Source organism: Zootoca vivipara, chromosome 7 (genome assembly GCF_965207765.1).
Source record: "Zootoca vivipara chromosome 7, rZooViv2.hap1.1, whole genome shotgun sequence".
Taxonomy (NCBI): Eukaryota; Metazoa; Chordata; class Lepidosauria; order Squamata; family Lacertidae; genus Zootoca; species Zootoca vivipara.
The window spans coordinates 8724735-9013092 of NC_142590.1; the positions used below are offsets into that span (position 1 = coordinate 8724735).

Consider the following 288358-nt stretch of genomic DNA (forward strand, 5'->3'; position numbering starts at 1 on the left):
CATGACCTGGAAACCTATCTGCGGACAAACGCCGGCTCCCTCGGCCTGAAAGCAAGATGAGCGCCGCAACCCCATAGTCGTCTTGACTGTCAGGGGTCCTTTACCTTTTTACCTTTACCTGTACATAATGAAAAAAGCTAAGTAAGAGTACACATGTGGGCCCTCTCAAATTGGGGGTCCTTTACCTTTTTATACCTTACTTCATGTTCATCACAATTTGGTAGAACATGAGCTGCAAAACCAAGCCACTCTCTGGGGGTTTTGTAGTCAGCAAATAAATTTGGAAGCAAGAGGGGTGGGGGGAGGCTCCCTTTTGGCTTTGGCTTGTCCCGTTGCTGCCACTGGGCCTGCACAGCCATTGTGAGGGAAGGGGTGTGTGTGTGTGTGTGTGTGTGTGTGTGTGTGTGTGTGTGGCGGGGAGAGGAGACAAGCAGCTGTCGGGGGGGAGGAGCTGCAAATTCTCCTCCTGCTCGGATAAAAATCTAAGTTCCAAGTGGTATCATGTGTGTTTTCGGCCTTCTCCGAAATCATACAGACAGAAGAGTGTGAAAGGTTCTTGTTTTTGTGTTTTTTTTAAAAAAAATGTTCATGAACTCTGGTGCTACAGTTTTGGGACTTCTCAACAAAAAGCAGATACGTAATACTTTTTGAGTCACAACACGAGCAATTCTACATACTGCCATGCATCACATAGAGGACTGGCCTTATTGTACGACATCTGGTATGCCAAGGTGTCTCTTTTTGTCCCTGAGTTATTTTGAAATGGGATTTTCACTACATGGTGGGAATAGATGGGTATTCACAGGATCCCATACGGGAGGGAAACCCGAATTTTGCAGTGGAGGCCATATTCTGCAATTGCTGGTGCCTGGAGGCCATGATAATTGCCACCGTGCTCAACATATCTGTGTTGAACCTTGAAAATTCCATATACAGTGGTACCTCTACTTACTAATTTAATGCGTTCCGAACGCACATCCGTAAGTTGGAAAAATTTGCAAGTCGAATCCCATTGGAATGCATTGGGAGAAAAAATTCGTAAGTCGAAGCAACCCTATCTAAAAATTCGTAAGTAGAAAAAATCCTATCTAATCAGCATCCAAGATGGCGGATGGAGCTGCGTTCATAAATAGAAACATTCATAAGTAGAGTTATTCGTAAGTAGAGGTACCACTGTAAACAAACAAACAACCTCTTTGCTATGTCTAGTTCCTTGCATTGTGTGTTCTCCCTCTCCCTCTCCCCCTCTCTCTCTCTCTCTCTCACACACACACACACACACGTTCCCCTGGTGTTTCCTGGCAGCAGCTGGTGCCTTTCATTTTATTTCCCCCTTCTGCCTACAGACTAGCTCAAGCCCCACCTGAGACCTAACATTTGTCTGTTTGGAGAATAGATGAGTATTTATTAGAATTAAACAGCTGGGAGCGCAGTGATATTTAGACGAACATTAGAGGGGCTGCAGGAGGAGGAGATAATTCCTGGAGCAGCTTAGAAAAACTGGCTGAGCTCAGTTTCCACCGGGATTTCACAGGTCTCCTGTGTGCGGCTGATACAGTTAATTTTGCGCTGGAGCTGCAGGCTGGGCCACACTGATATTGCCATGTTATTTAGAATCGAAAGGTCAAGCTGGAAATTGAATAATCATTGACAAGGAATCCATCAGGGATGCTAAGAGCGCAGCGAGCAGCAGCTCAGACCGTGTCAAAGGCTGATGGAGGAGCTTGGCTGAAGAATATTGAGGCTCAGGCAGCCATTGGCTCCATTATACCAGTTGGCCAAAGCGTCAAGTTTACACATCACACACACACACACACACACACACACACACACAGCAAGAGCAGGGGGTATTGTACTGGAAGAAGCAAAGATCCCCAGTGTCAAAGCAATGATTCTTCAACATCAACTTCGTTGGACTGGTCATGTTGTGCGGATGCCCGATTATCGTCTTCCAAAGCAACTACTCTATTCCGAACTTAAAAATGGAAAGCATAATGCTGGTGGTCAACAAAAGAGATTTAAAGACTCTCTCAAGGCAAATCTTTAAAAATGTAGCATAAACATCCAACACCTGGGAAGCACTGGCCTGCGAGCGCTCCAATCGGAGAACAGCCTTTACCAAAGGTGTCATGGGCTTTGAAGACACTCGAACTCAGGAGAAAATGGAGAAACATGCTAAGAGGAAGGCACGCTTGGCAAACCCTCACTGTGATCAACTCCCACCCGGAAACCTATGTCCCCACTGTGGAAGGACGTGTGGATCAGGAATTGGCCTCCACAGTCACTGGAAGTCATGGAAGTTCATGGAAGACAATCTTACTCGGCTACGAGTGATCGCCAAAGAAGAAGAAGAATTGTGATTATTCACTTTCTCTTCTCTTCTTTTCTTTCACCTTTATTTTCTTCCTTTTCTTATTCTTTCTTATTCTTGCTTTTTTCTTATCTCTTCTCTAAATTAGTTTGGCTTTTATTGTACTTTATGCAGAAAACTTTTAATAAGAATTGATTTTTTTATAAACCTCTTCCTAGTTTTCTTAGGGAAAAATTATTACGCAGGTGGCATCACACTCTTTGCAAATGTCAAAATGTTTTCTTCTACATCACCTAATTGTTGGAGAGATTGCAATAAACTTGGTACATGTTTTAGTTACAGGTAGGTAGCCGTGTTGGTCTGAGTCGAAGCAAAATAAAAAAATAAAAAATAAAAAAATACTACTGAAGGTGCTACTGAAGGAATTTTTTTATTTTGGTACATGTTATCATTTATGGTGGGATTGTCGGTTGGTGCAAGATTTTTTGAATTTAATTGTTACAGAAATGATAAATATTACTAAATCTATGTTACTGAATATTTTTGATGATACCAATGTAAAAATATTATCAAAAGAACTGGTCTTATATATGATCTTACGGTAGCAGCACAAACAGTACAGTCATACACTGGAAGTCGAACGGAATCCATTCAACTTCCAAAGCGTTCGACTTCCAAAGCATGGTTTCTGATTGGCTGCAGGAGCGTCCTGCAACCAATCGGAAGCCACGGAAGCCGTGCTGGAGGTTCAGCTTCCGAAAATCGTTCGAAAACCAGAGCAATCACTTCTGGGTTTTGATCGTTCAGGAGCTGAAATGTTAGAGTTCAAAGGTGTTCGGCTTCCAAGGTTCCACTGTAATCGCAATGTACCCATTTTGTAAGTTTTGTTTCTCTTGTTTGAATTTTTGCCTATCGTCATTTTTTCCCTCTGTTTTACATACATTATAAAATGAAACAATAATAAACTTTTTCTGACAATTCTCCGTATGAACTTATTATGTGTCTTGCAACACATTCTCTCTCTCAGGTCATTCTTCACATCCTGCAGTTATCTCTGTTTATTGCTTCTTCGTTGTAGAGCACCGAAAAACAACATGGTGACTTCCAGCTGTTATGAACTACAACTCCTATTACGGTAGCCCCAACCAGCATATCCAATAGTCAGGGATGACGGGAGTTGTAATCACAACGTCTGGAAGGCTCTACATTGGCTACCCCTGTTTAGAAGATTGCTTTTAAGCAGGGACAGGGCAGATCTGACCAATGGTTTGTATCTAATAGTGCATCCCATAAGCACAATCACTTCTGATTGTGAAACAGGAGCCCCCCTCCAAATCTGTTCCGCAGAGCTGGAGGAAACCCCAGAACAGATTTAGGGAGTGTGGGTTGAGGAGGAGAAGAGAGAGGATTCAATAACCATCAATTCCATAGTCAGAAAATTCCATCAGTTCTAATAGCAGTAACTATTGCTGGTGATATCAGATTTTCAAATGCCCTAAAATGAATGGATTGTAGCTTTATCTTAAAAAGAAAAGAAAAAGTACCACATTTATTTACTAGTTCTCTGAAAGTGTGGGATTCAGAGTCTTTCTTGCTCATGGGGCCAGGAGATGTTTACCAATCCGGAAGTGATTTGCAAGTGTGTGTGTGTGTGTGTGTGTGTGTGTATGATTAAGTAATATGTAAAGGTAAAGGTATGGGACCCAGGTGGCGCTGTGGTTAAACCACTGAGCCTAGGGCTTGCTGATCAGAAGGTCGGCGGTTCGAATCCCTGTGACGGGGTGAGCTCCCGTTGCTTGGTCCCAGCTCCTGCCAACCTAGCAGTTCGAAAGCACGTCAAAATGCAAGTAGATAAATAGGAACTGCTACAGCGGGAAGGTAAACGGCGTTTCCATGTGCTGCTCTGGTTTGCCAGAAGCGGCTTTGTTATGCTGGCCACATGACCTGGAAGCTATACGCCGGCTCCCTCGGCCAATAATGCGAGATGAGCGTGCAACCCCAGAGTCGGTCATGACTGGACCTAATGGTCAGGGGTCCCTTTACCTTTTTAAAGGTAAAGGTAAAGGGGCCCCTGACCATCAGGTCCAGTCATGTCAGACTCTGGGGTTGCGGCGCTCATCTCGCTCTATAGGCCGAGGGAGCCGGCGTTTGTCCGCAGACAGCTTCCGGGTCATGTGGTCATGTGGCCAGCATGACAAAGCTGCTTCTGGCGAACCAGAGCAGCGCACGGAAACGCCGTTTACCTTCCCGCCGGAGCGGTCCCTATTTATCTACTTGCACTTTTTGTTGTGCTTTCGAACTGCTAGGTGGGCAGGAGCTGGGACCGAGCAACGGGAGCTCACCCCATTGCAGGGATTCGAACCGCCGACCTTCTGACCAGCAAGCCCTAGACTCTGTGGTTTAACCCACAGCGCCACCTGGCCCCAAGTAATATGTAAACATCCATCAATCTCTGTTTTCTATGCATTCCAGAATCCATAGACATAATCTAATACAGAGTTTTGCATTTAAACGGATTTAACTAAGTGAGCCTAAATACGCTTAATCCTGTGTTGGATTGTGTCCAGTATCTAATTTTGAAAATCTACTACATTTCAGATTCCATTTCCATCCCACTAAAAACTACCCAGCCCACCCCTATAAACATGCAAATCTGTGTACAAAAAAACATGAATCTGCAGGAGCTTTTTAGGGCTGAGTTAAAGTGGACCTGCAGAGGAAGAGACCACTTTCTCTGGCGGGCGACCTTTTGGGATTTCTGCAGGGGATGGGGAGAGGCAATCCTGCAAAGGGCTAACAAGGCAAAGAGAATTAAGGGGAGCTTTAATTCCAAATGAGGATCATTTTGACAGAAGTCAAAGTCCCAAAGCCCCTTGCGTTCCCTCGAAAGAGCATTCAGACATCCAAATCGCCTTGCGAAGTAAATTTCATATTAACAAGCAGAGAATCAATTTTAAATAACCATTAAAGTAATACGATTTCAAGCTTTAGGCAGTGGGGTTTGATACACTCTTGGCAGTCAGTCTAGTCCACAAAACTCAGGGGACGCTTAAAACCGCAGCGCTTGAAGAGGAGAACAAATAACTCGCTCCTCCACATGTTTCTCTTGTATTAGGAGGCAACAAGAAACTTGAAACGCAAAACTCCCTTCGCTTGGAAAACACTGCAGGTTTCGGCTGCAGGGATGTGTCCTTGTTTTCTCCTACATTTTCCAGACTTTGAGGCAAGGCTGTACAGATTAAAGCAGGAGGTGGTGGTGGGGGGGGGGGGGCGGGGACAGCTCTCTCCAACCAAAAGCAAAGGACCTGTGGTGGATTTAATAGATCTTCTAGTTACAATATCTCAAAGCCTTATGGAGACTCTTGTCATGTTCTTGCAAGAGAGAAGCAGCAAGAAGCCTGGAGCATAATTCTGCTTCAGAACAAAATAGGTAGTAATTTAATTCTGCCAGCACCAAGAATACTCTTTAGATTGCAGCCTGAGCCTGGAGTTGCTGCTGGTGCCTTTGCAACATGGCGGCGGCGACAGAGACTGCTTGTTGTAGATCAGGCATCCCCAAACTTCGGCCCTCCAGATGTTTTGGACTACAATTCCCATCTTCCCCAGCCACTGGTCCTGTTAGCTAGGAATCATGGGAGTTGTAGGCCAAAACATCTGGAGGGCCACAGTTTGGGGATGCCTGTTGTAGATGCTTTTTCATTTACCCTCTTCCCACGTTCATTGCAGAAATGTTGGTGTGTTGCAAGCTTGGGAGAACATAGGGGTGAACACTATTCTAAGCATCATCTCTGGGTTGCAAGCCAGCATTCCTAACAGTCTTTCTTTCTTTCTTTCTTTCTTTCTTTCTTTCTTTCTTTCTTTCTTTCTTTCTTTCTTTCTTTCTTTCTTTCTTTCTTTCTTTCTTTCTTTGAATTTATATACCACCCTATACCCAGAGGTCTCCGGGCGATTCACAGAAAATATCACAATATATAAAATCAAAATCAGAACAATAACCCAATAACACCCTCCCCCCCCCAAAAACAGCCACATTTTAAAAGGGTACAGTCAAACATCGGTTTACGCCTACCTCGGCGAGCAACTGCCTTGGCGAGCGACCGCCGCGGACCCGGAAGTGTTTACAACTGGGTTCCGTGGTGTCGGATGCACAGACGTGATCTGCGAAGCTTGTGTGTATGCAGAAGCGATCTACGCAGCGCGCATGTGCGCTGAAGTGCTCTATCGGTGCTTCGCGCACGCGCAGAAGCGTACCTTCAGTGAGCGACCTCTTCAGCGAGCGACCGCCTCCGCGGAACAGATTGCGGTCACAAACCGAGGTACCACTGTTTAGGATGTCAATCAGGTTGACCAAAGACCTGGTTAAAAAGGAATGTTTTTGCCTGGTGCCTCAAGGTGTATAATTAAGGTGCCAGGCGAACTTCCCTGGGGAGAGCATTCCACAGATGGGGAGCCACTACAGAGAAGGCCCCGTTCTCATGTTGCCACGCTCCGGACCTCTCAAGGAGGCGCATGAAGGAGGGCCTCAGAAGATGATCTCAGGGTCCGGGTAGGTTCATATGGAAAGAGGCGGTCCTTGAGGTATTGCGGTCCTGAGCCGTTTTTTGTTTTCTTTGTACTCCCTTTGGAAGGTATTCATTGCAGGCCCAGATGATTTTGCATGTGTTTGGACAAGTTGCTTAAAACATGCCAAGCTGAAAAGCTGCTATTCAAGATCCGGTTAAAATGACAACTGCTTGCCTTGTCGCATGGCTTTTGCCATGGCTTTGTTTTTAGTATCGTACCATTTAAACTGGAGCCAACGCTAAGTATTTGTTCTTGCCTACGGCACTGGGCCATTGACCACAGTTTCGCAAAGGCTTCGTTTTCGTGCCAAGATTTCACCACAGTATCTCTGGATTAATGGCTGGCATTCACTCTGTCCTTTTCTGCTGAGGAAAACTAACCAACTTTGAGGGGGCAACAGAGTTATTTCTGTTATGTTTAATAGGGAATGAAATCAAAAAGGAAGATGTAAAAATATTTATGTATGCCACCACTGCGGCCAGGATACTATTAGCACAAAGGTGGAAAACACCAGAAATTCCATCAGTAGAAGAATGGAGAGGTAAATTGATTGAATATATAGAATTGGCCATGTTGACTGGTAGGATAAGGGAACAAAAAGATCAAAAGACTCACAAGGACTGGAGTAATTTTCTGGAATATCTCAAAAGGCATTGTAAAATGGTAAAAGCACTTACAGGATTGATGTAGCATCTACTACTGTAAAAATAATGCATGTATAGAAGAAATGATTGTATATGAAGATATTGTATTGAAGTGAAAAAAGCGCTTTAATTAGATCTTAACAAACAAAACCAAAACGAATGCACAGGGGAAGTCAAGTTCGGCAGAACGGACTTATTGTATTTGTAATTTGGGTATGGTTTATGTTATGTTTGTTTATGTTCAAGTTGATGTAAGAGAAAATAATAAAAATTATTGATTAAAAAAAACTTTGAGGGGGCAACAAGGGATTCTTTGCATGGCTTATGCATGGGTGAAGGATCAGGCCGCTGAAGGCTAAATTTATCTCAGGTTGCAATGAAAAGCAAGAGTTTTGAAACCAACTGGTTCTTAGAAATACCTTAGGGCTTACCTTAGACAAGAGTTCTTATAAGTTTTTGAGATGCCACCTGAAGACTTATGTAGCTAGAGGTTTCCTGACATGAAGTTCTCCAGATAATCCCCTCATTTGCTTCATCTTGACTGGGAAGGAAGCTATGTGAGATGGAAAGATAGGGGAGAATAGGAGCTGAACTTTTAACCTGAAATTGCCCTGGGCAAACGAGATGTGGAAGACTGTTTGCCAAGAAAATGTCAAGAGAACAGGAAGCAAGCAGCATGGCAAGAATAAGACTCATTCTTTGTTCCATCCAGGCGTTAAGGGTAATGATTCGATAATGATTCGATAGGGATAAATGAAAGGTAGATTGAAATTAATCAGTTTCTGATGCTTTTAATTCATTTGTATTTTAGTTGGTGTGAACTTCTTGAATATTCTTGTATTATGCGTGGTCTATAGATAAAGGTTTTTAAGTAAATAAAATTACCGAGATCCTGCCCAAAGAAAGACTTTCTAGTTGAAAAATCTCAATTATTAGCATTTTAATCTAGAGCTCTAGGATAGCAAGCTTCATATCCCTGCTGTATTTTGAAACTGAATCAAGGGATGAGACAGCCAGAGTGTTTTTTCTTCCAGTTTGTCCCTGATCTTTCCATCCAACTGTTGTTTCTCTTCTGCTGAGCGACACAGCTGGTATCCTGCACACTCAAACAGGGGAGGTGGTCAGGGAAAGGACAAAAATAAAAATGGGCAGGGCGAGAGAATGAAGTGGTTTGCAGAGCCAGCCCATGCATGAGGCAAGGAGAGGGGACTGCCTTGAGCAGCGGGATCCACCGGGGGGGGGGGGCAGAAGATCCCGATGTAGATCTTTATTCCCACCCCCTGTTCCTGATGTAGATCTTCTGTCGCCCCTTCTTCCCTGGTGGGGAGGGGGAGCTGCATTTTGTGGTTTGCCTCAGGTGCCAAAATGTCTTGCACCAGCTCCTACGGCTTAGTTAGCATTAATTTGCGAGTTCAATTCAAAGTGTTGGTGTTGACCTTTAAAGCCCTAAACGGCCTTGGTCCAGTATACCTGAAGGAGCATCTCCACCCCCATCGTTCTGCCCGGACACTGAGGTCCAGCGCCGAGGGTCTTCTGGCGGTTCCCTCGCTACGAGAAGCCAAGTTACAGGGAACCAGGCAGAGGGCCTTCTCGGTAGTGGCACCCACCCTGTGGAATGCCCTCCCACCAGAGGTCAAAGATAACAACAATTACCAGACCTTTAGAAGGCATCTCAAGGCAGCCCTGTTTAGGGAAGCTTTTAATGTTTGATTTCTGTATTTTAATGTTTTGTTGGAAGCCGCCCAGAGTGGCTGGGGGAACCCGGCCAGACGGGCGGGGTATAAATAATAAATTATTATTATTATTATTATTATTATTATTATTATTATTATTATTATTATTATTATTTGATGCCAGGAAAGGAGATGGTGGCTGCTTGGCTCCTCCCCCAGTCGCCTTGTTGTAGCTATGCTGTTGCAGAAAGAGGCATAATTTGGTGTGTTGTCCAAGCCCAGGATCATGGTTATAACAGGGGTCAGCACCCTTTTTCAGCTGTGGGCTGGTCCACCATCCCTCAGACCATGTGGTGGGCCGGACTATATTTTGAAAAAAAAAAATACTGAGCAAATTCCTATGCCCCACAAATAACCCAGAGATGTGTTTTAAATAAAAGCACACATTTTACTCATGTGAAAACACCAGGCAGGCCCCACAAATAACCCAGAGATGCATTTTAAATAAAAGTACACATTCTATTAATGTAAAAATATGTTGATTCTTGGATCGTCCACGGGCCGGATTTAGAAGGTGATTGGGTCGCATCCGGCCCCCGGGCCTTAGGTTGCCTACCCTGGTTTATAATAATAATATAATAATAAATTTTAATTTATATCCTGCCCTCCCTGGCCAAACCGGGCTCAGGGCGGCTAACATCAAATTATATAATACATTAAAACATAAAATCCAGCAATCGACTGAAATACAGCTTAAAATCAGAATAAATCAGATGAATTGCAGACAAACCATGAATTGTAACCAAGGTTTGCAGTTTGTGGGACATATGGAGAAGCAGAGGCAGGTTTGGGGGAAGAGCAATCAGTTCGGTCACATGGAGCATGGAGCCTCGGGGTCACTGCAGGGGACATCACAACCATGATGAAGAATGGAAGGCGAGAGGCAGGGGCCACCCCGAAATTTGAGACCCCAAGGTCTGCCACCAGGAGGAGACAAACCAGAAGCAGCAGCAGAAGAGGAGTTTGGATTTGATATCCCGCTTTCTCACTACCCGAAGGAGTCTCAAAGCAGCTAACATTCTCCTTTCCCTTCCTCTCCCACAACAAACACTCTGTGAGGTGAGTGGGGCTGAGAGACTTCAGAGAAGTGTGACTAGCCCAAGGTCACCCAGCAGCTGCATGTGGAGGAGCAGAGACGCGAACCCGGTTCACCAGATTACGAGTCTACCGCTCCTAACCACTACACCACACTGGCTCTCTTGCAGGGGCATTCCTGAATTTTCAGCTGGGGACATGAATGGGCAAACTAAACAAATTAGACAAGTGAGCTGGGTGGGGCATAATGGTTATCAAGTGTTGGAGTAGGATCTGGGAGAGCAGGGTTCGAATGCCATGAAGCTCATGGGACGACCATAGGCCATTCATTGCCTTTTAGCTTAACCTACCTCACATGGCTGTTGCGAGGATAAAATGGGGAGGACAACCATATACAACACATTGAGATCCTTTGAAGTTATAACATGGTGTATATATATATGAAATAAATAAATAAAATAACAAATGTAACAGATTATCAGGAAAATGCATACTACTGCAAAGTGAGAAATTAATGATGTTACCTGTAGGCTTTAATCCTTCTAGCATCTGATGATTGCTTTTTAGAAACCCAAAGTGATCAGAGATTGAGAAGGCCTCTTTTCATTGGGATCCGATCTCCCCTTTTAAGATGCATACATTCTTGCATATTCTGAAAGTATTTGCAGCAGCCCTGACTGATTTCGCTGCCAGCAATAGCATTTTGCTCCTAAGGTCCCATAATCAGGTATTTCAGTCTGACAATGAAAGCGATTTGAGCAAATTATCCCCTAGTTAACCCTGTGTTTGCTGCTTAAAGAAGGGCAGGCTGCTTATCAGGAACAGCTTGTGGAAGGGGTGTCAAGAGACATCGAAGGGGACAGGAATACTGCCTGAATTGCATGTTTATTGTGTGCAGAATGAAACAAGGCATTGCTAAGTGAATGGAAACTGGCCTTGGAAACAGGGAAGAATTGAAGAGGAAATCTGCTGCCGCTTCCCCTCAGGTTCTGTATCCTTAATTGTAGCCTAAAAGACAGCCATTCAACAAGTATTGCTTATTTCGCAACTCCAGATCTGGAGGAACCACACTATTATGATGCGGGTGGTGCTGTGGGTTAAACCACAGAGCCTAGGGCTTGCCGATCAGAAGGTCGGCGGTTCAAATCCCCACGACGGGGTGAGCTCCCGTTGCTCGGTCCCTGCTCCTGCCAACCTAGCAGTTCGAAAGCACATCAAAGTGCAAGTAGATAAATAGGTACCACTCTGGCAGGAAGGTAAACGGCGTCTCCGTGCGCTGCTCTGGTTCGCCAGAAGCGGCTTTGTCATGCTGGTCACATGACCCGGAAGCTGTACGCCAGCTCCCTCGGCCAGTAAAGCGAGATGAGCACCGCAACCCTAGAGTCGTATGCGATTGGACCTAATGGTCAGGAGCCCATTTACCTTTACCTATCATGTAAGTGCTCTAGGCCAGGGGTCAGCAACCTTTTTCAGCCATGGGCCAGTCCACCATCCCTCAGACCATGTGGTGGCTGGACTATATTTTGGGAAAAAATATGAACAAATTCCTATGCCCCACAAATAACCCAGAGGTGCAAAAACACACCGATTCCTGGACTGTCCGCGGGCCGGATTGAGGTGGTCATTGGGCCACATCCGGCCCATGGGCCTTAGGCTCTAGGCACAGAGCCTTTCTTTGACAGAAAAAGAAGTTGGCGTTGAAGCAAGCAGGGGAGAAATACTGGCTTGGGAATCCTAGTTTCAAAACACATATTTCTGGAACCTTTGTGGTTTATTTATTTGCAAAAATGCTCCTTAGGGTAATGTGAGAAACAAGTTGAATTGAAAAACTTTGTGCCTTTGTTGCAATCCATTCTCCAGAGACCTGGACTCCACACTGTCCTCAATTCTGAAGGCTGGGTTTTTTGTTTTTGTTAGTTTGTGAGTCCAGAGGTATGGAACAGTTGTCATGTTGTCATATTTCTTCTTGGGTTCATTCATTTATCCTGGCTATGCAAGTCTCCATAAAACACCTGGGCTTTTGAAGCTGAGGACCCGAAGTTTAGCCACTTACTAATTCTGCGACTGCATTATTTCCTGGGTGTTCTGCGACTTAGTTCTGCAAGGGTGGTGATGTTACAGCATTCTGAAAAAGTCTTAGGACTCTGTGCAATGTCCTTTCATTTCAATGGAAATAGCTCCCGAAAAGGTTCCCAGAAATTAGAATCATCGAATCGTAGAGTTGGAAGAGACCACAAATTGTCACTATTGGAAAAGAAACTGCAACACTGGCTTGCTCGGGTGATGAAATAAATTTTAATTTTTTTAATTTTTAGCTCACCCTTTCCTGTAGAGCATTTCAGAGCATTTCAACAACTGCAATCAAATTTTAAATTGTGCCTGTTTTAATATGGCTTCTGGGTTCTCCTGTAAGAACGAATTGTGGTTTCCTGTAAAATACTACCGTAAATGCCCGTGCTTTGCACGTAGAAGTGGAGTTCTCCAGGTGGTAACTGAAAATTAAACTAGACCCTGTGATAATCATGTGTTTTATAATTAATGTTTGCTTAGATGTTTTCCTTTTCTAATTTAATGCTCATACTAAGCCAACTTCCATATTGCTAGAAACAGCTGCCACCCTCCTGGGGGGCAAGGCTCAAGATGGGCTGCCCCTGATTTGGTTCGGACCTTTATTCTGCAGTGCTGGGTGGAATGGAGAACCACACGGTCCCTGACTAGCCTCCAATTATTAAATTGTGTTAAGAATTTAGGGTGAGAAAAATGATTTGCGTGCAAGAAATACACCACTTTTGCAACAAAAGAAACTATTTATTTGGAATATGCATTACCAGTACAAATCAGGAGACTGTAAAACCTACACCTTGTTAGTATTATTATAGAACAGAAGAGTTTCAGTGGGAATTAAAAAGACAGAGGCCTTTGTTTTTAAAGGAGCAGAAAAGCTTGGTGTAAATCAAAGGAAATGCTTCCTAGGGTTTCTATGGGGAACCTACTGGAAACAAAAGAATGAAGACAAAGCAATTCAGAACAAAGCAGGATGTCTTTACACTCAACAAAAGGGCTCGTGATAAGCAAAAACAATGTATGCTATAATACATTTTTGATAATAGCAAGGGTAATAATATTTTCAAGAAGCTTTAGGTAAAGTTGCATGGGGAAAAATAAGGGACTGATACAAAGTGTGATGTGAAAAGTTCACAATAAATGGCAAATAAGGAGACCAATTTTACAGTGCCAATTTTTGAGGTGCTAAATTGTAGCTCAAACTGCCTTGGCGAAATTAGCTGAGTTCTGCAAATCCTTTAAAACACAGTATCATCAAGGACAAGTCATGGGTTCTTCCTTACCGCGAGAAAAAGTAATGTCTGATCCTGCCTAAAACACATTTGACTCCATAACTCCACGATCCCATCCCAAGGGCAAATGGCAGCTTCGGTGCTAATGTGAGAGAGATACCATATTTGACCAAATAAAGTTTAGCTGGGTTGAGCACCACTCTCTCTGTGCCATGACACAGACTCTTAGCAGATGGAGATTTCATCCTGACAGACTATATACAGAGTCATCCCACATGTAGAGTAACAGTGATTTAGGGTTGCCTTAAATCTGGAAATAAGTGAGGCTTAGGCTACCATACATCCAATGAATTTGCCTTCTAAATGTGGGCCCAGTTCTGCAAATCTGCTGGATCAGCACCGTTAGGGCTAGTTACAAGGGCTGCAGTATTTGCTCACGTAACAGAGTGGGTGCATGCCTAGCTATGCTTGCTTTTAGTTACAAGGTCAAAACCACTTCCAAATACTGTGGAAGTTATATCAAACAAAAAGAAAAAAACTTCAATTTGACCCTTCCTTTGGCCTCCCAAATACCCTCCCCACTCTTAGAAGAATTACCAGCGAGGGCAACAGGAGCTGTGGCAGTCCAAGCGGGAGGGGAGAGTAGGCAAGGAAGTCTGTTTCCTACTCCTCTCCCCTCCCCAATACTTTGGTGTTGTTGCACCAGGATGAACAGCGCAGTGGTCCATGGAAAATGCAATTCTCACAGAGGCTACAGAGGGCCATTGCTTCTGTGACCCACTGAATAGAATCATAGAATCGCAGAGTTGGAAGGGCCCCAAGGGTCATCTAGTCCAACCCCCTTGCAATGCAGGAATCTCAGCTAAAGCATCCATGACAGTTGGCCATGCCATGCTTAAAAACCTCCAAGGAGAGTCCACAACCTCTCGAGGGAGACTGTTCCACTATTGAACAGCTCTTACAGTCAGAAAGTTCTTCCCGATGTTTAGTTGGAATCTCCTTTCTTGTATCTTGAAGCCATCAGTTCGAGTCCTACCCTCCAGAGGAGAAAACAAGTGCGTTCCCTCTTCCATGTGACAGCCCTTAAGATATTTGAAGGTGACTATCAGATCTCCTCTCAGTCTCCTCTTTTTCAGGCTAAACATACCCAGCGCCCCCAAGTGCTCCTCATACAGCTTTGTTTCCAGACACTAGATCATCTTGGTTGCCCTCCTCTGCACAGCAAGCACACCAAAAGTACACCAAGCGACTACAGGGGGAGAGATGCTCTGCTTTCACTCTCCTTGGTGCTGAAGCCACCATCAGTGGCCCAAAAGTCTAAAGGGAAAGTTGAGAGAGGGTGCTATGGGGGTGGGGAAGCCAGAAATGGTATAGATTTTAATCCAGGCATCCCCAACCTTCAGCCCTCCAGATGCTTTGGACTACAATTCCCATCATCCCTGACCACTGGTCCTGTTAGCTAGGGATCATGGAAGCTGTAGGCCAAACCATCTGGAGGGCCAAAAGTTGGGGATGCCTGTTTTAATCTGAGCTGGAGAAAAATGTTGGGATTTGTAAAGTTCACCTCGTTCTTTTCCCCAGAGACAAATTGTCAAGCTAACAGCTGAGTTAAGCAGCTAAGCAAGTTTGGTAGCAGGGCAAGGAGAGTAGGGCAGACTGCCCTTTGATCCAACAAATCTCAAGCTCCCCATTGGTAAACAACATGAACAGGTATGCAGTTAGAAACCCAGAAGCTGTGCTGTGGTTTCCCCGACAGCGGATTGCACTGTCTGTCATATGTACGGGTATCTGCTTGCTGGACAAAGGTTGTGGGTGTTCTTGGTGAAGCAAACCCTGGCCTTCAGGCTTGTTCCCTTGACGCCAAGATGGCTGAGGTGGAGGAGCAGAAAGAGGGGCAGAGCAGGTGGTGGCAAGGCCTTCAGGGACATGATACCTGTGTCGCTCTGCCAGGATGACGGCATCCCTGCTGTCATGAAGAATGAGCATCTCTGGAAAGAAGGCCACCCTTCTGAGGAAGACAGAAACGATCCCTGAGAAGGGACCAATTCCTTGGGAAATGAGCAGTTATCCTCTCATGCTGAGGCTATTCCTCTGGGTGGGGTGAAGGGATCTTGTTAGCGGGCGATTCAACCATTAGGAACATAGATTGATGAATGTCATGATGCATGGTGATGTTAATGACATGGGGAAATGTCATGAGGACCTGGAAGTGAAATTTAGGTTGCGGCAACAATGTTGAAAGCCAGGACTTTCAAGGTAGCTTTCTCTGAAATGCTACTGGTCCTTCATGCAGTGGTGTCACAGGGAATGCTATTAACCCTCCATGCGCCACCCCCACCTAGCGCATGGCAGCTGCCTGTCAGCTGACGGGTGGGAGCAGGGGGACATGGAGGGTGAAGAACACCCTGGATTCAATATATGTGTAAATGTGCGATTGCCAAGAAAATCTAACGCAGTCACATTTGACTTCAACATAGGAAGCTTCCCCCCAAAAAAGATATTGGAAAGTAGGAACTTGACTGTCAAGAGGGTCAAATCACTCCAAAATGCTTGGGAGTTGTTTGAAACCACAGTATTAGAAGCTCAGCTATACTGTATACCACAGATTAAGAAAGGTACCACCAGAGCAAAGATAATGTCAGTGTGGTTAATATACGGTTAGCGGACAGAGTCAAACAAGCTATTAGACTCTAGTAATTAGAGACAAGACAGCTTTCTTTAGAAAACGGAAGTCTTCTCCAAGTGAAGAGAATAAGAAGGAACAAAAACTGTGGCAAAAGAAATGCAAGCAGACAAAAAGGAATGCTAAAAATAACAATCTGAGGAGCACATTGCTAAAACATAAGACCAACAAAAAAAGTAAATACAGTGGTACCTCTACTTACGAATGTTTCTACTTATGAATGGAGCTCCGTCTGCCATCTTGGAAGCGGTTTAGATAGGATTTTTTCTACTCATGAATTTTTAGGTAGGGTTGCTTCGACTTACGAATTTTTTCTCCCAATGCATTCATATGGGATTCGACTCACAATTTTTTTTCTACTTACAAATGTGCGTTCGGAACGCATTAAATTCGTAAGTAGAGGTACCACTGTAATTAGTAGCAAGGGACTGGCTAAGGAGGCTGTTGCACCTTTGAATGACTAGGGCATCAAAGGTGAGCTGGGGGAGGATAAGGAGATGGCAGAGAAGCAGAATGAATTACTTGCATCTACACACAAGCATATATAGGGCAGATACTGTGCCTGAACTGGATTGGTTTTGGATCCATTTAACAATGTGATCCTGTTAAGGCTGAGGGTTTGCTCCAAAAAAAGATTGGGTGATGGGAAAAGTAAGAAGAAAATCCAAACTTTTGAGGGGCAAGGGCTTACAAAGAAAGCAGAAAAAAGTTCTCTCTTAAATATACTTGCTCAGCTCTGCAACTACGGTATTCACCTCCAACAGGGCACCATTTCTCCCCACAATGTCATGATGTAGCATCACTCCAATGAGAGATTGTGAGAGAAAATGGCAGCCCTGACTGCAAATTGTTTCAGATTGCATTTTTAATAGAAAATCCTCCCAACACCTGAAGATCCCTAGATTTTCTCCTGGCCCATGAGAAAATGGCTGAAATCCCCTCTCTCAGTTTTGCATAATGAGAATGGGATCATGAACAATGAATTTCAAGAGGGACAAATGTTAAGATCATACACTTAAGACATGCAAAAAGGAACCAGGGGTCTTAGTAGACCACACACTTCACATGAGTCAACAGTGTGATGCAGCAGCAAAAAAACAAAACAACCCCCCCCCCAAAAAAACCCTAATGCTATTTACATCAACAGAAGAACAGGGACCTGATCATATTATGACTCAATTCTGCCTTGATCAGACCCATCTGGAGTCCTGTGTCCCATTCTGGGCACCACAATTTAAGGAGGATATTGACAAGCTGGAACATGTGCAGAGGAGGGCAACCAAGATGATCAAGGGTTTGGAAACGAAGCCTTTTGAGGAACCGCTGAGGAAGTTGGGTATGTTTAGCCTGGAAAAGAGGAGACTGGGAGGAGATATGCTAGCCTTCTAAAAGTATCTTGAGGGCTGTCACATGGAGGATAAAGCAAGCTTGTTTTCTCCTGCTCTGGAGGGTAGGACCCGAACCAACAGCTTCAAACTGCAAGAAAGGAGATTCCATCTAAACATCAGGAAGAACTTTTTGATGGCAAGAGCTATTTGACAGTGGAACAGACTCCCTCAGAAGGTGGCAGACTCTTGCTTCCTTGTTAGTTTTTAAGGAGAGGGTTGGCATGGATGCTTGAGTTGAGATTCCTGCATTGCAGGGAGTTGGACTAGATGAAACCTGGGCTCCCTTCCAACTCTACAATTCTATGCACAAAGGGAGGTATATCTGCCTTAGATCTCAACCCATCGTGAGAAATAGAGTGTAATCATGTCGTGGCGCTACGTCGACAGAAGAGTTGGCTACATTGCAATGCCAATCAGCACCAATAAAGGCAACTGCTTTGTTTTAATTCTGAATGGTGTTTGTTTGCGTTTGTGTATGCGCTTGTTGCTAAGGCACTTGGGCCAATACTTTCTCTTTCCTGTTTGTGTTTTGTACTGTGGGGATTTAAATGGCATAACAGGGAGCATCAACCTGGTTGTCTTTAGCAATGGGACGTATCTGGTGATACGGTATATTTATGCAAAAGCGCTGTAGGAGGGGCTCTGCTTTTTGAGAGGCGCAAAAGGCCCCCGCCCTTCCCAGCTCAGCTCTACTTAGTTTTAATCAGTGCCTTTCTTCTAGAAAAAATGGTGCTGGTACTAGCATGTCCTTGAGCACCCCCTGAACAAAGCATTGCTTTTAACCTTATCTACTGCATTGTAATTATAATGGTGGCTGTCATGCGTGTTGGGCAAAGTGTTTCTTTCTTCATCTGTGATCCCAAAACTATGTTCCTGGCAATTAAGCTAAGCAAGATAAACTTGCAAGTGTTTTACTGCTGGGTCACACTGAAGAACAACACATTTACTTATTTCTGCTGCTGGGAAAAAACTTGCCTGTGAATTACCGTAAGACTGACTAGGACCTGCAGCCAAGCCATTAAGATCAGTACCCACCAAAAAGGCAGGATGAAACTAAATGTAAAACCTGCTGTTTAAACACTTGAGAAATGTTGAGTCTCGGTGCATCTTAGAACATTTGAAAACTGGATTTCTGCTAGATTGTATTTTAAAATATATTGTCTTGTTTCATGAGCGTTTCAGCCTTGGGTAGTTGGTGTGGCCTGGAATCAGAATTTTGAAGGCTCAGGTGAACCCTAGTAGATCAAAGTGAGGAACTTTGGGTGGCTTATTATTACAGTATTAGTAGTAGTGTTAATGAAATTTCTATACCTGCTTGCCTATCACCCCTGACCCACAAGGAGTTAATATAAGCAATATGGCTAAAGGTAAAGGGACCCCTGACCATTAGGTCCAGTCGTGACCGACTCTGGGGTTGCGCGCTCATCTCGCATTATTGGCTGAGGGAGCCGGCGTATAGCTTCCAGGTCATGTGGCCAGCATGACAAAGCCGCTTCTGGCGAACCAGAGCAGCACATGGAAATGCCGTTTACCTTCCCGCTGTAGCTGTTCCTATTTATCTACTTGCATTTTGACGTGCTTTCGAACTGCTAGGTTGGCAGGAGCTGGGACCAAGCAACGGGAGCTCACCCCGTTACAGGGATTCGAACCGCTGACCTTCTGATCAGCAAGCCCTAGGCTCAGTGGTTTAACCTGCAGCGCCACTGAGTTAATATAAGCAATATGGCTAAGTGATGCCTAAAAGGAGATATTTGGGTTCACATATCTCAGAAACCTCTGACCTTGAAACCCTGTTCAGGTATTCAATTACATGCAATTAATGGCACATGATAGCTCAGTCGGTAGAGCACAGCACACCGGGCTTGGGGGTTTGAGCCCCATGTTGGGACAAAAATATTCAGCATTCCAGGGGGTTGGAAGAGATGAATCTAGTGGTTACTTCCAACTCTGCAATTCTATGACGCAGAATGGGGGCTGCACACAATTGCCATGCCCTCCACGATCAAGTCCTCACCCCAATATTATCTGTAGGTTTGAGAGGATGTCTAGAAAGGGCAGCCTGCCAACATGCACTGGTTAGCCCTATGAGCTGGAACCCTGAGCACCCAGCAACCTGCCCCAATACAGACCTCCTCCCAACTGCATGGATTGCCACAGGGACATGACAGCTCAAGGAGGAGGAGCCTGGGCAGCCCGGTTCTCAATCGAGTGTGCTGCCCACTAATCCCAGATGAGGTTACATAGAGGTGAGGGCAAGGCACATTGTAAATCTGTGTTATTGTTACTTGTTTATTCCAGAACTAAAGTCCCTGGATTAAACAGGTTTCCAAGGGCTCACTTGAGATGACCTAGGCTCACGGTGGCCAAGAAAATGGAACATGGCAATAGAAGGATCTTAAATCCATGGAATGTTCAAAATTGTCAGGTATGGATCTGTGTTAGAAACAGAGATATGAAAGCTAGGAGCTAAATGGCACCTTAACCTTGGTTATGGGCGCAACAACAGAATGTCTAAGAATAGAAAGCTGAAATTGAATGAACTGCGGCTAAATATGATGTTCATTTTTCACATGGTCTAGTCCTTCCCCTGCCCACCCCCCTAATATTCTTGAGAGGGTCTCTTCTCCAGTCTTCAGAGAGTAGCTGGAAGTGGGGAGGCAGAAAAAGGTCCTCCCTTCCTTCCACTTGGCAGTTTCAATCTGAAATCTTAGGCGCAGTACTGCACCCAGAGCTCAGAAACTGCTTGCGCTAATGAAATTCCCTGTCGCAAAATGCGCCTAGAACAATGGGAGTTTCGAACATTGGTAGGGATAGGAAAGGATTTGCATTTTCACCCAACAGGCAGTGGATTGAGACACTGGCCCACCTTTGCTTTTCAAAAAGGCTGTCGAAGAAAGCCAGTTGTTGGGCAGGGGTTTCGATTTCCCAGGACTGCTGAATTTCGTCCTCATTAGGGAGTTCCATGCAGCAGTCCTCAAGAAACTTGCTCCATAATCATATTAAACAAATCATTTCAGCAATCACAGACTGACACTTAAGTGAATTTCAGGGATGTACTCAAATGTTTTGCTAGTGTCCCACATTTCAAATTCCATGCTCATCTTTGTACTTTCACCTTCAGCTTAAGCAACGAACTGATGTATAATAATAATCTTTTTTATTAAATGAACAAATCATGCAAATACAGGGGAAAATAATTAAAATGTTTTTTTTTTTTGCTTTTTGCAAATGAAGCTTTTCACAACACTTTGAATATAGTAAAAAGGTTTAAGGAGTGAGGAAGCAGGGGATTTTTTTTTTTCAAGGCCGTAGTCTGACAAAATAAAAAATTGAACTGAGGGTCATGCCCTGTTGAAATGAACTGGAGCTGAGCAGGAGATTCTCTTGTGCAGCTCCCCTTCATGTCCGTGGGGCTTGCCCTGGAGAACTTCCCAGAGGATTGGGCCCTAAAATTAAAGCTCCTTCAAATAATGTGAAACAGAGAATGAAAAAGAAAAATAACTTCTGGCTTTCAAAGTTAGTAAACATAAAGTATTAGGTGTACCTATTATGCTCACTATTCCAACCATTTTTAAAAGTTTTACAAAATGAATTACTGTCACTTTTTTTTTAAAAAAAACATTGTGTAACAGGAAATGAATGTGCACAACTCTACACTTTTCTAGCATTCTTGAACTAATTCACAAATGCAGAGAAATAATAATAATAATAAAAATGGAAACAAAGGAAGGGTGAATGTAGGTAGTTTGGTGTTAAAAACTATACAGGTATGAAGAGCTTGTTTGCCACAGTAAAGACAGGGTGGGGGGCCCTGTCCTTTGATGCGTGCTATGAGGGTAACTTTTTATTTTATTTTTATTATAAACACTATTAAATTCAGACTGCTTTTTTGGTTTTTTTTCCCTTTATCTGAATATACAAGAACATTCATTATCAAATGTTCATTATCATCAATACTACAAAGAACGAGACACAAATCGCAAGAAACAATGGAAAATGTTAATAAAGCTGAAAGATTTGAATTTTTTAATTTTTTTAAATTTTTTAAGTTTTTTTTTAGTTTCTGCAGTTTTTAATTTTTTTTGTTTTTGGTATCGAAGTCGGGGTTTTCTGGGCAGAAAAGAATGAAGCAAAAAGTATATGAGAAAAAGGCAGCTCACAGGTGATCAAAATAACCAATATTAATAATAATAATCAATATAATAATAATAATAAAAATAGTAAATCTGGATATGCAGAGAACCACTACCAGTGTATGTACCATTAAGGAGTTAGTACCATATACCATGACAGACCAGAAGGAGGAAGATATGTTGTTTACAGGCAGATAAATGCAGATCCATTTATCTCCCCTGTCTCTACTGCCACGCAACTGAAATGATCAAATTCAAATTCTTGTCCAGTACGAGGTTGAAGTGGTGACTGTTACTGCACAAGACTATCCACCTACACATTTAAATGGGGCTTGAATAAGATTTGCTTTCCAGTGAATTATGCCTCTTGTTCACACATTACGGCCGATGATACAATGGTCCACGTGAACATTGCAAAGAGATACTGAGTAAAGAGCATACAGAAAACGCAGTTAATCGAAACTATGCTAATTACACCAGGAAACTGAATACAGGCATTCACACTTCCTAAGAGGTACCAACCACCTTGGGTGAACAAATTGCAGTGCTCATTTGGCTTTAATCTCAGGTGCGTCCAGCAGGTCAGGGAAATAAGGGCTTGATGGAATCATGTCCTGACTTTATATAAGGAAGGTTCATAGAATGTTCACAAGAAAGGGAAGGGTAGGGTCCTAATGCTGCGACAGCCTGCAATCCTATACACACTTACACGGGAGTAAGTCCTATGGAATTCAGTGGGGCTTGCACCTGAGGATGCATGCACAGGATTGCATGGAGAGATGCATCAGCAAAATCAGTTTCGCCCCTCCTTAGCAGCTACAAAGCACTGAGGTGGGTGGACCAGAGCTCTTTGGACCATCTCAGATGTGGCTTTTTCAATCTGCATTTTGATCAATCTTGGCTATTTGCCACCTCAGTCTATGTTGATCACAACACAGACGGAAGCCCCCTAACTTCACACGCAGACATTTATTGAAAGGGTGGGGCAATTACAAGGGGCAGGGAGACTTGGGAGGGCTAAGGACCTTTGATCTTCATGGAGTGATCTTGAATGTGCTGCTCTAGAAAACATCAAAATCACAGCTTCTTGAGAAGAAGTGCCATCATAAGGCAATAGATGTTGGGCTAGATGATGCAATTCTTGAGGCTCTCAGTTGCCTCCTACTTCTTTGACTTGCCACTAGCATGCCATGGCCCGTAGCTGAGCTTGTTTTGTATCTCTCCATCCCTCCAAAGGTGTCAAAGAGCACTTGAGACATATTTTCACAGCCTCCGTACCATTAAAGGTAGGACAGGCCCAAAACACTTGCATACTTCAGGCAGTAGAATCCAATGGTGCCCTCTCTTGCCGACTGGTGCACAATCCACTGGGAAATTCTTGTGAGCAAGCCTCATTGAAATGTCTGTCTGTCTCCCTCTCTGCCATCTGGGCCAACTACCTCTTTTTGCTTTGTGGGGAGGAGGGCTTTGTCTGAGCAAATATCCTTTTCAAAATTTGTTAGTCAAAGAGATATCTGTTTTAACTCTTAAGGGTTTTGTGGGTCCAATATGCAGGCCAAACTATTCTGCCTATTTCCTTATTATTATTTTTCCACTAGGAAAACGGCGAGTCAAACTATAATTCTCTTTTTCAAGATCAAGACAACCGTAACCATTTTAGCAAGGATCCATTCACAAACCTGTAAGGAAGGTGTTAATCTACACAAGCCCAATCCCTGTTTACTACGTGCACCGGTAAAATACAATGTGCACTCTAGGACCTTAACATCAGGAGCTGGGCTCTCACTTTCCTCTCCCTACGAACAGATTTTTAAAAAATATATAATCTGAATACTGCTTATATGCCAAAATGGCCTCTTAGCAGTTAAATGGTAAGATAAGAGTGTATTCAGGGCTGGGGGTATGTTGCGATTTCTGCAGCTTCACTGGGCAAGTCCAGAGTTGGATACCTTGCTTAGAATGTGGCATCTCGAGAAGTTCAGCTTTCATTTTTTAAAAAGCAAGATTCTAAACAGCATGGCAGTGCACAAACACTAGGAAGGATGTAGGCAAAAGCTGGATAAGGCTCAGAAATATGAGGGTAAAATGCTGAATGCCTCAGTGCTGTGCACGGCTCCCATCCCTCTGCCCTTATCCAGTTTCCCCTACTTTCCTCTAAGCTTTCCTACAAAACGCCTAAGCATTTCCCCCCGCAAATCTTTAAAACACAAGTATTGGAACTGGAATAAATTATGCAAATTGACTTCATTTGCATTACTTTACTCCAAGCACCAAACGTGAATTTCCTTGGTGCGAAAGTATGCAGAGCCCTAATTTTACAGTTCTGGGGTGGGGGTGGGGGTGCAGAATGGGAAACAGCGGCAGCGACCAATGGCAGGAGACGTGACTGGGGCTTGATACAAGGCACAACGGGATGGTAATAAGTAGATCTGCCCGCATTCTCCTGGTCATCTTGGTTACATGGTGGCATGTTGTGGACATACCTTTGCAGTACCCGAATTGCATTTATCCAACCTGTAACGGGGAATTATCCTGGAAGGCAATTTCATCAAGGGTTCAGGGTCTTAAGAAGAACAGACAATTGTCCTTACATGGAAGAGGAGGAGGAGGAGGAACGGCGCCCAAAGGCCAGGGGGGAAGGGCTTAGATGGCTCCTGCAAAGAGGTAGTGAGAACATCAGAGAAACAGAAGGAGGCGGGTGCCAGGTAGGCTGGAGGGAGGTAAAGGCTGACTCCTCAAAAGAAAAAAGACAAAAAGAAAATATCATGAAAATGTACAAATACTTCTAGAGGCTGTTTGTTTCCTTCAGACTGAAAAAATATTCTGGTGTGAGAGAATGGGCGATGGTGGTAGTAAAAGGAGAGGTGGCTTCTACCCAGAAAAGAAAGGGAAGAGAGTATAAAGAAGTGTCCCGATTGGCTGAAAAAAAGCGCATCCAAACCAAAGAGAAGAGAAGGAGACTCTTGCTGTGTCTGCCGATCAGCTCTGGATCCAGCCTGATGGCTTCAACATTAGGAGAGAAAACCCCTCCCTTCTCGGCCCCCACTTCTGCCTGGTGCACAGGGTGGGTGGGGGGCAGCCAGGGATGCCGGATTGCTGGGAGATCAGTTGGAGGTATCAGAGTGAACGCTGCCAGGGCCTTCTGTGGGGGAGGTCACTGACGAAGGAGTTGTAGCATCTTGCCAGCCTCCATTAGCCTAGAAGGAACAGAGAGAGAGAGACCCGTCAGTCACTTTCACAACAAGGGGCTCAAATTCCCCCAAAGCTTTCCTAGCAGGAGCTCCCCTCTCACTAAGGGTCCACAATGCCTATGCTGGGATCAGCCGCGTTAGTCATGGGTGACAGTTGCATAAAGGATGACAGTTACTTAAAGGTTGATCCAAGTAAGAATAACTCATTTTAATGGAGCATAAGCTTCCGTTGTTAGTCTACTTTGTCAGATGCTAGAAGCGGAACTGCAAAGCAATATAAGCCCATTAACAAAATGTTGGTTCTCAGTAATGCTCGCTTATTTTTGGAGGGAGTGTAGCACATATTGAAGATACATAACGAGCAGTGCTTTTCCCCAAGAAAAAAATAGGTGCCGAAACGCACCATGAAGTGGTTACAGTGAGTCGCCAGGCGACTCAGGGAAGCCCTGAACACATGCCGGTTTGACAATAGCTGTGCTGGCTGCCCGTGGAGGTGCCAAAATCTACAGCAAGGTGGTTTGGACACCCCCCCCCCAGTTCTGCTGCAGGTCAAATAAATGCGCCCCAACCTCCCTCATTCTCTTAAGTTCAGATGGGTGGCTAGGAGAGCTCAGAAGGGCCCTTGCACAAATGCGTGCAACGATAGAGGCCTGGCTGGAAAGCTTAAAGCCTGCTGCTGCTACATGGGAAATGGATTAAAGAAAAGGAAGTATGTCTTGGCCCTGCCCCATAGCTTGACCAACCATGGCTAGGGAGAGGCTAGGCGCCTGGTGCTCCTCGACTCAGATCTTATATACCGTGTTTCTCCAAAAATAAGACACCGTCTTATATTTATTTTTCCTCAAAAAAACCACACGGTGGCTTATTTTCAGGGGATGTCTTATTTTTTTTATTAAGTATGCCTATCACTATGGCTTATTTTCGGGGTATGGCTTATTTTCGGGGTATGGCTTATTTTCGGAGAAACACGGCACCTGTTCCATGAATGCTAGTTCATAAATTATTGAAATGCAGCTCCCACCCCGGAAATCCAGAGTGAGACCATCCCCAAGAGAAGGCATGGGGATCTCATGCCCAGCATCTCTCTAGCGGCTATGGAAGTCCAACCAAATCTCAGAGGTGTCAAGTATCAGATGATCCTTAAGGTACACCTGGCCCTGGTGGTTTAGGGCTTCGTAAGAATTAGTAATCATGGGGGAGGCGAGAGGTGTTATATGCCATGAGCTGCTAGGCCATAACAAGATGGGAGCAGTAATCTCACTGCTTCTTGTTCAGGGCCATGGTTGAGCTCACTCAAGAGGGCGTACACACACCTTGAGTGCAGGATATGCAAGTTAATTGTTTTGTTGCTGATCCAGGTTGATAAGGAAATAAAGCTCTGGACTTTGCTATCTCAAAATCTGTGCCTCATCTTCATTCCCCATTGCAGTGTACATTATTTCAGTGAGTCAAAAAGTGGTCCAAAGCGTTCTGACAGCCATATCTAACCAAGCACTGTTGGATGCTAAATATGTAACACGAGAATTTTCAAATGGTTAAGCAGCCTGTACTATAAGCTAGGGCGCAAACTCATTTTCCATCTGGAAAAACTCACTAAAATAGTCATTCATTTCTCCCTCCCCCCCCCTCTCTCTCACACACACATTCACAGAGGGACTTTCGTATATTGAAATCTATCCTTTCAATTTTTGTGTTAAAAACATACAATTTTAAGATTTCAAATGCAAGTTGCAAATTCCCAGTATAGCTTCCATTTTGGAGATACAGTACATATAGAGGTGCCAACTTGAATAAAATATGGGGCGGGGCTTGCAGGTAAGCCCCACCCCACATAATTGATCACATGACACTGTCCCCGCACACAATTGGAATGGCAATGCCCATCAACTTTTTGGGGGGCGGCCCCCTCAAATATTTTATTGGGGGGCAGGGGAGACCCTTCGGCCCCTAGGAATTAGCTCCTATGCTGTCATTTGACAATTCAGCCTCTCCTCCCCCAGACATTTTTGGAACTAGAATATCCTGCCTGCCTTTTAATGCCAATTTCCAGGAGGGACATTTATGTGCTTAAAGGTAGGAAGAGATTGGGTATAAATATAGAATAAAATACATTGACCGGAACCCAAGTTCATGTTTAAAATATGAGGAAACCATATTTCCAGAATTTTTGTGCAGTATAATGCATACCATATTAGAAACACAAAAATGTGACCACATGTTCCTAATGAACTGAATTGTCGGGGACTGGTGGCAAAACAAAGGTTGGCATGCAGAGAAGTCACATATAATTTGCTCTTATTCTCAAGTCCTCATTCATCCAAATGTCCAACTACAGACAGAAAAAGTGTTGTGTATGGATCTCGCAGCTTACAAGACTTAGACCTGTTCATACATTAAATGCACAAGATAGAATCATAGAGTTGGAAGAGACCACAAGGGCCATCCAGTCCAACCCCCTGCCAAGCAGGAAACACCATCAAAGCATTCCTGACATATGGCCATCAAGCCTCCGCTTAAAGACCTCCAAAGAAGGAGACTCCACCACACTCCTTGGCAGCAAATTCCACCGCCGAACAGCTCTTACTGTCAGGAAGTTCTTCCTAATGTTGAGGTGGAATCTTCTTTCTTGTAGTTTGACTCCATTGCTCCGTGTCTGCTTCTCTGGAGCAGCAGAAAACAATCTTTCTCCCTCCTCCATATGACACCCTTTCATATATTTGAACATGGCTATCATATCACCCCTTAACCTTCTCTTCTCCAGGCTAAACATACCCAGCTCCCTAAGCCATTCCTCATAAGGCATCGTTTCCAGGCCTTTGACCATTTTGGTTGCCCTCCTCTGGACACGTTCCAGCTTGTCAGTATCCTTCTTGAACTGTGGTACCCAGAACTGGACACAGTACTCCAGGTGAGATAGTTGGAGAAGACGGTGGCTCATGCAAGTGAGAAGCTACCTGTGGTTTTCTGTGAGTTCTTTCCTCTGGTCTAATGCTACTCATGTAAACATGAGTTATGTGAGCAACTGAAGGTGCAAGAGGGCTCACAGTGATAACATAGGTAAAAAGGTAAAGGACCCCTGGATGGTTAAGTCCAGTCAAAGGCGACTATGGGGTTGTGGTGCTCATCTTGCTTTCAGGCTGAGGGAGCCAGCGTTTGTCCACAGGCAGCTTTCTGGGTCATGTGGCCAGCATGACTAAACCGTTTCTGGTACAACGGGACAACTTCCGCTTGCATCCGGGGGCAAAGTTCGCTACCAGGAGCATCTACTTCCGGGTTAGCGGATTTCATTACCTGAAGCATTCGTAAGGAGGATGGTACGTAACCTGAGGTTCCACTGGCAATAAAGGTTTAGGAATCACTTGCTGAAAGGAAGCCCATAGTCATTTGATGCTAAAAAGCCAATTTCAGCTAGCTCTGGATGCAAACTGGAAATAAACGCCAGTTTAAAGTTTCTTTTTAAAAATCACATTAAATCAACTACCGGTAGGTGGCCGGAATGTCTGCAAAAATCCAGAGCCCTAGTTTGCTGTCAACTATATTTAGCACACACTTTAACTTTCAATTTTAGAAATTGTAAATCTCAGTTCATAGTCAACCTATTTGCATGCATGGCTGGGCTTACTTCACCTTTCTAAGTTACACACACACACACACACACACACACACACACACACACACACACCCCTAAGCAAAGATTCCTGGGAGATCCAGTCTTTTCGCATTAGGTTTTAATCTACTCGTACATCCCAAAGAGATTGTATTGCATATCCTCATACTTTGCTACAGACATGTTTATTGTTTACTGCAGAAGATGCAGCCAGCTCATACACTTCCACGTCCTGACCACTGCAAGAGGCAGCAATTACCGCAGATTATCAGCCCGACAGTGACAAGCCGGGTAAAGAGAGACACTGAGCCAACTCTGCCGCCCGGAGACTGGCATATTCAAGTACACTCAGGACATTAATAGCAATTTACGTGCCATCACTGAGGGAAAGCCACAATGGCCCTGTTGGCAGGCTCTTATTTTGAAGCCTGTTATTTGTGGGAGTTACAAGCTATAATCACAACAGAAACTTTCAAAACCCTTATCTTCAGTGACACACCAAATCTATTTCAGAACTGTAATTGCTATGTCACCGGAGAGTTTGCTGCTTAATGCACTCAAATGACATTTAGTGTTTGCTGGGTCATTATAGGGAACAGAAAATGTAAGGGGGGGGGAGTGGGGAGGGCTCCTATTGTGTACTCAACTTATTTTTAGAAGGGGCTTTATTGCAGACACCCAATTAAACGAGATAGAGAAAGAGATAATCTTTATACAACGCAGAGATCCTTATTATTTGAATCTTACTCTCCCATTCTCAGCCCAGAAATACTCTGGAACCCAGTACACACACACACACACACACACACACACACACACACACACACACACACCACTCATACTTGACAATATGATTTATTTCCAAAGCAAGAAAAGAACCCCCAACCTCTCCAAAGTGTATCAGTGTCTCCAAGATTTCACCCCAAAGCTTCCTTCCTAATACAGACTAGTCCTGAAGCCTTAAAAGGAGAGCTAGACTTACACTGAGAGGTTCTAGGATTTCTTATGGCTGCAGCTGTACATCATGAAATATGGATCCCAGAGCTTGAGTCCTCTAAAGGTAAAGGTAAAGGCGCCCCTGACCATCAGGTCCAGTCGTGTCCGACTCTGGGGTTGCGGCGCTCATCTCGCTCCATAGGCCGAGGGAGCCGGCGTTTGTCTGCAGACAGCTTCCAGGTCATGTGGCCAGCATGACAAAGCTGCTTCTGGCGAACCAGAGCAGCGCACGGAAACGCCGTTGACCTTCCCGCCGGAGCGGTCCCTATTTATCTATTTGCACTTTGATGTGCTTTTGAACTGCTAGGTGGGCAGGAGCTGGGACCGAGCAACGGGAGCTCACCCCATTGCAAGGATTCGAACCGCCGACCTTCTGATCAGCACGCCCTAGACTCTGTGGTTTAACCCACAGTGCCACCTGGGTCCCACCTTGAGTCCTCTACTCAAGAGCAATTCCAAAAAATCCAGGGCTTGATTCTTACGTTGCATTGATGGAAAGGCAGGCCCACAAGTGTGGCGACTTTGCAATGTGGGAATGGCTGTGAAATACAACTTGTGTGCGGATGCATATAATGAAAAGCAGGTGGGAGATCTATGATGGGATGAAAAAGCCCAAAGCACACTGCTGTAATGATTTCCCACATTACAGCACAGTACCTGATTTGGAGCGCTTGAAATTAACAAAGAAAGTTATATCCTCAATGGACACAACACTACCAAAGCAGCCCCCAAATTAGAAATGCAAAGGCAGGTTCTTGCTCAACAAAATCTCTTCTGCCCTAGCAGGAGGAGATGTTGTGGGCCGACGAGGCCTTCACGTGTGTGTGGGGGAATGGTTGCCATTCCCCCCCCAGCCCATTGGTCGGCTCCCTGCCGCGGCGCGCCCTTGGCTCATCCAATTAGGAGGTTCCAAGGGGGCGTGGCTCGCTGATTTAAGCGAGCGCGTGGCAGGGAATCGGCCTCGCTTCCCTCATGGTCAATCTTCCGGGGGGCTGAAAGCCAGTGGCAGATGCAGTCAAAACAAAAGGTTGTGTGGCCAAAGAGGGCATATCCAAAGCTGGCAGTGTGTGTGTGTGTGGGGGGGCAAATGCTCTCTCTCTCTCATACATACACATACCTGCACGAAACAGACTGTGTCCACATTGTGCTTGTGCCCACATATGTGTATGATTGCTGTCTCTGTTGCATGTGGCTTCTGCTCAGAGCCACGCTTAACTAGGGCAACTGTCCTGTGATGCTTCAATTGGGAGGGCCCTGTGACTGAACATGGTGCCAAAAGCAGTGGCCACAGGCAGCAACCAACAAGCGGACAATGGCTGGGAGGGAACCATACCTGCCACGTTGCTGTCAGAGAAATAAGGGACCGGGCTGGAAATAGCAGACCGGAAGTAGTGCTGCTGCCATTTTGGAACTGGGCGGAGCATGCTCAGAAGTGACTTTTGATGCTGCTTTGCCCAGTTCCAAAATGGCCGCCACGCCAGAAGTCACACTGCAGCCATGAATAAACCGGGAAAAAAACTAAAAAATCCATTTTTCCAGCTAGGAACAGCTGGGAAAACGGGGATTTCCCGGGGAAAATGGGAGACTTGGCAGCTATGGAGGAAACCACAAGTTCACCCGAAAGACCTGAAAGGAGAAGGGGGCACACCTGCGCTCAAAAGGCAGCAGAGGAGCCTTGTGGAAGTTGCGTCGGAGGCTTTGCAGGGCCTTGGAGGTTGCGTTGAAATCTTTGTGGGTGTCTGGGCACCCAGGACTCTCTACAGTTGGCACCAATGCCCCACAAACCTCTCCTTGCTCTCTGCAACCAAGAGAACAAAGAGGTTCCTGCTGCTTGGCTTCGCAAAGGTAAACAGTACCAACAGAGCTGCCAATTCCTAGAGTGGAAGGGAAGGCTTCCTAGCTCTGCCTCTGTAACTGGAGAAGAGAAATGGAAGTGAAATCAGAAGACAGGGAGTCCAGGTTAAGGAGCACAGAACCACCTGCTCTTTTATGAAACAGCAACAGCTTGAGAAGTGTTGGGGCAACTTCGCACCCACCCTAGTCCTTGGATGGCCAAAAACAGGTCATATAGTTGTAGCTCTACCCACTATGCACCTGCTTCATGATAAAGCCCCCCCAAAGAAACTTGTTTTTCTTTACAATATCACCACAGTAGAGTATAAAGGGAGAAACTGGTGTTCTTCCGTAACTTGTAATAGTTTTTCCCCCATCACACCTATTTTCCTGTTTGTTCTGCATCTTATATCCTCAATACCGGATTCATAGAGTCATAGAATTGTAGAGTTGGAAGGGATCCTGAGGGTCATCTGATCCAACCCCCTTCAATGAAGGAATCTCAAGCATCCCTGACAGATGGCCATCCAACCTCTGCTTAAAAACCTGCAGAGTCCACCACCTTCCGACGGAGTCTGTTCCATTGTCTTCAGAATCTCCTTTATTGTCACTTGAATCCATTGCTTCAGACTCTACTCTCCAGAGCCGTTACCCTAATAATCAGATCAGTGCAAAAAGTGGTCCCTGCGAGTACGTACACTGACCAAATATACCCAAAGGGGTCCTTTTGGCAGGTATACCTTAGTTATTCAGAGATCTTATTTCTCCAGAGTTTATTTATTTAAAGTAGGGGTTAATGTTATGAAGCTGGTAAATTAGCTGCTGCTGCAATTCCCTCAGCTTGATCTGCCTTTAGAATTATTATTATCCCCCCCAAAAAAATAAAAGTGGAAGGAAGGAAGGAAGGAAGGAAGGAAGGCTTATGTAAAAACATAGCACATGGTTTCATTTATTTCACTCATTCCTGCATACTAGTTTCAGGGACATGGTAGAAGCATCCAGTTTGTCTGCGGCCACAGAGAATGAGGGTTAGGATAGGAGGGTGTCACACTGAGGAAGAGGTAAATGATCTCTTGGAAGGGACAGATTCATGGCAAGGAACAATAGTCTTCTTGCATCAATAGAGGTGCATGTTTGAGACTTCCTGGAGGGGGCATGTGACATGATCATCAGAAACACTGAGAGATGGGTTGAGCTGTATAACAACCACCATTTATTTCTCATACCCTGCCCGTCAAGCAGCAGCAATTTATTTCTTACCCCCCCCCCCATCTGACTGGGTTGCCCCAGCAACACACGTGTGACTTGCATGCCTCATGGGAACATGGGGCACATGATGCGTTGCACAGATAGGCTGATAGGCTGCACAGGGGAGAGTTCAGTGACCAGCACACATCAGCACCAATGTTGCAAGCTCCTGGAGGCCAACTTTAGTTTGTTGGGCAGAATATTATGTCCACTACCATTAGGGTAGTCAGAAGTGCTACTTTTTGCATGCACAAGGCCAGCTAACAGGCGGAGCTGAGGGGGCTCAATGAAGGGATGAGGAAGGTGCTGTTGGGAGGAAGGGTTCAGTTTTGGCTAGGCACTGGGGGGCATTTGGGAAAAGCTGCTTCTGTACAAGAGAGGCCGCCGATGCCTCATGGCAGTATTTAAACTGATTTCTGGGGGAAGCCAGTGAGAGCTGGCTCTTATTAAAAATGGCCCATCTTCAAGGGATGGTGGAGGCAATGAAGGGGATCCAGGGATGATGAAGGTAAACATTCCTGTTTATCTTTAAAAAAGGAAAAAAAATCTGGACTTTGCAATCATTCATTCCGAGCACTAACAAAATGCTTAAGGGAAGCAAGCAACGCTTACTGTATCCATGTGGCACCTAGAGCTTGACCCATGTTTCCTCACTAAAGATAGGGATGTAAACAAGCAGTTGAGAGGAGGCTATTTGTGACCAGTTCTGAGGATTGATCTAGACATGGGTTTGGGTTAGCCCATTGAAGGGTGCACACACACACACAGGTTTGCATATCTAACCTCCCTGATTTGAGTATAGTGTAAATTCTAGTGTAAATGTGCTAAGTCATTTAAATACACTGATACCTCGGTTTAAGTACGTCTCGGTTTGAGTATTTTTAGTTTACGTACTCCGCGGACCTGTCTGGAACGGATTAATCCACTTTTCATTACTTTCAATGGGAAAGTTCGCTTTAGGTTAAATACGCTTCAGGTTAAGTACGGACTTCCGGAACCAATTACACTCATACCTCGGGTTAAGTACGCTTCAGGTTGAGTACTCCGCGGACCCGCCTGGAACGGATTAATCCAATTTCCATTGCTTTCAATGGGAAAGTTCGCTTCAGGTTAAGTACGCTTCAGTTTAAGTACTCCATGGACCGTCTGGAATGGATTAATCCACTTTCCATTACTTTCAATGGGAAAGTTCACTTCAGGTTAAGTACGCTTCAGGTTAAGTACAGACTTCCGGAACCAACTGTGTTTGTAAACCGAGGTACCACTGTATGGGATAGGACAGAATGTGACAGCAAGCATATAGAAGAACAGACCGTTATTTCAAGAGAACAAAAATCTGAAGGAGAAAATGCACATGCAAAATGCATTTGAGGGGTGGTGGTGGGATATAATAATGTATTTGCAAGCAAATGCCAGAAGCCTCCAAGTGAAGAATGAAGAACATAGGGATAGTGGGCCTGAAAAAAAAAGCCTGGTGGAATGGAGAAAATCAGTGGGATACACATACAGTATAGTCCTCTACAGAATGGCCACTGAAAGTCATACTGAGGTTGCAATTGGTTTGATTACTCATGAGGGCATGCAGACCAAATAAACTGAAAAATGGGAGGAGCAAACTCCTTCAGGAAACGCATTTAATTTATGACACTTTCAATTTTGCTCAGAAATTGACTGGCAGTTATGGAAGTTGTTTAAGAACTGATGAGATGTATTCTGCTTCTCACAGGACAGTCTCAGTTATGAACCAGAAGCACACAACTGCCACATCAGATATGGTACTGCCCTGACTACCAGTTGTAGGAGACTAGTTTCAGGAGGAAGATGTCGTCATTCCCTTACTGAGAAGTCCCTGATGGCTGGATAATTGGAAGACTAAATGAGATACATGGACCATTTGTTTGATCTAGTAAATTTTATAGAATCATAGACGTCTAGAGTTGGAAAGGACCTTGAGGGTAATCAATGTCCAACCTCCTGCAAAGCATCCATGACAGGTGACCATCCATCCTCTGCTTAAAAACCTCCAAGGAGGGAGGCTCCACCCCCTACCGAGGGAGTCTGCTCCACTGTTGAACAGCTCTTACCATCAGAAAGTTCTTCTTGATATTTAGTCGGAATCTGATTCTTGAAATGTCAAAGCATTGGTTCAGAGCAGGAGAACCACTGGAGCAAGAGGACATAAGCTTTAGCAGGTTCCGTAGCACAACCTCAGTTTCCTATGCACCAATGAAGCTATTATCCCCAGTGCCAAGTGTTGTTGTCTATAATATTGTCTCCCTCCCCGTCAGGACTAAAGTTTAAAGCTCTCCTGATCGGGTTTGTGAGACTCTTGTAAAAAAAAAAAACACATTCTTGCCAACCGCTGTGAGGTGCAACACATCTCTTGACAGATGTCCTTCCTTAAGGAAGCAGAGACCATGGTCCGAGAAGCCAAACCTTTTCTGATGACACCACCTGCACAGCCAGTGTGTTACTTCCACTATTTTCCTCTCTCTTCCTGCGTCACAACGTTCAACGGGAAGGAGTGATGAAAAAAGCACCTATGCCCCAAGGTCCTTCAGCTTCCTGACCAGAGTCTCAAAGCTCCTTGCTATACGTCAAAGGCTGTGTCTGGCAGTATCATTTATACCCATAGGAATCAGAAGGAAGGGTTACAGGTAGGTAGCCGTGTTGGTCTGAGTCGAAGCAAAATAAAAAAATTCCTTCAGTAGCACCTTAAAGACCAACTAAGTTTTTATTTTGGTATGAGCTTTCGTGTGCATGCACACTTCTTCAGATACACTTGAAACAGAAGTATCAGACCCTATATATATACAGAGGGTGGTGGGGGTGGTTAGGAATGGGTGATGGGCTGATGGAGTGGAAAACCTGTAGATGGCCGTTAACGACTGCTGATGACTGCAATTAGTCCTGGGGGAAAAAAGCAAGGGCTGAGGCGCTAAAGAAAGCTTGATCATGCATAATGAGATAAGAATCCGATGTCTTTATTCATCCCAGGTGGCTCCATGGTTTTAAGCTTGGTAATGAGTTCCAATTCAGCAACTTCTCTTTCCAGTCTGTTCCTGAAATTTCTCTGTAATAAAACAGCTGCTTTGAGATCTTGTATAGAATGTCCTGGGAGATTGAAGTGTTCTCCTACTGGTTTCTCTGCCTTTTGGTTCCTGATGTCAGATTTATGTCCATTTATCCTTTGGCGTAGGGTTTGGCCTGTTTGTCCAATATAGAGAGCTGAAGGGCACTGTTGGCATTTGATGCCATACACAATGTTAGAAGATGAGCAATTAAATAGCCCTGAGATGGTATGTTGAAGGAAGGGGTAATGGTCAGCGGGCTTTATAAGACTTCTGTGTCACTTCATGACTCTTTGCACCTGGAAAACAGCACACCTCCTGGGCCATCCTGTTTCCTTCGCATACTGCTGCCTCTGTCCCCTCAACCCACATCTCTCCCTCCTCTGGGAAGTGGCAGGAATCGTTCTGTACATTGCACATTCAACAGCCACCTCAGTGTGATCTGAGTTCTGAAAATGCTGTCCTTGTGCCTCTGGCCCAGAACTGGTCTCCGATGTGAGGGCCTGGAATCAATTTTGCAGCTCCAGTGACACAGCATGGCTCCTGACAGTCTTGCTTCTTTCTGTCTGTCATGTTCCTTCTAGGGGTTAATCTCCTGCGACGGGATCTTCCTCCTCTTTAGGGGCAACCCCACCCGTGTTGCTGTTCCAAGAGAGTCCACTCCTCTCTATTGAGAAAGTCCTCATCTTTCCCGGATAGCTCAAAGTTGGAGAGGTGGGCCCCAGGTTGCTGTACCTTCTGCTCCAGCAAGGCTTGGAACAGCTTGCACCTGCTGCAGGTGTAGTTTTGCACATTCTTAGGCAGAAAGGCAGGCATGGTGTTGCAGGTCACTGCAGCTGCTCCCTCACCATCCATGTCTCTTGGTCCTATGGGCACCAGGAAGTAGCATTCCAGGCCTCGCTTGGCAAACGTCCCTTGTTACAAGTCCTGGTCACAAGCTCCCAGAGGCTGCAAACAGCTTAACAGAACTGTTGTTGTTGTTGTTTAGTCGTGTCCGACTCTTCGTGACCCCATGGACCACAGCACGCCAGGCACTCCTGTCTTGCACTGCCTCCCGCAGTTTGGTCAAACTCATGTTGGTAGCTTCGAGAACACTGTCCAACCATCTCGTCCTCTGTCGTCCCCTTCTCCTAGTGCCCTCAATCTTTCCCAACATCAGGGTCTTTTCCAAGGATTCTTCTCTTCTCATGAGGTGGCCATCTCCTTCATGGATCAATGCCTTGTCGTGGCGAAGGGGCTTGAATAACTCAGAGAAGCTATGAGCTATGCCATGCAGGGCCACCCAAGATGGACAGGTCATAGTGGAGAGTTTTGACTAAATGTGATCCACCTGGAGAAGGAACTGGCAAGCCACTCCAGTATCCCTGCCAAGAAAACTCCATGGACAAAGACAACAGGCATATTAACAGAACTACTGGCTGCTGACTCCTCCCCGAATTCCATTCCATGTCAGCTTCTATTCTTAAATATAGAACAGGGCAGGAAAGGGCCATGTTATTGCAAGGGACCTCTCAGGTTACCAAGGAGAGCATTTACTATGACTGATGCCTTCTCCGTGTCCTCTTGGAAACCTAGAGGCAAGAAGGTACCTTGGCAACTCACCCTCCTGCTGCCCACTGCTCATGTTAGGTTACATTTATTCAATGTAAAAGCATATTCATGTAGTTTAAACTCAGTGCTTCTTATGGTATGATAGTACATTGTTCTCTCTCTCTTCTGCAAGCCATTCCTTTCAAGAGAGGCCTTTCTTCCCTCTTCCAAAATAACTGGTCTTGAAGATAAAGGAAACTGCATCATGTCCCTTCTGGTATTAATGCTGATTCCCATTCTGCAGCTTCCCTTTATTAATGACTACTAAATTAGCTTCGGTTCTGCACCTGAATCCATGTTGGCTTTCATCTCCTCTCGCATGCCCTTTCCCTAGCTCTTTTCTTCAGCAGAGCATCCCCTGGTGATTTGGTTTAGCCTAGAAAACTACTGCGTTCAGATATATATTCAGTTGCAGTAAGCCGGGCTTCTCCTTGGGGGGTGGGGGGCAGGGTTAATTTGTACAGAAGTATCATATCTTATCATGATCAGTCTCCGATTCATTTATTCCTCAGTATTAAAGAGCCAGGATAGAAATGAATTCAGCTAACAGAGATTAATGTGGAACGATAGGCTCTTTCATGTGGCATTTTCAAGCCCGGTTTTTGCAATGGGTTTATATAATCAGACATAATTGTCTGCACATGTTCAGTTGCATTTACTTCAGAATGCTTTACTGTCCTTGGCTGGTGACGTCAGAGCTCGGTGCTAATGTGGGCGCTTGGATGCCTGTGCTAAATCCAGAAGAAGTCAGCTCAGAATTCCCACAACAAAGTCACACGCCATGCTTTATGGCATTTCTGCCCTTCCACTATGCCCACCAATGGCTTCAAGAGAGCTTCCTCCTCATGATGAGAAGCCTGCCAATAACCCAAGCTTCTTCTTTTGGCTTTGGAAAAAGGACACATAAATATTGAGAAGATGTTGAAGTAATATAGTCGTTGGACTATATAGCTCAGAGAGTAGTAAGGATTAAGTCCTTATGTTATATTACCCCCTTGGGTTTCTAACTTAGAGCACATGTATACATTTAGCAGAATGAAGCAACAGAATTATGGATTGTATCACTTTAGAATCCAGGAAAATACATATTTTTGAACGCTTCCATGCCTGTAGCAAACTAACATACTAGGGAAAGTTATTCTCTTATTTACTCCACGAAGGGCTTTGAAAGTATACAGGAGAGCATTAAAAATGGGACCTTTCACGTGTCTGAAGTGATACAGATCAGAATTCTACCACCCTGGGTCAAACTGGAAACGACAGGCGCAGCCATATTTGATGTCCTCGAAAGGGTATTTAATTTTAATGTCAAATAAAAAACAATAAACCCTCATTCTCCTTACAACCTGCCATGTCAGGTGCTTTTCTCCCACCCTGGTTCCCCCTAATACCGTAATTAGGTTGGAAGAAGAACATCTTACAAAAGTGGGAGAGAATACAGTCCCCCTCAACTGTGTGGCTTTATATATTAAATTAGTTCATCCACCTCTCACTTTATATATGAATCAGACAGAAATGTGAACAACACACGTGACTGTTCTCTGCTAACTTGGCTACTGCCCAATCCTGCACAATGTACATTGGCTCGGAGTTGCTCTGTCTGGCACGTGATTCCTTCTAACACACATCCCCAGAGAAAAAACAAAAGTCAGCACTCCCATATGACCCAACCTGCCAACCTGTGAGCTTCGACTTACTTTGGGTATCTAAGCACTTGCCTTTTAACGCCTCAAATTTTGTACTAGAGAGAGATGGTCTTGGCAAGCCGTTTAAAGTCTTTCCCTTCCATCACATCCTATCCTTGGCACTTCCTTTCATTTCAACTTGACATGAGCTCATGGAGAATGCCTAGCAGGTCCAATGGCAGCATGCTGTACGATTCCCCACTGAGAAAAGACTTGCTTTGCCTAGCACTGTTGTGAGCAATGCAGACAGTCGAAATCCTGAAGGTTATCTAAAGAGGGTGGGAGAGAAGCCTCTAAACCTTGTGCTGCCCTTTGCCACCACCCTCAACGGGCGCTCCTCGCGTCTGAGGCACGCATGCAGTGGAAAGTCAAAACATCAGGACCATGCTTCACCCTCCCAGTATTTCCAGGTTAATCCTCGAGCGCAACTCTTCCCCTGACCTCTAAAAGGGGCAAAGAGAAGCCCCCGACACAGTGTACGGCAGCCTCCTTTTCCAGGCTCCCCTCTTCTCCCAGCTTGCTGTCACCGCCACTGAGATGGCGGATGATTGATCTGAGAAATGAAGTTGGATTGCTGTCCCGAATCTACACTCGGTTCTCCTTGTGTCTGTCTGATCGATTTCACTCTGTACGACACAGCTTGTCGCTATGAATTTTCATGCTAGTGAGGAGCCGCCAGCACAACCCAGAACAAGTAGAAGATGTTCCTCTCCTCTCCACCCCCTCTCTCCACCCCTCCCCTCGGTTTTTCTTACTCTAATTTTTGTATTAGTATCGCCATCATCATCGCCGTCATTATCACCAATCTGTTAATAATCCATTTTTGGCCTTTAGAATGGGGAGAGGGTCCACCCACTATGATAGATGGTACATTCAGCTGCAATGGACTCCAGCCCTTGGCCTTCTCGTTGGAGATGTCTGGGTCCCCTCCTGCCACTGCACTCACTAGGTGTCACCTGTTTAGCAGCTCTCTCAGCAGAACGCAAGTGGCCGCAGGTGCCATGTGAATATTGATTGCGTCTGACAGTCCTAGACGCCAGCTGCCTGCACAAGGCCTGCCCCATCGCCACTTTTTTCGCAGAGAGAACTCTGCCGTTGGCATGACCGATACAGAAGCAATAAACTAGGTGACCGTAAAGCTAAGACAAGTCCTACTAAGTGGCATTCTGAGCCCTATGGCTTTGAAATAATTGGGAAAGAGAGAACCAACAAGAAAGGGGGAAAAGAAAAAAAGAAAAAAAGGAAGCCTATTTTTCTTACACTGATGCCCTGCGGACTATACATCTGACTCGCTGCGAGTCCGTCACTGTATCCTCCTGTCTGGCTGATAACATGGCGAAGGGTATCCACCTAAACAGACCAACAACAACAAAGAGAGAATTAGGAACACAGATATTAAAAGGCAAGACTAATTTTGGGGGTGACTAAAATAGGACGATAGGACTATAATCAAGATTCTTCCAGTGTTCACTCCAAGCAGCAATAAGTGAAGAGGCCTCCCTCCCTCCTGCCAACCCACTATAATCCCTGATAGCAACAGTGGCAGCAGCCGCCCATGCTGGAGTCTCAGTAGTGCAGCAAATGGTGGGGAGAGAAATATACAAGGAGGCAAGTTGGTTGGAGGTCCTTGGTTGAGTTAGCAATTCCTATATGGGGGCAAGAAATCTACTCCATCCAAATCTGTCACCCCTGCTATCCACACCAGTTATTCAACCCAAGGTTTCTCAGTGCCACTTGCAACTGAAGAGAGTTGACTTAATACAAATGAGCGTTGCGAAGGTTCACGCCTTGCCTCTCGAGACCATTCATCCTTCTTGACCGCGCGAGGCCGTCTGTCATCTAGCATGCCTTCTTTTCTGCATTCAGGGTAGCAATGCAACCTAGCTTTGCTTTTAATGCACCTTGACATGAGTGATGGAAATGTTTGAATGGTTGGCACCATTATCTAAGGGTAAAGGGAGACTCCCGAAGGGGTAAGCAAAATACCTAAGAAGCTGTTGCAACCATTGCATCAGGAAGAAGTGGCTTACACCCCAGTGATTATTTCCTGCCCTCTTCCCTGTCAAACTGGCTTCTAGGATAGGGTGGCTAAATGTAGTTTGACACGGAAATGGGGGGAAAGGGAAACTTCTGTAGTTCAGCACCACTCTCTTGTCATTAAACCAAGCAGAATATGACAATATGGACACATCTTGAAAAATAAGCCCGAGGTACAAATATCTGGTCATTTCTCCTAGAAAATCCACTAAGCAAGTTGCATCTTGCGTAATACTCTTTCCTTTCAAATATCGATTTCTTCTTACTGTGTAACTAAGAAGCCAGAGCCAAATGCATTCACAAAGCGTGGGCAACATCCCCAAAGACCATTTTTTTGGTAAAAAATAAATAAAATTGTTTGGTTTGGGGTTTTTTGTTTGGACTGGTTTAGGTTGGTTACGGAGTTTCGATTCCTCTCTTGGGACAGGAATGGGGAACGCCAATAAGGATCAAAGGCTTTTCATTCTGATATTGATGCATTCACTGGCAGTACACCCGATGGATCCCTACCTGTGACTGCACGTTGGCTCCAACCTGGGCCCCTTGGTAAGAATCCCCATTGAGTGACTGCACGCTCATGAATAAATCTCCAGAGTTTGACATGTTAAAAGAACTGGAAGAACCTGGAAAGGAAAGAGTGAGGCACCTGAATCATAGAAAGGAAAGAGGATCAACCGCACGCCTGTCAGCCAAGAAGAAGGAAATGACATGCAAAGCAACCCCAAAACAGGAGACAAAACAGGTTAGTAGCACGAAGGACAGAGCAAGCAAAAAATAAAAATATAAAAAAATTAAAAGAGAGAGAGAGAGAGGATGCACTGTAAGAGCTATAAATATCACATCTCAAAAAAGCTTGCCCTCCAACCAACTTCTCAACAGAAATGAGTCCTTCAGAATTCAGTGCTTCCTGATGGGAGGGTGTGGCACATAGCTCCCGTTTTGTGGGTGGGAGGTTGCTTTGTTGCTGTGGACAGCATACTAATGTCTTAGCAAGCTTTAATGTTTTCAGCTGTGGTGCCTGGACAGCAGTCTCATCTTGTTTTTAGAAGATGGCTCCCATAAATATAGATGAATAGAAAATGTTTGTGGAGCATGCCATGCTAAGGCACCGCCAGTTTCGTGAGGGGTTCCAGTCGCGGCCCGCAATGAATCTATCTTGGCCAATTTGGCAGGAGAGCAAAATGTAGAATAGAAACTAAGGCCACAGATTTCCACTAGTCCTTCACACCCCACACATCTAGAGGAGCACATAATGTGCCAAATTTGGGGCAAAGGAAAAATGGGCCACAGGAATGTGGTAAGGCTCTCTTGATCTCCTCCATGTTGTCTTTGTCTCGTGGCAAAATATGGAACTTGCTAGATCACGTTATCTCAATAATCTCAACCACACACAGGGTTGAAAAAATGTAATTCCAGACATAACTCCCTTTCTGTCCCCCCCCCCGTCTCCTGCAAAAAAACAAAAACAAAAAACTTTATGACACAGCAACCTAACTGCATGAGATAGACTGGAAGGAAAGGATTATTTTGAAACTCTCGTGCAATTGATGTTAAGAATGAGAAAGCTGAACGTGCAAGGTTTAGTTTTAAGCATGACATTAGGCTTGAAGGGAGAGACTTCAGGGGCCCAGGTCAATTCCATTGCACTTTTGCAATGCCAAGTAGTTCAATATTTCCAACATGGAAGATATAGAACTACTATGTCTAGGGTTGGTTGGTTTGCTTGGTTTTTTTGCAGCTGCCCAACAGTGAAATACAGATAAAAGCTCTGTGAACCTTTGAATGATACTTTCTCTTTTCGAATCTTTTGGTCAAACCAGGTGTGGAAAACCTTTGGTCCTCCAGATGTTGCTAAAACTCCCATCTGTGCCACCAAGCATGGCCAATGACAAGGGATGATGGGAACTGCAGTTCACCAACATCTGGAGGGCCAGAGGTTTCCAACATCTGTGCGAAACTCTAGACAAATGGGAGGAGGGTGCAGTTATCTGAAGAGTACAAGCATCAGAAGTCAAGAAACAGTCCAACGGTGAGTTCCCCTGCAAACATCTTCCCTGCCCATGAAGTCTTTTTTTTTTGCTCCTATGTAAATGCATCTTGAAGGAGAGATTCTAAAATGTAACAATAATTAGCAAGGGCTAAGAAGTTCTTCAAAGTCTCCTTTAGCGTATGGTGGAAAGATCCCCATTGACTTCATCAGGCTTTGGAAAAACCCCTGCAACTGAAGGATTGCCTCCTTACATACCATCCTGCCTACTCCGTAAGATCAGAAGGACTTTTCTGTGTTCTACTTAGGATGGAGAACTGTTTGATGAGAGCAACAGATAGGGCCTTCTCAGTGACTGCACCAATATCATGAAGCACTTTGTCGTATGAAGCATAGGTGACCCCCTCTCTGGCTGTTTTCCACTGGCTGGGAAAAACATTTTAATTCCATCAGAATGCTTTTACCTGCTAAGTATCTGCTGTAAAGGTCATGTTTTGGCTGTGATCTTTACCTCTGTTGTATTTTAATGAATTCTTAATGCGGCGTTTTTATTGTATTTTATGATATTGTGATTCTAAATTGCTGTAAGCTGCTCTGCATGGCGCAAAGTCACTAAAAGGGCAGGGAATAAATCTATCTATCTATCTATCTAATCACACTTTAACAATAGATAAACTACTGGAAATGGTTCTGATTATTTTTCAAGAACTCCCATTACTCTGCAGCACTAAGAGTACCAACTTTTTGGGAAGCAAAAAATGCCGTGATTATACCAATATTTTCCTTTCTGTGACACCCGCCTTCTGAGCATACAACATGTGCCTACTGTAATTATTTAAGTCTCACAGGAATGCCATGGGATTTGGAGAAAAGTATGGTTTTCTCTCCTTAACAGATGGCCTCAATAAATGATCTGGATTTTCAAGGTCGTGCAGCAAGCCAATGATATCACCATGAAGAGGCCCTAGGAAGCCTGTGTTCATCCCTTTTCTGCAGACAACACAGGTTGCTTTTTAAGTTAGTTTGCTTGAACAGTGTAGGTATTTTACCCCGCACTATCTTTTTAAAATATTCCTCCAAATAAGTAGAAATGGCATTTACTTGACAGGTGTTGAATCGGCAGGGAAGAGTCACAAAATTACATTCAAAGCAACAATGGTATTGATAGATGCCATTTACAGAATATTTGTTGATATTGATGCAGATGGCACGATTCACCAGGTTGGTCTCCAAGGGATAATACAATGGTGTGGGAAAAGGAATGACGTCAAAACAAAGACACACACTGCCCTCAATGAACAGCATCTCCAGAATTTTGGGATGATAGTTTATTCAACTGAGCTTTGAAAGCAGAAATATATTCCTCCCAACAATATTCCATTTCCCCTTCAGCTGAGTTTGACATTATTATTTTTCCATTACTTACATTTTTGAGCAACGTGTAGGAGAAGTGGAATGAAGAAAAAGCATGTTTTGCCATGCTGAAATGGTCAAACACAAGCTAAAGTTTCCTGACTGGCTTGTGAGCTGTTGTCTCTGAACTGTCTCCCTGTTTCCCTCTCTGGAGCCAGAAGCAAGAGTATCTCATTTGCTCCAGAAGTATTCTGTTGGCATAGCCAATGATATCACCATGAAGAGGCCCGTAACGTAAACAATTCCATTCTGACTTTCAGTTGCTTGGCTTGTGAACTTTTCCACAATACCCGCCTGAGTACCAGTGGTTTGTTTGAGGGAGATCTCAATAAAGCATCATTTTGAACTTGTGCAAAGTGATTTTCTCTTATCCAATGAGTCACTAAAGCCCACCCCTGATTTATCTGGGAACAGGGACCAGCATTTACAGGTCAGAGGGCCTGACTTCCATCTTTATTTACAAACGTTCCTTCGCTTCTGATCTTCTGAATCACACCGATCTTTGGATTTTATTGAAAACGAAATTCAATGTTTAATTCTTCTCATGTTTTAGAATGTGGACTTTTATAACAAAGGGATCAAATAGAAAGGAAATGTTCTGATGATTTTTTTTAACCAATATGGAAACATTTATATCCCCATTGCATGTGCGGTGCCCTCTTTTACAATAATTCACATTGGTGGTAACTGTAAGCTCCTTAAAGGAAATGTTGTGGAAGTTAAAAACAACAACCAAAAACTGTTTATAGGAAGAAAAGAGGACCCCCCCCCACCAATTTCATGTGATTAATACAAATCTAGTTAAATTTAGAGCAAGTTGAAGGGAGAGACCTAGTTCTGTCTAGCTAACTCTTGCTTAAATTACTGAGAAATTAACAATTATTTGTTTTCAGGCCTAGACAGAAGATGCTGTCTTAACTGCACCTGCATGAAGAGAAAGCAGCAGTTTGCCAAGAGTGATTGATTTACACCACAGGGGAGAAGGAGAAGATCAGAGGAGATTCACAGCAGCAGGATGAAAGTCTGAGGTGGTGTCAGAGATGGAGAGACAAAGAGGCGTTTTTTTGTGGAAACGAGGAAAGAAGAATCTGCACTGTGCAGAGGGAAAAGAAAATGGTGCATTACAGCAGTTGAAAGGAAGGGACTCTGGCCAGATCAGCAAGGGTTGACTTACATGGACCCAACTGGTAGGAAAGTAGATACAGTGGTACCTCTACTTACGAATTTAAAGGTAAAGGGTAAAGGGACCCCTGACCATTAGGTCCAGTCGTGACCGACTCTGGGGTTGCGCGCTCATCTCGCATTATTGGCCGAGGGAGCCGGCGTATAGCTTCCAGGTCATGTGGCCAGCATGACAAAGCCACTTCTGGTGAACCAGAGCAGCACATGGAAACGCCGTTTACCTTCCCGCTGTAGCGGTTCCTATTTATCTACTTGCATTTTGACGTGCTTTCGAACTGCTAGGTTGGCAGGAACTTACGAATTTAATGCGTTCCAAATGCACATTTGTAAGTCGAAAAAAATTGTAAGTCGAATCCCATAGGAATGCATTGGGAGAAAAAAAAATCGTAAGTAGAAGCAACCCTATCTAAAAATTCGTAAATAGAAAAAATCCTATCTAAACTGCATCCAAGATGGCGGACGGAGCTCCATTCGTAAGTAGAAACATTCGTAAGTAGAGTTATTCGTAAGTAGAGGTACCACTGTATGGGTAAGGGGAGAGAGCAGTCGGCTAAGAGGCTCAGTCCATGTTGTGAAGCAGCATAACTCCCGAGGAAGTAGAGCATGGGTAGGCAAACTAAGGCCCGGGGGCCAGATCCGGCCCAATCGCCTTCTAAATCCGGTCCACGGATGGTTTGGGTAGAATGTGTCCTTTTACTTAAAATGCATCTCTGGGATATTTGTGGGGAATAATTATTTTCCACCTAGTCGTTTTGACACCCTATTTGCAAAATTTAACAATTCCAAAGTACGGACGCACTCTCACTTTCACAAGATTGAACATACTACTGCCTTCAGCTGTACTTGAGGATCAATTTCAAAAGATTGCACTGGAAAAACGGTTCTGTCCCTGTGGAGATGGCATTATTGAGTCAGTGGCTCATGTGCTTCTGGCTTGCAATCTTTATAAAAATTTGAGGAGTGAGGTTATTACCCCTCTGCTATTGTCCATGTCGGGTTGCTCAACCATTGCTACTGTGTCCTTTCTTTTATCAGATCAAGATGATCAGGACCTCAGGGTATATAAATTCAATAATTAATAATAATACTAAGAATTAAGAATACTAAGAATAATACTAAGAATAATAATCAGGTGACAGCAAAAACTGCAAAGTTTTTAGCGGGGGCAATTAGAATAAGATCTATTATTTGATTATAGATGTAAACCTCCAAAATGTATTTTGTATAGTTAAGTTTTTACCCCTGACTTCAGTACATTTTATTTCATTTTATTGCTATGACTAGTGGCTGGTGCAAATAAAGATTCTTCTGATCTGAACCTGTGAGTTGGTGAACACCCATCTGCATAGCCCCAATACAAGCCTCTACTGTTAGGCTCGGCTTCCAAACACAATGTCCATTTCTTATTATCTTTCCTAAAACACTTCTGCACACCCCTTATTGTCCCCTGCCTTCCTTTCACTCCTTGGGGTGTCATTTCACACACAACACAGCGACAACTCCAGCTCTGTTTCCAAATGCACACTTCAAACAAGGGGACAAAGCCATTTTGGGCTCTCTGACAAGAGAACCCCGCAAGATACATATCTCAGCAAACGTGTGTTTCTGCATTCATACTGTACTGTACTTTTGTTTTTCCTCGAACAGTTAAAATGTGTCAGGTATATATTAAAAATGTAACATGTGAAGCAGCCCTAAATGTTTCTGCCATTCTGGGCTATTATGAAATTCGGCCAGGCAAAATTACTTCTCTTATCCAGCAAGCCACTCCTCCTATTACAAGGAGGTCTTGGGGGACCATCCCACTGGGAAACCAACACGAAATGTTGTCTTGTGGAAGTTTACTACAGATTTGGCTCCTTGCCACTGCAAAAGGGCAAGTCTAGAGGGGTTTTTTGGGGGGTTTTTTAATGGCTGTTGTTCACAGGCCAGGGAGCAAAGCTCAGTTCTCTTGTATAACACCTACATTACCAAGCTGCTTCTTGTAAATCACAGGCCTTGAGCAAGACAGTAAATGATAAACCAATAAGGCAAAACACACCATCTCAGTTTTTTCAAAAGTAGTGAGAAACAGATTGTGATTTGTGATGGGTGACCTGCATAGTGTTACTTGTGAGATTTGATTTCTGGTACTCCTCCACTTTGCCTTAATGGGGGCAAGGTCACCACCAGCAATGGCTTCAGCCTGTGGCTGCAGCTGCCAGGACAACCTGCTTCACGCACAAAGTCACGCTGTCCATCGCTCCCTCTTTTGAGTGAGGAGGGCCTACCTGTGGAACAAGGCCTTTGGCCCATGTCAACTGGAGAGCCAGCGCTACTAAACAAGCCTCAAGCAGAGGAGATGGAGGAGAGGAAAGACCCATCTCCAGGCACGATGAATGGTGTTACCAGGGATTTTAGCCTCTTCCCCACTGCACAGAAATGGCACCATGAGCTCTTCAGACAATGGGGTCCATTCTGGTTCATGGTTCTGAAAAGGGCCCTCCCGCCCCCAAAAGAAGACCAAAGCACAATGGCAGCTCTGCCGGTGCTGCTCAGCTATGGATTACTATCTAAGATGCTTCTCCCATTGCCAAAGCAACTTGGGTAGGAGGTTCCAGATCAGAGAGCTCTAATTCCCATTGCTTTAGTAGCCCCTTGGTCACACTGACCTCAACTGTGGACTAGAATAAAGACTGAAGTGATGCAGAACAAAGGCTCACCTTGGGCACATACTCCTCTGGAAGAAAGATACTCTACTTTAATGCTTTATTATTTCAGAGTTTAAAAAATTCAGACCAGGAGACATAGCATGTTTTCCAACAGTATCTAGGCTCTCTTGGAAGACGTCCAAATTACACTGTCTTGGGCACAGCTTGTTGGCAGCTTTACGTAAATGTCTCATATTTATTTGTACCCCATATAATTTCATAACGTAGAAAAAGTGTATCAACCCAATGTATTTGGCATTTCCCTCTTTTAAAACAAAAAGCCATACAGTACACATTTGTTCGCAAACTGGTCCTTAAGCTGACCTTTTCCCAAAAATATTGTCCTGAGTTTTCTAAGGCCCAGGAAATTATAATCCATTTTACAATAAACAATTTGTCATAAACAATTGTCTAACACGACGCAAACATGAAACAGCAAGCCTGATCCAAGTTCTTTACTACTTTCATCTCAAAAAGCAAGATCAAATAAACTATTTATTGGGCTAATTTATTCCCCAAATTTCCACTCTGCCTTTCTCCGCAATAGTACTCAAGGCACCTAAAATGAATTTGTCCCTTGCATAACTAATACACACACACACACACACACACACACACACACACACACACAAAACACAAGATCACATCCTGGAAAGGTGGAGGGACAAGCCATGTTTGAATTTTCATGGAGTAAAAAGCCCTCTAGCCATTCTGATACCAAAGAAAAATGAAATTACACAAAACAGGTGAGCTACAGGTAATGGGAATAAGCAAGCAATAATCCAGAGAGAAACGTTCACACAATACAGACACAAAATAACATGACTGGGTGATGCTCTGAGCAAAGGTCCCATGGAAACATTGTGTGCTAGTGCAGCTCCCATTCATTTCAATTTGGCTTGTACAGGAGAACTTCCTGGTGGATTGTGGCCCCTGAATGTGTTGGGTTATTTATCAGGGTCACCCAGTGATAAACGTCTCTCCCCCCGTTGAAACATACAAATGTGCATGGACGACCTTTCTCCTGAGAGAACCAGCAACTCAGGCAAAACGTTCTCCGTGCAAAAATTCCCCAACACATTACTTTTAATTACACAGCATGACTACATTGTCTTCAGAAACAGAAAAAACAGACAGGAACAAAATATCCTAAATGAATACATTGCCCCAAAAGTGAACGAACCAAAGAGGAAACCAAATTAAAAAGCAAACGAGAAACACACATTGATACTAAAAGGAAATAAAACCCCACGGAAAGAAAAGAACAATAACAACCCAAAAGAAAAAAAAACTAACCAGCTGAATTGGGAGTTGAGGGTGAGTTAGCTTGGCTTCCATGGGCTGACACATTTGTAGCAGTGACAGCCGTTTTGGCAGCATAAATATTGGCTTCCTCTTGAAATTTACCTATGTTCTTCTTGTACCGGATTCGCTTATTTCCAAACCAGTTTGATACCTAGAGCAAGTTTGAAAAAGAGAGAGAGGGAGAGAAAAAAAAAGCCTGTTAATAAGAAGTCAAATATATGACCAGGGTGGGAAGCCAGGGGAAAGGGAGGAAAGAATGGGAATGCTTTCTAAGTATGCTGATTAATAGTTTAGAATAAATCTCTCTCTGAATTTACAAGACAGACCCATAAAACTATATGATTTTGTGATTATATACAGCACACACTGTGGATTTTTGTTTATGTTTTCTGGAGTGAGAGGCTAGGCCTTGGGCCACACGCTAAAACTGTGCTTCCATACATTTCCATTTAAAATTAAAAGCCAGATTTTCCTGATGTGATTTATGGAATCTCTGAATCATAGAAGAGACGAAGAGAGGCATCCGGTGCATCTTCTGTGCCAAGGCATCAGTTCCTCCATAGATCGGCCCCACACCTTAAGAAGTTAACTAATTGTTACTACAAACAGAGGAGAACAAACAAGGTACGCCAACACTCTGAAACTGCTGTAAAACTTTGCGTCCCTATCCATGCACAGGTCCCTTGCAGTTGCTACAATGCATAAACATCCGTAAACGAAACTGTCATATACAGTGCTCTTTTTTTTATTGAAAAGTTTTCAGTTATAAAGAAATAAAGTGATACGAAGTAAAATAGAAGAAAAACAAAAAGGCACAAACATTTGTAGAGATACAACTCCCCCAGTATACGAATACTGTATATTGTCCACAAACAACAATACTCTGGAGATCCCGAGCCATAAGGTGGCTAGATTGGCCTCTACTAGAGCCAGGGCCTTTTCAGTATTGGCCCCAACTTGGTGGAACGCTCTTTCCCAGGAGACCAGGGCCCTGCGGGATTTGTCATCTTTCCGCAGGGCCTGCAAGAGAGAGCTCTTCCGCCTGGTCTTTGGGTTGGACTTAGCCTGGCCCCTGTGTTTTCCTCCCTCATGGCCTGGATTTATAGACTACTTGAAACGAGGCTGCATTTTAAATTTTAATACAGTACTGTATTTTAATCTGTATTTTAATTAATTGTTTTTATGTTTTATTGTGGTTTTGTTGGTGTGAGCCGCCCTGAGCCTGGTTTTTGACTGGGGAGGGCGGGGTATAAATAAAAAAATATTATTATTATTATTATTATTATTATTATTATTATTATTATTATTATATGAAAAATGCCCTAACCCATTCATTCTTTTATAAATTTGACATTATTATCCTGCCATATACAATGCTTAAAATTTGTGTAGATAAAATGTAGCCAAGACGTTGGAATGAAATTACTTCAAACTAATCGCGGAAATGCTAACTTGGACAAATCTTTTAGTATGAAGATCCTCAAAGATTGGAAGATGATCGTTGCCGTTTACTTTCTAAGGAGGCAGGGTAAAATAGATGTATTTCTCACCACTTGACAGAATTCACTGCAACACGTGGCAATGCAAGAAAGCCCTGGGCAGGCTTTTGTTAAACATACAGACGAACATTTTGGGGTGGGATTGCACCTGAGGGCCTTTCCCCAAACCTCCAAGAGCTGGAGATCCTGTCTGCCCACCCTGTGTATCCTGCAACATGCATAGGATCTTATTGCACAATCCATACGCTGCAAATGGATAATCAGAGCCTATTGGTGTTGGTGTGTATGCCTGCAAATGAGACTCTGTATCTGTGGAATCTGGAACAAGGCTAGCAGCTGAAACCCCCTAAGCACAGGGCTTAGATAGCTTTTAAAAGGGAACAGACAAATTCATGGAGAACAGTCTACCTATGAAGGAAACCTCCTTATTCAGAGGTTGTCTGCCTTTGGACACAAGATAATAGGGGCAAAAACCTTCATGCCATGCTTGCGGGCACCCAGAGCCATGTGAACTTGCTGCTGCTGGAAGCAGACGGCGGAACTGAATCCATCTTGGTCTGACCCCTGTATGTCTGCACGGACAGCTTCCCTGAAATGCGAGACATGAATGCATAACGCTCTGGATTTTGAAATATCTGTGCGGATTCCGCATGTAGTCAGATGACAGCCTCATTTATTCTTTCTATAGCTGGCCAGCTTTTGCTTCTCACTCGGAACTGATGGCTTACAGATTAGAACTTCCGTCGCTGTCCATCATAGCAGCTTCTCTTTTTTTTACAGCTTGGCATTGCACAAGCGAGTAAGAGCAAGAGCGGCAGGTTGTCTCCACTTCACTGCACTGCACACAACACCGGGCTCCCCGTGCCCCCCCCCGTAAGTGGCAGGATTGTGTTGTTCTTGGAAGCCGGGAGAGCAGTGGTGCCCCATTGCCCCACCAGTTGCTACTGCTGTGTTTGTTTGTTGGTTGTGTTTGTGTGTGTGTGTGTGTGTGTGTGTGTGTGTGTGTCTGTCTGTCTGTCTGTCTGTCTGTCTGTGTGTTGTGGCCTTCTGGCCAAGATGTTTCACCCACCCCATGCTAGATGGATAAGCTTAACCTGCTCAGTGCAGTTTCTGAAAGACCCTGACATGAACTTATATCTGTAATGCTATGTTTGCTTTCTTAGTTGAGATCCATTCCCTTCTGCCTGAAAGCAAGATACAGAAAAGCTTCCATTCATGAATAAAGTTGGGAATAGCGAAGCTTTTTGGCACATATTTAAGGGCATTGCTAACGCTGGTTCTTTTGAAATGAAGTGGGTGGCAAATCAGTTTAAAGATTTAAATAGAATCAACGCATAAAATGTTTCATTGCATACACTTTATTTGGAGAGTCAAAAATCTGCCTGATAACATCTTTCCTGCTGTGGAAATGAACTTCTATAAAACAGGTGACATTATTGTATCACAGTGGGATGCTTTCCCCGAGATTTAGAAGGAAGATCATAATCTTCCACCAACTTCTGGGACGCTGCAGCATGAGACGCTTGAGGAACATGATTCCCGTGAATTTTGATATGAGTTGACCTGATCCAGACCACCAGGATCAATGTGCAGATGAGGATGTAGCTTTCCTTTAGATTTTGCACGCCTCTAAAATTGTGTGATGCAGTTATTGGCTCAAAACAAGTATCAAAATGATTTCTTTTGGAGACAAAATATGTTTTTGAACAGACAAGTTTGTATTTAAATACAAATTTAAGTGCACGTTTTCATGAGGATTTTTTTTTAAAGTAATTCCCAGCTTAATGTGGAAATGGAACACAGCTGGCTTATAACTAAACACATGCAAAAGTGACACAGACCTGAGAATTGGCTGATCCATCTATCCATCCTTAACTGAAGCCCCATCTCACATGAGCATACTGTTATGGCTTTCAGTTGTGAAAGTTTAGTGAGGCCAGTGACCAGTGCTATTTTTCTAGGAAAAGAGGTGCCGAAACTCACCATGAACACCTCCCTTGTTCTCTCATAACGGCAATGGTGGCCACCTGAGAGGTGCTGGGACTGAGTTCTGGCAAGTTCTGGTTAAAAAAGTATCTTTCACCAGGAATTTACAGTACAGCTGGTGGACTGCTGACTGGTTCCAATGGACGGCATGAATCCCCTGGCTTCAAAGTCTTATTAGAACTGTGAAAGTAAAACTGCAAAACTGGTTGTCCTGTAGATATTAACACAATATCTTTTCCGGAACAAAAGGTGCTATAGAAGTGTTTTATGAGTAAGCAAACAAGACAAATAAAATGGGAAAGCCTATATTTTATGCATCAGTGGAAGTCATATGGGAGGAAGTATTGTATACTTGGACAACAATTCAGGCTTGACCAAAGCATTCTCAATACAGGGAAAGTGAGAAATGAAGTAGACCTGATAAATATAGTAATTGACAACTACTGCCCTTTGACAGGTATGGATGACATTATCAGTACAGTGGTACCTGTACTTACGAATTTAATGCATTCCGAACACACATTTGTAAGTCGAATCCCATAGGAATGCATTGGGAGAAAAAATTCGTAAGTAGAAGCAACCCTATCTACAAATTCGTAAGTAGAAAAAAATCCTATCTAAACCGCATCCAAGATGGCGGACGGAGCTCCATTCGTAAGTAGAAACATTCGTAAGTAGAGTTATTCATAAGTAGAAGTACCACTGTACCTTGGTGCTGAATAGCACTGGAATAGTTTGCATTTGGGAGCTTATCTGCCACTAAACAACGATAGAAAATGTCGGCATGCAGAACCTCTAAACCTCAAACCATATTGGACAGGTGGCAAGGGACAAGCTCACAATGTGATGCAATTTGTCAGCTCAAGAAATTAGCAAAGTCAAGGTTGCCGTAATCTGAGAATACAAATTTAGAGTAACAGGAGATTCAGATTTGAAATATGAAAAGAGAGTTATGAAGATCACTCAGCAGTTCTACTAAAAGTTCAGAGTTGTTTCTGCATGCTGTGGCAGTTTCTACCTTAACATACCAAAAGAAAGCAGTAGCTCTTCTAGTTGTGGAATCTAGCACTAGTATGCATGCAACATCTCAAAACTTGGGGGGGGGGGTGAACAATCCTCACAGAGAAACACAATAGGAGCATGTGTGTTTGTGTGGGTCCAAAATGTCATCAATTAGTTAATAGATAACTTGAAAGAGCAGTGAGGCATAAATGCTAATTAATTCAATTTAGTATCTGGTTAAGTTACTAAAACATAAATGAATCTAAATGTCAGAGACAGAATGCTGTGTAAAAGTCTATATGAATTAATCAAGAACAACTCATACCTAAGTAAAGTTTCGTTACTTAAAAAAATTATTTAGCAGATAAAAAAACATGCAGATGTGCAACCTATCAGGAAGTTCATTTCAAATGGGCTAGTACAAGAGAACCCTGACAACTGGCGTTACTTAAGCATTTGCTAGCCCACATGAGAAAGAAACAAAAGACAGATAGAAAACCTCTATCTGGTGAACGCGTCTGGATGAAAATGCACATTGCAAGATGCAAATGGCAAGAGAAAACAAGAGTAGTTTCTGCTGAGTCTATTGAAACACAATAATCTCTGCTCTGAGTCTACTGAAACACAATAATCTCATCAGTGATTTGGGTGAAGGAAGCGTATACTTTTGAAACTGCAGGTGAAACCAAGAAGGAGGAATTGTTAATACTTTCAATGACAAAAAGTTTGAATCAAAAATATGTGATCTGGAAAAATGGTCAACAAAAAAGTTACATGAAATTCAATAAAGACTGGTATGGCCTGACTTCCCAGTTGGAAGCAATTTGCAGAAGGTTGCTACTATCTCCAACTGCATATACTGGGAAACAGCTCTTAGGCATTGCTACCTTCTTAATTTCAGGTTGCCTCCTGGATCATGGAATGCCCATTGGCTGAATGGCAAAAGCCATAGCATTATAAAAATGTGAGAGGCATTAGCATGCGGGAGCAAAATCATCCATAGAATTACAGAATCAAAGAATCATAGAATGGTAGAGTTGGAGGGGACCCTAAGGGTCATCTGGTCTGCCCCCTGCAATGCAGAAATCTTAACTAAAGCACCCATAACAGATGGCCATCCAAACTCTGCTTAAAAGGACTCTGGTCTGCTGGTTTTGATTTTTCTAATCAGTCAGAGTGGTATTGTTATCAACAGGGTACCTCCAGAAGCTAGGACCTGAACCAATAGCTTCAAGTTACAAGAAAGGAGATTCCGACTAAACATCAGGAAGAACTCTCTGACAGTTAGAGGTGTTTGGCAGTGGAACTGACTCCCATGAGAGGTGGTGGACTCTACTTCCTTGGAGGTTTTTAGACAGAGGTTGGATGGTTATCTGCCATGGATGCTTTAGCTGAGATTCCTGCATTGCAGGGGGTTGGATGAGATGACCCTCAGGGTACATTCCAACTCTACAATTCTATTATTCTATGTTTCAACCTATGTAATAAATTCATGCAGTTCTTGATGACACAAATCTGCTCAGCTTCAATCTGTTTCAGCAACTTCCTTATCAAGAAAGGCTTCATTGAGAGTTTGGGAAGGTTGTGAGGAGCAGTAATTCCATCATTCATAGTCCCATCCTTGAGGGTAGCCAATAACTGGTGGCCAATACCTGAGCTTTCCATTCTAGGAGCACCCAGCTCATTTGTCACCTTAATAAGAAATCTCAAACTATGTGGGAGCAAAGAAAATAGCACAAAGAAGGAGGAGAATTAAGGAGGTGTTATGTTCAGTAGCAAATGGGAGAGTAATTACTATGTACACTGCTTGACAAGATGGAAATTACCCTGGAAATTCCACTCCCCAGTCCATCCGCGGCAATATAGTCTTCACAAAAGTTTCTTAGATGTGGTGGTTTTCAGATGTTCTGCTTTCAGTGAATCCTTTCCACATAACTTTGTCAGCCTTGGAAACCACTGTCAGCACTACAGATGAATCCTGGGCACATTCTAGGATGAGCTCTTAGTTCACATGCAGCTCTGGCCAAGAAGCCTCATTGTTGACCCAAGTGATGAGGGTACTATCTGAGCAGACATCCAACAAGTTGTCTTTCATGATCTTTCCCCGCTGCTACGGATTTTCTCATTGAACAACTCCAGTTAAACGTCGTGAGGTTGCCCAGAATAGTTGCCCATGATTCTAGTGCAAGCAACGCAGGCTGTGCTCTTATTTGGACCAATATAATCAAGGGCCTAAAAATGATCCTGAATGCCCAATTGCCATATACAATCATTGTACACAATTCAGCAGAATCAAAGAACAATCCCCTGCAATGCAGGAACCTTTTGCCTAACATGGGGCTCGAACCCAAGACCCTGAGATTAAGCGTCCCATGCTCTACCCTCTGAGCCATCAGTTTTAAGAGTCGTTTCCCCCCTAAATACAATCCCTTCCCTAGACAACTTCTACATTTCTTGCTTAGCCGATTTCTCCTTTCTTATGTCCTCAGAATTCTGTTGCTCCCCAGTCCCTCATCCCCCTCTTTGCTCATTCTTCATTCCCAATGGTACTCCCTTTCTATGCAGACACTTTTTTTGGTGTGGGCTCTTTCCACCTCTCCCAGATTACATAAATGGATGGATAACAAGACAGACAGACGGATGCTCTCAGCATAGAACAGGCACCTGGGTTTCTTACCTGTGAGACTGTGATGCCACATTTCTTGGCTAGCTCCTCTTTGGCTTCCTCACTGGGGTATGGGTTGCTGAGGTGGGAATAGAAATACTCATTGAGGATTTCTGTAGCCTGCTTGTTGAAATTTCTTCTTTTCCGCCTGGTCAAAAAGAAACGGATGCTCAGTACTCAATGACCTAAAAGCAATGTATTTAAGGAAGTGCCCACAGTCACCAGGAACACATCAGTCCTCACACCCTGTTACGCAGATCTCAAACGGTCAAACTGGATGTTCCATACAGATTCATGTATATCTCTCCCCACCCCCCTTCTTAAAGTAACAGCAGCCTTAGGAGGATGTAAATCTGACTGGCAAAGTAGCAAATCATTTAACCCTTTCCTCATGTGACAATTTTCTGATGAAAATTACCTTCCACTGACTGCTCTTGACAAATGTGGAAGGTGATTTTGACCTACCCAAGAGATGGGCTAAGTGCCATCACCCCAACTGCTGTGCTGTCACTCCCAATGCTCACCTCCAAAGATTCTTTAATAAAAAAATAAAATGTGAGAAACTTCATTTGTGTGTATTGTTTAGCTCTGTGCCAAATTATATATTAGGGAAGATGACTGGATCTTTTGCAGGAGTTCGGAGCACATTGTCGGTTACACTGCAAACATTACTCGCTGCCTTTTAAACAGAGCACCTTCCATCGACCCCCTTTCAAGTGGCCTTTATAATTCCAGTTTATTGGAAAACAGGCAGTGAAGCAATTTGGAAGAATTTCACGTGGCACTGGCCACATACTTGAAAGGTGGTCAAACTATGGGAAACGAGCTTGTGCTCTGCTCTGTAAAGGGGGGGGGGGCAAACAAATCCTGTGAAGTAGAAAAATCAGTATAATAGTGAGAGGCCTGGCCAATAACTCCCCCCCCCCGGTGTGATCATTTTCAACCTGCAGAGAACTTTTGCATGGGAGAGCATTCAAAGAGGGCATCTCCCCCCTGTAGTCTGAACTTGTACAGACCGTGTTATTTTTATTTTGCTTTTCAATTCTAGCTTTGACAACTGAATTTGTTATACATTTAGTCTGATCTCAGTTTGTACAGAACTAACCCTGTAGATCATCTATATTCTTCCGCAGCAAACTTAAGCCACTATTTCCTTTAAATGGTTCAACAGTAGCTTTTGTTCGTTTGTTTGTTTAGGAAAAAACAGGGAGAACAGCCTTGAAAATCTACCTGGAAGGAACAGGTAGAACAGTCTACAAAAGTTACTGGCCCACAAAATGTTTACTAGCTCATGCTCCCACATATGTTAGTCATTTGTGGCCCCAACATACTGGAAGAAGATGAAGAAAGGAGAAGAGAACAGTCTCTCTTCCAGTTTACAAGTCTTCCTTTCTAGGCACACAGAAGTGATTCGGTGAGTGGTTCTTGATATGCCTGGGATAAACTCACCGTGCATCGAGAAATCGGGAGCGCAGGATCATGACAGCTTCGCACGTGCTCTGTTTGAGTTGCATCTGGATGGAACTGAACTTGCGATGGATGATGCTGACCATCCGCTCTATCTCCTTGGGCGAGATGGGCCGGGTCCTGCTCTGTTCTCGCAGCAGATTCATCACGTGAGTGGTGAACTCGTTGCATGCCTGGGACAACAAGAGAAAGAGCGAGAAGATCCCTTAGGACCGGAGAAGTCACTGCATGCTGTGCAGGAGGCTGCCGCAGCAGGGATGTAGGAATCCTGCCCCTTTATTCCTTCGAACGTTGTCTGGGTTTCTGCCCCATGGCCTTGAACATCTGCTGAGCAACTCTACACAATGTCTCATTTAGGGAAACCACCAATGCAAATAAGATGCAGGTAGGAATATGTACCCAAATACACATATTGCTTTTCATAAGATGTGCACTCAGATTCTTATTTAGGCGTGCAGCTAAATTCAACTGTTTCCTACTTCTTTGCTTTCAAGCGGATGCATAGCTGGATGTGCATAAAGATTCTTCAACCTCCAATGAGCTTCTGTAGAAGTTTCTGTTTCCAGCCACCCATTTTTTGCCTTCCACAAGAATTTGTGTGTACTGATAATCTCTCCCTTAGTAGAAAGTAACTGGATACAACCCAGCAGCAGTCTTTGGGCTTTAAAATTTCAATGGCACCCTGTGCAAGGCCAAAATTTGCAACCCCGCCTCTCACCTTCCATTGTTTGTCACTGTTGCGATGCCCCCCGGGGCACTCTCTTGGCTCGGTCACACTCTCCTAAATTCACCTCTTTATAGGCAGGCATATGGTGATTATGGAGCCATTTCACGCAGGTCAAGAAACTGAACCTTTTGGATTACTGTGAAACCTCTATCTTAATACCCTTATGGAAAAAAAGATCCAGCACACATTTATGACAGGGCATGTGCATATGCAAAAGAGCATGAGCATGCACACATGGACAGATAAAGGTGCCAATTTGTGACTAGGGGGAGAAATTCACCTTGGTCCACATTTTATTGTGAACCTACCTAATTTGCACTTACCAATACACAGTTATCCTTCAAAATTTGCACTTCTACCAATTTGGCTGTGCAGTTCTCCAGCCAGACAATGCATACAATATATATATTAAGGGGAAAGTGTGCATAAATGCATGTATTAGTGAAATAACATTAAAATACATTGTATTAGGAAACACCGCTTGCAACGATGCGTATATTAGGTAAAATAAAATATAAAATGTCCATATTAGGAAAAATGCAAACTAAAATGCTGGTGGATTCTCATGCTTTTTTTTTTTAAAAAAACATACATCAAATTTATGCAGGTATTAGGAGAACCGAATTTAAGATTGGACAAAGGAAAAACCCAATTTGACAGGTTCATCTGTGACAGAGCTGAGCCAATCGTCTAATTTATTTTGTTTGCATTTATTTAAAAATGTACACCCCTAGCTTCACTGATTTAAAAAAAAACAAAAAACCTCAGGAAGCTTTTTTCCTGTGCATGAATGATCATTTCCCCAAATGCACAATCAAAATATATGTCCAGAACTCAGTGTAAGTATCAACTACAGAGCCACAGATGTGTGAGAGAGTCTATTTGCAGGCAGGAAAAGAAATTGTCTAGGGAAGGCAAAGTGTTTATGTTACTTAATGAGATGCTCTCAGAGACGAGATGAGCCTTTGCTCTGCTGATATGGCTATAAGAAGTACTGTCCATGTGATTCTGGAACGGACCTGCCATTAGGGGACATAAAATACACTATCTGAACACATGATCAGACATTTTTCTGCTGTCTGTTATACTGCATAAAACCAATCCAGTTCCAAACTAACATTCCACCTCCAGCTCATACGAGTTCAGTTTCAGTCAGGCTAACAAACTCCCTGGCTACCTAATATTCTTCAATAACACAGGGAATCAACATTACAGGGAAAAAACATTCACACATAAGATATCAGAAGCAGAACTATATATGGGACACCGTACATCATGGAAACATTAATAGGCTACACTTGTTTGGCACAGGGTCACATAGTGCTTGAAAGAAACTGGCTTTATTTTGCTGGTGGAGAGTTGGTGCGGGGCCTCCAGAAGAATAATGGTGAATGCTGTGAAGATTACACCCTATGGAAGTGACAATCCTATGTCAAGACTGGGTGGGGGAAGAGGCACACACGGTGGTATTCTCTCCCATGGGACAGCGGAAAAGATTCCTGTGAGCTGAGCATAAGGGAGAACAAGTTATGCTGGTACCCTTCTCCCTACCATGCTAGTTTGAAGGGAATCGTTTTGTACAGAGGAGTGGGATTGCTTTGATGGTGTTTCCTGCTTGGCAGGGGGTTGGACTGGATGGCCCTTGTGGTCTCTTCCAACTCTATGATTCTATGATTCTATGATCCCTGTCTGAAGTCTAAAGCGGTCCAAGCTCAGAAACGGGTTGAAAACCTTAGTGAGAACTAGGCCAAAGACTGAGGGTGTAAACAAAGAACACAAAAGCTACAGATTGGGTGGGTGGGTGTTGAATTGAAAAAAAAAATCAGTTCACATTTAAAGGCAAGCCTATCTAATTTGGGGGTGTGGGTGGTGGAGGGATGCGGGTGGTGCTGTGGGTTAAACCACTGTGCTGCTTGGGCTTGCCGATCGGAAGGTCGGTGGTTCGAGGCCCCGTGAGGGGGTGAGCTCCCATTGCTCGGTCCCAGCTCCTGCCCACCTAGCAGTTAGAAAGCACGTCAAAGTGCAAGTAGATAAACCGTGCGCTGCTCTGGTTCGCCAGAAGCGGCTTAGTCATGCTGGCCACATGACCCGGAAAAATTGTCTGCAGATAAGCGCCAGCTCCCTCGGCCAGTAAAGCGAGATGAGCGCTGCAACCCCAGAGTCGTTTGTGACTGGACTTAACTGTCAGGGGTCTCTTTACCTTTACCTATCTAATTTGTATATTCTGAAACAATATTCAGCCTGAAAAACAGCCAGCCTCCAAACCCGCACTGAATTTTGCAATACAGTTCTCCAGCCAAGTAATAAGCACCAAAGTGTGTGTGCATATACATGTACACACAAACGCAAACAAACAAATTGTACATATAAAACTGGGGCAAGTCAGACAGATGGGCGAGGTACAAATGGTATTAATAATGTTGTTGTTGTGGTGGTGGTGGTGGTTGTTGTTGTTTTTAACATTTGAAAAAATGCAAATACTGAGGTTGTGTCCATATGAAAACCTACACTAAGGATAGCCATCCACCATGGATGCTTTAGTTGATATTCCTACATTGCAGGGGGTTGGACTAGATGACCACTGGGGTCAATTCCAACTCTACGATTCTGCAGTACTATGGATATATTCATCTTGGCTTTGACTCAGCCTGGAAGACCTTCTCGGTGCCATACGGGCCTTTTTTTCCACCTGGACTGGGAGGGCAGGGCCCTGATGGACTCCAGCTACAAAAGCAAGAGGCTGCAGAAGAGGCCAGAGGCCTAGGTCATGAAGCCTCAACTTCCACAGCCACCACCCTTGGAAGGACTGGCAGCAACAGCAGCCATGGTCCATGCCAATGACAATGTTCTTTTATCTTGAGAATTCTGCTTCTTTTGAAATGTTTAAGATAGTATTTTCGTTTCCTGCTCATTATGTTGCTTTGAATGTATACTTTATATATGACTTTCTTCAGTAGTTTTATTCTGGGTGGTTTTATTTGATGTTTTAATGTAGGCTGTAAACCACTTCCAGATTTTTTCCTTAAAAATAGAAAGTGGTATAGAAATGAAATAGTGATGGTGATAACAACAAACAACAACAACAACAACAACAACATATTAATGAAAAACGACATATAAAATGCATTATTTAAGGGAAAATCGATTTGTAAAAATTGCATATTGGGCAAAATTGCATACAGGCAGGTGCATATGAGGAGAAAATCACATTAAAATGCTGATTAATTTTCATTAAGACTTAACAAAAATTAAAACAGGTATGGAGAACTGAACTTCAGATTGAGGAAAAATAAAAACTGTGAGAAACTGAAATTGGCACATTCATCCTTCCCTCTCAATAGTAAGTAAAGAGGTTCTCAGAATGTGCCAGGGTAATAAGAAAACAGCTAATATATAGTCACAGATGGATTAATTATATAATGAAAGGATCTCATGAGTTCACATACAGAGAAAACTTCCTATTGTGTCTCTTCACAGGTCACTGGGCTTGCCTCCTCTCAATCATTGACTCATGCAGAGATGCAACAGGCAATCTTACAGGCGGGAGTCCGGTAACCATGCTGTGCTTCTGGACTGGGTGTGATTTGTATCATTCAGTCACTCCCAGTGCAGAGATACAGTGGGATTACCTGCCTTATGCCTGGAAAAATGCCTGTTGCGTCTCTGCATGAGTCACTTATTTGGGTATTCCTCATTACTGGAACAGGCACTGTCCACTGACTCTCTCTACAAATCCCCTTCAGAGCAGGACATGTTCCCATATCATCAACTCCTGCAGAAACACAGATCAGGGCCCTTCGACGAGTATGCAATTCTTACACAATCAACAAACAAATCTGTAAATTCCTGCGTATCTGTATATTCCTGCGTATCTGTATATTCCTGCGTATAAGACTACTTTTTAACCCAGGAAAATCTTCTCAAAAGTCAGGGATCGTCTTATACACCGGGTCATATTTCTTATACAGCGAGTATGTCCCAAACTCTATATTTTAACTGGAAAAGTTGGGGGTCGTCTTATATGCCCAGTCGTTTTATATGCCGGAATATACGGTACAGTAAAAGTTTTAATACGTCCGTCTTTTAGCAAAAATTGTGATTTGTATCTTTTGGCTACAAAGTAAGCTCAGTGAATGTATTTGTGCCAAAACTGGAAAATAAATAGGCTGGGCCAGTGCATTTATTCGTGATGTCCGTAGGGTACCTACCTACCTACCTACCTACCTACCTATCTACCTCTATCTGCAGGGAACTTTTTACATTATTCGTTATGTGCGTAGGGTATCTCTATCTATCTATCTATCTATCTATCTATCTATCTAATCTATCTATCTATCGTCTATCATCTCTCTATCTGCAGGAAACTTTTTACATGGACCAGAATTCAAAACTGTCACCCACTGTTACCTATGATTCTTATGGCTATATTCTGTTTCATGTGTAGAACTGGTCTAGAACTGAGTCACAGATCAGGGATCCTTGAAGAACCAGGCCAAAGAAAATAACTGTTCTTCCACCCTGGTAGCCATGGGCACTGGGGGTGATGCAGTCCAATAGTCAAAACAAAATAAAAAAAATTCTTCCAGTAGCACCTTAGAGACCAACTAAGTTTGTCATTGGTATGAGCTTTCGTGTGCATGCAAGCTCATACCAATGACAAACTCAGCTGGTCTCTAAGGGGCTACTGGAAGAATTTTTTTTATTTTGTTTTGACTACGTCAGACCAACACGGCTACCTACCTGCAGTCCAATAGGTTAAGGGATGCACCTTCCAGGGCAAGATCTGGAGCTGACAGGTGGCACCAAGCAAACAGTGGTGGCTTATGGGACAGCAAGTGGGAGGAGGAGAGCCCCCAACCCCCATTAGCACCCCAGTTGCCTCCAACAAACATGCACTGATGGGTTTGCTGCTGAGCAGCTTTGCCCATTTATTGCTTGACAATCCCACTGGTCACCTCTGCTAGAAGCGTAATCTCTGACAATTACTAACGTTAGCCCAAACTTTGGCAGCTGGTGAGAAGAGCGGGTGAGTTATCACAGGTTTGGCGATGACACGAATCAAGTCGTTGCAAATACAAAACATGACACTTACTTTCCGCGAGTTTTCCGCCTGTGTGTTAACAAGGATAATAATTAGAGCCAAAGCAGCAGGGTTGTAGAGCACATCAGGATCCCTGACATGAAAGGGCAAACAGGTAATAACTGAAATTAGACGTGCTGAAGGCATCTTGCTGCCAGAAGCTCGTACACCCAGTTTCTGGAGGGCCCTGTTCTTGATGACTGACCACAATGTTAATTTGACAGAGGGTTCTTAATGTCAGTTTCTTCCCCTGCCATATCAAGGAGTCTTCCTCCCCCTCAGCCAGGCGGGGATACGATACGAGGAGGCAGGTGGTGCAAATATATATCACCTTAAGGCAAAAACTAACGAATGGGTCAGTAAAGAGATTCTTATTCCCCAAGTCCTACAAAGGCTCCAGGCAGACTGGCTCCTTGCACAAGTCAACCTATCTGAACTGCTCTCCCCTGCATTTCTGGGGCCATGAGACTGAAGGAGAGAGCTCGCCACACCTGGACGAGCATGGTTTTCCATTCAGTTGCCGGTCAGGCTCCCCCACAGCCAGGCTCACACAATATGAGGGCTCTATGGAGCAGCATAGTAGGGGTAACAAGAACCCCCGGCTGGGTGAGGCTGCCTGTCAGGGTAAGTCCTGTCGAGAGACAAAGGTAAGATTACTGCTGATCTCTTTTATTTGCATTCCTGCCCTTTGTTAGAAAGGAAACTGGGTGCCATCCTGGGTATAGTTGGAATAGGACCGAAGTTTACTCACTGCTCTTTCTTATGAGAAAGAGGCAAACCATGGAGCTGATCTACAGGTAAAGGTAAAGGTACCCCTGACCGCTAGGCCCAGTTGCAGACAACTCTGGGGTTGCGCGCTCATCTCGCTCTATACGCCGAGGGAGCCGCAAACGGTCCGCAGACAGCTTCCGAGCATGTGGCCACATGACTAAGCCGCTTCTGGCGAACCAGAGCAGTGCACGGAAACGCTGTTTACCTTCCTGCCGGAGTGGTACCTATCTATCTACTTGCACTTTGACGTGCTTTTGAACTGCTAGGTGGGTAGGAGCTGGGACCGAACAACGGGAGCTCACCCCGTCACGGGGATTCGAACTGCCAACCTTCCGATCGGCAAGCCCTAGGCTCTGTGGTTTAGGCCACTATTTCTGCCTCACTATTGCTAGGGGAATGACAAGTGTTTCTTCTCCCTATTGCTCCCAAATGAATTTGCCAAGTCCAGAGGCCAAACTTGGAAAGATTTTAAAGCACCTGAAGTGGACCGAAAATGGCACACCCCCTTCCTGCCAGGGGAGAAAGGGTGAGGGAAGATCTCTCTCCACATCAGGAACAAGGGTGGAAGAAATAGGGACATCTGGATCTGATGCCCTGGTGAACGCTGCTGCCTGAGGCAGTCACCTCTCCTTGTATCATGGGTGAGCTGGCTCTGGTGTGTTGGGAGAACCCGCAGAGTGCTAGGGGAAGATCGCTCTAGTGGTGATGGCTCCAGCTGGCAAGATGAAATGCTTGTGCAAATGGACTGTTCATCATAGCACAACACTGAATTCCACCCTTAGAGGGAATTTTTAGTGAATATCCTGTAATTTCCAGAAAAAGGAGGGAAATCTTAAAGAACCCCACTCTCAATATAGGAGGGAGTTTTTTTTCTGTCTAGTCCATTCATTAGCATTTTAAAAAATATAAAAAAATATAAAAAATATAAATTCCTAGAGGTTCATTGTGGAAAAGAATTGTGCATATTACTCCAAAGGCCACGTCTATACCATACATTCAGAACACATTCATAGCATTTTCATGGCTTCCCCCAAAGAATCATGGGAACTGTAGTTTACCACTCACAGAGCTACAATTCCCAGCATGGTTTACAAACAACAGTTCCCAGCATTCTTTGGGGAAAGTCATGTGCTTTAAATGTATTGAGTGGATATGGCCTCTGTCATATGTTAAGTAATTTCTACAAAAGCTCATGTTATTCTAGGCTGCATCAACAAAAGTCTAGTGTCCTGATTAAGGGAAGTCATAGTCCCACTCTGTTCTGCCTTGGTCAGATGACACCTGGAATATTGTGTCCAGTTCTGGGCGCCAAAATTTAAGAAGGATGTTGACAAGCTGGAACGTGTGCAGAGGAGGGCAACTAGGATGATCAAGGGTCTGTAAGCAAAGTCTTATGAAGACCAGTTGAGGGAGTTGGGTATGTTTAGCCTGGGAAGGAGGAGACTGAAAGGAAATCATAGAATCGTAGAGTTGGAAGGGACCTAAGGGTCATCTAGTCCAATTCTCTGCAATGCCGGAATCTCAGATGAAGCATCCTTGGAGGTTTTTAAGCAGAGATTGGACGCCCATCTGTCATGGATGCTTTAGTTGAGATTCCGGCATTGCAGGAACTCAGTAATGTTAATGGGATGTGAACTCTCTAAACATTATTTCCATATACAGCTTGTCTTGAGAACCCTTCACCATCAAATCCAACATCAGAGTAGCCCTGTGAGATGATGTGTTATCATGATTAGCCGCAAAGCTTTTCCTGGGCTGCATCATTTTAGAATCTAGTTGAGGAGGCAGCCTGTAGGAATGCTCTCCACAAACAAATCCCCCTGCATGTTGAAAACTAGCATGTCCGGAAAAAGGATTCAGTGAAGTCCTTGGAGAGGAAGGGAAGGACAGAAATTTGATAAATAAAAAACAAACAAACCAGGCCTCCCCAAAATATTATTTTTATATATTAAGCTTTGTTTACAGAGAGCATTCCCATTTGTATCTATGAAACTCTTCCACCTGCATCATGAAGTGGTACTGTTCTAATAATGGCTTTGCTGCTTTATTCTGCTGAGTGCATAAACTATGAGAACAAGGATAAGGTGGAATTCGAACCCAGATCCAGCACCTTATCCATGAGACCATGCTATGGGTTGTTTTTTGTGTGCATTCCAACATTATATGCTGGCTTCTACTGTGATACAGGAAACTGCCACGCACAAGATTAGTACCTGCTCATATTTCTCCAACTCGGTGTGGTAGATCTGTCGAATTTGAGATAGTTTTGCTCTGTAGTCCGAATGCTCCACAGAATTGTCCGAGCCGGCACCCCCAGATGCTGCGGCTGCGGCAGCCGCAGCGGCTGAACCCCCTCCTTTTTCAGGGCCTGCTACCCCTTCTGCTAAAAGCATGTTGTCCAGTCGCATTAGCTGTGGGTCTGTTGGTTCCTCCTCCTGAGCCCCTCGAATACTCAACACTGTAAGAAGCACAAAAGTGAAATGCATAGATTAAAACACGGAATGAGAGCAACCGCTTCCAAAGTATCTAGGAGTAGGCTCCAATAGTATGTTTTTACAGAAGGAAAGATAAATGGTAGTATTCATTCATACTGCAACTGTCTGTCTTAATCCTGTTGCTGAAACAGGATTCGTCGGTGCCCAATCATCTCATCAGTTTCAGGGAAAAATACCAGATTAGACAAATTCATGGAGGACAGGGCTATGAAAGGCTTCTAGCCACAACGGCTGTGCTCTGCCACCACAGATGGAGGCAGCAATGCTTCTGAATACCAGCTGCTGGAAACCACAGGAGGGCAGAAGGCTCTTGTGGTCAGATTCTGCTTGCTGGTTTCCCACAGGCAACTGTTCTGCCACTGTGATAACAGGATGCTGGACTGGATGGGCCACTGGCTTGATCCAGCAGGCTCTTCTCATGTTCTTAAGATGGGCAAGTGGGTGGGAGGTGGAGAATTCAAGGGGCAGCAGGACAGAAAGGGGTGTGTGGCATGTTCCTACCATTTTATTCTTCTACTGTAGGTCATTAGGGTGTTTTTTTTTGGGGGGGGGAGAAAGACCTTCAACTGCACCCATGGACTCCATCTCTGTGGGCAAAGAGGGAAATCCACCCTGTTCTGTAGCCTGCAACGTCTGCATATGAAGATATAAATCTCTACAGTCCTACAAAGGACTGCCCTTTCCTGTGGGGACCCTTCTGAGTATCGTCATCATCTCTGTGTATCCCCAACTTAGACTGTAAGGTGGCTGACGACCGTTGAAAGGGCTGTTTCAATGGTGGCGCCCCCAGCTTTGGAGTTTTCTCCTCAGCGAGATTCAACTGGCATTGAGCTGATGTCTTTCTTTCCCGATCTCTTTTAGCCTTCGGACACTTGCTGAAGACTTTTTGTTGTTTCCAGTTGTTTTTAGTATTTGATTTAACTCTTCCAGTTTGCTGCCCACTTTTAATTCTGCTGGTTTCTAAGTGTTTCTTCTTATTATTGTTTTTCTCATATATCAAGGTGTTTTTATTTTATTGCACTACATACTTTTTAAAATGATGTAAACTGCTGCTTTGGCTGCCTCAACAATATTTATGTATTTTATTGTTTTCTCCTGTTGTTTCTCATAAATTGTTATAAAAGGTTGAAGATCGGATTACCAAATTTTTTTAATAAAAATATCTTCCTTTATGAATATGGCTTAATATTTAGGCACAAAATGATAAATTATATTATTTCGCAGTTCTCTGATGCAGGGAAACCATCTGAAAGCTGTCAGCAACTGGAAGTCTCTAGGTCAGCAACCTTTTTCAGCCGTGGGCCAGTCCACCATCCCTCAGACCATGTGGTGGGCCAGACTATATATATTTTTTTGGGGGGGGGGAGGGAAATGAAAGAATTCTGATGCCCCACAAATAACCCAGAGATGCATTTTAAATAAAAGCACACATTCTATTCATGTAAAAACACCAGGCAGGCCCCACAAATAACCCAGAGATGCATTTTAAATAAAAGGACACATTCTACTCATGTAAAAACACGCTGATTCCCGGACTGTCCGTGGTCCGGACTGAGGTGGTGATTGGGCCGCATCCGACCCACAGGCCTTAGGTTGCCTACCCCTGCTCTAGACAAAGCCTGGCCATCTGAAGGAGGCCAATTGTTCTGTCTACTGACCAAACCAACCAACCAACCAACCAACCAACCAAACATAAAATGGTCTTTAAATGGCATTGACTTTATTTTAAAACGAAACTCTTTACTTCACTTTAGAATAGTTTTTGGGAGAAGGAAGCTATTTTGGGGAGGGTGCAAGAAACAGAGACCTAAAAGGGGTAAAACAATTTACAGTGTGGGGAAGGGGACGGCTGCTCCCCTCATAGGGACCCACAGCTAGACATGTCTGCAAGATAAACTGCAGGATTCGGTCAGCAAACACCACTTTGGCGCAAGCAAAACCGTCTACAATTGGCACACCAAGAGTTAAGCTACAGCCAGTGCATTCAAATAGTAAATAAGTAAAATGCCATGCCCTTGTGTGTGCGGCTGGCCAGACCCTGTAGGCTGTTGCCAATTCCGGTCACATATGCAGCTTTTGCAGGTCAGCCACATGAGGCTGTGACAGGGAAGGTGGATGTGAGGCCAATTCGAGGGGACACTTAGTTATTGGGGGCATCATGTTCTTCACATGATAAGACCAGACAAGAAGACTGTTTACACATGCTCTGCATTTATGGCAAAGAAGGATCAGTGCTGTATTTTCATAGCAGGCAGCCCAGTTATAAAATAATTATGGAGCAGTAGTTTATGTTCAGATTTCCAAGAGTTGCACAAATGTATGATGATCAAGGTGAGAACAGTCAGTAACTAGATCTGAATCATCACGGCTCTGTATTCTCTCTCTCTCTCTCTCTCTCTCTCTCTCTCTCTCTCTCTCTCTCTCTCTCTCTTTCTCTCTCCTAGTGCCCACAAGTGCAGACTGTTCTATGGCTCTCTCGCACATTCGTTTAGATGCTGGAAGTGCACAACCATAAAAGGGCACTTTTCACAACCCACTGATAAATGGTAATAGCTAGTACACTTTTTAAACTAAAAAAGCAGACTTTCCGAGGTAAGAAAAGCAATGGAAATCTACAACAGAAGGTGCAGAACAGCAACTACTTACTTGACAGCAACATCACGTAACCTCCGAGTAAATTTTGTGAAAAATCAGGGCAATTGCTTGATACACACTCTGCCTTGAAGTGGCATCTTTGTTTTTGTAAAACAGCAACCCACCACTCTCTTCCCTGCATCTGATACAACTTCAGACAGCCTGAGGTGCAGGCAGCGAAGTGCTGCGGAGTGAATTACGAAAACCATTCCCAATTCTTTGCAATCTGCTTCTCGTTGGTTGTTCAGTTTTGGAAGAGTGTCATGAATTCTGCCCATCCCTAACATATCTGACCATTGAATGGTTGTATTCTACTGTCATAAAAACAGAAAATTAGCACTAAGCAGAATTTTGACCCCTGATCAATATAGTCAATTGAGATTGTATTTTTGTTTTGTTTTGTTTACAGTTTCTGTTTTAAACACCTTTCTTTCATACCTCTCCAAGGAGACACCAAATATAAACACAAAAGAACTGTTGTTGGTAAATTAATCAAATTAAAGTTGTGTCAAATCCCCTGCAGCCAGCTCCTAGTATCTCTCTGAGGTTCAGCTCTGAGGGCCTCCTGGCGGTTCCCTCATTGCGAGAAGTGAGGTTACAGGGAACCAGGCAGAGGGCCTTCTCGGTGGTGGTGCCAGCCCTGTGGAACGCCCTCCCATCAGATGTCAAGAAAATAAACAACTATCTGACTTTTAGAAGACACCTGAAGGCAACCCTGTATTGGGGAATTTTTAATGTCTAATGTTGTTGTTTTTTTAAAAAAAATTGTCACCCCTCTGATGGGACACCCTCGCCATTCTACTTTCATCTCAGCCTGAAGATGCAGCTCTTTTGTCATGCTCAGTATTTGGGGGTGACTCCCATGTAGCTACCCCTATTCCATGGCTGTGCAGGAGCATGTGAAAGCACAATTAAGTTATGAGCCCTTGAAGGATTGTAGGCAGCTCCCCCAAGAGGATGGAGCCACCAGAAGAGAAGGCCTTACCAGTCTCCTTAAGCCTTCAAATGACCATGGCCATTTGCTGACACAACACCTTCCAAAGCTCAGCTGGCAGCCCCACATGGGCATAGCTGCCAACTCCCGGATTGAAAAATCCGGGATCAGCAGCGGCGCGGCAGCGGAAGTCGCTTCTATGCATGTCCAGACATGCGCAGACAGCTGGGAGCCGGGACATGGCCGCCGGCAGGAGCTGCATTCCAAATCCGGGGGATTTACGGGCTATAAATCCATTCGGGATAACAGCGGGAAACGGTAACAAAATACGGGGGTTTCCCGCGAAAAACGGGAGACTAGGCAGCTATGCACCTGGGAGATGTCCAGGGTCTGGCCTGAAGAGGCTCTGGGAATTGCTACCACCTCCCCAGCAGAGCAGGATAAACAGTAACTGAGTTTCACTGCTTTACCAGAGCAATTTTATACTTTGTGGTGGTGTGTTACTGTGCTGTCAGAATGCCAACTTTGTATGCTATACCATCAGAAAACACACACACACACACACACACAAACACACAAATACCTTCAGCCAAAGCCCAACTATCAGAGCCACTGTAGGTAACGACACCCATGTTCTTTCTTCCCCCCAAATAAGCCAAGTTTCAGCTTGGCTGCTTTCAGCAGAATGCCCCTGAGAATGCCCCTATGTCATCATGACGTAGAATAATTCCCAGGGACATTCTTGGGCAAGTGGAAAGACGGCTGTCCCCATTGGCCACTACATCAATGCTGTATCATAGAACTGCTTGAAGCTGTAGTAAGCCTCTCTCTTTTTTCAATGTAAGAAAGAAGGCAAAGGAAAGAAAGATCTCTGGCCACATCATATTTAAAGGTAAGCACCAGCACTCTGAAAATTCTTAGACTTTGCCCATTTCTTGAGTGCTGTTGAATACCCTCCTCCCTATTGGGGATGGGGAATGGTCCAGCAAAATTCTGTGTGCGTGTGGGGAGATTTTCATCTCAGCCGGATCTCTTATTTATCGTCAACAGAGGTTCTATGAGCCAAATGAAAATGCACAGCTGATTCTAGCTTCAAGTCAGATGCTCATTTGGTTAAAGTAAGAGCAAACGATTACTGATTAAAAAATAAAATAAAATAATTAGCGTTTGCCAATTCCTCAAAGATTAATCCTGTCCTTGGGGAGGGGGCATTGAACTGGTGCAGAATTGTTGAAAAGATGCGACAGAAATTTTCAGCACAAAAGTAGTTCAGACTGGTCGAGTACAACTTCAATCTCACAGGGGTTACAAGAAGCTAACAGCTGGTGTATAGGAAGCAAAGAGAAAAATGCCAGAAGAGCCACAAAGACCACGCCAGTCGCCAAGGTGGAGCAGTGGCAGCAGCAGCCCACATGCCAGCCTTTCAAGGCTAAGCACTCTGGTTTAAACCTCAATATTCCTGCGAAAATCTGAATAATTAAATTACTTTTGGCAGAAAGCATTTTTAAGGGGGGGGGGAAGCATTCCAGAACTCAAAAATTAAATACCTTAAATTGCTTCAAAGCGATAGTGGTCAAGCCGCAAATCCTTTTTCAAAGATTTGAGCTTTTTTTGTGCAATTAAATTTCACTTACGTGAGCGAGATTCAAAACTGACACAGGAAAGGTAACGCGAAATAAAAATAAAAAGCAATGACAATAAAGCAAAAAGCAACAATAAAGCAATGTTGCCAGGCATATAGAAGAAATTAGTTAGGTGACCACATTGCGATTCAAAGATGAACGTGAGAAATCTGATGAATCAGAGCTGAATCCATGCCCCGACTTTATGCCATTTTGGTGTGTGTGATTGTGCACTGCAGTTTGTGAAGCCCAGCAGCAAACAAAGCAAAATCAATGCCTTGGTGTGAACTGTCTCAAGCACTTCTTTGGATTTTGACTCCTATAAACCGGTACAATGTCCTGCCTCAGAGTCTGAACTGTCCTCTGCCCCCGACTCTTCCTGCTCTCTAAGCCCTGTAACTTCTCCTGCGTATGACACTTCCATCACCCGTTCCTTGGCTCTGAGCCGTCTTCCCATGGGCGCTCCCTTGGGGGCTCCCCAGCTGGTGACTCCCAACACTCTCTGCACCCAGTCAAATATATGATACTTCCCCATCTAGGCTGTTTGATAGATGGATACTTGCCCAAGGCCACACCAAAACAGGAACTTACCAATAAGGTGGTAGCCATATTTAACCCACACTCTTGTCTCTGGCCCATTATATCTCCAACTCCTGGAAAGATTCCATCAACGGTGTCTCCGAAAAATTTTACGCATCACTTGGGAAGACAGGCAAACTATTATCACTGTACTGGACTCATTCACAAAACCGTGTTTATGGAAGACACTCATACTCGGCTACGAGTGATAGAAGAAGAAGAAGAAGAAGAAGAAGAAGAAGAAGAAGAAGAAGAAGAAGAAGAAGAAGAAGAAGAATGCTCCCAGATTTAGTCTTGAATGGATCTGGCAGGCAAATACTGATGCAAATGATGCTGATGCCAATATTTGGGATCTGGGTACTAGAATGAAAGCTCACCCTGTGCACACTCTAAACAGGATGCTAAGGAGCAATAACAATGGGAGAGATTACTCTTCCCTGTTCACCACGCACCCTGTGAACCTTGTTACAAACCTTTTGAAAAAACGGGGAAAGAAAACAGGAGAGAGACTAAGGATTAAAACGTGACGGAGATCAGATGCCTGCTTGTTTCATAAAGAGCATTTGCCGAAAAATCACACTAAAGTGGGAGTGGGCTTCAGAAGGGAGATACTGTTCATATATAAAAAAAAATCTAAGCAATCAGTGTCTGAACTACCATGTGTCTATACAAACACATGATGAATTTATCTTTGCAAAACAGTTCAAGATGGGGCAACCTAAGTATTATTACTGAGCAATGTATCTTTAACCCATGCCCATGCAATACAAACACTTATTGGACACATATGGCATGCCTCTTTATAGATAAATTATTATTATTATTATTATTATTATTATTATTATTATTATTATTATTATTATTTTATAACCTGTCCATCCGACTGGGTTTCCCCAGCCACTCTCCACATAAGTAAATCCCACATAGCCTACATTATCCATTTCATTATGATAAAACACATTCATTGGGTAATAATGCAGTTGGAAAGGCGTTGGAAAGGCCAATGTGTCCAAGCATTTATTTTTGAAAGTCCTACATTTTAGAAGACTGAGGACAAAGGGAATATTTTAAAGCTCTTCTTTACCTCTCTTTAATATAATCAGCCCCACCTACAACACCACAGATCTAACACTTATCTTAAGACAATCCATTTCCTAATGCAACAGCCACATGTTTTATTGACATCTGCCTCCCTTGCCCAGTTCTTTCCCAATCTGCCTGAAATGTACAATGTTAGTTACGAACATACAGCTGGCAGCCTCCAGAGACAGCAAAACTCCAGCCTGCAACTTCAGGAAGGAATAGAATGATGGAAATGACAGTTGTGAAAATAACATGAATCTTTACACACTCACATAGAGAAAATGCTATTATGCCATGCTATTAGGTACGCATTCAGATGGAACAGCATTATGATAATCTAGTTTGGGTTTGTTAATATATAGTTTTATACATATATAATAGTAGGGCATAATAACACACATTTTGTAGAAACAGGAAGCCATTTAGCAAAACACAGTGCTGGTGAACTGACAATTTGGAGGATGTTTCATTTATATAGCTGGAACCGCAGCTAGTACAAAGCGGTGTAAATTTAGCAAAACAACAGATTCCTACTACATGTGTACTTCTGACTTGATTTGTTGCTTCTTTTTTTGTTCACAGAACTACCGGTACGGGTAATTAGAATTTACCTAAGCATGCCTTTTAGCTCCAAAATGCTGAAAGCTTTTTTTTTAAGTGCTTTCCCCATTTATAGGCACCTGCTTAAGAGAAAGGGGCCAATCTTGCCATCTAAAAGAAGAGCTTGCAAATACAACAGTGATTCTGTCTTGTGATGCTTTCTTGGAAAAGGCAGATAAGTGATGTGTGCATGGCAAAGTCCGTGGCCTCCAAGCCCCAATATCTTCTTTCTGCATGTGACAGTCCACCTAACAGAAGGGGATCCACCAGGGGTCAGCTTTCCAACTTAGTTGTTTATTTATTAAATTTCTATACCGCTTTTCATCCGAGGATTGCAGGGCAGTTTACAATACGAAAACGCAAAACCACATAACGTAGTAACAAGCAAAACACCTCAGTGTAAGAAAAGAATTCTTGTTTACTGGTGGGGGATTCTTCCTGTGCTTCTGGGTTAGCACAGCACTGACGTGACAGTCCAGAAAGCTGTTCTTCTTCTTCTTTGGCGAACACTCGTAGCCGAGTAAGATTGTCTTCCATAAACACGGTTTTAACAACGGGTCCGTAAGTGACTGTGGAGGCCAATTCTGGATCCACGCGTCCTTCCACAGTGGGGACACTGGTTTCCATGCGGGAGTTGATCACGGTGTGGATTTGCTAAGAGTGCCTTCCTCTTAGCACGTTTCTCCCTTGCGTCCTGAGATCGAGTTCCTTCAAAGCCCATAACACCTTTGGTAAAGGCTGTTCTCCAACTGGAGCACTCGCAGGCCAGTGTTTCCCAGTTGTCAGTGTTTATACTACCGGTACATGTTTTAAAGAAAGCTGTTGTGCTGATGGCGACCTATGAGTAATTTTTTCACACAGAGCTCAGCATCCTGATCAGAGTACAACCCGCCCTTCTTCCGCACAGCAACACACTGCATAAGCAACACACAGGCAACCTGCCCGGTACCAGACTTCCCCCTATCTTGCTTCTTCTGGTTTACAACACCCCAGTGTCTGTCTGGCAAGTTCCAGAAAGAGTTAAAATTTAAAAGATATTAGAAAAAACAGCTCGACTTCATGTAATTTTCAGTCTGTACACAGCATTGCAAGAGAGGTGCTGTAAATACTGAAACATTTCACACGGTGCCTTCTTGCCTAAAGCTAACTCTACGGAGTCCCGGTTTATTACTCTTTTTTTTGGGGGGGGGGAGAAAGGACACAAATTAAACAATCAGGAAGACAGGCATAGATCGCTCTGAAAATGTGCTTGCCATTCAGACATCCACTAGAGGGTACTCTTTCTTCACAAAGTAGTGGCACACCTTCAAGAACAAATAATTGCAATAATAAAAAACAACATGAAGAGAACACACTCCTTGTTCCCAGACACAATATCCAACTGCTTCTTATCCAACTGTGTCATGGAAACATAGAGGAACCGGAGTCAGTCTTCTTGGGTATGAGCAAGGTCAGAATTAGCTCACTTGTTCTACCCAGGGACAAAGAGCTGCCTCTTTAAACCCTATTCAAAAGAGCAATGGGGCCATGCAGGAGTATGGATCTCTCTGAATTCCTCTGTCTCTCCATTCCAGGTCTGTATTTTGCCTTGACCTCAAGCCTGCAGTTGTTGGGGGAGAGCACCCATGTGCAGTTTTCAGCCTGCAGGTGGGGCCTCTAGTGAACAGGGTTCACCTATTGTGAAGTACCGGAGCAACTCTCAGGCTTACATTGCCCCTCGCTCTCGGCAAAATGGGGTGCACGGTGGTGGGACAAGCACTTGGGTCGTCCAGGATTTTTTACAAGCATAAAATGGAGTGCATGCATAAGCCCAAGATTCCTTCCTACAACCCACTGGTATATGTGTCCGTTTGCATGTATGTGTGTCTTTGTGTTCACGTACTCTCTCTCTCTTTCTTTCTTTCTTTCTTTCTCTCTCTCACACACACTGTATGCATGTATATACTGAAAAATTTTCCTCATCTTGGATTAAAATTTGAGCTACTGATTAATCTAAACCAGGCACCCCCAAACTGCGGCCCTCCAGATGTTTTGGCCTACAACTCCCATGATCTCTAGCTAACAGGACCAGTGGTCAGGGAAGATGGGAATTGTAGTCCAAAACATCTGGAGGGCCGAAGTTTGGGGATGCCTGATCTAAACTATCCCTCCAAGTCTTCATCCCTCACGCTCTACTTTCCATGGCTGGTGTTGCCACAACAGAAGCAAAGGTAAAAAGAAGAGAGGGCAATCTCCCTACAGTCTGTCTCCTCTCCTACATCAGACACTCTCCTACTAAAAAGGTAGGGAGGGAATGGATCCTGATTTACTCCTGATGACCTTGTTGAGATTGGGCACAGAAATAATCAAGCTTTTTCTGCACGTTGGAAAAAAGTATGGCCTTTAACAAGCTCACGGGGGGACTTCTCTCCACCATTACTGGAAGCTGACACATAGAAGCCCTGAGTGCTGGAGTAGTATTTAGCATGTCCAATGGGTGGGACCCTACTCTGAGGGAGCCTGCTAAGGAAGGACATTGCTTATAGTGAATATCAAAAGAGACCTGCATAGCTGTGTTCCTGCCTTTATATTCACGATAAGCATTTTGCAAGTCTCATCCCTTTGCCTCCAAGGAATAATGTGAGTGAACAGGTGAGGTCCCTGTGGGCTGAAGGCAGGCAAATGTTGTCCGCATCTTAAAGGGGGGTGGGGAGAAGACCCAGGTGGCTACCGACTGGTCAGCTTGACATCAATACTGTACCAGGAAAGATTCTTAAATAGTCAGTCTGTGAGCACTTAGAATAGGGTGCTGTGATTACCAAGACCAAGCATGGGTCTCTTAAAGATAGGTCTTACCAGACAAATTTCATTTCTTTTTTTGATGGTGTTACAAGCTTGGTGGATCAGGAGAATGCAGTAGAAATTGTGTATCTTGATCTCAGTAAGGATTTTGACAAAGTCCCTCAGGATATTCATGCAGAGAGGCTAGTAAAATGCCGGCTGGATTAGGTTACTTGTTAAATGGATTTGTAGCTGGTTGACTGACCAAACCCCAAAAGTGATCACTAATGGTTTCTCATCATCCTGGAAAAAAGTGACAAGTGGGGTGCCGCAAGGTTCTGTCCTGGGCCCGTTGTTGTTCAGTATCTTTAGAAACGACTTGGATGAAGGAATTAAGGGGAAGCTCATCAGCAGGTGGCGCTGTGGGTTAAAGCACAAAGCCTAGGGTTTGCTGATCAGAAGGTCAGCGGTTCGAATCCCTGCAATGGGGTGAGCTCCCGTTGCTTGGTTCCAGCTCCTGCCAACCTAGCAGTTCGAAAGCATGTCAAAGTGCAAGTAGATAAATAGGTACTGCTACAGCGGGAAGGTAAACGGCGTTTCCGTGCACTGCTCTGGTTCGCCAGAAGCAGCTTTGTCATGCTGGCCACATGACCTGGAAGCTGTACGCCGGCTCCCTCGGCCAATAACGCGAGATGAGCACTGCAACCCCAGAGTCGGTCACGACTGGACCTAATGGTCAGGGGTCCCTTTACCTTTACCTTACATCAGATTTGCAGGCCCCCCCATCAAACTGGGAGGGTAGCTAATGCCGCAGAACACAAAATCAGGCTTCAGTATGACTGACAGATTGGAGAACAGGGCCAAAACTAACAAAATGATTTTCAATAGGGGTATATGTAAGATTCAACACTTGGGCAGGAAGAACCTGCTGCACAAATAAAAGATATAAGACACATCTTATATTTATTTTTTCCTCAAAAAAACACACTATGGCTTATTTTCAAGGGATGTCTTATAGGCTGAGAAGCTGGAACATGTGCAGAGGGGGGAGACCAAGATGATCAAGGGTCTGGAAAGGTGAGTGGGTTGGGAATGTTTAGCCTGGAAAAGAGGAGACTTAAAGAGGAGATATAATGGCCATATTCAGATATCTAAAGGGCTGGAAGATGGAGCAAGCTTGTTTTCTCTGCTCCACAGGGTAGGATCTGAACCAAGGGATTTAAGTTACAAGAAAGGGGGTTCCGACTACCTTGTGAACCACTCTGAGATCCTCAGATGACGGGCGGCGTATAAATAAATAAATAAATAATAAAAAATAACTAAAATTCAGGAAAAACTTTCTGATGATAAGAGCCTTTTGACAGTGGAACGGATTCCTTGAAAGGTGGTGAACTCTGTTTCCTTGGAGGCTTTTAGGCAGAGGTTGGATGGCAATCTGTCATGAATGCTTTAGCTGAGATTTCTGCCTCACAGGCAGTTGGACTAGCTGACCCTCGGGGTCCCTTCCAACTCTACAATTCTATGATTCTATGAGTGGAAATTCTAAATAGTACAAAGTTTAATTGAACAGCTAGCATATGTTCCCTCTCAAAAGGTTCCAGCAATTTAGTGGTTTGACACTGTTGAATCTTGTAGGATCACTACAGGACTCAGCCAAAAAAGAATGAGAATCCAATGAAAGAATCTAGATGTTTTCCTGCTTACCGACAAAAGCAAGGAAACGAAATACATCATTTGGAATTCATTAGCAAAGAATCCAGCTCTGACCCAGTGAACTAGAATCCCTGATAGGAGGGCTTGGGCAGGTCTCCAGAGCTGATGGAGTCAGCCGCTGAGTGCATTAGCATCCCACCTGCCAGCTGGCTCAAAGAGCTGTTTTCTGTCAATGTGCGGAATGAGCAACCGGGACATAATCTACCTGTCCCAAGACAGGCCAGAGAAAGGAAAAGGGCTGCTGAGTTTGAGCAGTCGAGCACTTACTATGAAGACAAACCAAAGCAAAAGAAGAGAACGGCAAAGTAGTTATTTACTGGGATGCGTTATAGAAATGATAAACAATGACTAATAACTGACCACATAATTGTTTAGCGTAATATCACACCCCTTGATAGTCTGTATGTCTGGCCTCTCGACCTGCTTTGCCCTTCTGAGAGCCAGGAGAGATCCCCCTTCTTCCAAGAAACCACAATGGGAAATGACTGCTCTTCTAGCCATCCTTGCTTGAGGGCTTTGTAACCCCTGGAGCCATTACATCTTCATCTCATACCTAACCAATTGCCTAACAACCAACAAACCCCACAATAAAATAATAATAACTACAGATAATTTGTTATGTATTGGAACTGTTACTGGGTGCTTGGGAACAGAAGTGCTATGAAATCAAGGTTGACAGAACAGCAAGGCATCTATTGTAAGTGCAGTAAAGATCTGCTACAGCTCTGCAGTTGATTGTTCAGTTGCCCCTTCATTATACATGCATTTACTTCTGGCTTCTTGCTCAGATTTCTGAATATGTGAGGTTACACCTACACTACAAGTTTGGACAGTATTGGCTTAAACCTGGTTTCACTCCAAAGAATCCTGGGACCTGCAGTTTGGTGAGGGTGTTGCGTAGTCTCACTTAGAGATTATTTGCCCTCCACACAAGACTACGGTTTCCAGGGTTCTTGGGAAAGTCCTAACCGAGCTGCAATGTGTGAATATATCATGAATTTGGGTTTGCCCTCCTTTTGTAAATCCAATGATGCAATTTCATTTCCACCATTCCTATTTGATCCAAGACTGCAGAGATCAAGTGAGGCCATGGGCCAGTGGGAGGCTGTGCCATGCATCATGGATGCTTTAGTTGAGATTCCTGCATTGCAGGGCTTTGGATTAGATGACCCTCACTTTCCCTTCCAACGCCTTATGTCTTTGTATAACCAGAAGTACAGGGGGGAAAATGTGGAATTTGTTTTCATTAAATGTGTGGTTTTGATCTTAGAAATTCAGGACAGCAGATTTAATTGATGTCTCCAAGTGAGGATTCTGTTACTTGGCAGGATTTCTTTTTTCTATTTTTTTCTATTTCTAGTTCCTGGAAATACAGGAACTGAGAGAAACACAGAAATCTTGAACATAAACTTTGCTCAACCTGCCCCTCCCCTCCCCAGCAACCATTCCACTCAAATGAAATGAATTTGCACACAGAACAAACACGACGCCAGAATTCTAATTGCAATCTACGCAGAGAGGGTTCTCTTCTCAACTTGCCATATAGCTTTCCTCCCCGCCCCGCCCCCCAGAGGGATATTTAAACAGGTAGGAATTTTTCAAGTAAATGATTGCAACTTATCGAAAATAATGTGCTACTTAGTTTCTGAGGAGAGAATCCTGGCAGGCAGCTCCAAGAAGCAGCACGGGAGCAGATGGAGTGATTAGTCTGTGATTTTCAAAAGGGCTTTTTCCTGCCTCCACTGTGCTTAAAATGTGCTGGGAAAATCAAGGCACCCCTGAGGAGGAAGAGGCGCTAACACTGCAACCGCAGTGGCACTGGTCTGCTTCCTGCAACCATTGCCCAAAAGGAATCAGGGATTTCTCACTCTTAGAAGGGTGGTTGGCATGAGATGCTCCTAGGGCTGGGAGGGAATAGAATATCATCATGGCCACAGGGCATTTTCACCCTTGTGGAAGACCTGGACACAGTCTTAAGCGTGGTGAAAGTGGTTTGCACACAGTTGCAGTGTGAAAACAAATGCCTCAGAATTAGAGTGTAGCTAGGAGGTGGCCTAGGGCCCCTGAAACCTGGGGTTTTTTTAAACTAGGTCCCAGTTCTCCTCCCATTATTCCCTTAAAAAAAATTAATACTTTGCTTACAGTGCAGTGCAGTGCAAATGACACCCTGCAAATAAGACCTGCATCACAGGAGGTTGGACTAGATGATCCTTGGGGTATGATTCTATGATTTTATGAGTCAACAGCAGCAAAAAAAAAAACCACACACACACACACCCAACAGCCTATGTTGCTCTAGGCTGCATCAACAGCCTAAAAGAAAAGAGTAGTGTCTGATCAAGGGAAGTAATGGTACTTCTCTATCCTGCCTTGGTCAGACCACTCCTGGAGTACCGGTACTGTCTTGAATTCTGGGTATTACAATTTAAGAAGGAGATTAAGAAGATGGACTGTGTGCAGATGAAGGCAACCAAGATGATCAAGGGTCTGGAAACCAAGATTTAGGGAGTTGGGTATGGTTAGCCTGGAAAAGAGGAAACAGGGAGGATATATGACAGCCATCTTTAAATATCTGAAGAACTGCCACATGGAAGATTGTTTTCTCCTGCTCGGAGAATAGAACCTGAAGCAATGGATTAAAACGACAAGAAATGAGATTCTGACTAAACATCAGGAAGAACTTTCTGACAGTGGAACAAACTCCCTTAGAAGATGGAGGGCTCTCCTTCCTTGGAGGGTTTTAAGCAGAGGTTGGGTGGTCCTCTGTCAGGGATGTTTTAGTTGAGATTCCTGTGTTGCAGGGGTTTGGATTAGATGACCTTTGGGGTGCCTTCCATCTCTACAATTCTATGATTCTATCAAGCTACTCCATTGTTGGAGGTAGCATGCCTCTGAATACCAGTTGTTGGGAACCACAAGTTGGGAGAGTGGTGTTGTACTTAAGTCCTGCTTGTGTGGTTCCCATAGGCATCCGGTGGGCCACTGTGGGAGCAGGATACTGGACCAAATGTGCCTCGGCCTGATCCAGCAGGGCTATTCTGATGTTCTTATGCTGCATCAAATGCAAATATGTTTGTTGTCAACGACAGAATTATAAGACAAAACTTGGACATTTCATCCAGTGGCAACCCAGATAGATGGAGGCAACTGATAGGGCAGAGTCAAGCAGCTGGAAATGACTGCAAACCTACATATGAAAAACCTTATATATGAAAAAATGCATTTCCAATTCACTGTGGCTAGGAAGGATTGCCACATCTAGGGAGGAAGAGGACAATAAAAATGGCAGCCACTTGTTAGTCTAGATTTCATTCCTAGATATTCATATTTTTAAATGCCCAACTCCACAACCTTTTAGGAAAAAAACAAGCAAACCCAAACCCGTAGCCAAGTAGGAAAGGAAAATTGCACAGCGGCAGCTCCCACCACCAGGTGTGAGAGACCTCCCTCGCTGTCTTCCAACTCTCGGTATAATTAAACAAGCAAGTAAACCTTGGAAACTTAATTACCCTACAATATTACTTTGTTGCTGATCTCTGACCCAGCTGCCAAACTCCTGGGAGCCAGGAGGTCGAAACTGTCAGGATCCTATTATCTTGTCAACTTCTTTTCCCCTTGAAGAAACTAAAACAAATATTTAAGGGCCTCCTCCTGGTGTTTGCAGGGGAGGTTCTCCTTTAGGTGTCCCTGACCTGACCTCAGCTAGCTCTGCTTGAAGCCTTAGGGTTGTTTTGACACCGCTGACCTCTTGGCAAGTTTACTCAAGGTAGGGGAGGATGGACTCCAAGCAGACTAATTCCAAATGCAAACAGAGCCCTTGCTCAGCATGGAGCCCGCACCGGGTTGCAAGAGGCTTCATCAAATGAAGCAGTTCCCCTTTCCTAACCAGAGGGGGATTAGCAGGCTGCAGCTGCAGCTGTGAAATGCAATCCATCCTGTCTCTGTACCTAAGGCCACCCTGAGCTAGAAAGGATCTCCGTTTGCAGGCTGCTTCATCCCACTAACGTGCTAGTCTTCAACAGGCCAGCACACACATCCTCAGGTGGGCAGAAAAAAGGAAGAACAACCTCACAGGAACTGGTAGCTTCCCCATGAAGGAGCCCCCCCCCGGCCCCCGAGCATCAGAGTCTGACTGTTGAGTGTATTTTAGCTGAACCGTTACTTGCCGGCTTGGTTCACCGCACCTGAATAAGCATTAAATGCTTGTGACTGTAACTGTACCTCAAGGAGGTGGAAGTGGGAGCAGGAGTAAACCAAAGTCATGGTGTTTTTCTTCAATAAGATGCTTGCATGTGCGGGTCCTCAAAAGCTCCAAATCTGCCATCTGAACACCAATTGCATAGTTTTGTGGCAAGCTATAACAGCATGCAGATTTGAAGGGATATGTCAAGATTAACCATTCTACCAACTTTCCTTTTGACCATTTGAGACTAGAAAAAATAGCCATCGTTGTGTATACACATCTGCTTGCCCTCAGCTGGCATGGGAGATTTCTGCTGTTTGTGGAATTCTCTCCCTAGGGAGACTCGCCTAAATATTTTTTTCTTTTCAGAGAGGCAGTGATTCACTTTAAGAACTGGCTGCAGATGGTGAAAGCTAATTGTGTAAATGAGTTTTTAAAAATGTTTAATAATAATAATATTTTTTTTAATACCCCGCCCTCCCCAGTCAAAACTGGGCTCAGGATGGCTGACACAGTAAAATTGCAATAAGACATAAAAGAAAAAAACAAATTAATTAAAATACAGGTTAAGATACAATTTAAGATTTAAAATTTTAAAAAATGCAGCCTCATTTTAAAATAGCCCAATCAAAACCACAAGGTGGAAAACATAGGGGTCAGACTGAGTCCAGCCCAAAGGCCAGGTGGAACAGCTCAGTCTTGCAGGCCCTGCGGATGTCAAATCCTGCAGGGCCCTGGTCTCCTGTGAGAGAGTGTTCCACCAAGTCGGGGCCAGTACTGAAAAGGCCCTGGCCCTAGTTGAGGCCAATCTAACTAGGCCTCATTGATAGGCACATTGATAGAGAATAAATCCATTATTGTTTATTAGCTAACATAATCTATAGACGCAACCTCCGTCTCATCTGTGCTGCTAAAGAGCTGAATTCTAAATGCTCTCTGAGGGCTTGTGGCCTTTACTCAGCTAGAGATATCTCAGCTAGAGAAACAAAGATGAAATGCATGAAGCGAGGAGATCCTAATGGTTGGTGTGCTTGTCCCCGCCCTGCCCCCAACATTTTCTTTCAACGGACACCCATCTTTGAGTAACCTCTGAGTTGTGTGTTTTTTTTTAAAAGCACATGGGACAAGCTTATGAGCTGTTACCTGGCAATGTAGTCACAGCCAACAGCCTCTGGTACTAGAGACCCTATGTGGCAGTCCCTGGCCGGATGGTAGTTCTTATATGCTTTACCTCTTTTACGATGACAGCCTTATGTTGAGCAAAGCCTACAACATCAGCAGGCAGTGGCTGAAAAAAAGGGAGCAGAAAACTCCTGCTGTGCACCAAATCAAAATCATACCCCAGCAAACCATCTGGTCCTTGTAAACGTAAAATAAGATTAAAAGTACACCAGAGCCTTGTCCTCCCTTCAGGTGAAATTACGGTATGTTTGCTTCTCAGAGGGAAAAGGAGATGCAGCGCAAGCAATCGGTTTGCTTTTTGTGCACTGCGTGGGATCCCTGTTCACCCTCCGGCAACAGGCAGCCTCCTTCTCCCTTCATTTCATGAGTCTGCAACAGTTGAGTTGTAGTGTTATCAATAACTCTCTGTTCGGCACTCATTATAAAACATAATTTATATATCCTAATGGTGCTACAGGTAATGATGATATAATAAATAATTACAATTTTCTCCCACCTTTCCTTTAGAGAGCTCAGTGAGCTAAAAACAAAACAAAACAGGATTCCCAAGTGACCTCCCATCCAGGGATGGGCCAGTCTAATTCACAGGATTCGGCACACAGCAGGGATGTTGTGCAAGGAACAAGAGGGTGGTTGGGCAGTGAGTGACTCAGAAAGGACAGAGGACCACTTGGCAATCACAGACCAAAAGCAGAATTAAAATATTTCCACTGTGGAAGGACGAAGAAGTTCATACCAAAGAAGAATGGATAAGCAAAGTGATGGATTATGCTGAATCAGCAAAACGAACAGCTAAAATAAGAGAACTTAATGATGACTGTTTTATGGAAGAATGGAAGCCCTTTTTTGGACAATTTAAATAAATATTACAATATTACAATCAGACCAATCCTGTTCTTACAGTGGCCAACCAGATGCCTGAACGTTCTCCCCTTCTGTGGTTTCCAGCAACTGGTTCTCAGATGCAACTGGTACTCAGAAGAAAGAAGTAGAGCAAAGGCTGGGTACTTCTTTCATTTTGTTGGATGGTGTTCCTACTACCTGTGAGCAGTTTAAATGGCAACATTGTTAAAAAAAAACATTGTTGTATTTCAGCTTGCTGAAAAACTTTTGCTTAAAGCTCCACGTGTCTTGCAAGCTGAACCGATGCAGTCAGAAGTAAGCACCACTAAGCTCAATGGAGCTTACCCCAAGGTAACTATGCAGAAGACTGCAGTCTTTCCACAAAAAGTGAGGTCTTCACAGTCCAACCAGCAGCAGAGCATCCCCCGCCTGTGCCCAGAAGGACGCAAGAAAGACACAACAGCTCCCGGTGTCTTCCCTGCAAACAGCGCTGCTCAAAAAGCAGCACTGGGCTTGCAGGGACCAGGGCCTTACTGAAGTCAAAATAAGCTATGATGGGCTATTGCATTTCCAAAAGGACCACCGATAAACACATCATTTTCTTAAAATAGGTGAATAACCATTTGTACATGTCTACCACCAAGGAGGAGTTAACTACGACAATATAATTAACACCTCTCATTAGATCGTAGTTATTACTGTCAGTATACCAATGAGAATAATTATGATCAGGGTACATGCATGGCCAAATAATATTAACACTTGTAGTGTTAAATGACATTGGTATTATTTAGTTGTGTATGGGTGCTTGTGTCCTGATATCCAGTTGGTATCATTTCTGTTGCAGTGTGAATCTGTTGCTAACAGCCCTCCCTTTAGTATTCCTGGCAAAATGTTCTGTGTGCCTGGGATGCACTAGGAGTCGCCTTGTCCTTGTGTTAATAAATAAGTGAATTTATATGTGTATGAGCTTACCTATTCCAAACTCACCTAAACTAAAACTCCTCAAATATGTATTCTCCCCCTCTGCAAAAGAAAAAAGAAGAAGCGCTTATTGCATTCTTCTTCCTTATCATGCCTTTAACCCAATCCCACAGATGGATCTGTGCTCTGAAATTACACCCAAGTGTTATTCATTTGCCATTCCCAGGACAATTCCCTGTCACAACTTAGCTCTTAAGGGGAGAAATCCATTTGTTTTAATAGAATTTTTTTAGAAACACTAAGAAATTGTGGAACAAACCAATGCAGCATATTAAGTAAACCTAACATGCACTAGAAAGTCCACTTGCCAGAATTGGGCTCCCTAGATGTAGCCTGTAGGATGAATTTATTCATGCATTTATTTAAAGGAACACCCTACTCGACCCTCCAGAACTCAGGGCAAAATTCTCCCGTAGAATAACAAGAGAGGAGAAAAGCAATGTTTTCTAGACTGGAGAATTGGAGAATATTGAGCCCCAAGTGGGGAAGGGATGCATGTCTTCCCTACTTCGCTGATCATGCATACGATGTAGACTGCATAGCTGCCAAGTTATCCCTTTTTAAAAGGGATTTTCCCTTATGCTGAATAGGCTTCCTCGCAAGAAAAGGGAAAACTTGGCAGCTATGGTAGACTGAAAACCAAATCAAACAAAATAAAAAAGTACCAAAGGGTTCATTTGTCAGTATTTGGAGATAAGCGAGTTTAGCCCTGGCATGTAGAGAGTTAAGCGGGGAAAGGACTTGGCAAGAGGGGAGGGGTGTGTGAGGAGCTCCTACCCATCAAGCTTTATTGTGTTATTCCAACTAAGCAGAGACAAAAAGACAAATCTAAGCTCCCCACTTTCATTTATAATTGAACCCAGTCCAGAAGGATGGAGCAAGCACCATCTGTAAGGCAGAGCGCACTAGCAGCCGGCGGAATGAAATATTCAAATTACTGTAGGCTACCTCGCATTTTAATGACAGGGTTACAAAAAACTGACTTGTAAGTGACGATTGCACTGGAAGAAAAGAAAGTTGGATTTTCTAGTGCATGAATTAACGGAACAAAAAGGCACTTTCAGTGCACGGGTGTGTGGTTTTGCAACATATCCAGAATGGTGTACAAGACAAAAGAATTGCTCCACTTAGCTCTTTTAATTGATCAGCAGTCCTTGGAGAGGTTTTTAACCAAAAGAGGCAATTCCATACCTTACTTTGTTTATGGAAGCAATACTACTGTCGCTTAAGTGTTTTACCTTACTTGACTATGTAAAGATAGATGTGACTTTTTGGCACTGTGCTCAGCCTTTCTCCATATCATATCAAGACAGGTGAGAAAGCTGCTGATATAATCAATACCACAAGATCCTTCAGCTATAGCAACAGGGAAGATAAAGAGGCTAATTATTTCTATAAGGTTGTTTATGCTGTAGCTGACCAAATATCTACGGCTGGTTACAGTTTATTTGTGGTGAGGGAAGCACTTTGCCCATGCTCAAAGACAGAGTGTTTTATTTCTGTGTTTAAATCTAGAACTGCAGTCCAATAAGAACTAACACAGGGGGACCTACTTATGAGTAAACATACATAGGATGGCACACTAAGCCCTAATGAACATTACCTTGAGCAAGGACAAATGGGAAGACTCAGTTTAAGATGCAACACAATCTAAATAAAACGTTAGAAGCATAAAATCTCATGGAGAATCCTGCATGGAGAAAAACAGGATTATGAATGCTTTAACACGTTTAAAGACGTACATGCAGGAGTTGAATGCGAGACCCATATTAGAAAGGAGAAGTGGCAATATTTTTATTATTATGTATCTAGATATTGTTCTTGAAAATAAATAACAATATACAAAAAGAAAAAGAAAGGAGAAGTGACTGAGAGCTGCAACCCCCAATGCCCCCTATTTTCTTGTGGTCCCAAACTGAAAGACATATTTCTTCAATGTCTTTTAAAAATTACTATTTTAAATGTTGGCAGCACCTTGTCAATTTACAGGGTTATTCAATCACAATTTCTCTAGGAGCTGAGGAATATTTTTGGCAGAAGATGCGACCTTTCTTATTTAAAGGAACCCCTGACCGTTAGGTCCAGTCATGGGCAACTCTGGAGTTGTGGCGCTCATCTCCCTTTACTGGCCGAGGAAGCTGGCACACAGCCAGGTCATAACACATTCCAGGTCATAACTAAGCCGCCTCTGGCGAACCAGAGCAGCACACGGAAACACCGTTTACCTTTCCGCCGGAGCGGTATCTGTTGTGGGAATTCGAACCGCCGACTGTCTGATCAGCAAGCCCTAGGCTCTGTGGTTTAGACCACAGCGCCACCTGCGTCCCTTCTTCTTATTTACTAAACTACAAATACTTTTGGTATTTCTAAAATGTCAGTTTTAGGCATATAAACTATTCAGGCCACTCCTTCCTCATTTAAATAGGATTACCATGTCTGCTGCTACCCAACGTGCAGTTCAGCATCGGCACATTCATGGCATCATTCACCCATGTTGCCAATTGCTGGCTTGTGTCTGAACCACCCAGTGCAAGATATGCATTTCAACAAGACTGGAGCGATATGCAAAATTCATGTGCTTAAAAGGCTGCTTTACTCTGACCTGTGCCACACTGGAATGAGGTCTCTTCCTTTTGAGACTCTTGCATTAACAAATGCAAATGGTATGCAACATACAGTAGTTAGAAATGCTAGCACTCTATTCAGCGTGATTTAGGCCTCAGGTGAACTGCTGCTGCTTAGTTTCTTTTGCCACAGAGGATCAAACTAAGAACAAATAAGGATTTAGAACATGTTGCATGAAAGAAAAGAGACAGATTTAAACTTGCAATGGTGCAGCTCACCAGGGTAAGAGAATGTTCTGAGAAAAGAAAAAGAGGAGAGGAGAGACCTGCAGAATGGTGTAATTTCTAAGCCTGTTTTTCATTACTTATTGTCTGCTGTCTGGCTGTTGGAATCTGTGTTAATGGTGTCTGTTACAGAGGGAGGAAGCTGCTATCTGAGCCACAAGCACCAAAAAGTCACCTTCCCTTGGTCTCTGGCAGACACCATTAGGCAATGACCCCTACTTCATATGCTCTCTAATACCCTCCACTCAGTGGAATACGGGTCAATCCACAGCATCCGACAGAGCTAAAATCTGGCTCTTTAGGGAGCGCCTGCAGTCTTCAATGTCGCTTTCCACCAAGTCGGGTTGTAGTCACTCAGTGCAGGAGTTTCATTAGCCCTCAGCCATGACACAGTGCAATGATATATTTAAGCAATAATGATCAGCAAGCCAGCAGTGTCTGTGTTTAAAGTATTGCTGCAGAACGGGGGTAAACACGGCCAAGAGAAATCCTCTGCCCAGCTTTCAATGGCACTGGTCTTGCCCTTCCATGCTCCAGCCTCAGGCTCCAATTTAAATGGGTGAAACAAAGAGTGGATTGCCCCAAGGCAACCAACACAAGAAAAACATGTGGCTTGCTAACAAGCATCCTAGAGAGCGGTGGAGGGATTCACATACCATACCAAGAAAGATCACAATCATCTCCACAGGTCTGTATTCTGGCTGCTACTTCGGCGGGCGTCATATATGTTAACTTGGCATTTATAGTATGTTTAGATTCTTCAGCAGTATTCCTCAAATAAATTTCTCTCAGACCTAAACCAATGAAGCAGATATATCCAAAAAAGCATTGTGCATAAGATCTACCTATATGTAAAGCAGGTCTAAATGGGGATGAAGGGAAAAGGAGAGAGCACCCAACCCCTATCTCCCATAAATGTCTCAAATCCTTTTTTAAAGCCATCCATGTTGGTGGCCATTGCTGTCTCTGGCGGAAGCAAATTCCATAGTTTAATCATTTGCTGTGTGAGTAAGTACTCTCCTTTATCCGCCCTGAATCTTCCAAATCAGCTTCACTGCATGTCTCCAAGTTCCAGAATTATATGAGAAGCTCCCAGTCTACTTACTCCATGCTGTGCTTAACTCTATCGTGTCCCTTTTTTCTAAACTAAAAAGCCCGTAAATATTGTAACATTTCCCGCTCTATGATATCCTTTTGGAGGTGAGGAAAAATTGTACACGAGGTTCTAAATGTTGCAGTGCCATAGCTTGGTTTCTACAGATGCATTATGATACTAGCCATTTTTTATTTTCACTGTTTCCAAACTATCCCTAGCACACAACTTGCTTTTTTCACACCTTCTGCTACGTATATGTGTGCTGTAAAATATATGTGTTAAATAGAGAATGTTGACCCTGTATAAGTGAGCCATTGGAGCACCCCAGTTGCATAACCTTGGCCCCCATAGGTTCAGGTCGGGGGTCACAAGCAAGAGACTTCGGCCAGGAGACAGAAGCAAAACAGCAGCCTGTAGGCCTGATCTTTATTGTTGCAACAAAAACTTCCCACTACCACAAAGATGAAGCAGCCAGAAGCCCCGAGCAATGGTTACATCAGTATTTTCAAGTTTCCCAAAGTTTCCCATAATACATTTCCAGAAGCACCATCAAGGCATCATAGATATGTCACAGAAAAGGTGTGGCCTCAGGTAGAACCTAAGATTCAGGCATGCCCGTCACTCAAATATAGTCTTTCACTGTACTCCATCACAGTACAGTGGTACCTCTGGTTGCGAATGGGATCCATTCCGGAGGCCCGTTCGCAACATGAAAAGGCCGCATCCTGAAGTGCCGCATCTCCGCAGGCGCATGACATAATTTGGCGCTTCTGTGCATGCGCAAAGAGCGATTTAGTGCTTATGCACATGCACATGCATGCGCACCGAACCCGGAAGTAACCCGTTCTGGGACTTCCAGGTTCGGCGCGTCTGTATCCCGAAAAAAAAGCACCCTGAAGTGGATGTAACATGAGGTATGACTGTACAAAGGAAAGTATTTACAGTTTCCTGGTCCCCAAGTCAAGTCAAATGCATATCACGGGTCATGACTCCCTGGAAAGGTCCTGCAGATCTGACTGTACACTCAGGGATTATGATGGGCTCACTCACCCTTCCCCTTATTCCCTGGGTCCTAAATGCCGTTGGAACTGAGAAGATTGATACAAGATGTGATTTCTTTATGAATTTCTAAAGTTTCCCCATTGAGCCAGTACATAGATACATTTATCAGCGAATTGCTACATTTGGTAATGTGCAGCGGAGATTCATTGTCTTTGTCTTGTAGTGTGGAAAGACAAGGCTTGGGGGGGGGGGTGTCTCTCTTCCAATTTCCCGGTAACAACCCAAGCAAGGATATCAACCCTGCTGCTATTTAACAGACTGAGGTGCCTTCCATAATGCTGTGTCTGGGTGGTTGTAGCCTGTAAGGGTAAAAGATAAAGGACCCCTGGACGGTTAAGTCCAGTCAAAGGCAACTATGGGGTTATGGCACTCATCTCGCTTTCAGGCCAAGGAAGCCGGCGTTTGTCCACAGACAGATTTCCGGGTCATGTGGCCAGCAGGACTAAACCACTTCTGGCATGACGGGACACCGTGACAGAAACCAGAGGGCACGGAAACGCTGTTTACCTTCCTGCCACACAGCAGTACCTATTTATCTACTTGCACTGGGTTTCTTTCAAACTGCTAGGTTGGCAGGAACTGGGACAGAGCAACGGGAGCTCACTCCCTCGCGAGGATTTGAACCGCCAACCTTCTAATCGGCAAGCCAAAGGGGCTCAGTGGTTTAGACCACAGCACCACCCAAGTGGATTCATACTGGTCTGTCCACACACCATTCTGCTTTATTAGTTGTTCTGTGAGTCTTTCCCATTTTTATTATTACAGGCCACGATTATTTTGTGCAGGAGTTCCATTCCTGACCCCCGTGCGTGATGACAGAGCGCATATAAGCCCGCCCTGCCCCATTCTGGAGCACTTTGGGGTCAGCAACTACGATTGCAAGTAATATGGCCGTTGCCTATACGTCAGTTCAATCTGGAGGGCTACTCTTGCACTACAGCATGACAAAAGCAGGACAAAAACCTTGGGCTACTTGCGGTATAAAAAATTACAGGATTTTGACAGAAAGTTATGTAACATGCCCTGATTGGAAACCAAGCAGTATACTTGCCCTGAAATTTTTGCAGGGGCAAACAGTGCTGAGGTGGGCTCATGTTGATAGTACTTTGACAGACAGCACCTCTCCTAGGTCTCAGGCCTTACTCAATCCTCCTTCCTGAAATCCTTTATCTGGAGATGCCAGGGACTGAACTTGGAATCTGGTACATGCAAAACATATGGCCTGTCATTGAGCTATGGCCATTCTCCCAACACAGTCTTCTTTTCCTTCTCACCTTTCAGATAGTACCTCTCCTTCCCATGCTGTTCAGTAAGAGGTGAGCATTTGGAACACTATTATATTTTAACATGCTGTGTTCTATGACTTGTACCTCAGAGCAGACCCTTCTTGACTAATTCTCCAACACTGTCTTGGATGTGCCTGATTTTGTTGGATTTCACACCACGAACTTGATCCTGCCTTAACAGCCCTTGGAAGAGACATTTCCTATTATCTTTAATTTCATAGCGGAGAGTGAGCATAGGATTAGCACTGAATTGGAAGGCCCTGAAATTCATTGTCTGAAGTATCAACTTTGAAACAGTTTTTTAATAATAATAATAATAAAATAATAATAATAAGTAATTAAGGTAAAACAAGGTTTTCATGTTCAGTTATAAATATACTATGGTCTTACCACTTCTTATAGCCAAAACAGTAGTGTGACCAGAAAATTTGTGTGTGTGTGTGTGTGTGTGTGTGTGTGCGTGTATAAAAGACTATTTCATAATGCATGGGCTCAATTAAACATTTCTTGAAATACTGAACTCTCCCCTCTGTGCTGGATTTTGGAGATTTCTGCAACTGCAGAAAGATCAGTTCTGGTTTGATCTGATCATAAACAGCTGAACACAGGAAGGCAGGATTGGGGCCAGTGCATGCGCTTCCTCCATTTGAGATGACTAACCCTAATTGAGTTACTTCGCTTCCTAATGGCTTCCACTAGCACAACATACACCATTGTAACGGCAATACATGTTGAAACAAACCAGCCACTCTTTCTCCTGCTAAGCCATTAAATTAGAGAGTATTCAATTAATAACAGCTGAATATTCTGTCACATTTAGGAAGATGTATGGTAAGACAAGCGAGTTGTGATGTCTCTGACAGAAATGATAAAAGTTCTCCCGACACAGCCTGGCAGATACTTGGCTCCTGCTGCGGCTCCCTCTTCATGTTCTCAAACGTCAGCGCAGACACAAGATCCAGGCCTGGCTTCAAAGAAGAAGGGCTCCAAAGAGAAGAGCGGAACCTTTGCCAAGGAATTTGAAGGCAGCTCCTCCCAGCAACCTTCTGGGAGCCATTTCGATGCGCACAGACTACTTGCAAGCGCACACGCCACTCCTGCACAAGGCGGCAAATGAGCAGATGTATTCCTACAACATGCCAGCACAATCACACTCGTTTCAGAAGATCCATTAAAATAATAACAGGAAGAGCAATAGTAAAATCTTCAGTAGTCACAAAGTATAGTCCACCAGAAAGTTCTCTTGCGCAAGCCTCATTCAAATACTAGAGATGTGCAGGAGCAGATATGATGAGTTTGTGCATCACATCTGTCCCATCTCAGTGGGGCTCACATAGGACATCTTTGTGGCTTGGGCTTGCAATTTATATCCAGGGCCAGCAGGGAATTTTGCCGCCTGAAGTGAACCGGAACATGGTTCCCCCCATCCACGAGAGAGGTGAGTGAAGATCTACATCAAGAATATGGGAGGAATAAATATCTACATCATAAACAAGGGTGCCCGGGGGGGGGGGCAGGGACCAGCAGGGTCTCCTATTTGCCAAGAGGCTGCTATAGAGACTGCATGGGGGGGGCAGCAAATCCAGCCTCAAGGAACGTGCCACAGCCATCATTGACATTGCAGCAGCGGCAGCAGCAGCAAGCAATGCATCCCTTGGAGGTAGGACTTGTTGCATTTGTGGCTCCCGAGGCAGTTGCCTCACCTTGTCTCGTGGGTGGGCCAGTCCTGGCTGTCAGGCTCAGCTCTGCAAGCTACAAAGCAATAATGAGGAGGCAGCAGCCAGTGACATCACTCAGCAACCTAGGCAGGTTTGGGTAAACGGACTGACCCAAAGGCAAACAATGGTTTGCCACAAACCAGAAATATAAGCTTCTAATTTCTCCTTCTCACATTTGGGCACTGCAAGACACCTGAATGCAGTTACTGTCTCTGGGCATGTGCCTGCTTTCTTTCCTCACAGAGTCATCATAAACCAGACATTCACATCTAGAATGAGAAACTAAGGGCTTCCTGGTTGACTTGAGCTCCAATCTCTCTCTTATTTTCAATTTTTATTCTTTAATTATAGGTTTGCTTGTTGTTGTTTTAAACCTGACTTTGGTATGTTGATGAGATTCATTATCAAAGAGCAAAACAACCTACAACTGCGTACAACTTCAAATACATGAGACAGTACCTGACTGGAATCTCTCATATACAAAAATTTATAAACAAACAAGCAAATAAACCTTTGATCACACAAACTTTTTTTAAAAAAAAGAAAATGAGCTATCTGATCCAAAGATTCCCTTTCTTGAACTGATACAGAAACATTGGTAGCTTTGCAGCTATGTGAAGCAATTCATTTAAAGAGAAATATCCATTTGTAACTGATTTTGTCATGCTGCAACATACATGCATAGACAAGCAGACACGCATGCACATTAGGGCTTGAGCTGCCTATTTCAGAAAACCATGAATATGATGTGATTTAATATTTGCATCCCACTTTTCCAATAGCAATGTTGAGCTCAGACTGGCTCACGACAATCACAACAACAAAACCAACAAACAATAAATACAAACCCGCAGTGATCAAAAAATATCAGAAATGATTGCTGAGCATCAGCCCTGTGCCAGTTGTCATACTCTTGCTGGGAAGGGACATCTTCACCCACTCCAGCAGCACAGTCCTAGGTACTTTGTTCACCTTTGGCTCCCACCCTGCACTCAGCTCTCACTTGTGGTTCCTAGAAGCTGCCAGCATGTGACAACAGCTACACCCTGGGAAATAGCTTTGACTGGCTGGCTAAACCAGGTGAAGGGGAGCCAGTGAGTCTCAAACCCTCGGCAAGTTAGGGACTTCCCCTGCATGTGGAGACAGGCTCTAGTCTAGTGGATTGAGCAGATGTGACCCATAGGGGGTCCAATGGTGAAGAAGACGGTTTGTGCATGTGCTGTAGAGGGAAGTGAGTGGCAGATGGGGCTCACTCACCTGGGAAGGTAGTCCATCCAGGAGAAAGAAAACTTTGATTCTAAACCTCTGCCTTGCAGGATATCTTCGGGAGAAGAAAAGGCTAAGGAATACCCTACACAAATCCAGAGTGGTCCCTAAGACTGTTGGATGGTGCCTTGTATTCCTCCTCCCAACAATTCCTGCAGCCAAGCTGCTGCCAAACGTATTGCTCTGCTTTCCTTTGGGCCAGGCAGAGAGGGAGGGTGCTCTTGTCGTCTGGGCAGCTCAGGGCCTGCACACACACTGCCCAGGTTTGCGTCCTAGAGAGACCACTTTGGTGCTGCTAACACAGCAAAAACAACACAGTTATGAGTTAGCAGTCTCTGCAGCCACAGCAGGTGCTCCGATTCTCCCGTGGTTTGACTTTACCTCTGGGGACACACTCCATGGTCTTTCGAGACAGATTGATGCCAACAAAACAGATTATCGGTAGTTGCATAATATGAATGTAATATTTGTATTGCACCAGCAATTGATGCTTCTTTTTAAAAGGAATAATTAAAATCATAGAATGATAGAACAGTAGAGTTGGAAGGGACCCACAAGGGTCATCTGATCCAATCCCCTGCAGTGCAGGAATCACGTCTAAAGAGTCCCTGACAGGTGGGCATCCAACATCTGTTTAATAACTTCCAAGGAAGGTTGTGTTTTTTTAACAATAATAAGAATGAACGCCAAATTTGCAACAACAAAAAAGAGCTGCAAAACACCCAAATCAAACTTTCCATAGTAACATACAGAATAACTGAGCTGGCATTAAGCCAATATAACATAAGGCAAAAAGAGAGAGTAAAGGTAAAGGACCCCTGGACAGTTACATACAAAAGCATAGAAGAATTTGACAAACTAATCAAAGTACAAATAATATATAGCAAATCACAATACACATAAAAAATGAAACAAAACCAAAATGCAATGCAAGATCTTAAAATAAATGTTTTGAGATGGATTGAAGTAATAAAAATAATTCAACCTTAATTATTCTCGCATAACTACAGCACCACCTGCTGTTGTGTTTTTAACAAATAACCTACAAGCAGCAGTTCAGATGGACCCAACTGCTGTGACCAGAAAGAAGAAAAACAAATATGAACTAGATTAGAGTTATTTTCAGCACACACAATTCCCAACATTCCCAACAATTGGCTCTAACGCTTGACCCTTTGGCAGGACAAAATTTCAAAATATTGTTGCAACACTCCACGGATCATTTGACACACCCTCCGAATATTGAGACTTCCCACAACTAAGGAAAACTTGTCCTCATGCCCTGCTCCTGTGCGTTTTATAGAAGCAGAAATTAAGCAGATCTAGCTTTCCAGGTCCCACTGAACTTGTATGATTGAGAGACTCTTACAACCAGAGTAACGCAGGAAAGGCAATACTGGGCTCAGCAGCATCCAGTGTGGCAGAGTTGCTCTCCCAACACTTGCATACTACACCTTACCTGAAGAGTGCTGGGCAGCACATACTCACAATCAGTGGTGCAGTGGGTGTGGGTGTGTGTGTCATGGCCCCAGGTGGGGTGTTTTTTTTTTTTTTTGAGGGGGCGCAATCAGGTGCCACCATGATGGCTCCCTTGTTGAGGCCAGAGCCTTGGGGAGGGAAGCTGCACCTGGATTGGACCTTTGGGGCTGGATAAGCAGTGGCACCTCCTTCTATTTATGGCCGATGAAGGGATTCCCGTGTGTGCCCTTTCCCTGGGCTGGCCAAGAGGTCGCTGGAGGGCACAGACCCCCCTCAACAAGGAGGGAGGAAGAGGACATGACTCGGGGTGGAAGTGTTGGTGTCAGGGTCTGTGCAGAGGAGGAATGGTGGAGACCGCCTCCAAATCCTGACCCTTCCAGGGAGGAGGAAGAGAAAGACAGTATAAATTTACAACAGTGGTTTGCGGGAGGTCACAGCTCAGAGGCAGATGAGGGGGAAAGTTGGAAAATAATGGGAGGAGGAGGTGGTGGTGGTAGAATCGGAGTGGCAGCTGTCATTAGAAAGTATTCCAGACCCTCCATCTCTTAGAACCCAGTGAGCCTTAAAAGTAGGAGAGCAAAAAGCTCAAAGACAGAGCAGCACCCATAGGGGAGACGATGAGAATGACGAATGAGGAAGTGGGAGAGATTGGGGGTGGGGGTGGATATTCACTTGGGACAACACCATTATCCAAGAGTCTGGGTTCTATAGCCTCTCTCTGTAAATACTGAAATAAAAAAGGACGGTAATAAATTTCTCCTTGTCTTTATACTTTCCTGGGCAACCAGCCGGGAAGCAGCGGCATTGGTGGCAAGGGCTGGCACGGCCACAGCAGAGGCCCCGGCATGCCCCACCCACCCTGGGCAGTGTTAGCACATGCTACACCGCTGATCACAGCCTCAAGCTCAACACCACCTTGGCCCAAGCCAGTCCCAATCAGGTAAGCTCTAGCAATGCTCTCGTCAAGAGGTGGGCTCTGCAGTTCTGCCCCACATCAGCTGCTCCTGGCACCACTAATGTCTAAAACCAGAAGTCTGTGCACTTCATTCTTTCTAGGTTTTAAAAGTGCATCTAGATTCAAGTTTCCTTTAATAGAATGGAGGCAGGGTTGGATCTAGGAAACAATTCTCCCATGAACTTGAGGAACGGCCTTGGGCAAATCATGGTCTGTTTAACTTTTGCCCATCTTCAGTTAAATTAGAACAGCAATGGCCTGGCAGACACTGGCCTTGTTCACATGTAATTGTAAGCAAACCAGGGCTATGAATGAGCAGGGTAACTGTGCACCCTGCTCAATCACTTCCACTCCACCTTGTCTGCCTCTGGGAGAAACAAAGCATGAGATTTGGGATTGTATTACAGTATATGCAAACCAGTGTTTGTGGCTTGTGTCTCGTGTCTGCCCAACAAATCACAAGTGGTAAGCCAACAACAAACCTTGGGTGCTGTTCATGGTTTGGAGAGAAACAAATCACAAACACTGGTTTAACATGGCACTAAGCCCACCCTCATAGTTTGTTTCTCCTTCAGGCAGGCTGGGTGGAGAAGAGGGAGAGAACATGAGCAGTGTGCATTTAAGATGATGCTTAATGTAGATAAACACACCAAGGGAAGCAGGTATGCTTCAAAGACTCACACCTCCAAAGCTCCACGCTAAACTTGTAAGGCTTACTAAGAGTTAAATCATCTTTGCCCAGGAGGTTAATTCTGCTACCAGTCATTCTTCCTGCAATCTATTCCAAGGAGGGTATGCTGGCCAGTTACCACAAGCTGCTTTTCATGCTGTTGATGCTTTTTTATATAAAAAGGTTGTTCTTCAATGGCCTTGTTTGAGGATACATTTTAGTTGCTAAGAAACTAGTTTCTCTTTGTAGGCTCCAAGCGGGAAGACAAAGAGACTGTCAAAGTAACATGCTATTTTGACAATAGCCGTAACATAATCATAAAATGATATTGTATTTCTAGATCTCCCTTTTTTAACATTTGCTAATGTGGTTTAAATACCATATCCATGCCTATGACATATATACAAATATATACACATAGCAGCTATACAATGTGCACTCCTTAAATATACACACAAGGTAGCTAGAGAAGCAACAGAACGAGGGGAGGGGGAGGAACACAAAGCGAAACTATTCTCTCTTAGGAATTTGAAATCCACAGGTTGCCTTTAATAGTTAAAAAAAATCAGAGAAAGGAGTACATTCATAACCATCCCACTCAGATTTCCAGTCTTTTTCCTGCTACATCGCTTTCAGAGGTTCTTGCATCACAGCCAGTTGTAAAATTTGTTCTGTATAAAACCCAGGGATAGGAAAACAACAAAACAACAAGCCTGTATCAAAGTAGCTAGTTCAGGGCTACTTAAAATGTGAGGGTTTTTTGGCAAACATTTTGTGTTAATAAACATCATGCCTGATTATTCTACATGTTATGCATTTTGCAGCAAAATGCAAACATGCAAAATGTTCAAATGCAATGCAAAAAAGTGAATGCAGCAATTTATGAGATCAAAGCAGGACATTCTCCTGCACATCCTATTGAAATTAATGTAACTTGTGCAATTATTCCGCTATATGCTCATACACAACTATGACTTGTGGGTTCCCACATATTCCACTAAGAGCAAAATAATTAAGTTAACTTCTTGATATATTGGTTTCAACACTGATTGCAAACAGAGCAGTTTAAATCAGACTTTTATAAATAAGTGGAGTCCGTCAACTGTGAGGCTATGCAAAATTAAGCTTAATAGTTCAACACAAATATGCAAAGGAACCACAACTTCCTGCCTGTGTTCTGTTTCTGCTCTACATCTCAGAGCAGAGCTACAGGTGTGGGTGGGAGATCTGATCCTGAACTGCCTACATTTTCCAAAGAAATTGAAAGCCTCAGTGGGGCCTCATCTGGAAAGGTGCTATGGCACTCGGATGTGCATGGGTCGTGGTGATGAACTTCTTCACCCATGCCTTTTTTCTGATCAAAATAGTTTCCCCATTGCTGCTATTTGCCATGTGATGCAGGTACACAGGCAAGGGTGCCATCTTGAATAAAATATTGGGAGTAAGCCCCGCCCTGCGTAATCTATCATAGGACATGGTGCATGTACACCATTTGAATGGCAATGCCCAAAATATATTATGGAGGGTTTGTGAAGACCCATTGGCTCCTAGGAGCCGGCTGCTATGTACATATGTGGTACCTCTATATTTTTCCCCCATGCAGCAATTAGCACCTTCAGTGGGCCATTTTAATCTGGAAAATGCCACAAAGCATTAAAAAAACTATTCATTAGTGTCACAGCTCTGACCCAGTTCTACAACACAGACTTGTAAAAAATAAACACAGGAGATTTCCCACTGTCTCATCCAGTTTGCATATACTAGAGGTTTATACATGGTGCACAGTCTATCCCCTTACTCCCAAAAGTTCACGTCTCTCAACCTGCTTAAATGTCTTTTGCTCCAGTATAGATGGCAACAATGACAGCAAAATGCACACAAAGCAGCCAAGGAAGCAAACAAGCCCTTCCACTTCTCCAAAGCACTGAGCTTCTGGAGCAAAGGCGTGGAAAAGCCATGCCTGGTTTAGGAACACTAAAATACAACGAGTGACGGTTCCTTTCCCTCCATGCGCCATGACCTGTCTCTGGCACATCCAGGCCTCTGTTTATTTCCTCACCATCCAGAAAATTCAAACAACATTCTCTTGTAACCAACCTGGCATGGCAAGCAGGCCCTTTCACACAATGGAGCTGGAAAAAAAATCACTGTGAATAATGCTATTTGAAAAGCTATTCAAATGCTATTGTGCAGTCAAGCAGGAAGTCTGGGACCAGCAACCACAGCAAGCAGCAAGAGCACAGATAGCAGCACTGCCCTGAGGTGATCTATGGTACTTCCAGGGCCCCAGGAAACCCACAGAGGCTTCTACCTGAAACAGTTGTTTTTATTGGCAAGTTCTCTGGTGACATCCCCCCTTTCCTGTACCATTTGTCCTCCTGTTTTCCATCACCATGCGTCCTTGAACAGCCTCATCTTTTAAGTTACATCAGAGCTTTCCAAACTTTTCATGTTGGTGACACACTTTTTAGACATGCATCATTTTGTGGCATGGTAATTTAGTTTTATTCCCAAACCAGAGGTTAAACTAACCCCTTTCCAGCCCCGGGAGGAGCAAAGGGAGCGTTCGCAAGACACACTTACACAATGCAGCCAACACACTAATGTGTTGCGACACATAAGTTTGGAAAGCTCTGAGTTACAGTATAAATTGAGACGTTAAACCAGGCACTTCTGCATCTGAGGCAGGGGCCTGACCAGTCCTAAGGAGTTTTCTTCAGGCACCGAAAAGGCTACAGATCCACACCAACCCCTGTCACTGATACGGAATATGAGAAAAAGCTCTAGACTGCCCGGGTCTGCTATAAATGCTGACAACCCAAGCGTCTGTCTTTGCCTGGTCAACAGAGCAATGCCTTCTGCCTGATCTTCAGGTAGTGGCTTCCAGTTCAAACAGTAGCTGCAGGGATGCTGAGCTGGAAAACAGCCCTTCAAGGTGAGACTTGGCTTTGCCCAACCTGGCCCTGAGCCAATCATTAGGAAAGGATTGAACGGCATTGCCTTGCTCCTGTATGCAACTGGTCTTATTTGGTGGCATGAGTGGCCCCCGCATGATTACTGTGGAATATTATGGCATCTAATCATGTCATGCTGTTGAAGACGTTGGGACAGTGGAAAGAAAGAAGACATGGAACTGAAAGGGCTGTTAGTAAGGCATCAGGAAGTGGGATTAGTCTATCAAGTGAAGCAGAGAAGTGAGTTTAAGAAACCCTATCTCCCAACTCAGGGCTTATCCATGTTGTCTGGTGTGTTCGAGGACTGGTTGTGGCCATCATCCAACCCTCCTCTTATAGGAGTATCCCCTTAAGGGATCCGGCGGTCATGGATCCTGTCCGACGCCCTGCTGGCGGCTAGGGCCATGGCACGACCCCCGGTGACACCAGGGGGAGCTTTCAGTTGTATTTGCATCAACAGGCTCCTTCCTTGGGGTGTTAACCTGATACGACCCCCCGCTGAGCGGGGTGGAGTCATGCTTGCTAGAGAGTCCAATGCCTAAGCCAATACCTCTCACTTGCTCTAACCAATAAAGTTGTGGCCTTATTCTACCCATTAACTCAAATACCATGTGTCACTGTGTTTTTATTTCTCGCGGGGGGCGGGTCCTCGAACCGCAAGTGGGATTAGTCTATCAAGCGAAGCAGAGAAGTGAGTTTAAGAAACCCTATCTCCCAACTCAGGGCTTATCCACAATCTTCCTTCTTTTCCTGGGAACAACTGATTTTTAGCGCTCAGTCAGAGCAAACAGCAATTTGGGTTTCCCCAGATTGCCATTTGTTCTGATCTATTGCTAAACGACGGGTTTTCCCTTGGAAAGGAGCAGGCCCAGGGGAAATCTGCTTTGACTACTACATAGAAAATGTGGGTCAAGCAGAAAACTGCTTGGACCCATGCTGTCTAGGTACAGCACAAGTGGAAGTGTGGACAAGTCCTAGGCAAAATCGCCCTTTGATCTTTAGCAAACGTCATCTCTAAAGGTTTTTTTTTTTAAGCAACACATTTCTTAGAATATTTACTCTTTAAAAATTCACTATAAGATTTTTGACATTTAGAACATGAGATAATAGATTCTCGGGCAAAAAGACTCAAATCAGGACCAGTACAGGAAGTGCTACCCTCATTCTAAAAAGGTAAAGGGACCCCTGACTATTAGGTCCAGTCGTGACCGACTCTGGGGTTGCGGTGCTCATCTCTTCCGTTATTGGCCGAGGGAGCCGGCGTACAGCTTCCAGGTCATGTGGCCAGCATGACAAAGCCGCTTCTGGAGAACCAGAGCAGCACATGGAAACACCGTTTACCTTCCCGCTATTTATCTACTTGCACTTTGACGTGCTTTCAAACTGCTAGGTTGGCAGGAGCTGGGACCGAGCACGGGAGCTCACACCGTCGCGGGGATTCGAACCGCCGACCTTCTGATCGGCAAGCCCTAGGCTCCATGGTTTAACCCACAGCGCCACCCTATTGTATTCTATTGTGCTTCAATTGCAGTTAATTTGGTATCTGCACACAGCAGTTAATTGCAGTTAATTTGGTATCTGCACACAGCTAGATCCAATTGGCTATTTGATGTGGTTTATGTCATCCTGTCCAGCAGCATGACATTGTGATTGGCTGGGATGATTTAGAAGGGACTGAAAGGGTGGAGGGGGAGGAGCTGCTGCTGCAGAAGCAGGAAGAGCAACACAGTGGCTGCAAACCCACTGCAAACTGCCAGGAAACAGTGAACACCAAAGATCTTTTCAGAAGACAAGTCTCCCCCTTTCTGAATTACTACAGCCCTAGATTAAAAAAAAACTAATCTGGAGAACAACTGGGTCAATTTTGTTAAAAATACATGGCAACAACTAATTCATACAAGGAAAAAGACAATGGACCAAACAAAACACAAACAATTTGGGCTGACAACGCAGGGTATGGGTGGTCAATACAGCACCAGGAAAGCAGAGGTAGGAGAAATGTGTAGCATGTTAACAAAGCATTAAAGCTATGGTTTTCCCAGTAGTGATGTGTGGAAGTGAGAGCTGGACCATAAAGAAGGCTAATCGCCGAAGAATTGATGCTTTTGAATTATGGTGCTGGAGGAGACGAGTCCCATGGACTGTAAGAAGATCAAACCTATCCATTCTGAAGGAAATCAGCCCTGAGTACTCACTGTGGAAGGACAGATCGTGAAGCTGAGGCTCCAATACTTTGGCCACCTCATGAGAAGAGAAGACTCCCTGGAAAAGACCCTGATGCTGGGAAAGATGGAGGGCACAAGGAGAAGGGGACGATAGAGGATGAGGTGGTTGGACAGTGTTTTCGAAGCTACGAACATGAGTTTGACCAAACTGCGGGAGGCAGTGAAAGACAGGAGTGCCTGGCGTGCTATGGTCCATGGGGTCACGAAGAGTCGGACATGACTAAACGACTAAACAACAACAAATCTCAGTCACCACCCACTACCCCGCTCCAGTTTCCTAAACTTACGAATGTAGACAAGACACATTTTGCCAATTTACTAGGATCCATGTGAAGTTAGTGCTGACCCAGGAGTGATCCCTGTTCTCCTTTTCTCTGGAGCATCCAACATCCCTTATAACTTTCACGTCTATCAACCTTATTCAGAACACTTGGTACCAATTTTGGGCTTGGCTCGTGTACTATAATTGTGTTGCCTTCTGTTCAAAGAAGCAAAGTTCAGCAGTGCCCAAAAGAACAGGACAGAAAAATATTAGGGGTGATCTATACAACAGCCCTTCCCTCTTCCTCTGACACCTGCTGTTGGGCCATAGCACAAGTTTCAGCTACTGGGCTCAGGACACCTGGAGAGACCATACATAATACTGTATCTAATGCTCCTTGCCAGCTCTTTAATCCAAATCTTTAAGAGTCCACAGTTCCCTACAATTTGCAAATACCATACTAACCTTGGGGAGAAGAGAACATTCTATTTTTTAAATGCTCATTGAAACTATTAACAGCAGCAATTGAAACAAATTGCTGTATCTGCTTATAGAAATGAGAGGGGAAGGGAGAACACTACTTTCTTTTGAGGGAGAATTGAGTAGGTCAATGGCTGTGACTATTCTCTCAATAACCACTAACAAAAGACCAGTTTTGGTGGTTAGGGAATAGTGGCTATTCATTGAATCTCAGAGTAATTGCACTTACCCCAAGCTGTGCTGAGAGAACCAAGCTATGTGGCCTGCCAGGTAACACATCTCAGCTTCGGTGGAAAGGAAAACAGACAAAAACCAAGCAATTCCACACACTTATTTACAAAAAGGCATTTACCTGTTTGCTACCAAAACGGCAGAAATAAAAACCCACCACAAGATGATTACAAATGCCCTTGATTTGATTTGCAGAGTGCAATGTTCACTTGCTTAGCTTAAAATCTCCAAACTGGGTTGTCTGTTTTACTCTCTGGTTTTAAAAACCTAGGGGCTCAGACTACCAGTAACTGCTTCTAGCTAGCTACACATGATAAAGGACTCCAGAAAGCAGCACAATTATATTTGTACCATAAGTATTATGGCCTTTTAAATGGAACCCTGCCATCTGAGCAAAAATTTCAGCATTTTTAATCAGCAAGATTCTAGGCCTTATGCATATTATACATTGTCAGGATAAAACAATCAAACCACATATTACAAATTCAGACAAAAAGAAAACTGAATTCTGTAATGTGTAAAATGAACAAATTAAATAATTCATTAGTAAACTTTTAGATGTTTTTATTGCAGAGAATTTTGATATTTTGGTTGAAAATCAGGGGTTAATTTTCAAGTATGGGGTTTCAGATAGCCTGAGCAAAAGGTTAGACACTCCAGGTAGATAATGATCAACTCATTCACAAAACAGTTAGAGCTTCATCATGTTCGGACATTTATTATCCAATGCACTGGCCACCTGGTCAGAAAATTGTTGTAAAAATAGATATTAATACTGATAAGAAATATGAAGGTAAGCCATATTTCCATTCTGCCAAATTTAGTGTTCTGTGAAACCCGATATACTGCATTCTTTAAGAATGGCAGAAGTTGATCCAATAAATAAATCATTCATTTATATGTATCTTTTGTTCTCTGGATCTAACATATCAACAATTGTCTATCAATTTAAAAAGCACTCCAATTTGGGTGTGTTATTTATTTATTGTGCCTGGGTATTCCATAGTGACTAACATATACTATTTTGTTTTTCAACAAACAAGGGGCCTGCCTGAACTGGTAAGCTGTGGAATGTAAAAGTTGGATGGGATACACATTTAAAATAAAGCATTACAAATGGTTTAAAACAAATTTCAATTCCAAAGGAAGGTGGTGGGCCCTATAAATATAACCATCACCATTTTATTTGTATACTGTCTTTCCATAGTTAAAACCATGCTCAATACAGCATAAAAAGATTTGCATAATTATAGAAATAGTCATGAACAATAAATAAAACACACAGAATCATAGAATTGGAAGATATCCCGAGGGTCATCTAGTCCAACCCCCTGCAATGCAGGAATCTCTGCTAAAGCATCCATGACAGATGGCCAACCAACCTCTGCTTAAAAACCTCCAAGGAAGGAGAGTCTGCAACCTCTCCAGAGAGACTGTTCCACTCTTTCTTCCCGTCAGAAAGTATTTCCTGATACTTAGAATTTCCTTTGTTGTAACTTGTAGCCATTGGTTCGGATCCTACCCTCATTAAAAATACACAACCAAATTGAACAATTTCCACATAAAACACAATAAGATCTAAAATAAATATATTAAAAATAAGGTCAGTAAAAGTGAAAACAGATTTTATAATATCCCAGGTCTGTTCAGCAGCCTCAGCTTCTGTAGCTGGAGTCAAATCAGGGTTCTGCCCTCCCAGGCCAGCTGGGAAAAGGCCCACAAAGCAGGGAGATGGTTTTCCAGGACTCACAGCCAAGATGGTCTCTAGCCTCTTGGAGTATATATCTCAGGTGTCAAAAATCAGGATAAAGTGGTGTCAAAAGCTGCGCAATGAAGGTGCCAGACATCTCTGTGGGGAGGGAATTCCATAACTTAGGGGCTACAGCAAAGAAGGCTTTCTCCTAGCGCCCCGTCCCCACTTTGTGAGCTTCCGAGGGTGGCAAAACCACCAAGAGGGGACCCTCTGCTGATATTAACACTTAAAGAGGTCCATAGGGACGGAGACTGCCCTTCAGATATTTGGGGCATACATCATTTAAGGCTTTAAACACTAACACTTGAATTGAACCCAGAAAAGAACTGCCAACCAGTGCAGCTATTTTAAAATAGGGGCTATGCAGGTTCAAAATAGAACCCCAGCCAGCAATCTGGCTTCTGCATTTTGGACCAATTGAAGAATCTGAGTCAATTCACTTCTCAGGGGAAACCCAGAAAGAACTGCAGACCCAAATCTGACATAAGCATACACAGGCCAAAGTCTTTCTTGGGTTCCTCTGCCCCTTTTTTTAAAGGAATGAGTGCATTTCCTGGTTCTTGCCTTTGCTGCTGTGCTTTATTTTTTTGTAGCAAACATTGTGTGTGCCCTTCCTGATCCTTCAGGGGCACATATTCTCCTTTTAAGTCTCCCACCCTTCAATGCTTCTTTATTTGAGGGTCTGGAAGAAGGATTTTCTACCAAAGAAAAGAAAGCAGCTGAAAGCAAAGGGGGCTGAGGCGTATATAAGCACAAGAGCGCAAGAGGAAAGTGTCAATTAAAAAAATGAAGCCCACTGCATTCGGTGCCTGACAGTTGGGGTGAGCTGAGCTGACAGCCATTGCATCGGCCAGCTTTGGTGGCTCCTTCATCTCTCATGGTCCCCTGAGCTGGAAACCTGCGACCATGGCTTGAGCGGACCCTCGCACATTTCATTTGGTGTTGCAGTGGTTCCCCTGCAGCTATGTCTAATAATGGTAATTATAATGATTTGAGGCTTAAGAAGTCCAAATTGAGCCTGGAGGCAGATTGTAATGAAGCAGTCGTGAGGGGGGGGGGGAGAGCAAGTGCCTCATGAAGCTGGAGCCGGCTCTGCCTCTCACCAAGGGACCAGCAAAGAGACCACGAAGCTGAGAAAGTGGGTTACAGTACTTTTTGAAGGAAGTGGATCACCAGTGGGCACTATGGTACAACCAACAGGACGTCAGTCCAGCAGTACATGAAGCAGCTTGTGTGAAATGGCAGGGTGTTGCTGCTGTTCTGTTGAATACGACAAGTGTCATGAATGACTAGACCACCACTCCTCTCTCTCAAGCAGTATCTCCCTAAGTACTTATCTGCCTTCGAATTCTAATCCCGCTTTTTATTTTCAAATGTTAGTCCAGAGCTATTTAGAATAAGCACAAATACTTTTTTAAAAAAACATAGATCGATCTCTCCATCTATATCTCTCTCTCTGATTTATATAGTTCTGATGTTGTTCAAATGTAGTCGCTGAGCATATGCGGAACCAAACAGGATGGTCTCTCTCATTCAAAAAGGGGAGGAAAGAACCTACAGTACATGGTTTGGGAATTCAAAATAGTCCTGCACATATGAATCTGCCCTGAAATGAGTCAGTCCATCTAGCTTCAGCATTGTCTACTCTGACTGGCAAGTGGCATCACAAGCTCTCAAGCAAAAATAATAAAATAATTTCAAAACATTTTCTTCTTCTGAGCTACGGTCTCTCCTCATGCAGATTATTACATTTTCTGACTTGCTTTCCTGACTGCCACTGAAAGTGGTCCCTCCCCAACCCCAGGCTGATGCAGAGCTCTCGCACTCCTACCTTCTCTTAATCCTACTCTATTTATACCTGAGTTTGCTCTGTGCTGGAGCAAGTACTCTTGTTGTAAGAAATTCACTGCCAATAATCGGAGGGTCTTGGGTTACATGTCGACTGAATTTCACCTTTCTGTTCATCGTGGCAGGACTTTTACCATTTTGATACCCGAGTTACGATACCTTAGGCACATATGTATATTGTGAAGGCTTCCTTGTGGAAATTTATGGTGCAATAAATCAGGCACAAAAGTGCACAGCACTCTTTGTCTTCTTGCTTACATCATGGGTCCCTGGGAACAATCTCATTACTACTGATAGACATCTCTCCAGTTCCAAACCTGGCTGAGGGATAGACAGGCAGTGTAGCAAACATGTACTGCTCTCAGTGTGTTAATGGTTGTGTGGTCCATGTCACTGCGGAAATGGCCTTAGGGGAAGACTTGATGGGTCTCTCAAGCCATCAGCATCTTTCTTGCCCTCCCCCCTTCGTCCTGCTTTCCCTTCCCCAGCTCACTGCCCTTATTAAAGCCATTCATTCTGAAAGCTAAATGAATATGTTTCATTTTCAAATGCTGGAGAACACTTGCAAGGAAAACAGAGGCCAGATAGAACAATCCTAATTTGATCACGTCTTCTCCTCCCCCACCCTATTTGTACACCCTGATTCTCCCCCAGCTAAGGCAGACAGATATTCCTCATCCACCAGGAAGAGACAACATTGAATCTGTGCCTCTCGTACAGCTATGCATGTCTACACAGAAAACACTGCATATACAAATTGTTTAAACGCATTTATAGAAGAAGCAATTCCATCTCACGCATTATAACCCAGACAACAGGCAACCTCATGCCGGTGTTCTTGTGTCAGCGGAACAGAAAAGCTGTTGCCAAGAGCAAGAGCCTCATCAGAAACTAGAGAGATCCTTTTCTCTCCCTCTTAAGTTATTAAAAAGCGTCTGGGTTGCTCTGCTGTCATCCTCCTTCCATTGTCATCATTCTACAAGGAAGAAAGGAGTGGAAACAGAGGATGCACCCACCACATGTCCTGACTCGCTCTTTTGCAGAGAGAAACAACTGGATCTTGCTCAAGCCGACTCCTAGGGCAGCCTCTACAGTTCATACAGCCCAGCTCATATTCTGACTAATGCATATTTATTACAGGTGCTCTCCAGTCTATTGTGAAGAGGCAATCACCCCAAGGTACCAGAAAAGGACTCTGCATTGCATTTCCATGTTTTCCTCAGGGGAAGTAAATGACCCTAGACTGAGTTAAGACTAGATGATTCTGAACGGAAGAATACGGGGTGAAAACCTAACATGCCAATTTGAAATGGGAAACACACACACACACACACACACACACAGAGCAGGGGTGGGGAAGGTGTGGCCGTTGGCCTAATTTTGAAAGAAAGCCCTTTGTAAGTGATTAGTTTTGACCTCTGGCCAAAGGAGGAGTGAAAGTGTGAGAAGGAGATGGCAGAAAAGAGTGTCCCTGCTCACGCTGGTCCTACCCACAGTCAGCATGCAGCCTCCAACAGATCACACACACTCACATCTGCCCCGAAAATGCTGGTCTCAGTTGGAAATAGATTCCCCCATCCCTGGACTAAGGGAAGTAGAAAATAGGCCTAGCCCCATTGAAAGTCTGGGTATATCCCAAGTGACATATTTGGAACTCCCTTTACTGAATGTATCTATGGGGATGATGCACATTATGAGATACACTGTATATTAATTACTACAAGAGTCTCTTCAATGCTTTTTTTCTGGCATGCACAGTTTAACTGTCCCATTATATGCCCTTCTTGGGTTTTTTTTGGTGTTGTTGCTTACTGAGGAAAGCAGGCTGTGGATATGTCACTTTGGAAGGAAAGAATGCATTTGCAGGCGATCTCACACATTTCACTGTTCAGCAGCTTGCTTCCTTTTCGCTACAGAGTATCATTTGCAAGAACAAGAAAAATCCACAGCAATGAAGAACAAATGTGGAAAGAAGAGAGAGAGGCCTGAAGAAAGAAATAAGAGGCAGGAACTGGTTCATTTGTTAGAATGTTAAAATGTATCCTTGTGATGATAGAAACGCTTGCCTTTTGCAGGCAGTCTGGAAATCAGACAAAAGACATACAGTGGTACAGTGGAACCTCGGTTTATGAACACCTCGTTTACGAATTTTCGGTTTACGAACGCAGCTGACCCATCTGGAACGGATTAATTCACTTTCCATTACTTTCAATGGGAAAGTTCGCTTCAGTTTATGAACGCTTCAGTTTATGAGCAGACTTCCGGAACCAATTGTGTTCATAAACCGAGGTACCACTGTACCTCTGGTTAGGAACACTTCTGGTTACGAATGCTTCAGGTAACAAACTCCGCTAACCCGGAAGTAGGTGCTCCTGGTTGTGAACTTTGCCCTGGGATGTGGACGGAAATCACGTGCCGGAGACATGCGCGCAACGGGAGGCCCCATTAGCGAAAGCGCATCTCAGGATAAGAACAGTTTTGGGCTAAGAATGGACCTCCAGAACGAATTAAGTTCGTAACCAGAGGTACCACTGTATATTGCTGGGGGTGGGGGCACTGAAGATCTGACCACACCAGCTCTCCACCTTGCATCCCCATCACCCTCTGCAAAATGAAGGGCAACTGTCTAGTCGCTTAGTTAGGAGCCTTCATGAGTAGAAGCAGGCTCCCCACTTATGGCAGTCACTCTCCAACTTGCGGAGAGGTGATATGGGGATGGCACCAGTGTGCCCATTCCTGTAGCCCCACCCCACCCCATGTGTTCTTTTCCCATAATGCCTAAATGGGGCTACTGCCCTCCTGTGGGGGGGGTTGCTTAAAGGCTCTATACGCTATTTCAGGTATACATTTGTGGATATGCAAACATAACAAAAACATGCTTGAAAACAAATGTATCCTACAACTACATTTGATACAAAGAGTTGGCTTTGGATCCCTGTTAAGGGCACAGCCCCAAGTTTATTGCTACACAAAAGAAGAAAGCCTGAGGGGCCAAGTGTCCCTTACTCAGCCCCTTGGCAGCGTGTTTAAGAGTCTGCGGTGTTGGCCAAGACATGTTTCTACTGGTATTTGCCTTGGATCGTTTGGGGGAGGGAGTATATCTGGGACTGGGTTCTAAATGCCTGCCACTTCTTCTACTGTTTGGACTGTTTCCATGGCTCTTCCCCTGCGGCCACATGGCTTGTGGGGCTGGGGAAGGGGAGGGGGCTGTGCTTAAATGCTAAGGTCGCAGGACCGAGGGGCTCCTTCTCCCGCCCCCTGAAAAGCAAGGTAATGGGCAGGCTGGCAGTGGTATGCTGCGTCGCCGCAGCCATCCAGGCAAATAAAGAGCGACCTGCCAGGCCCACCCAGCCTGGTGCGCTTGTGTTCACTTATGTGGCAGGCTTCATAAGGCTCCGCTCTTTGACTGGCGTTGAGTTTATGTGAAAGTAATTAACAGTAATTAATCCTTAATTACAGTAATTAGCCAAGTCGCAGTAAATTAAACCACATCTGGAGCAGATGAGGGCTTCCGAAAGGGAGCCTAACGCAGGCGACAATCGGGGAGATGCTGAATTCATCTGACAGCGTCTGATTAAGACTACCTGTTGCCTGCAGCCTCATTTGCATGTTGTTTTTGTTTGCTTTTCTGGGTAACCCTTTTAACTGCATTTGTACTACAGACCCCTCTCCCTTGCCTTTAAAGAGAAAATGAAATTGCCCTGGGATGCCAGCAAAAGGAGTCACAAGTGTCACTAGATAAGAAAAGGGAGCAGAGATTATGGCTAGAAAGGGGGTTTTCCCTGAGGGAACCAGGTTTTGCAGCACTTTCAAAATACCATAGATTCCTAGAATCATAGAATTGTAGAGTTGGAAGGGACATCTAGTCCAACCCCCTGCAATGCAGGAATCTCTGCTAAAGCATCCATGACAGATGGCCACCCAATGTCTGTTTAAAAACCCCTAAGGAAGGAGAGTCCACAACCTCCCAAGGGAGAACTTACTGAAGTTTAGTTGGAATCTCCTTTCTTGTAAGAGTTTTCCAACAACATATGGGGAAGATGTCAAAGTGCCTCCACATCAGAATCTTCACCACACATACTGAGAGAACTCAGGTACTATATTTCTGATCTATCAAAGTGAATAGAAATGGACTTAAATTACTAGGAACTCTTACAAAAGTTATTGCCCATGGCTTGCAGTTTTAATAGATGTTTCAAGGTATAGGTAACTTACATTTTTATTTAGGACTGCAAGCTTCACATCCAATCAAAGGTATGTTTATCCACACACAGAAAGTCACAATGGTTTCCATTGCTTACAAAAATGTGTGCTTACAATATAATCTATACAACACACCCAATCCTAAACTCAGAGAATCCCTCTGGCTTCAATACAGCTTATTCCCAAGGAAGCATCCAAATGAAATCAATATATTGATTATCAATGGATGGAGCAAATTTTAAAGGGTGAGTGAGGGGCACCCGTGTTCATTTTTGAAAGCATTTTTCCCTTGTTGGATTATACTAATAGGAACCAAAAGAGAAAAAAAAATAGTGAATGCCATTTCTTCTAACAATAAGCGGCAGTGCTTGTTTATCCAGTTTTTACATTGTATTGCACTTCTTTCTATATTGCGTCAAAAAGCACCTGTATTGAGGCCATGGTTCATGCAAATCTCAACAGGCATCCCATGAAATCTGACCTTAGGGCTTGTCCACAATTCCGCTTGTGCCATGCCTAGGAACCATGGACCCAAGCAGTTTTCTAGGCACTATCTAGGCATAGGTCCAAGCAGTTTCCCCCTTGCCCCACTGCTTTCCTTGGGAAAACATGCTCTTTAACGATAGCTTGGAACAAATGGCAGTCCAAGGGAAACCCGAATTATCATTTACTCCAGTTGAGCACTAAAGAGTGGTTTTCTGCGGTTCAAAGCAGCAGGGCAAGAGGAAGATTAGCTAAAGCATTAATTGTGATCTTGAAAGGAACGTAGTGCATGCAGACAGAGTTTGTATTGCATATCTGAAGAGGCAGCCACATAATAATCTAAGTACAGATTGTCTCAGCACTCAATGCTGAGTGCAGACAGACCATTTGTACTTTGTCATGCATTTGGAGGTACATGCCGTTTACGCTGGATTAAATGCTGTAGGGCAGGGGTGGCCAGCTCTCAAGAGACTGCGATCTACTTTCAGAATTAAAAACTGACAGTGATCTACCTCCGTTTTTTGGGGGGGGTTCAGCTCAAAGTTATTGAGCTTTTTGGGGGACAGAAAACCCCATGGGGGGGTTCAGCTCAGAATTGTTGAGCTTTTCTTCTTATTTTAGGGAGAAAAGCCCCCTTTAAGGGTTTTTTTAAAAAAAAAGCTGGGGGGGGGACTTCAGTTTTGGTGGGGATTAAAGGCAAGGGACAAAGGGGTAAAGTCACTCACAAAAAGGTCACTATGGATGAAAACAGCACCACAGAGAAAGCTCCATCTTCCCTTCCAGAGATAAAACAACAATGGAGGGTGGGGTGAGGGGGCGTGGCAGGAGTCAGTTTTAGTGAGGCTAAGGAGAGGGAGCCAGAGATCGACTGTGATTTACCAAAACCTTGCGGGGATCTACCAGTAGATCGTGATCGACCTGTTGGACATCTCTGCCGTAGGGGAACAGAGCTGAACACAGAAAATGAAGATCTAAGGGCATGCATTCTGTGGGGCTCATTTCAGCCCAACCCCACCCTAATCCACTAGTGCCTTCCATCAACTTCAGCTGGTGACCCAGCTGCACCCCTATCCGGACAAGGATAGCCTAACTTCTGTCATCTATGCTCTGGTAACCTCCTGGTTAGATTACCGCAATGAGTTAAGTGTGGGGCTGCCTCCAAAGAAGGCCAGAAACTTCAGCTGGTGCAGAATTCAGCAGCCAGGTTGCTCACTAGGGCAAGGTGGTTTGAGCATACCGGTATTACACCAATCCTGGCCTGATTGCACTGGCTGCCAATTAGGTTCCGGGCCCCACTCAAAGTGCCTTAGACAGAGCCGTAGAACCTCATGGACTGCTTCTTCCCATATGAACTGACCCAGACCCTGTGATCATCATCTGAGGCCTTTCTTTGAGTGCCTCCTCCATGAGAGCTCCAGAGGATGGCGATGCAAGAATGGACCTGTTCTGTGGGGTCCACTCCACGAGGAGACTTGCCTGGTGCCTTTGTTACACATCTTTAGGTGTCAGGCAAAAATATACTTCTTCTTTCAGGCCTCTGGCTAATTAAACAATCAATCCACCTTTTAAACTTTGTGTGGAAGGTTTATACTTGTGTTCGTTACTACATTATGTATTTTTGTGTTTTTATACTGTAAGCTGGCCTGTGATCCTCGGACGAAAAGTGGTATGTAAATTGCAAAATGGTAGCCGTTGCTACAGGGGGCTCTTCTCTAGGCTTGCTGGCAGCTGGCACAAACTCCTCTTGCCTCTGAGGAGCTGGTAGGCCAAAGGACCCATAAGGAACTTGGGGGCTGAGATGACCTCAGCCATTACCCCACCTTCCCATCCTTTAAACTGTGAGGGAGCAGTGCCTCTGCAGTTTAAAGGATCCTGTTGGGGGTACCGGGCCAAAGGAGATGCACTGACAGGCTCTCGTCCTCCATGGCCAATGACCAGTCCCCACTGCATTTGGTTCATGAGCTGAAAGGAAGAAAATGGGAAGCTGCTCACTTCCCTTTCAAACTAAGTGCCAACCTCTACCAGCTGGAGGCTCGTACCTGTGCCCTGTGCCCTGCTTTCTCCTGCCAATATTAACTGGGAGAAACATGTGCTGCCTTAGTCAAACTGTTTGTTTTTAGGGGTAGACTTTGAGAACCTTATGCATGCTGCCTTGAGTTCCTTGATGGAAGAAAAGCAGGATATGCTGTCTACTATTTTATGGAATTGTCTTCCAGTTGAGGCTGGACTGGTCCCTAGACTGTTGAACTTGCTGTTCCTACTGAATACTTTTTTATTTTATTTTATTTCAGCAGGCATTTAAACTGAATTCTTGTATTACAGTTTAGCTGATTTTTATCTTTCTTGTATTGAGTCACTTGGACACTGCTTAGAGACAAATGTAATTAAGCAGTATATAAATGGTCAAAATAAACGTTAAATAAAAATAAAAGTTGAAGTTAAAAATGTTACCACTCAAGCAGGGGGGCATCCTGTTCATTTACACTGGCACAGATGCTTAGATCATCAGTTTAGTGCAGACAACACAGACTTGATGTTCATTACAAGCATCTCATGTACTCAAAAAACATATCATGCAAGCAAAGCCAAAGTCAACTCAGTTTGGAGCAAATATACCTTCAACAGATTAGCAGATTAAATAAAAGTATGTAAATGACAATTAAATAGATTTACATGTTGCAAACTTGTGAAGATGCTCTCCCTACCCAGGATTTCGAAACTCATTTTAATTCCCCCCCCCCAGTTTATTAAAGAAAGTCCTAGAAGGAATGGAAAGCTCTACCCCCTCACCAAATCACCAAATCCAGAAATAGGGAGTATTATAGGAACATGATACAGCCAGGGCCGGCGCGCTAATAAAGGCAAACCAGGCCACTGCCTAGAGCACCAAAATTGAGGGGCGCTGTGCTGGCCAGCCCGCCCGCCACTGCTTGCAGGGCCGTCCCTAGACTCGGGCTGGGGGGTGCCAGGACACCTGGCGAACAGGGGCACTGTGGGGAGGAGGACGCAGGAGCCGATCCTCCTCTGAGGCCGCCGCCACTGTGCGCGCCTTCTGGAGGCTGGCCTGGGCGCGCACAGCAGCAGCGGCCGCTGTCTCCGTGCCGCTGTCGGCACCGCTTCTTTCCTGCTCTCGGCCGCTTCCGGCCGCTTCCTCCCGCTCGGCCCAGAGGCGCCCGCAGCCTCTGATTGGCTGCAAGAGCAGGAAGGAAGCGGCACCGGCAGTGGCATGGAGACAGCGCCCGCTGCCCAGGCCAGCAACATGGGCTCTGTGCCCCTTTTCATCCCTACTGCCATTCACACTGGGGGGGGGCAGAAGGTGACCCTAGCACCGGCCCTGGATACAGCCAAAAGTACTGAATGCAATCCAGTTTACATTTCCACTGAGCAACATCACTTTGCCTTGCCTTTGGTGTTGTCATCCTAAAAGGCAAACTATCTGCTAGCTTTGTACAGAAATGGAGGAAAAGCCATAATTGGGAGCCAGGTGAAAGAAGCTACTGGTAGTTTGCACCTCTCCACAACATTGCCTATATTTAATATAGGGTTGCCATATTGAAAAAAATATTTCAAAAAGTGAAAATCCAGACACAAAAGTGGGTGGGTTTTTTGGGGGGGGAGGCAAAATCTAAAAAAAAAGAGTTTTCAGCTATTTTAAATGACATTTGCCAAAATCTACACTTCCTACATGGGCTGCTATATGTCCAGATTTTCCAGGACATTTCAACAATTTCAGCCCAGACAATGTTTACAAGGCCCAAACACCAGCTGTGTCTGGGAAGTTCCCAATTTCTCCCTAAGTGTCCCACTTCCTGGCATGTAATGAACTGTTGTTGTTTTACTAGTAAAGGATAACCTCCAAATCAGCCAGTTTGCCGTTTAAAATGCCAGCTTCTGTGCTCTAATAAATTGAAAATCTAGAAAAAACAGATGTGTGAAATCTAAATGTAAGAATTAGCAATGTTGCTTTTTTTTAAATGCAGCAATGGAAAACACAGGCTGTAGTTAATATTTTAAAAGCTATATCAGAATGGGAAGGCAGCATAGATTCTTTGCATTCTAAAGCTTCAATCACTGGCATCATAACTGAAAAGAAGACCTCAGGTAGGCTGGGCTGGCAGTCTGGGAGCTTAGAAAGCTGCTGCCAGTCAGAGCACATAGTGCAGGGCTAAATGGACCAACGGTCTGATTAATGCTGTGTGTGCGTGTGCACACTGATGAAATCCAGAAGCTCCATCTCCTGAACCCCCCCCCCCCCCCCGTTGAGTGAAATCATGGCTTCCCTGAAGCCTTCTAAAAACAGCTGCCTGCAAACATTTCTCATAAATGTGGACCCTTTGAGGCTCAAAGATACACAACTGAAAATTAGGGGGCGAGATAAGAAATGCTTACGGCAGCTTAAACTTCTAGCCACTCTGCGGCGGCACCTGATATTAAACCACACTCACATTCTCTCTCTCTCTCTCTCTCTCTCTCTCTCTCTCTCTCTCTCTCTCTCTCTCTCCATAACATAAGCTTCTTTCGAGCTGAAGGCTCGAGCCCTCTCCTCATCTGCACAGCTCGAATTAATTATACACTTTAATTTCATGAATTATTAATTTGATTCTGACTCGGCAGCTTAGCATTATCCAGGGCTACAGACTATACAATTCCAGCTTCATTAAAACATCACCAGCTGCCTGGGAGACAGACATTAAATAGGGGAGGGTAATAAAAAAATTAAGCTCTCTGTGCATAGCAACAGAGTCTTCCTCAGTTGCACTCCAGTCTCTCATCAGGCCCATTCAGATGTTGGTGGTGGAGATTAGCGCATTTCCAACACCTTGGTTTTCTCAGGGCAGTTGCCTTGCTTGGGGAGGGATGCTTTGCCCTCTTTTCAGAGTCCTGGCCTCTGTTCAATCAGATAAAAACATTCCAGCACACGTTGTCAAAGATCTTGGTCCTCCCATTCAAAGCCTGCATGGGATATTCTCAAAATACACAGCCTCAGGAGTGCTAAGAATCCAGCACGCAGAAGGGTAAGCCCAGTGTGCTCCACACATTGTGGAAAGATTGGAGATGATTGGTATATTGAATGCTAATCGTTTGCTGCAAGCTGTGGGCTGATGACGGGGGGGGGGGTCTGTTCGGTAGCCTTGCAATCAAAAGATGCAATCATCTGCATGCATTATTGAAAGAAAACCCCACCACTCTTAGTAAAGTTTTATTCTTAAGCATGAAGATAGCAGAGTCTCCTGCCTATGTTTTGTGTGCTTTTTGCTTGCGTTACTTACAATATTTGGATTTCTGCCTACTTAACCACAAGAGCTGATCCCCGAGGGAGGGACCTCTGTGTAAAGGCATTTGCCTATATGCTGTAAAGGGAGGCAGTGCAATTTAAACACTCCTTCAGCTGCTAACCACACTAACCATTGCTAAGTGTGGTAGCTCTGGGGCTATGCAGATGCTAAGTTGTGCCCAGTGCAGATGATGCAGGAGATATGTGGATCAGATCCACCTCAGAGACCAAGGAGTGCAGAATGCGTCATGTGGGCACAACAAAGGGGGAGTGATGGGGGTTTGCTGAAGAAGTTAGCAAGGATGGAGGGGGAGGGGATATCGGGAAGGGCCACATCAACACCGACCTTCTTTTACCTTTTTGCTATTCTTCAGCTAACACAGATTCAAAAGACTATTTCTGCTTGCCCTGCCCCAGAGATAAGCCAGTCTTCTGCCTGGCTAGGACAGTGCTGGATCAGGCCCAAGCCTCATCTAGTCCTGCTTCCTGTTCTAACAGTGGCTGACCAGATGGGATATGGGAAGCCAGGAATCATGAGATGGGTGCACTCTCCTAGTCATGATCTCTAGGAACAGGTATCCAGAAGCATAGCACAATGATACTGGAGGCATGGCAGCCATTATTATAACCACTGATAGACTTATCCTGCATGCATTTGTGTAATCATGCAAAATCAGCTCTTTTCACCACAATGCACTCCCCCCCCCCAAAAAAAAGTAACAGTAAAGTGTTGCCGCCCAAGCATCTCGCTGGCCATATAATTTATATAATGAAAATGTTGGAATTTAGACATTCCATTTAAGCTTCTTCAAAAATCTAAGGACCTCAAACCTGGCGGGATTTGAAAATCGATGGAATTAACTAAGGGAGATGTCCACTAAGTAATCAGCAGGTACAGCAGACCTGAAATTCTATAAAGAAAAATGGAAAGAGATGACATTGAGGGAGGCAGTGGGGATTAAAAAATGAGCATCCGAGTGGTAAAGGCGCACATCCATTGATCGCTGCATTAGGGATTAAGGCTTCACCGAGCAGTCAGAAGATTCTGTAGCAGAAAATGGTTACAGAGGATGAGCATGAGCACAGCAGAGATATATAACCTCTGACAGCCAAGCACGACTGAGACAGAGGACAGCTCTCTAGTGAACCTTGGAGAAAAGTGTGTGTGTGTGTGTGTGCGCGTACACGCACACACACACACACACACACACACACACACACAGAGGCCATTATGGTCTGGCTAGATTGTATAGCTATCCTGCTATCCGAACACAATACATTCTCAGGAAATCATTTGTTAGGTGAGCATTCAAATAACGAGTTGATGATTCCCATTGATTTCTATGGGGGAAATTCTAATGTGTTCCCAAGCACAGAATTTTGACCCCAAAATAACCAAAACAAAAACAAAAAATAGGAAAACCCAGGAAAACCCTCTGAAATCTTGCAAAATGAAAACAAAGGGGGGGGGAGAAATGCTCTCCTAATTGTCCAGTATCTCCCACTTCTTCCCACTGTGGTTTCTGGATAAACAGCTGCCGCAGACCAGCGAAACACAAAAAGTCTGGCTTGTTTATGCCTGCTTATTTGTTTATAGTACTATACAAGGTCTAGCTGTTTGGATATCTGAACCCGCAGTGTGTGTAGCGAGGTTTGGGTACTAATTTCTTGTATTTGGATAATGAATTTTCATATGGTGGGACCTGCATATATTCCATACTGCCAAGAGCCAACTCCAAACCAAGTTCTACCTCCATGGAATGGCTACGAGAAATATTCCCACCCATCACTTAGAAGCACACAGAAATGTTTTGTCGGATTGTGTCACCCATCAGATCTTCTTTTGAGAAAGCTACATGGACATCCTGACAAAACAAACCCTCATGTCTGTGCTCTTGTGAAGCATTCCAAGGAGCCTCCCTGTGAAGGCAAGACATCAGACCCACCAGCAGCCCAACCAAATGCCCTCCCGCTTCTTAATATGTTGTGCCAGTGCTCCCCCCCCCCGAAAAATAGGTGCCGGTACTCACCATGAAGTTGCTCTCTTGTGAGGTAGTCATGGTTTGCTGTAACCATTGTTTATTTAGTTTATTGCTATAGCCCCACTGTGGTTGATTCATTCATTCCAACCAGCATTACCATGAAATTATGAGTTGAAGTGGATTTGCAAATGGTGGGTTTTGGAAATCTAACCATACTTGGTTTGAATGATTGATATCAGCCCCTATAACTAACAGTCAAGAATGTCTGACCAGTTTTTAATATGTTTTATATTTCTATTGTTCTCTTCCTTTTGCGCACCACCACCACCCTGCCTGTTGCAAAAATACTTCAAGCCAGCAAGCAAGCAAACAAATAACACTGTCCTGATCTCGCAGCCCATTTAACCTGAGACTTAAATGCCTACAGTTCTTTCCTCTGCCTACTCAAACCAATGCATGAGTGGCTCCTGCTGCTGGCATAGAAATAAAAGGTACTCTGGGGTTGCGGCACTCATCTCGCTTTACTGGCCGAGGAGGGAGCTGGCGTACAGCTTCCAGGTCATGTGGCCAGCATGACTAAGCCACTTCTGGCATGTTGTTGGGGGGGGTTGGGGCAACACCCATCCTCCCAAAATCCCTTCACTGCGCCCGGATAATGCTATTTACTCTATTGTCTTTTATTGTTGTTGTTGTTGTTTAGTCGTTTAGTCGTGTCCAACTCTTCGTGACCCCATGGACCATAGCACGCCAGGCACTCCTGTCTTGCACTGCCTCCCGCAGTTTGGTCAAACTCATGTTCGTAGCTTCGAGAACACTGTCCAACCATCTTGTCCTCTGACGTCCCCTTCTCCTAGTGCCCTCAATCTTTCCCAACATCAGGGTCTTTTCCAAGGATTCTTCTCTTCTCATGAGGTGGCCAAAGTATTGGAGCCTCAGCTTCACGATCTGTCCTTCCAGGGAGCACTCAGGGCTGATTTCCTTAAGAATGGATAGGTTTGATCTTCTTGCAGTCCATGGGACTCTCAAGAGTCTCCTCCAGCACCACAATTCAAAAGCATAAATTCTTCGGCGATCAGCCTTCTTTATGGTCCAGCTCTCACTTCCATACATCACTACTGGGAAAACCATAGCTTTAACTATACGGACCTTTGTCGGCAAGGTGATGTCTCTGCTTTTTAAGATGCTGTCTAGGTTTGTCATTGCTTTTCTCCCAAGAAGCAGGCGTCTTTTAATTTCGTGACTGCTGTCACCATCTGCAGTGATCAAGGAGCCCAAGAAGGTGAAATCTCTCACTGCCTCCATTTCTTCCCCTTCTATTTGCCAGGAGGTGATGGGACCAGTGGCCATGATCTTGGTTTTTTTGATGTTGAGCTTCAGACCATATTTTGCGGCTCTCCTCTTTCACCCTCATTAAAAGGTTCTTTAATTCCTCCTCGCTTTCTGCCATCAAGGTTGTGTCATCTGCATATCTGAGGTTGTTGATATTTCTTCCGGCAATCTTAATTCCGGCTTGGGATTCATCTAGTCCAGCCTTTCGCATGATGAATTCTGCATATAAGTTAAATAAGCAGGGAGACAATATACAACCTTGTCGTACTCCTTTCCCAATTTTGAACCACTCAGTTGTTCCATATCCAGTTCTAACTGTAGCTTCTTGTCCCACATAGAGATTTCTCAGGAGACAGATGAGGTGATCAGGCACTCCCATTTCTTTAAGAACTTGCCATAGTTTGCTGTGGTCAACACAGTCAAAGGCTTTTGCATAGTCAATGAAGCAGAAGTAGACGTTTTTCTGGAACTCTCTAGCTTTCTCCATAATCCAGCGCATGTTTGCTATTTGGTCTCTGGTTCCTCTGCCCTATAAATATCTGAAATTTCCATTGTTCCGGGTTCTTCTCCATCGCCTGTCGTGAGTGCAAGAACCCTGTTGCCAACAGCTTTACTTAATAAACGGATTGGGCTTAACTAGCCGCGTTGCTCTCAGCTATACTCTGGTCTTGGTCTCTGTCATTTTGGGTTCAGCGGTTTTGTTTTTGTTTTTTTACAAAACAGCACCCTGCCGGGGTTGGGATCCCACCCGGGATCGGACCCATTTTCTCGGGGCTTCCTCCCTCAAATTTTCACAACAGGCAAACCAGAGCAGCACACAGAAATACCGTTTACCTTCCCGCTGGAGTGGTACCTATTTATCTACTTGCACTTTGACATGCTTTTGAACTGCTAGGTTGGCAGGAGCTGGGACCGAGCACGGGAGCTCACACCGTCGCGGGGATTCGAACCGCCGACCTTCTGATCGGCAAGCCCTAGGCTCCATGGTTTAACCCACAGCGCCACCCTATTGTATTCTATTGTGCTTCAATTGCAGTTAATTTGGTATCTGCACACAGCAGTTAATTGCAGTTAATTTTGTATCTGCACACAGCTAGATCCAATTGGCTATTTGATGTGGTTTATGTCATCCTGTCCAGCAGCATGACATTGTGATTGGCTGTGGTTTAGACCACAGCGCCACCCATGTCCCGGCATAGAAATACCCACGGCTTAATATCAAGTTGATTGAAGGAATGTCTGAAAAACTGATGGAAGGTAATCAGAATGGCTCAAAAACAATTTCCTTTTTGTGTGCAAGAGAAGCGATTAAAAAGTTAATTCCAGTAGAGAGAGAAGGCCATCAACAGACACCTGATTTGCCATGGCGACCCTGCTCTGGTAACCTCCCATTTGGACTGTTGTAATGTGTTGCATATGGGGCTGCCCTTGAAGACAATCCAGAAGCTTCAATTATTTCAGAATGTGACCAGTACGGCCAGATAGATGCTAATGCTAGAGGAGTCACATTGGCTTCATATTTGCTTCCAGGTCAAATTCAAGATGCTGGTCATTATTTCATTATGTATCATGAATATAATGAAATATAATGAACTGAAAAAAAGTTTTAAAAAAGTTTTGCTTAAACCTAAAACACCCCCCGAAGCTTTTCTTTTAGAAATTCTAGGTGCTGAAATTCCAATAGATCAGAAAAGACTATTTATGTACGCGACCACTGCTGGTTGGATGTTACTAGCCCGGAGATGGAAAGAAGACAGAGTCCCTAACAGAGAAGAATGGCAGATTAAGTTGATGGACGGTGCCAAAATGGCAAAAATGACCAGAAGAATCAGAAATCAGAAAGACCAATATTTTTATAAGGAAAGGGGAAAATATATAATTTACATTAAAAAACCATTGTAAACAATTAAAATTATTAGTAGGTTTGAATAACACTTGTAGTTTAATGCTAAATTTTGGTTATAATGGTGATTTGATATATTTGGATTAATAGACAAGATGAAGGAGGAAAAGGTTAATATATGGACCCACAAAGAGGAGGAGGGAAGTCCAGAAGATTCTTCGGAATTCTATTTCTATTTTGGTTGTTAAAAATTGTTTGTAAATTTCAAAATCTGAAAAAAACTAACTAAAATTTAATAAAACAAATTCAAGATGCTGGTGCTTACCAATAAAACCTTTAATGGCTTAGGTCTCAAGTACCTGACGGAGTACTTCTCCCTATACAGTGGTACCTTGGTTTAAGAACAGCTTAGTTTATGAACAACTTGGATTAAGAACGCTGCAAACCCGGAAGTAGGTGTTTTGGTTTGTGAATTTTGCCTTGCAAGCAGAACATGTTCTGCTTCCTGTTGAGTGTGTTCCATTTGTAAATTGAGTCCCCCACTGCTATGGGAAAGTATGCCTTCGTTTGAGAATGCTTTGGTACAAGAATGGACTCCCGGAATGGATTAAGTTTGTAAACCAAGGTACCACTGTAATCCCCTGCCCGCTTAAACAGTGTGATCCAACATGTGGCCCATGAGACCTTTTTTGGTGGCCCTCCGCTTGCCCCCTCCTTCATCCCTGCCCGTTTACCTGAGCCACACATTGTTTAATGGCCCTACGGTCACCTTCATCCTGCCCGCCATCACCCGCCACCTATCCCAAAAGGGTGCTCCACACTGCGACTCCTCCCACCACCTATCAAAGAGCTGGGCTCAATACAATGCATGACCCTTTGCATGACCGAAATGGATATGAGCCAATCAAAGGATGCTCGAGCAAAGGTGGGTAGGAGTTCCAACTCCCAAGACGAACGGTAGCGCTGAATGATGTGGCAGAAAGCCTACCAGATGATCACCACAACAGCCTCTGCAAGGTAATGCCTCTTTGCAAAACGGCACATTGACTTGCTAGCTCTCCGGCCAACAAGAAAACCAAATAGCCCCAACATTAAGCCTACCGCCAGACGTGTATTGAACAGAGGTCATCACTTTTCAGCCAATCAGAGGGACAGCTTTAAAAGCATGGGCTTCTCCACCATTTTCAGAAGGAAACAGCCATTTCATAGCAACTGAGAGTTAAAGCTGGACGTGGATTGAACCCTCGGAGCTTTACACTATCACCAGATGAGCTGCTGTTTAAAGGTACCGCCATCTCAGTTTCATTCTTAAAACCAAAAACAACAAATAATATAAGATATTCGAAGGAAAAGGCCAATTCAAAAAGAGGCCTGGTCATACCAGTTAAGAACCAGCTAGGTGGTCAAAGCCTCCTGCTATTCTCCCTGTAAGCAACGAGGAGTTTGTCAAGTTGTTTGCAAAAAGAAAGAAAGAAAAGCTTACCAGAATATGCTGGCAATTTAAAACTGACACCTAGGTATGCAAGAGTTGCAGTCAAATGTAGGGGTCTTAACAAGTTGCAGCAATAAAAGAAGACTGGGAAAGGATGGGTTATCGCGTAGCCTCCCCCTAAACTGAGGGAAGTGGGGGATCAATTGCACTGGCAATTCTGTGGATGTACTCCCAGCTTTATGCAAGTCAGAGTTAGCTATATTAGCTGAATTAAAAGGGGGGGGAGCCCTTCCCATAATGGCTTGGGAACATGCTGTTTCACCTTTCCTTGCTGACAGGATGAAACTGCAATGGCTAGAGTGTTTCAGCAGGAAGCCTCTGTTCCTCATAAGCCAGCCACATCCCCGGTTCAGTGTCTCAGGAGGTCACAGGTCCAAGTCCAGTGAATCCCCAGCGAGCCTCCAATTCTTCATAAATATGCAACGTTCCAAGTCATTGCAAGCAAAATGTCAGCTGTGCCAGAAGGGCTTTTAAGCAGACACACACTCCAGAGATAATGTCTCCACGTAGATTTGAGTGGACATTCACTTCACTTCAAATGACAAAGGCACTTTAGCACTAGCAGATAGAGAATTCTACATGTTGCCCATTCACCCGCCCCCATCTCTTTCCTTATGTTCCCATTAGCAATTCATACTGCAAGCAATTACATAAACATGCGCCTTATGGCTTTTCCACACCATAGTTTCTGTATCCACACCAACCATTGTTCACAAGCAGATCCTCTCTTTCCCCACCCCCCAGAAATGCTGTATGGAAAAACAGTTCACTTTCCCCTGAGGGATACCATGTTGGGCAGTTCAAGAAACTAGAGTAATAAAACCCTTGCTGATTCTGTACCACCCAGTCAGATGCCCGGATTCTCAGGGACCAACCTGCAAGGCACTGCATGATTTGTGACTCATTGTGAAACAGCGCTCCTAGATCTTGAAAGAAGAGCCACCAGAAGTAGCCTACAAATAAGAGATGGGCAGCCTGGGTTCCTGAGGTCTGTCAAGAACCACTCATCTGCCCACTTTTCTAAATATTTATTTCTTAATTTTATATACTGTCCTTCATCTGAAGATCACAAGGTGGCTTACAGTATAAAAACACAAAATGCACAGCAGGAGGAGGAGGAGGAGGGGGAAACAATACCCCTCAGACACATTTAAAAGGCCATCCATTGTTTAATCAGCCAAAGGTCTGGGTAAAGAGGGATGTTTCTGCTTGGTGCCTAAAGATATATACAATGATGGTGCCAGGGAAGCCTCCCTGGGGAGAGCATCACACAAATGGGGAGCCACTGCAGAAAAGGCCCACTCTCGTGTTGCCGCCCTCTGGACCTCTTGTAGAGAAGGCACACAAAGAAGGGCCTCGGATGATGGCAAGGTCCAGGCTGGAGAGGAGAGGCGGTCCTTGAGGTATTGCAGTCCTGATCCATTTAAGGCTTTATAGGTCGAAGCCAGTACTGGGCCCCGAAACAAATTGTCTACGGGATTTATGAACTCCCTATGCCTTAATTTGCCTATCTTATTTGAGATCCAGACTTGGCAGTGCAGAGATGTAGGGACAGAACCTGCTCACGCATAAACTTAAAGGGCAGCTGTGGGCAACTCTCTTTTACTCAACACAACCTACTGAACAGAGCTGCAGTTGCAAATAAAGACAGGTTGACACCATTCAAGTCATCTCAAGTTCTTGGGAAGAAGGATAGGATACGAATATGATTAATAAATCCATAAGTAATGTTATGAGGGACTCATTTTAGTAATGGCAGCATTCTACTAAAATTGAGTAATCAACTCAATCAAAATGTCGAGCGTTTCAAGTGCTTAGCCTGCACAACCTTCAGCCATAATGCCACAAAAAGCAAAGAAGTTATCTGCAGCACAACACAGTCAAAGGATCGCTGACGTAGTGCAATTCAGTTTTCATTTGTAAAATAGGATTGTAAACTTACACCACAACTTTAGCTTGAGAAACACAAGCTATAGATTGTAAAAACACTTTAAAAGTCTTGTGTAAATGCTTATCAACACACAACAGCAGCAATTATATGTCGCCAATACTAAATATTCACCTTTTAAGTGTCCTCTTCTGACACATAGTTTCACATAACCAATGACAGGCATGTGTGTTGTTAACACATCTGCCTGAGGGCTACTTCACACATTATAATATTTCTGTACAGGGATCTACTCTGTGTGTACCATAATTTGAGATGTAATAGTCTTTAGTTTCCATTTCATATTTTATTACTGTTCCAGTTGGATAATGAGCAAGTCTTCTCCCAATGCCTGTGGCACCAACACTCCTCCTTTTGAAGGATGCCTTGACAAACCAGGATAGGCCCCCTGCTATTTCATCTGAACTGGGAAACCATGGTTAGCAGCTTCACAACAAGACAGGAGATGAAACATCCGGGGCTAGGGTTGGTATGCCGCAACATCCCTCATGCCTTGTTCTTGGACTCCCCGGAGGCTTCTGGCTAACCACAGTGGGAAACAGGATGCCGACTGCATGGACCTTTAGCCAGATCCAGCTAAGGCCTTGTTTAAAAAAAAAAGACTTGCTGTCAAAATGAAAGTAGCAGTACCTTCTTTCTCTTCCCCCCAACCCTGCCACTGCCAACACACGAGCATTTCTTCTTAAAAACAAAGCTTTCCTGCCACTTCAAATGGAACCAGACAGGCAGCCATATCTCCCCACAATGTTTCTAGAACAGTATGTCATGCCATAGTGTCATTCCGATTGGGGCATGATGGCCCCCTGCCCACTTGCTTGGAGGATTTCCCTTACGAATCAGTGAAAAAAGGCTTCATTTTTAAGTTGAGGGAGGGGAGAGGTAGCTACTGTTGCTTTTACTAGTAATGGCCTATCAGCACTTAACTTTCGCCTCACCCTTTCTAGGCAGAGGTCCGTGTTTTAACGCTCCATGTCCAAGCTTGTTTTTATTTCTTGGCCCCGAGCTTTCCCTGCAAGAACTTGCTCTTTAAAGCTGAATCGCAGCAAATGTCAATTTGGGTTTCCCGCAGATTGCCATTTGCTATGCCTGAGCTTTAAAGAGAGGGGTTTTGTGACAAAAGCTCCGGAGCCCCCCAAAAGGAGGGTGTTCGGATGTAGAGCTTTAAATTGTGGGCTGTCCTGGGGGGGGGGGAGTGGAGAAATTGTGAGCATGGATAAGCCACCCCACCCCAAAGTTCACGATTTTCTCCTTGCTTCCACCCACCAACAGCCGAGGCAGAAATACTGCCAAAGACCAGTTGCTGGAGAATGTTCTTGCTTGTGGCACCTGGGTGGCCACTGTGAGAACAGGATACTGGGCTACATGGACCATTGGCCTGATGAAGCAGGCTCTTATTATGTTCAACACCTGCTTTCTCCTGTCCTTTCTCTCTCTCTCTCTCTCTCTCTCTCTCTCTCTCTCTCTCTCACACACACACACACACACACACAACCAGGAAGCATCCCCACTTCACTATCAAAGGTCCCAGAGAATCATTCAGATCAGCACTAGAGCACTTCCAATGTTCTTTTAGTCAATTTAAAGTTTATAATTTACTAGCTGGCCCTGCCATGTGTTGCTGTGGCTCAGTCTGTTAAATGGAGCCCCAGAGTCCCCCTTCAGACTCCCCTCACCTTCAGAGTCCCCCCTGTTTTACACGTGTTATGTTTACTCAGGCGCATCCCTGTGACTCCCCCCCCCTGTCCCGACCCATGACCTATCCCGGCCCCTCCTCCCCCCACCCCCCACCCAGGCAAGCCCCCACCTCCACTCGGCCTAGTCTGCAAAGCGGCCTAGTCTGCAAAGCCAAGCTGAGATCCTGTGGAGAGGGAAGCTTTCCTAGGTGCAGTACAGTGTAGCCGCCGCTAGAGGGCGCTGTTTTGCAACCTCTCCTGTGCTCCCAGCATGCACTTTCGTGTGATTTGTGAGTTCTGAAACGCAGGGTTTGGGTTTTTTTACCTGGCGTAGGTGACACATCTGTCTTTGAAAACAGTATGGGGTCACTCAGGTAGTCACATTTGACTTTGTGCCCAAATTTCAACGCTATCGGTCAAGCGGTTTTGTTGAACATTGGAGATGAAGGAACATACCCAGTTTACACACACACACACACACACACACACACACACACACACACAAATAATCTAACCAATTGCATGTTGCAGCTCGACTAGTTTCAATGTGTAGATGATGATGATGATGATGATGATGATGATGATGATAGGATTATTCAACCATGTGAGTTCAGTGGTACAGCCCAGACACAGGTTTACCACCTTAGAGAGAATTAGGCCATAGTTACTTCACTAGAGAACCTAGAGAAACTGCTAGAAGGACAAATCTGGTACAAATCTGGAAGCAATTACAGGGGGAGTCATTATAGTGGGAAGATAAAAAAAGAAGAAGACATTGTTAGCCTAGAAGCTTCCACAGGAATAGCAGCCGAGGAGAAAAGATAAACCCAAATGCCCCACTTAGCATGTCCTGGGAGAGGTCAGTACAGATCGCACAGAGCTGAACGGCATCCAGCCTCCGTTCTCCTTGCCAAGAGAGACCCTGGAGCTAGTTCTTAGAGTGGTCACTTTGTATTCAGCTCAAAGGGTGTCTCAGAAATATGTAATAATAATAGTAGTAATGATAATAAATAACAGGGCGCATTTCTCCAGGGGGCATACATTAATGGTGCAACTGGAAATGTTCGATTTGATTATAATGCTTTACGAAAAGGTCATTGAGAGACTGCAAGCTTACCTTGGGGAATGTTCATTCTTCTTGCTGGGTGAGACAGAAAAAGTCAGTTTGCCCCCTGCTTGCAGCACCCACATTACTCTCACACTTCCGGGGCCAACAATGGGCTACAAGGTTCATTAAAGTAGCACACAGAACAGAATCATATCACATAATCATAGAATTGTAGTGTGGAGGGACTCTCTTGGTTATCTAGTCCAACCCCCTGCAATGGAGGAATCTCAAGCAGACCGGGTGTATTCAAGCATGCCTATATGCATGTATCCCAGAGTAGGTTTCCAGCCACCAAACATGTGAGCTGCAGAATCGCCAATAATTTTACCCATTTTAGATGTAGTATGTGCATTTATTATAAATCTGCATTCCAGATTTAATACACTTTGGTTCAGACAATTTATACATCACACCTCATAGCAAAAGGAGCTCTGGAGTTATTTACAAAGGCAACAAAACACCAAAAAAAAAGAATATATGTACATATTATAGATTATATATAAAAGACCAACTAAAACAATGCAAATATACTGTACTAAAAATGTTCTAAGGCCGGTATTTGATTGTATGGACATTAACAAATCTTCCTCTTCTCTTGTTGTCCCCCTTGACACCAGACATGCAGGTACCTGGAGAACATAGTATGTGTGACCCAGGCTGTCCACAGTTATACCTGTAGCTGTCTGGAAACAATTATTAGGACAATGGTGGCTAAAGAATGACAAAAATAGGGGAAATTATACTGGATAAGCACAGATTCTGTTCAGTGGGTGCATCACATGGATAACAGCCTGTAGCCAAATGCCATCCCAGTGAATTCCCAACTATCAGTCCTCTTGGAGAACAGCAGGACTACATGCCTTGGGCATTTTTTTTTCTGGATTTAAGCTTCACCAGGAGAACAGTGCTGGCAGTCTAGGAAAATAAACTACTTCTGGGTGGGGGAAAGCAAGCTGGAATCAACTTTTTGCCTTCACGGCTGTGTCTTTGCTTCCTTTGCTACGTTGGGCAAATTGCAGGAACAAAAGGGCAGGTGCCTCATGTACCGTGCCTGGATTTGCACAATTGAATCCATGGAAAAGGTCCAGATTTCCCTACACAGGCCCTCCATGCTCTGTCTCTGAGTAGCAGGCAGGTGTTCAAATAAATAATGCAGCTAAAAATACCTTCTGGTAGCAACTGGGAGTTGTTCTCAGCAGCACTGGAGTGGCGAAAATGCCTCATCCGGTTACTATGGGCAGGTGTGTGTGTGAGAGAGAGAGAGTGTGTGTGTGTGTTTAGAAAGGTAGAACAAACACACTGCAGGCACAAGACCGGCACTGCCTTGCAGGCTTGTCTCTGAACAAGGAACAAATCAGTGTTTATTCCATCCACTCGAGCTGGGAAAAGATGTGTCGCTTCTTTGTATGCTTTTTCTTTACAATCAACCCTCCTCTCTCTCTCTCTCTCTCTCTCTCTCTCTCTCTCTCTCTCTGTGTGTGTGTGTGTGTTTAAAGGAAGTAATGTGGTGACTCTGTGCTTCTTACTGGTCATCTTCGGACATCTTTTGATGAGACCTCCCTGTTTGCATCCAGAGTTCCTCCAGTGGATGCATTCTTGTCCCTTGGGCCTTTTGATACAGTCAGCACAACAAATGTATGTTTGCAGCAAATTTGAGCTCTAGCACATTGGGGAGTTCTCTTCTGCAAGCTCCATTTATATTAATGGAATTAGCATAGAGCAGTGTTTCCCAACCTTGTGCCTCCAGCTGTTTTCGGACTACAATTCCCATCATTCCTGACCACTGGTCTTGCTAGCTACGGATGATGGGAGTTGTAGTCCCAAAACATCTGGAGGCACAAGGTTGGGAAACACTGGCATAGAGAACTCCCATATTCTTCTACAATTTCCAATCATTTCAGTGAGGCTTGTACTACTTGAGCTGCTTGCCAACTTGTAAACAACCTTGTTGTGCAGGGTAGAGACCTTTGCCATCAGTGAACTGTTACCAGTGCAGGATTGTTGCATTTTGCCACCACAAAAGCCAGAATCTATCGCTGCCATGAAATTTGGATTGTTTTCCCCCCTTCCCCCCTCACCTCTGCCTCAAAATTGGCAAATTCATGCTAATCTGAGGTCAGTGTGGATGAGCAACGATTTGATCCTGGGAGCTGTCACCGCTTCTCCTTATCCATTGCTCCAGGGTGGTCAAGAGACCCAACCATCAGCAGGAAAGGCGCCAGGTTCCCTGAGAGAACCCGCCACTGCCACAGCCCCCTATGCCTATTCCATTGTAATTTCTGGGCCCTGGCTGAATGGAAGAAAATGGAGACAGCAGATTCTTTGTGAATGCCCTTGGGCCTTGTGGGTGTATGCATCTAACACACACAAATTTCTTGAGCTTTTGCAAGCATTCAGTTTGAAGGTTCACAAAAGCTTAGCCCCCTTTTGGAATGAGCAGTGTGGTGCTCATGTATCCCTAAGATTAGTGACACAGCTACCTACCTCTGTCAGTGCCTTTCTTTGTGAGTGCAGCCCCGACAATTTGCTGGGAATTGGCTGCCCAAGTGGGCTGGATGAAGTGACTTCGATTCAAAGTGCTTCCCCCCAGCACTTTGAATCTATGCTTTTTCCTCCGTAGAGAAGGGGGGGGGCAACAACCTCAGTTTAAAAAACAGAGAGAAATTCACCATACCTCACTCAGTTTTCCCCAAGCTAGACTTTTGTGATCTTTTCGTCTTTCTTTCTTTCTTTCTTTCTTTCTTTCTTTCTTTCTTTCTTTCTTTCTTTCTTTCTTTTCTATTAAATTTGTATACCCCGCTTCATCCGATCTATCAGATGATAGATCTATCAGATGGAAACTCTATCAGGAGTGAATCAGAAACTTGTTTATTTAGCACACAGTACATAATTTTCAGCTTGGCAGCTGGCACATTATTTTTTAAAAAATGGACTGTTATACTTTTAGCATCCACTTTTATAAGCAGGACCATAAAGGGGGTAGGTCTGTGAGAGACAGCAGCAGAGAAGGGCAAGAACTGACTTTCTAGAGGGAACATCAGGCTGCATAGCACAGTACTGGAATTAGTCTGGCAGCGATGTTGGAAAGATGGCAGCTTCAGAAATCTCTAAGGCTTCCTTTCCTTTGATTCTGTTCTACCGTTCCATTTCCCTTCTTTTCTATTTAAGCTACATGTGAATGAAACACCCAGACATACATCATCCCCTTTGTTGATTAATCCTCCCCTGTGTGCCTTCAATTCTCTCTGAAATCAGCCAGGGAAAAGGCATCTCAAAAGAAAGGCCAGGCCAGAGTATGCATGGCTAGGTTGGGCTCCTGTGCTCACAGATCTGCTTATTTTGGCCTATCTCTCCCCAGTGATAAGGCTGCTAACAGCCTGTTATCAGGCAGTCTGCGAAAATGTGCTCCAGCCTGATTAGGCCTCAGTCTTTGCCAAGGTTATAAACAGCCGTTATCGTTTTCCCGAACAGAATAATCCGGACAGTATCAGCTCAGAAACATATGGGCCACACAGCGAAGATAGCCGCTGACGGACACTTCATTTTAATTGTAACGAGTGGGTAGCAGCAGCCGGCAGACAACAGACACAACTGCCCAGTTGGCAGCTGTTCTCCTTCTCTCTCTCTTTCTTTCTGTCTTTGGATGCTAAAATACACATATTGGCTCTGCCTAATGGAACTCTAATGTCAAGACATACCTCTCTCCCAACAGGAAAATGCAAGTTCCCATTTCCACATTGCACTTGATTATAGCAGACTGAGAAATCTACATTCTCAGACAAAAGACAGGTACCCTTAATCCTTCTTCCTCTTCCTTATTTACCTACTCAATGAATAGTCCAACCCCAAATTTCAAAGGAATCACGATGGTCACATGGAGAACTCTCCTACCCCAAAAGGCAAAATAGACCAAGCCCCCTGTACACTCCCCATTAATTACCACAATCCAGGGCATTCTCCATTAATCATTCTCATACCCTTTAAGAGAAAGCAGGTGGTCCCAAAATATGTGGAATCGAATATAATGACTTCTAATGACACAAGCAAGTGAGCCAAACCACATTCTACAAGGGAAGAGGCACATACACCCAGATAATAAGGCCATAAGCCAAAGGGGCTCAACAAAACATCAGTGAAGCAAAGTCTCTTTGTCACCTAGTCTCCTGCTAGGAGGTGAGCTAAGGGACACCCCCCCCAAAAAAAAGCAGGGGGTGGATCTGAGCCACTATTAAAGGGAGTGGACAGAATGAGGACAAGAGTGGGGGGTGTAGGCACATCTGTTGGGAGGGGCATAATCCTACAGTTATTCTGAGACACATTGTGTTTATATACCAGATTGCTGAACTTTCAGAAATCATTAATAATAATAGTTATTACTACTAACAGACACATTTGCAAAATGCTTTTGATTTTTAAATGTGTATTTGTTTTATTATTCAACATTATAGTAATCATAATCAAGATTTATTTAGAGCCAGCAGCTATTTTTACAAACAAGTGTCATTGTGTCACCGTCAAGAAAGCCATAACAATCCATTCACAGGTACTAATAACACCTTGAAACAAGTGTGTCTTTCTGGAAGGAAGGTTGGGAAATTTCTCTCTTGTGGCATTTTACATATGTGAGAAATACATATCAATCTACTCTGTACATCTGCTGATGTGCAGCAGATCAACTGTATTGGCCAACACCATTACAAAGATGTCAAGTATTATTAGAAGCAGCCTTTTTCTGCATTCCAGGGTGAGTATATGTCTCATCAGTTTCACAGTGGGCTCCTAAGGTCAGGACACAGTTCTGAAGGGGACCCATTTTGCTCCTGGTTCTATAAGTTCTGGGTGCGTTCTAGAATGTGCCACAGGAACAATTTAGAACCAAGTCAAGGTAGATGTAGGAGACGCAAGATGTGTTCCGCTACATTTGTGCCTTTCTAGGCAGAGTCAGAAGTCACTGCAGAACTGTTTATAGTATTTCAGGTTAAAAGCAAAATGGGAAGATTAGCATTTCAGAATAACAGAACATTTTGATTATGAGCTTTTAAAAACGACCATCTGTTCCATCATATCAAAATAATGCACAAAAGTAACAAAAATTGCTTAAGTTCTATTAGTGAAACATTTATCATTTGAGCAGACAGGGGCTCAAATATTTCAGGTATCTGGAGGGGCTCACAGAGTCGTGTCATTCCTAAGTGCTATGTTCTGTTTCTCCCATAGAAATAAATGGACAGCCATTAGCTTAGGACATTTGATTTTTTTGTTGCTGCTGCTGGGGGCTTTTAGTAATTGAATTTTTGTTTTTGTTTTATGATGTTTTGAACGTATTGTAGGATTGCCATATTTCAGAGCTCAACCCAGACACACACCCCCATCATTGGGGCACCCCCATCCCGCATCTCGCTTGCTCGCCCCCTCCCTGCAGCTAACCCCTTCCTTGCCCGCCTGCTCCCCCCTTCTTCCCTCCCCTCTTTTACCTTTGCTGTCTTCAGCCTCCTGCTCACGATGGGAGGCGGGGGAGCCCCGGGAAAAGCCACACAAGGCCTGGCAGTCGTCAGGACCACAGCGGGGCCTGGAGGGGCCCCAGGAAGGCTGCGGAAGACAGGCAGCCAGGAACACCAGGCCTAGCACGACCCCAGCAGGCTGCTTCTAGGCCACCTGATGCCTGCTTCCTGAGCATGTGTGTGCCCCACAAAAAAATTAAAAAACAAAAAACAAAAAACAAAAAAATAAAACCCCAAACCCAGATATTTAATACAAAATGCAAAAAATCTGCCTGAATGGGAGTGCTGGGCCCCCCAAACCACACGTGTTTGAGAAATCTCATTGTTAAATATTTGGTTTGAACTGTGCATATTTCCATACTATTGCTTTCAGGTGAAGGACAGAATACAATATATTTTTAAATAAAAATACAGTTCCACCAGACTCAATGGATCAGGGTCATATGTCTGCCCACCAAAACCCATCAACTGCAGTCAATGAGGTTCATAGCACCTCCACACACCCCACTACTGTTATCCAAGCTGTCTCCTCTTTTTTCAAATCCCTACTGGGAATGATTTTCACATGTAAGCCTCTAAAAATATGGATTTATGTAGGAAGGGGTATGAGAGCTCGCATTATGTAGTGGCTAATAGGATGAGTCAGGAAGTCCCCAGTCAAAATCGTTCACTACTAGGTGGGCTTAGACCTCCTCCTCAGCCTTCCATCTGCAAGATGAGAAAAAATTGTTTCCAGAGGGGTAGCAGTGCTAATTTCTTATAGGGGAAAAAGGACAAACGAGTCTTGTGGTACCTTAAGCATTAAAAAAATTATTATGGCATAAGGTTTGATGGACTACTGTCGATTTCATCAGAGCCTTAAAGAGATATTGTAAGACTCCCTGAAATAATATATGTGAAGCATTTTGAACTCCTGAAACTCACTGCGTGTGTGTGAAGTGCTATACAGTATTGTTTATTTAATGTTGATATACGTTCTCAAATGAACTAGCAGAAGCTCATTGTTCTGTGAACGGCCGGTATTTTTTTCATGCAGGTAGAGATTTGAAAAGGTGGTGGTGGGAACCCCCCCAAAAATTGTAAGCCCCAAGCCTTTGTTCTGCCTCTTGGGGCATGGGGCAAGAAACTACACGTTCCCTGCAAATGCACGGAACAGGTGCCCTGAGAGGTGTGCTTTTTATGAAGAAAAGATTGTGAAGCTGTGGCTCTGAACTGACACAAGAAGGTACTTAGCTATTCTCCATTCATAGTTTTTACAGCTACAAATCACCACTTCTCCCTTCTCAGGTGCAGATTCATCTCTGCAAACATGCACCTGGATTTTTGTGGCCGTCGTCGTTGTGATCACCAAGCTCTATGTATTTTAATCACCTATTTAAAAGTGAAAGCGAGTATGGCATGGCCATGCTGATGCTGACAGCATTCCACTGGTGAAACCATTGCAAGAGAACCTACCTATCAAGGGGAACTCTTTCTCTAGCTTTCAGCTCACCCTGATTAATCCAGTAATTGTATGAACTGATGAGAGGCTGCTGCTTGTTATCTCAAGAATAACACCCAAATTGAACAAATAGCTATATCACACACACAACAATCTAGGGCTAGGGCTCTGGGTCCCTTTTCAAGTCTATTGGTGGCAAGGTATTTGCCGTCTGTCTCACAGTCCATGAAGCTCCCCCTCCCTCTGCACTACCCAGATCTGCTAGTTATCTCTGTAGGAGCACCAGTTCAGCTGTAATGAAGGATGGTTCATTGAGGTGTAAACCTTCATTCACATTCCCTCAGTGTCCCTTTTTATGTCAAGCTTCCTCCTCTTCCCCCCCCCCTTCCCAAAAGGGGAGCTTAGTTGAGAGATTCTTAACCACATTTGCATTCCTGAGACAAGCACTTTGGCATTAATTCATCTCAGCACAAGGGTCTCCTTTCGTCTATTTTCCCTTCTTCAAGAGACCCAAAATGAATTCAGCAAGAACAGTTTGCTCTTTCAATGCTGCAGCGCTGCGCCACGTAGGATTACAAGGGATTGGGAAGCTTTCCTTTTCTTTCGCTCACAGTGTTCAGCAGCTCTGCCTTGTTTTGCTATTAAAAATACAGCAAGATAATGTTCTTAGCTCCATTAGCTGCAGTAATGGTCCTGCCACTTCTGTCTGCAAATGCACCCAGCTCCTGGAGAGCACCCAGCCCGAGTGGCTCACCACCCTGCAGGGAAAGTGCTAGATAAGACAGCAACCGATATTCATACAGTGAGCAGAGTTAAAATCCTTGGGAAGATTTAGGCCTGGGCTTTGATTCACCAATGCTCTCTTTCCATAATCTGTATTCTGATCTCAGCATTGGCAGAGCTGTGATCAGAATAACCAAGGTCTCATCAAAAATTCAGTCCTTATTGACTCCCTTGCATTTGCTGCTGTTTCATGTTGCTCAAAAGCCTCAAAAAAAGGAAAAGGGGGGGGAAAGAACCCACGCTTGTTTCACATTGAGGAAATGTAGCTACCCAGAAGGAATTCCTACCTTCCCATCCTGCATCTGCCATATTGGGACCGAAGGGACACAAGGTCAACTAACCCCCTTCTCAACTGGAGTGGATTTCATTTAGGTAGGATAGCTAGCTGGCTTTATTCTTATGGATGAGCTGCTGGATGCATCAAGCAAAATATGAGAGATTATAGGGAGTATAAGGTCAATAACTCTTCTCCTCTGGCCATTCTGAATTTGAAACCTCAATTGCAATTGTGCTATGGGTGCTATCCAATAAACACCCAAATCGAATAAATAAATAAATAAAACCTAGCACAATCACCATTCTTGCCATATGGGTAGATAGACGTCTGTATGGCCGTTTGTGCTTGGCACAGCAAAAAGCACTTGGCTGGAAATTGAAGCAGTGGGCGGGGTGGTTTAACCTAGGCAAATGATGAACCAATGTCCAGAGAAGCCCATGACACAGAGGAATGAGCCACACCTGGAAGTTCTCCTCCATAAATCCCACTGAAAAAGATTCTACTCAGAAAATCCAGAAGATATTCACAAAGTATGTGACACTTCTTTATCCCTGATAAAAGGTAAATTTAAAGGTAAAAGACCCCTGGATGGTTAAGTTCAGTCAAAAGTGACTATGGGGTGCGGCTCTCATCTCACTTTTCAGGCCAAGTGAGCCGGCATTTGTCCACAGAAAGCTTTCTAGGTCATGTGGCAAGCATGACTGAACTGCTTCTGGCACAAAGGGACATCGTGATGAGTGCCAGAGTGCATGGAAACAGCGTTTACCTTCCTGCCACAGCGGTACCTATTTATCTACTTGCACAGGTGTGCTTTCGAACTGCTAGGTTAGCAGAAGCTGGGACAGAGCAATGGGAGCTCGCCCCATTGCAAGGATTCGAACTGCTGACCTTCCGATCGGCAAGCCCAGGAGGCTCAGTGGCTTAGATCACAGTGCCACCCGCATCCATCTCTGATATTCTATACGCAGCTCATATGAATATTCATTACATTTATATTCTACTCTTCTTCTATTGTGGTAACCCAAACCAGGTACATGGTTCCCAGGCACTGAGTAGCCATAGGCCTGTTTAGCTGCAGCAAGATAGTGACCCCTTGCGCTTTCAGACCATACCCTGGGACCCCAATATACAACAGTGAGAAAAGACAGTTTAACAGCACAGCATTCACAGAGACTCTGGGTTATAACAAGAAATATACACACTGCTTAAAGGAAATGAGCTGATTGTCACATGAGTAGTAGGAAAATGGCTGTCACTTGGCCCGGTTTTCACCCCTAGTGAAAGCTTCTGCTTACCCCACCCCAAAAAAACCCCACATTCTGTAGTTTGTCTGTCTCCGTCATGTGATAATTATGCAACCCAAGTTTCCAACCAAGGCCAGGGGTTGCCTTTGACATCTGATGAGAAAGCTGCTTTGGAGTGCCTGCACCACCCACTCTGGCAGGTTTGGAAATGGAAGGGAAAAGGATTGACCTCACAGTTGTGCTGGGCTTCCAAGCCCCCCCCCCCCAAATAACCAGGGTATCATCTCAGAGTTCCTGCAATGGCACAGCTTGGGGTCAGGGATCAAATAGCACAATCCTCTGCATATCTACTCGGAAATCAGTCCTGATTAGTTTGATGAGATTTACTTCTAGATGCAGATCCCTAACAGCCACCTCCCATCAAAATTTGTGAACCATTACAAAAAGGGTCTTTATGATGCAGCCAAACACTCCCATTGAAATCAGTGCCAGATAAGTTCCTTTGACTTTGACTGTGCTGTGCTCTGCTCAGATACAACTTTAATACAATAAGAGACACTGCGGTTGCAATCCACAATCCACTTTAGCAAAATTGCTTGGATTTATTTACAGGTAGGGAGGTGTTTCCGTGTGCTGCTCTGGTTCGCCAGAAGCAGCTTTGTCATGCTGCCCACATGACCTGGAAGCTGTACGCCGGCTCCCTCGGCCAATAACATGAGATGAGCGCCGCAATCCCAGTCGGTCACGACTGGACCTAATGGTCAGGGGTACCTTTACCTTTAGGTAGCCGTGTTGGTCTGCCATAGTCGAAACAAAATAAAAAAATTCCTTCCAGTAGCACCTTAAAGACCAACTAAGTTTGTCATTGGTATGAGTTTTCGTGTGCCTGCACTGTTCCAGTGTATCTGAAGAAGTGCGCATGCACACGAAAGCTCATACCAATGACAAACTTAGTTGGTCTCTAAGGTGCTACTGGAAGTAATTTTTTTTATTTTGCTTAGATTTATGTCTATCTAGCCCCATTCATATGCAGAGATTATGGATGAGTCTGTTGCGCATTAGCATCTAAAAGCGTTTTATGGGATGTTTAGTTCCCATATATACAAATTTGCTAAAACATGGATCAGAGCTAAATTTAAGCCCATTGACTGCTATCAGCTTAAATGCAGGAATGCCAGTTTGACTGGTCTGCAGACTGGGTTACATTGGCATGCAAGCCCACCTGGTTTAAGTCATCTAGCTTAACTGATTTGTGGCTCAAGCTGAGTGCCACATAGAAACCCACAGCATTCTTGTACTCACTATCCTCACACCTCTGTGCTGTGACAGCTCTGGCTTTCAGTAATGTGATAATATTATTTTTGAGATCAGTTAAGGTATAAAATGTGCGCACCTTCAGTCTTTAATATTAATAAGTCTTGTAACTAGTGGTTTCTCGTAGCTCCGAATTCTTGAGCACAACTAGAAAGGGCACTTATCCTGAAAAATCTAATAAATTTACAGTTTTATATACTTCCTTCAATTGTAAAAGTCTTGTTCAATAAACTTTAAAATGCCACTATAGAGCAATAACACAGACGGTATAAAGCCAGCCCAGGGAAAGCTGTGCAACTAGAAATTGTTCCCCTTTCTGCTAGAGCAATAAAGTTTTATATGTTTGAACTGACTGTAAAAAGGTTTGAATGTTGGCAACTGGGGAATAATCTGTCTTCTTTATAGTTATTATCATATTTCCCACAAGACCCCTTGGTCTGTGTCAATCCTTCTTGTATATGACACCTTTGTACTGTCAGCGAAAGCTAGAATACTTTACTCTTTTTTTGGTTTTGTTTTTTATCCTATAGGTCTTGTGTCTGTATTCCTTCAGATTACAGCAAGCAAGAATAAATTACTTGTGACAAGCTTCAATTGCACGTTTTACCAAATAACGCTAAGTCTGAGCTGCCTTTTCTTGGGGGGAAAAATTAATAAATGATTACATTTACTCGTCATTTGATCCAAAAGTGATTCAGGGACAGTCATAAAAACAATTTGCAAGAATGTTTCCCAAGGCTGCAAGTGGGTTGGTGGGGAGACAAGTTAATTCTTTCGGGCAGCACCCACAAATGTGGGGGCAGGTCTTCCTTTCATACCCCCCTGAAACTTAGCCCTCTCCAGAGCACACAAAAGCATAACTGTGAGATGCCACAGGAAACGTAAAAGTTGCATCTGATTAGTCAACAGAGTTGAGCTGACACTGGAATATTTGGAGATGTGTAAGAACCCTTTCAAAGAAAAAATATGCTAACAAGCCATGGTTTTGGATTCCTGCTGTGCACACTAAACAGCTTTCTACCTTGGTCCCAGGTTTCGAAGGCTGTGTCAAAGGGCCAGAAGGACCAAGAAACTGATTTCAGTGCAAACATCCTCATAGCAGCTTTATGAGATTTATCAGTTATTCTCGTTTTTCAGACAGCAACTGAGGATAACTGGCAGCGACATGGGCAGGCCCACTTATTAAATTCTTGATTAGGCGGGCACTTGAACCCAAGTCTTCTTAATGCTTAATGCCAGTCTGGATTACGCAAGGATACCTTGTTATATTGGATACTTTCCTTTACACATGGCTCATAAAATCGGGCTTCTTGTGTGCTGTCCAAAGTACCTATTGTTGGCCTGAAATCTTAGCTTTCATTTAGCCATTATGACTACTGTATAGAGAAAAGGCACAAAATGTTTGCGCAAGAGAATGTTGCTCATCACTGGGCCTATGAAAGATGTATATGTATATGTACACTTTTAAACTTGCCCAGAGACTAGAACTGACCCTGGTATGCTGACAAATTTGCAATGTCAGCAGCATCCCATACTTGGTGGGGCCTGGCAGTGTCACACAGTTACCAACTTGTCTTTCAAGACAGTAAATAAATAAATTCATTCTGGTTCCAGAGTTGAGCCCTGCAGGAAAAAGGGCAGAGACCAGGGGGACTGAAAACCAAATGCAAATTTGCAGGTGAGACTTTAAAAAAGCCACACTTTTCTGTTCCCTTTTTCAGAATAATAAATAAAACAATTTTACTGTAGTGTGTTAATGTAACCATGTTACAGCAGATTGCAATGCTGTTAAACTCCAAAAAACTTCAAAGGCAATAATAATAGTGTTGAGAAATGATAGTGATGATAACATTAAATGGTATCTGAAGAAGTGTGCGTGCACACGAAAGCTCATACCAAAATAAAAACTTAGTTGGTCTTTAAGATGCTACTGAAGGAATTTTTTAACATTAAATGAGTGTGGTTTAGTGAGTAGAGTGTTGGCCTAGGACCTGGGAGACAAGGGTTCAAAATCTCCACTGGGCCATGAAGCTCACTGGATGACCTTGGGCCAGTCACTGCCTCTCAGCCTAACCTACATCACAGGATTGTTGTGGGGATTAAATGAGGAGGGGGAGAACCATATACGCCACACTGAGTTCCTTGGAGGGAAAAGTGGGATAGAAATGCAATAAATAAGTAAGCATTGTTACTGCGCTTGTCCGGATTACTAAACTGTATTCTCCCAACATTTCATAGAGACGTGCTTAGAGACATGTGTATTACTCCCCAGTTCCAAAACCAAGGTTCACATCACTTTCCAGCTCTCCTTCTTATCTACCCCCAAACTAAAACACACCATTGCACATTGCTGAGTGTTTTGTGTGTGTGTGTGTGTGTGTGTGTGTGTGTGTGTGTGTATTCTTGAATAAAATATTATTTTAAAAAATACCCATCCCCTATCAAAAAGCTTTACATACATTCCAGCAACAGGACAATATAAATCGACAAACACAGTTGTGACAGAAGCATGGAAAGCAAGAATTAAAAGTCCATAACTAAAAAAAGGTGAGTGAACACATTTGCAGGATGATCAGTAAAGCCATGGAGAGGATTCAAAATGCTTAAGTAGCTCACTCAATGACTTTAAGCCATGCATATAGTTCAGGATCAAGTAACGCATGCAGAGAACACAAAAATCCAAGAGACTGCTGCTTGTCTAAGTCTACCTAGTAAGATCATAGCTGATTTGAGATTTTAATGCTTCTCAGCTGTCACATGGAAGATGGAGCAAGATTGTTTTCTCCTGCTCTGGAGGCTAGGACTCAAGCCAATGGCTTCAAGTTACAAATAAAAGAAATGAAAAGAAAGAAATTCCGACTAAACACCAGGAAGAACTTTCTTGCAGTAGGAGCTGTTCCAACAGTGGACTCACCTTCTTTGAGATGCTCACGTGTCGTGGATGGTTTAGCTGAGATTCCTGCATTGAGGGGAGTTGGACTGATTAGCTTTTGGGTATCTTCCAACTCTACAGTCCTATAATTCTATTATCTTACTGGTTAGAGCAGAAGGGAGTTATTTGCCAAATCATTGGGATGGCACCAGGTAGAGGAAGGTGCTTTAAAATATGCAGAGTTTGGAATGCGCACACTAATAAGAATAATATTTTTTATTATTTACACCCCACCCGTCTGGCTGGGTTGCCCCAGCCATTTTGGGTGGCTTCCAACACATATAACAACATAATAAAACATAAAACATTAAAAACCTCCGGACACATTGACCCCTGGAAGCATCCTCAAACTATGGATCAATTATTAAGAAACTCAGCAATATCCATCTGAGGGCCAAAACAGGTGTGAATTTGCTCAGATAATGTAAACAAGTAGACGTGTGAATGAATTTTAGAAGTAAATAGAAGCCTTGTGGGAATCTAGACTGGAACCATGCCATTGGGAGGGAGCAAGCATCTTTCATCACACTCATGTGATCACAGGCATAAGTCACACCGGGATAGTCAATGGTGTCCAGATGCTGTGGGCTACAACTCCTATTAGACCCAGCCAGCATGGTCCATGGTCAGGGATTATGGGAACTGCAGGTCAAAATACATGGAGGGCACACCCTGGGCTATACCACAGTGGCTGACCTGGATCTGACCAGGCCATAACTAGGAACAGGATCAATTTATTACTTGCTCCAAAGACGTGTCACCAGGAGCAAAGGGAATGCTTAGAACCCACTGGTGTTCCTGACTGCTTCCCTTCGTTTTCTTCTTTAAAAAGTGGACAGCTGCCATTTGCTCCCTTGAGATGCAATGCCGCACTTTGGGACAACTCCGTCTTGCACAACTTGCCCCGGCATTAGGTGGCTGACAACATACATTCAAGGGGTGAGAAATGCACGCTGTCCCTGTCCCCCATCCCACTGCCTTAAATATCCAGGAACACACGCATACACAGACTGGCCATGACAACGACGGGCATTTTGCTAGTGGCAATATAAAAATGTGTCGAGGGAATGAGGAGCACGGCAAGGGTTAAGCCCATCCTGTAATAAGCATTTCTGTTCTGGCGCGTTGCAAGAGCCCATTAGCTCCCGCCACATTACCTCATTCATTTCTTATATGCGGATGGTTTATTTTCCCATGAGCACCCTGGCGCTCAGACATGGCTAGTATAAAGTCCCCTCCCTCTTCTCTATTTCTCTATCCATCACATTTAACACTCTGACAGTAACAGTCTATAATGTTTCTATTCTACAAAACCGCTCTGTCAACTCCGGGCTTCCAGAGCAGCAACTGAGGAAAATAAATAACATCAACGCTGTGGACGACAGCATCGCAGCCTGCTTTCTGCTGGGGCTTTCAATATATTTTTATTTTATTTTTTCACAAAGGGGGAAAGCTATATGCATGGGAGGAGCAGTATCCTAACCACCTGACTGACGCAAAGGAATTTGGAAAGCACTTCAAGGGGAGATAAAAGAATGGCATTTTCCCTGCACAACATACTCCCTTTCCCACCCTGCCCTGCTCTCTTTGCTTTTTGCAGCCAGTGTGGTGGACTCGCAGGGAACTCACGGTGTGCTATTTCCTCCTAGGAACCAAGTCAAACAACAATGGCAGCTTCTGCTATTCTGGGTTCATTTCCTGACCCTTTGATGTGTCACACTCCCTTAAGTACCGTGTATCTTTTGGAAGAATGTGTGCCTACTGGAAGGGCCTGGGCTTCATTTTACTTTTAATAAAGCAAAATAAAAAAAATCCTTCCAGTAGCACCTTAGAGACTAATTACCAGTAAGTTTGTTATTGGTATGAGCTTTTAGGGCTGTTGTTTTTTTGGGTTGTGTGGATTCTTCTAAAAGTGTATCGCCATCATCACAGCCATCAGCAGTACTACTATTAAATCATCCATCTGCCAAGGGTTGAAATCATTATGAGAGGACACTGAGTTGTCAAGGAGGCCTCTTTCTGCTCCATAGTTGGCCCCAAGCAGGAGGAGGCAGGATTTCCTTCCTTATACTGCCTGTGTGGTGCCTGTTTTGCATAGGCCCAAAGACAAGGTTTAGTGCAAAGTTTGTTTTTTTTAACACCATGCATCGATATGGTTACTGCCTCTGTTGTATTTTAAGAACCGTATCTTTTTAAATATTATATTTTATTCTTTCCTTCTGTGAGCCACCAGGAGAGCACATGCCAATAGGTGGCAATATTAATTCAACAGCAGCAGCAGCAAGTCACCCTGCAGGGTCTGCTATCTGAAAGAAACAACTTCTAAACTCACCTCAACCTCTGATTTTCAACATGTTCAAAGGATGAAATAGGATGAAAAAGAATTATGAATATTTAACAAAATCAGCTTTCATTTTCCATGGCTATGAGTATTTGTGTGTGCACGCGGTATGAATTAATGTGCATTTTCAAACATTTGCACCCCTAGTAATTCATTTCATAATTCATGTTTGGAAGAAGAGATGGAGTGCAAAAAATTGTAAAAATACACATTCATTCTCTTGTTCTATAGTTTACACACACACACACACAAGGGTGTATGTTTGTGTATATACTGGGAAATAAAAGCTGGTCTTGCCAAGAGTTGATATTCATGATACCAAATATTTCCTTGTGGTATCATGAATATCATCTCCCTATCTGGTACCAAACCAGATTGGGACCATGGCATATTTGGTTTAACTCCTTCAGTCCCATGCCATTCTCCCACCCAAAATATCTCAGCTGCTATTTTCCTCTGGAAATGCTATTCCCAGTCAAGGCCACTAGCTCCTGGGGCCTGAGCCCTTTTGGGCCCCTTCAATATTTGGGGGGGGGGGGGTCGGGGCCAGGCCCCTCCTATGTCCATTAAGCTCCAGTGGCCAGCTCCTTCTCCTCTTCCTCCTGGCTCCAGTGGCCAGCTCCTTCTCCTCTTCCTCCTGCCACAGAGGGGGAAGGATGGCCAAAGCAGCTTCCTGCTGGAGGCAGTGCCAGAAGGAGGCAGAGAAGGAGCTGCTGGCCATTGAAGCTGCACGGCCACCGCATTCAGCTCCACCCTGGCTCCTCGTGACATCACACGCACAACATTGGCTCCCAAATTGCCCTCGCATGTTGGCACCCCTGTCCCTAGTAAAGAGCACCTTGCGGGGAAATAGCAAAGCTTGGAGTCATAGTTGCGTCATGTGTAAAATAGGGAGCAAGTGATGGAACAAGAAGGCTGCACAAGCAGGGGGTTATCCCTTGTCACACTCACTCACAGCCCCTTGCAAACACAGCCAGGATGTTAGCACTGAAGAGCTGTGACCTGCCATTAATGCGAAATCAGCTAACACCATAGCAGCCAGCCCAAAGAATGGGTCGGGAGGCAAGCAGTCAGAAGGGTTATCTAATGCTAGCTTCATTCTAATTGAGTTGGTACCATATGTCACCCTGCAATAACATCGCAAGCAGTGTGCAACTGAATACATATTTAATTCACATAATGGGTACAACAGTAGAAGTAATCAAGGCAGTTTGCCATAAGCCATAAAGAAATGTAGCTTGTTCCCTATCAAGAAACATTCAGCACTTAGGGGGGAAACTGTATCACCAGAAAGGAAGAATCGCATCACTGAAAAAAGAGCTAAAAACACCCAGCAGAGATTAAAGCCAGGGACCTGATCTGGCATGAATGAAAATCAATGGGAGAATATTGTTGACAAATCGTTAGCCCTCTCAATATAATTAACAGTAATGGATTTATTGGCAGGATCTTAATGATTTTCATGTTAAATAGAAGCCCAGAATTTTCCTCATCTGGTCAGTCCATAGGGTCATCCTGAAGTGGAGGTTCCCCCCTTTTCCTTACACAATCCAGCCAGTTCCATTTGGCAGTGCTGCACTTAAAGAGTGGCAGCTGACATTAAGCCAGTGGCTCCTCCCCTTCATTTCTTTCTGCAATGAGATGATAAATATGATTGTGAAATGCTCATCAATATCTTTGGACAGATGAGCCGGCATTTCCATTAAAGTCCTATTAATGCGCAGGAAACACAGCTGCGGACAGGTTAGCGTGGGGAAAAGTTCCAAAATGAAGTTGCGGGATAGCACCCCCAAATCTGAAACAAACGCAACCCAGTGCTTCCGCTCATTAAGGCTTCCACCACCAACATGTTTTGATATATATTTCATGAGGATAAACAAACATTCATTTCACTTTAGTGAGGTGCTTTGCTATAACGTATCATCAGCCCAGCCAGCAATGAGGGGACATTAATTTCAATTCTGGTGTTTAAACACTTTGGCGAGGCCAATCACTCATTCCTGGCTTAGCCCTCCAAAGCCCCCAGGAGACACCAGGGCTGCCCCTCCCCCTGCCAGCATCACATTATTCCAACCTGGGAAGGCTTTTGCCATTCAGACTGAGCAGTGGACAAGAGATAAGCCATCCCTAAGTCAGGGAAAGAAGAGTTGGAGAAAAAGAAAGAATCAGTTGTTTTCCTTATTCTAATATGAACGGAATATTAAAATATACTGAGGGGATCTGTAGTTCTAAGCCAAAGGCCAGGACAAATAAGTAGGTATGCAAGCCTGGCAAGCCAAGGCCCACTGAAATCAATAGGACTTGCCTGCAAATATTGAAAGTGCCTTGCTGTATACCTACAAAAAGCCCACTGGAACATAAATTTCACATTAAGATCATCATCCAAGACTAATTATTTGAGACTTTGTTCTTGAATCACAACTAGACCTACACCACCCTATTTAATAGACTCTCTGGGATTAGGGGCATAATGGTATCCATAGATTTTGATGTGATGATACCCCAGCTAGCTTTTAGTAGTGGTAAAGAGAATCTAGAAGTGGGTCACAATGTGCAAATTATGCATTCACAGAACATCCAAAGCTTGTTCAAATGCTTCCGCAAAATAATGACGGGAAATAGAAGCAGTCCTTTATCTAGCACACAATTTTATTTTAAAATGTAGAATCCTTGGCGACTGATAGCACTGAACTCTGGAACTGAAAGGAGGTTGTAACCACAAACTTAGAAGTGAACTACCCTGGCCTTTTTATGCATTGTGCCAAGATCCTACCAAGCTTCAGGCCCAGATCATAAAGATTGCTCCAATATCCCAATTCATTTTTTCTACCACTGCAGACATGCATTTCTATTCCCCCCCCCCAAAAAAAAACTACCAGCCTTCAGGAATGCTCTGCTAAATGGCAGAGTCTCGAGTGCACAAGTACTACCTAGGTCATGGTGTTTTGATGGTCCAAAAATTATTCACTCACCAGACTTGTCAGAGTGAGCACCAATCTTCTCCTTGGAAAGAATGATCAAACCCCAGCATACCTCCTGAACTTGGGAGCTGTAGAAAAGAGATGGCCTCCAAGCACCTTGGAAGAATGATGCAACATGGGCAAGCTTCAAGATCATCCCTGATCTCACAGTGTACTTCAGAAGCCCAAGGTGATGTCAGGGACAAGACTCATGAGATGCAGAGTCCCGGCAATCACAAAAAGTAACTGGCTATTAAAGGGGGGGGGTGGAAATGAACTCTGCTTCCATATATATGCAAAACTCCTTCATTTCAAATTATGGCATAATTTAGAGATTGCAGGCTTCGTCAACACTGTAGACCCCCGCCCTGCATGCAAGTCTGCTCTATCCAGGGCAGTTGTGAACCATGGGAAATACAATTCCAATTTTCCCAACTGGGCATATGAACATAAAGGAGCCACTGGGGCCTGAAAACCTGTCCTGCCCTTCAGCCAATGAACCTACCAGTCCCTAATGCCTCCAGAAATAGCATCAAGGTCGGGGAGTGGGGAGCCTAATTTGCACCCTGAAGGCTGCTGCACAGTCCCCACCTCCTTCAGATTAGGATCCTGGACATATAGCTGCACTGCCAGGAAAATAATCTCATTACTTTGGATTTCATTCAAAGCATATGTGTTCATGTGTGCCCATTATTATTTTCATGCCCCCAAGTTCCATCTGGCGTTCCCTCCCGCAAATACCTTTCCTTTTATTCCCATCTTCAGTCCCTAGACAATGCAAATAAATTAATAAATCAGTTTCTTTTCTTTTCTTTAAAAAAAACAGTCTTGAAAGCTGATGAAATTATGCAAAGTAAATAGATGTGGGTTTATATCTGCATGATTTATCTTGAGTGCCAAAGACAGGTTTCCTTAATGCAGAGCACCTGTTTATATTTCACATTCTACATGACATATAAATGTAAGGAAGAGATGCATTTTCATATGTACCTATCAAGTAAAGCAGGTCAGCTAAGGCATATGCAGACTCTGCCTCCTTCCCTCCCTCCCTCCCTCTGTGTGTGTGTGTCAGAGAGAGAGAGAGAGAGAGAGAGAGAGAGAGAGAGAGAGAGAGAGAGAGAGAGAGAGAGAGAGAGATTTTTTCTCACTTTTTGATGTGTCTGAAAATAACTAGATATAGGTTTTAAGCGTAAACCAGGAAAATTTGAAATTAGCCAGTGCTGGCAGCAAGAAGAATGAAAAGTATGATACACATAGAGCATACATGTTTAAATATATGGGGTGCAGTTGTAGCAGGCAAGCAAAAATCTGGTGGAAAGCATTAATACTCCAGGAATCTCCAGAAGCGAGCCTGACTGCAGACACTTAAGCTCTCGGCTCTGCCATTAAAGCTGGAGCCTAAATTATTGATCCCTTGCCTTGATCAGCATAACAGTCACGTCCCCGGAATCGAGATCTAAGTACACTGCGGTCCCTGTGCTGCAGCCACTGAAATAATTAGGAGAAATTCTCATTAAAGGAGAGTGAAAGGTTCAGAGATGGAGACAGAGTAAGGGGTCTGGGCGAGTGTTTAATGTGTTCCAACAGGGTCGAGGGATTGCTCAGATCAAATCCCCGCACAGGGCTTTGGGGTGGGGGGGGCGGGGGTGGAGATGTCAGTTTATCAAAACGAAAAGTACAAACGGACAGAAAGCTATTGCTGAATTCACACCTAAATATAGTCGCACAGAGTGGGGAAGAGACAAAGAGAGAGAGGGAATGCGAGGGGAAGGGACTAAAAATAAATAAAAAGGAAATTAATAATGGAAAATCCATCATGTACTCCTTTGAGTCTAATTTATTCCTCCCTTGGAAATGCAAGGGAACTTGCGGATGGGGGGATGGGACAAAAAGCAAACAGACTGAATTGCCCACACGACTGTGAATTCAGACCTCACAAACCTTAGCACAATGTAGAAAGGCAGGCACACACACAGATACGCACACGCCACTTGAATTGGTAGGATCAGATTCTCCCTAGTGAATTCACAGAACTGTCCTCCTCGAAGAAACACACAGGCCTGGAATGCAAAGACTGCTCAGTACCCAACACAGAAACCAGTGTCACACGGACACACACATATACCCCCCCCCCCTGAGATGGGGCAGGAGAGGGAAGGCAGGAAAGATGAAGCAAATGAAGAAGAGAACATGAATAAGGCATTTGGACAAATGTGAAACTTGGGCCCACCCACCCCCCTCTACCTCCCTTCCATCAAAGTTTCCCCATATATTGAATGTCAACACACACTGCAATTTAAAAGAAAAATTCAATCTCACTCAGCTAATCAGAGTGGTTAGAGAGACCATTAACACAAACTCTGGGAATATCAGAAATTGATTGTTCTTTTTCTTACGAGATCGCAAGAGCTGCTGGCTGAGGGGCTACATGGGATTTGACAGAAGGCCTGCAATGCTGTAGGATCGCCAGACACACAGCTGTCATGACAGATCCCCACGGCAGAAGGCCTCGGGTGCACCAGTGAGACACGTGGCCAGTTCACCTGCAAAAGATGTTCAGCAAAAGCGCTGAATCTGCTCTCAGCAGCCACAGGCACTTTTCCATGGGCAGAACACTCCTGGTACAATAGCCATGCTCCCAGGGGACTCCAGGAATAACAACAACAACAACAACAACAACAACAACAACAACAACAACAACAACAACAACAACAACAACAACAGAACAGCCAGGCCATTACTTGGGACGGGGACAGCAAGGCTTTTGGGGAGTGAAGAGGTAAATAAAAGGGGGGTGGAGGGAGGAACCCTGATCTCATCTTAAAATTCACTTAGTGCCAGTGTGGTGTAGTGGTTAAGAGCGGTAGACTCATAATTTGGGGAACCAGGTTTGAGTCCCCGCTCCTCCACATGCAGCTGCTGGGTGACCTTGGGCTAGTCAGACTTCTCTGAAGTCTCTCAGCCCCCCTCACCTCACAGAGTGTTTGTTGTGGGGGAGGAAGGGAAAGGAGAATGTTAGCTGCTTTGAGACTCCTCAGGGTATTGATAAAGTGGGATATCAAATCAACTCTTCTTCTTCTTCTTATCCTCATTGACTCAGGTTTCCTTGGATGGAGGGACCTTTTCCCTTTTGAGGTCGTGCCAGAGTATGGGGTGTATGTGGGGGCGGGGAGCAAAATGCCATATCATGTCTCTGACTGTAGGCTTTACATCCTGGGAGCTCCCTTTGTATCCTATTTCCCCTGGGTGGGATTTAAGAATCTTTGCTTCTCCAAACCACAGGTGTATTTGTGACTTTTGTGCCATTCTTGCATTTTCCACCTGTGTGTTTTTCCCAGGCTGAGCATGCCTTGTATGTGTCAGCCATTTCCTCGGCACAACAACAGCATCCCTGGCATGGAGTAAAAATAGGATTATTCTGTCAGTTAAGGCAGCAGAAAATTAGTGGTGGGTGCATTTGTGTAAGGGTGTGAAGAAAACCAGTGGTGGACAATAATTATGTTAGCAATATATATATATAGCAATATATTCCTCTCTTTTTTTGGAAGAGGAAAAAAGAAACAAGGGGGGCACACACAGATGAAACAGGCCTTTCCATCCCCCTCTCTTATTTTGTGAAGCTGGAAATACTTAGCATGAACATCACATCTCATAAGATGCACCACATCATTAAATGTCTTGGGCTGGTGCAGCGGGGAAGAAGAATGCAGGATGTCACCAACTGATAGGGGAGAATACTCTGAGATTATTTATTAGGGGATACTTCATCCAGAAACAGCATTTTTGCTGTTTGCATTAGCTATTCAGCCTGCCTGCTTAGCCCTAGTCAAACCATAATGGCAGAAATACTCCAGCAATTCAGCTCTGTCCAGCTCATATAACTGCAGCCCTGAACCCCACCCCCGCAATACTTACACAAACCCTTCCTTGGCACTATTACTCTTTGATTCAGTAGCTCCTCTGACCCTTCCTGCCAGGTTTGGCATCTTGGGAGACTTTGCATTCCACATATCCACTCAACCATACTTCCAACATTTAACACACTAATACAAAACCAGAATTTCCAAAATTTGCAAATGACCAGAATTATTGCCATCTGCTAGGCCACTGTGAGAGCTGGATGCTAGACTAGATGGGACTCTGATCTGATCCATCAGCATTGTTTTTATGTTCTTGTGATTTTTCAACATACCATTCTGGATTACATATCATTAAGATTTGTTTATTTTTTTAAAAGATGGCTCTAGCCAACCACACTTGCAACTCCAGCTATTGCACTGATCCACACTCTCTTCACTCTCATCTGGCTTTTGACACTTAATTGTTCAAAACGGAGGGGTCCAAAGATACCTTTATCAAGAGGATCCAAAACACAAGCAGTTGGCCGAACATCTCCAAGGATTCTGTCCACAACCTCAGGGCAAACAAGTTGAAAGTTATCCCATAAAATGTGGCAATTGGAAGCCTAAGGGTCCTCCAAAATCACTGCTGAGAAAGTCCAAGGGGCTTCCAGAGACTTTTATCTGAAAAAATGCTGAGGGAATTGGTCACAGAGGGCTTCTGAGCATTCCTCCATTTCTTTCTGACATCGCACTTGAAACAGGTCCTTCATAACCAAGAACTCCTCCTCTCAGGTAAGGCAATGGTGACCACCCTCACCTTCACAGACCAGGAACAACTACAAACTCTTAGCTGTGTTTTGTCCTGCCCATTACAAGTTTTCCTCCATCATCACTAGAGGTGCCTACCTGCTTCATTCTGTAGAAAACAGATGCCCACTCCCCACTGCTCTTTATCCTTCCATATCTCAGGGATGCAAATCAGATTAGCACACTGATCTAGGATTAAATCGTAGCACTGAAATGGCATTAAGAAGAAAGTGGTAAGACCAAAAGTGAGATTGGTTATGCTTCCTTAAAGTGCAACGCTGCTCTAGGGGCGTTTTCTTCATTTTATAACTTTATTAATATGAAAAATAAAATAGAATTCTTAAAACAGAATTGTGGTGCCCACAACTGGACACAGTATTCCAGGTGTGGTCTGACCATGACAGAAGAGTACTGCACTAATACTTCCCTTGACCTGGACACTATACTTCTGTTGATGTAGCCTTGAATAGCATTAGCTTCTTCTTCTTCTTCTTCTTCTTCTTCTTCTTCTTCTTCTTCTTCTTCTTCTTCTTCTTCTTCTTCACACTGTAGACTCGTTTGAAGCTTGGGGTCTACTGTGACCCAAGCCATGTGTCCCCCATCTTATATTTGTGCAACTGGTTCTTCCTGCCCAAGTGTAGAGCCTTACATTTGTCATTATTAAAATTAATTTTGTTAGTTGGGGCCCAGTTTTCCAATCTGCTAAGGTCATCTTGAATCCCAATTCTGCCTTCTGTGGCATTAGGTACACCTCCTGGTTTGGTGTCATCTGCAAATTTGACGAGGATCCCCTCGATGCCTTCATTCAAGTCATTATAAACATGTTGAACAACAACGGGCTCAGGACAGAAACCTGTGACACCTCACTTGTCACTTTTTTTCCAGGGTAAGGGGCCATTGAATAGTACAATTTAACATTAAATGTTAAATTTTAACATTAAATGTTAAATAGTAGCAAATGAATTTTGGCAGATGCAAGCTGGGAATCCTTTGCTTATCAGATGTATACAGTTCCTCATACCTGTGCAATAATTCAAATCCTTTCCTGCATACTTTTGCATGATCCTCTCTTCTCCCATACTGTCCCATCACCATATTTTACCAGTAAGTTTGCTTTCTCTCTCTCTCTCTCTCCATGCTACTTCTAGGGGAGAATTGGAAGGAAGCTTGCTAGATCCCCCAAGGCTCAGACCTTGAGACATAGCATCAGAGCCCGGGAGCTAAAGAGTGGTGCCTCATTGATCGGGAGGGGATCAAATGGGGTGGGAGAGAGCCCAGGGAAGCCTGGCAATGTGAGTTGCGGGAGTGTCTGGCATCTGCAGTGTATAACTGAGACAGGCGAGTGAAACATTCCAATGATGAGCGAAGGTTCCACTTTGCAATTTGCTTATGTCACTAAACCCTTGAACCTTATCTAAATGAGTTCATGGCTGAGGCAACATTTCAACCAGGGACTCCTTGGCTCAAAGACACTTTTTAATATGAATGTATCACGGAATCCATTCAAATTACTATGTATTTTGGAAAGTTGTTGGCATGTTTGTTTTGCATTTGGAAACCTCTTAAGATATTGTAACCAAATTTTGCATTATGGTTCCTGAGATCAAGAAGCAGTTTTTCATATTTGGATGCCACTGAGAATAAAGATGGCAGACTGAACGGCACTCATTTTAACCACAGATTCTTTTGGTTTGCTAGAATCCCCAAGCAACGCCAGGAGCAAAGCTGCTAGTACACAATAAATTGTGTTTTGTTTGATTCAAATAAAGGTAAAGGTACCCCTGACCATTAGGTCCAGTCGTGACAGACTCTGGGGTTGCGACGCTCATCTCTCGTTATTGGCCGAGGGAGCTGGCATACAGCTTCCAGGTCATGTGGCCAGCATGACAAAGTCGCTTCTGGCGAACCAGAGCAGCACACAAAAACGCTGTTTACCTTCTCGCTGTAGTGGGATTCAAATAGTACCACTCTATTCTGCCTTGATCATAACCACACCTGGAGTACTGTGTCCAGTTCTGGGCACCACGATTTAAAAAGGATATTGACATGCTGGAGTGTGTGTTAAGGAGGGCAACCAAGATGATCAAGGATCTGGAAACCAAGCCTGATGAGGAATGGTTGAGGGAGCTGGGGATGTTTAGCCTGGGCTGTCACATGGAAGATGGAACAAGCTTGTTTTCTCCTGCTCTGGAGGGTAGGACTCAAACTAATGGCTTCAAGTTACAAGAAAGGAGATTCCGATTAAAGATCAGGAATAGCTTTCTGATGATAGGAGCTGTTTGACAGTGGAACATACTGCCTTGGGAGGTGGTGGACTCTCTTTCCTTTATGTTTTTAAGCAAAGGTTGGGTATCCATCTGTCCTGGATGCTTTAGTTGAGATTCCTAAATGACTAAATGACCCTTTGGGTCTCTTCCAACTCTACAATTCCATATACAGTATATTCCTGCGTATAAGACTACTTTTTAACCCAGGAAAATCTTCTCAAAAGTCAGGGGTCGTCTTATACGCCGGGTCGTATTTCTTATACAGTGAGTATATCCCAAACTCTATATTTTAACTGGAAATGTTGGGGCTCGTCTTATACGCCCAGTTGTCTTATACGCCGGACTGAGGTTCTCCATGAGCGAACTTCCCCCATTATGTTACCTTTAAGAAGGCCAGCATTTCTGCCATGCTCACCCAAAGATTGCTGTGTGTGCGTGTGTGTGTATGTGTGTTGCCAGCATTTTTTTCCTGTTTCATTAAAAGGGGGTCCTGTTTTCAATTAGCCCAATCAATGGACCAATCAATATAGTTTGCTCTAGAGATCCTTCCCCCACAATGGGAGTTACTAACCCCTGGGCCATCCAAAATAGTTCTGCCCATCGGCTCCTCAAGGATGCAATGCAACCTGCAAAATGAGCTTTCTTTGCAGCCCACACTGCCACCTAGAAGGCTCTATGATAAGCGCTGGCCAGCGTTTGGTCAGTTTTGGCGCAAAGCTTGTGGCACTTATTGCACTCTAGTCTTCATCCAGCTTGTCATGCATTATGGAGTGTTGTTATTTATCAGTTCTGTTATTAGGTTTTATACTGTTCCATAGCAGCACTTTTTGAGCAATTCACAAGAAGCAAAACTGAGTAATAGTAAGCTGCAAGCAAGTATAAAAAGTAACTCTTTTCATACCCACATCACCGAAGGCAAGAATGAGAGTCAAGAATTAATATCCAGATTTAAATTTCCATCAACTTCAAATAAACGCTCTCTGAAATTAACCTGCTCGTTGAAAAGCTAGTAAGGAATTTTTCAGATTCACATTTTTCATGCTGCCCAAAACTATGTAAGGTGGAAGATTATATTTTGTCACTTCTGAGAAGACACCAAGTGCCTCTTCCCTTCCCCTCTGTACACTTTCAAATATGGTGCTTGGGGACGGGAGGAAATCCACTCATTTTCCGCTTCACCAAAGTTAATGATGTACATCAGGCTCTGCCCCTCCGTCCCCATCATGTCTCTCTCCCTCAGGCTCTTCTGCTCCCCAATCTATCTGGAGTACGCTTGGTCATCACCACACTGAGACAAGCGCCAGCAGGTGGGTGAAACTCGGAAATGAAACCACCAGCCACAACTTTCCACCTGCAGGATAGCTCTCAGAAATGATGTTCCTCCTGAGTCTCTGGCTCAAGAAAGAAAATGTCCCAGGTAAACTACTTGAGGGAAAGGTAAAGCACTTTAACCTTTTGAAATCCAAGCCAGCCACCTCCTTAATCAGGGTCGCTTCTATAATGTGTAGGGTCACTTTAGGGTGCTCAGTGCAGGGTTAGCTGTAACTTCATAAAACAGCCTATACTTTATGCTCACAGAGATCTCCTCCCCAAAAAGACCATGGACAAACATAGCAACTGCTATTTGGACAAGGTCACAGGAAGGCTGCCACAGATAATGACTTGGGCACCCTGCAGTTACTGAATGTTGTGGAGGGCACACTTGGCCTCATGACGGGGGAACACAGTACTTGAACCAAGGCAGGGCATGCAACCAGGGTTCTAGAGGTGAACGGGCAGTGCTGTAACCCCTTGTGGAGTGGCTGACACTGAACATCTTTCTGCTGTTTGGCCTTGGCACTGCCAGGGCCAGTTGCCGTGTGCCAGCATGGCAGCAGCCAAGGCCCTCAGCTTGTTAGACTGAAAGAATGTGCCGTTTTAATTAATGATATGTAAATATCCTTGAATGGGCTGCATTTGCATATTAAGAGAGATTTGCGGAATCTGCGGAGTAATATATTTTAATTAAGGATTAATTAAAAATAATGGGAATTTCATTTCGCCTGGCAGAATCCGTTTAGATCTTAGCACACGTCTGCTCACGAGTCTGGTCCGACTACTCGGCAGCCCACGTCCTGCAGCTGAGCCCATCTCTCCCATGTTTATCCTTCAACACCCGGGTCTCAAACAACAAAATGGCACCAAAAGGGGGGCAAGCAGCCAAAGTATCCTCCCTGTGCACCTCCTTGGTGTGATTTCCAGGCTGGTTTTGGTATGTGGGGTGTTTTTTTTTATCGTAAAGTAAGTAAATGGCTCTGAGACACGGAACACTAGTTGTGTTGGCAATTATGTTAATGGGATGCTATTAGGCTATGATTCTATATGAGCAATTGGGGAGAAGAAATGCCTTACTGAGAGAGAATGATACAACAGACGTCTGTCTTATTGATATAGCTCCAATGGAGCTTTCTGCATAATTACACTCGGCCACTTTCCATGGGTGGGGGAGAGGCCCTAACCACTGAGCGGTAGATGGGAGCTAAGACACAAGAATGGAGTCCAGCAGCATCTGGAGGGCCACAAGCTTCCCGCCCTTGCACTAATGCCACATGAATGTCAAATGCATGGCCGCCATTGGCCTGTTGTCAAAAAGAGCTGTACAACAACAACAACAACAACAACAACAACAACAACAACATGCCGCCCATATGACTGGATTCCCCCGGGCAATCTGGGTGGCTTCCAACAAATTAAAACACAATAAGACATCAAACAGTAAAAAACTTTCCTGACCAGGGCTGCCTTCATTTGTCTTCTAAAAGTCAGATACAGTAGTTGTTTATTTCCTGACATCTGATGGGAGGGCGTTCCATGGGGCAGGCACAACTACCGAGAATGCCCTCTGCCTAGTTCCCTATAGCCTCACTTCTCTCAGCTTAGGGCATTAACACCAGCACCAACATTTTGAATTGTGCTCAGAAACGTACTGGTGGCTGCTCCCTGTCATTAGTCTGGTCACTAGTGAAAAATATTAACTGCTCATGCTCAGAGACATGCTCAAGGATTCTGGAGGTGAGTCTTGGTTCAGCTTACGCCAGGCATGTCAAACATGCGACCCTCCAGATGTTTTGGCCTACAACTCCCATCATCCCTAGCTAGCAGGACCAGTGGTTGGGGAAGATGGGAATTGTAGTCCAAAACATCTGGAGGGCCGCAAGTTTGACATGCCTGGCTTACGCCATACCATCACCATCTAGACTTGGAGAAACATTGCATACTTAGGTCCAGGTAAAATCCTGATGGATACAGCAGAGTGGTGGGAGGCACCAGCTGGGAAATCCCCAGAAAACCCCCAGAGGAAGACGGCTCAGAGCCAGGGGATTGGTGGTGGGACAACGATGAGTGGTCAGAGGGAGAAGAGGGAGTAGGCTGGGAGGAGGAGGTGTCAAAAGCTAAAGAGGCAACAGGGTTTAGTGAGCAGCAAGAGGCTACGGCAGAGAGCAGTCCAGAATCAGAGGCAGAAGCAGAGGGGGGTCAAGGGACAGATATGATGCAGGCTACTGAAGAAGCCAGGGAATCTCCCCCTCTTGCTGTGACCAGCTCCCCTCCCCCCTGCTCTCTCTCCACGCAGAGAAAGGAAGAGGCCAGAGCAAAGAGAGACAAGACAACCAGGGACGGGGGAAGGAGACTTAGAGAGCAGTGGGAAGCTGGAGACCTTCAGCTCTCGCAACTTCCTCAATGGGGCAAGACCTACTGGGAAGAGCTGTTGTGATCGCTAGGCCTGTGATGTTTTGGTTTAACTTCACTGACACCAGGTGTTTTATTGTTGATCTGCTCCCGACTCCAGCTCCTGGCACTTATTCAGGATCAGATCATAGGTTCATCTAGCCCAATATTATTTATTGTGACTGGCAGGAGAAATTTGCTAAAACTTTGGATCTGAGGTCTCTTTCTCAGTTACTGATGTTGTTGGTGTTTCAGTCTGGAACTGTCTGCAAACATAGAATGTACTTTTCCAGGAAGCTACAACCCTTAAGAATGTAAGATGAACCTGCTGGATCAGGCCCATGGCTGATCTAGTCCAGCATCCTGCTATTAATGGCCACCCAGATGTCAGTGGGAAGCCTGGAAGCTAAAAACAGGACATAAACTCAGCAGCACTCTGCCTAGCTGCAATTCCTGGCAACTGGTTTTCAGAGGCAACCCTTCTCCACTGAACTTAGCCAGCTAGGCAAAACAGAAAGTACCCTGCAATATGGCTTGACATTTACAACCTGCAAGCTGATAAAGTAGTCTTAGTTGAAAGACCCTTGCTGGCAGGCAGGCAGGCTTGCTGTAATAGGAATCGGAAAAAAATATTTCATGATCCTAAAATGCAGCAACAGACCTTTTTAAAGCCAGCTCTGGATATAAATGGGAAAGTATTTTCAATTCCAGTATGCTTGCTTAAAATGTCCAAGAGCGTCAGATTTTTCTAGTCCTATACTGTGGCTTGTTATATACCAAAATCCTTCCCCAGTATAGCAGGGGTAATGTCACTCACCTGGATGCTAGAAGGACAAATGCAATTTTCTAATACTTGGTTTTTTGAAAAACTATGAAAATGCAACTTTGAAATAAAATTCTCACCTCTTGAAAAATGGGTTCCATGATCAAAAATTTTCTAGTGGGTTCTGGAGTTCAAGATCTGTAAGATTTGTATTGCTAGAACTCTTCCTGGCATTCATCAAGGTGGATATGGAAAATCTGGAGGTTGAAATCCAGGCAATTAGTTTTAGCCCCAGGGGCCTGGCCTCCAACTGGAAATAAAAAATGCACTTCCAGAGAAGTGGGTCAGGCCAATACAAACTAGCAGGGAACAAGGAAACACAAAAGAACCCAATGTGATTCCCAGGAGTGAAGCCCTGCAGGGCAACTGAATGCAAAGGGGTTGGCTTGGGAAGCTAGCAACCTTAGATAGTGTCCAGTCTAATCATGAGCGCCCTCCAGATCTGAGCTAAAGAAGCCAGTTATCACTTGTCAGCAACACAGGGCTTGAAGCTTCCTTTAATCGTCTCTTTCGGACCATATGTGCTCCTGCTGCCCGCAGCAAAGTATTACTGACAAGCCACTGCACTGAATTCCCCTGGATAACTCTTATCCATGCCATGCACACCAGGAGGGGCAAATGCAAATGCTAGCTGCATGCCTACATCCAGAATGGGAAACATAAGCAGAGACAACATACACAGGGCTAATGGTATCTGGCTTGGAAATTGGAAGCAAAGGGTTCAAGGCCCACTTCTCTCATTGCCTCATTTTGTGGTCTTATGCATATCACTCATTCTCTGCCTCAGTTTCCTAAACAGAAAAGCTGAGCAGCAATCTTCCACAGAGGATTCAAAAGATTCAGCAATGCCAAAGATAGGTAAAGTTAAAGGACCTCTGGACAGTTAAGTCCAGTCAAAGGCAACTATGGGGTGCGGCGCTCATTTCGCTGCAGGCCGAGGGAGCCGGCATTTGTCCACAGACAGCTTTCCAGGTGATGTGGCCAGCAGGACTAAACTGCTTCTGGTGCAACAGAACACCATGATGGAAACCAGAGTGCATGGGAACGCTGTTTACCTTCCCGCCACAGTAGTACCTATTTTTCTACTTGCACTGGCCTGCTTTCGGACTGCTAGGTTGGCAGAAGTTTGGAAGGAGCAACTGGAGCTCACGACCGTTGTGGGGATTTGAACCACCAACCTTCCAATTGGCAACCCAAGAGGTCTCGGTGGCTTAGACCACAGCGCCACCCGCGTCCTGCTAAAGAAATTACTGGGTGCTGAATGCTAAAACCAGAGCCCCACTACTCTTTAAAGTATCAGTGCCAACCAGAACTGTGCTATACAGGAAATAAAAACAGTTAGAATCAACCCTAGTTCAGTCTCAATTCTAAAACAGAATGAGTAGGAAGGAAGTTATTTTAAAAAGGGATATGAGGGAAATAAAAGGTTATAGGACAGCCTATAAACCCAAATAACCCTTTGCAGCTTTACTCTTTGGGACTTGGCAGGTTTCCATGTTTTGTGACCTACATTGAGTAAAGAGGTTAAAGAAAAAGAAAGGGATATTGATTTCCATGGGGGTTTCTGAATTTTTCACTATCTAATTAATCAGGTAATTAGCTGATTGCTATCAACAAGTAATACCACAGAGACTCATCTTGGGAGTCTTGAGCTTTGTCCATTCCCAGGCCTGATTTAAATGGGACCAAAAACAACAAGACCTCACACCCCTTATCTATGCAGCAATTCATGTGCAGCCTTAAACAACACCTTGCTTCATGTATAGCGTTCAGCATGCCAGAGATTCATGAACCAAGTGTGCATTTCTAATCCCACATCCAGAATAACTGAATGAAATACCGTATGTGGGCATATTTCCATGCACATTTAGTATCACGTTTCTAATTGGGCATGTCTCTGATTGCAGCACAATTTCTGGATGATGCGCTCCCCCTGTTTTAGGGAAGGTGGTTGGTTGATGATCACTCGATGGGGGATGCTTAGAACAAAAAAATCAAAGCCAAATTTCATCCCAGGTTTTGGACTCATCCAAACTTTTGGCCGGTTCTGTCCCTAGAAAGCTTGGGTCTGAGCGGTTTTCCCCTTCCACCACTCCTTGCCCAGAGAAAATCCGCTCTTTAGTGCTAAATCAGAACAGATGTCAATCCAGAGAAAACCCAAATTGCCTGTGGAAGAGCCCTTTGTTTACTCCCTCTCCAGCTGATCTGCATGGGTCAGCTGAGGGGGTGCTATTGCCTGTGTGTGACATGCAGGCCTGTGCAGCGGAGGGGGCAGCAGGGCAGTGTTAGAAACTGAAATATGAAAGCTAGGCGCTAAATGGCACCTTAAACCTAGGTTATGGGTGCCACAACAGAATGTCTAGGCACACTTTTTTTTAATAACAAGAATACAAAACTGAAGGTGAGTGAACTGCAGCTAAACCTATTAGCTTGCTTGACGCTGCAGCAATCTCTTGAAAGTCAAGTGGGAAGGAATTTCTACTCCCATGCCCTCAGTGCCAGTAGTGGCAGCTTTAATCTGAAATCTTAGGGGCAGCACTGCACCCAGAGCTCAGAAACTGCTCACACCAATGAAATTAATTCCCTGTTGCAAAATGCACCTTGAAGAATGGGAGTTTTGAACACTGCCAAGGGTATACTTACCCTGGGCCTTGGAGGGCTAAGTTGACCGGGGGCCCTGCCAGGGACCAGCTGCTTTTTCATTTGAGTTTATAACTTTATTCTAACAAGACTCCCACCCTAGGCCTCAGACAAGCTCTGCACAGGTCTGGGGACATGTGATCCCCCAAGGCTGATCAAGACCAAAAAGGGTTAGCAACTCTTGTGCTGTATGAAGTTTTACTAAGTGCTATTTTATCATTCAATGGATTGTCAAAAATATTCTCACACAATAAATCTGTGATATTTATCATACCCCCCCCCTCCTTTGGAAATCACAGAATAGCTCCTGTGGGGCTTCCAAGCCAGTTGACTATCCAGGAACCAACCGTGCACAAACCTGACCAGTTTTAACAATGTAACAGCATCAAGCGAATTATTCCACTAATGGGAACCGTGACGCCTTTCCCATTAGTGGGAAAAACCCCACTACAGTACATCACACATCAGTCATGATAGAGATCACTCCTTCTCAATATGCTCCATTACTGGGGATAAATGTATGAGTGATTGAACAGAAAGGCAAAATAGATGGCTCAAGCAAGTGAATCAAACTACATACTAGAAGAGAAGGAGAACACACATATTTGAGAACCAATTTGACCTGCAGGGAAAAAATGCTTTCTGGTGCCAGCTGTGTGAGATCCCTTGGGCTAGCTCACACACTACATTTTCTAGCAATCCTGGTTGCAAATGCAAAATAATTGCCAATTCCAAAATATGAAAGTATGAAGCATGCAAATACAATAAGGTGCACTAGTTAGTAAGTAAGTAAACCTGGAGACAACACCCCTATGTTTATAAATAAAATTATTCTCTAAAAATGTTACTCCCTCCCCAACACCAATAACAACATTTCTTCCCCTCCCCCCAGGAACATGAATTAAATGGCTCAGATTTTTATTATTCATTCATTCATTTGTATTTTCTGTTTGTGTGTGTTCATTTAATTTTACTTGAGCCATATAGTCATTCTTTAATCTTGTATGTTATTGAGCTATATGTTCTTGCTTAATTAAATATAAACACGAAAATCAGAAATTCCTGATTCATTTCGCTGATGTTCATCAGGGGAATTTGTTCAGCAGTTAGTTACACCCATATTACATCTTCTAATAAAGGGAGCTGTGTCTCCAAACAAATACGGCAAGTAACAATTCCCAGGATCATAGCACCATTTTTCTATCAGCTATAATAATGAGAATTGCCACCACTGATATCTATGACCATATGGTTAACATGTTTGATTTTTGCTAATGTAGCTACAAGCAACTGAGAGGAACTCTTAGTGTGGGGAGAGAATGTGTGAAATGGTCCAACATCCAGCTACCAAAACGTCTCACCTCAAAATGCTAAAACATGGAACCAACTCTGTTGGAAATTGCATTAAAACAAATAACTGGTAGCAGAGATGAAACAAATTTACTGATGCCATGCACGTGAGTTGCAAAATTTTCATTGCAATACGTACTAGTGTTTCGGTAAGGGTCTTTGAAATGAGACTTGAAAGGAAGATTCTATGGTAGAAGCTAAGCTTTCTTATGCATAAACTCAGCTCAAATATGTCTAAAATGAAAAAAAAAATCATCTGACTGTTTTGGGATTTAGAACCCTATAGTTTTAATCTTTAAATCTTTACTTAGAAGCAAGCCTCACTGAGTTCAATAAGACTCACTCCCTGGCAAGTGTTTAGGACTGCAGACTCAGCTAGTTGTAAATATGAATGAATATTTTTATTAGCATAGTCTTCATCAATTAGAATTTTTGCATTCATATCTCAAAAAAAGGTTTATGATGACAGACCAAAATATCAGTTATGCTGACATAAAAGCAGATTTTAGCTATTGTGGAGCAATGAAAAACAACTATAAACACTAATCAATAGCATTGGCTTGAGATCTAGACTTTGATCTGAGAGAACCTTAATTCAAAGCCTAGCTCCATCACCAAAGCCTTCCTGGGCGGCCTTGGACAAATCACTGCCTCTCTGGCTGATCCTAAGTCCATTTTCTCAGTCAGAAACAACGGGCAAAGAGGTCTGACAAGCAAGAAAGGTGGGTTACACATGGCAGCTCTCCTTACCCCTCCCGATTCCCATCTTTTATTTATTTACTGCCAAGCCCAGAGCAGAGCCCCATACACAGCTGGAGGCTAAAGCCAGGCAGCTCTTCCTTTGACTTTAACATGAGGCCCCCTGCTCTGCTTTCTCCTCGTGGAGGGTGCTTTGACAGATTGTGCCTTGGCAGCCCAGACACCGGTGCTGCAGAAAATGTACAGGGAAGCATCTCATACAGAGCCTCACAGCTGTGTCCTTCTGCCACCGGACAGAGACGGGGACTCATCACAGGGCAGTGGTGCCATGGAATGGCAGGCGCCTGAGGGCTAAGCATGACCTACAGGACAAAGCCATCCATCACCTCTTTTCATCGCCATCTCATGAAAGGGCAGTAGGTAATGGAGGGAAGTCCAGCAAGAACAAAAAACAATCATGAGACTGGACGGAAGGAACACCGGAAAAGTGTACAAGTCTGAGGATTCTTTTTCAGAAACAAGTGTCAACTGAAAACCCAACTGGAGGATATCACCTCATATTGTTCAACTCATGGTCTCTCAGCCATGCTGATACTCGCAAGGCACTGTCAGTGCAACAACGTCACCTTTTTTAATAGAAGAAAAGCACCGAGCAAAATGCTAGTGTTAAGCAAGTCTAGGAGCAAAAAGAAGTAGAGACCATGCAAGTGATGCAGGAAGTCCAAAGGATGCAAAAGCAAGGCAAGGCCACATGCATAATTGTTCCTCACTGACCACTCTTTATTTAATCAGGAAACACGAATTGTACTGAAAATAAACTAAGTAAAGATGAATAAATAAAAGATATGAAGTGTCATCGATGACCTACGAGTTAGAGAGAATCAGAATGGTCCCAGTTAGTGTCACATAGTCCTGAAACAACCAGATTTCCTAGACAGCTCAAAGCATTTCCCATCAATGCTCAGTGCTGATCCAATTTCTTCTTTACAACCACCAGAAAGGAAGATTTTACATCTTCCCTGGGCAAGTTGTTCCACTGCCCATTAGGAAACATTTCCAATTTCTTACTTTTCTTTGCTGCAAACTTAACCCTGTTGTTTCTTGTCCCTCCTTGTGGGTCTTTCCTTATTGCAACCATTTATAATTTGAAAACATCTCTCTTGTTCTTCTCTCCCATATTCCTGCCTCTTAGAGTAGGGGGACCTAAACCTTTATCCAATCTTTACTGGTCAAACACACACACACACACACACGTGTGTGTGTGTGTGTGTGTGTGTGTGCGCGCGTGCATGTACATATACACATATACACACTGACACACACACATTAAAATATTTGAATTTAATGAATTAATTCAAATTTACACTTTTTATTAAAATGAACATATCACAATACCACAATGAATGTACATTTAGTGGTGTCTTGGAAAAAAGTGGTCAGCTTCTCTTCCTTTCCTATTAGCAGTTAACACAGGAGAGCCTAAATGGCTTCAAAAAACATTCCAGTAAAAGGCCCATCAGTGTTGTGTAAGATCCAGTTCTAAAAGATGTATTGACACTGATTTCATTTGAGAACTGTCAGCTTCAGTTGCCTGTGGGTCTTATATAGCTGAAGGAAAAGGCACAGCAGTTCCACCCTGAAAGGCAAACTGTCGGCTAGCTTTGGACACAAACAGGAAGGAAAAAATATATTTTAACTGTGGGGTTGGGAGAAGTGGTCATCCAATTTGATCCTTGAGCAGGGAACTGGCATGCCTGTGCAACCTATTATAGCTCCTTAAATCAGATTTTTTTGTTTACTTATTTAAACGAGAAACAAACTTATAAACCATGAATAAACCTTTTCTCTTTCTACCCCATTAATGACACTGATTAATCAAATAATGTTTGCTGCTCTAACACTTACTCTTCTTTAAATATATTGTTTGAAACAGGAGACTGGTAGTACTATTATTCCCGTTATCCTCCTCCTCCTATTACTAGGCAGGCAATGCTGGAGACATTCCAAGGTTTCTCCAGGTGATGAAAGGAGGTTTGAAAGGGTGTGTAAGAAAGACAGCTGTTTAAAGGGGAGAGTGACTCTGCCTGTTTCCAGTCCACATTATTTTTGCAAACAAGCAAACCCCACAATGCTCTAAGGCAGTGATGGCGAACCTATGACATGCGTGTCAGCACTGACACGCATAGCCATTTTTGGTGACACGCGGCCCCCTCCCCTTTTTCCTTTTTTTTAAAGGAGAGACAATTATACATTTTTGTTATTTAAAGTATAAATATCTTGAAATTATGGGTTTTTTCTTGAAGTGACACACCACCCGAGTTATGCTCAGGTTTTTTGGCGAATTTTGACACACCAAGCTCAAAAGGTTGCCCATCACTGCTCTAAGGCAATGGTTCCCAATTGGTGGTGCAGAGACTATAGGGGATCTGCATAACCGTGGCACCATTCACATAACAAAAACTGCCATTGAGATATTAAATTTTTCAAAGGTTGCGGGTTCATGGCTTGACTTTTGAAAAACTGGGGATGCACAGTTCTTAGCGGAGAACCACTTCTCTAGGCTAATGTGTGCAGCTTTAGGCTTCACCATCCATGGTGGTGTGGTTAACTTTTGAAGTTCAGGCGATATTTTCAGGAGAGCGCCTAAGGCCATGGAAAAATCCAAAAATACAGGTGACAGTGTTGCTCCATTATTAAACACACAAAGCACCCGCAGAAGAGCAGTACACAGGATATAATCCTGTATGTATACTAAGGTTACCAGATTTTTTTCAATGAATCCTGGGACACTTTTCAACTTCCTACTAAACAGATGTGAATTTTGTCAGGGTACTGATTTGTAAATCTGGGGAAACGGGGATGTCTGGTAACCTTAATGTATACAGTGGTACCTCTACTTACGAATAACTCTACTTACGAATGGAGCTTCGTCCACCATCGTGGATGCGGTTTAGATAGGATTTTTTCTACTTACGAATTTTTAGATAGGGTTGCTTCTACTTACGATTTTTTTCTCCCAATGCATTCCTATGGGATTCTACTTACAAATTTTTTCTACTTACGAATGTGCGTTCGGAACGCATTAAACTCGTAAGTAGAGGTACCACTGTACTTCTCTGGAATGAAGCTCCATTGAACACACAGGAGTGCTTGCTTTGGGCTGTATATGTTTATCTTGTAAAAACACATGGAGCTTTTAAGAAAAGATCTTCAGATGGCTGAAATCCAACCTTTAGCTTTTAATTAGTAATGCAAACCACCTTGCACGGAAGTTATACCACTGCAATTGCTACCATGAATAAAGGAAAGAAGTATAATTTATTCTTTGCTTGATTATTTTCTTCCGACTCTGACTTCCTCTATGCTAAGTCGGTATAAACAACAGTAAAACTTGAATGCTTTGTTATCATCTCATTCACTCCCCAGGGCGAGGAAGGTCTGTTAATTATGCCTCCTGACACCCTGCTCCCTGGTGGATGATACCATCACCCCTTCTCTGAGACCCGCACTCCCATGTTCCTTCTCCACAGCTCACCAGCTTCCTGAAGTTGCACATTGCAGAGGACTTTTTTTAATAAAAGAAACCTGACCACGATCACTGATCTTCTCATTGAGCAAATTACAACAAGCTTCCAAAGAACTCAAGAGTTCCCTGGAGAATAGTTTCGAGACTGCTAGCATATCACATTTGAAAGTATTGGATGACTGGCATGATAGCTTTTAATAACAATAGTTGACAGTTGAAATGTAAAGGTATTTTAAAAATTTACAACATCTGAGAAATAACATGCAATGGTGGTTGGTATTTGACAGCTGAGAGTTTATTACGGTGTTTCATATATGGAATTTGCCAAATTAATACCAATACCAATGAATGCCAATAAATTGGAGAGGTTAGAATACAGTATATTCAAAATGCTAATTCTTATTCAAAAGTGGAATGGTGCAACAGGAAAATCTGTTGGGTTTCAAAATATTTGCTAACAAAGGCTTCACCTTAAAGGACAATATCCAATTCTATCCACCTGACTGCACAACCCATCTTCCTCGCCTCTTCCCTATAGTATTCGCATGCACCCTCAAAATCTGCTTCAGAGGGTCCCCCAGCCCTCCAGTACACTTTTTTTTGGGGGGGGGGCTTGGGAACTGTCAAGAAATGAAAAGGAGGGGTTGTCACCTTTAGTCTTAAGTCATTTTTAAAGCACCTTCCAACACATCTGTTTTACAACATTAATAGAGAAATGCAGTAACAGGGGTGCCCCTTATGAAAAAGAAAGAGAGCACTCCCATCTCTCCCAGCTAAGGCATGGTACAGCAGGGTCTGCAGAAACAAAAACAAAACCTCAACCCATTGCACCCACATTTCACAACCAGACAACGCAGCTGCAGAACTCTCAGAAATGTAAATCTTTAGGAACTCTAGAAACTCCTGAGTGACTTGACACAGAAGAGGTGGCATCTCAGGGCAACTGCAAAGTAAAATATTTCAGAAATATAAAAGAATGGTGGAAAAAAAATGTTAGCAACTATGATTTAGGAGCCAAAAATATCATTTATTGCAGCCAATATTAATAAAACAACAACCCGCACAAACAAACCCTGTTCAAGTAATCTATCAAGTTAGTTAAAATGGCAGGTGGTAAAGTGGATCGGATTGCCATAAGATTGTTATAGTTTCGTTGTGCATTTTGTTGGTTCTCCAGCTTGTAAGCCACCTTGTGCATAGCAATATGGAAAGGTGGTATACAAATTAAAAGTGAAATGAAATGAAATAAGACACTGGTTCCCTTGGCTTGGATTTATCATCTGCCACTTTTGATTCACAGCATGCATTGCATGGAGTTCAGGTGTAATAAACTTCTTAAAACCACAAGATCAAAAACTGACTCACTGACCAATCTCAAAAACACAGCGACAAAGGAGGAGATGAATTTCTGAGCAGAGCTATTTCTGTCCCTACAGCTACGTATTCAATTCAAAGTTGTTGCTAATGTATGGTGTGCTGTTTCAGGGGTCCCCAAAAGGCCGTAGCCCCTGGAGGACACAATGTTCAGTCGCTCAGCTGAGTCCAGCCTTCCCCCCCAAAGAACCTGCTTCCATCACCCACTGTATTATGAAGAACAATAGGACTCTCCTTTTATATGCTTAGCTTAATCATGTATAATAGCAAAGGTAGCATGCAGAGTGTGGCACACTCATCAGCCTAAGAATCAGTATCTATATGTATTTATGGAAAACAGCACTCATAGTTGTTTAATAATACTGTATTGGCCCGAATATAAGCCGCACCTGAATATAAGCTGCACCTTTAAAATTGGGGGGGGGGGGAGAGAGGAGAAAAAAGAAAAAATATCTGAATATAAGCCACTCTATTCCTTGATGCTCCAGGCTTGCATGCTGGACCGGGGGGGGGGGGGAGCCATGCTGCATTGCCAAAGGCCTTTCCCCTTCCTTGCTCTATCCCTTCCTGGCCTTGGGGGAGAGGACGGGGGGACTACGCATGAGGCGGGCACCGCTTCTCCGCGCTCCTGCCGCTGTTTGCCCCATGCTTCTGGGTGCATACCTTAAGGTCGTGAATATAAGCCATGTTCAAATATATGAAAGGATGTCATATGGAGGAGGGAGAAAGATTGTTTTCTGCTGCTCCAGAGAAGCGGACACGGAACAATGGATTCCAACTTCAAGAAAGAAGATTCCACCTAAACATTAGGAAGAACTTCCTGACAGTAAGAGCTGTTCGGCAGTGGAATTTGCTACCAATGAGTGTGGTGGAGTCTCCTTCTTTGGAGGTCTTTAAGCAGAGGCTTGACAGGCATATGTCAAGAATGCTTTGATGGTGTTTCCTGCTTGGCAGGGGTTTGGACTGGATGGCCCTTGTGGTCTCTTCCAACTCTATGATTCTATCCTACATCAGCTGAGGCTGCCATGGTCTTTGCAGAGCTCTATCCTGAATCCCTCTCAAATAATCTAATATTTCAGGAATCAAGTACATTCCCATTCCCCACCCACAACTTTTGGGCAATTTGTATGGTTCTGGCGATAGGAACTGAAGCCCATTATATGTATCACAAACAAACTGCATAGATACCTCTTTACTTATGCTGCCAGATTTATACTTGCAATATCTGAGGCAAGCCAAGAAATGGACATGAAATGAGCTCTGCTGCATTGCATTTCCTGGCTTTCCTGTCTCTGAACTTTCCTCCCCCGAGCCTTCAGAGTTAAATGAACATTAGATGCTTCTATTGCTACTGGTGAGCTCTCTTCCTGCTTTTATCAGCCCCCTAAACTCCATTGGAAGTGTCCAATGTTGGGGACCGAGGATGGGAATTTGAGCTTTGGAAATGCTTTTGGCTTCTACCTCCTTTTTAACTTATTGGTAGGACATCAATATGAATATTACTAAAAATGTAAAGTGCCTTCTTCCAGTGTCGTGGGTTTCTTTTGTGTCTTTTTTTTTTAAAAGAAGTTACCACTGGAAGACAGGAGTGGGGGGATGAAAAATAGATGTGATTTCTTGAGGGTAGTGGTGGTGGGGAGATGGTCAACTCAGCACTTATACCAAAAATCCTGTGTAAGCATATGGTGCTCCTGAATTCTAGCGTGAGAAGGCAGCTCAACTATTAAATGACGGCTGAAATACACTTTGCATGTGCTCAGGGGCATTTTTATTCCCATATTCCAGGATTCCACCTAGGAACTGAATGAAAAAGATGATTCTTGGTGGGCTCTGAACACAAATTAAATTGTCTGCAGGAAGAAAGGGCGTGTGTGTGAAAAAGAAGCCCCTTTTGAGAAGAGTGGTTAGAAAGAGGGGGGGAAAGATGAGAAATGAATTGTTACTTTGCATGGAGCAGAATGTATTTTAATAAATTGTGTCTGTATGTGTGTGTTTAGTTTAACAATTATTAATCGTGTTTTTCCCCCCTATGCTTTTAGTGTTTCTTAATTTTATATGTGTATGGGACCCAGGTGGTGCTGTGGTTAAACCACTGAGCCTAGGGCTTGCTGATCAGAAGGTCGGCGGTTCGAATCCCTGTGACGGGGTGAGCTCCCGTTGCTTGGTCCCTGCTCCTGCCAACCTAGCAGTTCGAAAGCACGTCAAAATGCAAGTAGATAAATAGGAACTGCTACAGTGGGAAGGTAAACAGCGTTTCCATGTGCTGCTCTGGTTCGCCAGAAGCGGCTTTGTCATGCTGGCCACATGACCTGGAAGCTATACGCTGGCTCCCTCGGCCAATAATGCGAGATGAGCGCGCAACCCCGGAGTCGGTCACGACTGGACCTAATGATCAGGGGTCCCTTTACCTTTACCTTTAATTTTATATGTAAGCTGCCTTTAGTCTCGTCAGGGGAAAACAGAAAATAGTAGTAGTAAAGTTAGTAACGTGTTCTCCTGGCAATGGAGCTCAGTATTAATTTCTAAACCGAGATGACACGAGGGTTGCATCTACTGGGGAACGGTGCCATCGTTCTGTAAATGTGTGGGGAGCAGGCCGGCTCCACTTGTTCTGTGGGGAAGGTGCTCAGTGTAACTGCAGAGGTGTCCCCAATGCGAACATCAGAAAAGGAAGCACAAAGCAAAGACGGTCAGGTATTGGGTTACACCCCGCTATCCCAGATGAGGGCCAGGCATTTCACGAGTTCTTCTCTTCTAATGACTCTCTCTCCCCCCCCACACACACACACCCCTAGGCTCCCCCTCACTTTCTCTCTCCTTTTCCAGGCTGCATTTAATTTGACACCTTGAGCCTTGGTAACGAGGTGGGGAGCATGAAGAGCCACAGTGGATTTCATTAGGCTCGGCACTGCAGGCCCCACTCTCTGTGCGTTAATGACATCGGAGGATAGGGAAACGAGACAGCCACCGCGCGAGATGAAATAAACATGAGGGCTGTCAGCGGTGACAGCTGAAGCAAAGGGGACAAAATAAGTCAGGTAGAGACCTTTCCCATTCTGCACAATGCAAAGCGACACCTTGCCAAGGCCTTTCACTGCGATCCTCTTTTCTCGGGGAGGAAGGGGTGGGAGTGCGGGGCAGAGGAGATGAAGGAAAGGAAATGCAATTAAATTAGCAGCATCTTACCATACAAATTACATTTATCAGTTTAAATGTCAGCGGGAACCAGGCCCATTCTCACTCCCTTAGGGAAACATTATTTGAGAGGGAAACAGGAGTTCTTTTGCAAATAACAGTGTAGCTTCTCTTGGGATTAGCTTTAAAAATCCAACAGAATGGCAAAGGCATCTCAGGAAGGAGCCAGCAAACAAACAAAACATCTCCTTCCTCACCCAGGTCAGCAGCAAGGAATGAGCTGCAGGAGACAGCGAAGGGAGAGAGAGAGAGAGAGAGAGAGAGAGAGAGAGAGAGAGAGAGAGAGAGAGAGAGAGAGAGAGAGAGAGAGAGGTTATGACAGGGAAGGTGAAGGGATACTCCATAAACCCTGTTCCATTCTCCTTCACAGCAGAGCAAGCGTTGGTGAGGAAGGAGTGGTCCATTGCACAGATAAGCATGATAATCATATTCCCTGGCTGGGAGAGGAGGGGTGCCTCAACCTGGTCGGAAGTTAATGTCTGTGCCTGGCACGGCTGGCTCACCCATGAGGCAAGGCGAGTTAACCACCTTGGGTGGCAGGATCCACAGAGACAGCAGTTCCAGCCTCCAAGGAATGTATCACTCGCCACTACTGCCACAGTTGTGGCAACAGCTGCCATGTAGTCATTGGAGGCTGGATCTCCTTGGCAGCCCCCCCCCCGCCCCCTGGTGCCCCATAATGCCTCTGGGTAAATAGGAGGTGCTGCTTGCCTCCTCCCTCCCTTGCTCCCAATGCAGATCTTTATTCTGGTTTGCTCCTGATGTAGATCTTCACTCACCCCTTCTTCTCTGATGATGATGGCATTTTGTAGTTCGACTCAGGTGCCCAAATGTCTTGAGCTGCCCTGGTGCCAGGGTGGGCCTTGCTGGAGAAGGCATTCCATAGACCATGGGTAGGCAAACTCAGGCCCGGAAGCCGGATCCAGCCCAATCGCCATCTAAATCCGGCCCGCGGACGGTCCAGGAGTCAGTGTGTTTTTACATGAGTAGAATGTGTCCTTTTATTTAAAATGCATCTCTGGGTTATTTGTGGGGCATAGGAATTCGTTCATTTTTCTTCTTCAGAATATAGTCCAGCCCCCCCACAAGGTCTGAGGGACAGTGGGCCGACCCCTGGCATAGACCGAGGCCGGTGTGTGTGTGTGTGTGTTACAAACAGCCACAGGATGGACACAGACAAGGCACATAGGCATGCAAGGACAATGACTTTTACAGTGCTGAATAGTCTGAATGCCTGAAGCTGTTTATTCTGAGCTTGCCATTCTAACTCAGTGTTGCCTACTCTGACTTGGTAGTGGCTCTCCATAGTCTTCCTCACCCCTGCCAAGTAGTTCCTTTCAGCAGCAGATCTCAGGGATTGAACCTGTGATCTTATGAATACAAAGCATACACTGATGATGACTATATAAAGGTAAAGGGACCCCTGACCATTAGGTCCAGTCGTGACCAACTCTAGGGTTGCGCACTCATCTCGGCATTATTGGCCGAGGGAGCCGGCGTATAGCTTCCAGGTCATGTGGCCAGCATGACAAAGCCGCTTCTGGCAAACCAGAGCAGCACATGGAAACGCCGTTTACCTTCCCGCTGTAGCGGTTCCTATTTATCTACTTGCACTTTGACGTGCTTTCGAACTGCTAGGTTGGCAGGAGCTGGGACCGAGCAACGGGAGCTCACCCCGTCGCAGGGATTCGAACCGCCGACCTTCTGAACAGCAAGCCCTAGGCTCAGTGGTTTAACCACAGCGCCACCTGGGTCATACACTGATGATGACTATATACTGTACTTATTTAAACCCTGCCTTCTGCCCTGACAGGGACTCAAGGTGGCTTTCAGATAAAATTAGGAATAGCTAAAAACATGGAAAAGTATAATTAAAAAGCAAGACAAAACATTAATAAAATTGAAAGTTGTATATAAATATAAAAGTTATATAAAAAACATACAGATGATTACAATAACAACAGGGAGGCACTAGTGACTAGTCCTTTAATTAAAAGCAGTCAGTTTCCAAAAGTCTGATGGAAGAAGGACAACAGGGAAGGAAAGAGTTCCAGAGACTGGGAGCAGCCACCGAGAAAGCCCTCTGATCTATGCCGCCGCACAAGTGTGAGAGGACTTTTCTAGGAAAAAATGAGGCCAAGAATCTAGGGACAAACAAAAATTTATCAGAGAAAAATTTTCTGGCCATTTTTTTTGGGGGGGGGGGAATGTTGGGAGACCACATGTCTGTTTACCAGCTTGACTGGTAGGTAAGCCAGGTCAGCTAGAAATGGAGCTGTGGGGAACATGTGGGGAAGGAGCCTCCAGATAGGGTAAAGGGAAGTTGCTGGTGCATTGATGCATTGGAGGCTGGTCCCATGCAAGGGAAGTGGGGACTTGGATTGTGGCATTAAGGAAAGACAGAAGGAAGGAAAGTCTGAGGGGGATGGAGGACAGAGGAGAATGGAAGGAGAAAATGCTGAGGAGTGCAGACAGCATCCCCTGGGGCTCTGAGGATCCTTGAGACCTTAATAAGGGATAGGAAACTTGGTACAATTTCTTTTTTGAGATCCACCTGAATGGTAGGAAAATCCCCTCCCCCGGAAAATATTTGGTATATAACCTCTCTAGTTTCACCATCCATGATTTTTTTTGGTGCAACTGTAGCTCCAGTGTTAATATTGTTTAATGATATTTTAAGGAAGTCATGGGCTTGGTCCCTACCTGTTCTGTTCCTCCTCCCTTAACCCACTACTTCTTTCATCCACCAATATGAACCACCTAGAGTCCTGATCTGGGGGAAAGGCAAGCCAAAAATAATTATAATAGCAACTACAACTAACAACAGAGTGTTATTCAACATTAAGTGAGCCAAAATTTCTCAAGAAAGAATTTTGAGAAGCTATTGTTCTCTTTCCTTCACTGAGAGAAACTAGCAGCAGAGCAGAGACAGAACTACATCAATGCCTGGGCAGATCATTTCCTGGACCGCATTGAGAAACTATTTTTAAATATCCCCAGAGATGAAAGGGAGAACGGACCATAGAAATCAATGAAACAAATGTTGATGTAGCCAGGACTGGGAACCCCCAGTGTTGTCCACCCCACTGCTAAAACAAAAACAAACAAACTCCCATGCGATAGCAGCAGAGTGATCTTGCTGTTTCTTAACTGATACCTTATTTACTGAAAATTAGCCCCACTAATACAGATTCCAAAGCAAATACAGCCCCTATTGCTGCCAGCTGGGAAAGGCTCTTGCTGAGATCTAGCCTTAGTGTCATTCACTCTGAATGCTGCAGGATAGGCTCTAAAAAAGGTAAGTCAGTCAGTCAAGTTTATTGCTTATAGCCAAAGGCTGCTGCGCTGCAATGTATACAATGCCATTCAATAAAATATATACTAATTTGATACAAAAACTTAAAACATTCGTATTGCTCTAAAAAGGTAAAGGTAAAGGACCCCTGACAGTAAAGTCCAGTCGTGAACGCGAACAACTCTGGGGTGGCAGTGCTCATCTCGCTTTACTGGCCGAGGGAGCCGGCGTTTGTCCACAGACAGTTTTTCCAGGTCATGTGGCCAGCATGACTAAGCCACTTCTGGCAAAACCAGAGCAGTGCATGGAAATGCTGTTTACCTTCCCGCCAGAGCAGTACCTATTTATCTACTTGTATTTGATGTGCTTTCGAACTGCTGGGTTGGCAGGAGCTGGGACCAAGCAACGGGAGCTCACCCCATCACGGGGATTCGAACCGCTGACCTTCTGATCAGCAAGCCCTAGGCTCAGTGGTTTAGACCGCAGCGCCACCCGTGTCCCATAGGATAGGCTCTAGGCCAGTGTTTCTCAAACTTTTATGGGCCAAGGCACACTTGTTCCATGAAAAAAATCACGAGGCACACCATCATTAAAAAAAGTTAAAAAATTTAACTCTGTGCCGCCCTATATTGACTATATAATTATGACTGTAAGAAACACTTGCCAATTGCTGTGTTGGTTGCAATCTCCTGTAATAAGGCTTCACAAGCCGCTGATTTCTCTGCCAGCACAATCCTTTGCTCAGCAAGTTTCAGGTTGAGCTCATCCAGCCAGCTTCTTTAAGTTTGTCTAAATTTTAGACTCTAAAACCACCACCCCGTGGTGGTGGCTGTTGAGAGCTGCACTCGCCCCGCGTCGTGACCCGGCCGGCTTCCTTTCTGGCGGGTCAGTAATGTGTATTGGCGGCCGCCAGGCACGTGACAATGCAAATCACCCTTCTCGTCGCCGCACGTCGCGGCACACCAGCCAGCGTCTCGCGGCACACTAGTGTGCCGCGGAACAGCGGTTGAGAAACGCTGCTCTAGGCGACTTACAATACCCCTGCAGGTATTGTCTGGAGGTATGAAACCTCAACTGCTTGATGGGTTGGGCAGAAGCTGAGAAAGAAGTTTACAACAACCCTGAACTGTTCACCACTGCTTTAATCCTCATGTTACTTGTTGAGTTGAAGAGTAGTATACAACAACCTCTGTTGTGTCCCTATTACAGACTGGAAGGGCTGCACTACGAAAGCATTTCATGGCAGCCCTGAAACTGCAGTCCACTGCTAACACGGCAGGTTAGAAGTGGGTTTGGAAGCTGGTTTGGATTCTCAGTGAAAAATTCCCCACAATTCTCAGGTTGCCGCAAAGGTCAATCTACTTATATCACCTCCTTGGACCTCCTCTCAGGCCAAATCCATCCATCAATTGCTAGCATAAGTCTCATGCTCCATTGACTTGCATGCAGACTGGGTGCAATTTTAAAGGTTCACAAAATAAAATGGGGAGGGAGTTTGCACATGTAGTAAAACCAAAGTCAGCATAGCAGCTTCTGTCAGTGATACAAAGTTTTATTTTTATGCCTCCTTTATCCACAGACTGACTCTCTCTCTCTCTCTCTCTCTCTCTCTCTCTCTCTCTCTCTCTCTCTCTCTTACACAAACACACACAGGATATTTTGCAACAACTGATGCAGGGCCCGATTTATTTATTCCTTACATTTATTTCCCAACTTTCATCTAAGAAGCTCAGGACAGCTTATATATCATTCTCTCCACCCTCCACTTTATCCTCACAACAACTCTGTAAGGTAGGTTAGGCTGAGATATAGCAATTGGCCATCCAATAATTATGATGATGGTGGTGGTGGTGGTGATGATGATATACTGCACATCTGACTGGGTTGCCCCAGCCACTCTGGGGAGCTCTCCCCCCCCCAAAAAAAATCACAATAAAACATCAACTGTTAAAAACTTCCTTCATATGTCTTCTAAAAGTCAAATAGCTGTTTATCTGGTTGACATCTGATGGGAAGGTGTTCCACAGAGAGGACGCCACTACCAAGAAGGCCCTCTGCCTGACTCCTTGTAACCTCACTTCTCGCACTGAGGGAACTGCCAGAAGACCCTCAGAGCTGGACCTGTGTTCTGGGCTGAACAATGGGGGTGGAGACGCTCCTTCAGGTATACTGGGCCAAAGACTTTAAAGGTCAGCACCAACACTTTGAATTGTGCTCGGAAACATACCGGGAGTGTAATGGTGTTGGTTGCTTCCTCACGAGTAAGTAGTTCCAAACCCCGTGCTTGGTTTTAACAGGGTTTATTTATATACATATGTACAAGACAGAGCATCTAAAAGCATGACGTCGTGACTTCCGCCAGCACAGCCCCCTGGGCACCCTAAACCTCCTCCATTGCTCCCTCCTCATTTCCCCCCTTCTCTGTTGGGGTGAGGGTGCTGGTGGAGCACTTTCTCCGCTAGAGTTGCTCAGCTGAGGAACCGGCACTGTATCTTCTGGAGCCTCCCCCTCAAGAGTGCTTTGGTCCGCCCCCTGCAGCCCTCTCTCTGGAAACCTAGCCTCCTCAACATCCCTGAAGGTCTGCATCTCCTCCTGAGCCCCAGTCCCACCTTCCCGGGGAAGCTGCCAGACGCTAGGCTCTGGGGCTCTGGCTTCATCCGAGAGCCCCTGTCCCGATGTACCAGGCTCTCTGCTGACCCCTGGTGGTCCCCTGACAGGGAGACAGTGCAGATCCTTTAGGACTGATGTTATATGGTACCAGTCGCTGCTCCCAGTCACCAGTCTAGCTGCTGCATTCTGGATTAGTCATAGTTTATGAGTCACCATCAAAGGTAGCCCAATGTAGATCGCATTGCAGTAGTCCAAGCAGGAGATAACCAGAGCATGTACCACTCTTGAGAGACAGTGCGCAAGCAGGTAGGGTTTCACCTGACATATCAGATAGAGCTGGTAGACAGCCGCCCTGGACGCAAAATTAACCTGCACCTTCATGGACAGCTGTGACTTCAAAATGACCCCAATGCTGTGCACCTGGTCCATTAGGAGCACAGTTACCCCATATAAGACCAGGGAGTTCCCCACACCTGCCTGCCCCTTTCCCCCCAGAAACAGTACTTCTGTCTTGTTGGGATTCAACCCCAATCCATTAACCGCCATCCATCCTCCAACCATCTCCAGAGACTCACACAGGATGTTACCTGCCCTCACTAGTTCCAAATTAAATGAGAGGTAGAGCTGGGTATCATCTGCATATTGGTGAACACCCAGTCCAACCCTCCTGATGATCTCTCCCAGCGGCTTCATGTGGCTGTTAAAAAACATGGGAGAGAGGATGGAGCCATGAGGCACCCCACAAGTGAGAGCCCAAGGATCCATACACCCATCTAATCCCAACACCACTTTCTGGACACAAGCCAGGAGGAAGGAGTGAAACCACTATATAACAGTACTCCTAACTCCCAACCCCCCTAGACAGTCCAGAAGGATATCATGGTCTATGGCAGCCACGTCCAACAAGTAGATTGTGATCTACCAGTAGATCACTGGATGTCTGTGGTAGATCACTGGTAGATCACTGGCTCCCCCCAAATAAGCTCAACAACTTTGGTTCCCCTAAAAAAGCTCAGCAACTTTGACCTGAACCCCTAAAAACAGGCCTTCGTTCTCCCAAAAAGAAGCTCAACAACTTTGACCTGAACCCCCCAAAGTGGGGTAGATCACTGCCGGTTATTAACTCTGTGAGTAGATCGCAGTCTCTTGGGATTTGGCCACCCCTGGTCTATGGTATCAAAAGCCGCTGAGAGATCCAGCAGAACCAGGAAACAGCATTCACCTCTGTCCCTAGCCCACCAGAGATCACCGACCAGTGTGACCAGGGTGGTTTCTGTCCCATGGTGAGGCCTGAAACCCAACAGGAAGGGATCCAAATGGTCCAGATCCTCCAGACGTGGAGTTGTTCTACGATCAACCACTCAACTGCCTTGCCCAGGAATGGAATATTGGAGATTAGGTGATAATTGACCATAATGGCTGGGTCCAGCGATGGTTTTTTAAAGAAGTGGTTTAATGACCTCTTCCTTCAGGAGTTCTGAAAGACTCCCTCACAGAGGGAAATATTCACCACTCCATGGAGCCCACTGCCCAGTCCTGTCTGGCTTGCTTTTATGAGCCAGGACGGGTAAGGATCAAGGAGACAGGTGGTCGGTTTCACTCATCCAAGCAGTCTGTCCACATACCCAGAAGTAACAGGTTGAAAATGATCCCATACAACTTGACTAGGCACTAGCTCTGGCACTCTCCCGCCCTGGCCCGGCTACCATGGTGGAGTCTACCTTTTTAAGAATCTAAGCAATTTTATCTGCAAAAAAAAAGAACTTTGCAAAATTGTTACAGGAGATACAGTACTGTATATACGAGGAGCAAACTCATTGTATGATAGTTGATTCTTAAGTAGACAAACCAGCACAATCCATGCACCAGAAAGAAGCACCTGCTGGTCTGAGAAAAGTCTGCAAAAGAATAAATAAAACCTTAAGGGAGAAGCATCCACATGGAGGAACAAAAACAGTCCAATGAGAACTAATCAGAGGCCACAGCAAACACATGGTGTGTTGATAGAGAAAAACAAAAACTGTGTGTATATGTAGAATGACTGGTTGGAAACAGGATCACTCCATGCGGCAACATTTTGTTGGGAGATTCCGTGTACGTGTGTCTATCGGGGGGGGGGGGGAGAACCCAAAACTCAAGTGCCGATGACCAGTCACAAGACAACCAAGTCAGCTGGCCAGAGCAAAGTGGGGAGCTAGCCATCAGGTGCTTCTGCTGGAGGTGACAAAGGCTTATTTCACCTTTTTGAAAACTTCCCTTCTAAGATGTCTACAGTCTCCATTCTTGGGGCTAGAAAACCATTTATGATGTGAGCCAAATCCAGTTTCTCTTGCACACCGAACAATCGTCTTTCATCTATTCTGGCAGCATTTTACACGTTCAAACAATCTGATCACTATCTGCTTTCCTCTATTCCGGCCTTCTTCTCTTCTGTAGAACTGAGCACACACCCAGCTCCTTTCTCAAAACTTTTGTCTTTGGCCTGATGTTCTAAGCACTTCATCTTTGAGGTTTTCCTCTGAAATCCTTCCAGGCTGTCAAGATCTTGCTCAAAGTTTAATAATCAAAATATGTGTGATGTTTCAGCAGAGACCAAGCATAGACAGTAAGCTTATCAAACAACAAACAGAGCTGTTGCTCATTTGCTGTGCAGGATCTGACCATAGTTCCTCAGCTTCCCATTTTACTAATGCTCAGACTATACTATATTGTTCCTGGGAAAGCAATGCTTCCCAGCCCCACATGAAAAAGCTAGTTGAGCACAGCTGGTGACATAGCTGATGCAGAGTGCCCCTCCCCAGCAGAGAGATCCTGCCTGTCTGCTATGAGGCTGCCCTACATCCATTATGGGTTAAAAAGGATATTACGCAGTGCTGCTGGATCTGAAGCTGAAACTACATGTTAGTAGCAATCGGGTCATAGGTTTTTAAGAATTATTACTATTTAAATAGTACTTAGTATATCTGTACTTGGCTCTGCATCTGATTATTTCCCCCCTAATGACTTCACGCACAACTTTTTCCCCCTCAAAAACTGACATATCCATTGCATTTGAAAGGCAAGACAGATGTCATTAAAGTATCTGATGCAATAAAAATTATTTAGTCATCTACCAGCAATTTTCAAGTGGGATGGGGATAGTTTGAGCATTGCTGACCTCAGCACCTCCTGCTATATACAATGGGCAAAGGTTTCCTTACAGTCTGCAAGTAAAGCTGTGAAGTTAAGAGGACTATTTCAGCTTAGCCCTGCACTCAGGAGACTGTACAGATCCCGGAAGCCTTAAAATCAGCTATGGAAGCTTTTTACCACTTTTATTGAGCTATAATTAGTTTTTAAGACTTCCACAATAAAGCAGAGAAACACTTCTGATGTTGGAGGGGCAGTGTGATTGGAGCAGTTGCTTAATTAACAGTTCTTCTGCAAGGAAAAGGCAAATTTCAACACACACACAAGGTTCAGTTCTAGCAGAAACTACCATATTGCGGACCCAATCAAGTTCTAGCCATACTTTGTCACCAGTGACTAGAAAATATGGGCTGAGAATTAAAATGTGGGTCTTAATTGATTACCAATGCGCCCAGCAAGTTCAGCATAGCTGCCAAGTTTTCCCTTTTCTCGCAAGGAAGCTTATTCAGTATAAGGGAATTTCTCTTTAAAAAAGGGAGAAATTGGCAGCTATGAAGTTCAGAGCAGAGTAGAAAATTTAGTACCTAACTGTCCTGCTACCTCTTCCCCATTTTCCATTAATACTTTGCTGTCAGAAGTCAGATAACTATGTGTAGACTAGAAAATATGTTGAAACCTGACCACTTAAAATTTCACTAGGTATATGGAAACTTGCTTGTTCCTTTCAGATTCCTCCAGAATTTCACCTGAGGAATTCACTGTTAGTTTCACATCTGGTGAAATATCAATGGAAACCCTTACCTGATTACTCTGCCCTAACTTGAAAGGGTGACGGATTGAATAATGTACAAACATCTATTATGGTAGCCAATAGACACAATCCACAGAGAAATTCTCCTGGACAATGTTCACTGAAATGAACTGGAATCACGCTAGTATATCACTTCTAGCAAAGGAAGAAGCTCCAAGATTCATGGATGCCTTTCTGTAGATGCTGCAATTTCTCATGCACAAACTCCAAGGAGTTAGGAGTACTAAGTACTAAGGACCACAGAAAATTATCACTGAATCCACATTTCAGACTCTTTCTGAGCAACTTCAACACAAACTGTTTCGCTGATGATCCATTCCCCTGACCCACTACCTATTCTGAAACTGCCCCCCCCCACATACGCATACACTGATTCCCACACCAAACTGGGACAGTAATTAGCATCACCTTGTCATGGGGTGCAGAGAATGGCTGCAACGGCCCATTTAACTGCATTGCGCTCCTGGCCATGGGCCTTATTAGCATATTTCAACTGCAACATGATGGATGAAGATAGATGGGGAAACATCATCCTTGGTGAAAACACTGTTTTATCAAGGTTAAATCATCATCGTGGATGCAATCTCCCGGTATGTGTTCATTTCTGGCCATAGACCTAGCGCGCATTCGCCGCTTGTCCAGCTTAGAAAGGGTTATTTGCTGGATAAGTGAGGGGTCATATGTGGCGAGTAGCACCTCTGACCATTGATTATATTGCCCTGTTAGGAATGATGAGCTGTAGGGCAAGGTGGAGGAAGGAAGAAGGTACCCATTTAGGCCTTAGGAAACAGCAGTGCTGCAGCCAGAATGTACACATGTAATTCATTAGAGGTTTTTAAGCCGAGGTCAAATGGCCCCTTCTCAAGGAGGCTGGAGCCAGTGCATTAGCAAGGGGTGATGATCTCTGAGGTCCCTTCCAACTTTATTGTTTTATTGTGCTTTCAGATTCTGCCTGGATTCACTTCATCACTCTGAGAAAAGGATGCACAAGCAACTCCGTTCAAGAGTGAGCAGCGACGCCGGCATGCATGGGGGGAAGCCCGGGCTTGTGCACACATAAGGCTCTCATAGGAGAGGCTGGATTCCAATCACTCACTTCTCAGTTCAAGATTTGGTTTGTTATTAGTCCCTCTGCCACATCACACCAGACCTTAAACCAGGCTGAAGGCGGGTGAAGAAATAGGTGGTTTGCTAGGGGTGGGATGCACCTGGAGAACCATTTCAGAACTGTGGGGGTGTCTTAATATTTCTCCTTCGACCAGAGTGGGGAACCTGCGGCCCTTCAGCTATTGCTGGATTTATAATTCCCATCATCCCTAACCATTAGCCATGCTGGCTGGGTCTGATGGGAGTTGTGAGTCCGTCAAAGTGTAGAAGGTCAGAGGGTCCTCAGCTCTGCCTCAGACAAAAAAAATGGCATTTTTTAGTCATCATGTTTGATGTGGTTTTGAACAGCTATCGTGTAATGAGTTCAGAAACAAACCCATGGGGAATATTTTTTGTACATCAGGATGGAAGCGAGTTAATCCAACCATCTTATTTTAAATTGTAAGTAAATACATTGTCATTTCGTGGAAGGATAGAGTTTTTTCCTATGCAGATATTTTGGGGGCACATTTTGCTGTACATTTGAAAGATTTGTTTGGATTCCTCTTATTGCTTGCAATAAGCACACTGGCAAACCATACAAGACTGCATCAAGGATTAGTGAGATATAAATGCTGTAATTACACACTAGCTTTTTATTACTTATTTTATAAATTCTAATTTATTATTATGATTATGTACTATGTAAGATTTCTTGCCATGTTTAGCTCTTCAGCATGCAGTCTCTGCAAGAAAAAAAATCCAAATCCCAGCCAAACAACTTCCCTAAGGTTCATTAATTAATATATAATGAGCTCAAAAAACAAAATGTGGACATGAAAAATACAGGAGAAACAAGATCAGCAATGACTTGGTCTTCTTTTCTTAGAAATCAGGAGCATGACTATCCAATGTTAATCATAAAAGGACAGCTTAAAGTACAGTATGTGCTTGTTCATTTAACAGGTCTTAAGTACACTAGGGCCTAGGGCTTGCTGATCAGAAGGTCAGCGGTTCAAATCCCCGCGATGGGGTGAGCTCCCGTTGCTCGGTCCCAGCTCCGGACAAACCTAGCAGTTCGAAAGCACATCAAAGTGCAAGTGGCTCATGTGGGAAGGTAAACAGTGTTCCCGTGCGCTGCTCTGGTTTCGCCAGAAGCGGCTTACCGTAGTCATGCTGGCCACATGACCTGGAAAAACTGTCTGCGGACAAAAGTTGGCTCCCTCAGCCAGTAAAGCGAGATGAGCGCCGCAACCCCAGAGTCGTTCACGACTGGACTTAACTGTCAGGGGTCCTTTACCTTTCTAAGTACACTAAACTTTGGTTAGAGCACATCTGATCTTAGACTTCAAAGCCAATGTAATTGCAGCAAAAGTGCATGTACACTAGTGGTGATAGAAAGCATTCAGCACATGCACAAGAGTGTTCAGTCCTTTGTGGCTTTTTAAAATATGTTCCTAGAGTGACAGCCAACAAACATAACAACAACAAACATCCATGATTTTGTCCATAGGGCTGGTCTGAACACCAGGAATGTGAAGCTCTGGGAGGTGGGGTTTAATCTTTTCCTTCCATGCCCTTCTCCAAATGTAAATCTCCTCCTCCTAAAAAGTTGCTATCACCCTCAAGAAAAAACAAAAGGCAAAGTGAGGGTTTCTATTTTCTCTCCTACACTCAGCGCCCGAAATTCACTAGGCACCAGGCGCATTTTGCACCTGGCTGTTGGCCACCTGCGACCAAGTGAAGAAGCCCAGGTGCCAGTGATCTTTGTACATATCTGTACAAGCAGAATGAATTTCAGGAACCCAAAAGTCCTATTGAAAAATAGAGCTTTGAGCCGTCTGGGCCCAAAATGGCAACTAGGCATTCCGTTTTGGCAATTGTAACCCTGGTTTAAGTATCCATTTGATGCCTAGCTAATATATTTGAGTTTCTAACATTGGCTACACTCACCACCCCCACCCACTACTACTGCAGAACTTTCTGGTGGGCAATGGAGATTTGCAGCAGGCAGAGTATGGAGAAAAAATGGGTTAAAACACCGCTCTCGAGCACCACATCCCTGACATTCAAAGCAGCCCTTGCACTGAGAAACACTTGCCCATAATTTTGCCCCTCCTCCCTTCTCGGACTCTTCCTGCAGTCTCTTCCTTTTGCTCCTTTTTCCTTTACCAGCACGGAAAAGCATCGCTGATATGCAGCTTAGCAGCCAACTGACCCTGGCAACTATTGACCCAGGGAGAAGGTCGCTTATTGAATCCTGTTGTGATGTGTGCTGCTCATGATGTCATCCAGTCCTCAGCTGGGAAGAAAGCCAAATCAAGAGAGAGGGGAGTACTTTTTTCCGAGCCTGGCAACCCTAAGGCGCGAAGAGCATTGGAAGGGACCAGTGTGTTAGAATTATCCTTCTTTGTTGGGCCTCTTTAATCATTTCTGGTTTGTATTTCTAATAGCAACATTTAGAAACTGTCAGACCAAATCAGCCTAGGGGCAAAGGGAACATCCTGCTCAATATCCTGGCTCTGATAACTGCCACCATCAGCTGTCTCCAGATGAGGGATGGAAAACCCCGCAGTTCAGGTGAATATGGGAGCTTGTGGCAGAGCAGGGATGCAAACTTGAATAAAATTTTGAGGGGCCCAGGTAAGCCCCAACCCACACAATCGATCACATGATGCGGTGCATACACACCATTTGAATGGCAATGTCCATCAACTGTGGGGGGAGGGGGTGCTCAAATATTTTACGCGGGGAGAGACTCCTCGGCCCCTAGAAGTTGGCTCCTATGTCCCAGAGAGTATTCCTCTTCCTAAACTGAAGCCACTGCATGCTCCAAAATGCTTTTTGTGCAGTCATACTAAAATGAGATTAACACTTAAAAGTAAGCACCTTACTCTAGATGGTGTCACATATAACCCTAGAGAAGGGGGAACTGTTTTTAAATCTGGTGCCATGGTGCCGAATTTCAGGTGGCCCACAGCCAAGAACTAATCTCTCTCCCCCTCCTCCTGGGCCCAGCGTCTCCTGAGAACCTCCAAGAAAACACATTTCTGTGCTTCCCAGGGTGACTTATCCGATTGCCAGACTGTCCATGTAGTTGGGAAGTTCAGACATTTTGCCTGAATAAGATATCCTGTAGTTTAAATCCATCTCTTTTCATTCCATCTTTAGTGGTAAAGGTAATCATAATCAAGAATCAAATATATTCTGTGTAAACTCATTCCAAATATCATTGTATTCATCCAAAAAAGTCTGTGTCTATACGTTGTCCGTTCATACGTTGTCAATGTTGTCAAGATATTGATTAAGGGGAATATTATCTCTAATTCTTCCAATTCATCCGTATCAGTCTCTTGGCTACCATTAGGGTGCATTGAATCCATTTTCGCTGTCCTGCTGTCAATTTCCATACAATGGGTAAATAGTTCAAGAGCATATTCACCTCTGAAAATCTTAATTTTTTCTGTAGTTTCTTGTTTATATAGCCCAGCACTTTCTCCCAAAACTTGGGAAAGCGTGGAAGCATGTGTTTCAAAGAAGCATTGTCCATATTACATCTCCAACAAATAGCTACATTACATAGTCCTTTATTATACAAATGTAAGGGAGTCCAATAGATTCTCAATAGTATTTTCTGTTGTAGAAGTCTTAGTTTAGGATCCATCAATACGTCTGATACCAACGCCAAGGCATTTTCCCACTGTCTAGGTAATAGTGAACATTCCAATTCTTTATTCCAATCATTTATTAAACTCTGCATATCAAACTTATGTTGATAATAAATATCTATAAAAGTAGCCATTGGCTTTTTAGTTTCAAATGAATTATCCAATTGTTTCAACATTTCGGGTGTCTCAAGACACTAGAAAAGTGTTCTTTTAAAAATGGAAGCCGTCTTAAAGTCAATCAGGAATATTTTGGATCTGGTTACCAGATTTTATGGAAGTGAAGTTATCCTAAGTACTGGTAACCACCTTTTAAAGCAGTGTTTCCCATTTTATTAGTGTTACAAGAGTGGCTTGCAAATGCAGCAATGCTGAGCAACATCTCTCCTGCACCCAGTGGGATGCGAAGGCTTCAACAAAGGGATAAACACAGCCAGCTCATCAGAGGGGCAGGGATGTCCGAGTTTTCCATGTCTCCCTCCCTCCCCCAACCTCCATAGTCAAGAGTCTCTTCCCCATCATTAAAATTATTGAGGCCAGCTTTCGAGACATGGTTAACGCAAGCACCTCCTATTACTGAAAGTATCTTCCTTCCTTCCTTCCTTCCTTCCTTCCTTCCTTCCTTCCTTCCTTCCTTCCTTCCTTCCTTCCTTCTTCTTTTTTTAAAGTGTGATTATATTAAGCTCAAAGTTTGAGTAAGCATCACTTACTTTAATGCTGAATACAAAATTTGCATGCAAGTTACCAGCTTCCCTCCAAACATGCCATAAATTACCTAACTTGTTCACTTGGGCATACAGTGTGGCTCTATCATGGCACTCTGTCAGGGGTGGATGGCGGGCAGAGAGATCAAAGGCAGGATTCAATGGGAGCCGCTCCTTCCCAAGTCCTATTGAAACAAATGGGTGCTGCACAAGATCACTGTTGGGATCTTCCACAGGTCTAACTCATTTCAGTGTGATGTATGCTGGAGACTTCATGAACAGGTTTGTGTCCCAGGAGTCCACTAAATCCAACATACTTGACCTTCACACGAAAAGTCTGCTGTGTGTGCCATTAACACACATGAGCTGGCATGGTCTTCTCTGTTGCGATATCCATTTTGTAGAACCCTACACATAGAAGCGCCCAACCTGTGTCTTTTGTATATGTACTAGCCCTGGGCCAAAATGGGTATTGGCAAACTCTTCTTTTTTTAAAAAAAAAAAAGTCAAGTTTGATTGGCTGGCACCCCTCCACCCAGAACCTGCAAAATAGCCAAAATGTCCTACCCAAACCAGAGGGGAGGGGGCAAAATGGGAAAGGCAAATTCCTGTATGCCAAGCTAGCAAAAATAAATAAAATAAAAATCCATCTTTTCTCAAATCTTCTAAACTGTTTTTTTCATTGCTGCTTATGATTATGCTTTGCTGCTAGCATGAATTCTTATTACGGTTGTGTGAAATTCTGGTTATCTTAAGGTACTTTTAGGTTTGTATTCCACCTGGGGCAAATACCAGTAATGCCGTCAATGAAATTTCAGAAAGTCAGAAAAGCCCCATTCAGTCTGTCTTTGCAGGGCCTTGCTTACTCAGCTGGGGAGCGTCCTGTGCTTGATTTATTAGTTGCTGGTTTATTCGTTATTTAGTTTTTAAATTTATACACTGTGTTTCTACAATATATATATATATATATATATATATATATATATATATATATATTCAGGTAACTTACAGTCAAAACAAAAATCAATTCACTGCAAAAAGGATGAAAGTATCAATAAAACCACAGATACGATTTAGATCAGTGTTTCCCAAAGGGAGTGATACCGCCCCCTGGGGGGGGGTGCTGGAACGATCCAGCCTAAAATGGGTGGGCTATCAATCTAGATAAACACAGCAATGAAGTAAAAAGTAAGCCTCAGGAAGCACCAGGAACTTTCCCAGGACCTGCACACAACCCTCTGAAATTATTTCCCCTGATATTAATATGCGCTTTTGCGTGTGTCAAATTCCACTTCAGCATTGTGCTCCTTTAAAAAGGCAGCCGAAGCACAACATCCAGCTTCGTGAAGAAAGCAATGCATACCAGTCCAAGTACTCCTGGACGGGCGGCAGCAGCAAAGTGTCTTCACTCACCATGCAAGGAAGAGCATGAGAGAGGCAGGGGGTGGGGAGTCTATTTGAAAGCCCATTCTAACCAGCCCTAATAAGTTAATGCAGAAATCCTCCCGTTGAGGCCATCTATAGGAGACACTAGCCTCCCCTGAATCAAGAACTGTTATGTTGTAATATAATAGATGTAAATTAAAACAGAAAATCTATCATGCCTCTAATGTTGTCTGATAGCTGAGTGTGTGGATCTGTACAAGGAGAGGCACAGCGAGGAAGGGTGATATATGGCAAAGCTGGATAGAGGGTGAAAAGCGTGGCGAGACAAGCGGGAGAATGCCGCAGCCCTCTCTCCCTCCTCGGACCCAAGGGCAAGAGAGGAATAAATGTTGATTAGTGTTGATTTTGTCCGACGCGTGCTTGCCGAGTGACAGTTGGACTAAGCAGCTCTGATAGAGAACCATTAATCTTGGTCTGGTTTAAGTAGAGTATATTAATTTGTGTCATTTTTACTAAGTCGTACTGAGAAAGGCCTCTTACTGCTTTGCATTTGACTGCTTTGGTGGTTTAGCCTCCTTTCCCTCCTCCTCCTCCCCCCCCCATCTCTTTCCCTCCCTCTCCCTATCCTCTCCCCCCCCCCCTTAAAGCAGTGGTGGCTGCAGCAGCAGCAGCAGCACCATATTCAAATGACACAGCAGGGGGCCAAGAGACCGGGAGCTCCTCACTTGGATTAAGAAAATAAACTCCCAGGGTGTTGGCATAGCAACAGCATTTCAGATGAACTGCTATATAGGCAATGATTAATAAATTAACATTTTTATACAGTTGTTCTTCTCTCTTTTTTGCTTCCCCCTCCCTTGGAAAACAGGAAAAGAAAGCATGCTTCCAAAGGTTGGGGGGGGCATGGATTGGGGCGAAAAGGGGTATACAGAAAGACTGCAGTTAGCCTTATCTGCCAGGGTGATGGAGAGGGCTTGCAGGAGGTGGGGCTGCTTAAAATCACATTTAGCAAAGGATTTGCTGAGGGGTGTAGTCGTGACTGGGTACCAAGAGGCATATGTGCTGGGATGTATCAAACTATATTCCCCTGCAAGTTCACATGTTAGCCCCCCCCCCAAGGTCTGCCCCTGGCTATATCCCCCCTCTCACCAAGTAATAGCACATAATAAAGAGAAGCATCTCTGCCCATGTACAAAGAGTCTCTGACTCTCCCCTCCTCCCCAAACTGAACAACTGCAGCATATCCTAACACAACGATGGACCAGGCCCATGTCCTACAAGCAACGCAGCAGTGAAATTTCTTCCTTGACGTGTTGTACTGGCTCGCACATAAACGTATGCCAGACTTAAATAATGACTTAACCAGGAATCTACAAATACGTTGGTGTAAGCTGCTTGGTGTAATCATGCCTCCACACCCCCAGTAACACCCCAGGAGAAAAACCATGGTTCATCCTTGGGTTATTCTTGCTTGTTTCCACCCAGCAAGGTGAACACTGGCATGGGGAGAAGCAGGATTTGAGCAGCATGCACCAGACCCATTTGTTTGTTCCCTGTTAAGTCATCATCAACAACATAAACTTTATTGCACTAGCCAAAGGCCATGGCATCATTCACAAAGGAAACAAAAAGAAAAACAACAAAAACCACAAAAACATCAGGCACTGCAAATACAATGAATCACGGTCACGTCTCCTAGAAATTATTTGTTGCATACGATATAACAGCAGGGGGTTCTCAGATAGAATGTGCCAGCTTAAATGTCCGAATCACCTTTGCAATTGACTGCTATTTTAACTAGTTCTTTTCTCCTGATCTTCTTAGCTGCCAATGCATATACTGTAGTGCTACTTTATAAGTTACAAAGTCACTGTTAAGTCAAAGTTTGGTTTAACTCTGGCTTCTCATTATGTGCAAACCTGGCCACTCTTTGAACACAGTCCATAAAAAAATTGTCAGAAAGGGTTACATTAAAAAAGCACCGTATATTCCGGTGTATAAGACGACTGGGCGTATAAGACGACCCCCAACTTTTGAGAAGATTTTCCTGGGTTAAAGAGTAGTCTTATACGCAGGAATATACAGTATATTATATAACTGCTAAAGGATGTAGTACTCCATACGCAACACCAAAATTCATTTTCACTGCTGGTTAAGGCAAAGTTTGGGTTAATATTGAAAATAACAGCCAATTGTGTTATGCCGCATAAGAAAGATTATATATTCAAGAGTCACAAGTCATGACAGTTGTCTAAGAAGCTGGCAGCTCCATTTAATAATTTAAACCATGTGTATTCTGCTTTTTATCAAAGATTTCAAGAAGATTTACAAAAACAGAAAATAACAAATTCACTCAAAACAACCAGCAGAAAAAAGCACAAATAAAGACCCAAGAAAGTAAAAATGTTTTAAATTGCCTGGGTGAATAAAAAAAAGTTTTTGTACGATGCCTTAAAAAAACAGCAAGGATGCTGATACCAGGAGGCATACCTCCACTACTCCCGTTTTACAAACCTGACCTGTGACGGAGAGGTGGTACGGTATTTGGAGAAGAGCATCCAAAGAGAAGGTACTTGCCTCTCAAGCTGTCTAAGGCTTTAAAAGGAAGCATCAGCATTTTAAGCTGGACTCAGAAGTAAATAGGTTAACCAATGGGGAAATTCTTTTAAGTCTAGGCAATGTATAATCTGAGCAAACAATGCTGGTTAACTCTAGCACTTCCTCTCCCGAGCTAACAGCCCTGCTATTGTTTGTAGCTGCAAAACCTTCAGGTCAAGAGAGTCCTGCCAGAGGTTATTTTATCTCACTTCGCTTTGATTCACCCAGCCCTTCTTCCCTCTACAACAGCTGCCTGAAAACAAAACGTTCTACGGGTGCCATCTTCTCACCACAGCACATGCCCATGATCGGAAAGGACATATATGTTTAATGTCTTGTGAGTAGGCGCCTGTTAAAAGAAAAGCAGTTAAAAGAGCCTCTTGTCAGGGAAAAGGTGGCAAGCTGCAAGCCTGTTACAACCAGAGCAGGTCTCTCTCTAAGCTCTCACTTTACAGTTCTATAATAAAGCAGCTCTGCTGAATTAAAACAATTGCCAGTTTAGGGTGAAGGCAGAGGTAACAAGCATGGTGGAAAGTGGTCTGAACAAACATTTGGTGAAAATGCATTCCAGAGCATGTGAGCAAAAAAAGTGGCTTACAGCATACAGCAATTAACATTCAGCACAAAAATACTGCTGGGGAGTGTAGTGAATGAATGGAAATGAGACACCGTCCCTCATGCTTACAGTTGAAAAGACAAGACATAGGAGGGGAGGGCGGGTAGAGGTAGAGGAGGAAGATCGGTTTGACAATGCCAGAACAAAAGATATCACAGGCATTATCATCCTCATTCTTTCGAACAGCAAACTCAGGTGGTTGAGTGCTTGTCAGTTTCAAGCAAAGTGTCCATGCAAAAAATAATAATAAAGTAGTAGTTTCTACATACTTGGGAGATTCCACTCAGAAGTACATACATTTGTAAATTAAAAGAAAAATATTTTAACATCCCACCACCACCTAAATATGAGTACCTGTGAGCTTCCAGGATATATAAAGTATCAAGGTATGGAAGGAGGCAGAGAGAGACGGGAGGAGTAAGGCTGAGATATTCACCTACTCAAGCCCTTAACCACTTATAATAAGCATCTTGGAGAAGGTAGATTAGGGATGAGGAGATGGTGGTCCATGCAATGGAACCATTAAGGCCAGACTTTGGGAGAGGAGGCAGGTCCTCTGCAGCTTAGTTCTGTTCTGAACCCCAGCATACTTAGTTCTGTTCTGAACCCCAGCATACTCTGAGTTAAGTCCCAATAGTGCACACAGCGAGCAGCGTAGTCTAAGAAGAAAGTGCTATTGGGACAACAGTCCCAAGGGCAATGCCAGAGTCCAATGGTCAAATAAAGGTTCAAAGTCAAACCATAAGGCCACATTCCCATCTCTGAAGAAGATCCAGTTGGAATCCTAGGGTCAGTTCCAAAACTGCAGTTCAGTGGAGCTCCTGAAACAGTCAAGCCATGGTCCATCAATGTTGGAAGTTGAACAGACACAGACTCTGCCCTGCTTCTCTTTTTATTCCACTCAGTCTTCACCTGATCAGCTACTAAGCTGGATTGTGTTCTCTTGCATGCCCCAAGTGCACTTTCCGCTGTTCACGACACCTGAGAGCCTGTCGTTTCTGTGAAGATGGGGGGCATCTCTGATTCTGGAGATGTCTCCCCTTCCCTTGACTCCCCTGAACTGTCAGCTGTGCCTGCAATGTTCTATGATGTCCGGTAAGGATTTCTCTTTCTCTCTCACACACTCACACACAGAGAGACACTTAAACACTTGTTTTTGCTTTTGCTCCAAGAAAAGCCATGGGCAAACATTTAAAATATTTTTTTAAAAAAAGTTAACATAAAATGTAATCATAGAAGATTGTCACTGTGACTTTTCTACCGACAGGTAAACGGAAACAAAACCACAGCATGCTGGATGACCTGAATATGGGATGCAACTGGTATGAGGACTCTCCCAACAATTTCCTTCACAAAGGCTGGTGAGCATATGGTAAGGATGGACATAAGTGTCAAGTTTCATTTCTCTCGGTTTCTCATATTTTCCCATGTTAAATTCAGTTCCTGGTAGGTGTGTCGCTGTCACTTACTGAGAAGACGACTAGAAGAGGCAAGGTGACAGGAAGGTTGGTGCAGGTCACTGAAGGAGCCAATCCAAGCCAGCACTCCAACTGATTTCCAGCTCCTGTCACTTCTCCAAATAGGTTTGTAGCTCTTTCTGCTTTCCCATGCTTTCTCCTACCCATATATTCCGGCGTATAAGACGAGAGAGTCATGCTAGAGCAGGCCAATGAACCACCTAGTCTAGCATCCTGTGCTCACAGTGGCTAAACATATGCCAACAGGAAGTCCGAAAGCTGGACATGAGTGCAACAATGCTCTCAGCACTTGGCCTCCCCAGCAACAGGCATTCTTAATCCAGTGTGTGCTGGTGGCATGATGCATTTTGCTCCAAAAACAGCTACATTTTCAAATGAATGCTCAATATTTCACAAAGTAATGCAAATTCTTAATACTTAATTGTTTATGTTTTTGTTCTGATTTTATTTTCCATATCCATATCCAAGTCTGTGAAGCAGAAAGAAGAATACTAGAAAAAGGTATTAAATGTTATCATCTCATAAAACTACAAATATCAAATTTCTTCTGAATTTCAGCATGGTGCAGGATCAATAGGGCGCATGTAACAGAAGATCAATCGTTTCCATTCTGCAAGGTGTCACTTACAGAGATGGAATTAAAACGGAGGTTGTAATACTGGAACTGTAAGTTATGCTCTCTTTTTTTTTTTGAGGAAAAAAGAAAGAAACTCAACCATAAAATGGCACTTTCCTCCCTCCCCCCACCTTCCAATCTTAGACTTTTCAATTAAGTGAGTGCAAGGACAAATGGTCCCATTGCCTTTAGCTTTAAGTTATAAGTGCTTCTGAAACCTCTGTCAAAGCATTTAGTAACGCAAGATTTAAGATGCCCAATTAATTTTTCTCCAACAGCCAGCCAAATGTGGATGCAGAAGGAGGTTAAAAGCTAAGTGTTTAATTAATATTAAATTTATTTGATTCTTTACCACTGAAAGCATTGTAAAATTGAAAAAGCAGTTATTTTTATGGTCACTGTGCTCTGCTTTGATCTTTGATCCATGGTATAAAATCACAGTGTGTAAAGATTCTTCTGCTTTACTGTTCTTGTTTAATGATGGGGACGACAGACATGCTGGGGTGGAGTGGGGGGGAGAGATGTTGAGGTTGAAGGGGGGACATGGTCACCGTTCTCCTAGGACCTACTGCTGCTGAGAAGCTGCAAGCAGCTACAGGTAATGAGAACACAGCATCTGGGCAATGCTTCCAGATGTTTTTTTCTGAGGCCCCTTCACAACAGGCATCAGAAGCACACAGATGGTCAGGTCCCAAAGATTTCTTTAATTTGGTGCCTTACCAAGCGGGTTATAACTCCAACCCATTTTCCTTCGAACTTCACTCATGCCACATCGTGACATGGTTTATGTCAAATATGATAGTGCAAGCCCCACTCATTTTGTGCATCTCACTCACGTCACACATAGGGAAAGGGGACAGGTGGGTATGGTGTAATTTCAAGCAACACAAAGCAATAGGACCAATTTCCGTTTTCATTTTGTACATTTGCAATCTATAGCTACCGTACTAAAAGCTTGCAATGTACATATTTTGCAGAAGCCAAAGAAAAGCAAACATGGTCGTTTGTAAGATAGCCACAAAACTGCAGAACATATAAACCACAATACCATCTTGGATCACAAAAGAGGTGTTCACACATTCATGGAATCTTGAAGTTTGAGATCCCTCCTACATCACCCAATCCAACCTCCTGCCAATGCAGGTATCTCGTTCTCTATGTACTTTCTTACATCTCCCACTTGCTCACAACCCAGCACCCCCAAATTCTACACTTGACATCACATCACATCACATCACATCTAAAGTTCAGTGCCACTTCGTTTTTGAACTGCATTCCAAATCCCATCTCAAATCCCATCTCAACCATGAATCCACTAGGTGCCCCTAAGCAAGTTTGTCCCCCACCCTCAGTTCCCCTAATAAAATATGTAGGATCACAGCAACCTCTACCCCTCTGCAGGGTCAATCAGTCCTTAGTGAGAATCCTTACTGAGTTTCCAGATGGCATAGCTAGTGTGCTCCTTTCAAAACACCAATCACTCTATGAGATGAAGAGAAGTCATCCAGTTTTGTAGTCTGCCAAGAAGCTGGGGTCAATGACACCACCGGAGAAATGCAAAAAACTTTGGGTTTTTTTAACCAAATAGAACCAAATATAATTCATTATCAAGGCCACTCTACAGCAGTGATAGTACTTCCCGGGGCAGTGATACAAGACGAAGTGTGAACTCTCTCCAGGGGGTATGAAAGCCTGGCAAGCAAAGCAAGCTTAAGCCCCATTAGGGCCTCTGGAAGAGCATGGGTTGGCCCATACATGCATGCCCATCGCTTTATTTCTCTAAATTTGCTCATTTTACATTGTGGGGGGGGGGGCAGCTGATGAACACATGAACTCAACTCCAACGAAAAGCACTGTGTTTGAGGTGTGAGGCGAGTTCTGTCTACATGTCAGCAACGGATCTACCAGTCAAATGATGCACACAGGTGTCTGAACCAGCCCTGTGTGTTAAATCTAAACAGAGACATAATTGGAGAAGACCAGTTAACGTGACATGATTTATTTACTTGTTTGTTTCTTTAACACCCACCCTTTACCCTAAGGTCCTAGGGTAAGCTACAGCATTAAAACACTCAGGAGTAGTTGGGGCAGCATTGCTTGTCTCTGGGACCAATTGCAGAGGCTGGGCAAGTTCATATGGGAACAGGCAATTTCTGAGAATCGCCAGCACTTTAAATCCAGATAGAAATGGGCAACCACTGCATATTTGTATAAGATTAGAATGTGAACTGACCCTCCAATGCCAGAAAACAAGCATTTTTCACCAATGTTTCCAGATTGCAGTCCAGATAGCAAGCACTGTAGTAAACTAGTCTAGTAGTCTAGTCTAATAGCCAGGGCCTGGAAAACTTATGCCAGATATACCATCTCCTAGAAAGGCCACAGCTGGCAAAAGGTGGCAAAAAGAATACCCTGTCAATACTAGCATATTCAGGGAACGTGATTGATTTAGAAGTACCTGCAAGCTGAACAATTCTTGCTTCACAGGAAGGTCAATATTTATTTAGACTGATTCAACCCTATCTTTAAGATGAAGTTTGCTAGAGAGTAATTTTCTCAGTTATACCACACAACCTTTAAGGCAAGTCCATCTGATGCCCATTTTACACATGGCGAAACTGGTACATTACTGACATTGTCTAAAACTGTCTCTATGCTATTTTAAAAATATATAGAGAGAGCGTGGTGTAGTGGTTAAGAGCGGTGGACTCGTAATCTGGTGAACTGGGTTTGATTCCCCGCTCCTCCACATGCAGCTGCTGGGTGACCTTGGGCTAGTCACACTTCTCTGAAGTCTCTCAGCCTCACTCACCTCACAGTTTGTTGTAGGGGAGGGAGGGAAAGGAGATGGTTAGCCACTTTGAAACTCCTTAAGGCAGGGGTGCCCAAACGTTTTTTCAAAGAGGGCCAGATTTGATGAAGTGAAAATGTGTGAGGGCCTACCAAAGTTGTTGAGCTTTTTTTAGGATTTTACCCCAGGACATATACTGCCACAGGGGCCGGATTAAATTGACCGGCAGGCCGGATTAGGCCCCCAAAATGGACTTTGGACATGCCTGCCTTAAGGGGAGTGAAGGGAGGGATATCAAGTCCAAACTCTTTTTCTTCTCCTCTATGTAGATTTACACTAGTTTGTGGAATAAAGGCTGAAAATTAGTTGTATGTGTGCAAAAAAAAACACCTAGTCAGAGATTGTATCATAATGCAGTTGTGGCAAAGCAAATTCCACTGAAATTACTGGGGACTTACTTCCTCATAAAACAGCATCTAAGTGTCAAAAGGGGAAAAGGAAAGCTAACCGATTTGCTGGAATAGCACTCATATGCCGTTAACATGCATGCATGCATGTACACATGCACAACAAATCTCTCTTCCCTCACCCACAACCAGTTCCTGTTCATCCATTTTCAGCAAATGTTTATCTGAGGCCACATCCAACCGGATTTGTCAAGCCCCCCCTTAACAACTTGTTGTCACAGTCCATTACCAAATTGCATATAGTTATATATTCCACTAATTAGGCTTCTAAAATATCATTAACATGTCTCTTGATCATTAGCATAACGTATGAGGCGTCCTCGTTAGGCACGACTCAAGTTTGTTAACGTGATAATGAAAGGCACAGGGCTGGCATTATGGGAGCTGTGCTGATAGGAGGTTCGGAACATCAAAAGCAATGAAGCTAAACAAAAATGGAAAGGGGGGTAGAGATAAAAGAATACACTTGGAAAAAGAAGTGAAGTAGCAGTTAACAGCTTCAGGATTGAGGTGCATCCAGTTTGGGGAACCAGAAGTCAGAGGGGAAAGACATATTTGACCAAAGAATCATGTTGTCTTTTACCGGCCATTTGCTCCAGAAGAATCCCACCAATTACGTCTTCCAGCCCTGTAAGTCTAAGGCACAAACCAGGAGGAACTTCTCTTGAAGACGTCCTACTGAAATGAGCAGAAGCTTAACATTAAAAGCTCTTCTCCAGCTCCCATTCTCTTCCATGGGACTTGCTCATGCATGCTCCTAGGGAAATTAGGGCTGCAAGACCTACACAAAATACCTATATTCATGGATTTGAGCAGAGCAGGAACAGTAAAGAAAGAATATTCTGACAAACGAAGTTGTTGATGCAGCCATTTACAGAATCAAAGTTTACATGGGGCTATAAAAAGGTTGCGATAAATTTGCATAGTTAGGAATTTCAGTTATTTGTCTGCAGCACTAGCATCCTCATTATAGGAGCGGCTGACATGTTTGAATCAGTAAAATAAAACAGCCTGCAAAAAATACAGGGGAGTTTGATTGGGACCCAATAAAAGAGGCAAAGGGCTCCCCAAACCAGAGATTTGGATATCTCTGTCTTGTGCCCAAGCAAGAAACCCTGACAAGAACAGAAAGGGGAATCTGAAGAGACTTACCATACCTTCTCCTGCTCCTTGTCAGTTTGCCTACACCCCATACTTCCTCCTCCCCATTTACACCCCTCAGATCCACCCAGGTTACTTCCTTGCAAGCTGCATTAACATTCCCCAAGCGCATGCCCACCCCACTTATGTGGAGAGTCAGCAAAGCCAGGTCATCTTTCAGAAACACTAGACTAGTGGTGGTGGGGATCTTATCCAGTTGTGGTGCTTAGACTAGGAAGGAAGGAAGGAGAGGTGTAAGAGAGAGAGCCTTGTAAAGCTGGTATAGGGGCAGGGGGAAATCAGGCGGGTGGATCCTTTCTCCCTCTAGTATTTTTCCTCATTTTCCTCATTTTTCCTCTACCCCAAGCAAGCAAAAAGAGCTGACAACTCACAGCTTATCAACTCCAAAATGGGAGTACAGGGAAGGGAATGAATAGAAATGTGTTGTATATTCTAGAACCCCAAGAAAGAGCAGAGGTGGTGCTGAAAGGGATAATTTCGGTGGAACTCTAACATTCAAGTTGGTTTATTATTATTATTTTGTTTCAGTGGAAGTTAAAATGAAAACCACAAGGGATGGGGGAAGGGAGCGATTAGCGGACAATCCGCAAGGGACTGGCATATTGCCTCCAAGATTATTAAACTATAAAAAGGCGCTCTCTCTGTCTGTCTCCTCCAAATAGGCTTTCAATAGGAAACAGATGTGATGGCTGATCAACAAAACGCGGGGTATAAAATGGTCTTCCCCACTCATAGGCTGCAGATGCAATGCTTTTAGTTAAAGCTGTGGAGTGAGGCTGGCCCCTCCAACTACAAAAGTGCAGCCAAGGCAGGCTAGGTGCCTGCCTTTCCAACCAAATGCTCTTTCCTTCTCCCCCCACTCCACCTCAAGGCCCAGCCAGCTAGGAGTCTGGGGGCTTGACATAAATTTTGCTGACCTTGGGTGAAAAATTGCCTCGTTTCTAGGCTGGAAAAAAAACATTACATCATGTCGCTCATGTCACATTCTCTACATGCCCCCCTCCATAGCTCCAACCCACAACGGAGGGTGGGGGGGTGTAACATAAAACTATCAAAACACCAGCAACAGAGAAGAAAGGGAGCCATTGTTGTGTGTTGTCAGCTCTCTTTGCTTGTTTTAAGTAGAGAGGTTTCAGGGCAGAGAGGGGGAGGCAAGACTGGAGACAGAAACTTGCCTTGGATCTATGCTGCCTGATCCCCCAGTGTGGCTTTTCAAGCTTCCCCAAACTAATTCACACCTCTTTCCTTTCCAAACCCAGTTCAGAGCCCTCAATGCATAATAAACAGAAGAAATGAAAAACAATTCCACTCCTTTGCAGCTATTCAGCGGCAAAATTCCAGCAAACCCAAAAGTCTAAGAAAAACATGACACCGTCAAAGCAATTGATAGGGATCTGGTGATGTTTGGGGGAAGCGTCTTATGTACTTTAAGAGGCAGAGCCTCCTGGGGTATACATTTGTTGTTGTTTAGTCGTGTCCGACTCTTCGTGACCCCATGGATCATAGCATGCCAGGCACTCCTGTCTTCCACTGCCTCCCGCAGCTTGGTCAAACTCATGTTCGTAGCTTCAAGAACCATCTCGTCCTCTGTCATCCCCTTCTCCTTGTGCCCTCAATCTTTCCCAACATCAGGGTCTTTTCCAGGGAGTCTTCTCTTCTCATGAGGTGGCCAAAGTATTGGAGCCTCGGTTTCAGGATCTGTCCTTCCAGTGAGCACCCAGGGCTGATTTCCTTCAGAATGGATAGGTTTGATCTTTTTGCAGTCCATGGGACTCTCAAGAGTCTCCTCCAGCACCATAATACTGGTTAGGGTATACGTTAGAGCCACTTATATTCTGATGCCCCCACAAAATAATCTTACAGATATATCAGTCTTGTAATGATTTATATATTAATCAGTTCAGGATCCTGAGAGAAAAAAAATGTGAATTCTTATGCTCTCTGTGGCGCAATGGGATAACAGTTTTTAAAATCGGCATCAGAAATAAGACTTCAGGAATGGTGGAGACTGGCTTAGCTGGAAAGAAAATTAAAATGAGAATATAAGGCAGCAACTGGTAAAAAGCCTAAACAAAGGCAACAATCAATGGAAAGGCAAACAAAAAGAAACCAAACAAACTAAAACAAGACTTTTGAGTTTTGAAAGGCAATAGGAGAAAGGCAATATTGTATTTTGGAGGCAGTGCTCCAGAAATACACAAAGCACAAAATCACCAAAGAAGTAGAATGCTGGCAGGACAAGAAGGAGGAGGAGGAGGAGGAAAGGGTTCCAAATTTATTGCCAGAGAAGATTCAGGGAAGAAATGAAACACAAATGAGAGCCCAACTGAGCAGAGACAGGCAGGCTGCAACTCCAGTTAAATACAGTACAACAAAGAAAGCCAGGGCACTGCTGGCACTAGAACAATTCGGGCATGTGCCAAGTACTTGGATAGTACCCACCAGGAACCCAGGAACCCCAGGAAAAGCCAGAAGTGGCCCTACCATGAATCAAGGTGAGGCAGATTATGGGTGCAATTATAGACAGAAGAATGGGAGACAGATCTGAGTCATGGGGCACAATCCACAAGTTCACACACACACACACACACACACACACACACACACACACACACCCCTCATTGAAATGAAGCAAAATGAATTGCACCATACTTGAAGGGGGGGGAATATCTGAATCATTTAATTTAAGCACAAACCACAATTTTAGACTCTTCTTCATTTAAACCTCCCTAATTCTTAACAGTTCTAATTTGTGCACATAACCCCAAAAAAATGATGCATGAAGCTGCCTTCCACAAAGTCAGTCTATCTAGTATTCAGTATTCCAGCTAGGAGCAGCTCTCTAAGGTCTCAGAGGCAGGATCCGCATCCCAGATCTTTTCTAACTGGAGATGCAAAACATGAACTTGGGGGGGTTAAAGCATGTGTTCTACCAGTAATGTACGGCCCAGACCTCACAGAGTCGTATTATGTGAACTGGCCAAAACCTCAAGTCCGCAAACATCCACGGAGGAGTAAAGTGAGCATCTGGTGAGTTATTCCTGTGTTTGCTGTTGTAGCCTTTTAATCCTTCTTTGCAAAGAAAGGTGGTCTGGGGGCACACCATTTGCCTCCAGAGATGGGTCCTTCACTGAACTGTGCCTTCAGCCCACATCTCTCAAAGCCTCACTACTTCAAATTTACCAGCAAGCTCGATCTCTTGCAGCCTTCCCTCCAAGGAAAGTATCTTATTCGTGCCGGTTGTGACATGTCTGGGGCACAAGCCCCACTTCTTCAGGAGAATTCACAGAGGAACAAGTAGGGGGAAGGTCATGCCCAAGGCTTTGGAGATAGCTCTGCTTAGCAGCAATTACTGGAGTGGCATTAAAAAAGAAGGCAAGTGTTGGGAGTAGCAGAGAGGTTCAAACTTCTATAAAGGCAAGCAATTTGTTTCTTTGTACTAAAATGAGCAGATTTATGTTCAAAATGTTAAATGGAAAAGTACAGGGGAGGAGAAGAATAGGTAAGTGGCCCAGTGTGGCCCCGGTTAAACCTGTTTCTTGCATCCCACATGGAAGCACACATGGCCCTTGCAAATCCCAACCTAATATCTAATGCTGCTACTTATTATTCACATTGCACTGTACAGTGTCCAAAGTGTTTCACATACATTGTCCTGATGAAATCCTTACAAGAACCCTGTCATATAAGTTAGTAGTATCATTTCATATTGCAGATGGCATGGTGACTGAGCGATAATGACTCAGTTCACATGTAGTGCTAAGCATGAATGAGCAAGCACAGAGCAAAAGTCATGGTCAAATAACGCTAAGCCAAATCCTGGCTTAGCTCTGGGTAACAAAGCAGCAGCAGGACTGGGGGAGGAGCGGAGCAATCATGATTTTTGCTCCATGTCCCCACATGCTGGCTGTTCACGTTTAGCTATGATTTGGCTTAGCATGGCGTGAACCAGGCCATGCATAGCATTGACTAAAGTTACACAGAAAATTCATGGCAGAAAAGAGTTCACAAAACTGCTTAGCAAGTGGTCTGTTTTCAGCTCAGATGATTCCTGGATGACCACAAATGATGGGTCTGACAAATAAGCTTTTGTATTTTTTAACATGTTCATTTAAAAATCATGGATCAAACCTAAGACATGTTGGGAGAGCAGGAGTAAAATATTTCTCATGCTAAAAGTCAAGGCGACCTCACCTAGTCTTGAAATCCATGAATTATTGGGGAGGAAGAGATTCCCTCATAAAATTCAAAGGAGGCATCAGGCTAAAAGCCGCGAATGGGTGGCCACTTGTGATTTCTTTTTTAAGACTAAAACAAAACTTGTGGACATCTCTTCTACATAATGGCCAGAAAGAAAGCAGTCAGTCCCATTAACTGGCTGTAAAAGCCCTCTGATGACAACAAGTGACAATGCATTGGCTTTGGAGCCACACCTGGCCCAAGAGGGTGAGAACACCCAGTGAGCCTCACACCTTTTCTTCTGAGATGTACACTCTCATTAACATGTAATATGGTTTTATTGTCTGAAACAACGTCTGGTTTAGATCAGTGCCTTCATCCCAGACGCTGCAGCTCTGGAAGCTGGAGAACAGATGGTTTGTATTGGATGAGTCTTCCCTACCTCCCATTCTCCATCAACATCACTCCTTCCACCCCACCCCCATCATAATTCCTGACAAATTCCTGAAATACTTGCACTTAACAGAAAATTAGGCCCAGGGAAAAAGGAATGAATTGATAGTGGAGAGAATGTGGGTTTCAAGGATTTAAATGTAACCCTTCAATTTCTCATTTTTTGATACTTCTACAGCAGTTTGATAAGACTACTTAGCAGTTTTAGAGCCAACATTGTGCAAACGTTGCAAACTCTTGGGTGGAACCAGTTGCAAGAGCTTTTGCTACCTAACAGGAGACAAGTACAAAAGAGTGGGGAAGGTCTTTGCAAGCAGCTCTGTCCACCTGGTTTCATTGTTTCCAAGTAAACTACAGCTGTGTAGGATTGCATCACAGGGATGTAACACCATGTGGCTACAGGACTGTGCTAAGTGGGCCTATGGTACCTAAACTGCACACACACACACACACACCCCACTTCCTACCATGGGTAACTGGAGATATCCTTTCATATAGCATGAAACAAGATTATCCACAGACAGGAGAGACACACTGGTAGGCTTGCAGTGCAATAAAATGAACAGCCCCTATTACAAAGGTGGAGGCCTGAGGTCAGGAACCACCTCCTTTCCAATGAAGTCCCATGCAAAATAAAAGACCCTGGAATCAGGAGCAGGATGTCACCAAATTCTAACATGGCAGAGTAGAAACTTAAAGCAGAGCTTGGTGGCAAGGACCTGAAGCCATCCCTTGCCCAGCTTACCCATTCTTTTCTTCCTGAAAATGCTTTTTTCATCTCCCCCCACCCCCCCACCCCCACCCCCCACCCCGATGGGGCTCTGCAACCAAAAGCAACTCCTGCTAGGAGAAAAAACAGCTTTAAAGAGTGGATTGAGGAGAAAACAATGTGCAGGGGAAGCGTTCCCCTGCACTCTCTTTGTCCCTTTCTGAACGGTAAAATAGTGCTCAGGGCCGGCCCATCCATGAGGCAAGGTAAAGCAACCTCCTTCAGCGGCATAATCCACAGGGGGAGGAGAACCAACCTCCAAGGAATGCAGCACCTGCTGCTGCTACCACTGCTGCAGTGACAGCTGTGATGCGCTCTTTGGAGGCCAGGTCGCCTCCACAGTGGCTTCTCCTGGTCTTCTCCCACCCCGAGGAAGGAAATGGTGGGCTCCTGGGCTCTGCATCCACCAATCATGATTCAGAGCAGGCCCCTTCTCCCTCCACCCCCACTGTGATGGCCTCTGATTCCCATTTCAACCTTTGCACGAGGCTGGTTTGATTCCCGCACCCTTGTTCTTGGTGTAGATCTTCACTCACCCCTTCTTCCCTGGCAGGGAGGGGGTACGATTTCGTGGTTCACCTCAGATGACAAAATGTCTTGGGCTAACCCTGTGAGTATGTCTTCAGAGTTCAGAACAACTCAGGTGAGTTCATGTCATATTGCTTCTAATTTGCCCGTGCACTTCCCCTAGTAAATGACTCCTGCCAACTTAACATACCACTGTTGTCAGAAACTATCCCCTGGAGAAACAGGGAGCAAGGCCTCCCCATAGGAACAAAGGAAGTAAGACTATTGGGCCCATCTAGCTCAGTATTGTCTACACTGGCTGGCAGTGACTCTCCAGGGTTTCAGGCAGGAGTTTTCCTCAAAGCTACGGTACCTGGAGATGCCAGGGACTGAACCTAGAACCATCTGCATATAAGGCAGATTCTCTATCCATCATCCTTGCATTGTATTTACTAGAGCACGGAACAAATATTGTGAGAACCTCCTTTGTAACTGTGGAATTGAACTCATATTATTATTAAGTCCGTGTGCTGGAGAAACATAACCATCTCTTTAGCCACACAACCACCTAAAATGAGTCCAACTGTAGCCACCTCTGGGAAGAAGCAAGACAGCTGTGTGTAACTATGTGCAAGGTTGCTAGAACAACTGTAGGAGAACCACCTGAAAGCAGATAGATAGATGATAGATAGATAGATGATAGATAGATAGATAGATAGATATAGATAGACTTACCCGCCTTCGGGCCGGTGCCCGCCGCGCCGATCGTGTGGCGGGCCGGAGGGCGGGGGAGTGCGCATGCAGTGGGCCGGAGGGTGGGGGAGTGCGCGCCAGTGCGCATGCGCAAACCCATTTACTGGCAGGGAAATCGCCGAAAATTGTTTGTGCGCATGCGTATGGGCCTCCCGCGACCTGGAAGTGCACCGACCCGGAAGTGCACCGGAAATGACCTCTTCTGGGTCAGGAGAGGCCCATACGCATGTGCAGAAACGATTTTCGGCGATTTTTTTCAGATTGGAAGCACGCCGCCGCGCGCTGCAAGAGCGGGCAGCGGCAGCGGGCAGCGGGGGTCGTCGCGGGACGGATTGGGAGGCCAATTGGGCCGCATCCGGGCCCCGGGCCGTAGTCTGGGGACCCCTGGATAGATAGATACTTTATTGTCATAGTACAATGAAATTGAATGCCATCAATGGGAGAAGCAAATTAAAAAGAGAGCAGACTAAAGGCAAAATTGAGGGAAAGGTTTATATATATATCTCTCAAGTCTCCATGGTATTTTCCATATGTTAACAAGAATCCACAAGGACTGGTACCTTGCTTAAAAATAAGAAATATAAGTTTATACAATACACAGCGATTAAAAGGAAGCAACCTTTACAATCACTTCACTTAGCAGTCGGTTCCCGCTATGCTTTAAAATACTCCAAAACACTGAGGCAGGATGGAGGCTGCTATGGCTTCCCCCATCATCTCGGCTGCTGTGGGGCAAAATTAGAATATTGTTAAGCACAGCAAGTGAGGTAGAAGGATGAGCAGAAGTGAAGGAAGGCACTGTGACCTGCTGCAGTTTTGCTCAACAGTTCATGTAATTTAAAGGTGCAAGCATCGCCTCTCGAGTAAGGTCCTGGAAAACCTATATTGGTAAAAGAAAAGACTTCTGTTTCGATCCTTAATAGTTTAAGAAGCTCAACCATGATAGTTTGCCCATTATATTAAAACATAACAGTAGTTAACATAAAGAATAGTTTGATGTGAATATGCCAGTGCATGCTGCTGAAACAGTTGGCACTTTGCTCCCAACCCTGCTCCAGTTACTGCCATGCTGCCAGGAAAGATGCCATGGTTTGGGCTTAGTGTTGTGTCCGATGCCAGACTCATGGTTTGTTTTCCCCAAACAAACCATGAATAGTAAGACAAGAACAAACCTCAGTTATCATTGTTTGTTTGGAGAGAAGCAAATCATGAATCTCAGCTCTGATAACACTAAACCAGGCATCCCCAAACTGCGGCCCTTCAGATGTTTTGGCCTACAACTCCCATGATCCCTAGCTAAAAGGACCAGTGGTCGGGGAAGATGGGAATTGTAGTCCAAAACATCTGGAGGGCCGAAGTTTGGGGATGCCTGCACTAAACCAAACCATGGCTGGTTTCCCAGCAGAAGCAGGGGAGGAGACGTTCCCATAACTGCACCAGCATGCTTGCTTGCTCACATCAAAACCATAGCTTATTTTATTGTGATGTGTGAACCGGGCCACAGTGTGTGTTGCGCGTCTCTTTAGCACATTTTACAGAATCACAAAGAGAGTAAAGTGGAGCCTTGAGGCTAAAACAGATGAGAGCAGTGCTTAGCTTTTTGATGCCACCCAGAAGAGCCATTTCAACATGCAGAAATCCATATATGAATCGGATGGGTGTCACCACCACAAAATGGCGAGAGAAAGATACTTCACACATGCCCACTGGTGCTCCAGGAGGAGAGAGGGGTATGAAGAACACTGCACCAAAAGCAGGGAGGTAAGTAGTCATGAAAGTAATGCATCAAAAATTTCTTGAGGGAGAGGAAGAGGAAATGGCTCCTTGCTGGGGTACAGCAAGGAGAAGGAAGATGGAATTAAAGAAACTGAGGTTTCATTCTTCCATCTGATAGTTTTAATCTGTGTTCTTTCTAATACCTTTATGAATTCAGAGACCAAAAACCATGTACCTACAAGTATATTGTGTATGTACAGTATTTTTTTTTTACAGAAACATGTACCAAGTCCATGGGATAATGCAGGCTCTATACAGATTGGCACCTTCACATGGCACCCTGGTACTGAAGCATTCCAGGCCTTACCCCGATGAGCCGTCGGTGTGCATACATGCATGGGGGGGGGGGGAGAGACAGAGTCAGCCCTCTAAAAACTTACAAGCAATTCACAAAAGCCAAAGAAAAATACTGTAATATCCATGCCTTCTCTGTAGTAACTGACTTAACAAAGTGTATAGTTTTCCACTGTCATACATTTTGTTATTTCAATACTTTAGAAACAAAGCCCATTTTCTTATTAGTCATTGCTTTGTTAACTTAATTTAATTTCGCTGAGGAGGGGCAGGCGCAGGTCTCGTTTCAGGCATCTCTTTCAGCAGCAAAACTAGCAGGCATCACATTGCTCCAAACTCGCTGGAGTTCTGCAGGCTTGGCTTCCTCCCGGAAATCCAGAACAAGCAAAGCTGAAACTCTATACCTTGAAAGGCCAAACTTCAACTGGCTTCTTTTACTGGAGCAGCCAACCTTTACGTGCCGTCCTGGGGACTCATAATGGTTCCACTCACAAGAACTTCATTAACTTTTTATACACTCAGCTACTAATTTATAATCATTAGCCGACAAGAGGCGACAATTACCCAAGCACTGAGCAAGGAGGAGAGTACAAAGGAGGAGCAAGGCTGGTGAGAGGCCTAGGGCCTGGTCTGAGGGGCCAAGTGGATGCACTCTCCTTTGGGTAGCACTCCTAAAAGCAGAAGGAGAAGCAGACAGATTTGGATGCTGAGGAACAGCTGACAATGAAGGGAAAGGATGTGCAGGCAGTATTTTTTTCAACCCACTGTTGAAGTTCAAACGAGCAAGATGGTGAAACAAACTGGGAAGACTGCAGTCATCTAGTATTCTTAAGGAATTGATTTTTTAAAAGGAGATGCCCTTCAAAAATATACTGCAAAACTTAAAAATAAAGAGGGACCAACTTACCCATCAGCATAACCTTAGCCTCTATGTCAGCTCAGTACTGAAGACTGAAGATAGTCATAACATTAAAAGAAAGCTAACAGTGGGTCCTTCGGCTGCAAGATTAGCCCAAGTTTTCCCAGTTTCACAAATGAAATTACATGCATACCAGAAAATCAAAATTTGGCTCAGCCAATAGCCTTGCCCTATGCTTCAGGCCGTGCTTTTATTAAGCTAAGTTCCAAAATAATGTTAATGCATTTTTTATCCCTTTCTCATTTTAATAATTTTATGGGGGAGGGCTTTATAAAGTGCTATAGAAATTGGGGGATGGAGTTGATTTTGGATGACCACATATAGGCCCAGCATATCGGCACTGATCCAGCTAGTGCTTCATATTTACAAAACCATTTCCCCCAGAGCTGGAGCTGAAAGCCATGAGAGTGCTTCCAAGAGTCCCCATTGTGCTTTTTTTTTAAAAAAAGTGTCTGTCTTCCCCCGAAGAAACTCACATTGGATTGCAGCGTGCCGTAAGTTGCAGCAATCTATTAATACAGTGTTACTTCCTTGTTCGAACCAACTCTTATCAGTCTTGTTAAGAAAGTTTTAATTAACTGACAATTCACATTAAAAAATTTACAGTGCAATTCAGCAAGTGTCCAAAACTGAAAAATAAAATCCTCCTAGTTCTGTATTGGTTCCATCAGTGCTCAAGTACATGTCCCATTAATACTAATATGGAAGTATTAGGATGTTTCTCATTAGAGTGTCTCTCTACAGATAATTTTATGCAAAGAGTGGGCTAATTACAGGAATCATCCAAGATGTTCTTTGCTATGTAATTTCTACAATAAAAAAGCATTGTGTGTTTTAAGCTGGCCATTCTTCCCATTTGCTGTTATTTATAATATGTTAAGATATGACCAAAAATTTGCAAAACAGACAATTCCCACTCACAGGGTCCCAAAAGGGTAACCTATTTGGGTTGCGCTGGAATGCAATTTGGATGAAAAACCAGACCCATGGCTGTCAGCTTCCTCTGACTTCTCAGGTCAGCCTACTGCCTATAAGACCCTTCCCAAGTTTCCCTAGAGAGTTTCAGATTTTGTTTCTTCTGTTTGCCCTACTCCCCCAAACTGCCAAGGGCCAAGATGCCAGAACAATCTCACAGCGGGCTGCTTTTGTACTACTCCAACCCCAAAGAAAAATGATGAGTTTGAACTATTAACCCCACCCCAAGAAGGAGTCAGAATTAAAAGTTTGTGCATAAGCCTGTAGATGGGAACGCGGCAGAAACAGCAGGCAAAGGTTTACCTAGTGTTGCAGTGAAAAATGAGGATAAACTGGCTTGAATGGGGAGCAATGCACAAATAAATAATTCAGGAGCTCTGAAGCAACAAAAATAGATAATGGAGAAGACTCACCTGACAATCTCCCTAAGGAAAGATGGAACAATACTTGATCAGTCCTGTTCACACTACAGCTATTCTACCATTACTATTATTTTCCCATAGCTCTGATAGTACATCCGTACCAGTCTTCCACATAGGAATTTGTTAGCTGCTGTCATAGCAGCAGCAGTAGTAGTAACAGCAGTAGTTAAAATTTCCAATTGCATTATGGCATTTTCTCTTTTGGGGTGTTTGGCACAAGGTTTGCAATAGTAATGGGACAACTTCCCATTGGCCTGGTGCACAATTGGTTTTATTTTTACCAGCTTTATTGGTAGCTTAATTGGGGTGGGGGCACATCTGTTCTCTCAAGAGTTCTCCTCTGCTTGCAATTTGACACCGTACACATGGTATCATATTGTTCCCTTAGAATGATAGCTTGGCTAAATCCAATGGCCTCCCAAACGCTATATCCAGAAGCATGTAAGGGGTTTAAATGGGGGTGAAAATTCACTGCACATGTGCAGAATCTCAGCTAACATTATGAGCCAGAGAAGAGCTTTTGGGGGAAATACTGCTCAATTCATAATACAGTTAAGCATTACAAGTTCAACAACAATCCATATTAAATACAAATTTCAGTTCCATTACTTGTCAGCAAACGTCCTTGAAAGCTCGTCAGGAGTTTCTAAATGAGAAGATCAATAAAGGCAGACATGCTTCCTTGAAAAGAAGCTTCCTCACTACTATGAGACTTTCACTATGTGCAGCTGGAAGAGAGCATGTTCTCAATTCCTTCAGAGCAACAATGTGGCTCAATAAGATTGGCCAGTGCTCCACATGAAGTGACCGTGCATACTAAATATGTCCTGGAAATCATCTGCAAAGCACTGGTGTTCCATGGCAGACAAGAAGTTGGAAAATATTCCCAGAAGATAGAAAGTCATCGAACTGGACCATAAACTATTTGTGGAAACCATATATGCCTGACATGGGTTTCTATCCAGATGAAGTAAAATATGTTAGAATAGCGTCCAGCTATCAGTTACTGGAGAAGGAAGCGGCAGCAGAATCACGGCACTTCTGCTAAATCATCTCATCATCATGAGAATTTATACACACCATTTTGAGAAGAAATACCAAGGCCATTCACAAATAAAAGCCAACAACAAAATAAGAATAAAATCAGCTTTTAAAAATATAGCCATTATAAAGGACATTGTAAAGGACATTGTTTTAGAATAGATCCCCACCCCCCAACACATCATTCATCAGGCAAAAACTCCCTCAAATATCAAAGAGAACTACAAGAGACAGATTAAGAGACAGGAAGCAATGCTTAATATTATTTATTATTATTATTATTATTATTATTATTATTATTATTATTTTATTATTATTATTTATACCCCGCCCATCTGGCTGGGTTTCCCCAGCCACTCTTGAGCCACACTGTATATAAATGCCCAGAGAGTTATTTTAAAATCAGTCTGTCCCAAACCTCTCGATCCCCTTGCCCACAACTGCGGCAGGTGGGAAAGTGTTTGATATTTAGCTCCAAGGCACTCAGTATTCCAGTCAGCAAGTTATCTGCTAGAGGTGAAATGTTGGCAGAAAGTACATCTCACGTTTGAAAGCAGTGTGTGTGTGCTGGGTGGGTGGGTGTGGAATCTGCAGAAAGTAAGAAAGCAGGGGCAGATTTACAGATGGAAAACAAGAAACATTACCACTTATGTGATCCCCGTTTAAAATGAGGGAGAAGGGTTATGTAAATGGACACGTCTGTCAGACAAGCAAGGCAAAATATACCACCTAAGGAAGAGGCAACCTATCACAGCATTGGGGGGGGGGGTGAGGAAGAGGACATACATGAAGGTTGGATGCCCATCTGTCATAGATGCTTTAGTTGAGATTCCTGCTTTGCAAGGGGCTGACTAGATGATCCTAGGGATCCCTTCCAACTCTACAATTCTATGAATGAGGGTGTGTGACAGATGCTGATTGGCCCAAGAGCACTCAGCCCTAGCAACATGGAAATTTGAACTTAGCTCTCCCCACTTATTCAATACACCTCAACTGTTTGTGGTTCTTCCCACCCCACTTTATCCTAATATTTCAAATTGAAAGTAAGATTTTCAGAGTGTGCTGACCATGTAGGCAAGTCCTCTTCAGTGGTTTCTACCACGTGTAAACCAGGCCATAGTGATTGCAACTGTAGGAAGATACTTAAGGAAATGGGGACTCCTTTTCAGTAAGGAGTGGCCCCTAGCCCTTGTGGATCAAGGTATGAGTGTATTTATTTTCACATTATTAAAAGCACGTTGAATCAATATTGCCGGCACTAATTTATGGAAGTTTTTAAAGTTTTGGTGAAGAGCAAAGTGGCGGCTGAGAAGGGACATTTAGGTAAGTGAATAATGGCTTGCAGATATAGTTACAGCAATACAACACAAGGGCATATTTAGGAGTCAGAAGATTATCGTTGTCCATATCCATACTTATGAACAAATGGAGGCCTATGTTATTGCTTGGATGTCTTGAAAGAGATTTCTGTATCAATAAGGATACCACCACCATTTTCCGCCAAAGAGTGAACAATAGAAACCTCGCACCAGATGCTGTATATGAGCAGGATTTTACTTGGCTATACAGAATAAGCAGATATTCATTGCTGCATCTGTATTTTGGATGTAGTCTGGAAATTTGGAGAATGTGGCAGCCATGCTAGTTAAACTGCACCTGGGCTCTAGTAGAAGACAAATAATTCAAAGTAGTGCTTGTCTTTCATATGATTACTCTGTGCTTTTTCCAGCGGTCAGGTGCTTAGAACAAACTGTGGTAGCAGAAGTCATCAGTTTGACTGCTAGCTAGCTAGCTAGCTTGGTTTTGTTTGTTTGTTATACATTATTATGCATTTATTTATATCCCACCTTTCCCCCAACCAGAATTAAGGCAGCTTACAGATAAAAACAAGTATCTGCTCCCCTGCCCCTTTAGCCCCGAAGCCACCCCAACAGACTCCCCTAACAAGTGTGCATTTACTATGAACTGCCAACATCATGGTTACATTCGGTGTTTGATTGGTTTTCTTTTCACAATCTCAAACTACTTACTGAATGATGAAAATCATGAGCCTCTCAATTATCCAGGGAATCTTACTCAGTTTCAAAGACTTCACCCTCTGTTTAACCCCAACCACATAAGCAAGTTAAGTTTTTTTGGTTGCTTCATGATAAATCATTATATAAACAAACTTCATTGCCAACTGAAGTTCCCAGGTAGTATTCAGTTCCTGCTCCAACCTTGAAATCTCTTCCATCTTAACATTTTGAAAACCTGCAAAACCATCACACTACAGTTTCAGAATGAGGGTGTTGGGTAAAGTGTGACAATCAGTATTTTTATTTTTTAAAGTATGCTGCTATATTCTTTTTAGGGGGGTATAATTTCATGCAAAAACCATGCCCCATCTGCCACCCCCTGGTAGTGTTGGATTCCTGTCTTAAATGGAGTGATGGGGACAAAGGGTAAGAAGTCAGGAAAAGTTCTGAGCCACTTTGTTCGTTGGTTAGAGACGAACTTTCAATGAACTCTGTTGGGAAGGAAAGAGAACAGGGTGAACACACCAGGCGCAGCTTTCCAGAAACACACACACACACACACACAGAGAGAGAGAGAGAGAGAGAGAGAGAGAGAGAGAGAGAGAGAGAGAGAGAGAGAGAGAGAGATCAGGAGGGGAGGGGTCCTTCTCCATCCCCTTCAGCACAACAGCAGCCCCTCGAAGTACCATGCTCCAATAAGAGCTGCCTTCCCAGGGGGGCATGTTCAGTAAAGGCGGATGCCAGCACAGCTCTTTTCTTAAACAAATCCATCAGCAGTAGAACTAGGGGCCAGCCAGAAGGGACTGCATTTTGCAAAACCCAAAGAGGAATTCTTTTTATTATTAAATGACAAAATCCACAGTTGGACTGGCCAGACCTTTTTACTAGGACTAACTAAAATGATTGGTGTCTTTTCCTCAGTTCCATAGATTTCACACTCTCTTTAGCCCCAACCACATAACACAAGCAAGTTAAGTTTTGTTTTTGCTTTTTGCTTTCTTGAGGATAAATCATGAAAACAGTAGAAACCAGCAAAACGGCACTTTCTCCAGAACTTGAAAGCAGTGGGGAGATATACGCAGTAAGTGTGGATAGCAAAAAACAGAGGCTGGATGTTGAAGCCTTGGACTGTAGACTGGCCTAGTCCTAGGATTCTGGGATGAATAAGCAATGTCTGGTCCCCATTTTTAAGAAAACCCATAGCCAGTTCAGTCTCATGCCTTAACCTTGCCCTCCAACCCCTACTTCAACTACACACACACACACACACCAGGGAGAGGAAAGCTAGTACAGTGGAACCTCGGTTTATGAACACCTCGGTTTATGAATTTTCGGTTTATGAACACCGTGGACCCATCTGGAACGGATTAATTCATTTTCCATTACTTTCAATGGGAAAGTTCGCTTCAGTTTATGAACGCTTCAGTTTATGAACAGACTTCCGGAACCAATTATACCCATGCTTCAGTTTATGAACGCTTCAGTTTAAGTACTCCGCGGACCCGTCTGGAACGGATTAATCCACTTTCCATTACTTTCAATGGGAAAGTTTGCTTCAGTTTATGAACGCTTCAGTTTAAGTACTCTGCGGACCGTCTGGAACGGATTAATCCACTTTCCATTACTTTCAATGGAAAAGTTCGCTTCAGTTTATGAACGCTTCAGTTTATGAACAGACTTCCGGAACCAATTGTGTTCATAAACCGAGGTACCACTGTATGTTGTTTTTGCTGCTGTTGCTGCTGTTGCTTTCCACTGAGGAACAAGAAAAGAGCTTTGGTGAGTGAGGAGAAAGAAGAGGACTTGCAAGAAAGCAGGAAACATAAAAAGAGGTTTAGAAAGTGAACAAGTGTGAGGAGGTAGTAACCTGAATCTTGGGATAGGCATTTCTGGGAGGGTAGATTGTTGCTGTTGGATGCAGAGATGTTTTGAAAACAGAAAAGGAAAAGGAAACAGGAATACAAGGAAGAAGGGAAGAGAGGAGGCCAAAATTTGTGATAATGGCCAATTAAGGCCATTTGCTAGAAGCATGCATTAAATTATCTCCTTCCAATGAGACTGCTTAGCTTTTTAAAACAAAGTTGTCCAGATTTGTCCCTTACAGTCAAAATTTTCTTTGTCTAATATGGCTGTTTTTTGTTCTTTCTTCCAGAACCCAGCAAGTCTGGATCGCTGGGTTCAAGTCATGGCAAATGACATATCCGTCCCAGAATACACCAGAGCAAACTTTGCTCTGGATATGCTAGCAGGTTCCTTTCCAGAAGGAAAATACAGGCTCTTGGAACTGACAGTACGTTCTGATAACATTCCACAAGAATTCCCCAACCTGGATCAAGGAGGTACAGAGCTAAAACCTCTAAATACGGTATCCCCACTCTCAAACTCAGGTGCTAGTGATATGTAAAAGTAGCTAATGCTGCAAATTCAGAAATAAAATATTGAGCCGAGCACCTTAGAACTACCTATGTTACTGTGGCATGCTCTGAATTTGAGACCCACAGGTTGTATGTTTATGTATCTCCTTACTGAAGCCTAGAATAGGCCAGGGGCCGGAAGGAGGTCGCTATTCTGTATATAGTGTGCAATGCTTTTAGCTACAGCAAAGGGTGTATGAAGTTGCAAATAGGTCTTGGCATATTCAAAAGCTGTTTGGCTCAGGGTTTCCATGTGCACTCTCAATGGGGAGCTAAAGCTAACACTTGCTTAAATTTTCTGTTTTAAAAATTAGCCTCAGTAGGCAGTCAGCAGCACTTTTAGATTTGCCTACAAGGACAGCTTGAGAAAAAACTCTTGTTGCCTAGTTGGTCCCAGGAAATAAAAGTCTCTGTTTCGCAGAAATCACATTCATGGGTGGCTTCCCTTTGTGGTTTGGACAGTCTGACCGGCAGCGTTCTTTCCTAATCAGCATAGAAAGACTCCAGAAAAATGATACCTGCTTAGTGCAGGGACTAATTCATGCTCCCAGCACTGTACGGTACCCTAAAGTACCAAACAGGGACCACATGGACATGGATATTAGGACACAAAATAGGGAAGGTGATATTCTACTACAGTAAAGGTAAAGGGGCCCCTGACCATCAGGTCCAGTCGTGTCCGACTCTGGGGTTGCGGCGCTCATCTCGCTCTATAGGCCGAAGGAGCCGGCATTTGTCCGCAGACAGCTTCCAGGTCATGTGGCCAGCATGACAAAGCTGCTTCTGGCGAACCAGAGCAGCACATGGAAACGCCGTTTACCTTCCCGCCGGAGCAGTCCCTATTTATCTACTTGCACTTTGATGTGCTTTCGAACTGCTAGGTGGGCAGGAGCTGGGACCAAACAACAGGAGCTCACCCCATTGCAGGGATTCGAACCGCCGACCATCTGATCAGCAAGCCCTAGACTCTGTGGTTTAACCCACAGTGCCACCTGGGTCTACTACAGTATCAGGTATTAAAATCCAATAAACTGTGTTAGCAACTGAATGTTCAAAGTCATCTCACGTTAAGTTCAGAACGAAATCTTTTTGCTCTCCATTCTAACATGCACCCCACACACACACACCTTATGATGACCACCAAAGAGAGAAAATAAGAGACTAAATTTAAGATGGCATGAATCTATCAAGTCAACCTCCTGCCTGCAAATGGAATATTCTTCATACAATTCCATCCCCAGTGGATGCCTGTTCTTGCCATTTTTTAAACCCTCTGGGATAGCTCAGTTGGTAGAGAATTACTCTTAATCTCAGGGTTGTGGGTTTGAGACCACTTTGGGCAAAAGATCCGTGCACTGCAGGGGGCTGGACTAGATGATCCTTGTGGTCCCTTCCAACTCTATCATTCTATTCTATGAAATCTTTCAGGTCACAAAGCGGGTCCTCTACTTGCACAAGGAGCTGAGCTTGCTCCTTACATCATGACACTAAGCTGAGGAGGTAGGGAAAAGCTGTTGGGCTTCACAATGTTGTCCTGTGTGCAAAGCTTAAGGCACTCAAGGTGTGCAAATGTTAGAGGATGGCCCAAATAGGCAGAAAGCAAATTCCAGACACCTCGGGAAATGTTGAGAAACGTTGAAAAACAGGCTCTGCAAATAGCAAGAAGCAGCTGGGGAAGGGAGAGGAGAAAGCTTTGGTAGATACACCCATTCTTAATCCTCCCCGGATGCATCGAGCGGGGTATTTGATCAAGAATTCATAGAATAAGAGTATGGGCAAGAAATTAGCAGAAGCCAAATGTCAACTCCAGGGTTGGATCCCCAAACCATCCTGCAAGAATGAAAAGCACAAGACAAATACACAAGCACCCTTCTGTCTCTCCTTCCCTGTGTCCCACCCACCCCACCTTCATCCTCTCTTTTTTAATCTTTAGATGTATCAAGCCAACATAGCGGCCCAAATGAAACCTGTGCAAATGATGTCAGCATGAAATCAATTTCTCATAACATGCTGCAGTCCTGCAAATTTGCATCACTCCGTCCCAATAATTAAGATTTCCCAGCAAACCTATCTCTGCTAATTGGTCAAACCATCATACCGAAATAAACTCTTGTTTCCAAAACTTTCTTGCAACAACCTATTATCTTGCAGCTACTACTCATTTCAATGAGGAATGTGCAAGAAAATGCAAGTGGATTGCACTCTGTGAGTCAAAGCTACCATGGGTAGGCAAACTAAGGCCCGGGGGCCAGATCCGGCCCAATCGCCTTCTCAATCTAGCCCTCGGACGGTCCGGGAATCAGCGTGTTTTTACACGAGTAGAATGTGTCCTTTTATTTAAAACGCATCTCTAGGCTATTTGTGGGGCATAGGGATTTGTTCTCTTTTTTCCTCTTCAAAATATAGTCCGGCCCCCCACAAGGTCTGAGGGACAGTGGACCGGCCCCTGCTGAAAAAGTTTGCTGACCCCTGGTCTACACTACACTTCTGCCGCTATTCATAGCGTCCAAAACTCACCACCAACTAGAGACTGCCAAGTAATCTTGCTTCACAGCGGAGCTACATTTGAATGTCCCCAACATCTCGGCACACTTCTTGTAGTGGTTGCAGATTGGTGACTGGGAACTGCTAAGGATTCCAGACCAGTATGCCCAGGCCAGCACATTCAGTCTATATGAGCACTTCTTAGTCAATGTGAGCAGACGCATCACAACATGGAACATGCTTGAACATACACTTGCCCATGATATGAAGAAACATAAGTGTGAACTAAACTATTTGTGCCCTGCAACGATTTCCATGATCACAGCAGCATTCTTTGCAACTGCCATGGTCATAGAAACTGATCTGCCTTATAACTATGTAAAGCCAATTTTATGCTTCTGTTTCTTCATGAGGTCCTCTGCACACACGTGACTGGGAACAGGCTATTCGCGTGGAGAAGCAAATAACTGTGCGAACTGGCCCTTGGTGTGTAATTCTTCTTGTCGTCTGTTCCTTTGGGAGTATCTGATTAGGGCCATATTTTAAAATCCAGCTAATAATGTGAAAGGCAGACTGTCTAACCAAGCCTTATTCTGCATAGCGATTTTGTACCCAGTCTCTCACTAAATGCCTTACGGAGTTAAATAATTCGAGACAGCAGGCAGTATAAGGTATAAATTACAGAAAGCAGTGGAGTAAAGAGATTGTATGCTGAATAAATTAAAGCTTTCAGTTGTGAGACCAGTAATGGGTGGGGAGAGGAATTAGGAGCCATGGGAGCAGTGAGACAATGGAGGCATTTTTCCCCTGATGGGCATTTTTGGAGTTTATTTGTTGATAATTTATTAATTTGTGAAGTCACTTAAAATCATAATTAATTCAAGGTGCTGGTGCAATTTGGCCCTTGCTCTGGTTGACTCTCTAGATCCTCCTCCCTTCCTAAAAATAATCATTTGTTGAAATTGGGAGGGGGGTGGGCTGTCTAGACCCGAAGCAGAGATGGGTGCAATCCATAGGCAAAGGTTGCAGGGCAACATAGATCTAATGGCAGAAAGCAGGAGCTCTGGCAAGCCAGACACAAAGGCTGCCAACTCCCAGCCGGAATGTCTAGAACTAAAGCTATGCCAGTTTGTGGAAAGCAGTGTCAGGCTATCTCTAGACACTAGTCCAACAGAAGCTAGATCAGGAGCGGAACTACATGTTACACATGGAAATGCATGTAACAAAACCCTGACATGCAGGACTAAAAAGGGTGAGATATTTTTTTATTATTATTTTCCAAACTGGCTAGCAGGAAACCCTTCTCCCTTGCAAAAAAAACCCACACATATTCATTGGGCAGGCAAGCAAACTCAACTCTTAGTTCAATCCTGAAAAGATTTTTAAAAAGCTCCATGAATCTGCCTCCAACCTCACCAATGAAAAGCACCCCCCCAAAAAAAAGAGTTATCTAAACGGCTGTCACATAGAAGAGGGAACAAGCTTGTTATCTCCTGTTCTAGCTTCAAATTACAAGAAAAGAGATTCCGACTAAACACCAGGAAGAACTTTAGGATGGCAAGAGCTGTTTGACAGTGGTACGCAGCAGTAGAATGGGAATTCCAGTGCCCAGTGCGGAAGGGAGGGCACGGGGGTGTATGCACACAACGGGGGACATGCACACTGGGGTGGCAGTGCATGGTCGAAGGAACTGGTCCTGGCACTCCAGTCCTCATCGCTCACACCGCTGAAGTGGCCCAGCACTCCTCTCCATGGGTGTCTGTTCCTCCAATGCCAGGGCGGACAGCCAGGCTGCCTGCATCGGCACACCTATTTCATGCCCCCCCCCAAAAAAATCAGCATCCGGAGACACAGCCCCAACGGCACGCACCACACTATGCCTCTGGTGGAACGGACTCCCATGAGAGGTGGGGGGCTCTCTTTCCTTGGACAGTTTTAAGCAGAGGTTGGGTGACCATCTGTCATGGATGCTTTAGTTGAGTTTCCTGCATTGTAGGAATTTTATGTAAAGAAAAAAGAAAACACCACAGACCAAACCTTTTACTAAAAGAGCTCATTTGAGATAGCTGGAAATTAAGGAGGCTAAATCAAGTTGCAAAATGCTAGAAATGCAGCCAAATTTTGGCGCAAGCTGCTGGCAATTTTTATTATTGGCAGCAAATTCTACTGATACGGTACATAATACACTTTTTGAAACTGCTAAATTATGAACCACAGCATTTTCCTTGTGGCAAGGAGTTCCATGGCTGAGCTTTCCTTAAGGTGGCATTTGTTATGGAGATACTGTACTAACTTTTGTGTGCGTTCAACATGCACATGACCACCAATGCACACACAGTTTTCACCCCTGTCGATGCATGTGCTGTGTCAAAACGCAACCCCTGCACAACTGGAGAGTTCCCTGTATTATGAGGAATCACCCTCCTCAATTTATTCAGAAATTGTTTAGCCCAGAGGCCCTACATGAAGGCTATTGAAAAACAAAAAACCTTTCTTCCTGCATGCCTCTCAAAGTGTTTTAACCATCTCAAAGTGTTTTTAACCAAATGGTTTAAGAACTATGGATTTCTTCACCAGTTCTCCTTTCACACTCAAACTGAACACAGACACAACCCTAAGAAAAATGCATCCTTCCTCCCTGGTCCTTTTACACTGACTACTTCTTCCTATAACAGCTTTCCTTTCTTATCCCTCTCCTTTCTATTCACTGTAATAAAGACAGGAAATGCTAACATTTTATCTCTTTTCAGGCCCTTTTCCCTTAGAAGAGGGTGCCCTCCTTTCCTTCTGAAGCCAGTCTAACCAAGAGGCTCTAGCTTGGTAGGTGGCAAGCCAGGAGGCGGCGGGGGGGGGGGGTATAGCCCTGAGGCCCATCTGAAAGTGGCCTAAGGTCCACTGGTGGTCCAGCTCCACTCTTGAGAAACATTGTCACACATGCCAAACTCTCCCTCCTTCACCAATACCCCCTGAAGTATTAAACCAGTGAGGCCTAAAGCGGTGGGGGGGGGGGCTACTGTTCAAATGGAAAGCTCTTATCACATTGAGGTGGCTGCTATTCAGACAAGCAGTCGGATCTCATTGATTCAATTCCTTTGAGATACAAAGAAGTGGGAGGCCGTGAGGGTTAGCCAAGGTAAGGATTCCTTAACCAGCGTTGTTCCTTTCAAGTTTACTTAACATCAGGACTAGATAAAGTCCCGGTTTCTTTTATTATTATTATTATTATTTTTAAAGGATCTCTCTTTCCTTCCCAAACTGTTCTCGTCATCATTTCAGAATCAATGGCACAAGCAGAACAAACGCATCCGAACAAGGAAGAAGAGTGCTGAGCGTGTTGTGTTTAGTATCTTCCCTGTGACACCCTAGACTGCCTGCTTAGCCCTCGCAAGAGGTCAGTTCCAAATGAAACAATTAGGTTGACTTATCCTAAGCACCCTCCACAAGGAAGGAAGGAAGGAAGGAAGGAAGGAAGGAAGGAAGGAAGGAAGGAAGGAAGGAAGGAAGGAAGGAAGGGCACATGGACACCCAGTCCCAAACACCCCTGCAGGGATCTTAGCACTTTTGCACACAACCAACCAGGAGGGATGAGATTGGGGATGGAGGACATCTTGGCCTGGGTTTGTGAAGCAACTGTACAACCCTTTCCCCACAAGCACATGTCTCAAACCCCGCAACTGCACCTCCAATAGCAGAGCCATCCCACTCCCAGCCTCAGTGCCTCCCCATAACTGTGATGTCCTGCTCCCTGACGGCCCTCTCCAGCTGCTTCACTGTGTGTGGCTCACCCTCAGCCAGCCGCCCTTCCCATCCCGTGGGAAGGGAAGCAGAGGAGGCTGTTTCAGCAGCTTGCTCCTCCACTTTCCAACTCCCCCCCCAAAAAAAGCAGGAATTGTGGTTTGCGCTGCTTCTTCCTTCTCCCTTTTTCTGTCTAGGGAGGAGTGGAAGGACTTCACCTTCCCAACTCGAGGGGTCTCCGGGAAGAGGCGCAGAGGAGTGGGCTCCAGTGTGGCCCCCCAACCTGATTTCCACACTCCTTCACCCACCCACATGCCCAGTCTCCATGCCTCCCACCCATGTGATCTCTGTGGCTGCTCCTTCCCTCATCCGCACACACCGCATTTCCAATTTCCAATGGTAATATATCATAAAACTGTGATGTTTTAACTGCTGATATATCGCAGTGTTGAAAACCAGACATTGCACAGCCCTGGTCCACACTTACTAACATACTTTCAGTTCTACTTTGTGGTGTGGCAATGTGGGTGTGGGTAAAAGTTGAAGCAGTTGTCTCTGTAAGCTCCTTCCAAATTCAAACTGAATATTTTGAAGTTACGCCTGCACACTACAAGTTTGGCGCTGTGTGTCAGTCATATCGCCATGCACATCAATGAATGCACATCAAAAACCAAGTATATGAGCTCTATTTGACTTCTCCCCTCCCCTCAGCCCTGTTTCTGTGTTAATTTCAGTACCGCACATTTTCTGCACCTAACAGCTGCACACAGATATGGAGACAGGAAATCTGGGATTCGCTGCCCGAGATGGCTCTTTCATTTCATTAAAAATGCCAAGCCCAAACTAATTTAATCATGTTCCACCTGGCAACATGACTGGCTCTACCATTAGGCTGATAAGAAGGTTGCCTCGGGCAGCAGACACTGAGGAGAAGGGAACCGTCTACATGCTACAAAGCCTGTCCTATACCCACTAAGCTAGCAAGTTGCCTTCATGTGCTGTGGAAGGCACTGCCCATTGCCTGTGCAAAATTCGGCAGCCAGGTTCCTCACTGGGGAAAGACGGTTACATGGATCCTGGCTGCCAGTTAGTTTCCAGGCCTTTTCTGCAGTGGCTCCCCACTTGTGGAATGCTCTCCCGAGGGCGGCTCCCCTGCCACCTTCATTACATACCTTCTGGCACCAGGCAAAAAAAGGTAAGAGGTACAGTTCAAAACACCAGGTGCATAAAAGGCAATGTTCTCCCTTCTGTGCATTTGTACAGCTCCCAGCACAAATAAGTCTTCATTTCTTTCTTGGGCTACCACAGTGAAAGCCTCTGCTGTTAACAGAATTAGTTCCATGGCTCCCATGAAAGTATAATGAGACTTAGATGCTTAATTTTAGCTAGTTGTTTTAGCAGAGATCATCATATCATTTTAAACAGAACACCAACACAAAGCTCAACGGCAAAGCTCAAGAAGGTTGGACACAAGACAAAGGTTGGACACTAGAGAAAGAAAGAGTTCAGCCAGGAAGCATTTGGTTTCTGTGTAAAGCTAAATCTGTAACCCCCCAAAATTGAAAATCACTATGTATTTTGAGTGACAGGCAGAAACAACAACAAAGGTGTCAGAAGTGAAACCCAACCTAAGAATTTATAAAGAAAATAAAGAATGTAGTATTGTGGTGGGATACAGAAGGAAAGAAAAAGAAAGGAAGAACCTGTTCCTCCTCAAAATATCTGTTAACTTTGCAACAGATATAATTGTCCAGGATGAGAGCAGAAGATATTTGTAGTGTGAACCAGTATATTGGTGGTGGGCGTGAGAGAGCAATAAACTATTCCTTAACAGTTAAAGAACTGGTCAATACTGCCTATAAACATTTTAGTATGTTTTACTGTATAGGAAAAAATTAGTATCTTAATGCTGAAAACATGAATAAAGTGTACACACTTTAACCACTTAAACATGGATGGGGTAAGTAATAAAATAAAATTAAATACACATAATCAGGATTTAAAAACTCAAGATTATCTTCATATTTCCTCACATTCTAAACTCTGAATCCTGGTTGAATCCTAACAAGACAGAAGTTGAATCCTGTTGAATCCTGATATGACAGAAGTACTGTTCATGGGCGACAGGGGATGGGCAGGTGTGGAGAACTCCCTGGTCCTGAATGGGGTTAACTGTGCCCCTGAAGGACCAGGTGTGCAGCCTGGGAGTCATTTTGGACTCACAGCTGCCCATGGAGGCACAGGTCAATTCTGTATCCAGGGCAGCTGTCTACCAGCTCCATCTGGTACGCAGGCGGAGACCCTACCTGCCCGCGGACTGTCTCGCCAGAGTGGTGCATGCTCTAGTTATCTCCCGCTTGGACTACTACAATGCGCTCTACGTGGGACTACAAGTAATCCAGAATGCGGCAGCTAGACTGGTGACTGGGAGCAGCCGCCGAGACCATATAACACCAGTCCTGAAAGAGCACAATTCAAAGTGTTGGTGCTGACCTTTAAAGCCCTAAACGGCCTCAGCCCAGTATACCTGAAGGAGTGTCTCCACCCCCATCATTCTGCCCGGACACTGAGGTCCAGCGCTGAGGGCCTCACTGCGAGAAGCAAAGCTACAGGGAACCAGGCAGAGGGCCTTCTCGGTAGTGGCGCCCGCCCTGTGGAATGCCCTCCCATCAGAGGTCAAAGAGATAAACAACTACTTGACATTTAGAAAACATCTGAAGGCAGCCCTGTTTAGGGAAGTTTTTAATCTGTGACATTTTATTGTATTTTAATCTGTGCTGGAAGCCGCCCAGAGTGGCTGGGGAGACCCGGCCGGATGGGTGGAGTACAAATAATAAATTATTATTATTATTATTATTATTATTATTATTATTATTATGAACTTAGATCCTCATGATTAAAAACTTTACATTTGTTTCCATTTTATTCATATAGTCTTACAGTGCAAAAATTCAGTTTTCCTTAAAAAAAAATCAGAATGGAAGATACTTATATCCCAAAACTGATTTTGGAAAGCAGAATTAAATAATAAAGAAAGTTCACAAGAAGGAATGAATGAGACATCAAAACTGGGTAATGATCCTCTGTTGCCCTTCTACATCAGAGAAAGAAACCTATGCTAAATGACAGACTGAAGTCTTTTTAACATCTACTATGCAATTAAAGGACACCAGCTCTCATTCCTTCTCAGAAATTCTGATGATGCAGATAGTTGACTTTTAAACTTCACACTTACCATACAAAACAATCCCCAAGTTAAAATTACAATAACTCTGAAATCTGTCACATTTTGCAAATAAAATATTAAATAGTCAATTAATCACTATAAGCTGGCCTCACAGTTCAATTCTTCATTACGCAACAGTACTCTCTTCCTGCCAAAAAAAGTACATATTCAATCCAAAGAAACATGTAAACAAAAATTGTTTCCCACCCATTACATCAAAATTAAATCTTGCCTTCTATCTTCTTTTTAAATAAACATGCTGAGATTTCATACATCTCAACATATTATACCTCAAGCTTACATAAAAAGCATCCATAAATCCTTTCCTTTAAAATGAATTGAAACATCAGCAGACAAGGGGGATCTCTTTGGCCAGTAAAGATGACCTCTTTTTACAACAAGTTTATAGACACTTTAGGTTTGTTCCGGCAATGTTAACACTGTGAAATATTAGCCGCACTGTTGCGAGGGATGGTGGTAAAGTCTCCAGCAGACTCTGGAGTCACTTAAATCAAGTAGTAGAAAAGTGAATGCCAATTTCAGAACACTAGAACACCAGGAGTGAAAAGAGATGAACAAAAAACACAGAGACACCAAGTAGAAGCTGCAAATGATTTCAGCAGAGTGAGATTTTGATCTATCAGTACGTTTCCCCTTTCAATCTTTGTTGGAAAAAGATTCAGACAGAATCAGTTGTTTTACTCTCCTCTGTTGCACTGCTTCTTTCCTTTCTGACCGGCAGTTTCTGGAATTTCTTCCCCCCAAATAATTGCATCTACTTATTTAGCATGACAGTTTGGTTTTAAATTACAAAACGTATAGTTAAACCTGTAACCAGAAATTTTGCCATGGGGCACTGGCATTATGAATGCACTAGGAGGGAACTATCCTTTCACCCAGAAAATCATTTCAATAAGCTAAATATTGTTAAAATATTAAAAAGTGCCCAGATGCCTGTCAAACCATCCAGGAGAAGGTATACTTTGAATTAAGCAACGGCGTAGAATGCATCCAGCATGTAAATGTCAGCCTGGAATATTCCTGAAGCCAGAACCCACAACCCCCACCCCTTGGGCTGCATTGCTTTATACTGAAAGTGCTAAAGAGAGCGACTGCAACCACTCACACCTCGATTCTCAATGCTTTGGATATAGGTGTGTGAATGCATGGTTGTCTGGGTATACCCAGCAGGTGTAAGCCTGGTTAAAACACACAAACACCTCTAACAACACAGCAATAAGCATTAAGAAAAAGAAAAAGCCTACATATGACTTGTTGTTTGTATGCAACCTCACACACAGTGCATCAGAGTGGCAGGTCAGGTGGACAATTTACAATCTACAATCAACATGCAGTCCTTCCCTATCTCCCCGAACACTTCTGAACAGCCAGCATGATTATAAAACTGAGAATTATAGGATCTCCCCCCACCCCACCCAGCTTCCTGTTCCCGTGTATGCAGAGATAATTTTTGAGAACGTAATGGCAAAAATGCAAAAGTATCAGGTACAAACAGAGAAAGAAATTCAACACAAAATTTCCGATTCCGAAGACTCCAGGCACCTCCCTATTTGGCATTGATCCATTCAAATGTTCCCCATTTGTACATGCAAAAACGTCTTAGCAAGAATAAGTCTAAGAGATATTTCAACTGCAGGTGCTGATTATGCAAGGTTCAAATGGTACAGAGATTATAACAATGACATGCAAATAGTATGCAAATTAGTTGCACCCCTCCAGCTGACAATATTTCTAATGTGGCCCTCTGTGCTGAACAAGCTGCTGCTCACTAGTTGTGCCAGTAATACAACCAGAATTAGCCCACTGGTAGTGAAAGTCGGATTTTCTCACCTTCCTCCAAATCCCAGCCTCTCCAAATATTAGACTGGGAAGAGGGGTTCTAAAGAGGTTCAGTTTTCACTAACCATCTGCTACCACTTCATAAGCACTTCAATTTCAGATCAGGGCAGAAATCAATTAAGAAGATTGCCACACAAGAGACAAAAAAAATCCCAAATAAGAGAATATGAAAACAGGGGACACAGTAAAGTATTTTTTTAAGAGACAGAGAAAACACAGAGAGTAACAGAAAAAGATTAGAAGATTCAAATGTTCTTGTTATTAAACTTATATATTCAAGCAGCATTACATCACATTATAGAAAGACCACAGAGACCCCTTTACATTATATTATAAGAGCCACATAATGAATGGCTTCTAAAGAAGGTCAGCATTCGGTTTTGCAGCCTTAAGGGCTTTAGAGGCTTGAATGCCAATGCTAGGTGCTTTGTCTAGGTTACAAGCTGCACAAACAAGATTTAACAAAGGGCCTCCTTAGTCATCTTATATAGATTGCTGGAGTCAAATAATCCCATTTCACTCAGCTGTTCACACGATGAAACATAGTCACCCATAGTTTAAAGCCACATAGACATTTTCTGAAAGCTGCTCTCCCTTTTATGCATCACTTTTCAATGTATATCAAGTGAGTTTGCAATCATATTTGTTGTCACTTTCATTCATGTCATACCCCTTACTTATATGATTGAGATCTGAATTACTGACTGTTACATCCTTGTTAGAAAAAAGCAGGGGGAAGGGGACGTGTGGAGTAGTAGATAGTTTGCAACACACATCAACTGAGCAGCCGTCTCAAGAGCTGAAACTCAGCACTGGCCTTCCCAGCTACCTTTTCCTGTGGGCTAAGGTGCAAGTCAGGATTTCCCCTTCCGAAGACCATTTGAAAATTGAAATAAATAAGTGTTGCATGTCACTGAACACTCTTCTCTGAGCATCTGCTGTTTAAGATCACCCTTGATTGATGACAGCTATTTTTAATTGTTGCTTTTAAATTTTAAATGCCCCCCTGAGACATTTTATAAGTGTATTAGTGCACGGCAGGAGGCCTGCGAAGTGGGAAACACAGAACGAGAATCAACAACCTCATGCCATTAGCAACTTTGTAACCAAAAAACCACTGTTTGATATAAAAGTAACAAGATCATTAAACAGCCAACAATCTCATATCTATAGGTGTGTGTGTGTGTGTGTGTGTGTGTGTGTGTGTGTACACACCCATAATGCCCTCTTTGAGTTTCTACATGTGCATTACCTGAACTCAATGTATGCCAAATGGAAGGCTTTTCCGTGTGTTTTCCACAATAGGAGCCATGTATTTTACAGTAGCTCTTAAAATCTTAAGACAAATATTCCCTTTTAAAAAAAAAGATTTAAAAATTGCAGCTGAATTAATCCAGTTATGGGTTGTTTTCAACTAGTGTAATATTTTAAAAAGTAATGAGGCATATAGTGCCCGGAAAGAAATATTCCCTGAATTGTAGGCACACAAATCGACTTCATTGTGCTATTTAGACATTTATGTGATAGGAGAATGCATTCTCCAAAGAATAAAACAATAGCTTCTTTGCCTTTAAATAAAATCTTTAAACCGAAACAAGTTTTATTTTGTTTGTTTGTTTTTAGAAATACATGAAATGTGAAAGGCAGCAAAAGAGGAAAAGGGGGCAAGACGATATGGTTCTCCTTACCTGTTTTTTCTTTGATTTCACACAAAACATTAAAAAGTGCTGGCTTCATTCTGTGGCAGTTTAAAGCATGTTTTCTGCAACAAGATCAAAATAGTTTATATTTAGAGTGTGCCATAGAGGCCTTAAAAAGATGTTTTAGGCAGAAATATTGAAAGTTAAGTCATCACTGAAAATTATGCAAGGGTGAAAAACAGCTTACAGTTTTATATTGACGGGACACCAGTTTAGTGATTGTCCAACGCATATGGCAATACAAATACATACCACCCGCTTAGGGAACTGTCTGATAGCAGTATTTCAGCAGCTTTCATAAACCATGTTTACTGGCCAAGCTATTAGTAGGTCAATGATAGGAGTATGTATAAGCCATTCATAAGTCCGATGGAGATCTTTTTCAGATATTATTATTATCACACTCAATTTATTAATCACCTTCTGAACCACCATCTCGTGGCAGTGTAGGGAATGTTGTTATTTTATTCACCCATGTGGTTCAATTCATTGTGCAGATGCCACTGTATAAACAAGGTCCTTCAACAAGGAAAGCCGATGCACAGAAATTTTAGCCACTGAGTTGAAAAGAGCACATAAATGCAGTAATGCGCTGCCAGGGGAAAGCACACACGCAATGGGGAGGGAGGGAAAATAATTACTCCCATGCTCTTATTACCTTTATGCTCTACTTGCTTATTTGAAGGTGTTAGAATCAGTCGGCTTCCCAAAAGAAATCTCATAAACACTCTGATACATGAATCAGAATGACAAAAAAAACCCTTGCTACTTTAGCATTTACACAAGTGGCCAGAATGCGAATGGATCTTTCTATGTCTTCTCTTTTCTTGGAGGCCCAGCAAGGTGTTGTTTATAAGGCTGATTAGTTTCATATCCTAGCAGGTGCTCAGATTGTTTATGTCCAAGAAATATAATTTCTTAAATATTAGAAACAATCACTTTGTAAAGATTTGTTGTCATGTACAAAATGACTAATTTCATCCAGCATCTGTTGCAAAATGGGTTTTTGAATGAAGCTTACATAAGTATGTGAGTGTTTTGGTGCCTCAGGCAGAAAAATCTAAGGAACCCCCCTCATTCCACTGATTAATATGGGACACAACCCACTAGGAAAGTCTCCTTCACAAGGCTTGTGAAGACTTTGGACAGCTCCTGTCATTTTAAAGGGCCTGCCCCTTAAATGGCACCCCATATCACTGACTGAGGTTCCTGCCTCTCTTCTTCTCACAGTTGGGCTCCCTCTGTATGAGCATCTGGTACACAAAACCATCTTTCAGCCTCCAAAATATTTTTTGGCCAAGCACAAAGATGGGTAAAAGAACATTGAAAAGATCAGAGTCACATTTTCACAGCCTTGCCATCACCGCAACATCTCTACAATTCCTTATAAAGAGATATATAATTAAAAACCATAGGAAAAACTGAAATGCACAAACTGCTTTCTACAGCTGCATTACTAAAGGGACCCGCTAGCAGAGCGGCTAAAGGAGTGTGTAAAGAGTAACTGGCTATAAAAAGAATCCTTACATTTGTATTGATTTCCAATTTAATTAGTGCAGTATATAGATCTTTACACACACAAAACATTTCACCAAGCATAAACTTAAACTTTCAGAAGCAGCTTCTTCCCCCTTTGTCTAATGGCAGTACTGGGAAGCATCGTTCAACAGAAGCTATTCCTCATCAAGGCCAAGTGTTTTACGAAAAGCGTTTTATACAACTGCCGTTTTTCATTTTTAGGTGTGTGTTTTTTAAGACCTTTTGGATTAAGTACCAAGATAGTAGCTGCAAAGCTATTTAGTAATGTGAGTAGCTTTTGAGGGACACACGGACGCTGTCTACTCCAGTTGAGAATGAAAATCTATGTGGTAACTGCAAGATACAAAATGCAGGTGAAGTGCTAGAAGCTTTGCTTCAGGTAATAAAATTATACTGGTCACTGAGCAACTTTTTATTCTTTTGTTTTGCTGTTTTTCCTTCTTATCCATTCTTCTCTTCTGTAAATCGATGTATTTATTTCCAACTTCAATAATGATTTTGTAGATTTATGTTAAGAGTGTTGTGCAGCATTCCAGAGTCTGTCTAACTGGCATGTTTCTTTTTAAGAAGCATTGTATTTAAAATTTCAAATGTGCACACAATATTGACGAATGAGCCCATTTAATCATCCAATAAAAATATTATATATTTCAAACTTCATGTAACAATTATTATTATTATTTTAAAATACTACACCCTGCCCCAAAATTCAGCTGTGCGAGGCACAAAACGGCGTGTTGGCTTCTGTGATAAAATCAACAATTGAGACCTACTTGTTATGGGTAACATGAAATATAAGTGTAGATTGCCAAATGTTCCAATATGTGTGACTAATGATATATATTCAAGTGCAATTGTCACACACATACATAGTTTTCATGCCATTTCCAACATGGAAAGCACGATCTGTGAATGAAATCTGTATGTGAAGCGGCATTTAGTGGCTAGACTCTACAAGCCTCTGTGCTCAGCTAATACGTTCAACTCATTATTTTAGCAACAAAAAACCTGTTTGTATCTTTACACACAAACAAACGGCCACAAGGCTCCAGTTGCAGCACAACATTCACCAATACAAGAGGGCAGGAAAATATGCCCTTTTCATACACAAGGGCCACAATCCTAGATGCATCGACTATGAACAAGCCCACCAATTTAAATGGAATTAAGTGAGTTTAACTTCCTTGGATTTGCGGTTAAAAGAACGGTAGTGGCAATGAACTCGGAGTAACCAAGTTTGCAGTACAGCAAACAAGGCCTTTTATGGCTGCTCCTTTTCCTTAATTCACAAACAGAGTTCAGGTCACCAGATCCCTTCAAAACGGATCTATAAAACTAATCTTTAAAAAGTTTAAAAGGTCTTCTAAATAATTTTTGGTGAGACGTTCACTGATGTGTTCCATTCAGTGCCCCACTCAGCCAACAGGAATGGAGGAGCCCAGCATCTAAGACACGGAATATCCCAAAGCTCAGCTAAGAGAAGGACAAGATTTCGGTCCTTTGGCCAAAGAAAGCGGCTGCTCCAGCCTTTCAGCTCTTGAGGTGTCACAAAACACAGATGGGAAGATGCAGCTGCACAAGCAGACCAAAGGAGCCAATTCAGCCCTACCTAACTTGGCAAAAAAAAAAAAAGATCATAAGAGCAGCAGCCCTCTCTTGCTAAACATTTGCACGTATCCGCCCGCCACTAGAAATTACACCTATATACTGTACACTTAAATATATGCCATTCTGGCATGTTACTCCACAGAAGGCACCCTGTCGGGATGTTGTTTTTCCTTGAGAGCTATACTTTTTGTTTGCTGCACAGAGAGAGCTCGGCTGCGAGTCTGGCTTTTAGAAGACCAGGATCCTGCCGCGAAAAGAAATGCGGTGTAATGATAATGATGATGATGATGATGATAATGACGATCCTAATGAGAATGGTGGTGGCGAGGAAGGGAGGAGGAAGGGCTCACCTGGCCTGCGCCTCGTCCAAACTCTGGTCGGTGATGGTCATGATCTGCTGCAAAATGTCCCCGATGTCTTGCTTGCGGCCCCCCTCGCCTTCGGCGCCCCCGGCCCCGTCCTGCATGTGCTGGGACAGGCCCGGGTGGCCGGCCATGCCCACGCCGGCGTGGGAGTGCATCAGACGGGGCTGATCATCCATCGCGCCCCCCTCCCGAGAGGCGCGGCCGGCGGCCCCTGCCTGCCTGCTGCCCGCTTGCTTGCTTGCCCGCCTGCCTTCGCCCCCTTCTCCGCCCGCCCGGTCGGCTTCTCCGGTTGTTTTCGGGCGGGGGAAAGGAAGAGCGGTGTTATCCGGCGGCGGCGGCGGCGGCGGTGCCCGCGGAGCCGCCTTCCGGAAGCAGCGGCGGCGGCGGCGGCGGCTGAGGCGAGCCCTTCTCCCGGGCGCCCTGGAGCAGGAGGCCGGTCCGGCTCCCTCGTCCCCCCCGCCGGGGTCTCTCGCCTCCCGCTGACGGAGCCTCCGCGTGAGAAGAAGGGAAGCGCAGAGAAAGTTTCCTTCACGGACGCTCCCCTCTCTCGGACGACGACGGTCTCTCCGCCGCGCGCCTCCCCGCCTTCTCCGCTCCTCTCCCGGGCGAACTCGCAGGAGCCCCGCCGCCGCCGCTGCCGCCGCCTCCCGCTTTTGTTTCAGGCTCCGGCTCCGGACTCCGCGAACTGACACGGGGAAGGCGCCGCCAGGCGAGCGAGGGAAGGAGGGAGGGAGGGAGCGCGGAGAGGGAGGAGCCAGGGGAGGAGCCAGAGGGGGAGGCGCCGACGAGGCCCGCCCGCTGAGCCCTCATTGGCCGGCGGCGGAAGGCAGCGGCACCTCCCAGCGCTCGCTCCGGCGTCGCCGGCCCCGCCCACCCCCCACCCCCCGGCGGCTTGCCTGTCACTCAGCGAGCTCAGAGGTGGGCCGCGCGCGCGGGAGGCTCCGGCCCTTAAAGAGGCAAGCGGGGGAAGGCGCTGCGAGAGGGAGGGAGTGTGGGCGGGGCCAAATCGACGGTCCGGGCTGGGCTGCTGCCGCGCGTCCCCGCGTGGGGCTTCCCTGGACAGAGGAAGGGCGCAGAAGGCGATGCCAGGGCGCCCCTTCCAGGGGATACTACTGCTGCTGCTGCCGCTGAGTTCTTGAGGACTGGGACATTTGCAGGGAAACCAAAATGCTTGTTTGCAAAGCTATTGTACTACCAATCTTACTCTATGCTTGTGAGATATGGACCGCTCATAAACGCCACCTCCAACTCCTCGAAAGATTCGATGTTTTACACACCACAATTTTACACATCACCTGGGAAGACAGGCGAACTAATTCCAGTGTACTGGTAGAAGCAAAGATCCCCAGTGTCGAAGCAATGATTCTTCAAAATCAACTTGGACTGGTCATGTTGTTCGGATGCCAGATTATCGTCTCCCAAAGCAACTACTCTATTCCCAACTTAAAAATGGAAAGACTCTCTCAAGGCAAATCTAAAGAAAAGTAGTATAATCACCGACAAGCACTGGCCTGCGAGCGCTCCAATTGGAGAACAGCCTTTACCAAAGATGTCATGGGTTTTGAAGACACTTGAACTCAGGACGAAAGGGAGAAATGTGCTAAGAGGAAGGCACGCTTGGGAAACCCTCACCGTGATCAACTCCCACCCGGAAAACCTATGTCTCCAGTGTGGAAGGACGTGTGGATCCAGAATTGGCCTCCACAGTCGCCTACGGACTCACTGTTAAGACGGTGTTCGTGGAGGACAATCTTACTCGACTACGAGTGATCACCAAAGAAGAAGAAGAAGAAGCTGCCAGTCTCTTGGCCGCCATTGGTGCAGCGGCATGGGGCTGTCTGCCCATCACAGGGCCGCCTGACCCTCACCTTCCTGCTGGACCACTTTGGTTGGCTAGACGTGCCATCTGCCGGGTTCTTCTCCATCTCTATCCCTGCCCATGGACCGTCTGCATCTTTGGTCAAACTCATCTAGCAGGCATTTCCGTTCCCTTGTTACTTCTTCACTCCTGATTTAGCTGCTTTTTTAGTGTTTAAAACTGCTTTTTTCTAAGTACAGTGGTACCTCAGTTTGCGAACGCAATCTGTTCCGCGGAGGTGTTCACTCGCCGAGGCATTCGCTCACCGAAGGCATGCTTCTGCACGTGTGCGAAGCGCCGATAGAGCACTTCTGCGCACGCACACGCTGCGCAGATCGTGTCTGCGCATCCGACGCCACGGAACCCAGATGTAAATGCTTCCGGGTCCGCAGCGTTCGTAAACGGAGGTTTTCGTAAACCAAGGTAATCGTAAACTGAGGTTCCACTGTACAGTGGTACATCTGGTTGCAGACACTTCAAGTTACAGACTCTGCTAACCCAGAAATAGTACCTTGGTTAAGAACTTTGCTTCAGGATGAGAACAGAAAATTCGTGGACGCGGTGCGGTGGCAGCAGGAGGCCCCATTAGCTAAAGTGCTGTTTCAGGTTAAGATCAGTTTCAGGTTAAGAACGGACCTCCAGAACAAATTAAGTTCTTAACCCAAGGTACCACTGTATTCTGAAATATCATTTGATTACTGCTTGTGAAACTGCTTGGGTTTGGTTTTCTTTCGGTCCAAGTGTATATAAGTTTTGTTAAAGGACTTAAGTAAGTAAAAGACTAAAGTACTAAAATATATGTGTCTGGCAAGAGAGGGGAACGAGCAGAACACTATTACCGCCTGCTGGTGTTGCTTTTTATATTAAAAAAGCTCTAACTATAACCACTATTGTTGATTATTCAGGAAAATAATTAGATGGTGGTATTGTGCATGCTTAGTTGGAAATAAGGCCTGCTAAACTCAGTGGAACTGAGTGCAAAAATTCAGGGGATTGTGCTGCACATACGATTGTGTTGCACTTGGGTTTATTCCCAAGTGAGTGTGCAAGATTAGGATCTGGTTCTGCCATGTCATTTGTGGCTACAATCCTATATCCATTTACCTGACAGTAAGTTTCACTGAATTCAGTGAGATGTTTTATTGTTGTATAGGTATACAACAATACTGTGCAGTGTTTCAAAAGCCAGAAAAGAGCTGGAATGCAGTACTTTTCCTCAGGCCAGAGTTTCTGGGTGGCAGTAGATAACTGGTGCTCCAGTTCTAGGATGCATTGTTTACCTAATATGAATAAATGGATAAATAAGAATGCGAGCTTAGTGCACCTGCAACGTTCCCCACTGCTCCCAGAAAAAAAACGCTACGCAATTTTAAAAACTTGCTTCCAGCATTTTAAGGATGATTGATTCAATACTGTACTAGCATTCTTTTATTTTCTCTTAATATTAGCCATTATAATAAAACTTTGAAATTTTATAGAGGAACGTTTATAGCTGCCGTCCAGTGCATGTTCACTGAGCAGGAAGTATCGCTCAGCACGGTGGGAACTTGCTTTGTAATAGACATATACAGCTGAGCTGAGTGATGCTTTGCCATCTTCTCCTTCTGAGATAGCCAACGTGGTATCCTTCAGATGTTTCTGAATTAAAATGCCCTTCAGCCCCAGGTGGTACAGGCAAGGGTCAGGAATGATGGAGGTTTTAGTCCCAGCAGCATCTGAAGGACTTCCTATTGGCTACTCCTCTTAGTGCTGTGCACATTTATCAAGGTGACGCGAGGGACCCAGGTGGCGCTGTGGGTTAAACCACAGAGCCTAGGGCTTGCTGATCAGAAGGTCAGCGGTTCGAATCCCTGTGACGGGGTGAGCTCCCGTTGCTCGGTCCCAGCTCCTGCCAACCTAGCAGTTCGAAAGCACATCAAAGTGCAAGTAGATAAATAGGGACCGCTACAGCGGGAAGGTAAACGGCGTTTCCGTGTGCTGCTCTGGTTCACCAGAAGTGGCTTTGTCATGCTGGCCACATGACCTGGAAGCTATACGCCGGCTCCCTCGGCCAATAATGCGAGATGAGCGCGCAACCCCAGAGTTGGTCAAGACTGGACCTAATGCTCAGGGGTCCCTTTACCTTTACCTTACTGCTGTGAACATTTATCGAGGTGAATAGCAAATTCCCAGGTTTGGTTTACTTTTGAATGGCGTCACTGGAGGCTTATTTGCATTTTGTAATATTTGCATTTATTCACAAATGTAAAGGTTGAGCATAGATGGAGGCACAGCTTAAACATTCCCAGCACAGAGCCTAATCTTACTGTCTCAAGAGAGACACAGCCTGTATCCCGCTTGAAAACTGCAGTCTGTCCCCTTGACTTCCTTTCAAAGGTACCTCCCTCCCCTTGAAGACCAGCTTATGCATAGCAACAAGACAGAAATCATCCTAACAAAACATTATCTGGCCACTTTTGCCACCAACTACTAAGTGGGTCCCCATCGGTACTTTTCCATTAACTTCTCACATTACAGTCATACCTTGGTTTTCGAACAGCTTAGTTCTCGAACATTTTGGCTCCCGAACGTCGCAAACCCAGAAGTGATTGTTGCGAACTATTTTTGGAAGCTGAACATCCGACGGGGCTTACGGGGCTTCCGATTAGCTGCAGGAGCTTCCTGCAGCCAGTCAGAAGCTGCCCTTTGGTTTGCAAACATTTCTGTTTGACTTCCAAGGTACGGCTGTATTAATTATTCTGTAGTTGTGCAAGGTGCTTTACAAATCCAGTATCACTAAGCTCTTCCTCACCTCAGCCTTAAGGAAGTGTGTCATTAAGTATTCTTTCCATTTTAGATAACAGAAGGCTAAAATAAACTTGTCAACTGTACCTCTCTGGGGGGTTTACTGCTATCCTAGGGAGATTATTATTGTTGTTGTTGTTGTTGTTATTGTTATTATTATTATTTATACCCTGCCCATCTGGCTGGGTTTTCCCCAGCCAAGGCTTTTTTAAAAATGAAGTATTCTGTTTATTTTTAAAAACAATGCTTAAGAAAAAGCTTACAATTGTGCAGGGTCTGTGGTCCCCTGCCAAATACATATTACTTTATGCAAATTACCAGGAACCAGAACTTTGTCGCTATAGTATAATGCCAGACAATGCTAGGTCCAGAGAATTCCTGTGATCTTCTGCAGAGGCACGTTTAAGTGTAAAGTCACAAAAGATGTATCAAGCTCAAACCATACCTTCTTGTTCTGGATCTCATTGCTCTGCAGATAGAAATCAGGGTGGTCTAATTTCAGGCCAAGTGGGCCGCAAGAGTATTTTTCAACACAGAACCTTCAGGCCACACATGGAATTAAATTTCCATATCATTAATTAAAGTCTTCACAACATAGTTAATATCATTATCATTTAATATATACTACACATAAACATACACTCTTTAAATACACAATTAATGGATTTAATAGGTTATTTATTTATTAGGGTCCAGTGCGGAGGGCCTTCTGGCGGTTCCCTCACTGCAAGAAGCGAAGTTACAGGGAACCAGGCAGAGGGCCTTCTCGGTAGTGGCGCCCGCCCTCTGAAATGCCCTCCCACCAGATGTCAAAGGAAAAAACAACTACCAGACTTGCAGGAGACATCTGAAGGCAGCCCTGTTTAGGGAAGCTTTTAATTATCTTAAGGACTATTGTATTTCAATATTTTTTTGGGAGCCGCCCAGAGTGGCTGGGGTATAAATTTATTATTATTATTATTATTATTATTACATCTTCATCCAGTCTGCAGCTGTATTTGTACTATTTTTTAGCTGTTTGTATATGTTTTATACTTGTTTTACACTTGCAACTGTTGTATTTATTTTGTCACTGTAGATTTTATTGTAACCTTGGCGTGAAGGGTGAATAAGAAATACAAACCAACCAACCAACAAGCCTTAGTTCACCTCCCACCTTTGTTTGGGACCATCTTTGGTGCCGAGGGCAAGGGGAGAAAATCCAATGGTCCTTTCTTTCCCTTTCCGATATACTGTGCCTCCTCACAAACTCCAGCCCAGCATAGCAGTGCAATATCCCAACCTCATGAAGGCAGGGAGATAATCCTGCAACAAAGGGTAGCTTGTTTCTTATGTTAGGAGAAATCTGTAGCACATAGCATTGAAATTCAAAAGAGCACCTCCTCCTTCACTACACTACTACAGTATTTAAATCGCATATGACATTCTCCTTGGAAGCAGTAGAAAATATCTCCTGCAGGTTCTGCTCAGGAGAAAGTACTGCTTTCCATTTCGGTCTTATATATGCAGGAGACTGCAGCAAATGGAGACAATTAATTCTGTAAATATGCTAGCATGGTGAAGCTACACCTGTTAAAAAGATGTGGGACTTTGCTGAAGAGACTCATGAATAGGGCAGTGTAGTTCAAATGGGTAAATATACCAACATCCCATTGAGCCGAGCAATTAATGTGGAAGCAAATAATTAATCTCTCCGTTCTTCCATTGGCAGAAGCTGAGTGACATAACACAGCAAGTCAGGAACTATTCACGATTTATTGAACAAAGCTGACCATTTCATTTCATGAATTGCTTCTTTCCACTTGTTAAATCAACTTCCATACATAATGTCCTTGATTTTTTTTTGTGAGTCTCTCAACTAGGGCATTCCTTGTTTTTATACAAAGTAATGTGTGTATTGTGACTTTGTTACCTTATATTTGGAATGCCCTAAGGATACGGTTGGCGTAATTCATCTGATTATATGGACATTTTGAAATAATGAGGCTGTTGCCTTGTCGGTTGTTGTTGTTGTTGTTGTTGTTGTTGTTGTTTGGAGGGGCGTCCTTCCTCCCCTGCGGCCATTTTCCTCATTACTGCTTCCTTTCCTTTTTCCTTCTTTCAGGGCCTTTATCAAGAAAAATCCTCTGTCTTTTCCTGCTTGCCCTTTTGCCACCCTCAATGGCGGCCATTTTTCCACTTCCTCTCTGAGGGGAGGCACACAACATGCCACTGGGCTTGCGGTCAACGTTCTGTGTTGTAAAAGCAACAGATGTGCAACACCAGAGCGGCTGGAATGTGGCCTTTCTGTGACCCAGTCTGGTCTTCCTTCCTATGCACACCATGGATGCTCAGTGCTCTTCATGAAAGAAGGGATGGCTTCGATCAGGGGTCCCCAACCTGTGGCCCATGGGCCAGAAGCAGTCCACAGAGGCCGTTTAACCAGCCCATGGGCCGCCCCTGAACCGAGCCGCCTGCTTGGCGAGTCCCATACCTACCAAGTTCTTGTGGGAGAAATAAGGGACCGGACCGGAAGTAGCAGACGGGAAGTAGCGCTGCCGCCATTTTGGAACTGGGCGGAGCATGCTCAGAAGCGACTTTTGATGCTGCTTTTCCCAGTTCCAAAATGGCCGCCGCGTCAGAAGTCGCACTGCAGCCATTTTGGAACTGGGCAGAGCTGCATCAAAAGTCGCTTCTGAGCATGCTCCGCCCAGTTCCAAAATGGCCGTCGCGCCAGAATAAACCAGGGGAAAACAAAAAAAACCCGTTTTTTCAGCTGAGAACAGCTAGAAAAATGGGGGATTCCCGTGGAATACGGGAGACTTGGCAGCTATGGCGAGTCCTCGTGCGCTGCACTAAACCGGTGCAGCGGGGCACGGGGACTCTCTTCTGTGGCTCCGGAAATCGCTTCTGCTGTTATTATTCGTGGACCTTAGGGTCCTCTGTGGGACATACCAGGAGAGGGAGTCCCGTAATGTAGCAGAAAACAGGGCTTCTGTGTACATTGAACAGCAGAGGATGCTCAAGAATCTAAGGGCAGTTATTCTGATCACAACCAACTAATCCAGTATTAGCCTCTGTGATGCCTCCAGGGGGCATAAAGTCTACAACTATTTTTTAAAATAAAACAAAACACAGCATTTGTATATTGCTTAACCATAAAAACTTCTAAGCAGCAGGAGTGAGAGCCCAACTGTCCAGTCGGAATTGGAGGAGAAAACCCAACAAGAAGGACCGGGGAAAGGGTGAGAGCACCCCAGTCCATTTAGAAGAAATTGAGTGGTACAGAAGGAGTGAGAGTCCATCTGCGCACGAAAAACTAGTTGAGAAAAACCAGTATGAATTGAAAAATATCTCCTCTCGACAGATGAAGACATCGAACCAAGGAGTCAGGATGACCACAAAAACCAGAAAAGGGTTGCTTAGAATTACAGGATTGAAGAAAGACGCAGGGCAGCAGGGGAAGGTTAAATGAATGCAGGTAGAAAGAAGGGTGAGGAAGGGGGTGGCTATGCAATAGGGTAACCCGGATCGAAATAGGATTGTTTATATAGACTTGCCGACCGTAAAAGGGGATTTGTGATTAGAAGGGTTAACAATAGAAATATGGTTTTGACTGAGATGGGGAGTTCTTAGAAGAGAGGTGTGGGTATAAGGGAGAGAAGTTTTAGTTTAGTATAGTGTAAAAGCAGATTAAGAATTTTATAATATGAATTAAATGAAGAAGTATGTTTAAGGCAGAAATATAATATGTAAGGAAAGAGGAGTGTGATGTTGTCATAGATGATAAATATGTAATCTATAATGAAAAGGATAATTATATAATTTTGGTGTAAACTTTAAGAGGTATAAACATGTTTAAGATAGAAACAATGTTAAGATGATGATTATGACATTGCCAAAGAGTATAAGATGAACCACAGTAGGGGGGGCTGAGGAGGTCAACCTACAATGTCAGAAAAGATGAATGGTTTTTGAACTATATATGTATGTTTTTTTATTATTATTATGTTTAGATATGTTAATGTTTTGGTTTGTGTTTTTTGTTTTCTATTTTAGGTGGTGCCGGGGTTGGTGTGTGGGTGATGTATGTTTTGTTGTTATATGTCAAAAAATCAATAAAAATTATTTATATAAAAAAACTTCTAAGCAGTTTAAGATTTCTAAGCAGTTAAGAGAAGAGGTTAGGTAGGAGGATATGACCTACTGCCCCCCACACCAGTGTTTAAGAGATGGAGAAGATATCTGTTGGTATACCTGTACTCCAGGAATTTGTCTTAATCTTTTCATTCCCATACCTTATGGCAACAAATTCCATATGTTACAGATGACATGCACTTCAAATTGAAGTTTTTCATCTTGACCTGCCAATCAGCTGAATAGAATGGTATTATTTACTTCTGTTTACTTACTGTTTTCTCCCTTATGAAGCCTGACTATTCCAGTCCCCTGCTCCTTGTCTTTGATCCAGTTACCGATTCAAGAGAAGTCTGTAGAATTGCAGTGTAAAGTTGATGCAGCTGAGAAGTTAAGCTGCTGTGTATGTAATTTCCTGGCTCCCTCCCGGATCCTTTTCTTTAAAATTTGATGTTTTCAATCCGCTAATAAGGAATGAGTGATGTTGCATGCTTTATTGGGGCAATTTCACATATGAATGAAGTTTTTTTAATATAATGCGATCTAAAAACATGCTTCTTCACCGAGGCATTTACAGGCTGTCATAGTGTCTGACTGGGTGCTAAAATAGGGGCTGCAAGTTGCCTTTGACACCTGGGGAGAACTTCACAGATCTTCAGAAATTCTGATTCCTGTGTTGAATCTTAGCGCTGGACAATGAAGACATTTATGTTGATGAACATACGGCAAATATTCTGTTGCATACTTTTCGTTCTCTGTCTTTCACCCTTATATGCTTCATAAAAGGTAAAGGTAAAGGGACCCCTGACCATTAGGTCCAGTCGTGACCAACTCTGGGGTTGCAGCGTTCATCTCGCATTATTGGCTGAGGGAGCCGGCGTATAGCTTCCAGGTCATGTGGCCAGCATGACAAAGCCGCTTCTGGCGAACCAGAGCAGCACACGGAAACGCCGTTTACCTTCCCACTGTAGCGGTTCCTATTTATCTACTTGCACTTTGACGCGCTTTCGAACTGCTAGGTTGGCAGGAGCTGGGACTGAGCAACAGGAGCTCACCCCATCGCAGGGATTTGAACCGCCAACCTTCTGATCAGCAAGCCCTAGGCTCTGTGGTTTAACCCATAGCGCCACCTGTGTTTTGCTTCATAGAACCCAGCAAAACACTGGCACAATACTGCCTGTCTGAAAGGTGAGTTACTCCCATTTAGGGGGAAATAAAGGGAGCCCAAATGAGAATATTGGCAATCCTCATGTGCGATGAAGTGATGGATTCAAGCCCACAAACGAGCCAGTTTGGTAATTTTATGGAGAGGAAGTTTACCACCCTTGTGGGCATGTTTTCAGTCATTGCAGCCCAGCCAACATTCTGAGAGCTGCACAGGGTTTTAAGAGAAGTTGTTCTGTTCCACACTCAGGTATCCCATTGACCTCAATTGCCATCTTTGTGGCAGCAAAGATTACACTTTTCGCTGCCTGAATCCTGGAAGGAGCTGGTGGCGAATGTTACCTTTCCTTCCTTCCCTCTCTCTGAAAGGCAAGGCAAGGCAAGCTAAGCTGATGTTCCTTTCTGAAGGATGAGGTCGGGTGAGTTGCAGTTTCCCTACCAGCCAATCCAGCTGCAGGCAGCTACCTGCTCCTTGAATCCCGGGCTCCCCCTCCCCTTCAGCATTTGAGGAATCCTGAAGAGAGGCTCACAGATAAGATTGGGGGAGAAATTAAATTTGGATTGTATATCTGCTTCGCAATTCTTAAACCAAAACACAGCTATACTTCAATATTTGAAACTTATCCAGGTTTTTTAAATGCCATTCTTTAACCCAGCGTTTACAAAAGTGCATATATTAGGGGCACGTCTCCATTAAAAAAAAGAATATTAGTGAAAGAAGCATCCAGGTTGCATTATATTAGGGGGAACTGTTTGCAAAAACATCTACAATGGTAAAAACTGCACACAAGAGTATGTTTATTAGGAGAAATTCACAATAAAATGCAGAGTAATTTTCACAAGGATTTTTTCTTAATGCAAATTACAACCTAAATGTGAAGTGAATTTAAGATTCGGAAAATGAGAACCCAAGAGGACTGAAAATTATTATTATTATTATTATTATTATTATTATTATTATTATTATTATTATTATTAAAGTCACCCAGTGAACTTCTTGGTTGATAGGGGGCTAGAACCCTGGTCTCGCAGGTCCTAGTCTGACATTCTGATCCCTCTCCCACACTGGCTCCTTGGGATCTGGCTCTGCCCACTGTCATGTGACACCCCCCCCCCAGCTTTCCACTAAAGTGAAGCAGCTCTCTGGCTGAAAAAGTCCTCCCTGGCACCCCCAGCTGTGGCGCGTGGCTTCTGAACTTGGAACAAGGTCAGTCCAAGTCCAGTCCCTTCCAACTCTTAAGATTCTATCATTCAAACCACGCTAGAAAATCCAGTTGAGGAAATGTGGGGTAGACAATGGAAATGTCACCGTTTTTATTTTATAGCACCCTGTGGGAAGAGGAAAGGGAGTACTATATTACGTACACAGTGCAATGTAATGAAGTATAAAAACCATTTAATAGAAAAATAGTTGGAATGTTCTAAACTAAGGGTGTTCTTGCCTTGCTTCACCGGTCCTGGGTCAAAATGACCCGGCCAGATCTCCTCCCGCAGCTGGGAGTCTTCCTTGGGGGGAGTGCTGTTTTCTAGGAACCCTGCCAACTCAGATCTATTTCACCTTAGAAGGAATATGCAATTGGGCCAGTCGCAGAGTTGATGGAAGGGTGAGGCTGTCTGGGCACCCTGTATGCTGTAGATTATACACCAGTGTTACAGGAAGGGAGTTGGATAAGAGAATGAATAACTCAATCGGTTTGGGCCACCCACCGGACTGAACAGCAGCAACACCAACAATCTACAAGGCTTCAGATCTGACCAGCTGCCCCCTGGAACAGGATATAGCAAAAGGTTTATTATTTATAACAGCATTCACATTTCACCCTTCTAGGGTTAAATCAGGGGACCCCAAACTAAGGCCCGGGGGCTGGATGCGGCCCAATCGCCTTCTAAATCCGGCCCACGGAGGGTCTGGGAATCAGCATGTTTTTACATGACTAGAATGTGTCCTTTTATTTAAAATGCACCTCTGGGTTATTTGTGGGACCTGCATAGCGTTTTTACATGAGTAGAATGCATCCTTTTATTTAAAATGCATCTCTGGATTATTTGTGGGGCATAGGAATTCGTTCACATTTTTTTTCCAAAATATATAGTCCGGCCCCCCACAAGGTCTGAGGGAGAGTGGACCGGCCCCCTGCTGAAAATGTTTGCTGACCCCTGGGTTAAATACACCACTCAAGGCGGCAGACATAATATAAAATGACAATTACAAGAGGCACAATCACCATTTTTTAATATATAAAAACGATGACACCGCAGAAAACATTGGGATATCCAGTGTGAAGTAAAAAAAAGGGGGGGGTAAAGGTAAAGGACCCCTAGATGGCGACTATGGGGTTGCAGTGCTCATCTCACTTTCAGGCCGAGGGACTCGGCGTTTGTCCACAGACAGCTTTCTGGGTCATGTGGCCAGCAGGACTAAACTGCTTCTGGCGCAATGGAACACTGTGACGGAAACCAGAGGGCACAGAAACGCTGTTTACCTTCCTGCTGCAGCGGTACCTATTTATCTATTTGCACTGGCGTACTTTTGAACTGCTAGGTTGGCAGGAGCTGGGACAGAGCAACAGGAGCTCACTCTGTCACGGGGATTCAAACCACCGACCTTCTGATTAGCAAGCCCAGGAGACTCAGTGGTTTAGACCACAGTACCTGCCACCCACTCCCTTGAGGTTTGGCTCAATGGATGCACATGTTTAGGGTCAAACCAACTTGTCATGTTTGGCACTGGGAATTAACACTGCTTTTGACTTCTCTTGCCATACCATTTGCTTTGGATTGCTTACAAAGCCAACTCTTGTCTGTTTGTGCCACAGTCCAGAGGTACCTTCCCTGAGTGCATGCTTGCAATCCTGAGATTCTCACAAGGTGATAGAATCCCGTGAGTGAGTGCACCACGCCTAATTTTAAAAGCTTGGCAGTAGAGGCAAGGAAACTTGCTGGAACATCTTCGTCGCTTCTGTCCAGTTCTGAACTTCTTGCCCTGCTTCTGAACTCGGGAATCAATACACCTGAGTTCTGTGTTTGCTGCTAAGGCTGTGCAACTACTTGCCTAAATAAAGATCACTTTCTTACTTCCAAGTAAGAGCCTCTGTCTGTGTGTGTTGGGTGAGAGCCAGAACTGAGCCTCTAAGTCACAAGGGCAGGTTCTCTGCTTACTCCAGGAGGCAGTCTGAACATCACCTCACCCCTAAAGGGAAATGGTCCCTGAACCTGACTCTAAACAAGTGGATTTAAATTGCAGGAATGGGGGGGATGAAGCTCACAAGAGATTGGTGACAAAATAAGGACCAACACAAACGTTTCCATTCTGCATGATAAACCTCTTCCCATTTCCTGACCCGTTTCTGCAAGTAAGAAGCTAAAAGGAGGCATAGCATGATTTTAATACATATTTCCAGGTGCCGATTCCTTAGCTGTGCCATGTGCAAAGTGGAATCAGCTGTATGGTGTATCTTTAAAAGCCAGAGAAGTGCACAGTGCAGCCGCAGCCCTTGCAGTCAATAGCAATTTCCACACGTGGATCGATACCCTCTGATGGCTGCATAGCTGGCTGCAAAGATCATTTCACATACATTCTGGGAGGAGGGCCTGGGCAGGAAAGGGGGAATTGGTTTAACGGTTGCAGAATTCAAAGGGCTTCATTCTTGCCGGCTTGCTTTTATGAAGAAGCAGCCAATCTTTATAATTGGAAATTTTCAAGTGTCACCTTACATCATGACACCCATTTCCTCACAGAGAAAACCCCCATTAGCAGGAAAGAGAAAAGATCTGATCTAGGGTTGCCATATAGAATCATAGAATCATAGAGTTGGAAGAGACCACAAGGGCCATCCAGTCCAACCCCCTGCTAAGCAGGAAACACCATCAAAGCATTCCTGGCAGATGGCTGTCAAGCCTCCGCTTAAAGACCTCCAAAGAAGGAGACTCCACCACACTCCTTGGCAGCAAGTTCCACTGTCGAACAGCTCTTACTGTCAGGAAGTTCTTCCTAATGTTTAGGTGGAATCTTCTTTCTTGTAGCTTGAATCCAGTGCTCCGTGTCCGCTTCTCTGGAGCAGCAGAAAACAACCTTTCACCCTCTTCTATATGAGATCCCTTTACATATTTGAACATGGCTATCATATCACCCCTTAACCTTCTCTTCTCCAGGCTAAACATACCCAGCTCCCTAAGCCGTTCCTCATAAGGCATTGTTTCCAGGCCTTTGACCATTTTGGTTGCCCTCCTCTGGACACGTTCCAGCTTGTCAGTATCCTTATTGAACTGTGGTGCCCAGAACTGGACACAGTACTCCAGCTGAGGTCTGACCAGAGCAGAATACAGTGGTACTATTACTTCCCTTGATCTAGATGCTATTCTCCTATTGATGCAGCCTAGAATTGCATTGGCTTTTTTAGCTGCTGCCTCACACTGTTGACTCATGTCAAGTTTGTGGTCTACCAAGACTCCCAGATCATTTTCATATGTCCGGACATACCCGGAATATTGTAGTCAGAATACTGTAGTCCAGGCGGAAATCAGCGAAATGCCTGGGAAATTCCAGGCGTATTGCAAGTCATGTTGGCAGTGTTGCTTTTGCAGAATTCCCCATAAAATAGCTCAGAATAGCTCATTAATGGCATTATTTCTTTTGCAGGATTTCAAAAAAGGCTCAACAACTTTTGTGTCCACTTTTGACATATGGCAACCCTGGTAAAGGCAGCTTTGCAAAATGAGACGTTTGCACACTGAAAGTATGTCTTTGTGAAACCAAAGGGCCTTTTCACAAAATGCACAGCAACGTGGTTTGCTATGAATGCTGCTGCTTCTGATTTAATATACCACTTAATTGCTAAAATGGCTTTTAAGTGGTTACATGTATAAAACTGAATATATATATATATCTCAAACTATATATATATATATATATATATATATATATATATATATATCTCCACACATAATTAAATGACATAATAAAACAATTCCAACAAAACATTAAAATAAACACCCGCAATTAAAATACACAATAAAATAAGCCAATTAAAACAGCATTAAAGCAATGAGTACTTCAAACAGGAGGTTCAAGTCAAGAGATCAGGGGAAATATTGTTTAAACAGGTGCAATTTCAAGAGCTGGCAGAATACCAGTCTTGATGGGGCCGCTTGTATTTCAGTAAGGGGGGGACATCTTGTAATGGCTGGGCCCACCAGTAAAAAAGACCATCTCGGTGTTAGCACAAACCAATAATTGCCAGGCTCTTATTGCCCTTACCTGAAGGGAAGATGGTGTTTCAGGTAACTTGGTCCAGGTCCAGGTTATGTGCTTAGTTGTGAGCTGAAGTCAACCCCATTACTCTAACTCAGGCATCCCCAAACTTCGGCCCTCCAGATGTTTTGGACTACAATTCCCATCTTCCCCGACCACTGGTCCTGTTAGCTAGGGATCATGGGAGTTGTAGGCCAAAACGTCTGGAGGGCCACAGTTTGTGGAGGCCTACTCTAACTGTACCTGCAGGATATGTGTGCTTTTAAGAATGTTGTTTTACATCTTCCAAGATAATAATGCACACTTATCAACAGCAGCAGCAGCAGCAGCAGCAGCAGCAGCAGCAACAACAACAACAACAACAACAACAACAACAACAACAACAACAATTTATTATTTATACCCCACCCATCTGGCTGTGTTTCCCCAGCCACTCTGGGTGGCTTCCAACAAAAGATTACCGGTAGGTAAAGGTAAAGGGACCCCTCGCCATTAGGTCCAGTCGCGGACGACTCTGGGGTTGTGGCGCTCATCTTGCTTTACTGGCCAAGTGAGCCAGCATGACTAAGCTGCTTCTGGTGAACCAGAGCAGCGCACGGAAATGCCGTTTACCTTCCCACCGGTGCAGTACCTATTTATCTACTTGCACTTTGAACCCGCCAACAGCATACAAATCAATCTGGCTAACCTAATCCAAAACACACACACACACACACAGACACACACCCCACTCACACACAAAAACAAATCTCACTACAGCCAACCAAAGACAACCAACCACACCCTAGGCCACCCCCAACCTTTCTCATCGCCAAGGAAGTACAACATGCGATTAGTAAGAGAACCCACACAAGTGACGCTGACACAGAACCCCACACATACACTAAGTAGAAGAATAGAAGCATTGCCACCCCACCCCACTCACCATTCCCCTCCCCCTCTTTCCCCCTCTTTTCTTCCCAGCCTAACACTGTATGCAACACTAATGCTTCACAACAAATGAATCTGATCTGTAGAAGACACAACTTGAAAAAGAGACAATGCACGTATTTTTGTAAACTAAGAAATCTTCGATAAAAATATATTTATTTATTTTTTAAAAAGAATGTTTTATGATTCTGTTTTAATTAGAGGCAGGGCGGGTTGTAAGCTGAATTAATAATAATAAAATAATGCTAATAGCAATTTCTACAGAAGCACCCACCCCACACATAATAGCAAGCTCTCAGTATTCCCCCATCACGATGCCTCCTAAAGGAAGCCTCTTCCCCAGCAACTTGGGCTATTTAAGTGGCTGGTCGCCCTGCTGGAACTCCCATCCTCTCGTCTTTGAGCAGTAACTGGTGCACAACGAGAGCAGGTGTTTGTCTTGGAGGGAGGTGATTTACGCTCCCATTCTTTTTAGTGCTGATAAAACATGGCTATGGCTGACCGAACCTCTCACTGCATGCGTTTGCCAGGCCACAAAGTTTTGTTGCGGTTGTCGTTGGTGTACTGCTCAGCCCCAGCCAACAAGAACAGAGAGCCATTATGGCCTCTGTTGATAATGTCATTCACTGCCCCATAAGATGGCCATAGGACAGCCAGAAACACCCAAGGATGGCTTGTTTTTCTCCGTTCTGCTAGTCCAGTGCAGAGGGAAATGAGCGGACGAAGAATTGCCAAAGCTTTAGCCTTTAATTTTATTTATCGTAAGATGAGAGAGCATCTTTTCCTAGCCATCTAATTCAGGCATCCCCAAACTTCGGCCCTCCAGATGTTTTGGACTACAATTCCCATCTTCCCCGACCACTGGTCCTGTTAGCTAGGGATCATGGGAGTTGTAGGCCAAAACATCTGGAGGGCCGCAGTTTGGGGATGCCTGATCTAATTAATCCTGTCAGCAACTTCTGCATTTCGTGATTCAAAAAGAGCAAATTTTGCCAGAATAATTAGAATAATCTCTGTTCAGCAGATAGCAAAATCTTGATGGAGCCTCCATCTAGAGAAAACTTTACTTTGACCAAACAACACTTTTCCTTCCACATTCTGGGAATGAGGGGGCCAAATGTGCCCCCCGTCCTCTTAAAGGCCACCCCCTAACTGCTCTTCCCAGCATCCTCTTTCAGTGCTTTCCCCCACTAAAAACGTGTCTCTCAACTGTGGCAATGCTGCTTTCTTGTCTTGATTGAGAGATATGTGTAGGGTGTGTTTGTGTGTGTGCAAACCTTTGACTTTTGTGGGGCTGCGATGTAGCCCCTTCTACAAAGGTTCGAGTTGCATACACAGATCCACCCGTGCTGTGCCTCTAGCCCCATAGAAAGAGAACACAGGCTTTCTTAAAATTTGCACATGCTATTTCCATGTATAGATGTAAATTTAGAAATAGCGGCCGTAGAAATACAAGACGGTTCACTCTTGTGGGGAAGGCCGTGGCTCAAAACCAGACAGCCCTTCAGATGACAGGGGACTGTCCGCTGTCAAGTTCGGCATATGGCAAGGGCAAAACTAGGCTTCATTTCACTTGGGTCAAAGACCCGGTCTGGCACACACATCCCAAGTGCATCTGTGACACACTCACAGGCTGGGAGCCTCAATGACACTCCTCTGGAGGATTCACCTAGGACAAAAACCCAACTAGCACCCCCTCCCTCCATAGTGTTGTAGAAAAATAGCTAAAGAAGCTGAAAACCAAGACCAAATAAACCAAATGAAGACAACCTAAGAAATATATATAAACCTTTCCCTCAATTTTGCCTTCAGTCTGCTCTCTTTTTAATTCTCTTCTCCCATTATTCCCATTCTTCAAATCCTTTCTTTCCCTTCTGTCAAATAAAGCATTTTTCTTTCCTCCCTGCACCGCCCATTACTCTATTTCCTCAATTTACCCTATTTTTGTAATTGTATCCATGTATTCTTTTGTAATTGTAACCAAGTGGTTTGTTTTTTTTTAAAAAAACGTATCCAGGCTATTTTTGATTGTATCTAGTTTTTGTTTCTCTCTCTCCTGTACAGGTATTTCCTCAATTTACCCTATTTTTGTAATTGTATCCATGTATTCTTTTGTAATTGTAACCAAGTGGTTTTTTTAAAAAAATAATCGTATCCAGGCTATTTTCGATTGTATCTAGTTTTGTTTTTCTCTCTCTTGTAATTGTGTCTTTACTCCTTGTAAATGTGAATCCTTACTGTGACCCTCATGCAATTGCTACATTTGGCACCTTTGCAAATGGCATTGACCCCTTTGTATCCTTGTGCCTTATCAGTGTTTGTTCAACTTCTCAATGATTGTAACTACTTTCAGGAAAATAAGAAATGGAACCCATGTATTTAAATTGCATCACTTTATTGTAACCATTGAAAGTATAAATGTTGTTTTTAGCCTCAACCCAATCACTTCCACTCAGCCCCGCTTCCTTCTTTCGTAAAGTGCAAGACGACCAGATCCATCTCATTTGACATCCCTTCCTGGATTTCTAGACATTACCTTACTCATGTAGACAGGATTTGCCCCCCACCTTGTATCTTGCACCCGAACTCCCCTTTTGCACCCTACACCCATGTACCTCCCCCTTGTAAATTGAGGAACCTGTGATGAATAAGACCACCCACAATTGTGACTCTAAGAAATTCTGGACTGACCTTTGGACGGGGTTCCTCATACCTTTTGTCACCTTTGCGTAGGGAACCCGGTTGCAACCGAATAAAGGATTTTTGCTCTTAAAATGCTGCTTGCTTCATTCTCTCCTTGGTTGGACCTCATCCGTCGTCTTCTTCTACCAAAGCAGACCCTTTTGGGGTCCTGAACCAAAATTCTAAGCGTTTTACATCAATAGCTATGGCACTGTTATGGGGTCCCCTTTACCTGCTGCTATCTGAAGAAGTGTGCATGCACACAAAAGCTCATACCAAAATAAAAACTTAGTTGGTCTTTAAGGTGCTGCTGGAAGGATTTTTTTTATTTTGTTTCAACTACGTCAGACCAACACGGCTACCTACCTGTAACTAGAACTGCTGCTACAGTTTGGAACAATGTAGAGCTGGTGCTGGAGCAAACTTTTCGGAAGCACCATGTGCCATGTTAGTGCCTTTTAGCAGTGGTTGTATGAGATGTATGTTCTTGTAAAACGCAACATTTGGGCAAATTTTTTTTTATATTTTTATTCAATACATTTTTCTACTGCTTGACTGTTCATGCTTCTAAGTGCTTCTAAGACACACCGTATTTTCCGTCTATAAGACGCCCCCATGTATAAGATGACCCCCAGTTTTTGAGCCCAAAATTAAGAAATAAATATTTTAAACATTCTGTGTATAAGACCTCCAATTTTAAACTTAAAAAATTGGGGGGGGGGGACGACGACATAGTCTTATAAATGGAAAAATACGGTAATTGTTTGCATTTCTAAGACAAATGAATTTCCCTTAAGGTCGGTGTATAAAGACACAGCAGCGATACAAATTTAGTATTTAGTATCTATGTAATGCAGAAGCCCACAGCAGCTTTATGAAACAGATATGAATGCTTAAGCTGGAAAATGTATGCAACATAGTCATAGCTGCCAAGTTCTCCCTTTTTTTAAGTGAAATTTCCTTATGCTGAATAGGCTTCCTCGCGAAAAAAGGGAAAACTTGGCAGCTATGAACATAGTTTGTAAAATGAGAGTGGGCAAGGAAGAACATAGGGACAAATTGCTCAGACTGATGAATGATCACATTCCTGTTTACAGGTGGATTAATGAGCTGCAGTGGCCTCCCTCGTCTTTATCCGGGTAGCAAAACAAATGCCAGGTCAACAGCTCCCTCTGCCTGAGAGCCGTCCTGGTGGCACAGGGAGCCCAAATTCCTGCAGTCAGTCTCCAGAAGGCTTACAAAGAGAACAGTCATAGCACTTGCAAAAGTGCTCTTCTATGTTAATTGAAGATCAAAGGCCTAGTTCCTAGTAAGGTGGTAAACTTTTATCTGGCTTGTTCCACTTCAGACTGCTACTCTATAAAGTCCAGTCGTGGACGACTCTGGGGTTGCGACACTCATCTCACTTTATTGGCCGAGAGAGCCGGCGTACAGCTTCCGGGTCATGTGGCCAGCATGACTAAGCCGCTTCTGGCGAACCAGAGCAGTGCATGGAAACGCTGTTTACCTTCCCGCTGGAGCGGTACCTATTTATCTACTTGCACTTTGACGTGCTTTTGAACTGCTAGGTTGGCAGGAGCTGGGACCAAGCAATGGGAGCTCACCCCATCGCAGGGATTCGAACTGCCGACCTTCTGATCGGCAAGCCCTAGGCTCTGTGGTTTAACCCACAGCACCACCCGCTTCCCTATACACTATACAACCCCCTTAAATAGGGCTGGCGTATGTCTGTATTTTGTCAGACATTATTGGGATTTCAAAGGTGGAATAGATGTGCGGGGTGAGGGATTTCTGAAGGGCGGTGCTTTGTCCTGGACCTTGTTGTTGTTGTTTAGTCGTTTAGTCGTGTCTGACTCTTCGTGACCCCATGGACCATAGCACGCCAGGCACTCCTGTCTTCCCGCAGTTTGGTCAAACTCATGTTCATAGCTTCGAGAACACTGTCCAACCATCTCGTCCTCTGCCGTCCCCTTCTCCTAGTGCCCTCAATCTTTCCCAACATCAGGGTCTTTTCCAGGGAGTCTTCTCTTCTCATGAGGTGGCCAAAGTATTGGAGCCTCAGCTTCAGGATCTGTCCTTCCAGTGAGCACTCAGGGCTGATTTCCTTCAGAATGGATAGGTTTGATCTTCTTGCAGTCCATGGGACTCTCAAGAGTCTCCTCCAGCACCATAATTCAAAAGCATCAATTCTTCGGCCATCAGGCTTCTTTATGGTCCAGCTCTCACTTCCATACATCACTACTGGGAAAACCATAGCTTTAACTATACGGACCTTTGTAGAAGTCAATCGGAAAATCCCTCAACAACTTTCGGGGGTTTACTAAAAAATAAAAAGCTGGTGTGCTGGTTTTTACTTTTTGAAACAAGGCAACCCTACCTTAAACCCTCGCCCGCCCAAAACATACACACACTCCATGCTAAAAGAAAAGTTCACTGTGGTTGGGAAGTTTTCACATAGAAGAACAATCATTTGTGTGATTCCCCCATCTGAAGTCTGAAGTGCCAAAGACCAGAGAGCATAGTCAAGCTTTTTGTCCTTTTACAGTGAGGGTGAGAGAGAGCTGAGCATGCAAACGGTTTGTTCCCACATTTCAGCAGAAATGGAGTCTTCCAGATACTCGGCATTCTTTGTCTCAACAAGCTGAATGAATTTTGGGGCCGGCCGGCAGGAGAAACGGGGAAACTGGAAGAAAGCTTTATGTGCACCCATTTTTTCCCTTTAGCTTTCTTGCCTGCCCTGGGTTCTTCTTCGGCAGCAAATGGGAGCTGTTTGACAAGATAAAGTCAGTTCCTTTTGGAAAGCATCCTGGGCTGGCAGTGATGTCACCGCTGTAGGGTTTATGTCCTTCCTTCCATTTTGTTCTTTTCCTAATGCAGTTTCTACAGCTGCTTGTTCTTCCTGCCCTTGAAAACTATCCTCCCTGGCTTAGTAAACTGCCAAGTTTTCAACAGCTTTCAAATGTCCTGGCATGACCCAGTAGAGACAGAGTGAGGAATGCCTGATAATGCAAAAATTTCAAGAGGGAAACATATTCGGACCCTAAGGGCTTATCCACACTTACCTTTTGCCCTGCTCTTTCCAAGCAAAGGTCCTCACTTTAAAGATCCATGTCTGAGTGTTCTTTCTTTCTTTTGCTCTAAACGGCCTCGGCCCAGTATACCTGAAGGAGCATCTCCACCCCCATCATTCAGCCCAGACACTGAGGTCCAGCTCCGAGGGCCTTCTGGCGGTCCCCTCGCTGCGAGAAGGGAGGTTACAGGGAACCAGGCAGAGGGCCTTCTCGGTAGTGGCACCTGCCCTGTGAAATGCCCTCCCATCAGATGTCAAGGAAATAAACAATTATCTGACGTTTAGAACACAGCCCTGCATAGGAAAGTTTTTCATTTTTGATGTTTCTCACTTTATTAGCATTACTATTATTATTCTGTTGGAAGTGGCCTAGAGTGGCTGGGGAAAGCCAGCCAGATAGGTGGGGTATGAATGAATGAATGAATTATTACCCTTGAGCTTTCTCAGCAAAAACCCACTCTTTAGTGTTCAATCAGAGCAAACATCAATTCGGGTTTTCCACAGATCGTTGTTTGCTCTGACTGAGCTTCAAAGAGCAGGCTTTTGTGTGGAAATCTCCAGAGCAAAGAAATGGGCGCTTGGACACAAAGTTTTGAAGCACAAACTATGCCTGGAAAGAGTGGAGGAAAGGTGTATGTGGACAAGCCCTAAAACGAGGAAAGTGAGAACACAGTATAAACACATTGGACCTTCTCCTGCACTTTTCACATTACTTTCAGTGGATTTGGTGCAAAAGAAATTCCTGGTGTATTTTATGTGGGTCTAGTAGCCGCTTTGAAGGGAGAAGGGATATATTCTGGACCAAAATCTAAAGCTTAAAATGTGTTGAATCTGTGCTGGAAAATTCTTATTTCCACACAGCAAAAATGTCTCTTCCTACTCGAGTCTTCCTGTCCTTTAAACCTAATTCACAAAGGTGAATGCAATGCATCCCACATGATCACTTTTTTTTCCTCTGGCCACACAACAATTTTATTTGTTTTATGTTTATTAATTAATTTATATACAGTCATACCTCAGTTTAAGTACGCTTCGGTTTGAGTATTTTCAGTTTAAGTACTCCGCGGACCTGTCTGGAACGGATTAATCCACTTTCCATTACTTTCAATGGGAAAGTTCGCTTCAGGTTTAAGTACGCTTCAGGTTAAGTATAGACTTCTGGAACCAATTGTGTACTTAAACCGAGGTACCGCTGTACTGCTTATAAGCCAAAATGGCTTCCAAGCAGTCTACAATGAGAACATCAATACAGAATTCATTTATTACTTACATTTATATTGCCTTTCTCCCAACACGGTTTAAAATACTTAAATAAAATAATTAAAATACACCATAACAATTGCATGGAGGGGGGCTTTAAAACACCCTTAATTAAAATATACGGTATAATGCAACAAACAATTTTATATGTGCGCTTGGTACAAGTGCTTGTTCCTCTAAATCGCTATAGTACTGTTGAAAAACCAGAGTAATCTAAGCATCCTACCATATTTTTGAACCTGAAATAGTAGAGATTTTTTTTTTCTATTGTAATGTTTGGAGTGTTAATAAGAGTTTGGAGTGTTAATAATAAGAATGTGTTGCCCAAACCCTAAGATGTTTTATACAACCAATGGTTTAAAAGAATCCCAGTGTATTATTATTATTATTATTATTATTATTATTATTATTATTATTATTATTAGGGGGGGCAGTGAACTAGAGATGCAGGATGCCCTTTGGTTCCAAGAATGCACATAGAATTGGCAAAATGTCTTTCGCGCAAAGCAAGCACATCTTCTGAAGCCACACTACTTAATGCCTCTTGTATGCAGCTGGGTTCAAGGACAGCTTCTGCCTGAATGTGCCCACGGAAAATGTTACATATATTTCTCTTGGAAGTCCTGCCCACGAGGTGGAATTTCTGACTTGTGGTACAATCACTCCTGGTTATAGCAGCTATAAGATTTGGTTGCTGATACAGCAGCATAAGAGGGCTCCCGTACTGAGACAACTGAACTGCTGCTTTAGCCCTGTGTCAGCTGTCCAAAGACATATGTAGCTGGTTCTGCTTGCTTCAAGATATACAGCTTGGCCAGTGTTTATTGCTCGCTCCTGTAGGTTGTTGTTATATAACTTCCATTGTGTCGGGTGGACCAACCTCTGCTCCGCTGGCAAGGTCTATGGCTCCGGCGGGAGTCTTGCAGAAGCATATATTGATTGTAAATAATGTCTCAATATCCTATAGTAGGTCATAAATCAAAAAGGGATTGAAAACTCTTTCCTCCAAGGAACTTTTGAAAAGAAGGATCTCTCTTTTGCTTGCAGTTTCCCTTTTAGAGTGGCTGCGTTGCCCTTTCACCTCTGGGGTTTTTCTGCTACAGATCTGCTGAGCTCTGGGTGCCTAGTCTTGAGTAATATAGAACCCATTAGCAGCCTGTTCCACCGAGACTGATCTTCTGCCACAATTAAAAAGGCCAAACAACAACAACAACAACAACAATTTATTATTTATACCCCGCCCATCTGGCTGGGTTTCCCCAGCCACTCTGGGCGGCTTCCAACCGAATATTAAAACAGTACAGCATTAAACATTAAAAACTTCCCTAAACAGGGCCGCCTTCAGTTGTCTTCTAAAAGTAGAATAGTTACTTATTGCCTTGACATCTGCTGGGAGGGCGTTTCACAGGACGGGTGCCACTACCAAGAAGGCCCTCTGTCTGGTTCCCTGTAACCTCACTTCTCACAATGAGGGAACCGCCAGAAGGCCCTCGGTGCTGGATCTCAGTGTCCGGGCTGAATGGTGGGGGTAGAGACGCTCCTTCAGGTATACAGGACCGAGGCCATTTAGGGCTTTAAAGGTCAGTACCAACACTTTGAATTGTGCTCGGAAACGTACTGGGAGCCAGTGTAGATCTCTCAGGACCAGTGTTATGTGGTCCCGGCGGCCACTCCCAGTCACTAGTCTAGCTGCCGCATTCTGGATTAATTGCAGTTTCCGGGTCACCTTCAAAGGTAGCCCCACGTACAGCGCATTGCAATAGTCCAATCGGGAGATAACCAGAGCATGCACCACTCTGGCGAGACAGTCCGTGGGCAGGAAGGGTCCCAGCCTGCGTACCAGATGGAGCTGGTAGACAGCTGCCCTGGACACAGAATTGACCTGTGCCTCCATGGACAGCTGTGAGTCCAAAATGACTCCCAGGCTGCACACCTGGTCCTTCAGGGGCACAGTTACCCCATTCAAGACCAGGGAGTCCTCCACACCTACCCGCCTCCTGTCCCCCCAAAATAGTACTTCTGTCTTGCCAGGATTCAACTTCAATCCGTTAGCCGCCATCCATCCTCCAACCGCCTCCAGGCACTCACACAGGACCTTCACCCAACTACCTGTGGCCCTGTTGAGGGAACTTTTTGATGTTTTACCATGTTGGATGTCTTAATTTGTTGGCAGCTGCCCGGAGTGGCTGGGGCAACCCAGTCAGATGGGCAACATAATAATAATAATAATAATAATAATAATAATAATAATAATGCAGCTTGAGTGGTGCAATCAATGTAATTTTGCAAGCAGTGGCGGAGAGCAGGCAGGAGCATGGCTGGTGCGCGTCCTCGGGGTGTGATGCGGCGCATGCGGGGGCGTGGCAGACAGGGGGGGGAACAGCCATGATGGCACCCCACAGGGATTGTGATGCCGGGGGCGGTCCGCTCCCCCCGCCCCCATCTTCCTCCGCCAGTTTTTGCAAGTGATCTTGTACAGTTTGTAGTTTGACTCACTAAATCATCCTGGTCTTTTGAGCAGCAAACTATAAATTATCCTTTGGAGAGGCAAAAGGGGCTCCGTGAACAGACGTCTGAGGGCAGCCGTTATCTGAGATGAGCTCCACCCACCCACTTGCAGCCCTTCAAGCGATGAAAAGTCATCACTTCCCCGTCCAGGTTTTCAGAAAACATGCAACCTCAGGTGATTCCTCTCCAGTACCCCCCCCCCCTGAAAAAAGCCCTGCTCTCCATTTTGCATCAAACTCCAACCAGCTCCTGAATCCACAAACCCAGAATAGGTTGTTTCTGACGGGAAGCTGGAGAAATCCTGTGGCAGCAATTTCCACCAGTAATAATACTAATACTGTAATAATAATAATAATAATAATAATAATAATAATAATAATAATATATTATTTATACCCCGCCCATCTGGCTGGGTTTCCCCAGCCACTCTGGGTGGCTTCCAACAGAAAAATGAAATAAAATAATCTATTTAACATTAAAAGCCTCCCTGAACAGGACTGCCTTAAGATGTCTTCTAAAAATCTGGTAGCTGTTTTCCTTTTTGACATCTGATGGGAGGGCGTTCTGCAGGGCAGGTGCCACCACCGAGAAGGCCCTCTGCCTGGTTCCCTGCAACTTGGCTTCTCGCAATGAGGGAACCACCGGAAGGCCCTCGGTACTGGACCTCAGGGTTTAGGCCAGGGCAGTCTCGAGCAGGTCGGGCGCCCTGGCGCCGAGGCACAGAGATCGCTCCGGCGTCCCCGCCCTCGCAGTGCACAGCATGGATTCTGCACGCAACGCCCCGCCTGCTGGCCCAACGCCCTAGCACTCCGCCCCACCGGGACTATACCTAGAGCCGGCCCTGGTCCAGGCAGAATGATGGGGGCGGAGACGCTCCTTCAGGTATACTGGACTGAGCACATTCACTTGCCTCTGAGGGTGTCTACCCTCTTTCCAACTCCCTGCAAGGTGTCATGCTAGTTACCTAATAGGCATGATCTGACTGACTGGATCGCCCGATCCCAAGTGGTCACTCAGTTCCATGTAGGCAAGAAACCCTTAAAATGGGCCTGCAGCCTTTGGGCCCTCACTTCCCATCATGGGGGTCCTTTATCTCAGGGTCCATTGCCATCGTAAGTCATGTGAAAGCCTTGCTACTCATGAGGAGACCAGTTGTCAGTACTGTAATTAGGGGTCCACCCCCACTTTGTTGGTCCTTTGCCTAGAAAGCATGGGACGGAGAGGTTTTCCACTTGTCACACCACTTTCCTAGGAAAAACTCGCTTTTTATTGCTGAATTGGAGCAAACATCACACTGTGGAAAACCCAATTAAGGTCTGTGCTGATTTGGCAGCAAAGAGCGGGTTTTCCCAGGGGGAAGTGGTCGGGGAAACAGAAGTGTGAAAGAGCCCTAGGTCAGCCTTGTTAAATAATCCTCAGTGTAGAAAAGCCCCTAATTTTTGTTTTTTTTTTGTTAATTCAGGGTTAATTCTACACTGAGGATTATTTAACAAGGCTGATATTGGGCTCTTCTTTGTTAATTAATCCTCAGTGTAGAAAAGTCTTCCTGTTGGGAATCATGTATAATGAAATCCCAAAAATTTTAGGAAGAATTTTCATGTTTGTAACAATGGTGGCTAGAATTTCGATAGCAAAAAAAAAAAAAAAAAAAAAAGGAAAGGAGAATTGATACCCACCAAATTAGACTGGCAGGTGAAGATGATAGAATATATAGGACTAGCCAAAATGAGTGGAAGTTTAAGAGATGATTTAAAACAGAGAATAAAGAACGGAATGTCTTTAAAGAATATTTACAGTTACATTGTAAAAACTTAAACACTTTGACGAGTCTAGACTGAACCTTGCAGGACAATATGGAACAGGAATAAATTAAGGGATAATTAAAATGAAGACGTAAGTGATAATAGAAAGTGTGAAATTGAAAATGAAGCCTAGAAAACATAGTGGGGTGAATGGAAGTCAAAGGAATATGTGATGCTTATTCTTGTTTGTTTGTTCTTTGGTGTTGTTATTGTTTTGTTTTGTGGTTTGATTGTTTATTGTTTGTTTGTTTTTAAAGTATTGTTTCAATAAAGTGGAGAGAGAGAGAGAGAGAGAGAGAGAGAGAGAGAGAGAGAGAGAGAGAGAGAGAAGCCCCTAATTTGAGGAAGCCATGTTGAAATACAAGACAGGGTCATCTTTATTGATGATCAACTAACCTAGATCTTTTTTTGTTTCTGGCTCCACCCACCACCAGCTCTGGCTCCACCCACTGGCTCCACCCCCACCCCAACATTCACTAAGTGTGTGAGGGGTAGAAATACGACCCTTGATAGAAAAAGGGTTCTTTGGAATTCAAGGTGGCACGTGTGAGATCATGCTATCCTGTTCTATCTCCACAACAACCCCGTGAGAGGTAGCAGGCTGAAAGGCTGATGTGCTGAGAAATCACACGGCAAGCATCATGGCTGAAAAGGAATTTGGACTCAAGTCTTCCTAATCTCTATCAGGTCTCAAAAGTGCACAGGGAGATGCCATGAGTACAGGAGGACCCTCTCCTAACTCATAGCTGCCAAGTACCCCGTTTTGCCCGGGAAACCCCCATTTTTACTTACCTTTTCCCGGTGGTCCCCCGTATCACTTTGTTTCCCGTTTTTCTCCGTTATTTTCTCCTGCTGGCGGCCATTTTTTTCTTTCCGATTCGCCCTTCTATGGGCACCAAAAATGGCCACCGCTGGCTTCAAAAGTCGCATCTACGCATGTCCGGAAGTGCATAGACACGACTTCCGGTGTCGGTGTCGGCCATTTTTGGTGCCCATAGATGGGCGGAGCGGCACCGGAAGTTGCGTCAACGCACTTCCTGACATGCGTACAAGCGACTTTCGAAGCCGGCGGCGGCCATTTTTGGTGCCCATAGAAGGGCAAAGCGACACCAGAAGTTACGTCGACGCAACTTCCGGTGTCACACGGCTGCCGGTCCCGGATTCTGCAGTCCGGGACTTGGAAGGTAAGTCCTAACTAGGCATATTGGCTGGGACATGTTTCCTTAACCCCCAGTTCAGAACACCTGAAGATAAGTGGACTTAAAACAACACTTAGTGGGAACTTACGGATGCCATCTAGGGAGGGGTGCACCAGTTCCTCACAACCTCTGTGGATTTGTGGGCCTTATCCTTGCTTCTCCTCACGTCAAGAAGGCCTGGCTGGAAGTGGTTCTAACCCAGAAGAACCTGCCTAAGTGCTGTGAAAGACAAATGGGTACGTTGATGCTGGTTTTATTAAATGAATAAATGGCAAAGGGGAGGCAGCATATGGGGAGTTTGAACTTACTCAGAGGTCTCCAGAGAGCCTGTCAAGATTACATTCAAGTCAAGAACTTGCCTGAGACTTTGCAGAGGGGGCGGCCAGGAATTAAACTGCCAGGAACTAAAACAACGTCTCAGCGTTGACTCATAATTTCTAGGATAGGAGTAGATGCCATTAATGACCCTTTTTATTCATGCAGAAGTTCCCAAAGAGTAACATAATGTTCCATTAGTAATAATTGGGAGAGTCTTTCTTCTCAAGGTTGTCAAAACCTAGAGATGAGGCTTCTGCCAAAACATTTTGGTGACAAATGGTGACGCTTTTGACAGGAGGGGTGCCACAGAAGGTTGAGAAGGTTTCATGGGGGAATTGGAGAGCAGGAGGAGGAGGAGGAGGAGGAGGAGGAGGGGAGAGGAAGAAGGCAGACAGGCAGTGTGCACATGTCAGAGTGGGGTCCAGAGTCAAGCTTGTATTTCCCCTGGCGTTACCTCTCTCAGACTTTTCTTTCCCACATCCCCATCCTAAACTGGAGACACACTCTCACTTCATTTTCAATGCATCCTACTTGTTTGCAGGAGCAGATAGAATCCAGTTTCAAGGAGTGCGGAGAAAGGGGGCGAATCCCATTGCACAAGTGGAAATCCTTGCACGGGGTCTCCTCTTATGGGGTGTATAGAGTGAATCTCACACAAGGTGATAGTCGCAGAGTGGACTGATGGTTCAAATAACATGTTTGGGTGCAACCTACATCTTTCAGTATTGGTTCTCAGGAGCTGGAAGCAATAACTGATTTATCAATGGACTAATCAATGAATGAATTTATTGCAAAATGAAGAGGAAAGAGTAAAACAAAAATAGGACTATAAATATTAAAGGTACCAAAAAAATTCAAAAGCAACATGTGAAAGAGAATGGAATCACTGACGTATGGACTCATAGTGGAATATATTTCTATTGTACAATAGAAGATATTTCAGCAATGGAAATATCAGTGAATTGCATTGTATAAAGCTGTGTAACATCTTTGTGGCATTTTAGTATTTAATTGATGAATTGACCAATTAATCAGTTAAAAGCAACACAGTTAATCAGCTCAGCATTTTAATTAGTTAGCAGACCAGTGGTTCAGTAAAATAAGCTGTGTGGTTGATGAACAAGTGAAGCTCGTGGTTTTTTCCCCACTGTTTTGTGTTTGTTTGTTTGTTTTTTAGGGTCACCTTGACATGAACGAAACTTAGCACCGAAAAAGGAGAATGTTGCTTTGGAACACAGCAGCCGAAGCATCGTAGTACAACATTTGAAGAAACTCAACCCATTCTGCAAGGGACTTGGCCTGCCCTCAGCGAGAGTGTTTTTGGGTTGCCGTGGCTAAAAAGAAAGCCGTAGAAAATCTGGGAGAGTCAGACATCGGATACTATGATGCAAGGCTCCAAAAGCAAGGCAGGCAAGAAGCTTGTCTGAGCAAGAGATTTGGCAAGGAACCAAAGTACAGAGAGGTGAGGAATGTTGCAAAACTGAGGCTTGAACGTTGCGTGAGGTTCCCTGAGCTCAGTCCTGCCAAGGCTCTGAATGAGACAGTATAACTTCCCTGAGTTGCACCCCAGGGCTTTGCTAATGATGGCAATGATGATAATAATAATAATTACTTTTACCTGCACAAGACCACCAGCAGCAATAGGCCGGGTCAGAGGGGAGCTATTTCTGGGGTTGCCAGAGCACAACATCCTGCCGCTGCCTGTCTCTCTCTGCATCCCTCAATTCTTTGTTCTCCCCTTTTTGTCCCTTCTTCTCTATCCTCTCTTCCTCGGCTTTGCTTAGCTCCATTCCTAGTCCTGTTCCCGCCTTTTAATACTGGACTCGCCATCCGTCACACTTCATGCATGTGTTACGGTGAGCTACACGTAGCTTCTCTTTCTGTTGGAACATGACCCAGGTATCCATTGTTCCTCCTGGAAGCTTTGCCAGAGCCCCCTTCAAACTTCTGTGAGGGTCCTCAGGTGTAAACGCTGAGGTGTAATCTCCTCAGGAAAAAAAAATCATAATAAAAGGTTGTGGATGACCCTCCCAGCCTGGGAGTATTATTTCTCCTCCCCACTCTCAGTTGGTGGGAGGACGAGGGGCCTGCCTTGCTGTGGTTATGTTGCAAAAAAGAGGATTCTGTCTTGAATATAGAAGAATCAGGTTGTTGTTGTTGTTGTTTAGTCGTTTAGTCGTGTCCGACTCTTCGTGACCCCATGGACCAGAGCACGCCAGGCACTCCTGTCTTCCACTGCCTCCCGCAGTTTGGTCAAACTCATGTTCGTAGCTTCAAGAACACTGTCCAACCATCTCGTCCTCTGTCGTCCCCTTCTCCTAGTGCCCCCCCATCTTTCCCAACATCAGGGTCTTTTCCAAAGAGTCTTCTCTTCTCATGAGGTGGCCAAAGCCTCAGCTTCAGGATCTGTCCTTCCAGTGAGCACTCAGGGCTGATTTCCTTCAGAATGGATAGGTTTGATCTTCTTGCAGTCCATGGGACTCTCAAGAGTCTCCTCCAGCACCATAATTCAAAAGCATCAATTCTTCGGCGAGCAGCCTTCTTTTATGGTCCAGCTCTCACTTCCATACATCACTACTGGGAAAACCATAGCTTTAACTATACAGACCTTTGTTGGCAAGGTGATGTCTCTGCTTTTAAAGAAGAAGAATCAGGTAGGCGCCATCAAAATTTCAGCTCTTTCATTCCACCTCCCTCACAGCAAGCTAAAGGAGGAAACACATATGACAAAAGTTAATACAAAATCAAGAGGGAATGCTGTATCTCAATACCAGGGTTGTGATATGTCCAGAATTTCACGGACATACGAAGAATACTGCTGTCGGAAGCAGTGTTTGGGCAGAAATTGGCAAAATGTCTGGGGAAAATCAACAACCTTTGTGTCCAGATTTTCACTTTTTGAAATATGGCAGCCCTATAAATACTAAATCGATTCCTTTTTAATGTTAAAAAAACCCCAGAGTGTTTTAAGGAGATGAGATTTGGACAAAAATATTAACTGTGAAAGGCATCTATTTCCCTAACTCAGCATTAGTCTTTTTATTGTTATTATTATTCCCTGTTTATTTTTTTATTCCCTCTTGCTTCAGAGAAAGGAAGATTTAATAATAGGAGTATATATGAATGTGGAGTTTAGTCTCAAAGGAGATCATAAGTAATCCTTTCCACAGAGAATGCTGAAGTAAATACTAAATGCTTTAATAATGGGATTCCAAATGGAATTTGATGGATGTCTGGAGGCTCCAATCTCAGCACTCCTGCCCATATGGTCCCACCCAATTGCGTTCTAAGGTTCTTCAGTCTTTCTCCAGCATAAACAGGACAATCCAACTGTGCTATATTTAAATGGTTGTGTGTGAGAAGTTCCAGAAATGCCACATTTCCTTTTCAGTCACCATTGTACAACTTTTTTATTTTCTTTTTAGCAGCCAGCCGCTTCTCTGCTCGTGCCACGCAATGAAGTGAGCAGCTGGCCCCTGTTGTTGAAGGTACTGAGGAACTGAATAAACCGTAGCTGACAAAGAAGCTTTTTAATATTTTATTTATGCTTTTCAGGTTTATACATTTCACTAATTTTACAGTCATTTTAACATTACAGAACTTGACTTCCTTCCCCCTCTTTCTACGGTTCCTTGAATTTATTTTAAATATTTTCCGCATATCCAAATTAACTTGTTCATTTATTCATCTATTTAAAATATATACTCGTATTAAACTACAGGTTGTAACAATAATCCTGCCAACATTCTTATCGGTTTACAGTTTATTTGTAAATATTCAATAAACCATTTCTATACTTTTATAAAAAGTTTTTTACCTTGTTTTCTTATTTTTCCAGAAAGTTTCGCCATTTCTGCAAATTCCATAAGTTTTTGTATCCATTCTTCTTTCGTTGGGACTTCTTCTTCTTTCCATTTTTGGGCAAGGAACATTCTTGCCGCTGTAGTCGCATACATGAATAAATTTATATAAAATTCGGGCAGTTCTGTCCCTATTATTCCCAAAAGGAAAGCTTCTGGATTATTATTTTTTACAAACGTTACCTTAAATATATTTTTCAATTCATTATATATCAATACTCTGGCTTCTCCACAGATTGCAGAAATCTTTCGACATAGAGGCTTTTGCTGCATGAAACAATCAATGCCTGTTTGCTTTGCAAATTCATTCCGATGTCATCGGATGGCAAATTGTACAGTCGTACTTTGGTTCTCTTACAGAATGCATTCCGGGAGTCCGTTTGACTTCCGGAACTGTTCCAAAACCAAGACACGGCTTCCGATTGGCTGCAGGAGTGTCCTGCAGCCAATCGGAAGCTGCGGAAGCCGCGCCGGACGTTCGGCTTCCGAAAATCATCCAAAAACAGGAACACTCACTTCTGGATTTCGATCGGGAGCTGAAACATACGAGTTCCGAGGTGTTTGGTAACCAAGGTACGACTGTACTGACATTTGCCTATGTGGGATTAAATTTTACAGCATCTTTTTCTCGGTAGCAACCTCTTTTTTATCACCTGTTGGGTAATAGTCCTCTTCATTATGGCTACGTATTTACTACTTTTCATAGGCTTTCCTTTATTTCCTTACTACAGCCTCTCCTTCACCCCCACCCTTAACTAGGCTGTCGTCTGCTAGATATGACCTCATAAATCTACAATGCTGCCTTAAAAGTGGATGTTCCCTTTTATTTTTATGAGATTCTATGATAAAACCGGATTGCATTTGATTTGTTGCTCAGTATTGCTTTCAAAAGCCTTAGCACTGTCACTGGACTCAGCAGCCGGCAGGACAAGGACTGTGGGGCTGTCCGGACTGAGGCTTACTCTCCAAGAGGCAGCCGAACCATGGTATATAGAAACACCTGGTTGAACAGCTTCCTATTTGAGGCAGGGAATGGCTCACTGGGTTCCACAAAACTGATTTCACAGGAAGGCAGTCCCACCCTGTGGGACTCCCGCCCATTGGATGTCAAGGAAATAAGGAACTACAGTGGAACCTCGGTTCTCAAACGTCTCCGTTGACAAACGTTTCGGAACCCGGACGTCAAAAACCCGGAAGTAAATGCTTCCATTTTAAAACATGCCTCAGAAGTTGAACGGCTTCTGCTGCGTGTTTTTCAATTTTCACCATTGAAATTGATATTCTCCCCTTGCACCTCGGTTGTAGAACATTTCGGAAGTCGGACGGTCTTCTGGAACGGATTACATTTGACAACCGAGGTTCCACTGTATCTGACTTTTAAAAGACATCTGAAGGTAACCCTGCATCAGAAATTTTTTTATGTCTAATGTTTTACAATTTTTAATGCATTGTAAGCTGCCCGGAGTAGCTAGGGAAACCCAGCCAGATGGGCGGGGTATAAATAATAAAACTATTATTATTATTATTATTATTATTATTATTATTATTATTATTAAGGCATTTGTTCAATGCGCTCTAGGATTGTCACAGAACACCCAGGAGTCATAACTCAAGATGGCTTTGGTTATAATCGCTGGCATGTTGGCACAAGACGTGATTTGCATTGCCAGTGTAAATCCAGTGCAATCCCGAGTAGCAGAAAGCTGCTCAAAAAGAACCATCACATTGGCAGGAGGCAGGATGAAGCTGCACAGGAATCTCCCCCTACCCCAAAGGTAGAACCAATCCAGTTCACACAATGTGTGCCATAAGAGTGTTTCAGAAAGGTCCCTGCAAAAGCAGAAAGCTGCAGGTAAGAAAGCTAAGACACACCAGTGCCGGATTTATGTATAAGCTAAACAAGCTATAGCTTAGGGCCCCACTCTCTTGGGGGCCGGCAAAAAAAAAAAATTAAAGGAAAAAAACCATGGGTATACATTTCCGAAATACTGTATAAGATAGAATCATAGAGTTGGAAGAGACCACAAGGGCCATCCAGTCCAACCCCCTGCCAAGCAGGAAACACCATCAAAGCATTCCTGACAGATGGCTGTCAAGCCACCGCTTAAAGACCTCCAAAGAAGGAGACTCCACCACACATCTTGGCAGCAAATTCCACTGCCGAACAGTTCTTACTGTCAGGAAGTTCTTCCTAATGTTTAGGTGGACTCTTCTTTCTTGTAGCTTGAATCCATTGCTCCGTGTCCGCTTCTCTGGAGCAGCAGAAAACAACTTTTCACCCTCTTCTATATGACATCCTTTTATATATTTGAACATGGCTATCATATTACCCCTTAACCTTCTCTTCTCCAGGCTAAACATACCCAGCTCCCTAAGCCGTTCCTCATAAGGCATCATTTCCAGGCCTTTGACCATTTTGGTTGCCCTCCTCTGGACACGTTCCAGCTTGTCAGTATCCTTCTTGAACTGTGGTGCCCAGAACTGGACACAGTACTCCAGGTGAGGTCTGACCAGAGCGGAATACAGTGGTACTATTACTTCCCTTGATCTAGATGCTATTCTCCTATTGATGCAGCCCAGAATCGCATTGGCTTTTTTAGCTGCTGCATCACACTGCTGACTCGTGTCAAGTTTGTGGTCTACCAAGACTCCTAGATCCTTTTCACATGTACTGCTCTCAAGCCAGGTGTCTCCCATCCTGTATTTGTGCCTTTCATTTTTTTTGCCCAAGTGTAGTACTTTACATTTCTCCCTGTTAAAATTCATCTTGCTTGCTTTCGGCCAAGTTGTCTAATCTGTTAAGGTCATTTTGAAGTGTGATCCTGTCCTCTGGGGTATTAGCCCCGTTTGCTACCAGTTTTGGGGTGGTGTTGTGCAAAACGGCCTTCGTACTCTTTGAATGTAAACAAAACCTACATACAGCAACAGTGTTTTGTGTTGTGTAGGCGCCTATGATGTAAGTAATGGACCCCGCCTGCTAGCCTGGTCCCTAAAATATCACTGGTTTGCTCATTTCTATATATAGGGTGCCTACATTCTGCATAGAGGGACCCAGGTGGCGCTGTGGGTTAAACCACAGAGTCTAGGGCTTGCCGATCAGAAGGTCGGCGGTTCGAATCCCTGCAACGGGGTGAGCTCCCGTTGCTTGGTCCCAGCTCCTGCCAACCTAGCAGTTCGAAAGCATGTCAAAGTGCAAGTAGATAAATTGGGACCGCTCCGACGGGAAGGTAAACACCGTTTCCGTGCGCTGCTCTGGTTCGCCAGAAGCAGCTTTGTCATGCTGGCCACATGATCCGGAAGCTGTCTGCGGATAAACGCCGGCTCCCTTGGCCTATAGAGCGAGATGAGCGCCGCAACCCCAGAGTCGGACATGACTGGACCTGATGGTCAGGGGCCCCTTTACCTTTCCCTTTTTACATTCTGCATGGACTGGTTGCATGGCAACAAGTAGCATACAGCTGCAGACTGCCATACAGCCCAGTTGAATGTAGGTCAAGCTGTTGTACCTGTTATCTAATATTAAAGAGTGCTTGTAGACTGATGGTCAGGCAACATAGACTAAGGGTATGAGTCTTATGCCTATTGATCAATTTCATGGAATGCATAATTTATTTATTTTGATCCCATTATGGCTTTAGATACCTATTAGGTCCATAAATTACCATATGGCATATATTCAACACACACAAAAAAGCGACAATTTGTTGTTGACAAAGGACAGCTAGACATATAAAGGGCCCCATTACCTTCAGTAGCTTAGGGCCTCATAAAACCTATATCTGGCCCTGATCCACACCCTTTCCTGCTGTTTATGTGGCGCTCAACAGCTGTGTTTTTCTGGGATACATTCCTCCCAGGAGAAAGGGCAGCACTGAACACTTTATAACATGTGTTATAATTGCTACGTGTTATTATAATGCATGTGCTTCTGACATCTCATTGGATGTTCGGCAGGTAAGGACAGGAAGATTCAACAATCTCTATAGCAGGCATCCCGAAACTGCGGCCCTCCAGGTGTTTTGGCCTACAACTCCCATGATCCCTAGCTAACAGAACCAGTGGTCGGGGAAGATGGGAATTGTAGTCCAAAATATCTGGAGGGCCGAAGTTTGGGGATGCCTGCTCTATAGAATCTATTTTAAGCACCAGGTGAAAGCATTCCTCTTCGCTCAGGCCTTTGGCTAATTAAATAACTGGTGGCCTTTTAAACTGGTGGGGGGTGTCATTGTTTTTTTTATTATCTTTTGTGTTTTTCTGTTGTAGACTGCCCTGTGATCATTAAATGAAGATATAGAAATTTAATAAATAATAAATAATATTCATTCCCCCCCCCAGGCCCCCACTGTACATTTGGAACCAAAGCACTTTTCATCCATGTAGTACACAATGATCTCGGGACAAAGTGATGGAAGTGTTCAACTTCAGGAACTGGGAAATGTGTTGTTGTTGTTGTTGTTGTTGTTGTTGTTGTTGTTGTTGTTGTTTGCCTTCCAAAGGTAGCAGGGGAAAGCCAAACAAAACACCACAGAGCAACATAAACGATTTAAGACCCAACCGTTTTGCTGGGGAAATGTTAAAGATGGAGTCTAATCCTTTAATCTAACCTAACTCTGGTCCCTCTAAAAGCCCTGTGCTAGGAGTTGACTCAGCACATCACTGCCAAGAAGATCCATTGACCCTGAGTTCAGTGCTGAGAAATTGAGAAATGTTCTTTTTAATGTCTATTCAATAAATACAGCATCTTCCTCTCCATGGGCTGAGCAATCCACTTCAAATCCATTACCGTCCGTTCTCACAGACTGACAAGTTGTCCTGAGACAACAGTGCCATGAGATGAGGTTAACCCTTAGCAGAGGGGGAATGTATAAATCTTGTCGACTGCAACATTTTTGTTCCCTGAAGTCCTTGAAAAAAACAAACCAGGGGGATATTTGAATTGATGGCAGATGTGTGTGCTCCATTTTGACCAAGGTGATTTGTGTCAACGGAACACAAGCAACTCGTCCCCAAGCCCACTTCTGGCTCTCTGACTGTCCCTCGGATCAGGGAAAGCAGAATCGCGTTGTCCTATGAAGTGGTAGATTTTTTTGTCATTCTGGCAGTTAGTGGGAACCTCAGAATACGGGCCCTTTCAGCTATGCATGCTCATTTCTTGATGCCTGCAAAAGAGCCAGAACCAAAGAGCCATTGGAGGACCAACATGCCTAGACAGAGCTCACACACCTTCTGATGTCTTCTTACACCCTTTTCCCAGTGGAGTCAGTTAACCCAGTCAACTGCCACTCATTCAGTTTTGAGTAATCATATAAGCCCTCTTCAGGGATTTGATGAACATGCAAGTAGGGATGAATGTGCTGGATCTACACCCAGCCTCGGCCCAGGTATACCTGAAGGAGCGTCTCCACCCCCACCGTTCAGCCTGAACACTGAGATCCAGCACCGAGGGCCTTCTGGCGGTTCCCTCACTGCGAGAAGTGAGGTTACAGGGAACCAGGCAGAGGGCCTTCTCGGTAGTGGCGCCCGCTCTGTGGAACGCCCTCCCATCAGATGTCAAGGAAATAAACAACTACCCGTATCTGACTTTTAGAAGACATCTGAAGGCAGCTCTGTTTAGGGAAGTTTTTAATGTTTGATGTTTTATCGTGTTTTTAATATTCTCTTGGGAGCTGCCCAGAGTGGCTGGGGAAACCCAGCCAGATGGGCAGGGTATGTATAAATAAATAAATAAATAATAATCACCATCATCCTCATTGCCACCCCCTAGATCAGGCATCCCCAAACTTCGGCCCTCCAGATGTTTTGGACTACAATTCCCATCATCCCTGACCACTGGTCCTGTTAGCTAGGGATCATGGGAATTGTAGGTAGGCCAAAATATCTGGAGGGCCGCAATTTGGGGATGCCTGCCCTAGATGCAGCAGGAAGCCTTCTGTACTTGCAGTGGTTCCTCACGCAATGTAGAAGAAGCCTGCTTTTTAAAGGGTTCTCCAACACCACTTGGATGCTGCCCTCTGTGAGGCCATTTGATGTCCTGCTACCAGCCCTTGCAGCCGCCGGCCCAAGCTGGGCTTTGGGAAGGAAGTGTGAGGCTGTGGCAGAGTCCAGGAGCCGTCACACCTCCTTCCCAAGGCCCAGTAAGTGCTTGCCTGGCTTTGGGAATGAGGCTGGAGGGCTCCAGAACCCTGCCAGAGCCCTCGCACCTCCTTCCTGAAGCTGGGAAAGTGCTGGCAGGGATCTGAGAAAGCACCCTTCTTAGCTGCATGTGTTACTTGTTACTGGAAATTGGAAGGGGCTGACCCCCCCCCTCCCACAAGCCTTGCCTCTCCACACTACAGGGCAAAGACAAAGATGCTTTGCTGCGCATTACCAAATGTAGCAATCCACTGATAAATGTCTCTATGTACTGCCTCAATGGGAAAACTTTAGAAATTCATATAAAATCACTCCAGTAATGGATTTACACCATTCCAACGTATCTGAAGAAGTGTGCATGCACACGAAAGCTCATACCAAAATAAAAACTTAGTTGGTCTTTAAGGTGCTACTGAAGGAATTTTTTTATTTTACTTCGATCCAGACCAGCACGGCTACCTACCTGTAACCATTCCAACGTTGTTCTGGCGCTGTGGGTTAAACTACAGAGCCTAGGGCTTGCTGATCAGAAGGTCGGCGGTTCGAATCCCTGCGACAGGGTGAGCTCCTGTTGCTCGGTCCCAGCTCCTGCCAACCTAGCAGTTCGAAAGCACATCAAAGTGCAAGTAGATAAATAGGGACCGCTACAGCGGGAAGGTAAACGGCGTTTCCGTGCGCTGCTCTGGTTCGCCAGAAGCAGCTTTGTCATGCTGGCCACATGACCTGGAATCTGTACGCTGGCTCCCTCGGCCAATAATGCGAGATGAGCGCGCAACCCCAGAGTCGGTCACGACTGGACCTAATGGTCAGGGGTCCCTTTACCTTTAACGTTGTTCTAATCAGAAGGAAAATGGCTACCAGAAGAGGAGCTTGGATTATGGCATGGGGCAGCCCCACTGCCTGGGTGGTCATCTCTGGCATCCTGGCACCTGAGTGCCAGACAGGTAGTCATTCCGAAAACAATAGCAAACCCAGCCTCAGTGGATTAGGGTCTCAGTCAAGACAACTTGGCTGGGAAACATTTACCTAATGGGTGGGAGGTGGAGGTCAAGGGAGGGGCGGGGCAAACCCTGACACTCAGGTTTCTGCCAGAAGACCCCTCCCAATTTATGACATAGTTATGACAAATGTATGATGTTTTCCTAAGGGTGTTGTGGGTAACTTTGGGGAACTGATAAAAAAGAGGAGCTTCTTCCTGCTTCTTCCATGTGGGTAGCTGGCAGTCTTGTTGCAACAATAAAGATCTGGCCTACAGACTCCTCTTTAGCTCCTATACTCTTGGCTGGTGTCTTTGGCAATGCAAGTGAGCCGGGAAATTTCCTTTAACAGAGTCCGTCTCAGTGAAGGCCATCTTTCAGCAAAAGGGCAGTTGTCGACTCACAGGATGTTGGCCGCATTCACTAGACATCATGGGGTGGGGGTGGGGGAAAGGTGGCTCGTCTTGCAAAGGAGCCTCGCCTCAAGGAATTGCTGTTGTGCTGCTAGTTGCATCCATATTGCATCTCCCTAGTATACGGTTTTCGGCTAAATTCCTTTAGTTGCAGTTTCTGAACAAAAAGATTCAGCAGCCGCGTTAAAAATCACCTCCCTTGTTTGGTGATTTTTCAAGCATTCCTTGAGAAATGTTCACTTCTTCATTTGTGTTGCCCTCGCTTTCCCTCAGGGATACATCTGGATCTGACTGGGTACAAATCACTTTGATTGTGCAAGCGCTTACCTTTTTAAATTCAATTTGGCAACCTTGCCTCTCCTGGACTGCCGCTGCTTCAGCGCTGCCCCCTCCTCCTCCTCGTTGCTGGATAAGGCATAGCTGCCAAGTTTTCCCTTTTCTCGCGAGGAAGCCTATTCAGCATAATGGAATTTCCCTTAAAAAAAGGGATAACTTGGCAGCTATGGGATAAGGCACGCTGGTGACCCCACCCAATCACGAAATGAATGGGATGATGCCATAACGCTACGTAGCCAGTCAGATTTGGGTGCATGACGACATCGTCAGGGGCAGGTGAACTCTGCTGAAAATGGGAGCTAGTCAGGGTAAAAAAAAATGAAGAGGCAAACATTTTTAAAAGGAAGTGCCAATAAATTGTTGGAAAAGTCATTCAATCTGATTTTAAAAAGGATAAACATGCAACAGAAAAGAGTTCCAAATCTAATAATAATAATAATAATAATAAAATTTATTGTTTGTACCCTGCCCATCTGGCCAGGTTCCCCGAGCCAATCTGGGAGGCTTCCAACAAAACATTAAAATACAGAAATTCATCAAACATTAAAAGCTTCCCTAAACAGGGCTGCCTTAAGATGCCTTCTAAAGATCTGGTAATTGTTGTTTTCTTTGACCTCTGGTGGGAGGGCATTCCACAGGGTGGGTGCCACTACTGAGAAGGCCCTCTGCCTGGTTCCCTGTAACTTAGCTTCTCGTAGCGAGGGAACCGCCAGAAGGCCCTCGGCACCGGACCTCAGTGTCCGGGCAGAACGATGGGGGAGGAGACGCTCCTTCAGGTATACTGGACCGAGGCCATTTAGGGCTTTAAAGGTCAGCACCAACACTTTGAATTGTGCTCAGAAACGTACTGGGAGCCAATGTAGGTCTTTCAGGACCGGTGTTATGTGGTCTTGGCGGCGTCTCCCAGTCACCAGTCTAGCTGCCGCATTCTGGGTTAGCTGTAGTTTCCGGGTCACCTTCAAAGGTAGCCCCACATAGAGCGCATTGCAGTAGTCCAAGTGAAAGATAACTAGAGCAATCCAAATAACAAGATTACCCTGAATCCCTTCCATGGGTCCTAATGATATTATTTACAATTGCATATCAACACTTATCCATAATAATAATAATAATAATAATAATAATAATAATAATAATTTATTTCTACCCCACCCATCTGGCTGGGTTTCCCCAGCCACTCTGGGTGGCTTCCAACAGAAGGTTAAAAATACATTAAAACACCAGTCATTGAAAACTTCCCTAAACAGGGCTGCCTTCAGGTGTCTTCTAAAAGTCAGATAGTTGTTTATTTTTTGAAAATCTGGTGGGAGGGCATTTCACAAGGCGGGTGCCACTACCGAGAAGGCCCTCTGCCTGGTTCCCTGTAACCTCACTTCTCGCAGTGTCTGGGTTGAATGATAGGGGTGGAGACGCTCCTTCAGGTATACAGGTCCTTCTGTACTACCGTATCCATACTTCCCATTAGTTTACAAGTGTGGTTGAAATCCTGCTCATGTTTTAACCTGCTTACAATGGTCTCGCAAGTAAATTATAAAACAAATAAAAAAATCATACAAAAAAGAAAAGAAAAGAAAAGTCATTCAATCTGGATACTTGCTGGGAGTGGGGGGTGGGGAGGGGAGATGAATGGCAAGTGATTTCCACTCAACTCCAGCGGTCCCTCCTCATATCTCTCACTTCTTTCCAATTTGTGAGCCTTCAGAAGAACAATAGCAAGGTGCCTCTGAGCACATGCTGAGCCTAAGAATTTGCTTTTCGTACCAGAACTGAGCAAAGTTCACATTCCTTTCGCACAATGAAAATCCACTCCTGGTTAGCTCTCTTCATTTCAGCAACCTAATTTAAGTGGGAAGAAGTTATTTTGTTGTTGCTAGCGTTGAACAATAGGGAGTCAGAAACCTTTGCTGATAGACTGCAAAATCCCGCAGAGAACTATCAGCAGATACCAATCTCCCTCCTGCCCATTCCATCCCTAAACCCACAAGGAAGCCAGTTTTGAGAGTTTGCTAAGAAATCACATACACTCCAACATTTCTCCGTTGAAAATAGGGACGTCCCATTCCATCACGATAATTTTACTATTTATACCCCACACATCTTACTGGGTTGGCCCAGCCACTCTGGGAAGCTTCCAACCTATATAAAAACATTAAACTTTTTTTAAAAAAAATCCCTATACCAGGCATCCCCAAACTTCGGCCCTCCAGATGTTTTGGACTACAATTCCCATCATCCCTGGCCACTGGTCCTGTTAGCTAGGGATCATGGGAGTTGTAGGCCAAAACATCTGGAGGGCCACAGTTTGGGGATGCCTGCCCTATACAGTGTTACCTCGTGTTATGTACCATCCCCCTTATGAATGCTGCAGGTTACACACTCTGCTAACCCGGAAGTAGATGCCCCTTGTTGCGACCTTTGCCCCAGGATGTGAGCGGAAGTTGTGCGCCGATGGTGCGGCAGCACCGGTAAGCACCATTAGAGAAAGTGCGCCTCATTTTACGAGCAGTTTCCTGTTACGAACGTACCTCCGGAACGGATTAAGTACGTAACACAAGGTACCACTGTACAAGATTGCCTTCAGACAGCTCAGGGGTCAGATAACCCAACATTTCTCCAGTGGAAATAGGGACATCCTAAGGAAAAGCGGGACATTCTGGGATCAAATCAGAAACCAGGACGGCTTCTCTAAATCAGGGATGTCCCTGGAAAACAGGGACACTTGGAGGGTCTGAAATCATGATGGTGCGCATAGGCATATACATACATACACACATAATTTTATTTGTGTGCCACCTCTCCCTAGTTCAAACCATGCTCAAGGCAGCTTGCAACAGGAAAACATTCACATAATTACAAATATAACAAAAATATAACAAAAGTATATAACAAAACAAGAAATAAAGCACATCAATTAGTACACAACCAAATTGAACAATTGCCACATAAATCATGTGTCATTTTGTATCACTTCATGTGTCATTTTGTATCACTGATACAAAAAAAATAATAAAATTCCTTCAGTAGCACCTTAAAGACCAACTAAGTTTTTATTTTGTGTGCATGCACACTTCGTCAGATACACTGAAACAGAATCAACCAGACCCTTATTTATATTCAGAGGGTGGGTGGTGGGTGGGGGGTGGGAATGGGTAACAAAAAAAAAAAGATATCAATAACAACAACGACCTCCCCGCAAACAACCCCACCCTAAGCAACCTCCCAGCCCAAGGATCTGTCCAGCAGCCTCAGCTTCTGTAGCTAGCGTCAGTCTGTCAGCCAGGGCTCCAGCTCCCAGGCCAGGTAGGAAAAGGCCTGGAAGGCAGGGAGCAAGACTTCCAGGACTCACAGCCAAGATGCCATAAAGCTCAAATTATTTTTCTATACTTGATCACGGTGTACTTCAGGATGGTTTGCACATGCACGTGCATTACATTACTCGACCAAATCACTGAATGAAGACTTGAATGTGTGAAATGCACCACGGCAGCTATAGTACCACAGCCCTCATGGAAGCAAAGTGTCAAAGCTATGATTCTTCAACATCAACTTCGTTGGACTGGTGGTCATATTGTTCGGATGCCTGATTATCATCTTCCAAAGCAACTACTCTATCCCCAACTTAAGAATGGAAAGCAAAATGCTGGTGGTCAACAAATGAGGTTCAAAGACTATCTGAAGGCAAATCTTAAAAAATGTAGTATAAACACAGACAACTGGGAAACACCGGCCTGCAAGCGCTCCTATTGGAGAACAGCCACGTCATGGACTTTGAAGATGCTCGAACTCAGGATGAAAGGGAGAAACATGCTAAGAGGAAGGCACATTTGGCAAACCCTCACCTTGATCCACTCCCACCCAGAAACCAATGTCCCCAATGTGGAAGGACGTGTGGGTCCAGAATTGGCCTCCACTGTCACTTATGGACTCGCTGTTAAGACCACGTTCATGGAAAACAATCTTACTCGGCTATGAGGGATCGCCGAAGGAGGTCTCAATGTGGAGTTTTCCATAAGTTCAGTTCGCACACTTGCCTGAAACAAGTAATGAAGTGTGCATTGATCGAATGCAGAGAAATGAAGGAATGTGAATGCATAAATAAAACCGGCCTTGATGACTGGCAGCCGAATGTGTGAACCGATTCCACTGAAAAGCGTTGTGTGTGAACGGATGTGAAAGCTGCTGCCAAAGCGTGAAGAACTGTGATGGCCCATTCACACATGCAAACCATCCTCTGATGTTCACGCCTTCATGCCATGAACACACATGTGCAAACCAAGCAGTTTCTCATTTATTATGGGAAAAGGCATGGAATGAAATTTACCTCTCTTCTCCCACCTAACTTCTCCCTTAGGTGTGCAGTTAGAGAACTCCTTTGGGTAGGGCTTGCTTTGGCTCCATGGAAAAGAGGGCACAAGATCTTTTGTTTTGGTTTGGTGTTGTTGTTGTTTTGCTGTGTCTGGCCCAATGTCCGGACTAGCTGAGCAGCTGAAATGAATCTTCTTCAGTCTATTTACTTGATAGTTACCAAAGTCTGCAATCAACAAGAAAACACATCTCAGCAGCTCCCCTGGCAAGAGAAAGAATTGAGGCAGCACCACAGCTGTCATATTTATTTCCGTGGCAAAGCAGGTCAGGAAAATTGATAAAATTAATCATACAAACTAGGAAGCACCAGGAGTGAAGAAGCGGAGACAGAGGGAGGAAACGAGAGTTTGCTGCACCTGCCTTTATTTCTTTTAATGGGTTTTTCTTGCTATGTGGCTGAGAAAATCCAAGCAATAGACATTGTTTTGTCAGTAGAGGCATGTGCTTGTGTGCCTGTGTTGAGGGTGGAGTTTGAAAATGGGAAAAGCCTGCATAGCTGCCAAGTTATCCCTTTTTTAAAGGGATTTTCCCTTATGCTGAGTAGGCTTCCTCGTGAGAAAAGGGAAAACTTGGCAGCTATGAAAGCCTGTCTTAGTTTGCTCTTTAGCACCTTAAAGACCAACTAAGTTTTTATTTTGGTATGAGCTTTCGTGTGCATGCACACTTCTACAGATACACTTGAAACAGAAGAGTCAGACCCTTATGTATATACAGAGGGTGGTGGGGGTGGGTGGGAATGGGTGATGGGCTGATGGGAGTGGTAAACCTGTAGATGGCTGTTAACGACTGCTGATGACTGCAATTGGTCCTGCGGGGAAAAAGCAAGGGCTGAGGCGCTAAAGAAAGCTTGATAATGCATAATGAGATAAGAATCCTATGTCTTTGTTCATCCCAGGTGGCTCCATGGTTTTAAGCTTGGTAATGAGTTCCAATTCAGCAACTTCTCTTTCCAGTTTGTTCCTGAAATTTTTCTGTAATAAAACAGCTGCTTTGAGATCTTGTATAGAATGTCCTGGGAGATTGAAGTGTTCTCCTACTGGTTTCTCTGTCTTGTGGTTCCTGATGTCAGATTTATGTCCATTTATCCTTTGGCCTGTTTGTCCAATATAGAGAGCTGAAGGGCACTGTTGGCATTTGATGGCATACACAATGTTAGGCATTTGATGGCATACACAATGAAGGAATTTTTTTATTTTGCTTCGACTCAGACCAACACGGCTACCTACCTGTAATTAGTTTGCTCTGTCCACAGTCTTACAATGGAATTAGCAGGTGAGAGAGGCAGAAGCATTCAAGTGCCCAGTTTGCGCCTCCCAAAGGCAAATTCTGTTTCCATCAGTAATGATTGAAATAAACGAATTTCTCAGTCGGGTCCGACCATTTCTGTAGGTTCCTCAGAAAACAAACCATTGGGACCACAATGCAACCAGTTAATCAATTAGAGCAATAGGTTTTTCAAGCTTTTGATTGGTTAAAAGGGTGCCCTAATTATTTGGAGTGATATTATTATTATTATTATTATTATTATTATTTGTTGTTGTTGTTGTTGTTGTTGTTTAGTTGTTTAGTCATTTAGTCGTGTCCGACTCTTCGTGACCCCATGGACCAGAGCACGCCAGGCACTCCTGTCTTGCACTGCCTCCAGCAGTTTGGTCAAATTCATGTTCGTAGCTTCAAGAACACTGTCCAACCATCTCGTCGTCTGTCGTCCCCTTCTCCTAGTGCCCTCCATCTTTCCCAACATCAGGGTCTTTTCCAGGGAGTCTTCTCTTCTCATGAGGTGGCCAAAGGATTGGAGCCTCAGCTTCAGGATCTGTCCTTCCAGTGAGCACTCAGGGCTGATTTCCTTAAGAATGGATAGGTTTGATCTTCTTGCAGTCCATGGGACTCTCAAGAGTCTCCTCCAGCACCACAATTCGAAAGCATCAATTCTTCGGCGATCAGCCTTCTTTATGGTCCAGCTCTCACTTCCATACATCACTACTGGGAAAACCATAGCTTTAACTATACGGACCTTTGTTGGCAAGGTGATGTCTCTGCTTTTTAAGATGCTGTCTAGGTTTGTCATTGCTTTTCTCCCAAGAAGCAGGCGTCTTTTAATTTCGTGACTGCTGTCACCATCTGCAGTGATCAAGGAGCCCAAGAAAGTAAAATCTCTCACTGCCTCCATATCTTCCCCTTCTATTTGCCAGGAGGTTATGGGACCAATGTCCATGATCTTGGTTTTTGAGCTTCAGACCATATTTTGCGCAAAATATTATTATTAAAGTACATGCTATTTTGCTCCCTCAGTCTGAGTTCTCGCCCATTAGGCACTGGAGGTAGAGCAGTCAGGAAGGTAAGAGCTCTGTGAACCAGCCAGAGTGACTTCTGTGGCTACAGTGAGAGGCTGTAGAGATGGGCAAATCCAGTCCCCAACTGAAAAAAACAAAAGTGGGCAAAATCTTTTCTTTGACATCCTGGTTTCAGAATCACTGCTAAATATTTCAGCTCCTTTCGTTTCTAAAGTAAAAAACCATACAACTTTCTTCAGAACAGTGGTTTTATTCATATGCAAATTGTGGCCAAATATAATCAATTGATTTTTCATTTAACATGGATGTGGTTCATTGATGGAGATTGAATTTTTCATAAAGCAACAGCCTTCAAAATGAGTTATATGAAGTGCTTTTCTTCTGGGGGACCCTGAGCTACGTGTACCCCTAAACATTTTGTGAAACTAATGGGAGAAGAAATTAATTTTTGAATTTTTTTTTTAGTTTCTTCTCTAGCACTGTGAAGCATCAGTGTTGTCACCATCGTCAGCCCGATGGTGGCCTCATTTCCTGTCACGGTGTTTCTTGAGTCTCAGACGGAAGTGAACATTTAATGTGTGAAGTAGGAGTTGGAATCCGCCAGCTGTTTAATATGAGGTAATGCATGTTTTTTTGTACTTTTGTCCAATTGCTGTATTTATTTTTCCCGATTTGAACCATAAAATGGTGATTTTCTTGAGTCAAAATGAGAGTATCCCTAAATATTTTTTCCCCTAGAAAAAAAGCACTGGGTAAAGGTAAAGGATCCCTGGACAGTTAAGTCCAGTCAAAGGCGACTATGGGGTTGCGGCACTTATCTCGCTTTCAGGATGAGGGAGCCGGCATTTATCCACAGACAGCTTTCTGGGTCATGTGGCCAGCAGGACTAATCCACATCTGGTGCAACAGAACAACGTGACGGAAACCAGAGCACATGGAAACACTGTTTACCTTCCTGCCACAGCGGTACCTATTTATCTACTTGCACTGGTGTGCTTTCGAACTGCTAGGTTGGCAGTTTGAAATATACTACATGCTGTTGGAAGGGGTCGAGATTAGGCAGAGGTGTTACTCTGCTGGGCTTTGACAGTGGGTCAGCCCCTCTGACACCAAGGAGCTTCGCCTGTGCGCATTAGAAACAGAGCTGGTAGTGGAGAAGCGGCAGCTGTCAGTTCCCCCCTCCAGCATCAGCCATTGTAGCCACTTTTTGTTTATTTAAATTATTTGCAACAACTACAGTGGTACCTCGCAAATTGAATGTCCTGCAAGACAATTTTTTCGCAAGACGAATGCGTCCTGCAATCTGATGGCGACTTGCAAGACAAATTCGTTCTGCGAAAAATTCGTCTTGCGAATCGCGGTTTCCCATAGGAATGCATTGAAATTTAATCAATGTGTTCCTATGGGCAAAAAAATAAATTTCAATGCATTCCCATGGGAAACCGCGATTCGCAAGATGAATTTTTCGCAAAACGAATTGACTTGTGGAACGAATTAAATTCGTCTTGCGGGGCACCACTGTACCAACAGCGAACAAGTGTGAATAAAGCCTTTTTAAATGCCTTTTTAAAGAAAACCAAACACCACAAAGAAAACCAAACACCACAAAATAAAGCGGACAAAAGGCTTAAATAAAGCGGACAAAAGGCTTAAAACATAAAACTAATGAACCAAAAAGACAGCTCCCTGGTTGTGAATTCTTCAGCGCCTAAACAGGATTTGGAAAAGAAGAATCCTGGAAAAAAAACCTTAAGAAACCCTGCTCAAGTTGCAAATTTGAAGACAAAATCTAGGGATCTTCGCTTTGGCCCTAGGTTTTGTTTTTTAAAAGCCCTTTACAGCTTCGAAAATCATGCGTCAGGAAGGTGAAAAGAGGCAGCGGCACATAAATAAGGAAGAGAATTCAGGGGGAAGCTGCACATTAGGACTTCAGCTGTTTGTTCAGGAAGCCCATCAAACGTGGCAGCACAGGAGGACATGACAGGAAGGGGAGAATGGGCAGCACTTGGGTGCATTTTAAATATTTCATTTGAGTTCTAAAGCAGAGAGCAGGAGGGAGGTGACATTTTAAGTTCATTATGAGTCCTGTTCAGTTAGAACGTTGTCAGACCTTTTTTTTAAAAAAAAAATTTTTTTTGAAAATTATCTTTATTTGTTTCATTCAACTGTACAGCAATCAGACACTTCAATAAAAAAGTCAATAAAATAAAATACATCCATAACTTTGTGTTACAGGTGTCTTATTTGTAGTTTCATCTCTTCCCACCCCCTCCCTTCCCCACCCTAAACCCTCCCTCCCTTCCCCATTGACTTCTCAGCCGTTTCTGAGTTTTTCCCATATTGTTCCTTGTATAATCTCTACATACTATTTTCCTTGTTTTCCTCAATTTTAATTATTTAAACCACAACTTTCTATTATTTTTTCATGCTTAATGTGTATTAATATTATATTCTCTCAAAATTTTTGACTGTTTGTAGAACTTTTAAGTATCTGATATGAGAATTGGTTTTTCTATGGTATCTTTTATATAATTTAAGAATGGTTTCCAATTGTTATTTGAATCTTCAGATTTGATTCCTTTAACTTGTTCATATTTTAATGCCAAATTATAATAATTATATAATTTTTGTTGCCATTCTTCTTTTTCTGGGACAATTGTAGACTTCCAATTTTTCGCGATCAATACTCTCGCAGCTGCTGTGGCATAACTTATACAACATCTATCTTGTTCCTTGATATCATCTGGTATCATTCCCAGCGATTTCTTAAATGAATATTTCAAAATTTTCTTTAGTTCCCTATATATCGTTTCCCAAAACACCTTGATTTTGTTACAGTTCCACCACATGTGTATGTGGGTACCGACTTCTTTGTTACACTTCCAACATGTGTTATTCATGCCTGGATATATTTTGGCCATTTTGGCAGGTGTTAAATGCCATCTATTTTGCATTTTCAGTAAGTTTTCCTTTAAATCATAATTTGGTGTGTATTTTGAATCGATCTTCCATAGTCCACTATGGAAGAACGTTGTCAGACCTTAAGGCCAGTATCAGCCCAAAGACTACCTGCCACAACCCTCTGCTGGGATAACTATCAAAAATTGAAATGTGAATCCTACCAACATCAAACTTTGTCTTATTCCTGCAAGCTAATATGCACGGTACAGATCATAGGGTGACAAGACAAGAGCAGGGATGAGTATCATTTTATTTATTTATTATTATCTATTTATTGAATTTATATACCGCCCTATACCCGGAGGTCTCAGCGTGGTTCACAGAACAAAATCAAAATATAAAACCATGATATATATCATCAAAATAAAAAACAACGTCCCAATAACACACACACACACCCATAACAGTAAGTAGGTGCCTGAGATACAAATGTATCTCAGACCTTCCAAATGTCCTTATTTTCCAGGGACACCCCTGATTTAGAGAAGCCATCCTAGTTTCTGATTTGATCTCGGAATGTCCAATTTTTCCTTAGGACGTTCCTATTTTCATCGGAGAAGTTAGAGGGTGTGGAGTTATCTGACCCCCAAGCCATCTGAAGGCAATCCTGTATAGGAAAGGTTTTTTTTAAAAAAAACGTTTAATGTTTTATTATGTTTTTATATATGTTGGAAGCTGCCCAGAGTGACTAGGGCAACCCAGTAAGATGTGTGGGGTATTGTCAGGGGCTGGACGGAGGAGGAATGGTGGGGACCTCCCCCCTTCTTCCTGAACCTTCCTGAGAAGAGGAGGACAGTATAGATTGAGAACAGTGGTTTGCGGAAGGTCATAGTTCAGAGGCTGCAGAGGGGAGATGCTGGGAAATATTGGGAAAGGAGCAGCAGGAAGAAGCAGCAGCAGCACCAGGGGAGAGATATCTGACAGACTCAGCATCTCTGGAAAGTACTCCTGACCCCTCTTCTCCCAGGACCCGGCGTGCATTGAGAGTAGTAGAACAGAAACCTCAGAGGCAGAAAGCACAGGTCAGGCGTCAGATGGATGATGTATAATAGGAGAGACGGAGGGGGTGGGACTTTACTTGGAGCAACGCCATTATCAGAGAGTCTGCATCATCCGTCTCTCTCTGTGAATAGTGGATAAAATACTATGGTAAGAACTTTGTGTTTCCCCATTTTTGGCTGCCAGCCGTGAGCGAGGGGGATCTTATTCCCTGAAGCCTGACAGGTATAAATAGTAAAATTATCATGCTGGAATGGGACATCCTTATTTTCATTGGAGAAATGTTGGGGGGTATGGTATCTGGATGACTTGAGCAGATGGGCAAAAATGTAGATTTGAAAATAACACTCATGGCAGGGTTACCAGGCGAGCCTGGAGTCACTCTGCGATCATGCACTTTGTACATGCAAGGTGAAAATGTCTTGTCTGTCTGGCAGGCAGAAGAGTCATCCCAGCCGGTCCTTCTCCACCCATGACAACACCTGTCATCCCACAGAATAGCAGAAAATCAAGAGCAATCAGAGCTAAAGAGCCTTGGGTGTGTTTTGCTCCCCACTTTCCTAGCAGATAAACATACAGAGCTTGCCAATGAATGTTGCCTAAAGCAAAATTCAATTTTATTTATTTATGTATTGTTGACATTTATAGTCCTCTAACTGGTCTATAAAATCATTTTTAAAAAAATTAGTCAAATCATATCACACCAAATGTATGTTAAAAACCATGTCAGTACAGCTGGAAATAAAAGAAGAAAGGCACATTGGGAAGAATTTATCGCACGAGCTCAACACACCTTCAAGACAAAATTGGCGGTGCTGTGCTCAGGTGAAACATTCGTACGAGTTTCTGGGGAAGTTAAAATGAATTTTGATCAGTGCTGCCAAGTTGTGCTTCGTCAACTTTTCGTGGAATTGTGAAATAATCCCATCCTGTCAAAACTCCAGAAAAGGTTGCACAAGCCACAGTGGTGTGTGCAAGGCCTCTGAGGCAAAGCCTCATGCCCAGAATGTGCCAGAAAACAGAGTTCTGGGTCTGCTCATGACATGCTTCTGTCTTCACCAAAAGTTGTGGTTCAGGCCTGTGTTACGGTGTGGGTGGAACCCCATCCTATCCCTAATTTGGAGAGGATGGGGAAACCGCCCTGCTTCTCTTCAGGTATAATTGTATGGTGATACCCCGATGCCTCCCCGGTAGAAATAAAGACACAGGACACATTGCATAAGGTTAATGGGCGTAAAAGGCCACAACTTTATTGATTACGGATGTAGAGAGGTATTGGCATAGGCATTGGATCTAACCGACTATATCCGACTCCAGCCCGCTCTGCTGGCAGTCTGTGAAGGGTCAACCACCGTTGGATGAGTCCTACGAAGCACATCAACTAGGAGCTGATCCTGGGGCCACCACTAGGGGGCGTGCCCTCTGGCCCACACCTACCACGGCTTCGGACTTGGCAACGCCCCTGGACTCCTTAAGGGAGTACCCTTCCGCATTCTGGGGGAGGTGATGGCAGCAACCTCCCCCCCCCACACACGCCTGAACCTTCCAGAGATAATCCAATGCCTACCGCCCAAACCAAAGTTGTGACGAGTTGCTACGAGGTAGGCGAAAACTACCAGGCCTGAGCCAATTTGCCAAGTGGGAAAATTCCTACCAGGCCCCTTAACGGCGACCAACCGAGGTCTGCAGCAATGTCAAAGAGCAAAACCCTGCCAAAAAAGGGGGGAGGTGGGTGGGAAAACGAAGCAGCTGGGGTCCAAGGGAAGCGAGGCCGATTCCCTGCCGCGCACTCGCTTAAATCAGCGAGCAACGCCCCCTGGCGCTTCCCAATTGGCTGCACCAAGGGGGCGCCGCCGCAGGGAACCGACCAATGGGCTAGGGGGGAATGGCAACCATTCCCCCCACCCCACGTGAAGGCTTCGTGGGCCCACAACATCTCTTCCTCCCTGGTCCTGAATGGGGTAACTGTGCCCCTGAAGGACTAGGTGCGCAGCCTGGGAGTCATTTTGGACTCACAGCTGTCCATGGAGGCGCAGGTCAATTCTGTGTCCAGGGCAGCTGTTTATCAGCTCCATCTGGTACGCAGGCTGAGTCCCTACCTGCCCACAGACTGTCTCGCCAGAGTGGTGCATGCTCTAGTTATCTCCCGCTTGGACTACTGCAATACGCTCTACGTGGGGCTACCTTTGAAGGTGACCCAGAAACTACAACTAACCCAGAATGCGGCAGCTAGACTGGTGACAGAGCGGCCGCTGAGACCACATAACACCGGTCCTGAAAGACCTACATTGGCTCCCAGTACGTTTCCGAGCACAATTCAAAGTGTTGGTGCTGACCTTTAAAGCCCTAAATGGCCTCGGTCCAGTATACCTGAAGGAGCGTCTCCACCCCCATCGTTCTGCCTGGACACTGAGATCCAGCGCCGAGGGTCTTCTGGCGGTTCCCTCGCTACGAGAAGCCAAGTTACAGGGAACCAGGCAGAGGGCCTTCTCGGTAGTGGCACCCACCCTGTGGAATGCCCTCCCACCAGAGGTCAAAGAGAACAACAACTACCAGACCTTTAGAAGGCATCTCAAGGCAGCCCTGTTTAGGGAAGCTTTTAATGTTTGATTTCTGTATTTTAATGTTTTGTTGGAAGCCGCCCAGAGTGGCTGGGGGAACCCGGCCAGATGGGCGGGGTATAAATAATAAATTATTATTATTATTATTATTATTATTATTATTATTATTATTATTCCTCCAAGGTGGAAGAGATTTCCCCCCACTTTCTGGATGGTAAAACATTAGGAGCAGAGGGGCTACTTTGCGGCAGCGGAGGAGACACAACAGCAAGAAGGTCCTACAAGGATAGCTTTGATTTGTGTGAAATTCCAATACAAACACACACACATGCACCCACGCAATGCCCCCTGGCACCCTTAAGGCTAAAATAATGCAAATATGCTTTATTAGGAAGCATCTCAGCAGGTGCTTCAAACATTAAACTAGGATGGCTGCGGAAGCCACAAGAGTGAACACATTCTACAAAAAAGAAAGCCCTTTATAAGATCTTGCTGACAAGCACTATTAAAAATTCATTCTATAGACTGTGGAGACATCATTAGATGCGCACATTCAGCGCCTCTCTTTTTCTATGGAACAGGGTTTGGCATTTGTTTTACACAGTAGGGGTGAGACAAAAGAGTCTCGCAGGTCCTCCTATGTCCTCTTGTTAACAGGCCCCAAGACCCTGGGATGGATAAGATGGAATCCCAGCCTGGATTATGAGTTTGTTTTAAAAGAAAAAGGAGAGCTTGAATCCATGTGAACATTGCCGCAATATTAAACCAGGCTGAACAAGACACGAAGTTGGTGGTGCCCAGATTCTGTAAGAGTTGCCAAGTCTCAGAGCTGATCCAATAGGGCAGACTTCATTCCCCTTTCTCCTCCAGTGGAAAAAGTAACATCTCTGGGCACAGAGACAGAAACAAATGGAGGCTATTTTCTGTTTGGCAGGAGATTATTTTTTTGGGCCATACACATCCCAGTAGGCATCAGGTTCCACTCATGAGGCACCAAGGGCATAATCTCCTACCAAAAGGGACGCGGGTGGCGCTGTGGTCTAAACCACTGAACCTCTTGAGCTTGCCAATCAGAAGGTTGGCGGTTCGAATCCCCGCGATGGGGTGAGCTTCCATTGCTCTGTCCCAGCTCCTGCCAACTAGCAGTTCGAAAGCACGCCAGCGCAAGTAGATAAATAGGTACCACTGCAGTGGGAAGGTAAACGTTCCATGCACTCTGGTTTCCATCACAGTGTCCCATTGCGCCAGAAGCGGTTTGTCCTGCTGGTCACATGACCCAGAAAGCTGTCTGCGGACAAATGCCAGCTCCCTTGGCCTGAAAGTGAGATGAGCGCCAGACCCCCGTAGTTGTCTTTGACTGGACGTAACTGTCCAGGGGTCCATTAACTTTATCTTTACCTGCGTGTATGTGTGTGTGCGCACCCTCCACACACACATACACAAAGGTTGCAATGATGCTGTGCTGCGGGGATGGAAATCACAAGGCCAAATGCTGGCTCCCTCAGCCTGAAAGCAAGATGAGCGCAGCAACCCCATAGTCACCTTTGACTGGACTTAACCATCCAGGGGTCCTTTACCTTTACCTTACCTCTTTAATCTCTTACCCTTACTGGACACTACTAGGCTCCAATCCTACATACCATCCAACTGTCCTAAAAACACACTCTAGCCCAGGGATCAGCAAACCTTTTCAGCAGGGGGGCCGTCCACTGTCCCTCAGAACTTGTGGGGCACTGGACTATATTTGGGAGGGAGGGAAATGTTTGTATGCCCCACAAACAACCCAGAGATGCATGTTAAATAAAAGGACACATTCCACTCATGTAAAAACACACTGATTCCCAGACTGTCCGCGGGCAGATTTAGAAGGCGATTGTGACGGATCTGGCCTCTGGGCCTTAGTTTGCCTCCCCATGCTCTAGCCACTGCAGCTTCTCACGGTGCCACAGAGAGTCCTGATTTTGCAAGGTGACTTCCCTTCAGTAGTGTTTCAATGTGTTACTAGGAATTCAGATCCATGTGACCCTCTATAACATTACTTAGATCTATGGCTCCTACACCCCCCCTCAATAAGCATCACTTTATGTTTTTATGAAAACAAGATCTGGGGCGCTTGAATGCCCCTAAGAAAGCTTGGCTACTGCTTG

At 44.2% G+C, this 288358-nt stretch overlaps 1 protein-coding gene across 4 annotated transcripts; it reads right to left on the reverse strand.

Moving 5' to 3' along the window:
- Positions 1-13073: 13073 nt before the first annotated feature.
- On the reverse strand, positions 13074-233073 carry PBX1 (PBX homeobox 1). Of its 4 annotated transcripts, none has more exons than XM_060276637.2 (9): positions 232357-233073; positions 228848-228921; positions 67032-67276; positions 58223-58413; positions 56786-56921; positions 49724-49772; positions 41555-41667; positions 40268-40357; positions 13074-24983 (listed from the first exon to the last, which is right to left on the reverse strand). In XM_060276637.2, exons 1-9 carry the CDS (start codon positions 232545-232547, stop codon positions 24891-24893), a joined length of 1182 nt encoding a protein of 393 aa, XP_060132620.1. In that variant the 5' UTR covers positions 232548-233073; the 3' UTR covers positions 13074-24890. The 4 variants fall into 4 exon arrangements, with proteins under 4 accessions (XP_060132620.1, XP_034978582.1, XP_088530992.1 ...); XM_035122691.3 differs by having other exon boundaries at positions 49613-49772; positions 232357-233058; XM_088674866.1 differs by having other exon boundaries at positions 49613-49772; positions 67032-67280; positions 228851-228921; positions 232357-232707.
- Positions 233074-288358: the final 55285 nt, after the last annotated feature.

Bases quoted from the DNA above. Each gene is read 5' to 3' on its own strand.
- PBX1 (XM_035122691.3), bottom strand. From the start codon at position 232,547: ATGGATGATCAGCCCCGTCTGATGCACTCCCACGCCGGCGTGGGCATG. The intron at 58,414-67,031 runs GTACTAATCTTG...TTGTTGTCCCAG, and splicing joins AGTTGGAGAAATATGAGCAG to GCATGCAACGAGTTCACCAC. The intron at 56,922-58,222 runs GTGAGTTTATCC...CTTTTTGACCAG, and splicing joins TCCCGATTTCTCGATGCACG to GCGGAAAAGAAGAAATTTCA.